This window comes from Streptopelia decaocto (genome assembly GCF_964273445.1).
Source record: "Streptopelia decaocto genome assembly, chromosome: 6".
NCBI classification, from domain to species: domain Eukaryota; kingdom Metazoa; phylum Chordata; class Aves; order Columbiformes; family Columbidae; genus Streptopelia; species Streptopelia decaocto.
Genome location: NC_138660.1, coordinates 23,939,456 through 24,144,887, shown reverse-complemented (window position 1 = coordinate 24,144,887; position 205,432 = coordinate 23,939,456). Strand labels below are relative to the sequence as shown.

General features: G+C 41.7%; 8 protein-coding genes across 22 annotated transcripts; 3 read left to right on the top strand and 5 right to left on the bottom strand.

Moving 5' to 3' along the window:
• Window positions 1-1,769: 1,769 nt before the first annotated feature.
• Window positions 1,770-18,527, bottom strand: IWS1 (interacts with SUPT6H, CTD assembly factor 1). Of its 3 annotated transcripts, XM_082056838.1 has the most exons (15): window positions 18,315-18,527; window positions 17,646-17,761; window positions 11,181-11,895; window positions 10,439-10,634; window positions 10,138-10,195; window positions 9,682-9,782; window positions 8,807-8,957; window positions 7,348-7,430; window positions 6,936-7,065; window positions 5,938-6,055; window positions 5,097-5,208; window positions 4,858-4,914; window positions 4,554-4,665; window positions 3,793-3,953; window positions 2,044-2,182 (listed from the first exon to the last, which is right to left on the bottom strand). In XM_082056838.1, exons 1-14 carry the CDS (start codon window positions 18,346-18,348, stop codon window positions 3,825-3,827), a joined length of 2,112 nt encoding a protein of 703 aa, XP_081912964.1. In that variant the 5' UTR covers window positions 18,349-18,527; the 3' UTR covers window positions 2,044-2,182; window positions 3,793-3,824. The 3 variants fall into 3 exon arrangements, with proteins under 3 accessions (XP_081912963.1, XP_081912965.1, XP_081912964.1); XM_082056837.1 differs by lacking the exon at window positions 3,793-3,953 and having other exon boundaries at window positions 1,770-2,182; window positions 18,315-18,525; XM_082056839.1 differs by lacking the exons at window positions 3,793-3,953; window positions 18,315-18,527 and adding an exon at window positions 15,501-15,555 and having other exon boundaries at window positions 1,770-2,182; window positions 17,646-17,705.
• An 8,626-nt stretch (window positions 18,528-27,153) lies between these two features.
• On the top strand, window positions 27,154-71,824 carry MYO7B (myosin VIIB; the record flags this gene model as incomplete). The annotated part of the gene is made up of 49 exons (XM_082055926.1): window positions 27,154-27,171; window positions 28,006-28,119; window positions 28,738-28,890; window positions 30,045-30,229; window positions 30,773-30,894; window positions 31,556-31,698; window positions 31,791-31,904; window positions 33,522-33,675; window positions 34,604-34,680; window positions 34,991-35,110; window positions 35,338-35,480; window positions 36,790-37,000; window positions 37,730-37,865; window positions 38,085-38,245; window positions 38,749-38,799; window positions 40,506-40,643; window positions 41,589-41,741; window positions 42,234-42,332; window positions 42,887-42,981; window positions 44,553-44,637; window positions 45,524-45,742; window positions 46,366-46,449; window positions 47,021-47,197; window positions 47,920-48,129; window positions 49,025-49,192; window positions 49,468-49,548; window positions 50,104-50,231; window positions 51,766-51,892; window positions 53,237-53,356; window positions 54,162-54,335; window positions 55,054-55,281; window positions 55,726-55,893; window positions 56,454-56,571; window positions 56,665-56,791; window positions 57,532-57,701; window positions 58,394-58,575; window positions 59,388-59,515; window positions 60,049-60,206; window positions 60,689-60,851; window positions 62,794-62,949; window positions 65,484-65,589; window positions 65,725-65,838; window positions 66,704-66,791; window positions 67,864-67,970; window positions 68,431-68,616; window positions 69,379-69,495; window positions 70,182-70,265; window positions 70,936-71,055; window positions 71,741-71,824. The coding sequence occupies 49 exons, from the start codon at window positions 27,154-27,156 to the stop codon at window positions 71,822-71,824; spliced, it is 6,564 nt and encodes a 2,187-aa protein (XP_081912052.1).
• Window positions 55,269-106,527, bottom strand: LIMS2 (LIM zinc finger domain containing 2). Of its 5 annotated transcripts, XR_014184472.1 has the most exons (13): window positions 92,390-92,549; window positions 91,504-91,570; window positions 91,079-91,199; window positions 81,606-81,755; window positions 80,629-80,779; window positions 79,543-79,635; window positions 78,617-78,665; window positions 78,355-78,430; window positions 77,385-77,536; window positions 61,027-61,198; window positions 60,656-60,795; window positions 57,460-57,649; window positions 55,269-55,303 (listed from the first exon to the last, which is right to left on the bottom strand). XR_014184472.1 is itself a non-coding variant. In XM_082056845.1 (10 exons), the coding sequence occupies exons 1-9, from the start codon at window positions 92,543-92,545 to the stop codon at window positions 77,389-77,391; spliced, it is 1,011 nt and encodes a 336-aa protein (XP_081912971.1). In that variant the 5' UTR covers window positions 92,546-92,549; the 3' UTR covers window positions 55,286-55,303; window positions 77,385-77,388. The 5 variants fall into 5 exon arrangements, 4 of the variants coding, with proteins under 4 accessions (XP_081912971.1, XP_081912973.1, XP_081912974.1 ...); XM_082056845.1 differs by lacking the exons at window positions 57,460-57,649; window positions 60,656-60,795; window positions 61,027-61,198 and having other exon boundaries at window positions 55,286-55,303; XM_082056847.1 differs by lacking the exons at window positions 55,269-55,303; window positions 57,460-57,649; window positions 60,656-60,795; window positions 61,027-61,198 and adding an exon at window positions 105,948-106,527 and having other exon boundaries at window positions 73,795-77,536.
• GPR17 (G protein-coupled receptor 17) lies at window positions 83,779-90,634 on the top strand. The gene is made up of 2 exons (XM_082055608.1): window positions 83,779-83,909; window positions 87,867-90,634. Exon 2 carries the CDS (start codon window positions 87,905-87,907, stop codon window positions 88,937-88,939), a length of 1,035 nt encoding a protein of 344 aa, XP_081911734.1. The 5' UTR covers window positions 83,779-83,909; window positions 87,867-87,904; the 3' UTR covers window positions 88,940-90,634.
• Window positions 106,528-106,795: 268 nt separating the features above from the next.
• Window positions 106,796-115,281, top strand: SFT2D3 (SFT2 domain containing 3). Of its 2 annotated transcripts, XM_082056850.1 has the most exons (3): window positions 106,796-107,972; window positions 110,701-110,932; window positions 115,123-115,281. In XM_082056850.1, the coding sequence occupies exon 1, from the start codon at window positions 106,921-106,923 to the stop codon at window positions 107,593-107,595; it is 675 nt and encodes a 224-aa protein (XP_081912976.1). In that variant the 5' UTR covers window positions 106,796-106,920; the 3' UTR covers window positions 107,596-107,972; window positions 110,701-110,932; window positions 115,123-115,281. The 2 variants fall into 2 exon arrangements, with proteins under 2 accessions (XP_081912976.1, XP_081912975.1); XM_082056849.1 differs by having other exon boundaries at window positions 106,796-110,932.
• Window positions 110,939-181,931, bottom strand: WDR33 (WD repeat domain 33). 5 transcript variants are annotated; one of them, XM_082056844.1, is made up of 22 exons: window positions 181,752-181,931; window positions 162,871-163,095; window positions 160,429-160,497; window positions 159,890-159,994; window positions 159,154-159,249; window positions 158,529-158,680; window positions 156,655-156,752; window positions 130,550-130,676; window positions 129,814-129,968; window positions 129,604-129,682; window positions 128,963-129,073; window positions 128,038-128,132; window positions 127,110-127,196; window positions 126,726-126,865; window positions 126,206-126,358; window positions 124,868-125,887; window positions 119,912-120,014; window positions 119,022-119,484; window positions 115,323-115,489; window positions 115,100-115,192; window positions 114,104-114,289; window positions 110,939-111,612 (listed from the first exon to the last, which is right to left on the bottom strand). In XM_082056844.1, the coding sequence occupies exons 2-22, from the start codon at window positions 163,072-163,074 to the stop codon at window positions 111,380-111,382; spliced, it is 3,936 nt and encodes a 1,311-aa protein (XP_081912970.1). In that variant the 5' UTR covers window positions 163,075-163,095; window positions 181,752-181,931; the 3' UTR covers window positions 110,939-111,379. The 5 variants fall into 5 exon arrangements, with proteins under 5 accessions (XP_081912970.1, XP_081912966.1, XP_081912968.1 ...); XM_082056840.1 differs by lacking the exons at window positions 110,939-111,612; window positions 114,104-114,289; window positions 115,100-115,192; ... (5 more) ...; window positions 126,726-126,865; window positions 127,110-127,196 and adding an exon at window positions 127,569-127,815 and having other exon boundaries at window positions 181,752-181,929; XM_082056842.1 differs by lacking the exons at window positions 110,939-111,612; window positions 114,104-114,289; window positions 115,100-115,192; ... (10 more) ...; window positions 129,814-129,968; window positions 130,550-130,676 and adding an exon at window positions 152,289-152,438 and having other exon boundaries at window positions 181,752-181,924.
• Window positions 181,932-182,717: 786 nt separating this feature from the next.
• POLR2D (RNA polymerase II subunit D) lies at window positions 182,718-185,825 on the bottom strand. Its single transcript, XM_082056103.1, has 4 exons — window positions 185,723-185,825; window positions 184,614-184,794; window positions 184,058-184,153; window positions 182,718-183,321 (listed from the first exon to the last, which is right to left on the bottom strand). Exons 1-4 carry the CDS (start codon window positions 185,793-185,795, stop codon window positions 183,243-183,245), a joined length of 429 nt encoding a protein of 142 aa, XP_081912229.1. The 5' UTR covers window positions 185,796-185,825; the 3' UTR covers window positions 182,718-183,242.
• A 3,180-nt stretch (window positions 185,826-189,005) lies between these two features.
• On the bottom strand, window positions 189,006-203,985 carry AMMECR1L (AMMECR1 like). Of its 4 annotated transcripts, none has more exons than XM_082055046.1 (8): window positions 203,545-203,985; window positions 202,585-202,862; window positions 200,995-201,439; window positions 196,150-196,260; window positions 195,548-195,662; window positions 194,746-194,836; window positions 193,667-193,763; window positions 189,006-192,453 (listed from the first exon to the last, which is right to left on the bottom strand). In XM_082055046.1, exons 3-8 carry the CDS (start codon window positions 201,399-201,401, stop codon window positions 192,342-192,344), a joined length of 933 nt encoding a protein of 310 aa, XP_081911172.1. In that variant the 5' UTR covers window positions 201,402-201,439; window positions 202,585-202,862; window positions 203,545-203,985; the 3' UTR covers window positions 189,006-192,341. The 4 variants fall into 4 exon arrangements, with proteins under 4 accessions (XP_081911172.1, XP_081911171.1, XP_081911170.1 ...); XM_082055045.1 differs by having other exon boundaries at window positions 202,656-202,862; XM_082055044.1 differs by lacking the exon at window positions 202,585-202,862 and having other exon boundaries at window positions 203,545-203,984.
• Window positions 203,986-205,432: the final 1,447 nt, after the last annotated feature.

The window sequence follows — 205,432 nt, the reverse complement described above, 5'->3', positions numbered from 1 at the left end:
AAGACACCCCCCACCCCCTAATGTACTCAACCTCCCTCTCCCAGTTTTTGATGAAACCTTAATTCAGACATGAAATATTTGTGAAGCCACTTGACAAGAAAGCCACACACCACCAGAGCGGGAAACAACTTCCCTATGCTGTGCACCTGGCCAGCCCTCCAACAGGCATAAAAAGCTTCACATACTCAATGCCCAAAAATGCAAGTGAAATAAAATACCCGTGGGCCAGAGTAACGGCCCCCAACTAATTTATCCCCTTTGCGTACCTACTTTGCCATCTCACTGCAATTTTTCTCTGCTGCTCCTTGTTGCTGCAATTTCTAGCTGGTCTTTGTGACTTTTGATGGCAAGATACTGTGCTAAGACTGCACAAGACCACCAGCATAAGAGCTTTAAGGAAACAGCTCTTGGGATTTTAAAGCAGCCCACAGCCCCCTATTTTAGTTCTGGAACTGCAGCTTTAAGTTGAGGGCCGGGGGGGTGGCCAGGAGAAAAAAGCCCATCCTAACCCTTGCCTTCGAGGCCAAGTACACTTGGGTACAAATAGCTCTAAACCATTCACTTTTTTTTTTTTTTTTTTCACAGAGTTGCACCAGACAATAATTAAAAATAGTAAAAGAACAAAAACACAACCAAAAAACAACCCAAACTCTTGAAACTCTCTGCCTGACATCAGTTACTGTGTCGCAAGTGTACCTGCAAGAGGTGAAGCAGCCTTACCAGCAAAACTCCTTTAGCTGGCATCCTCCTTCTGTTTCCGCTCCAAGTTCATGTCCCCGTATACAGCTTTATTTTATTGTCAGTGCCTTTCAGTCTCTTAGGAGCTTATTTAAAATGTGACCATCCATGTACTTACCTTCTCTCCATGCTCAGTGCCAGCAGTACTGAGCATCTGAGTCAGCCAGCACCAAGATCCTTATGCCTCAAAGAATTCACAGAATTACAGAACACACACTACAGCAAACAGGCTGTGCTCCTCTGCAACGAAGGCGACTTCATGCAAGAAAAGTAGGCCAGTTCAACAGACATAAACATTTTCAGAAGCAGAGGTACAAAATGTAGCTCTGCTGTCTTTCTGTAGTATCAGGGACAAAGAACTAGCAGCATTACCTCCCTATCACAGAGACAGGAACCCTCTCCTTACCACTAGTAAAATAAAACACACATTTGAGCTACACCCAAATACCAAAGCCAAAGAAAATTTCAAAATTTACAGGGCTTTCAAGTCTACAAAATGAAGTCACAGCAGTATCAAGCCCTGCAGCAAGGGCTCTACACGACCAGCCTAAATGCTGCATAAAACCCTCAAAATAGAAGTGTCCAGCAATCTGATATTTAGATTTCTTGAGCAGCCTTGCTAACCTAGATTCCATAGCTTACTTTAAAAATAATCTGTGCCATGACATGTGACAGACAAGCGCATCAGCTGTGGCGGCTGGCTCTCCAGTAGCAGTCACCGAGGAAGACTTTGCCGTTCGCAGGGAGGATCAATAGTGGGGAAATCCTGCTGTCTGTCTCACGTCGAGCATTTTAGCTGGAAGCTGCTGGAATTTTTAGTGGTCTGTCTGCTGGTCTTCTCTTGAACTGCACGATGATCAATATTTCTAATCAAAGCAAATACATGTATATCTCCAAGGACAGAACAACTGGTTAATAAAGCACTGAATAAAGAGGAAATGGACAATGGTAAAGAGAAAATCAACAATTAGCAGCTTTTCCAAATACCAGATGGTCCACACACATTCTCTTGAGCAATCACAAGACAGGCCCCCCGAAAAAAACAGATGTTTTATTGTCTAAAGTGTTGCAATACAACAAATACTTGGTCTGTACAAAGGACACATAGAGCAAGTTTAAATACAATCAGAAGAAAGAAGTCCCCATATTCACAATCCTTGGACAACATCTTATACCAGAACCTGAACCAACAGTTTTAAAGATTCACTAAAAAAAACAACCAAACAAACAAGTTGTTAAAAAAATTAAAGGTCTCCAAAGAGTCTATGGGTGTATTGTCTTACAGCAGAGATCATGGGTATTCTGTGAAGGATCACAATGGCATCTTATTGCCCTCAATGCTGATTTTCACCGCATGGGCCGATCTGCTTTTTTTCCTGATATCTGTGAATTTCCGCATCTGTTTGTCCAGTCGACTCACCCCTTTCTTAGAGGTTCCCTGGAACTTAAAAAATAAAACTAATAATTACCACTGAAAAAAAGCAGACGTCCCAGAGGTTCGAGAAAAGCGATGCATGCAAGGTGAAACCAGCACGAGGGAGCTGATGAAGCCACAGGTTCCAGCTACACGCATTCTGTCCCCAAAAAATGGTTCCCCCAATATACGCATCATCACATAGACAGAAGTAGTGGCACTCACAAACATTACAGCTTTCACATTACATGGATTAATAACCATGTTAGTTGTTCACATGCCGGCTGAATATACAGTTTGGAACAAGTGTATCTATATTGGCTGGAGTTGAGTGTCAGAAATACACTGCGCTGTGGTGTAACACATACAGGCTTCCTGTGGGGGGAAGATTTTTAAATACAAATACACAGTAACTGTGGTGGACTGAGCTGACATATCAATTCCAAACCGTAACTTATTTTAAAGGTCACTGATTAGTACTCATAAAGCAAGAGGTTGAGAAAAAGGCGGCGTGAGGGGAAGCAAAAGAAATGCCTCAGTTGCCCACATAAGTCATTAGAAGAGTTATTGCATTTCAATTCTGCATGTTCCCTCAAATGAAAAGCTGAGATGACACAGCAGTTATTCCGCACAGATTAAATACAGTGATTCTGTAACAAAATGCCACCGAAGACAAACAGCAAGGACTTTCCAATCCAAAGCCATACTGCTGAGAAAGCAATTTTCCCTAACTAGACAACACAAACAATAAATAATGGAAACTTCACACCTTTAAACTCTGGGAGAAACAGAGATTTCCACAGCATGCTACTTAATATCTGACAAAAACCATATATTAGAAACTGAACCTCTTGTTTCCATCACTGAGGAAGGCGCTCCTGACACACAGATTTTAAATAAACTATTCATAAAACTGTTCACTATTCATTGAAATAATATCTGGAAATTCACAGTGATTTTAAAAAATATATATTTTTTAAACAAATAAATATGAAGCTTAAACTCAACAGTTATCTACCATTTGTGCTAGTCTCTTCTGTCACTATTAGTTTGTGGCAGCCCTGTTCACACAACTGAAATGCAGACCAGAAACTGTCAAAACATTTCCCACACTGATGTATGTCATCAATTGATCTCCCTCCACCCACAATCACAGCAGGGGATTCCTCTCCCCCTGGTCTGCAAAGGTCTTGTTCTCTGTCTCCTGTCAACCACCCCGCAAGTCACACATCACTCAAGTTCCTTGAAACAGAAGGTGTGAAAAATACCTCACTTTGGACCAGTAAAACGTCAGCCGCAGATGCTGGTATACAGTGACATGAGGTCCTACACTAAAGGCTAAGAATTCCTGTGGAACACCTAATGATGTCAGAATAGCATTCCAAATCACAGGCAGTGCAAAGCTATTTTCATTTAACACCTTTCATTTGGGTACCCTGAAGCTGTTGAGGCAGATGTTACGTGCTACAGCCTATTTTTTCCTGTACAAGTTCCCTTTTAGGTCACAGTACAGACATGAGAGAATACAAGGAGAATTTTTCCAAGTTTAAGTTAGGGTGTACACACTCCTTTCGTGTATGTGCAAACTGCCAACAGCTGAAGCACATGCACTGTTCACACCTCCCTTGAGGGATGGATACCTCTCAACCTTGGGGAAGGCAGAGTGTCATGGCTACAGGGGCATCCTGTTGCCTTCAATGCTGAACTTGATGGCCCGATGCACTTTGCTGAGTCGTTTCTGTTCAGCAAACCGTCTCTTGTGTTTTTCCAAGCGACTAATACCTCTCTTAATAGTCCCGGGCTAGAAACAATAGCTCAATTAATGCACAGAAGGAGAGATGGAGAGATAACAGCAGAAAGCACAGTAATTATTACTTCTTCCATTCACATGTGTTCTACCATGTACTCCGCTTTTAAATTAAACTGTACAGGTAGATGGATGAACCAAACAAAGCAAGAGAAAGGCCTCTACTGAAGCTGTTACGGTTTACTGAAACCTCAAAATTGTCCCAAGCTGGAGTATTATCAGAAAAACACAATACAAAACCAGGGAGAGGTATAAAAGTATCAGAGACACACTTATTGAGTTGCAGCTTTAGTTCAAAATACTCTAAGAGGCCTATAATCACATTCTCATCCTGGAGAGAAACTCTAGAACACTTAACATGCAAATCTCTTTTTGGTTAGAGAAGCAACGATACCTGAAAGAAAGTATCTGATGAGCTTAAAACAGCCCACTTGGTAGCAGAACTTATGTCTACTCAAATAAGAGGCACTTAAAGAAACTACTGTACTGTACAGTAACCACAGCAATAAGGTGGTAGATTCCCAGCTCAATCAGAGGCAGCTTAGGGACAGAGTCCCCAGGAGAGGTGAAACCACCCCCAAGCACAGTACTTACCCTGGAGGACTCCATCTCCACGTTCCACTTTGGCCTGACCACGTAGTCTTTGTTGGAGGGCATGGGCACCCTCGCACGGGCACAGAACCCAGGGTCTCCGGGTCTGAGAGCCCTGCACAAAAAAATATGTGACTGTTAGAGACAAGTCTTACACAGACAGAAGTATAAGCAATATAAGCATGTTCTACCTCTGAAAGACACTGCATAACCATTGCCTCTAAAACCTCAAAACAAATTGCATATTGTTAGTACCATTGAAACACTTTTTTTGTGATCAAAATTTGAAAAAAGAAATGCAACCTACTTTTCCTCTCCAGTTAGCACCTTCTCCAGGTCCCTTCGAGGAGTCTGACCACCAGAACTGCAAGAAAAATAAAGTTTATAGGCATCTATACATAACAGAACAATAGTAAGTCAAGTGCGATAAAAGAAAAGAGAGAGGTTATAACTTATCCTTTTACTTCTCTTAATAATCACACACTTTGTTTTTCTTGATGGTAGTCTTAGAAGGAATGATTTTGCATTTCTGCCTACTGCTCCTACCTGCTCAATCTCCTTCTCTGAGGCATCTGTTCCAAATCTCTCTGTTCCCTTTCTTCTCTTGTCATGCCTTTGTAGTTTGAGGTAAGGCCAAAGATGGGTCGAGACCACTCATCTATTTAAAAAACAAAAAAAAAATTGCTTAACAAAAGCTAGGCCTCTGAAATTCATCTCCAAGCCACTCTGGTGACAAAATACAGCTTTCAAAGTTTATGGCAAGTATTTACACTTCCTTTCAACCAAACAAGTAATTGTGTGATTCTGTAATATTTCAGGGAAATCCAGCTTTGTGGACAGTAAGAGGGAGCTTTCATCCAGAAAGTCTCTTGCTGTTGCCTGCTCATTCAGAATCTCTCTGTGCTCTTAGAATAGTGTCAGGAACTCTTGCACGACACAGTGAATGTTAATTTAGAAATAGGCAAAATAGTCCCTAAATAACATAAAAAGTTTATAATCAGTTTGCAGTCATCCAGGATGGAGTGCACTACACATGGACAACTGTTTAAGTAGTAAACTTCGAGTCATTCAAGATCTCTCTAAAGCCCATGGAATAAAGAATCTGGCAGCACCTTCCTGCCTTTGTAGCATGCACAGTACAATCTGGCCAAAATAAATGCTTTCCTCTGGTTTAGAACATGAAGGAAGCAGGAAAAAGGTGTGTGCGATTTAGCAGTGTTAATTTAGCAGCGTTTAAGAGCTCCACAAAAAAAGCAATGAAACAGATTAGCGAGATTCCTACATTGCAGAATTAATTCTACCACAGATTATAGCAATGGAAAGACTGCTGCAGAAATTAAAGTAGCAGGGAAATCTCACTGACGCAAGGCAAAGGGAGTTTACGTACTGATGAGCTTCCCTGCCATATCCTTGTTAGGTCTCGACTCTTTGGGGTGTTTGTAGAGGTACATCACAGCTCGGCCAATGCCACTGTGCTTCAGGGTCTCTTGGCTCACACTGGGCAGCTGCAGGATAAAGCAAAAGTCAGCAAACAGCAAGAAATGGTGTCTGAACATTAATGGTGTCATTGAGCTTTGCAAAAAGACCAAAACCCACCTTCACAAAAACCTTGACAAAAAACTGTTTTTCATTGTTCCAGTAGGAATTGGTTAAAGTATCAAACACCAAAAACTATATATTTACCTTAACATTCTTATTTTTTGTACACAAAAATAAGTTTCCAGAATTATTTACTCCAAATGCTCTTTAGCTTATATTACCCAAGAACGCTAAAAGTGAGTGTGATGGGCTTTCTAGTGCACACTTTAATAGGCCAGAAAAGAGAAGGGACCACACAAGAGAAAAGCTCAGGGCTATGTGGCAAATGTCTCTTTACTAAAGTTGGCATATAAAACTGAAACACGTAGGCAGGGCCAAATCTAAATTCAGGCAGAAATCTTCCAAATTCTTACCAAAGATAAATATTTCTAGAGCTTCAGTCAAATAAAGCCAGCTAATGGTGCTGCAAGAAAAATTGCACTTCACTACCAGAACTATGCCACACTTATTTTATGAATGTGGCAAAGACAAACTAAAGTGACCAATCACAATTTATCAGCCACCAAGAACAAGGGAAGATAAGGGACTTAGCAGTTTAGATTTATCACGAATATAGCCGAATTTTGTTCAGCTAGACAGCACATCTACAAAGTAAGAAAGACTAATTAAAATGATGCAACTTTTAAATAAACACATCTGTTTTGCAGTTTACATCCTTCTGTATGTATCTGCATGGTTCACTGGTAGCAGCTACAGTACACCGATCACCATACATTTCCCTAAAGCACATGACTATAAAGCCATGGAGAAGCCATAAATCGATATGGTTAAAAGTCAGTTTCAAACCTCTTGCAGGATCTTGAGCAGCTCCTCTCGTATCTTTAGTGCTGGCAGACTTCGGTCCGGAAGCGGAGAAAGCCACTCTTTGATGGCAGACATAACACCGCTGTCGATGAAAGTTTCTTTGAGATCCTGCCTAGAAGGTTTAAAGTAAAGAGAAGCCACAAAGTCATACAATGCATCAAAATTTTAAGATGTGATCTTCCTTCACCACAATAGCGCATGTGAGTTTGTTTCATGTTAAATTAACAGGTAAAATTACATAGAATTTTAGGTTTCTGAGGCCACCTAGCTCCAGCATTTACTTGGAAAAAGTGTTTCAGGGCATAATCCAAAGAACTGTAATGTCACTCCATGAAATCCACCAAATTCCCAATATTCCCCAAGAGGGTAATTAACAGGGAGAATGACAACTCACTTTTTAAGATGCATAACTACAGTTGGCAGCAAAGTTAATTTCTTTAGTGCTGGTTTCTTTTGTGTATTCAGCTGTCGATCCTCCTGTAGGGAGTTGAAGAATCAGCACAAGTTAATCAAAAGCAGAAAACAGCAACTCTCATCCCTGACAACATTTACAGGAAAAAAATTAGTCTACTAAACAAGAAGTGCAACTTTGGCAGGGTTACACTAATTTTATACCCTGCTCTGTCTTTTTACAGCCCCAAAACACATGTGATGACTTCTCTTAAAAAGGGTCTCCAGCTTAGCCAACATCTTCCTTAACAGCATCCTTAATGGAGGTCTACTGCAATAAACTCTAAGTCTGCAGAGTTCACCATGCTAGAAATTTTGTTCATAAAAATCTCACTCGAATACCAGAAAAATAGCTAACCAAAACAATGAGAAGTGAGAATATGTATACTTATTTCACCTAAGAACCTAACTGGAGAACCTAGAGGTTTAGGATGAAGCATGGTGTAATTAAGAGCACACGAATGTGCGTTATGTGCTAATACAAATTCTAGGTTTCAAAGTTCCTCTCATCCATAGCCATAATCTCACCATCTGTTTAGTACTTGGGCTCCCGTACCAAAAAGACCCATTACAACCAACGGTTTTATGTCCTGCTGTGGCAATTCCTTTCCATTTGTCTTAATCCACCAAAGGCTCTTTCTGCACAATATTTTTTTATTGCAAGGGAGGAGATTATTCCAATGCCCTTCTTCCTCTCTTCATGCCCCAGAATGCTTTGACAGGCATGTGCTGGAGAACCAAAGACACCACCATACCAGTGCTCAGCTCTTCCTTCTCTCCAGTATTTCTAACTTTATGGCTTCATGTAAAATATTTGGCTGTCGTTTTGTCAAAAAAATACTTTCTTGTCAAGACCAAGAAAGTCTCAGATGTCTCCCAGATCACTATCTCACTCTCCCCTTTCTCCCCAAACACATTATCCTTATCTTATTCTCAGGAAGATTCTGTGTCGTTATTTTTACAACTCCTCTTTCTGAAGTTCTATATATTACCCCCAATTGGTTTTAAACAAGTTTTGCGTTGCTGTTTGTTAATTTGATTGCTACTCCACCAGAACTACAACCACAACAGAAGACACCTGACAAAAGGCAAGACCCCAATAAACCTTGCACAGTAACATATTAAACCCAACTCCTCGCAACACTTTAAAGGATAGTTGATCTCAGCTGATCAAAGTTTAGCAGGTTAACTGATTTTAAAAATTAATAAATATTTTCTCCAAATTTCAACAGAATAATTGTTTTAAATTCAGAACAGCAAAATTAACATTTAAACAATTATTTAAAAATTGAAAGCTTTCTGTGACATGCAGATTACTCCTGAGAACCAGCCAGATTTCTTTATTTTACTGATCACAAAATGGAACCGGATTTTAAGGTGTCTTTGTAGCCTAGAAAACTCACCTCAGCTGCTTCGTTCATCTTCACAATCATAGCACTGACCACATCATCTGCATCACTAATAAAAGTTCCACCATCACGGTTTCGTCGACGCTTGCCACTCATACTCTTCTTTCGTTGCAGCATCATGTCAAAATCTGACATGAAGTCCATACTGAAATGCAAGAAGAGAGTTTGCTGACGGTCACAAGAGGGTTGATCTTACTGTCTTTATAGGAAATAAATTTGTATTTCTGTAGTGTAACCTTTCAAAAATTCTCCAGTAAATCTACAAGCATTATGTCCCAATGTCCCCATAAGATAATTAGTTATCCTCAGTATACAAATGGGAACAAAGGGCTTCAATGGCACTGAGATTGCCAGACATCTGCAAGACCTTGCTGAAATGGCTAACGACATGTACATGTGTAATATCCAGAGTCCAAATGTGCTAAAGCTGTCAGTGAAGCTGACAAATATTTAGCTTTCCTGTGTCTGCAATCCACTGCTCTGGAGCAGAGAGAAAGGAATCAGGAGACATGCTGATGACAACTCTTGCCATACGTTATCCCTTACGCTAGCAGACAAACACTCCTGTGACTCCAGGGCTGACCTACTAAAAGTAGCATTCAATGCTTGTTTGATTCAATGTTAAATTCACTCAGGCTTTGATGCAAACCATGAAGCAGCAGCACAGGTAATCTGCTATGGACTGCAAAGTGACTAAACTGCACAAGCTGAGAGAGGACCTTCCATCATAGTTTATGAGAACACACTTTCTGTAGAAACATAGTCCCATGCCTTTCTAAACTAAGAAGCCCAGCCAGTCTTTGGAGGAGCCCTTTCACTGAAATGCTGCATTTGCTCTTAACAAAGGAGTATATGAAACACTGACTTACTGCTTCCCTCTTTTGATGTTATCATCAGAGTCTGATTCATCTGCTGTCTCCTTCATGTCTGCATCACCTTTCTCTTCCTCCAGATCTTCCTGGTTAAAACCCTGATGGGTAAAGACAGTGCAAATCAGTGTATGGATTAAGACTGATTGTCTACTCAGGCACCTGACACTGACACTCAAAAACCTTCTGGTAAGTCTGCAGAGGATCTAGAAGAAAGAGGAACAGAGGCTTCCTAATTCCACTTTTGACTTTTGCACCAATAACTCTCCCAACAGAGGTGCTATTAATGTTACTTAACCTAAAAACTACCTCAGTGAGTCCAGCAGATAACAGAGCTTCGCTACTGATCTAGCATATCCTCAAACATGAATTCAACCCTGAACAGTTATTCTGCAGTACCTTCCCAGGAAGACTACATCTAGCAAGTGAACAAGAAACATCCACAATAACACTTACTGTAAATTCCTCTTCTTCCTCATCACCAGATTCTCCAAATATATCTGCAATCAGGTTCCTGTGAAAGTAAGAGTAACATTTATCTGTTTAGACTGGAACAGTGAGAAGTGTGTTTTCTGCAAAATTTCTAGTGACTGTGTGGAGATCCACCTCTCATTCTGCCACCCAGCACTGACCTTCCTCTTCACACCACCCACGAAGGTGGACAATCATTCTCTGGTTGGGATTCATCCATTCTCCATTCACAATTAGTTTCACTATCTACACCCCTGAAGGAATTTATATTCCCAGAAGCACTTACTCTTGTTCATTTCCAGATTCACTGTCACTGCCAAACAGATCTTTCTCTTCTTTTTTCTTCCCAGCATTCTCTTTTCTTTCGTCTTCTTCTTCCTCACTATCCGATACAATATTTTTCTTCCTTTTGTCAGATTTCTCCGAAGCAGCATCACTATCTGATTCTTCAACATCAGAAAGGATTCGTACTTTTTTTGCAGCTGTCAACAGAAAGCAGCATTACTACAAGTCTTAGTAACACAACTCACAACTAGTGATCTAAAAAAACTGGGAGCTAACTTGCCTTCCTACACAAAATCATTGCCATTTCTTAGAAAAAACATAACCTAAAATCTGTTTTATTCAATTAGTAACTGGAGTTTCTATGCACTACATTTATCCATAAAAACTTGTAACTTCAAAACTGACTCTCACCTCTAGTATATGAAAAAACAGGAAAAAAATACTAGTGAAAAAACCAAAACAGTAATGACTAACAGGAATAATCAATACAAGAGATGACAGTATAAAGCAAGATCACTGCAGTCTTCTCTTTTACTTCTGTTTGACCTACTTATCACTCAAAAGTATTAGATATAGATTCACACAGAAATGCAGGTAGAACAAAAGCCTCCACAAATGCAGTTGTGCTCTAAAACCAAATTTGCTTTATGTTTTCATATTTCTGTTTTCGTCACATGAAAACAGTTATTTAACACTACTGCTTGCCACATCACATTTTCATTTTCACACTGATAGTTCCTTACGTGTTTTCTCAGTGTCATCCTCACTGTCAGAAAGGATAGCTGTTTTCCTCTTCATTGTCTTCTCCTCCTCTTTCTCTTCTTCATCACTGTCTGATATTTTTCGTCTCTTAGGAGCTTCCTCTTCACTATCAGAGTCCTGAAATCCTTCCCTGACACGTTTATTATCTGAATTATGAGAATCATTCTGCACCTCTTCCTTCCTGTCCTCCCCATCACTGTCTCCAGACTCTATTTCTTGTTTGTGTCTGGGAACGTCCTCACTTTCCGAGTCGCTAGCCGGCTGTTTGCGGAGCTCCTCACTCTCCGAGTCGCTGGCTGGCTGCTTGTGGAGCTCCTCGCTCTCCGAGTCACTGCCCGGCTGCTTGTGGAGCTCCTCGCTCTCTGAGTCACTGCCTGGCTGCTTGCGTGATTCCTCATTTTCGAAATCACTACTGTGCTCCCTGTGAGGTTCTCCGTTTTCAGAGTCACTCGCTCGATGATTTAAGGCATCTTCATTTTCAGAATCACTTAAATGCCGGTTTGGACGGTCCTCGGTACCAGAATCACTGTCTTTCCCTCCATGAGCTGCCTCATTGTCTGAATCACTCGCATTGTGATTTGGAGCCTCCTCATTATCCGAGTCACTGTCTTTTTGCCTTGGGATATCCTCATTTTCAGAGTCTGTCATATGAGTCTCTCCCATCTGCCCATCATCTTCTCCATCACTGTGTTCATTCTGAAAGAGAAAAATAATCTCAGGCAACTGAGCAAAAAAAACCCAAACAAAACAAAACTTAAAAAGTAAACAAAAAATGTACTGAATTTTTGCTTGTCTTTCCTCCAATGTGATTATCCAAGGTACTGCAAACTAAAATACTTTCTATACAGAAATAAGTATTAGGCAATTTGTATCAAAGGACTAGCAAATACTTCAGGTCCAAAAAACCAGTAAGAGATCAACTGAAGTCTGTCTACCCTGCAGCTCAATCATATTTTGGAAATGGTAACAGAATTTTAAAATACCCAAATAAACATGTCTAAGAAGGGTCCAGTTCCTCAAGAGTAAATGCTCAGTGCTTTTATTTTAAAAAGTCAAGCCTTCAAAGTGGTTTAGTCCAAATGTCCAGTAATAAGAAACAGTATCTCACACTTGTCATTTTCTTTTTCTTACTATCTCAAACAAATGCTTTTTATATTAAATACCTTCTTCTGAAACTGTACATGCATTACTTTCCACATGAAGCTCAAGACAGCTTGTGCCCTCTCATTCTTTGCCAAGGAAACTTATTTAAAAACACATCAAAACCAAAAGCCTACCAAAAAAAAAAACAGGAATAAAGTTTTAGAGAGACCTTTCAGAGTACTATTGTGAACAAGTTCTGTGCAATGTAAGAAGAATGTAAGAACAGATTCAATGCTTCTTTCTTAAGCTGCTGGCTTCCATGCCTGTCCAGACACCAGAGAACATCTATGGAAAAATACACCGATCTTCTTAAAACTGCAGAATTGAAACACAATATCTTTTTCTACACAACTAAAAGCATTGAGCCATATGCTCAATTTTTGGAAAAAACCTCTAACAAGTCACCCATCAATATCATTACTGACAACATCTTGGCTTATCTTTCCTACAACAAGTAATTTCTACTTGGAAAAACTCAAATGTATCTGTCTAAGAAAACAAAATTAGATTCCTGAACGCTCACTTCATTAGCTCAGTACACCTCTCACAGTCACTGTCACAACAATCCTTTTTTCAACTGAAAAGAACAACACCGCAAAAGGAACTTTTGGGCATACTCAACTCCACTGTTCAACCACGCTTCCCTCAGGGGTGATTTTGTCTCAGCTACAGACTCCTTCCACTAGCATATTTGCAAACTGAGTATCTACAGACCTGGGAGATACTTAATGTCCCGAAGCTTCCAAATCTTATTTGTCAGCAATTTAATTTCCTTGGAAAGACAGATTATCTATTTTTATTCTCTATAGTCATTCTACTCACACATCCAGAGCCGTACAAAATAATGCAGGTGTATCTATCCTAGACCTATGACAAACTACACCACTGATTTTTTAAATGTATTAGTAAGAACTACTCCCTCAAGAATTATACTAAGTGGTAAGTAACTTTGTTTATTATGACTTTAGACCATACATATTTACTCCCTTGGCTAGCACTCAATAAAACAACAACTTCTAAATTACTGCAGAACCACTAATAGAAAGTTAGTGCCCAATGGAAAAAAATCACTACTATATAATCACAAAACATGCATTTTGAATACAACTTCACTAATTCCGTGCTACTCAGTGCCAGCCACAAAACCACCGCTGGGAGAATCTGAGCAAGTAGTTTTCTCTCTACTGCTTGTCTCTGTCTCTACAGCGATGCCAGTCTTTTGAATCACAGTGGTGGTATTCAGTGTCTCATTTTTCTTTACAGAAAGAAAACATGTTTCTGTTAAAACCTGAATTTGGAATTTTGACGAATATAAAGATTAAGAAGTTACAGAATTAAGGATGCACAGCTGAGGAAGGCCATACACACACTCAACTGTTCTCAGCTTGTTATGGCATTTCATTTACTATTTTTCTTCTTTACAAAAAAAAATAATTCAATTGCTGTCTCCTGACGAGTATCCCCCATATAAACTAACAACATGTGTATGTTATATATTTTCTCTGACTGTATTATTTAAGATTAAAGAAAACTGCAGCTGCAAACAGAAGAGGCAACACAGATTTTACAGCAGTGTTACAGGAAAGGTCATTGGGAAGTACTGAAATGCAGAGGTCTACACTGAAATTGATATTTATTACAATAAAAAATATTTAATTTTTCCTACCATTTTTGGTGAGTTTGTCTGTCTTCTCTTGATTTCAGACAGCTAATGTTGAGTAGGTATTGATAATTACATCTACAGTAATAATAGATTTTGCTGAATAAACCAAGGAAAACAACACAACCCTGTTTAAACTGTTACAATTATACAGCCCTAGTACTGAAGCACTTCACAATATATTTAACCTCTAATCTGTTACTGCAAACTGACACCACCGCTTGAGAGCGAAGATGTTTGGGGAGGGGGAGTATCCTAATCAGCTCACACTGATTACACAGTGCTCTGCCCCACAGAACCCCAGTGGTTCCAGCGGCTGAACTCTCTTGTGATGTCATGACCACGAGAAGAACCACTTACATAATACAGGTGTCCCTACACAGACCAGGCAGACAGGCACCAACCACCTTGCCCTGAGCCAGGAAAGCTGCAGCAGAGCTGACCCAAAAGCACGCTTGTGCCAGCGGAGGCAGCAAGCGCAGCAGAGATCACACACGCTGCCTCAGACTCAGCACGCTAATGTAACTGGGCATCTTGTAAAGCAGACCTGACCTGCTAAGAGCCCACATGGAACAGGCCCCGTCCGCAGCCATCCGCACAAAGGTCTTCTAAATACAATCAGTGAACCTGTGAATGTTCAGCAATATACTTGATAGTATGCAACTTCACTAGTAAGATGACTAAACCCTGTAGGATACTTGCCCCTCCATGCCTTTTTTTTTTTTTTTTACTAGTTCGTCTCTAAAAAGATGTTTTCAAATAAATCAAGAATGTAATTTTGGAGTTTTCTATTTTTCCTCAGACATCCTCAAAAACAAGTAGGTCTCAGGTAACTGCTACTATATTTTTCTGTAAATCCTTTGCTTTCTTTTCTTCCTCCTCTTTATCTATAAACATTTTAATTGAGATGTCCTTAATTTTTTTAACTGAAAGAATTCTATAACATGAGGCTTTAGTACAGTATAAAAAAAAGAATACATCAAAATCAAATTTACAGTGTTATCCTTCTACCTACAAATTTCGGTTAGTAAGTCGTTTATTGGATCAACATGCAGCCACTTTTAAGAGGTACTACATTGATAATTTAGGAAGTTCGACAAAACTGACCCATCCACTACAATCTCATGAATGACAATTGTTAAACTAAGGCATACATAACCATCATAGGCAGATCGGCAAGTTTCTCTTTTTTTCAGAAATGTAAGATATTTGTATATATGTTTGTTAGCAGTCACAGTCAAACCATAAATTAATTCATGAAAACAGCAACGACTCAGTGAAAGTGCAAGAATCCAAGTAATTAAAGATTTCTGTATGAGTCTGACTCAAACACTGTAAACATGATTTCATGCTCATTACTGTACTAAAACTATGTGTTATCTAATTCTATTTTTCTAAAGGAGAATTGGTAAGGACATCAAGAAAAACATTTATAGATAAAGTGGGACTGGGGGAAGGAAAGCCAGAAAAGAATTGTGTAAAAGAAAAACCCACATACCTGAGACCTACATAAGTAATTCCTCAGGATTCCCCTTTTCTTTAAAGTTAAGAACCTGAAAAAAAAGTTTGAAAGTTTAAAACTTCAGTTCTTTATATCTGAGTTCTAAATTAGAGACGAAGTAGTAATGAAATAGACTTAACTGATTAGGCTGTCTCAAAGGTTCTATTACCTTTGAGTGTCATTCCTCCCACATACTCCTAAAGATGAAGGAAATAAGAGGATGAGAGAATATTTAGGGTAAATAATACGCTCAGTCACTGAAAGCTACTCCTTTCAGAGACAGCTGCTCCACGTTATTGCGTCTTGAGTTGCATTTTGAATTAGATGTAGAGAAAACTAAGAATGTAAGACTTCATAACAAAACAGAATACTCAAATGTTAATGATTTGAACTGAATCAAATAAAGCACTAAGGCTTGAATGCTCAGTTTTACTACTGGACCTGAAGGTGTTTTAGTTCAGTTTGGTATTCGGTTTCATTTTTTTTTAATGGATTTTCTGAAGTATTGTATCTACAGAGGAATATTCAACAGCCATCACAGAACAGAGCCCTTAAAATAATGCAGGCACACGAAGAGGATCCGGTAACAGTGCTAATAGGTCCTAGTACTTTCTAGTTATTTAAATCTGAAAAAGACATGCTGAAGACGCAAGTAATAGTCAACCATCTGTTCTTTAGGCCAGATTTCCAACCACTTTGTCACAGTAAGTAGCATTAAAATCTCAAAGGGTAATAGAAGAAGAAATGACCAAGTTTTCATATACAGCAGAAAAAGCTTAATATTATTGTAGCAGGAACATGACTCTCCGCACACTCATCACCATTTTTTCTCATTAAAACAGAAGTACTATATCGCTTTGAAAGACAGTTATTTCTCCCACGCTGAACAACGTATGTTCTCCCACATTGAAACCCTGGTTGTCACAATAAGAGATACTGCCTTGCACCAAATCAATTCCTTCTTTTGTAAATATCAACACCTTCAAAAAAAAAGAAATTCCAATATGCTTCACACTCAAATTCAAATACATGGGAAGAACTTTCATTTTATACAAATATAAAATCTTAATCTACATTCTAACTCTGAGAGAAGTACGAATTGGAGAGGAAAAAAAAAAAGATTGCAAGCTATACCACAGCAAAGTTGAGCCTTTTGACACATCAGTCTGCTACAGTATATCACATTATGCATTTTAAGCAATTTTTAAAATGTGTAACTGCTAAAAACCCAGAGTCAATCCTGATCTTCACATAAAATGCATTAAAATATGCAGAATTGAATGAAATGGCTTTGACTAAAATTTTTATGAGTTACAAAAAGTTCTCCTTAGCACAACTTTGTCGGCAGAAGACATGAATTCACAGGCAAAAATTGTTCCTTCCTAGTAAGACTTGATGTAATTCTACATCATGTCACAAAAAAAATCCTCAAAATTAACTCCAAAACTGTCCTAGAAATCTAAAGGGAACCTTCCTTTTATCAGAATCTCTTTGCAACCAAAATAGTCAATCCACAAGTGACTCTTCCCCAGATACAACCCTGGATCACAGTATTACCACCCTTTTCATGGGTAGGCTTCTCAAAACAAGAACCTCTTCAGAGGAAGAACAGATCCCATTTAGGAACCTCAACATGCTCCACATGGACACCTGCTCCTCTGTGAGAGACAAGGTGAAAAAACATAACACAAAAGAGACTTGAGAGTCAACGCTCACATCCGAGAGGAAAGATGGGAGATCATTTATTCTCTGGTAAGGAAATCTATGCCTCCATAACGTGTGATTTTACATTAATATGCAGAATTTGAGGTAAAATTCCAAATTCCTCATAATGCATTACTGAGAATTTAAAACCCCAAAACGTTTATCTTCCTGCAATTCCATATAAGAATACGTTTTTTCTAGTATAAAATAGTGAATTCTATTACAACAATTAAGAAGGAAAATCAGACCCTATCCTATGCGTTGGTCAAGAGATTACTTGACATGTTTCTTTCTGGACTAACATTTTGCCAGATGGTACTCTTAAGAACAACTGAATAAACACATAAGTCTCAGTTAAGAGAAAACGTCTCTTTAAACAACAACAATAAATCATTTTATAGAAGAGCAATCTTTATCTAGATAAGGTTCTGGTAGTACCTCTGAATGGTGCTCTACGCTTCCATTCTCAGATCCAGAATGCTGCTCATTTCCTTCATCTTCACCATCAGATCCTGAATCCCGTTCATCTTGCACTGGAGTAGCTCCACCATCATCTACCCCGAAGTTAAGAACAGAAAAGTAAAACTCGATGCCATCTAGCAGCGTTTCAGGGCGCAGTGACAGCGATGGGAACGGGGCAGCACTGCACACACAGACTCATCTACTGATGCAGAAACGGAGGGTCTGTACTGGGAAGGTCAGGAACAAACCCCCCCCCCAGATACTCCCCAAGGAGATCACGAAACTACTCAGAACATGCACGCAAGCACTGACTAGCACGTTAATTAAAACACTGAAACAACAATAAAGTGGCCGCTAGGCCAATGAGGCCAGCGGACCCGGCCCCGCCGATGCCACCGCAGGGCCCCGCGGAGCCGCTGCCCAACGCCGGGGCCGAGGGGCCCGACCCGGCCACACGCACCCCCTTGGAGCGGCCACCGAGCGGGACCCCGGCCACGGCTCCGCTGCCGCTCCGCGACACCACAGCGAGACCCAAGAGCCGCAGCAGAGGCCGAACGGACGCAGACGAGCGCTCCCCGCAGCCTCCCTCACAGGGCTCAGCGTCCCGAACGTCCCTCCCAGGAGGGGACGCTCCCGCGCCGCTACCTGACTGGTCCCCGCCGTAGTACTCGCTCTCCATGGCGGGCCGCCACTCCCGCCGAGGCACCGAGGGCTGGCAGCGGGGCCAAGCCCCCAGCGCAGCGCTCGCCGCTCGGGCCCGCCGACTCCGGCCGCCGCCAACACCGCCCGCCGCCAACACCGGCCGCCTCCCGCAGGCCCAAAATGGCGCCGGTCCGCCGAACGGCCGGCAACGGCTCCGCGCGTGCGCACACTGCGCGCGCCCCTGGAGGCGGGATGCTCTCGCGAGGCTTCAGGCGGTAAACAGCCGCCAGGGGGCGCAGCGCGGGGGGCGGAGCCGACACGCGTGGCCCCGCCCCCGAGGCCGCAGGGCTGTGTCCGGGAGCGCGGGGTTTTGGGAAACCGAAATGAGCTTAGTGACGGGAAACCGTTATAAAGGGCAGAGTTAACTGCAACAAAACACAAAACTGTTTTCTTTCCCCTCCCTGAACATTTTTTTTTGCTATAAAATAGTTTGATTTTAGCTGGGTAACTGACTCACGGGGGACACTGCAGGAGCCTGTGAGAAAAAGGGTCACTGTGAGCATCAACGTGGGACATGAACAACTGTACGGGAGTGTAAAACAGTTGTTGTTTTAATAAAGATGGTTCCTTGCATGAGCCACCTGGGAACTTTCAGAAAATGCGCGATGGTGGCTGAAACCCGCAGCGCAGCCCTGTGCGTCACCCAACACAGAATTGTGGAATCACAGAATCATTTTGGCTGGAAAAGACCCTCAGGATCATTAAGTCCAACCATTCCCCCACCCCTGGCACTGCCCCATGTCCCTGAAAACCTCATCTCCATGTCTGTCCAGCCCTCCAGGGATGGTGACTCCACCACTGCCCTGGGCAGCCTGTTCCAATGCCCCACAGCCCTTTGGGGAAGAAATTGTTCCCCACATCCAACCTCAACCTCCCCTGGCGCAACTTGAGGCCGTTTCCTCTTGTCCTGATGCTTGTTCCTGGGGAGCAGAGCCCGATCCCCCCTGGCTCCAAGCTCCTTTCAGGCAGTTCAGAGATCAAAAGGTCTCCCCTCAGCTCCTGTTCTCCAGGCTAAACCCACAGGTCCCTCAGCCACTCTCCTTATCTTCCTTTGGCCTGTCAAAGACATATCTGGTAAAAATCTTCCTGTACTGACAAAGGATGGGAGATACAGTTTCACCTCCTGCCTCAAATAGAAAGGACTTCACCATTTAAGTAACGGGTAGATTTATCTGCTCCCTACAAATGAAGCAAGAATAAATGTGAATCTCTACAAGAAGGCAGTGGAGCACAAACAGAGCTCAGATGCAGGCGCGCATGTGGGCTCTGGGTGCCACCATGGCCACAAAGCATTGTTATGATGTTGGTGGCCAAGGAGGGGACCTGCAGCCAGCCGGGGACACTGACGACTGGCTGTCTGAACCAATCCAGGTCTTAGTGTCCCAGCTGAAGCCGCAGTTCAATCCAGTTCACGTGTGGGTGGCTGCTCCAGATTTAGCCTTCAGAATCAACTGAAAGTTCGCCCTGAACTCCCCTGCAATTGCTGACTTCCACAGTAAACACAGCGGCAGAACCGTCCCTGTCTTTACTGGAAGTTGTTGGTCTCTGTTTCAGTAACCTCTATCCTCTGAGCAGCTCTCAGTTATTTGGCACGCCTCTGATAAGTCAGCAGAGGATTACTGGGGATGACGTCTGTCACTGATGCATCATTTTAAAACAGAAAGCCTAATAAATGCATAAGGTGCTGGTCTCCTGCCTCTCTTCTTGTTCTGTGGCAACAAAACATCTTCATTTTCTAAGAGGATATAGGTTAATGTGTGACGAACAGAAAACTCTTCATGGAGAATGCAGAAAAACCTTTTTTCCCCCCTGAAACAGCATACATAAAACATATAGAGCATGCCTCTTTTTTACAGCTCTATAGGTCTTTTCCAGATACTGATCCTCAGGACGATGCTCTTCATGGCATCATGTCCTTTTCCCCGGCTCCTATACAACTTTTGCTGATTTTAGTTCTTTGCACTGTGTGGTTTCACTTGGATCTTTTCTGGAAGGAGCAGGCACATGTGTCAGTATCTGATGGGAGGCTCCCGTTGTTTCTCCTATCTGACTTCCATAAAGAAATTAAACAGCTTTTTACAACTGACTAAATAGAAGGCAGTATGACAACTTCACTGTGGCTAGTTACGACACAACAAATAAAGTTATCTGCATACAAAGCACTAAGGTAGGAAATAAATTGGGAGTAATGTAACACTAAATAATGGGCATGTGGAAACATACATATAGAAACCAACAACAATAAAAAGAGACTGAATGACGTGTACCAAGGTACCTGAAAATCGTACCAAGGTACCTGAAAATCGTACCAAGGTGCCTAGAAAACACAGAAGTCTATCACATACTAAAGTTCCAAGCAGGATCAGAGCATGATGGTGGCCTTCCTTGGAAATTAGTAATTTATAAATATGTGTCATGTCCTGCAAGTCACTGCCCCAAATTTCAGCTGCATTGATGAGAGAATAGAGAATTTCTGCATTTACTGAAAGCAGAAGGAGGCGCAGAGGTTCCTTCCTAAGAGTTCTGAATTCCCATCTTTCTGAAAGGAGACCACCTAACCCTGAGACTGGGGCTGTGACATCCCATGCGCACCACACAGGAGAGCGTGCGACTCCATCTTCAGCAACCTCACCCCAGCAATGCTGAATAATTGGGCTTGTGTGCACACATCTGTGTCCCTCATGAGCCAGAATCCAGCACTTACTGGCCTGTAATGTTACTCTCATAATACCGTCTTGGCTGCATCCCAAGAGGAAGGATGGAGCCACACTCAGACCATAATGGGATTGCGCGGTGGGGGAGAGTGACCTGCCTTCCAGCCAGCCGAGCAAGCAGCGCCCGCCTGGCGTGTGTGAAGGTGTGTAATGACACGAATCCCACAGCCTCACCGGTCTGCCTCTGTGCAACACGATGAACTGGCTGGAATGAAATCAGCCTTTCCCTGAGGGACAGAATGTTGAAGACAACCAAGGGATGCACTTGGAAGTCCTTTGCCGGTATGTACTTCTTATTTAGTTTGCCTTGTTCCCTGCAGTTCACCTTTCAGAGTTAACAGACACCAGCGACTTAAAGATACAAATCTGCTTAGAGGAAGGGAAGGAGGTTAGTGTAGACAGGAAGGCTCTGAACGAACAGTTTAAATTAGAAATGGTTCTATCCAATCCACCTCCCTTCAGAAACCTCAGAAAAACTACTAGCGTAATATTAAATGATGCTTGGCATATAGGACTCGGTGAAGCAGAAATGACAAGGCCACTGTGATTTAGCTGGAGAGGAAATGGGAGAGATAGTGCTGTGTGTGAATTAAACCCTTTGATCCTGACATCAGTCTCCTAATTAGGAAGCTGTCAGGAAGAGGCAGTTTTTTTAACGCATGTCTCTCTGGACAGACCTATTGCTCTGAACAACAGCAGCATTAAATTCACCTGGGATTATCCAATTTTAAATTGTTGCATTTCTCAGTGCACTATTCATCAGCGCAAGCTGTACTACAAATCACCCCTAATTACAACTACAAACGCGTCTGTGTCCTGGAGAGTCCCTCACCAAACCCTGTCTGCAGCAGTGAACAGAGCTGCTCACTCCTGGCAAGCTCCTCTTTGAAGCTGCCTGACCGTCTCTCATTAGCTACACGTGCTTTACAAAGCTCCTGCTTGGTGTATCAAGTCTCTACTCCTTTAGTTTATGTTTTCTGGCTCTTGCGTATGTCTAGACTTCACTGTGGAAATCCATCTCCCTTCCAGTAGATATTTCAGCCGCACAATGAGCCGTGCTTTTTTTTTGAGACTGCCTTGAGTTCCCTATGTTTCCATCCTAGTACAGATCATATACTGTACCAGGACAGAAATATTGCACTTCTCTCTGAAACAGCAACCCCACTGCATCTTGGTCACAAGTGTTACCATTTTTTTTTACAATTAAATTCTCTGCCCCCAAACATGCTCCATTTGAAATTTCAGCAGGTATGTTTCATTTGCTGAATAAATATATATGGCACTTTTTTTCCTGTAGTCTAATTACACAAAAAAACGCTTTGGTTTTAGACAACTGCCTTGGTAGTATAAAGTCATGTACTTTGATTTATTTGTCAGTATTTCACCTGCATCTAATAAAACCGGGGCTACTCAAGATTTTGTTAGTCACATACAGCATATAAACCTCTTCTAAATACTGTAGTATCAGAAATAAAAGTCTGCTAAATAACTTCATTACAGCAAAATCCTTGAATAAAAACGATTTGCACAGTTAGGAACTCAAATAAGGTTCTCCTCTATGCCTTGTGTTTTCCTGCCTCTCTCTAAAAGGCTCTGAAAGGCCTATGCTCTATTTCTGCCCCTATATCTTAATTTCTGTTATAAAACTTAAACCAAACATCAGGTAAGGAATCTAATATTAAAATACAAATATATAACATGGATAAACACACATCACTCCCAAGCATTTATAGCTATCCTTGAATGCTTACCTCTGTTTTGGATGTGGAACTGCAGCAGGAGTCCCAAGAATCTGTCTTCAACACAGAGGCTTTTTGTTGTCATTCCCATCACACAGTGCAGCTCCACTGAACCTAGGAAACAAGAAAATAAGAATTAAGGTATGCAGTGTACTAGCACATGTTCACAATCGTTGCACGTTTAATAAAGGGTGTACAGAATAGTGCATAGCAAGACAAGCCACCTGCTGCATACAGTGCCCTGGAGGAAGGTTCTGCGGTTGGGGTCAGGTTGATGGGAAAACCTCATCCTCACTGTTAGGGTTGAGATGTGCCTGACTCCTGGGTCCTTGCTCTGGCTGGAGAAATCCTCTGTCTGCCTCACTACAGGTGTACTACACTTCCGTTTCTTTCCTAGACATCACGTCTAGTGCTGGAATTTAATGGGATAGGCAAGAGGGACACAGGATTACTGAGAGTACATGTCGGGCAACCAGAAAGTGGGAAGCTCTTGGTTGTCCTGTCCTAATTTGGAAAGAGAGAAGTGGGCAGATGGAAAGTTAAAATGCACATAGATGCTGGAACAAGGTGTTTCTTGGGTGATAAACTAATGATAACAAAACCAGGAAGTCTTAAACAAATGGACTGGAAATCCCATGCAAGTGTGACTATCAGTTTCAGTTGTCATGAGTTTATTTTGCCTTCTGCTCTAGCTACTGTGAAACAGTCTGAAGGATATAGCCTGATGCACATTTCCTGACCTTGCAGAAAGAGCTGTGCAAAACCAAGGGGAGAGATGAGAGCCTGATTTTCCTCTTATCTAACAGGGTGACCCCAAGAAAACCCCAGGGAAGTCAGGGGTGCTCTATCAGCATAAGACCAGATGCTAAAGACTTTTCTTCTGGGAGTGCTTTCCAGAAATCTGAGAGGATTCAGGCACAGTGGAGAGACTGAAGTTTAAGGTTCACCCAGGCAAGAATTAGCCTTCCTGCTTACTGGAACACCTGACTTGGAGATGACATATATGCTGAACTGGGAGCAAAGTCCTGTAATAAATAACTGTGTTTCAGTCATTTCCTCCTTTGTGCAGCAGAGAACTGGCAGTCGGTGTGGGATCCCTTAATGGCACCAGTGCCACTTTCACCTTTCTTTTCCTTCTTACTCCAACACTTATGAAAAAGACGGAATTAAGCTGCAAGAAGTCATACAGTGAAGATTTCTTCTGGAGAGGTAATTTCTCATCCTGTGAGTCCAATTTGGTTTACAGTGCTGCAATACTTCGAAAGAAAAGCAAGAGAGAAGTGTTGTCAGAAAGTGGCTGTTCAAGCAGGTGGGGGGTGGCTATTTTGACTTAAATGGGAATAAGCATTTTAAATGTTGAACCTGTGTATCCTGTGATTATCTGGGGTCTCCTCCCTACATGTCCGTTCTCAGCTTCAATCATAGACTGGATCCGGAGCTCGCTGTACATTTGATGTGATGCAGTATGGCTGTGCTTCGTGCTCGCATGTACCACTCCCTCTTTGTTCTGGTTTCTGCTGTGTTGTAGTATTCTGGTTTCTGGTGCAGGTGAAGAAGTCTCTGTTGGCTGTGACTGACTGTGGCCCATCTTTGGCCTCTGTTTGCTTCTGTACCACCTTGCATAGCTCAGAGTAACAGGTCGTCACACTGTTGAAGTTAGTGCGCAGATCCAGTTCTCGAGTCCTGAATAAAAACATGAGGACTTCGCCGTAAGAAGAACTGATTATAAGAACAGAAGTTCCTTCTTGAGAGGGTGTAAAAAGACAACAGAAAAAAGAAAAAGCCAGAAGGAACACATTTGTGTTGCATTGCCAAATCTGAAGAGATGTTTTGCTACAAAATTGAGAATTTTCGTAGTTACAGATGAGCTCTGGAGGTTGCCCAAGTCTCACAGGGAAAATCAATTTGTAATATAGTCAGCAGGTCTTGTGTGGGAGACCCAGCCTTTGCAGTTTCTCTGTGTGCCAGCTGTTGTTATTAAATATGACAGTCCACTTCTCTTCTTGTTACTGGGTCACCTATGCGAAAATTACATTTAAAGTTCCAGCTTTAAAATCCGTGTTAGCATTGGACTTCTACATCAGCACTCTGTCGTCTCTTGAAAGCGCTATATATTTTCCACTTCAAGATCACAGTACATTTTGCAATTTTGATAATTAGTCATTTTCAGCATGTCTTATGATGACTTCAAAGTGGTAAATCATTCTGGGCTTGCTTAGAAACCCCCTTCAATCCATGCTGCTGTACAACCCTTTACAGCCACAACCAGAGCACAAAGATCATGGAGCTTGTCCAGCATTTCTCAGTTTCTATTTGCTGCCCTAAGAGCCCTCTTTGTGTTTTGGACATTGGTGTAACTCGCAACAGCGGAAGGATCTTGCATACAGGAGTATAATTACTCATTCAGTTTATACCTTCCCAAATAACATGGATTAAAAAAAAAAAGAAAAAAAAAGTGAGCAGCTATAGGAAATCAAGTGATAAAATGATCCCTAATTCTCTCACTGCAAGGTTTTCATCTAACATAGAAGTTTATTAAAGCAAGAGGGAGAAAACAGGTGTATCCCCAAACTTCACCTTGAGGTCTTTTAATGGTAATCTTCATTTTTCAAGACCATAAATTTCCAAAGTGGTGACTTGAAACACTTTTCTGATGATTTAGTCGCAAATTTATAAACCTCAGAAACTTGCATATGGCCACCATAGAATGAAGATAAAGCATAAAATAATTTAAATGTTCGATCAGAAAAGTAATGAAATCTGGGCACTTCTCAAAAAGACATACCATCCATATGACACAGAATTGTAAATAGTTATCAGAAATTTTAAGCATAAGCTTTTAAAGGCATTACACACAATAGAAATCTTAAGGATTTCAGTGAAATTATTGATGAAGCATGTCATTAATCATTAATATTAATGGTACTGGAAACTGGGATTTTGATGGTTATCTGTATAGCACAGGTAGAAAATGGAACTCTCAACTCAGTTAATTTCTGGTTTTCTTGTTGTGCTCAAACTTTCCAGAGAATCTGTCCAAAACCTAAACAAGCATAATATGCACTGGAACTCTTCATGGGGGATGTTCCAAGAGATCATGAATTTGCCTGGAATAATTGCCAAAGATCAATTTCTGGCCCTATATCGTGTCCATTCATCTTCTTGTAAAATGGTTTACAAGTGATTTGCTGTCAAACAGGAATGCACAGAAGGGATGCAGATTATTTAAAATGTCCTCATTGAGCATGAGTTGTAAAATCTGTTTGAGATAAAATGTTAAGACGTCATCAATAATAGATCATAAAAGGGTAAAAATAGAAGTATTTTTTTGTCCAAGGTTAACATTTTATAGAGCATTTTGCTTCTTGCAGGGATTTAATACTTATTAGCAACCTTTAGATGAACCTTTTCTCTGGGTGTGCTGGAACAACGGAGAGAGGGAGAGATCCCTTAGAGAAATGGAGGGAGCGGAATGGGTCACACAGCTGTGAGACATTTGTGAATGTGGAGACCTGGGCTAATAACTGATGTCTGCTGCACACAGCAGGTACTGAATCTCAGGTTACTCAACAGCCTTAATGAGCAGGGACTACTACTAGTAGGAAGAGACAACATGGGAAAAAAGCATATGGAATTCTGGAAACATTTCAAGTGAACTTTGCAAAGAGCCTTGGCCTGTGATTTCCCCCCACAAAAACAGGCATACGGTGGCCTTCCCGCTGTAACAAGAAAGGGAACCAGCAAATCACAGTCAGCACTGGAATCACTCCCCAAATCCAGCTGCATCAGCCTATGGGACAAGAAGCAGCTCCTGAAGACTCTGGTTCCTTGGGTGTTCAAGGATTGCAGCCTAAACAGCATCACCCCTTAATCAAAGCACTGGTGTAGGTTTCTAGCCACTAATCTTTTCACTGTTATGTTGTTGACAGTGAGCTCCTAATTTTATTGTAGCCCCTTATTTTGCTGCTCATGCTTTCAGTACAACCCCTCCCATTCCAGCCAAGGAAGGTGAACTCTAAACCTCAGTTTCTGAACTGCTGGGTCAATGGACCAGCCAGAAGAAACTCTATTGTACATCGAATTACATTGCATTGTGGGGTCTTTTTATCGGTCAGCCAGGCTCGAAGTTCAGCCAATAAATTTGCCTAGCATTTGAGGGAACTATTCAGTATGAAAATATGCACAGTGACGTCTTCACTGTTACTTTTTTTACAAGGAAACATGTCAAGGAAACCCCACTATCTGTCCTGATCAAAGTCTGAGCCCTTTTCTGGCCTCATGTTATGATCTTCTTGGCCCTGCAGGTTACGTACAGTGATCTGAAACATAATGGTGGTTTTCAGAAAGGTAAGTCCTACCCTTTGCTGTGATTTACTGATTAACCTAAGGCCCAAAGGGGAGAAAATTATGTTAACATCATGGCTCATCTCAAAAAGAAAGCAGCAATAACCCAGTATCAAACAAGGTATAAAATAATATCAATCTAGACTTGAGATGTAGAGGAGCCTTGCCAAGCCTGGCTGTGCTCACGCTGAGCTGGTGACCTCTGTCACAAGGTGTGGCACCGAAACTACACGTGTTACCTCTGGTGTCTTATTCAACGCAAATGAGCGCTGGTAGTCTGTAACATTCTTCAAAACCTTGTGCAATATTTATAGACGCTTTATATTAACACTACAGTTGTTTGGTTTTAAACCTAAGTCCATAAGTATTTTGAGAAGAAAAAGAAATAGTTTTTCAGTAAAAAAACTTGAAGCTTTGGTAGTTAATGCTGCAGTATGTAACACAAGGTGTATAAAAGACAGTCCACTAGAAAGCTGGTTCCTCAGCAGGTGTAGGCCAGTTCAGACCCACGAATATCTGACCGACAGCTTTGTTCAGTTTTCATTCTGGCAATTAGGGTAAAGCTTTCTGTTTGAATCTGTAGTAGAGCCTGGAGCAAGACAAATTATTCCTGGGGGCCTGGAGCTGGGGAGGACAACCAGGATGGTAGCGCAGGTGACACCAAGATGGTGCTTATTCCTAGTGAAGCATAGCTGACACCTGGAAACATTTCATTATGGAAACCTGGAAACCATAGATGGTGCTTATTCCTAGGGAAGCATAGCTGACACCTTCCTCCAGTGGCAGCAGAGGCACTTTTGCTTGCTCTGTACTTGACAGCAGCTTTTTTCTCCCCAGGGTGATCATGTGTGGCTGGAAACTCAATCAAACAGTGAATTTAATGTCCCTATCGGGGCAGTTGTGAAGGAATCTGACTCAGGACGGATCTTGCTGGAGGATGATGAAGGCAAGGTGGGCTACTCTATAACTTTCTGTAAAAAATGAACATAACAGTACAAAAGAATGGCCGTATTAGGTCAGACCAAAGACTTTGATAACAGCTAGTTATACTGAAAGAAAGAGTATAAAAATAATGCAAGTATAGGGTGTATCCTACACCTATAGTACAGGGAACTAGTATCCCCAGGTCCCAGCTATATGAAGATTTAGAGCTTCCTGAGCTAGAGATTATATCTACATAGTTAAGAAAAAGAAACAGACAGGCTTCAATCCCTAAACTGGGTCAAGCTTTAGGTGAAATCATGATCCCATTGAAGTCATTTGAGCTGGGGTTTCCTCCCTATGTCATACATGTTGTAGCTGTGAGGACCTGACAGAACTGCACTCTGAACAATGTTAAACTTGGTGATGTCCAGAACCCACCTGAAAGGCTTCATCCAGCGTTTTAAATAATCCAGCCCTGGGGAACCAGCAAACCAGTTAATTTCTGTAGTTCAGCTAGCTGTTGGTTAGAACCTGCTGGTTTGAGTGTGGGTTATACCAAAGCTCATTCTAGTCTAACACGGCTCTCTTTTGTTTGCCTCTGAGCAACAGCATAACAGGTTAAAACTGCTGCCTTGCCTTTTTCAGGAACACTGGATCACAGCTCGGAACATGCACATGGTGCGCCTGATGCATCCCTCCTCTGCCCAGGGGGTAGAAGACATGATCCGCCTCGGGGATCTCCATGAAGCAGGCATGGTGCACAACCTCCTCATCCGCCATCAGGAGCACAAAATCTACGTGAGTGCCAAGGTCACCAGGCACAGTTACTTTCAGGAGCAACCTGTGCTGCATATTTGGCAGAGTGACCTTGAGGGTGCCAAGGGGACACATCATAGGTTTTGTCCTCTTTCATTTGAGTACTTCAGCTATGAAGAAGGGAGTTAATAGCAGTCTCTGATAACACAGTGACATGCATAGGTAGTGACCCTGCTTACTTTCTCCTAGACTCATCATTTCTACCAGTGACTTACAGCTGAATCCAGCCCGCATTACACCTTAGTCCTGCTGTTACCTGCAGCTGTGACACAGGATTTGTCTAAGTAGAACACAGTGATATGATTTAGATTGTCCTCCAGTCCAAGTCAATGGTTACTTGATTTTGAGATAATAAAAGAGATAAAGAATAAATCTGGATATTTAGGACACCTGGTTTCTCTTCTTGTCCATTACAGGTTTTATCTGTGACTTTGAGCAACTTCACATGTTTAGTTTCTTCATTCCTTAGTTCCCAGTTTGTAATATGATAATAATGTTCAGGATTTTGCATGCTTTGCTTCCCATGTTATATACACTGCTGCCTTCATAGGAGGGGAGCTGCCTCTTACAACACAGATGTGGTGATGTTCAGTGTAAACAAGGACTGAATTTATAGACGCTGCAGTTGTAACTACCAACATGTCCGTATAGACCAGTTACATTAGACTCAAGCAGTCTGCAGTTGTCTTATATACAAGTTCCTGAACAATATTATTACCTTGCATTTCCACAGCATTCAACAGCCTCCTTCATTTCAATGGTGCTGTTGTTTACAAATGCTTCCAAATGCCTGTATAAATAATGACCATAACTTTGCCCATTAGCAAAGTTCAGCCACATCTGCACTAGAACAAAAAAGCAGCTTGTTAACACTACAAAACACACAAAAATGCCAGGTCAATTTGGACGTTCCTGTACTTTAGCCTGATACAGTGAACTGAGCTGTGATTTGGCCAGGAGATTACAGCTGGCATTCTCCCTTTCACAAAAACCACCCTATCCTGGGACATTCAATGCTGCTGTGCATCTCCCAGGCTTCCCTCCTGCCTCTGTTTGTATTTATACTGCAAGTGGCTTTGGTCATATTCTTGCTTGCAGGTTTGCTGCTAGAGGTAACACTCGTAACTGTTTTCCAGACTTACACGGGATCGATCCTGGTAGCAGTGAATCCGTACCAGCTGCTGCCCCTCTACACAGTCGATCAGATCAGACTGTACTCCAACAAGAGGATCGGAGAGCTGCCACCTCACGTCTTCGCCATTGCAGACAACTGCTATTTCAATATGAAGAGGAATAAGAGAGACCAGTGCTGTGTGATCAGGTGACTGGACTCAGAGAGGATGAGTGACAGAAATCAAGTCTGGCATGTTTTTGGGGCACCTTTGTGGATGCAGGAGACCTTCCAAATGGAAAAGCAGCACAGTTAAGACCAGAGACAACAGGAAGGAATGATTGTATTTGTAGTCTCATTGCAATAATACCTGATTACAGCTGAGGCAACTCTGTTGATCACGCTAAAACTAGCACTGAAAATCTGGTAATGCTTTAAAAAAGAAAAGCAAGCAGTCATTTAATTTGCACTGGTACAGAATGCCTTCCATGGATTCGCTTGGTTTTGATCAGTGGGAGAATTTAGTCCTCAGCCTAAATTGAAGAAAATGCTTAAATTGTAGCAGATAAGATGATGAAAGACTAAAATTCTCCAGCCTTCCATGAAAGACAGTCTGATCTGCCATTCACAGGGTAAATATAGTGAAGATAGTGGGATTTCTTTTTTTTTTTTTTTTTAACTTGGTTTGCCATTTTGCCACCCTAGTCAAAAAAGAAGAAAGGAAACCTGTAATGATCTTGTTTCTTACTGCAGTGGAGAGTCTGGAGCTGGGAAGACTGAAAGCACGAAGCTAATACTACAGTTTTTGGCAGCTATCAGTGGCCAGCATTCCTGGATAGAGCAGCAAATCCTAGAGGCCAATCCCATTCTGGAAGGTGGGTTATTTAGGAAACATGCCTGATTTACCATCTTTATCTCAGGACTTTTGTATCAGGATAAAAAAATTCAGAAACAGGTCTTTGAACCATTGTATTTGTATAACTGCTAAAAACCCTAAAACACTGGTGAAGCAGGATAGAAGTTTTTTATACTTTTCTACCATGTCCCCATGAAGTCCACAGCAGCTCCTATGCTGTCGGAGGTGCCACTGTTGTGTGTAACCCGGAATTGCTCGGAGCACCAGAGTCCTTAGGAACGCAGAGCCCAAGGTACAGGCCCCTGGTTTAGCATTTGCACTTGACAGTGGCAAAGTGACTGGCCATCTTTCTGTGTAGAGAGAGAAAGAGGATTAAGTGTGTTCCCAGTAAATCCTTCTGGAGGTCTTCAGATTTGCCCAGTTCTCTTGGCTGGGCAGGCACAGACTGCATTTGGATCACTTGAATATGTCTTTTAGGACCCAGATCTCTGGATGCACAGTATGTCTGCCTTTCTCTATGGGAGCCAGCCTGAGACCAGACATTCTTCAATGCTTGGCAGCACTGTTATTTGGAACACAACACTCAAAATACCAGCAGCAAAAAAGAAGGGCATAAAAAATAGACTTGATGTTCATTAACTGCAATAATCCAGATACTATCTCTGTCCCTTGCCCATCAGCTTTTGGAAATGCCAAGACAATTCGAAATGACAATTCAAGCCGCTTTGGGAAATACATCGATATCCACTTCAACCACAATGGTGTGATAGAAGGAGCACGAATAGAACAGTTTCTCCTGGAGAAGTCCCGGGTTTGCCGGCAGGTGAGGGCACTGGCAGATGTCTGTGCTGCCTTTATCCCGTGTCACAAGCCTGTGCTGACAAGATTGTTCATCGGCCTGCTTCTTTCTTTTAGGCTCCAGAGGAGAGGAACTATCACATCTTCTACTGCATGCTGATGGGGATGAACACAGAGCAGAAAAAAATGCTGAATCTGGGTACTGCTTCGGAGTACACTTATCTCACTATGGTAACAGTCTCTGCTTTCTTCTCCCTTATTCCTCTGCCATTTGCTTCTCTCAGTGAGCAATTACAATCGACAGGAGCTGCAGATGGGTAGTTACCAAATATGAACAGTCCTCTCCTTAGAGTACCAGAAGCATTAACACCAAAGGTGCTGTGAGCCTCAGAGGCTTACTGTAATGTCCACCGGTGGGAGGCAGCTCGTGTCAGTTCAAAGCTTTCTATCAAAGTCACACTTCAGAAATATAAAGGGCACCTTAAAGCAGGTGTGAAATATTCCCCAATTTCACAGGCACTCAGATTTCAGGATCTCATGCCAAGGAGAATACTAATCAGATATATGTACCTTAGGGGAAAATGAATAAGCAGAAACAGTGCCAAGAATCCTAGTTCTTATATCTGATAAAGCTTACATACATAATACAGGAAGCTGCCAATCAATCTGACCTCCAGCAGCCGATGTTCATATCCCTGTCAGGGTTTCTGGTGCCATAGCAGCAGGAGTGCAACATTCATAAGTGAGATTTTTGTAAAGAGCTAATTGGCTGGTTTAGGGCATGAAAGCTATCATGAAAATCCTATTCTTTAGCCTGTGAGAATATCTTATATTAAATATGTCAGGTGGTTTGATTTGGGCTGTTATACAGCCATGGAAAAAAACGGGGCTAAGTCCTGTCTCTGCTGGAGGTAATGGGAGCTGGGCATCTAGTTTCACAGGAAATTAAAGCAAGCCTATAAAACTGTTTCAGGTCTCAAAAGCAAAACCATTAAAGTTGCTGGAGATTATTTCAAATGTAATGTTTTCAAAATAGCTGTGATCCTGCAGCAAGAGCTGATGAGTGCATTTCACACACTGGCCATTCCATAAAAAGGTCTGAAGTTCCCTGGGTCAGCAGAAGGGCAGTATAATACAGAGATAGGAGGATTAGATTAAAGGAGAACATATCCATGACTTTGTTCAGGTCAGTTCTTGGCACAAGCTGGCATGTTTACATGCTGTAAACTGAAATGTCTAGCAATACTTCACTTTTGTAATCATCACACTACATTCTTGCTAATAGCAGGGATGAAAAAGCCATTTTCCCGTCTCCACTGGGGCTGAAAATAGTTTCTATCAGGAGGAGCATTCCAGGACCCACTGTGCAGGCTTTGTTGAAGGTTCTTCGGATGCTGCCTTGGATCCTTTCACCTGTCTTCCACTAGATCCTAGTACTCTGACTTTGAGATCTGCCTTCCAGTACTGATCCAATCCTACTTGCTTTGGTTTGGGATTAGGACTCTTAATTGTCCATTGTCAAAGCAGAGAGAAGAAACCCAAGAAACAGGCACAGCCTTGTATGTGTAGATAGTCTTGTCAAAGTTCCTGTCCTTCTATGCTCCTGAGCAGCCTTCCCTCTCAGCCTTTTTTTTTGGCCTCTCCAGTATTCAGTCTAGCCCTGGAGAAATGCATTATTTACCCATCTGCTAATACATTCTCCTTGAGAGTAAAGATGAGGGAAGAAACAACCAGTGGAAGAGCATAGAGAATAGAATTGTGTACAAGGGTTTGACAGCCTGCAGGTCCTTTGTTCCTCATGTGGGTACCAGGAGGATTTTCCTTACCTGTAGATGTGGTGCCTTGCAGGGCAACTGCATGTCCTGTGACAGCCGGAATGACGCGAAGGATTATGCCCACATCCGCTCAGCTATGAAGATCCTCATGTTCTCAGATTCTGAGCACTGGGACATCAGCAAGATGCTGGCTGCGATCCTGCACCTGGGGAATGTAGAGTTCGAAGGTAAACTCAGCACTGTCTGTGCTTGGTCTTTCCTCAGACTCAACAGTAAAGGTGCTGCCTGCTTCCATCTGCACAGATCAGGTTGTGCTGCTCTGGGTGGACAGGGATGGAAGGGCAGGCAGATAAACACTATGGAATTCTGATTTGTGACTCCACTGCCGAGTGTTTTGAAAAACGCTTTTCTTATTATTTTGTCGTGCTGTCAGGTTCCCATGGTTATAAATAGGCCCTTATCACACAAACTGAAACAAAAGACAATATAATTCCATGTTGCATTTGCCGGTAGTTGTGCTATGCAGCCCAGAGGACACAGAAGCAGTTGGGTGTTGTTCACTGTGGAGATGACAGCAGTCATGCTCCTGGCTGGGCCCGGTGAACACTCACCTGTGTATATGCAGCTCTGGAATGGCATAGGCACAGTCAGGACACCACCAGCGGGATGCCAGAAGCTCTCACAGTTTAGAAAAGGACTCCTGGTCCCTTTGTCATACTGTGATGCCAGCTGGATTCTTTGGAGTAATGCTGGCTGCTAAAATGAGGGATTCCCCTTATTCCCTTTCCTTGTCTAGATTGCCCGCAAGCCAGATACTTGTAAATAAATGTTTTCAGAAACACATTTTCTGAAGTCAGATACCATTTCCCCAGTTCGCCAAGAGTTATTATTTAAAATAAATAAACTTGTCAGTTTTACTGCTATTTTTATACTGATGTTCTGGCATTGTGAGGTCCATGTACATCCCAGGATCCCTGGGTAAAGTCAGAACCTTCCTTAGTAAAATCACCAAACCCGGGGGCTTCGCAGGGAGCTTACAGCCTTGCCACAGTTCCAGAGCTACAGGGTTACAGAAATACAGCTGCAAGGACAGCACAGGCCCCTCCTGCTGTAGCAGGAATTATTCACCCTGAGACTGATGTTTCCTCATTGTAGCGGCTGTATATGACAACTTGGACTGCTCTGATGTGATGGACTCACCGCACTTTTCAGTCGCAACCAAATTGCTTGAGGTAATGGACTCTCGTCTTCTCCCACTAGTCCTCTCCTTCGCCCTTGCTCCCTGAGCACACTGACAAAGCACATCTCTGTAGAGTGTTCATGTATGGATACACATACAGTGGGCACGTCCCCATATTCGTGCTGACACTCAAGTGATGCTGTTGTAGATGTCTCTCTGAACTAGGAGATCTCTAACTGGGGCATCAAGCCACCAGTGAATGCTGCTGGTCAGGCAGTTTGTCTCTTCCTGAGACAGGCTTTATTTGCTGGATCTTCTTCATCTACCTGGAATTGATCAGGTTGCTGTGACTGTTTCTCTAGGTGGATTCCAGTGAGCTCCGGAACAGCCTCACAAACCTCTCCATCATTGTCCGAGGAGAAAGTGTGTCCAGGCCCCTGAACATAATTCAAGCCGCAGATGGCAGGGATGCCTTTGTGAAGGTACCACTGCTTACGTTTTCTCTGATTAAAGCCTGGGGATGCTTTCAGAGCTGACTGTCTTCCTGGTTGAGGAGCCTTTTCTGTGGCAAATGTTCACCCAGAGGGCTCCAGTTCCTCATATTTCTCAGGCATAGTTTGACAGCACTGTAGCAGCATGATAACAAGCAATAAGCTATGTCCAAAGACTGTAATGATGAGCTCTAGTTCCTCTTTAATTTTTTTCTCAGGGTATATATGGACGGATTTTCCTGTGGATAGTGAACAAGATCAACTCAGCCATTTTCAACCCCACTTCTCAGAAGCCTAGAGACAGGCGTCAGTCCATTGGACTCTTGGACATCTTCGGGTTTGAAAACTTCAGCAACAACAGGTAGGAGGTTCTAGATTAATTTCCATTGGGAAGCTGAAAAGCAGCTGATACAAAGGGAAAGAATGAAAAAAAAGACACATGCTCTTTCATTATCATCCTGAGTATCAGAGAAGCAGTGAAATTTCCATCACTGGATTTTCTCAATGATGATCATGCACAGATTTCATTTTTCTTCAGTCTTGGTCATATTTCCACCTCCTCCCCCAGCCTTCATTTTGGTGCAGCCATTGCACAAGTCTATTTCAAAACCTCAGGGATTTTCTCAGAGGAGATGGCTATGAAGCTGCGACAAGCAGGCAGCCACTGTGTGAGGCTGTAGTGTGTCCCCATGTCTCTGTATCAAACCTTCTTGTTCTGTAGCATTTTTACATTGTCTGTTGGAACACTTTTTGCATATAGTACAAAGGAGGTTGTGTTGCGTTTCCCATTTCAGCTCATACATCCATCTTGCTCAGTGTTGTCCCGTCTCTTTTTTGGGGGCTGCTTCATTTCTCTACTCTAAAGGACAGGTCAGCAAAATACTTGGTCAGTACACCATTGTCTAACTGCTGCCTCTCCTACTGGCAGGTTCAGTCCCAAAGCACCATTTCTGTTTGTCCTTCTCTGCAGGGGCAGCTACTTTCTCAGTTATATGGTACTATATCATCAATATTCCACAAACCATCAGCATGTATTCTGCAGCCTTTTCCAATCCATTTCAGCTGAGGCATCTTGCTTGCTTTCCAACAAGATAATGTTCCTCACTGACTTTTGGAACTGTTTTAGGACCTGTTCAGCCCATCTTCTCTCTTTTGTGTTCTCTCCTATTATTTTATGCTATTCCCAAAGGCTGCAATCCACATGGGGCCTCACTGTGCTGAGCTCTCCAAGGGCACACACAGCATGCCACAGCAATTACCAGGTAATGAAACTCAGATGCAGCATTAAGGACTAACAAACAAAAGAAGTGTTAGTGCCAGTGCAAATAAAAACGCCTCCCACACTCATACAGTCAAGCTATTTTCACAGTTACATGTTTCCTTTTGTCTCTAGAGTTTCTTGAAACACAAAGAAGCACTTTGCTTGCTTACTCAGCAACACTAAACCATCAGTTGGCTCATTTCTGCTTATCTTCATCTTAGCAGAAGCAGCATCCCTTATGTTGCTAAGACTGGCAACATGCAGTGGTGTTGCTCATTAACACTGTAGAATATTGCAGTAGCATACCTGGATATGTATTTAATACAGAGAATAGACAAATACCATAGAGCAGTGCAGGACTGGCCAAGGCTCAGGGCTGACCACAGGTTCCCACTTTGTCCCTCTCCAGCTTTGAGCAGCTCTGCATTAACATTGCCAACGAGCACCTTCAGCAGTTCTTCGTGCACCACGTCTTCAAGCTGGAGCAAGAAGAATACCTTGCGGAGAACATTACCTGGAGGAACATTGACTTCACTGATAATCACCAGGCACTGGAAGTCATCGCACTCAAGCCTATGAATATCATCTCCCTCATTGATGAAGAGAGCAAGTTCCCAAAGGTAAATCTTTAGTTTCACTTGTAATGCCTGGCTGTGCACACAGCTCACAAGTAATGCTTGGCTTTACACACAGAAAAGTGCAAAGATGGCTTTCAGATACATTATGAGAGGCAACATCTTCTCTCTATAGATGTTCCTTTTAAGTCAGCTCACCATACAAATGCTTCACGCCGCTGGAGTGTGCTCTTCCTGGTACCTCACTGTTGAAACTCCTACAGCTGTTCCAGACAGAGAAGGAAAGAATCCAGATCACTTTACAAGGGCTTCTTAGGAAATCTTTGCATTCACATATTGTTTGAGGATAGTTCTGCTGCTGGGCTGGGCTGCAGCCTGCTCTTTCTTCTCCTGGATGGCAGATCTAGTTGAGCAATGTCACCGGCGTGAGGAAATATTGTTCTGCAAAGGCCAGGGATCTCAAACAGGAGTGCAGAGATGAAAGTAGCATCTGATCTCAGACATCCCTGCAGAGCATTTTCATAGTCTCCAGAGCATGGTGAGGCTAAGCAGGACTGCTGGTGCACCAGTCAGATGGCAATGCGGGCATATCCAGAAAAAAAGACCCTACCTCAACTCATCTGTAGTCCTCAGGTAACAATTTGAGAGGATCATACGCATGCAGAATTTGAGCCTTCGCTATTTATGAGCATCACTTTCATTTGTTTGCTAAGCATAGGCCAGTGCTGTGGGGAATCTGCTTAACTGTCCTTTTTTGCCTGTATTTGTTTCTAGGGCACAGATGCCACCATGCTTGTCAAAATCAACTCCCTCCATGGCAAAAGTAACATCTACATCCCACCTAGGAGCGTTCATGACACCAAGTTTGGCATCAACCATTTTGCTGGGGTTGTCTTTTATGAATCAAAAGGTGAGCCTATCTCTGCTGGTTATGGAGGGTGAAGAGAAGGGCATGACCTGCCCTGGATTTGTGGCACTGCAGGGTAGTATTGATCTGCAGTCAGATCAGGAGGATTACTCTAAACTAATCTGCAAGTTACTGTAAATTAAGTGGATTTTACCTAGACAGAGTGGCACTAGAGCCAGCAGGCCACAGAGATGACAAGCTCATTCTGTTTCCATCCTATAGATTTCCTGGAAAAAAATCGGGACACACTGAGTGCTAATGTCATGCAAGTGGTTCATTCCTCCAAAAACAAATTCCTGAAAGAGATTTTCCAGGTGGAAACAACCCCACCTACTCTGGGACGTGGGACCATCCGGCATCTTGGAGCTGACCAGGCCTACAAGGTTGGCTTACTGGCACAGAGTTGCAGAAACAAGTCATTTCTCCTCCCTTCCATAAGGTTCTGGCTGTTCTTGACCTCCTCTTTCTTTTGCAAATCCCTACCCCTTTCATTCAACTAATTTCTGCAGAGTAGTCTCCAAGAAAAGCCAGGGTCTGGTGTTCATACTGTAAACAATTGCAGTGTCAGCCCTGTATCCCAGGACACCTGTGTAGTCATCTGTGCACAGGGGTGTGGGGAGCCTTGTCCTGCATGTAGTGAAAACAAAGCTGTAAAGCGCAGCAGGCTGGAAACAGCATGGGGCAGAGTTCAAGTTCTCTGCCCTGCTGCAACTTTCTGAGCATTTAACTATGCAGTGTCATCACTGTATAAAGGTATTTTTGCTTTTAATGTTTGTATCTTTGAATTTTCCTGTCAAGGTACAGAACAAACAGTCAGCTTGCTATCTTACCTGTTATCTGTCTATTCTCCTGGCATAATTTTCTGATCCTGTCTGTTCTTCCTCAGTCTTTATCCCAATGTGGCTTTCTGCTGTCCAGAACATCAGGCCATGGACAGGTAAGCATCCTGGGGGAGAAGAATGTCACAGTTGGTACAAACAGCAACAGACAACTGGCTTAGCTTCTCTTAAATGCTATGAATACCTCCAGATCAAATATCAGGTCTATCTACACTGCTCTAATGCCCTAGTGAGTTTTGTCTCTATAAATAAGGTTGTGTTACTGAGAAAAAACCTTTCCTTATATTGAGAAAGTACAGCAGCATGTCAAGAAAGGAGATCTAAATGTGAGGTACTGCCCATTTCAAAATGCACAGAAGTTAGCTGAAATACCCGTATTAATTTCAAATACATTGGGCCACTGTCAGGCAGCCTAAGAAGCAGGGTACAGAAAAATATAGTGAATGAAGTGCTAGAAAAACTTTGCTGTCCTAAGCTTTCAGAGTTGCTCTTCTGACACACTAGGGCAGAAAAGTCACCACTATCTCAATAAAAAAAAGCAACTTTAATAGTGTTATATGTGTGAGATCCTGTGGTTGTCCCATTGATTTACTGGTGTAGCAGAAAGGCCTCTAAGATCTGGGAGTGCAAATTGCTTTTAACTCTCACACACTTAGACATGCTGTTACGATCTTATTTTGAGCAGATGCTTGCTAGCCCTAAGATGCATCAGAACTGCCATGAGACATTCCCAGAACAGTTTTCCAAAGGCGTGTGTGTGTGATCGCTGGAGGGCAGCATTGCCCTGTAGCTAAAGCAGAAGGAGGCAACTTGAGTGCTAAAAAAGGCACTTTAAACTTAAGAACCAGGAGAAGGAGGTACCATAAAAACCATGAAAGTGAGGGGAACCACTGGACTTTAAAATATTTGGGAAAAACAAAACAAAACACCCAAACAAACCACAACCCACAAAAAAACCCCAAACAAACTTTATACGTAGCTGTATTGTGCTGCAATGATTAGCTCCATGCCTGTATGTCAAAGGCCAGTGGAGTCTTTTTCTACTTGGAATCTCCACTGCTGTCACTAGAATTTAATGTGCCCTTAAAACATCCCAGGAGGTAGAAGCTTAGGCCTATTGTGATGATCTGTGTGAAAAAGACATGGGTGGAACTTGCTGTCAGAAAAGCTGAGGAAGTCTGGAGCTAACTGTGGCCAAGTGCAATCCCTCTGGGGTTACACTATTGCAACTGGGAGCAAGATTCGACACAGGAGCAGTGAGACATAAAGCACTTTATATGCAGCCATAAACAGAGTAGATCTTACCTTATCCTCCAATAAAAGTTTGCCTTTTCACGGTAAGGTGATCAGTCATCCTGATCACTAAGGAACAAGCTGTTTGGGATCTGTGGCATTCCAGGTTAGCTGTGCGATAACAGCAGAACCTCTGGCCTTATTGCTTTGGGGGCTGCTGTTCTCACCAAGCTCTCAGGCACACACCCATGAATAATCTCTTGGCACTAGGTCTTACGCTAAACACAGCCTCGGTTGGCAGAGACAGGCTTGTGTGGGCTCCTGTGGGTGGAATTTCTTCTCCCACAGCCACTCCCACTGCTAGAACTTAGTGACCAAGTAGGCGAAAGAGCTCAGTGTCGTTTCTTCGCAAGAATAACCCCAAATTAATAAGATGCAGTTGGCCAGTTTAGCTTCCATGTAATTTTTTTTTCCTGGCAGTTGTGTTATGTTGTACAAAAATACAAAGGTTAATCAGTTGGCCCTCTGACAGTGAATGATGCAGCAGTCAGCATGTGCTTACTCTTCCCAGGGCTTGGATACCACCAAACGGCTCTCTACTCTGGGAGGGCAGTTCAAGCAATCCCTGGAAAAACTGATGAAAATCCTTGAGCAGTGCCAGCCATACTTCATCCGCTGCATCAAGCCAAATGACTACAAGAAACCACTGGTAATGTTTCAACAATATGAGGTCTTGTCTTCAGTAAACTTTTTAATGAGAAAAAGCTGTCAGTTGCTGTGTAGTGTTTTATATCTGTACTTCAGCCCGGGAGAGCTAGAGCACAGTCTATTGCTGAAAATAAAAGGGATGTAGTATATAGCATTGTTCATTTACAAAAACATCTCTAAAAGCATCATAGACTAATAGATGGCATAAAAGTATGTAGGTGTATTACCAAAAATCATTGGAAAAGCCTTTCCTGTAAAGACAAAATTGGTGAGTTTCTAGCCCCTCAACAGGGGGACAAACGAAAAACATTAAGATCAGACAATGATCATACACTATGAAATAACCTGAGAGAGAACAGGGGAACTGTTGGTGTATGAGAGGGGTGATGTGGCTTAATTTGATACTACAGGAGAAGAGGAGCGAGTTTGTCATTAAGAGGCTTGGCTGAAATTCAGGAGATCATGACCCAGTTCTAAATTAAAACCTTGTATAGTGTTGATCAAGTGACTTAATAATTTTAAAGTACTGTATGTGGCTTAGTCAGCTTACTTTTAATGTGCATTACAAGAAATTAGCATCACTCATGCTATGCTTTGCACAGCCATGCCCAAAGGGCCTAAGTTGCTACTGTAGTTTCGCACCTGCAAAATGATAAGAACAATTTATTGTTCATCTGAAATTGCAGTTCTGGAATTGAAAACAGTTGCTAAAACCAGACTGCAGTTAATGGACTGTTTCCACTGCTGATAAACACAAATTTGAAAACCCTTTGGGGTGACTTGTTTATGCCTGTAACAAATTAATTTAGGGCACTAAGGAAATAAGTGCAATTAAAACAAGCATAATGGGCCATTTTGCAGGCACTCTGAGGCTGGAGGTTAATAGGTATATTTTAAGGAATGCTGCGTGTGTATCTTCCTTCAGTGCTAAGTCTCCTCCTTTCAGTTGTTCGATCGGGAACTGTGTATCAAACAGCTGCGATATTCAGGGATGATGGAGACCATTCAGATCAGGAAATCTGGCTACCCAATTCGCTACACCTTTGAGGAGTTCTTTGAGAGATACAGAGTCCTCCTGCCGTGGTCTCTTCGAGAACAGGTGTGTTAGCACAAACTTGTATTTAAGACTAATCCAGCTTTTCCTTATGAGGCTTTAGTCTTTCCCACAGTAGAGAGTTCTTGGATTATTGCTGGCACAGCTGAGAGAGCTGTCATCACAGTAACTGTCACCACAGTAACTGCAGCTAAATACTTAAGTACTTACTTGGAGTCCAGCTATCCTTGATCTGCCCCACAAAGACATCACAGGCAGGGTGGCATCCCCATTGCCCTCGGGTGTTTCATTTCTGTAATCACACACTTGTGAGGTCTCTAACATCCTTCTTGCACTTGAACTCTACACACCTATTCCTCCTTTTCTTGACCATTTGAGCCAAACCGCTTTCATTCATTATACCATCAGCCTAGAGGTCTGTAAGACCTCATCTGTTTCTGTTCTTTGCCCTTTGAAATGCAGGGCAATAGATCCTTACATAGTACAGCTGCTGTGTTTCCAATCAAGTCCTAACATGATGATGCTTTTGCACATCAGCTGAAGAATGACGCTCGACAGAGCTGTATCAGCATCTCTGAAGCAGTGCTGGGCAAGAATGAAAGCTGGCAAGCTGGAAAGACCAAGATTTTCCTTAAAGTAAGTAAAAAGAACAGTCTATTGTGTCTTCTCCTAAAAAAATGGGTTCTTCAGAGTATAGCTTGACCTGCTTGTGCAAGAGTGGCCAGACAGACAGACTGGGTTCTTGTATAAACTTTCTCTTGAATCTGAGGCTGGATCTTTGTTCCTGAAGGCCAAGTAATTCAGTGGACTCGGGTTGGTGCAGGAGAGGCTGATGCCATTTCTGTGCTCCAGTATTGCAGCTGGAGCAGCACCGTGCAATACATTGGTCTCAGCTCAAGCATAAAAAAGAACTGGATCCCAGCACACTGTTGCAGGGGTCTTCCTTGCCCACACCATTCCCACAGGTACAGTCTTACTGCAGGCAGGTTCTCTGCTTGTTTATGGCCACAGCCAGATGTGGTGTGGCCAGGTGGTGTGCACTCTTACCACTACAGTTCCTTAAATGCATTTTAATCACAGCTTGCACTCCATCATGCTGATTTTGGGCCTCTTTCAGACTGCGCATCCAGTTTTCAGAAGTTGTGGGGGGGTGTCTGCTCAGCTGCCATATCCACCCTTTCTTTTAACAGGATCATCACGATACAGTATTGGAGCTGCAACGCCAAAATATACTCACAGATAAGGTTCTTCTTATCCAGAAGGTGATGAGAGGATTGAAGGACAGGTCAGTGATCATCCAGAGGGCAATTTGCTTTGGTTTAAAGCAGTAATCTTTGTGGTGCCATATAACACACTCAATGAGGCATTTTTGAGTATGAAATGTGTTAATCCATACATTCCACTAGGCCTAAATTCAGCACTCATCATGTAACAGTGCATCTATGCAGATTTTGCACAAAGATTTGTTCTGGCTCAGTTTCTTTATCTTTATGATGCTTTTCAAAATGCATGGCTGTGGCACAGGCAGTTTGTATGAAGAGGAAGGGCTGAAAGGAGGATTTGCACTTAATATTTCTAGTAAACAGTAGGTATTTGGAAAGCAGGAAATCCCCATGGAATCTGTGTCCTCCTCAGAGCTACAAGGAGTCTCTTCTTTAGGATATATCTTTGATATAATACAGATAAAAAATAATCAGACATAAACTAACTATAGTCCTTTTTGCCAAAGATGCACAATTCTTGCATTGGGTCTGGTTGAGTTTGAAATATCTTCAGAAGTGAAATTTAGGCACTGTCAAGTAAATGTTTGTCCTCATTAAATGTTTTACATCATGATTTGTGGTCTTCTATCCACCAACCAGAACCATAATACAGGACTGAATCCCGGTTTGGTTTACAAATTTTCCTGACAGTAGAGACGCAAGAACGATAGACCATGACACAAATACCCCAAACTTCCCTCTTTTTTTCAAACTCTGCCTGCTATCTAACAGAGTATCACCTCTCTCTAAAAGCCTGATCTTGCTTCTATTTTTAAACCATCAGAGCTACGTGCCACTTCTGGCAGCCATGATGTGACAGCTTTTACCATCATCTTTTCTCATCTTGCTCAGATGGGCTCCAGTTAGGACATGGGAGCAAGTGGTCATCAGATGGGGGAGGCAACTTACCCAGGCTTGATGCAAGAGCCTTTTCAGTTCTTACAGAGCTCTCCTACCATAGCAGTTAATTTGTTTTGCTGTTGCCATAACTATTTCTGCAGCATTAAGGGGAAAGTCAGCTTGGATGTATAAAGGTGGATTAGTAATACTTCTGTCCCATCCTTTCTACTGGCAAATGGATAGCAAAGCAAATAGGAAAACACTTTGTGAGCTCAACTGATTCATGGTGCTGCTTCACTTGCAGAATGAGCTGAGCCTAGAGGAAATCTGAGGCCTTTATTTACCGAAAAGGTCAGGCAAAACAATCTATTCTGGCCTTTCCATCAGCATGGAGAATATGTAAGCAGACAAAATGCTTTGAGTGAGGATAATTTTGAAGCATGGGGTACAGAAGTGTCTGACCAGAGTGATCTTTCTGCTACAAACTAATACTTTTCTTGGGCTACACAGAAGCAGTAAAAACAGCCCTTGCTGTGCTTCAAACTTGCCCTGGATAGATATTTACTAATAACTGAGCTAGTTAGTTTAATAACAGCTTTTCTGGCTGTAGTGTTCCTAGACAGCGGACAAAGCTGAGATCAGAGTGCAAGCACCCCATAACAGGAAAAAAACCCACCACATTAATCTTTACTGTTATTGTAAGAAGAAGCAGAAATAACTTATTGCTTGTCACCTTACCTGTCTGTTTGCTTAGGAAGCAGTTTCTGAAACAGAGGAGGTCTGCCATAGCCATTCAGTCAGCCTGGCGAGGCTACTGCTGCCGGAAGGATTTCAGAATGGTAAGAGGCAGGTGTATATAGAAATATATCTATTTATATATGTGTGTGTGTCTCTATTCATATACTATGCCCTGCCAGACTGGTTGGAGTGTTAGGAATGAAGATACTCACAACTGAAGGAAGGAGAAGCAAGATGGCAGGGTGTAAAGAAGGGTTGCAAAGGTGACCTGACATATGAGTGCTCCCATACTTCTTCTAGTCAGCAGTCCACCATGCTGCCAGCAAAGTGTCCTCCAAAACTGTTACAGGAAAACTGGGAATCTGTAAAAAATTACCAGAAAAATCATTATATCAATCTCACATTATTAAAAATATTGTCTACTCTTCTATAGATGGTGGGTTTTCTCAGTGAGGAAAGCTGCGCCACATTGAGGGTGCTCACATATTGTATATCTGTGTGGCAGGGATTATTATTAGTATATCCCATGCATCCTGTTCACAAGGGGCAGAAGAAAAAACTACCAGTCAGAAACATTTTCTGTTCTGCATCAGTGACGCAATTTCTATCTGAAGAGCCAGGCTGTTGTCCTGCACTCCGCCCCATCCTCCTCTGCTGCTTCTCTTGGGATTGGCACACTCATCTCTCCAATGACGCACCTTTTCTTTTTTTTTCCATTCACTTGGCTTCTTTTCTGCTCTCTTCCTTCCCTTGTCATAATCCCAGGCTACCATTGCCACTTCCTGGAGCCACTCCCTAGAACAACTCCCCAAAAGATCTCTATACAATCTAGTTTAAAAAGCTTATTACTGGCAGAATACAAAGCATAAAGGGCAGTGTCCCACTATCCCCTTCCATTGACTTTATCCAGTTACCTGATTTTATCTTCTACTCATCCCAACTTACTACCAGTAACCATAATAATACTTTTTTCTCCACCTCCCCCAGGTTATGCTGGGTTTCAGGCGCCTGCAGGCCATGTACCGCAGCCGGCAGCTTGCTAAACAATATGAAACAACCCGTGTTCGTATCATCAGGCTTCAAGCCATGTGCCGTGGTTACCTAATGCGACAAAAGATAGCAGAGCAGAAGAAAGCTGTATGTGTTATACAGGCATATGCAAGGGGCATGTTTGCTCGCCAAACCTACCAAAGGATGAAAAGGGAGGTATGTTCACAGATACCATGTGAAGATGATGTTTCTATGAGGTTCTGATAGAGATTTAATGACCAGCAAGTGTTACCATAGCATAGCACTGGATATGGATATTTATTTTGGGATATTTTATTTTGAGCTCATGTCAAGTATGAAAGCAGAGTTTTAAGCAGACTGATCTTGTTTATGTTTGTTTTCTGTGTTCATTATCATGGATCAGAACTGTTTTTGACAGAAGGGAGGAAAAGAGATAAGATGTGCATCAGTCACTCCTGCACAGAAAGGTCAATTTCTACAGCAAGGCCTGATGCTTTCACTTAGGGATCCATTCAAGAGTGAATCCTAATGCAGTGTATCTTGTGTATCTGGCACTGCTAGAGAAAATCCTGTCCTTACTATCTTGGCTGCCCACAGCACACGGGAGGCCTTTCTGTGATTTCCTTCCTGTATTAATGCTGTACAAACAGGACAAAGCCAGTTTGTAGATCCCTGCCTGTGGCCTGTTCCCTAAAATGCCAAATCTAGAACTGAGTTCCTGTTAGGATCCAGTCCTGGTGTGGATAGCTTGTTAATGGCAGATGGGAGCCAGCTCAGCAGTGCTGGAAACACTCACAGAACAGTCCTGTTGTCCACAGAATATCCGCTTGGAAGAAGAGAAACGTCTCATCCAAGTCCTTGGACCAGTGAAAGCAAGGGAAGAAGCTATGAGGTTAGAAAAGGTAGGTATGTTGGCAGAGGAACACTGAATGCTCTGTTCCTTGGCCGACAAGATAGCTTACCCAGCTCGCACTTGTGGGTTTGCTCAAAGATTTGGGCTCTGCTATATTTTAATAAAAAGCAGACATAGTTGTAAACCTATTTGTAAGGATGATTTGGAAATGGGACAAGGCACATTTCTGCTTGCAGTATGAGCTGGGACTTTAGCCAAACAAGCAAAATGCTATTACAGCCCCCTGACACTAAACATTTTTAAATTTTACATAATGTGAGTTTTTCTGCTGTTAGGAATTCTGTGGTTTTCCTGTATTACTTCTTGTCAATGAAGCTCTTGAAAAATTGCACATCATTATTAATAGGCCAACAGGACATCTGTAAGAGCAAGGCCCTGCTGCTGATATGCCAGGTCTTTGTGACTGCTTAGCACAAGCAAAATTTTACTTCACATTCCAACACTGTGTTAGCAGAACTGGACCTCACTGTCATAACATCTTTGCAATAGTGTTTAGTCCTTAAAGTCAATGCCAGTAGAATCAGGTTCTAGTCATGCCTAACCAGTGTCTCTGTTTAAAGGAACACCTGGCTGCTCTGGAGAGAGAGGAGACAGAAGCAAGACAAAAGAGGAATGCTCTTGCCAATAAACCAACAAATAATGATGTTATCAGCGACCAGGAAATGGTGGACAAAATTTTTGGTTTCTTACCTTCTATGATCGGAGGCCAGGAAGGACAGGCTCCTCTGGGTTTTGAGGTACAGAGATGTAGACTGGTAGTGGGTCATGTTCATCCCTCGTGTACGTCCGTTGACTTTGTTGTAATCCCATCAGTGGTCAATTCTGTTCAATGACCTTCTGTACAGTGAAAGAATCACCAAAATTACTAATCCAGACAGTTTCTTTGGGATCTGCTTTCAGAGATCAGCTCCCAAAAGTTTTTGGTCACATGCAGTTTGGGGACTACGTGTCTTCAAAAGCAATTGCACATTTGTTTCTTTGGCCCAGCAGGCCCTCAACAAATAGTGCCATTCTTTGCATTTTGGCATCCACCACATGTTCTGCTGATAGTGCTCTCAGTAATTTTCCATCTGACACAAGCTGGAAGTTCAGGACCCAAGTTATCCCATGTTCTTAAAAGCAAAATTTGAGCTATACTGGTCCTGACAGCTGTGCAGGATGGGATGGGGTAGGGAGAGGCAAGCAGAGTGGAATGATCTGGGTTAGTGCAGGATGTGACCAATAAGACAGCACCTGGATTTTTTACCAGAATGTTCTTGCTGAAGACCAATCCAGGATGAATCTCAGAAGAACAATGTCTGTGTCCCAGTGATCTGTTGGTAGCAGTTGAAAATGGCTTTGGAGTTAGCTGGAAAACCAAATTCTGGAGGACCTATGGCCTAGAAAAACAAACAAACATAAAATAAGAATATCAGAGTACAGACGAAGAAAATATGCTTCTTCCTCATGTTCTGCACAGGACTTGGAAACAAAGCCTAACAAGCTGGAGGAGGTGGACCTGGATATGATTCCTATGAGTGTGGAGCTAGAAGAGGAAGCAGATGACTTGGAAGAGTACACCTTCCCAAAGTTTGCAGCCACTTATTTCCAGGGGTCATCTACACATACACATATCCGGAGACAGCTGCGGCACCCACTGCTCTACCACGATGACAAGGACAACGTCCTGGTATCTTGTCCCTTGTTGTTGTTGAGCCTGCTCCCTCCACAGCCCTGGCTTCTTCAGCTCCCCCATCCTTGGTTCCCCCAGCCTCTGGCACAGCCCTGGGAACCCTAGAGCCAAGCAGATAGTCCTCAGCACTTGCATGGGAGTAGTAGTTCCCATCAGCATTTTTTGGCACCTTGCAGGCAGGCATTTCACACAGATACCTGCCCAAAACAAGATCTCTGGTCACCTAAAGATCTCTGGCCTGCCTAAAGAGGGAAATCTGAGGCTTGTTTTGACCCTTTGGGGGCAAAAACAGACTGGAGAGAAACAGCAGAGCTCACCCATCTCTCTGCTCTTGTTAGGGTTGCTGGTCTGAGAGTTAGGACACAAAGGGGAGGTTCGGGCATCCAATTTTCCTGTTGAACCACAGGGAGATTTAGAAGGGGAGTTTTTCTTGGTGCTAAGCAGCCTTGCAGAATGGAAGATCCTGTGCTGCAAAAGCTTTCCTATTACTTGGCTTTCTAGTTCTGGGCATGAGGGCTCCTGGAAGAGCTCACTGCACTGCTTGTCTGTCCAGGTGGGTAAAAAGTTCAGCCAGGATTTCTCCACGTCCCTCCAGCTGCAGCACACCTGCAAGGTACCAGTAAAGGGAATGGTGAGGGCTCAGCAACCACAGAACAAAGCTGATGTTCCCACTAGAGCTGCACCGTCTTGCTTTAGCATGAGAGTGTTGTGAATGTTGCTCTCACGTTGTTTGACATGAAAATAAACTCCTGGTGTAAGCAGTGGGAGGAGATGGGAATTTTAACAGCTTGAACCACGTAAAAGAAGCAAGTGCTCTCGTCTAAACAGAACGAAATGGCATGAGGCCATTGGTTCTCTTGGCAGTTTCTGACTGTGCTTTCTGCCACTACAGGCTTCTCTTGTCGTGTGGGTTGTCATCCTGAGGTTCATGGGCGACCTGCCAGAGCCAGCAATGTTTGCCAAGAATGCCACCACCAAGAGCAGCTCCATGATGACACAAATATATGACACACTTGGCAGGAAAAACCAGGTCCAGTTCACAAACAACAGCCCAAATATGGTGAGAGGAGCAGGATATGTTTGTATTTTCATTTTCTTTCCTTGTTTTCTGTGCTGTTCTACCAAGAATAAGAAAAGCAAAGGAACCTTTCATGCTACTGTACTTGAAACGCTAGAAGTGCAAAAGGGCCCTGTCCATCCTGGAAGGACACTGCAGCTCCTTCTGGCAGAAGGGGACAAAGCAAAAACATCTCAATTTGAGCATCTTTCCTTCCTTAATGAATCGCTCTTGCTGTGCATTAAACTAATTTCCTATAATGGTAATGTGTGTTGTAGAGAGAAAACAGAAAGGATAACAAGATTTCCAAGGGAATCTCTTCCCTGAAGCTGAAACGGTCATCCAAGTTGACAGGGAAGGTAAGAGGTGGAAATAAATTGCTTCCCCTAAGACTTTTTGCCTGGAACCCTGTCTTCACCTTCTGACAGACTTTATGTGACAGTGACCTCCCAGCTGGGAACTTGCTCCCCCACCAAGCCAGTGCGGCCCTGTGTACGGGACACCTGGTGCACTGTTGTTCTTTTGAACTGCTGTCATGCATTCTCTGGCAGATTCACTTCATCCCTTCCTGCTGAAGAATGAGTCCTGAACTTAAGGAACAAGTTATTATTGAGAATTGTCGGTATTACAGAACAGTTTGGCCAAGGGCCTGCACAGACTGAGAACCACCCCATGCTTACGGCTGTAGAGGACAGTACAAGAAAGTTCTCATAGCCAGTAAAAATAGTGCTGTAACACCACAGTTTAGGAGTGAGATTGTGGGGCAGGGCGAGGTATGGCCTGTTCTAACTGCTCCTGCACTGAACAGAAAGTTTTAGCCAGAAAGACAAGGAATGTCTGTCATTGCTGGGAATGCTGCCTGGTAAGAGGGAAGGTTTCTAGAACACTCTGGTGTTCTGCTTGGTTTCTTTCAGGTGACAGACCAGCTGAGGAGTGGAGAAGAAGCCTTCCAGGAGGACAGCTCCATCTCTGAGAGACCTATGTCCAACCTAGAAAAAGTGCACTTTATTATTGGCAATGCAATTCTGCGCCCTGCCATCAGGTAGGAAATTGGTACCTCCTTCCTAGGACCAGGCACCCATTACATACAGGAAATCCAGCATCCCTCCCATCCAAACACTGGAAATGTCCCACGTTTATCTTTGGGGGATTCCTGACTGAAATCCTAAGCTATCACATAGAGCTAAGACTGCAGGTCACACGCCTTTCAGGAGGATGGTTCACCTTTATGATAGTGGATAGAGAACGACTCCCTTACTGCCTTTTCTGGTGTCTTCATCTTGATGTTTAGGTCAGCAGCCTCCATGTGTCCCTTTCTGAATACCCCACCAGCACACAAGGAGGCAGAGCTCAGGGCTGGAGCCCAGTAACACCTGAAGGTGGAATGCAGCCCTAGTATGAGGAAGAAGGAACACTCAGAAGAGTAAGAAACATGGAGTTAATGTACACTAGGTGTACGAGAGGTGTTCCTAACCTCAGTTTTCCAATAGCCTGTTGTTGAGCCCTCAAACAATGTCCCCAAATGAAGGACAATTGAAGGTCTGGCTTTCTGAGTGTATCAGCCACTAGAAGAAGAAATCCTGCTCACAAGTGAGGTGAGGCTGGACCTTAGGCCAAGCATGGTGTGGAGACACATGATAGTTGGCTCTGACCTGACCTCATTAATTCTCTCCTCCATTTTAACCCATTTTAGCTCATGCAACACTTTTCTGTGTTGATTCCAGCTGTGGGCCACATTCCTCTCTACAAAGCTGCTTTGTTTCATCAAGATGCTCACAGCAGCAAATCCTCAGCTGGCAAAAATTACCTTCAATCAATGTACCATACCAGTCACAAGCTAAGCCTCTGCTCCCTCAGTCTGTGTTTCATCATATGCACTATCTGGGAGCAAAAACCTCATCCATGTTGTGTCCTCCAACATCAGACTTGCCAAACGTGTGTTCCAAGAGCTCAGAAAACTTAAGAGGATTTTTAAATAGCAGTTTTCTTTGTATGTAGCTTTCTGTATCTGTTTCCATATGTCCTTGCCACAGGCAACTTGCATTTTCAGAAGAACACTCTGAAGCAGGCTTTCCTCCATTCCTGTTGGAGGACTCACTTCAGATTTCCTAAAAACATATAATTAAGCAGGGTGTCCCCCTGTCCTTATCCCAAAATCCACATGTGAGCAGATAGACAAGAGCCATGAGGCACAAGCTATATACTGTAGGGAGCTCAGAGCAAGTTTCACAGGTGTGGGGGCAGCGATGCCATTTCACAGCTAGATGATCCAGCAATTGTTATCACTGCACAGCCCCCCTGCTTGTCACAGGAGTTATTCCAGCATGGCAATTGCACTTGAACTGCTCGAGGAACAAGGGGTGGCAAAGGGTACGAAGTGTAATTGAGCCTTTTCCTACCAAAGCCAATGACACGTTATTTCCTCTGGTGCATTACAGCTGGTATCCTAGCTAACGTGGTTAATTCTAGCCCAGATCTACTTCATCATGCTGCAATCATGCCCAGCTTGCAGTGGAAACATAGCCAAAGCTCAGACAGTGAATCATTATCTGTTGCTTTCACATGTTTTGTTACAGAGATGAGATTTATTGCCAGATTTGCAAACAACTCACTGAAAACAGCAACAGGAGCAGCTACGCTCGAGGCTGGATCCTGCTGTCACTTTGCCTTGGTTGCTTTCCTCCTTCAGACACATTTGTGAAGGTACGCTACTGACTTTTCCTACAGTAGCTTAAATGCCTCAGCTGATCTGGTTGCTTGTGTATTTTGACGTTTTGCTACAAATAGCCAGATGAACTGTTTGGCTGACATAGCAGCTGGTGCTGTGATTTTAGCAGAAACTGTCTCATCTCATATGCTTATCTGGGAATTTAGATAAACGATTGCTGTACTCACATTTATTTCTTTCGCATTAAATTCCACACAAGTTGTGTTCTCTTCTTGATCACAGCCCCCGTTTAGATCTGTAATCTGCAAAAATCTGGAAAATTTTATCCTTTCCAGTTCTGCCTTTCCAATATTTCAAAACTGTCTCCAATCAGAATCCTAGTGATTAAATATATTCAGGAGTCCAGTATAAAAATCACTCCCTATGTTTTACCAGTTCTTACCCTACGTCTCCAAGGCCTACAAAATCCAATAGAGATATGAGCTATTTCATCATATTCTTAAATACATTAATTTCCAAATTTAAATGGATGATAAATCCACTTCATCACAGAAAACAAAACACCAGAAAACCAAACCACCAGCGACAAAAACCCCACAACCTATGGCTCCAACTTGCCATCAGCATTCCTTCTAGGTCTTAGAGGCAAAACTTGGAACAATCCAGACACAAGCCATAGATGCATTTTGACACCAGCCTTAAACCAAATTCTCTGTACCATACAGAATTCCCAAAAGACCTGACTTCCTTTATTTCTTTTCCTAAACCATCCCCCATCTCTAGGAATATTCTTGATTGTTAAAATAACCAGGTGACTGACCCATGCTTGCACTAAATACACATATGTAAATACAATCTCATGCTTGTACCTCATCATCCAAGATAACAGTCAAACTCCAAAAGTTCAGTTTATCCAATCCTTGTTTTCCAACATCCAATCTTAACCATGGACATCAACTACTGATATTGCCAGAGAACTTAGTAAAAATTAAAGTAACTATAATCAGCAGCCCTAAACTGCAATTAGCCCTTTTCCTAGCACTTCTATTCATACAGAACATCACAAGACTTCAGGCTCTTCAACTGGATACACTAATCCTTGCTCTAACCTAATCATAAGAATAAAGTTTCCACTGCCTAATGTTCATGATATAGTAAACATAGCACACAAACCTTCCTCTTTAGTCTAAAACCTCTGCAGAATGAGGGAAAACTTGGTGTCTCAAACCTTTTCCAAAACACAAATCCCAACCCAAACCTTTAAAATTTTCTGGTGACCTGTAAGCTAACTGATCACTCTAGTCTATCAGCTACAGAAGGTTTCCGTATTTTATGAGGATTAGTGTTTTGTAACTCTCCCTTGTGCTCTGTGTATATAGTACCTGTTGAATTTCATCCACCATGGGCCCACAGGCTATGCACCATATTGTGCCGAACGTCTGAGACGTACCTACGTCAACGGAGCACGGACTGAACCTCCGAGCTGGCTGGAACTTCAGGTAGCAACTCCCTTTTTGCTTAATTATATTGATCTGTGACATTTTATGCTGGATTGCATTTACTAACCTGTGCTAACAGATCTTCCTAAATCAAATAATGGCAATCAGCTGCACAAGACCAGCTGCCTTGGTCTGCACCTCTTTTAGCTATTCAAATTAACCTAAATCCAGTGGAGGATACACGTTAAGAGCTGCAACATGTGATTTGCAGGGAGACACTTGTATCTGCTCAGAAGCTACAGGTCAGAACCACCTTCTAAGGGAAGCTCTTACCATCATTTTTGGAAAGAACTAAGCAAGGCTTTTAAAGTGGAGATGGAAGTGTGTATGATTGGGCTACACCACTCTCCTCCTTCCCTTAAATGTCAGCCTTCTAGTTAGAAGTCACACACATGTACACACACACCCACCTCAGTACAATTCCTTCCTAAATCTGAGTAACCCTATTGACAGGCACCTCCCTGCGCAAAATCCTTGCTGCAAGCCATCTCTCCACTGATGCACATAAGGCTGTACCCAAAAGTCATCAGGCTCATGAAAAGTCTATCAGTTCACACTGTTATGTGATAATTACCTCCCCTGTGGAGGGGAGAAAACTTGATTCCAGTGCTGCTCCAGGGATATAATTTATATTTAAGGCTCACCATGAGTTGAAGAAGCTGTGTGGGAGTTGGAGTTTTACTTAAATATTGTTGACTAGGGTGTACAGTGTGCGAAGCACTTAAATCTAAATGCCTTCTTCATTCTTCACAGAAAAGTAAAGTTTGCCCATAATTTGTTTCTCCCGTTTAACTCTGACTTACAGGCAACAAAGCAGAAGAAACCCATTATGTTTAATGTCACCCTGATGAATGGCGAAAGCATCACTGTCCCTGCAGACTCTGCTTCCATTGCCAAAGAGATCTGTCAGTTCATAGCAGATAAAACCAAACTGAAGGATGTGTTTGGTTTTTCACTCTACGTTGCTGTGTTTGATAAGGTAAAGCGTAAAAAAAAAATAGAACAAAAGCTCCCTTTTCTTTCTGAGGAGTTGCTGCTGTTTACTGCTGTCCACCCAGCCCCACTGAGGCCTCCCTCTGACTTCTGGAAGCGCCCCCGTCCCAGTCCTACGCTCAAACCAAATCTGTTCTGAACCACAGCTGAATCTCAGGACCTGATAATCCTGTTCTGCCTTTCTGCTGCCTAGCCACACAGTAATTCCTGCTGCAGGCCTGTGAGGTTTCCTTTACCAGGTCACAGAAAAAGCCAAGGGCCTTGCCATGGCTGCAGCTGGTAGCTCATGTGCTGGCATTTTAGCCTCTCCTTCCCTTTGCCATATTTTTTTTATAGTAATGCTGTAAATCAGACATCCACAGCAGGATGACATCTTAGTGCTCAGAGTCAGGCACCAATTTCATTTCTGTTTAGATGACAGGCACACTTGCATGTGCACGTAAGGGGATATACAGGAGATAAGCAAAGTACAAAGAGACAACTAGAAGATCACAAACCAGAGCTGCTTTGTCTTACCTTCCAACTTATTTTTCCCAATACCATCCTAGCGCATAAACACATTTACCAAAGTACAACTTGCACACACATCTGCTTACCTTTTCAGAGTTCTTCTTGCTGTCAGAAGATGAGGAGCTTTGGGTTTATAATCCTTCACTCAGCTCCAAAGCAGGCATGACAGTAAACGCAATGTCCCTTTGTGCCAGGTCTGGTCACTGGGTGGGGGACGAGATCATGTCCTGGATGCCATCTCTCAGTGTGAACAGCTGGCGAAGGAACGCGGCACACACGAACGCAATACGCCCTGGCGGCTCTACTTTCGTAAGGAAATCTTCACCCCCTGGCACAACTCCCAGGAGGATCCTGTCAGCACTGATCTCATTTACCACCAAGTCATTCGCGGCATTCGGTTTGGAGAGTACCGTTGTGAGAAGGTGAGTCTCCTTGTTCATCCTTCTAAAGAGACAAAACTATATTAACATTTCCCACATTAAAAAACAGGATGATGGATGAAGTTTCTAGTGGCTGTGAACCACCTTTCCCTTCTTAATGGACTGTTCCTGCCCAGGTGACTGTGCCAGCTGCCACACTGGCAGCTGTAAATTAATACTTTTCTTTTTCTCCCACCTTTCAGTTTATGTAGCAGCTGGTGGCATATACAAAGGGGCAATTTGTGCTTTTCTAGAATATCTTTGCTAATAATCTGTTTGATGCTATGACTGTGTGAAGTTTATATCTCCTTATGCTTGATGACTGTCAAGAGTTATCCAGACAAAAACGCAGAAAACCCCATTTCTAAAGTGGCTTTAAGGGTGAATGAGACTAGCTGGACGTTGTGACATCTTTCTAGGCCCCTTTTAATGGGTTAATTTTTTCAGGAGGAGGATTTGGTGGAGATAGGTGCAAAATATTGTTACATCCAGTTTGGAGATTCCATCCACAATGAACCTGTGCAGAAGGCGCTCCATGACTGTATCCCAGTGAAACAGCTCAAGTCCAAGCCCCTGGAGAAGTGGGTGAGCCTTATAACCTACGCACACGCAAAGGTAAGAGGTTTGTCTGGCACTGCTGGCACTCTCAAGCACCAGCTTCTGCTTCTTTCACCATTTCCATTTATAAATAGGCTGTTGAGGAAAGAAGGAAAAACTTCTCAGTTTGTATCTCCAAAATTCTTAATTAAGACTGGGAGAACAAAGAACCTTTACACTCTTCCGTATGAAAAAACTATATTTAAATCTCTGAATACAGTATCTTTTACGACTCTCTACCTTCCGTTTGATAATTAAGTCAGGACTGGAATGGGCATGGACTGGAATGATCTGGAAATGGGTTACCTGAATTATTTCCATGGCACCCCAAGTGTGTTAGACTCTGAACAGATCAGTCAGTGGGGATTTGAGGGAAATTTGGCATCCACATGCCCGTGAGCATCCTCAGCTCATGTGCCTTGGGCCCCTGGAGCCTGTTTTGGATTTGACTTTCTTCACGTACCCCTGACACCAGTGGGCTGTTGGGGACACCTGGGATCAGGCCTGCTCTCTATTGTTTGTAGATCATACAAACCAGAATTTACTGAGAAAACCTTGGCTGTCTTTTTATATTGCAGGCCCCATACACACAAGATCGTCTCTCCCGTCAGACTGTGAAGGCACAACTTGTAGATTTTGCACGCTTTCAGTGGCCTTTGCTTTTCTCCCGATTCTTTGAAGTCACTAAGTTTTCGGGTAATGCCTTGAGCCTGGAAGTAGGGGACAGATATAATATCAATAAAGGAGGACTTGTATAACATTGCTAAAGAGTTTTTTCTGCATTTTCAGGTCCCAGCTTGCCCAAGAACCACTTCATCGTTGCCGTAAATTGGAAAGGTATCTGCTTCTTGGATGAGTCAGAAAAACGGCTCCTTGAGCTTACCTTCCCAGAGATAACTGGCATCCACACCAACAGGTGAGTGCCACAGAGAGACAAGATCTGAAGAAGGCATCTCTGTCCATATTCAGAAAGGGTCTTCCTTGTAGGAGGGAGGTGGACTTTCTCCCTATGTGTTTTGATCTAAGCCTGGAAAGGTGGTCAGGGATACAGAACAGGACAAGTTCTGAGCAGCCTGTGAAGGAAATACTGAAGTGGCTGAACCTTCCCAACTGGTGGAAGGAAAGATCATCCTGTTCAATCAGAGTGGTGTACGGAAGCAAAGACATGCATCAAGACAAGAACGGCCCCAGTGACTAACCTAGTTAAGCCATTGTCTGTTATGCATGCTGGGAACTCGTAAACCAGGTGTGATGGACCAGAACAGGATAACTGAGGGAAAGAGGGTAACCACTGGCTTGCTCAGGGCACACATCCTTGCATCAGATCACTCAGAGAATAGGGTCTTACAGACATAAAAAAAAAATACCTCTAGGAGGACTGTCACAGGTTTAAATTAGTTGCCCAGTTACTCCAAAAGAAGGGTACTCTTTTGTCTATAATGAAGCAATTTTGTGCAAAACATGGTAGAGTCTAGAGTGAACCTGAACCACTTCAGTCCTTCACACCTACCAACTCATGAGAAGGCAAATGGAGAACTACCAATACTCACTGTACGGGAGTTACGTGCAAGGAGGTGTAGGTACCTTGGCTGGGATTGCAGATGGGTCTGTAAGTTTTTCAGATGTTCTGATAACAAACCAGTCAATAATACATAGGGCAGTGAAGTCATTTGGACAGAGCTGCACCCTCATCACACTTCGTGCCGAGGAGTTTGTCCTGACATCTGTGAACAGTGTTGTCATTGCTGAACTGGTGGTCATGTTCCTGGAAGGGCTGAAGAAGAGATCACGATTCGCTGTGGCAATGCATGAGAAAAAATCCCAAGGTAAGTCTTACAACTTTACTACAGGGTAGGGAAGGAATCTTGAGAGAACCCACAGCACTTGTTAGAAAGAGCTCAAAGAGAAGAGGGAGAACTTCAGGAAGAGCTCCTTTGCTCCAGGAGGAATGCATAGTGATCAGCACGGCAGTAGAGAGCATAAGGGAACGTGATTTGATACCTTTGCATACAAATTACCCTTCGTTTTCCCTTCTACTTCTTTGCATTATTTTATTTAGATATTACAGTGTCCAAAAACTCAGCCTGCTTATAGTAGAAAGTTGGAACTGGGATCTCTGGAAATGCTTTCAGAAGAGTTTCACAGAGGTGGTAAACTGGAAGTTTCTGTAGCATATAGTTGTCTGGAACAGACCAGAGGGGATTAGAATGTAAACATTAACTTCACCTACTTAGAGCTCGTGAGTTTCTTTCCATGATTTGCTGACACTTGTAGACACAAATTCAGCCTCCATTTGAATCAGAGTTCTGCCATTGCTCTCAGTGGATCAAAATCAGGCTGTCAGAGGAAATTCAAGTGATTTCTCTGAAGAGTTACTGGATAATTAGCTGTATTTACACAAATCACTTTCTGCTGCTAATTGAATTCAAGCCTTCAAAACATATTTCTCGTCTTGCAATCTGTTTGCGTTTTCTTGGACTGTCAAGTCTGAACAGTACTCTCGTATTCTGCTTTCCAGAAGACCCTGACATCCTGTCCTTCAAGAAGGGAGATTTGCTAATCTTCACTGAAGACAAAAGGCTGGATGCAAACTCTGGCTGGATCTGTGCCCAGAATGAAAGGACAGGCAAAACAGGGAATGTATTTTTGGAAGAGATCTACATAATTCCTTCTCTCACAAAACCCTCTAGTCAAGTGCTGGTAAGAAAAGCTGAGCACTCTCTTTGAAGAGACTGGAAGATAAATGATAATAACAGTGTTAAATATGATTAAATTTATAACTGGAAGTTAATTGTTCCTCCAGAGTCAGACAAGTTCTATACCTCTCCTTAAAGCAAAGCATTTCATTCTGCCCTGTCTGAAAACAAAACTAAACCTAGGCCAAACTTTAAAGAGAAGACTGCAGTTGCACAAAAACGACGACTTTCAAAATAATGGTTTGTTATCATTAGAGATTTCAGCGCCTGGAATTGGTAGCAATTAATGGAAATGGTTGTGCAGTTGAATTTGCTGGCATTCACATTTGGCTTAACTGGTAATTGCACATCTGGTTTCAAGAAAAGTTCTAATTGCAGCAGGTTGCTTTAAAAGAATATGGTATTTGAGGGAGTCAACACCAGGTTTCCCATTTATAACTCTGCTAACAATTTTATCTTTAGCTTTGGAGACTCAGTATATTAGATGCTGTGCCAACAAGAAAAGACCTGAAAATGTTGTGGAAAAACACATGAGTGGTTAGCAAGTCCACTTTTAACAAGTGTTGTGCTTTGGATAATCACACACATTTTGATGGCCACTACTGCTGCGTCTGTGGAAATCACTTCCTTGCATCTCCTACTCTCAAGTCTTTCTTGAGTCTCTGAAAGATGCTGCTTAGGGGACAGAAGGTCTCCTGCACCACAGAGCACTCAGGCTTAGTATACACCATCTGCATGTAAATGTCAAGTAACATTTGGCAATATATGCAGAGATCTGTGTCCATGTGACATCCCTACGTGGCTGTGTTGTTCCAGAGTTTGCTGATGATGTCTCCAGACCAGAGGAGGACAGCTTCACAGAACTCCTCCATGGATGAACCTGATGAAGAGGATCTCAAAGTGAAGCCTTACACCCTGGAGGAGTTCTCCTATGAACACTTCAGGTGAAGCTCTCTGTGTAGTGCATGCCCTAGGAAAGTTCTTGTTGATCTTCAGTGATCCTTAAAGCCTAGGATGTAATGGCATCTCCTGTTTCTGACTGGGTTTATTCTCTTTGTTCCCTGTAACCGTGATTTTGGACATGCAGAGATGCTGGCACACAGCCTACTTGCATCTTTTGTCTGCAGAAATGCAAAGGGAAGGGTAGACGCTAGACTTATTTATTTTCAGCATGCCTTATTTTTACTTCTCACCCCTTCAGCACTTGCCAGCTAGTGAGGATATACAACATTGCAGGCCTCAGTAAAGGAGAAATTAGCCTTCTAAAACCTCTCTTCGTTTTGCAAGCCTTCTCCCTTCTGGATGTACAAGAAACTACATTTTCCTGTTCTTGTTGACCTGCATAATCAAAGGAGATACACAATCACTGTCTTGGGAGAGAACATGCCTAGGGATAAGTCTTTGTGGTAATGACCTCCTACGTTCATAGCAATACCGATCCAGTAATTTTGTATTGCTTGCACTTGTCTTCATTCAGGACTCCTGAGAAGGAATCCATCAGCAAAGCTGTTCTCCAGAAATCCCGTGGGCGCAGCCAGCTGTGGGCACACTCTAAGGAGCCCTTGAAACAGCCCTTGCTAAAGAAAGCATGCACAGACCCTGATCTTCGGGACTTGGCTTGTCAGGCCTTCATTGATATCCTTTTATTCTTCTCTTTGGGATCCAAGAACACTGAGGGGAAGAAAGTCCTAGCTCCCTCTGCTGAACTCACCTCCATTCAGATAATACCGCATCCATATTACAGGGGATACATTGATATCAAGGTGGGAAGTACCAGCGCTGCATGACTTAGCAGTGTTTCCCTTGTCTACAGAGAAAAGGTTCCTATTGCCCCCCAATGCTCCACGGCTCCTGATGGCTCACTTAACTGAGAACACAGCTTTAGGAGTGAGTGAGATTTACTGCATATTCCCTGAGCAAACAACTAATACAGCACAAATCACAGCCAAGCAGTGACTGCTGCATAGGGAAAGGGGCCAGGGGACAGGCAGGGCATGTGTTCCAGAGCCTCCTCCCAGTATTTGTCACTTAGGCATCAACAGAGTCACTAACATGTTAGGATCCAGGTGAGACTTCCCATTTACCTTTCCAAATTGCCCTCCTTTCATCCTTAACAGCGCATTCACCCATCATGAAATTTATGGGGGACTATCCCTCAAAACAGGCACACTCCTCTGTGGAAGTCACCGACCAGATATTTGTAGCAGCCATCCAGGAGGAGGTCCTGCGGGATGAAATCTACTGTCAGATTATGAAGCAACTGACTGAGAACAGAAACAGGTACTCACCTGGGTGCAAACACCTGGCTTGTGCAGAGCCTGGGGACTCAAGTACAGGTGGTGAGCAGGGACCCCTGCTACACCTGTGTTGGGGTGGGAGTGGAGGGGAAAGATGGCCCTGTGTTGGAGTGACCCCTTTCTTTCTGCCTTGTTCTAGGCAGGGCTGTGGGGCTCACCTTAGCAGAGCACTGAGGAGCAGTGACTGGCAGGGACAGGTCACAGAGCAGAACTGTTACTTGTCTCCCTTGAGCTGCTCCTTTGCTCCCATGAGCAGTCAGTGCTCGTCTCTGTGCAGGACCATATGAGGCAGGCAGGGGGTTTCTGAAGCTTTCTTACTCCCAAGGTAGCCTGTGGAGAAAATACAGCACTGCATGGAGTTCTTGAATGCTTTCAGCAACTGCACTGCCAGCCCTCCATTTATTTTGTGTTTCCCAATGACCATAATTCCCTCTTATAAGCACATAGTTCACACTAGATCTTTTACCAGCAGTGAATACTTTGGAGTAGTTCTATTAATTAGGTTACACAGCTGGCTTGCAGAAAAGATTGGTTACGCAAGCCCCAGCCCATATGTAAGTTGCTGAAACAGGCTGGTGTTTTGCTTCCCCACCCACAAAATGATAACCTACTTTGAAGGGAACTGAATTGCAAAAAGCAGCTTAAAATCAGACTAATTATTAACAAAATGGTTTGTCTGTTTCTAGCTGCAGTGTGTCACTGCATAAGTTAGAGAAGGAGCTGCTTTTTGTCTATTTTCTTTCTTACTGTTCCACAGATACTAAACTTAGTGGAACTTCTACCATGTGTGTTACTATTAAATGGTAAATTTCCTTGTGTGCAGTAAATCTTACAGGCTATTTAATGCCTACTCTGTAACCATGGTGCCAGTGCCCTGCCTGATGTACTCTTACCAATTTAGTCCAGTGGATTATTCACTGTTTTGAGAGGGATCACTGATGTGGAAAAAACAATGCTCGAAAGGTAGCTATTTCCATATATTTTCATTAGAACAGCCAGAGCAACAAATCTTTCATCCTTCCCAGGCTGCTGCCCTGTGGACCATGTCATGCTCCCACACAGACACAAACACCACTGATCTATAGTGTATAAATGGGATTAAAATAGGGTATCTTCATCTGCAAAATTACAAAAGTAAATGTGAATAAAGAAGCCAGGACCTCTTTATTCAGCAGAGTCTGGTGCCTATTCAGAAGCAGACTTGGGGGCTTTCCCAACCAGAACCACTTCACAACATTTAGTGTCTCAGAGCAATCCCTGGGACACAGCTGAAATGCGTTCTGCTCCTGGCTTTGAAAGTAGAAAGACTGACCAAGACTGATGACCTGGCTGTAGAAGAGCTTCGACTGGCAGATTTCACAGGTCTAGAGGCTGGAGGAGCTGGCTTTCTGTCTGAAAAATGTGCAAACTTGATCTGGAGTTTTTAAGAACTGTAACTACCTAATTACATGATGTCATCTTCTTGCTTATTTTTCAGAGCAGGAGCACATGCAAGGAAAGTCAGTTACAAGCAAAGTGCCAGCAAAGCTGGCGAGCAGAGGGCAGGTGAATACAAGCAGCTGATAAAGCACAATCCAAATAAATGTGAGCTTAAAGAGCAAATTGACAGTGGCTTCCCAAGAAGATGGCACCAGGGTCACTGCTGCCAAAATGACTGTTAAATGGGTGCTTATATTTATTCATGAGATTTGCAACTGTCATGAATATTTATCAGCCAGGATTTAGCATTGTCCTCACATATGGGTTGTGGACTTCGCACAGAAAACGCTGCCAAATCCTGTGTGAAGGCTTTGTTGGTTTGCAGCTCTCTGCTGAATGGCACAACATACCACGATGGGAGTGTACTTCTCTTCCCTGTAGCTGCTGTGTGGTCAAGCCAAGAATTATATGTGGCTGTAGCAGAACCGTTTGCTTTGTGCTCGCAGGTACAGTGTGACCAAGGGCTGGCAGCTCCTTTGGCTCTGCACTGGCCTGTTCCCACCCAGCAAGTCACTGCTGAAACATGCCCAGAAGTTCATGGAGACTCGTCAGAAAGAGACACTGGCCCTGGAGTGCAGTCGGAGGATTCAGACAGTGATGAGGTAAATGATCCAGCATATAGCCAGCCCAAAGTATTCAAAAATCATGAATCAGGTGTCAAAAAATCACATGGACTAAAATATTGAGACTCTTACTTTCCTTCCTCTCTCTACATCCTTTTCTTTTAAATGATCATTATTTTAAATTCTCTCATGGACTTTCAGCCACTAGGTTGTTTGTCACAGTTTCACTTTTTCCTTTCCCAGAGTAAGCAACATTTTTAAAAGTTCAGCATCACACATAATCACTTGACTCCCAGAACTGAGTATCTCAAACATGCTTAAGGGCATGCGGCTTGAAATGAAATGCTGAGTTGTCACTGATGAGGTCCTGACCTTGCTTTCCTTTGCTGAGGCAGCATCTGCCTACCCACCTTACATGTGCCTGATGATTAGTCTTGAGTTTACTGAATCTCAGTAGCACAGAGCTGCACATGTGCAGCTAAAACCACCAGGTTTTCCTCCTAGTGAGGTGGCACCACTGAAGTCACTGGCACTTGCAGAGTGCTTATGGGGCTCTGTTGGTTTTCTGATGGTGAAGCAAAGCAGATCCATGCTGGGAAGAGATGATCACCACAATCAATTCGCAAATGAGCAGAGCCCTGAGACTTACATGGCTACTCACACCAGGGCACTTCTCAGACCTCCAGGCATTCCCCATCCTGGTGAGGCTGAAGCAATAGGGCCTGCAACCTGCAGTGCTTCCCAAGTTCCTGAGTGACTTGTTGGTGTAATGAACCTGGCATGATCAGAGATAGTGGAAGGCCTACCTGGTTTTCAGGAAGGCTCGATTAAACTGTAGGGGGAAGGTTTCCCTACATGTCTCCAGGCACTGGAATTACTCTGAGAACACAGTGTTTTGGCATCAAGGTTAACCCCAACCCTTTTGATGCTGCTGTGAGTTACCACCTGTCTGCCACTGAGCTCTTCAGTAAAGAAGCTGCTCAATGATTTCTCCTTCCAGCTCCTCCGTTCTTCCCCTTCTCTTCAGCTGGGCCCTGCGTTTGGTGTGTGAGCACCGAGGGCCAGGCTGGATGGGAATGCTAACGCCGCGGCTCTCCCCTTTGCCGTGGATGTTTTGGCACTGCTGAGGAAATGTCACTGCACACTGAACTCTCCTTTGAAGTGCCTGAAACATGCATGGCGAGGAATGCTATTCATTTTTATTTTTTCCTATGGAGAAGACTAAAAATCTCCTGCCTCCCTTATATCATGTGCTATTCATGCTCTAAACCTATTGAGCTATAGAGCTGCTTTAGAGCGGGGGGGACAGAGAGGGGAAAGCAGCAGGGGCTGTTTGGAAGGAAAATTCTGTCTGCTAAAGTGCCCCAGATCTGGAGCCTGGGGGATGGGAAGAAGAGGAACAAAGACAAATGTTGTTTTCTAAGAACATTTCTTTTCCTAAGATTAAACCTGCACTTGCTTAGAATAGAACAGAATAGAATATTATATTTCAGTTGAAAGAGACCTACAAAGATCATCTAGTCCAACTTCTTGCTGTAAGTAACCTGCTCTCTTTGGAAAGGGGGAGCAGGCAGCTCAAAGGACTGACCTGCAACACGTGGAGCAGAAGACAGCTGAGCCCTTGGGTGCACCTTCTCCTCCATAAACAGCTTTACAGCTTCATCCCAACTCCTGGCCAGGAAACCAGTGAGCACCCTGATGGGTGTTAAGCAGATCTTGCACAGTACCAAAGCACATGCTGTTCAACTTCGTTCCAGTCAGGTTTTCCTTCTCCAAACAGAACAGCCACTTTATTTAAGATAAAAAAATAGTTTTCAAATCCACACAACTAAAGCTGGATGCCAGACTCAGCCGTTTTCCTCAGAGACTGGCCCAGCGTGAGAGGGGAGTTTGGCCCATAAGCTATGATGTACAAAATCCGATGTACAGCCTGCTCCGTGCCACTGGGTGCAGGAAAATACCAGCCCCAGAAGGAAATGTGCTAGATTTGTCCTCACTTGTATCAAGGTTTCTGCATGACTCAGACTTCAGGGCCAGTTCCTTTGCTTTAAAAGGCAGCTCTGCTCTGAGCTACAATTTCAAGAACATCTTTTCAAGCGCCTCTTGAGTCAGTGATTACATGCCAGCTCTTATATAAAATGTAATGCTTCTAGTGGCCCTCCAAGCTTTCCTGGTACTTGCCTTCTGAGCTGTAATTAATTTTGTATCTGAATGCATTTCTTTTTGCTGATGCAAGAATTAAATAAAATGTGGCCACTATCTCCACATTTCAATAAGGAAAAATGTTGCTGAATACACAGACAAGCTGATTGTACTGGCTAGGAAGGTGCCTTAATCACACAACCTCCTGCAGAGTAGAACAGACTTTGAATATACCTGCTAATAAGACCCTCAGTTTCTTACTGTTAATACACTGAATTTGCATTGGGGTGAAGGTCCATTGGAGCCTGCCCCATTGCCCAGTACTAGCATTTGGATGGAGGCTGTTGTTTGGACAGAATACTGTTGTTCAGCTCCTCAAAGATTAAGCATCCAGCACTGATCTCTCTTATGATGGTGATGGCATTTTCCAGGAGTGGCTCCAGGAAGTGGGCACCTCATCCTGTGGAGGTTGAGGCCATCTTACAGAACAACACTAAGATCTCACACAAGATTTGCTTCCCCAATGAAACAGAACAGGTGAGAACTTACTTGTTTTCCCAGCCTTGACCACTTTCCCAGCCATGATGTGTTCACACAGGAGCACGTTTCAAGACATCAAGTGTTCTCATTTCTTCCTTTCCTCTGTGTAACAAGAGTCTCATTATTTCATAGACATTTGATGTGGGAACAAACACAAAAATCCGGACTCTGTGTCAGAACATCGCTTCCAAATTGCAGCTGAGCTCCTGGGAAGGTTTCAGCCTCTTTGTGAAGATTGCAGACAAGGTAACTCTTCTCAACTATGGCAGGGTAGCCAGATTCCTCCTCTTATTTACCAGACCACATAAACAGCCATATATGAAGCTAAGCAACAGAGCAGGTCATTACTGCTTCTGTTTTACTAAAGGGATACAACCTAGACTCAAACTTTTAGCACCTGATAATTATTTTGAATCTCCTGAAGGGGCTGGATGGAGACACAGAGTTTCTATCAGTCTACCGGTACACAAGTGGTACTAAAAGCAGAGAAGACATGGGCTTTCTTGCAGCTGTTGCGAATTGCATGTTGCGTACTGCTGGACTCAGTACTTTTCCGTTCAGGCTTTGCCCAGGATGGGGCTGCACGTGTACAGCACCCACTAGCATCAGGGAGAACCGTGGGGGACCAGCACCAGTTCCTCTGAAGCTTGTCTTGCCTGAGCTGAAGCGTGGGCTGGCTGCCCTGCTGAGGTCCCTTCTCTCTGGATCTCTGATCAAGGCAAAAGCAGCACTGAGTCCAAGCAACAGGGAATTTCTGATGTGCTGTGTTCCTGAAAAGAGGAACCCGGTATGTGCCAACATTTTACAAAGAGGAGATGGCTAAGAAAAAGGTAGGTATCGTCAGCTTGAGTTCAATAAGCAGGCTGGAAAGAAAAAAGCAACAGAAGATGCAATAGAAATTCCCATATGAAATGTAAATCATTCGAGCCTTCCTCCTCCTATTTCTCTGCTTCCTTCCCCTTGCCTCTGTCTTTCCTGCCATAATTTTGCTCTCTCACTGTAGACAGGGAAAGAAAATTCACGCTGCTACTTGGGTATGTTGGTCCAGGCAGTAATTTATATGATCTGCTAATTCTTCCTTTTCCCCCCTTCATTGCTTGCCCTCTTCCAGGTGATCAGTCAGAACGAAGCAGACTACTTCTTCGACTCACTAAGACAGGTGACAGAGTGGACCAGGAGGAACAAACCAGGGAAAGACGGTAAGGAGAATGCCAGCATGACAAGAAGCTACATGAGATGCTGTGTTGAACTGGAGAAGCAGCAAATTTATCCAGTAGGCTTTCCTCCATCTTGGGAAGTACATGGCAGAGCCTTATATAATAATTTTTGCTTCTACATACATGGTTACAGCCTGTACCAGTAGTAAGATCCAGTGACCTGATGCAGCCAAACACTGGCTATAAGAAACACCAGAACATCTTTGTGGGAGTATCTCTCCAGAAATTTTAAATTGGTACCAGAGATTTTTTGACCTGTTGCATCTAAAACACACAGCTGGGTGCACACAAGTTAGGGGTTGATCCTCTTTAGTTTAAGGCTCATAAATTGCCAGATCAGGTATCAGCCAACACACGTAAATGGGTTCTTTACACAGTGTCACTCCCATTCCTTGGGCTGTTAGAAAATCGTTGCCTAGACTATTACCTGGTGATACCACATCACAATTTGTATTGCCAGGGGCACACTTGTTAGAATAAAACACTATAACATTAATGACAGCAATTCTTCGCACTTCACCTCCATGTATAATTTAAAAAGCTACATAAAACTCAAATTTCAAGTTAATTTGTCCTGACATTTGCTTATGTCAGGACAGCTGAGGTTCAGTTTCCTGAAGCCCTATCTACACATCTAAGACTTTCTAACTTCCCTCTTCTCCCCACAGCTGATACGGGATGCACTAAATCACAATTCATTTCTGTAAATGCAGCCATCAGGGAATGTACCTGGGTAACAGAATCCAGGTGTGCTGCATATCGACAGACAGCTGTCATGAGCACCAAGAAATAACCAAACATATTGCTGACACCCTCAACTTCTTCCTCAATTTCTGAAGAGCCTGCATCTTAGATCACTGAATGATCAGTGTCCAGGAACTGACCATAACCACTTTCTTGGTCATCAAAAATGGCCTTTTGTACTTTTTTGTTAGTAATTTTATTGGTTACTATTAAAACCAGAATTACATTTCTGAAGAAACTCACAAGCCATTTAAAAACTGCAGAACCCCACAGTGATGCAAAGAATACAAACAAGATGTTGTTTCCTTAGGGAGTGCTATGTCTGTGGCTTACGAGGTGTACTTCATGAGAAAGCTGTGGCTGAATGTCACTCCTGGGAAGGACCTGAAAGCTGATTCCATTTTTCATTACCACCAGGTAAACAGCTCCCTAAAGCATAAATATAACAGCAGGCAATGTGATCAAAGAAATACGCCTGAGGAAGTAAGCTGCTGGGTATTACCACCTCCCTCACCAAGGCCTGCGCTAGAGAGCCTCCAGAGAAATGCCTCTGGAGGGCACAGCTCAGCTTCAGGAGCAGATTTATTTCTCAGAGTGCTCACACTTTAGCTATACTGCTTATGTTAGGAGTGCAGCTCCCTTATATAATTGTTACCTGGAGGTGCTCATCTTGCTCTGTAGTTGTATGGAGAATCATAAAATGGTTTGGGTTGGAAAGGACCTTTAAAGATCATCCAGAGAACCTCCAGGAGTTGAAAGTTCTTGGGATGTCCTCAGACTGTGGCAAGACTCACATCCTGACCTCACAGATTTAGAATGTGTAAGTCAGTGTTTGCTTCAGCCCATTCTGTCCAGACTCATAGCTGCTCTTTGCCAGGAATTGCCAAAGTACCTCCGAGGCTACCACAAGTGTTCCAAGGATGAAGCTGTCCAGCTGGCAGGGCTGATTTACAAAGTGCGCTTCAACAGTGACCGCACACAGCTGGCAACCATCCCCAAAATCCTCAAGGAGCTGGTGCCAGACAACCTGCTCCGAGCAATGTCACCAGATGAGTGGAGGAAGGTAAGAACATCAGCTTTCATTAATCGTGCTGTTCCACAGAGCTTTCTGAAAGAAGAAAGACATCAAGCCACGCTACTTTTTTGATCTGACAGTCTTTGAAAGTGCTATGGAAGGATGCTATTGGATGTTGCTAATTTGCCTCTTACAATCCAGATTTTGCATCCACTCTACCAAATCTCTGAAAGATACTCACAGGTCTACATGACTGATTTGAGATATGCATCTTTCTTGGAGATACTAATCCTTTTTCAGAAGAGTTAGAGATAGGAAAATCAGCAATGGGACTCAGGATTTGAAGATCTCATAGAGAAAAACAAAATTAAGAGGTATTCTAAATTTTTCACAGTTTGGCCAGCAAATCAGTCACCTTGCAGCATGTACATGCTGCTCATAGCAAAGGCCCTTTTCTCCACCAAAAGGCGAGAAAGTTTCAGCAAGTACTTATCACTCAGGAAGACTAAGGACACTATTTCAAATACAGAGCTAAAATTCACCATACATTTCAGTAGAAAAGGTGGCACTTCTGTGGGGTTTGAGCACTGTCTTTCTGAATTTTGTTTCATTCCATATTGCCCCTCTGCCATGAAATCCATTTCCTTGGACTCCTGGACTTCCCTCACTCAACTCAGGTTCTGGCTCCACTTTGCCCCATGGCATCATAGGCTGTTTTCCTTTTCACAAGCCTGATCTTGGTGATGGTCTGGACACAGAAAACCTGCCTGTCCCCAACTGAACAGGCTTTGTGTCCTATTTTCTAAACAGAGCATTACTGCAGCATATAGCAAACATGAAGGAAAAACTGTGGATGAGGCCAAGATTGCCTTCTTGAAAATGATACACCGGTGGCCAACATTTGGATCAGCCTTCTTTGAGGTGAAGGTAGGTTGAGAGGTCTGTATGAATGGCTTTGGTAGTAGCTGAGCACTGGGGGATACAGACTGACTATAATTCCATATCTGTGTGAGAATGTATTATAAATCTGACTTCCCATCATCTACTGAGGAAAACTCAGTTCCTTGAAAGTGGGGAGATGAAGGTTTTTTATCCCTTATGCCTGTAATTTACAGGCAATGTTGTTGTTCCAGTTGTAATACTTAATAGCTCAGCTATGTAGTAGATGGGGTCCTTTAGTTATATATAGATACTTCACTGTCCTGTCATCATTCTCCACTACAAAACGCTGCCAAATCTTGTAACTCTGGGGCCTCTTGCCTCAGAACAGAACTGTACTAATCCTCTCATTCTGCAGCAGATACCTCCAGGAATCATTTCCTACTTGCTACCTTCAATTTCTCCTCGCCAAGCTCTTAACTGGTTGGCAACCAACCAACCATATTAGGAAATAATGGACCTAATTCTGCATTTACGTAGCAGCTGCTCAAGTCATCAATACATTGCCAAGAAAGCCATCCTTAGCAACAGTTACAAAATACTGAAGAGCTTTATGTTTCAGTGTTTATTTGGTAAAGAGAACAAGAAGCACTGGACACTGTTAACAGTCACTATGCACCCAATATGAATAATCTTTTCATTTCCTGTTTATTTTGTGCTGCCTTTGTTTATAGCAAACTTCGGAGCCAAATTTCCCAGAGATTGTGTTGATTGCAATCAACAAGCAAGGAGTCTCACTGATACATCAGAAGACAAAGGTAACGGTTGCTTCTCAAGACTCTGTCTAAGGAAGGATTTAATTGACTGTGTTAATTTAGGGACAGCAGCAGGACCTTCTCCCTGAACAGTAGGAGAGGGTAGAGTCCTTCTGTGTGAAACTGAAGAAATGTTATTACCTCAAATCACTTCTTTGCAGTTTCTACACTGGAGAAGAAACAGTGTAGAGCATCTCTGAAAAATAAGTGGTAATCATGATGGACCTCAGTAAAATGATAAGATCGGGCAGATGGACGGACCCGAAGGAACCTGCTTCAGAAAAATGCTGTGAGGGAAACCCAAGCTGTCAAAAAGACCAGGTTGAATGACAGTGTTTGCCAGCTCTATAACCCAAACAGTCTGGTCTTACCAAGTGTCCAGGCAAAAGTGTTTATGAATATCCAGTGAGTTTTAGATTATTGTAAATATAACAGCCGTGTGCTAAGGCAAAGATCAAGATATAATCAAAGGAAATCTCATTAGAGTGATTAAAACTCACCTGCTTGGTGAAAATACAATATACCATTAGTATGGCTGCAAGACCTACCTTGATCCACTGTGTTTGTAAATGAAGTGAGAAAGAATAAGAATGTTCTGGCTCTACAGGCTCTTACATAACAGCCTATTTTCATTTGAGGATTTGTCTATAGTTCGGTTTGTTTCCCTTTACAGGATATTTTAGCAGTCTACCCCTTCAATAAGATCTCCAATTGGAGCAGTGGGAGCACATACTTTCACATGACGATAGGGAACTTGGTACGAGGAAGCCGCATCCTGTGTGAGACATCTCTGGTAAGAAGAGTTTTGTCAACGTACACACTAGAAACTCCTAATTTTTCCTTTACATCCAGAATTGCTACAAAACAATGGTGCCAAAACAGATGTAAGCCAGAGAGATAAGGAAAAATAGTAATTTCCCAAATTCTTCCCATACATCACAATTCCATCTGAGACATTAAGACAAGGCTGCACTTACCCACAACACTAAGGAAGAGGCTTTTTGTCTTGTGTGGTTTGATCCATCTACATAATAACACCATCCTTGTAAGATTTTACACATTTCAATGAGTGGTACTACCTTTTGAGAACTGGATTCAGATTGTCCACAGACCCAGACAAACATCATTGTATTGATATTTAAAGGTAAATTTGTAAAGACAACAGAAAAACAGTAAAGGGTTAACTTCTGTCACAGAAAAGCATGAATTCCTGAGTACAAGATGTCTCTCTATAGAATAAAATTTTAATTTGAATGACAGAGACAGTGTAGCTATGCTCTTTAAAGTCTTGTACATCTGTTAAGGGAAGAGCAGAGGGAGGAATAAATAAATAAATATCAAAAGAGCAATAGCTGTTGGAAGAGGAGATGTCTGTGCAGGGAAGAACCTAAAAAGATGATACCTCAGGGAATAAATTATAGTTATTTTTGTTTGTGGAGCTATTGGAGAGATTTAAAGACTTTTCTCTTTTCTGGCAGGGTTACAAAATGGATGACCTGTTAACATCCTATGTACGCCTGCTAATGAATGCTGTAAACAAGCAAAAGAACCTCCCAGCCTGAGAGTGGAAACAGAGCCCATGACCTGTATTTGTGCCAAATTACCTGTAATTTCATTTCCCAGAATAAATGCCATTTAAAAAGTATTAATCTTGATGATGAGTCTTCTGATCACACACCAAATGAACTGTGTTGCTGAAGTATTACCACAAGAGAAGCTCAAGTGAGCATGGGCTTTCAAATATTTCTAACACTTGTCTGTCTTAGATGTAGTATAAGAATTCCATTCAGACTTTGGATTTAGAAAAAGTTTATCTGGATTTTAACATCATATGAGGGTGGGGGGCAGAGGAAGCCTAATATGAGAGCCTCTTCTGACACTTTAAGTCTCCTCCATTCTTCAGGAAAGACATACATTCACAGTTGTCTTTGTTTTGGAAAGAAAATGTCCCTTTGTTGTATATGTTCTTACCAAATGCATAAACTCCCTGAGGCTTTGCAAACAAAGCTAATGAGGTAATGTTATCTTCTTCCTCCTGTTGGAAATTCTAAGAGTTGAGAAACCTTTAGTTGTAGGATAACTGGACATCTTGAAAGGTAAGATGCTGGTTTTCATCCTTTTATCACTAGGTTACGAGCAGCAAGTTACAACAGACTACGACTATCAGAATGTAATTGTCATTCCAGTGTCAGGCTGTCCACTGGTTTGCCATTGCCCTGGTTAAATTAAAGTCACTTTGAAACTAAAAACTGCTTTCTACTATGCACTCTGAAATGGGTCTGGATTTGGGTCCAGTACTTTTACTCAGTTCTTCCTGTTTCAAGTGATAGATGTGCTATTCAGTGCAAATCAGAATGGAAGAACTCAGTCTAACAGACATCTGTTGAAAAGAGACTTTTCTGCTCTATAAAAATGTTCTCAGCTTGAAGTTATGCAGACATTCGTTCATGAGACAATAATAATAGCTTTTATTTCTCCTGATCTTTTTCTATTTCCTGTTTAGCAGGCACTTTGAGTGGTAAAATTTGATTGAGCACTTATTCATCTCTAAGGCCATTGTAAACACACAATTTTGGTCCTACATGACCCAGACTGTGTTCAGAGCTTGTAAAGTACATATTTAGTGTGGTGGCAGTAAGCAGAGATGCTTACCCCATCAGAGAACAAGCACTCCGTCCTCAGTGACGAGCCCTCCCTTGCTCACAGTAAAACGTGGACATGTCTTAAAGCATTTACACCAAGTTCCTTGGGACACGACCTGGCAGTGCTGGAAAAGCAGCTCTGATAGATCTCTCTCATTTGCCAATGTATGCACAATGGTTCTCTTGTTCCCTCAGATATGTGTGTGTGAAATTCAAATCCTAATGGGAGTTTTGTACATGGGTGGCAGGGAAGAGCCCCACTCTCTTTGTGCATCTAAATGAGCGCCACACTTGTCAGAACAGTCGATCCTTTGCAAGCAATTAGATATTCCCGCTGTGATGTCCATTGCTGGCAATGGAAACTTTTGAGACGAATGACTTTTAGTTGTTTTGTCATCCTATATCTGATCTAACTGGCTATAAGTGAGAAGCATTCCATACTTCACCTGTACAAGAAGAAATTTTGCAGCCAAATTAATTGGTTTCTCGTTTTTAAATAAACACCGCAGAAAATCAACAACCACAATGTTTTTGGTAACAAGAAAACTGAATATGTGCTCTAGATGCATGTAACCTAAAAACCTACCAAACATCTACTTCAGCCTGTAAATGAGCACAGCATCCCATCTACTTGTCATATTCACAACGCAGCCCAGCCTCTAAGGGTATGATATCCCTTTTCTGCACAGCCTCATCAACCAACGCATCACCACAGAAGCAGCACAATTCCAAAACATGAATTCACCATGACAACGAAGCAGATCTGGGCAATCCTCAGAGTTCCTCAGAGTGCGCAATGCTCTCTGGCTCAGCACCGCAAACGTTATTTCTTTTTACTGTATAATATACAACTTTGTCACATTTGTTTTTTTGTGTGTGAAGATTTAAAATGTATTATAGTTAACTTTATTAAAGGAACATAAAAAGGCACAGTATTACAACATTTCAATCCACAATCACATCTTGCTTAGACAGCACAAGCAATGTGTGATGAGAGCTCCACACCGTGCAGAATCCACACTGCTCATCAAGGCATGAACCAAGGCAAGTAGCTGCTAATTCTTCTACTCAGTCCAGACCATCCTCAGCACTTAAAGTGCTTTACAGACTAGTACAACCACGTTTATTACGCCTGCCTCCAATCTATCCCTTCACCATCCAACCACTTTTCAGAAAAGTGTCAAGTCACTTCATCTAATACAAAACATGCAACATCTAGAAACTCTCTGGACAGAAGGTTGAACAATATTTGCCGCTATCGCACAGACTGCTGCAAAAATAAAGACCAGGATGCAAACCTTAGACAGCAGATTAGGTTGCCATAAAGAAAGATTGTAAGTGATTAACATACTCTTTGAATACAAACAAGCTTCACAAACTGTGGTTTCTAAAAGCAAAACCATTTTCAAGTGTACTCAGTGAATATTAGTGATTTTAATTTGGTATGTATAAATATGAATGTAAACTATAAATGTATATAAAGAGACAACAGCTTTTAGTAAGTGTAGACTTCTGAGCCAAGTTCAACCTTGATATAAATCTATACTCTCCAGTGGTGTGATACCTAGGATGAATTTGGCCAACAAGTCTGTTTACAGCAATGGAAAAAAGCATGCAGCTTATTTCTGACTGAGACCTTGACTTTCTTTATAAAGAAACAACAACCAACCAACCAGTCAGCCTATCACCACACTAAGGAGAATCCATAATTCCGCATTATATTCTACTTAGTTTTTAAAAAGTGGACACAAAGAAGTAGAGGAAGATGCATTTATTTAAACTATTTATAGTTATATCTCCTACTCCTTCAGTTCGGCTGTCCCATCAACAGTATGTCAGTAATATTCACTACTGTAACTCTGCACATTGCAGGCTATGGGCAGCAGGAGCATAAGAAAAATAATTGTAAAAAATTAACAATTTAAGAGATAAGGACAGAATTCAAATCCTACAGAACTTACCAAAGAGAATGGTATCAACTGTCCTTTGAACACTGAAGCTTACTAGGTCTGCTGAATTTCTAGCATGAGACAAAGTGAGAGCACAACACACTAAATCTCTGCTTGCAGTACAAAAGTAATTCTATTCACCTCTCCATACATGCATTTTCCATTGCTGAACCTGAAAGTGGCCACTGAAAGAATATCACCCATTGCCCGCTAGTCACACAGGCTTCCCATATTACCAGGAGCAATGTGGCTGTGTGTTCCTCCAGCGTCTTCCCAGGAGGCTGAAGAAACACAGCTGCTCAGATTTAGCATTAGATGTGGCCTGTGCCTGAGATTATAGGAACAGACCTGAATGCTTTATGCTGAGAAGAATTTGCATAACATACTGAACTGCACCTAGATCAGTAGTTCTTGTGTTTTATGCTATGAAAAAAATGCCAAAGAATAGGTTTATAGGACCAGTCTTTGCAGTGGCCACATAATACTGCACGAAAAGTCATACTGCTCTTTGTGCCCTTAACTAAAAGGCCATTTGAAGGCTGGTGAGAGGACAGTGACTAGCCACACGTTGTCCTAAAGCAGTGACAAAAGCAGCCACTGTTACTGTAATTTACAGTGCATATTGGTCAGAAGAGGATGGAAGAGTTCTACTGTTAAAATTAAGGCTGGTCTCCTCATCAGCGTTAAAGTGGATGCAGAATAGCCCAGTTAAAAGTCTACGGTAACGTACAGCAACAAAAAGCAAAGCAGCTGAAGGAAATTGAATTAGTAAAGCCAGTATCTAAGAGATGGTCTTGCATACAAGATTCTTCTCTGCACACAGTTAAGCAGGACATTTCCCAGCACTGCTGTGCTCTCAGTGGTGGGGTCTCATGGGCAGTAGCTAGAGCAGGTATGCTAACAGCCATCAATGCTTTAGCTACTATCGTGTTTAGATCTGCTCTGAGCAGAGGGCAATGGCAGTGAAGACAATTGTAAGGTAGATTATTGTTCCAATCCAGCCACTGCTCACACACACAAAAAGTGAGGAGGCTTTAGCTTCTTGCTAACTAGCTTACCTGGGGCTGCAGGAAGGAGTGTGGGCCCAGCTGCTGTGTTCATTTGACCTACTAAATTAGCCACTTCTTAGAAGATTTAAATGATGTAAGGGACAGCAGTCTTCCAGTGCCTTTTGTCCTGTCTGCCTTGCATAAGGGCAGGTACACTTTCCAACTATGTTGCCCTTAAAAAAAATAGAGAATGTTCAAACCCAGTAAATTTCTCAGCACCTTGGGTTGTGATGGCAAAGGCAATTGGACCAGTGAAACTGCATCAGTGACAGGCAAAACTACAGAGCAGAACTATATGCTTAAGCTATATAGATTCATCTCTGAGGTTCTCTCTTTAAGCACACTCAGGTCTTAAGAAGAAAGGTCATGGGAAACTCTTATTTAGGCGAAAATATTAAGAAAAATACTTCCTGTTTTTTTTTCTGCATAAGTTTACATTTGCTACAAACCGTAAATATGAGAAACACCCTCATGTAATTGGGTTTTCTGGCGCATGACCAACAAGCATATACCCTTCTTTCAAATAAAGCGAGAAGGATGGGGAAACTGAAATGCTTAAATTGGTGCCATATTATCAATTTGATTTCATAATGCAAAAGAATAACCAAGGCTCCAGCCACATTTCCTAAAGGAATGTCAGTTATGGCACTGGACAGGACGTGCTTTGTGCTGACCTCTAGATGATTTAGTACCCATGTAGTAGCAGAGAACAAACTGGAGAAAATTATAGAGTCGGTTTCTACCAAAATCTTTCATTTCCCATAGCCACCTCCTCCTTAAGGAGAGCCCAATTATTCTGAAGAGGCTGACATGGCCTTGCCAATTGAAATCTCCTTAGCACTGAACGGAGAACAGCAAAGCAAACCTCTTCAGCTGTCTTAACATTGGACATAAGGCAGAGAAGGGGGCAGTGCAGATGCTGTAACTATTGGTTCCTGGGTTCACCCAATAAACCTACAAACCAGGACTGTGTATATGCTCAGTAGGAATGTGGAGAAAGACCATAACATTTTGAATGTAGCACAGTGACAGCTTTCAGAATATTAGAAAAATTAAAAATGTCTTCACCCAGGGTACAAAGAGAAATTTTTATACTTTAACTGAAAAAGAGCATTTTTCCACCCCTACACTCAACCACTGTTTTCAGATTCCTTAGATTACAGAGGAATGGAGAGAGAACCAGAGTTCAACTGAGGAAGGAAAGACTGTGTACAACTGCACAGAGGCAGAATTAGTTGTTATTAGTACACTAATAAGCAGCCTGTAAACTGCTCAAGCAGAAATCATATTCCTCTTTCTGCCAGCGTTAATAGACAATTGCTTAAGAAAAGGGATAGTCAAGATGCAAGCTGCATTAGCAGAAGCAGGGGAAGGTACTACTTAGCTTTGGTTTCACCTGTTCTTAGTAATTGCCTCTGTAATCAACAGCTGCTGTGAGAAGCAGCTTATGCCTGTACGAGTGCAGTCACTAGACTGACAGACCTGTTCAAGCAGAGTTTAAATCCAGAGCTTTGGGATGTGCCTTCTTGGATGCCAGCTCTGACAACTTCTTCAGGCGTTTCTTCAGCTCCAGGGGGAATTTCTCATAGCACTTCTTGCATACAGGCTTCATGTCAAACTCCACAAACTTATTCCTTTAACACAAAGAACAATGAGCTATTAAAATGGTATTTGCAAACTATATGCTTCACTAAATCAAGTCCGTGCATCTATGTAAATGCTGTTGTTTGTGTTCTACTGCATGTATAAAAAAATTCACTTCCTCGTCTGGTTGTGTAAGTGCAGAGACTGGGTTCTTCTTAGGGAACTAGGGTCTTTAGTATTGTTAGTTAAATAAGGAGCAAGACTTTGCTATATATTTGTATGTATCAGTGTAGAATAATAATAATGTTGTTATCATACAATGGAAGAGTCACTTCAAAGGTCCTCTTTGTGACAAATTAGAGCCCCTTCATATACAAGGCCAGTGGGGCCAACCCAGCATAGTAGGATAAGGGTTTGAAGCTGAGAAAGGAAAAATATAAGATTGTTTTGCTTTCTGTCCCTCTTCTACATATTTGAGGTAGCTAGCATAATATTTTCTTTCAAAATAATCTATGTAATTGCAAATACTGTCATTGAGGGGAGCATCCAGACTAAGGAGACATGGAAGCTGCAGGTGTTTCAGGACAGGCAGTTACTGGAAGTTTAGAGCCTTTCATCCACACTGCTGAATGAGTCCTCCTCTTACCCAACCTTCTTACAGAACAGATTAATGAAAGGAAATAAATTAGAGAGGATGATGAGTCCCAGCTCCCTTTCAGTTCTGAAATCAGTGCAATTACAAGCACCTGCTCCCACAGCAAAAAGGTGTATCACCCCTCAGAGGGGCCTTGGCTCACAGCTCCCCCAGCTGACACCCTGCCTTAGGGACAAATTTCTCATATACTCCAAAATATAAACACTGACTTACTTCAGTGTAAGCTTGATGTTGCAGGTGGAGCACGAGAAGCAATTCACACACCAGGCTTTGTTAAGAGCTGATACCACTGCAAAAGCAAAAGCACAAAATAAGAGGAAACTGCTGAATTATTTGAATTCAGATTTGTATCCAAATTCAAATGAGGCCAGATGTGAAAAGAAACACTGGTGCCTTGCAACTGTGGGACTGCAACAGCTGCACTAACAAATGGAACAAGGACAGCAACCCAAACCAAGGAGAGAACAAATCTTACCATCTCCCTCTATCACGTGGCTGCAGTTGTAGCAGACATCTCCAAAGAGCTGCGCAGCGAAAGAAATGAGAACAGGAACTCATGTTACTGACTACTCATGCTCCTCGAATTACACAGCTGGTGTGAACATTAAATCCTAACAATCAAAGAATTCCCAGACACTGCAGTGGCCCCCAAATATACCAATTTAAGTCTTATGAATAAATTCTCATACACTTGCCAAATAGTCTATGTTCCTTTGGATCTCATACCACTAATACTACAAAACCTTTTTTGTTGATGCCTCACACTCTACCACTGTTATGTGATCTTAAAGTCCTGTACACATGACAATTTGGAGAAAAGAGAACTGGTAGAGTAGGATGCTTACTGTGGACAAACATCTCCTGATGCTTAACTATAAACATCAAAAGAAAACTTTGAGCTACTTTCAAAACAGTAACGCTTATCTCTTACAAAAGCAACTAATTTATCTGACAGAAGACAACACCAAACTCATAACTGTTAAGTAGTCATACAGCAAAAAAATGGTTTTGATTGGCTTTTGAAATACACTTTTCTACTGCCTTATACAGCACAACATTTATCTCGGGCCCATAGAAGCAAGTAATTATCAAAGAACTCCACACAAATAGTTTTTTAGTAGAAGTACAGGGATTTTAATGACAACCCATGGTCAGTGTTTTTTCTGTCAATGGCACAAAGAAATATCAATATCCCCAAGACATTTCCATTCTGCTCTCAGCATCACTTTTCACATCTACCATAAAAAACTACTCTCTCTGTTAAATCTCACTAATTTCTATGTACTGCATTGCCTCTACAAATTCACATCACGCAAAATCTGCATAGCTTTGCACATGTAAAATGCAAAAAAGCATTTGCCAGTCAGAGCAAGTACCTATAGTACAGATGGCAGAATTTACCTGGTTATAGTGAGTTTCACAATAAGCCAGTCCTTTTTTCTCATAGTGTCGGTGCCCCAAGAAAGGCTTCTCGCATTTGGCACAAACAAAATGCTGTAAAAGAAGAAAAAACTTGCATGGCTACAAATCATGGCTAAATATGAGACACTTAATCACAGAGTGGTTTGGGTTAGAAGGGACCTTGAAGCTCATCTAGTTCCACCTCCTGCCATGGACAGGGACATCTTCCACCAGACCAGGTTGCTCAGAGCCCTGTCCAGCCTGGCCCTGAACACAGCCAGGGATGGGGCAGCCACAGCTTCTCTCAGCCTGTGCCAGGGCCTCACCACCCACATGGGGAAGAATTTCTTCCTAATATCTCACCTAAATCTGCCCTCTTTCAGTTTAAAACTGTCACCCCTTAATGCTTTAATGAAACCCAGACAGGAAAATCTTTATGGAGGTAAAGGAGGAAATATCTGGTCTACTATGGTAATTAAGTATTGTATTAAAGAGAGGTAAAAGACCTGCTGAAAGTGCAATCATCTTGTGTCTATATTGACAGACTTGCAGACTATTATCTTGCTTGATGCAGAGAAGAGGAACAGGAACATAAAACATGGTTGGTATGAACGCACTTCAAATGAGCAGCACCATCTCTCTCAGTTCAAACCCTTACATTACTAAAAATATAAATCACTAAAAAACTTCAGAGCAAGCTGTGATGACCCAGCTGAAAGTTATAGAAACAATGAGATGAAAAGGCTTAAAAAGCAAGAATTGCACTAGCTCTACCTACATTACGAATTCTCACACTGTTATTAACCTGTTAACTGGGGTCGGAGAGGATATATCTAAGTACATCAATGTAAATATGTACATTTATTAGTAAGTAAACACTGTTCAGTAAACCACGTTCTGCAAGAATCTTTACCATAAAACTCAGGCATTTTAAAATTAAAGTTATTACTGTTGTGAAAGCACAGATTTCTCAGGCAACCCTGGTGACAACCTGATATATAAGCAACTGGTCTACAGCTTCCAACTAGCACAAGTCCTCTTCCAAAATGGCTCCTGAAGGAAGTTTCAGGTTCAGAGCGGCCTTACCTCAACATGCCATTGCTTTCCCAGAGCGTTGACGACTCGTCCCTCAATGGGCCTGCGACAAGCTCCACAGATGGGGATTCCCATCTTGTCGTGGCAGGGCAGGCAGTACAGCTCTCCCTTCAGCTCCCGGGCCTCAGCAGTCAGCTCCTTCCTGAAAACACAAACACAACCCTGGACTAAGAACACCACAGGAAGCTCTTTAATGCTCGAGATGAAGTTTTGGATGACTAAACTTGAAAGTTAACATACTTCAGCAACATTCTTCCTACAAATAGAGAGTCATTCAATTAAGCTGGTGAAATACAGTTGTTGTCAACTCATCTTTCTCAAATCGCCTTCTCAGTTTGCCAGACAAGAGAACATACATGGAACATTATGTCCTCAGCTAGATACTCTGGCAGAAATATGAGGTGCGCTTACATGGAACAATGTACCATCATGCAAAGACTCCTGCTATCTTTGAAAGGGATCGCTCAGGTACAAGGACCATCCTAGTAGTGCTCAGCATGGAGCCATTTACTTTATTCTTCAGCACTGTTATGCATTCTAGGGCAGTACTGTGCTCCAAATATGCTGCCTTCATGGTAACTAAGGTCAGAGAGGTATCAGCATGGGAATGGGCTGTGCCAGAAGACTGACACAGCTCACCAAGTCACCTTTTTTTCTACCCAGGAACACAAAATGAAACTATTCTGGATAGCCTGGCAAGAGCTATCTTTGGACAACGCTATTGTAATCTGCACGCAGCCTTTGAGCTATGTTCACACCAAGGAACTGTTTTCATTTTCTGTATAAAATAGTGTCATTCAAGTTTAGGATGAAAGAACACTGAATGGCAAAATAAAACTAAAGTTCCTATAGGCTTTCCAAATTGATTTCAATGCCTCCTCATACAATTTGTGTTTGTTCAACAAGGTGAAGGCAGCAAAGTTTAGGCCTTGGAAAGAGCTGTCTCAGTTTAGAACACGAGAACATACCCACAGTGGGTGCAGTTGAAGTGATCGGGATGGTAGGAATCATTCCTAAACATCAGAGGCTGCTCATCAATTATCAGGTGGCACTTCTGACAGATGTACTTGCCCAGTCCCTTAGCTTTTTCACGGTTATGGCATGGCCTGCACAGATGCCTAGTTGAACAAAGGGAAGAAAGGAAAACATTAAGAAATTTTTTCTCCTAAAACAATGTATATTGCATCCTGTAAGATGCACTTCACGTAGCAGAAGTGTCTTCTGAGCTCAGGCTAACTATCATTTAGTTCAGTATCCTGTCTTTCACCAGTTGCACAGAAAAGAATATGCGGATAGAGCAGTCACAGAGTATTTCGTACTCCAACATTCACTGATTTATAACTCATCAAGAATATCACCCCGTCATTCTTCTAGGTATCCTTTCCAGTTCTTCTAGATCCTTTTTGAGAGGTGAGCAAGGGAAAGTGGCAACACCCTCTCTCTGTTAAAACTATGGGATCCAGACATAACAGAGGCATTACAGTACCAGGGGCAGGGGTCAAGAAGAGAGAATAAAAACTATTAAACCAAAGCACATTGCTCAAATGCCTTTACCATGTCTGGATTCCTTAGTCTTCAATAGCTAGGACAACAAGAGACCATTGAATCCTAGCTCTTCTGCTTGCAAATTCCTTTTAGTCCTAAGTTAAAGAAAATACAGAATTATGTGATTTTGCAGTTTTATGTGGTGAAAGTAACTGTGTTCCTATCACACAGAATCTTGAGTTGGAAAGGACCCAGAAGGATCACAGAGTCCAACTCCCCGATCCTCACAGCACGACCTGAAACTAAACCATATGACTTGTTCTAGAACATATTACAAGTACAGTCCTAAACAGGCAGGTAAGTCAGATTTCTGGTAGAAAAACTTGGGCAATGGCATAAAAAACTTTTGTGAAGGGTGATGGAATCCACCATTTTTATCCCAATATTTAGGAGCTCTGAGGCAAAGCTGTTCAGTTACTTGCCTATTACCTGCCCCTCTAGCTGCAACACTGCAGGCTGAGAAGAATTTATGATAAACCAAAAATGACAGAGGAATTACTTCTGTGGCTTTCTTTGTGACAAAACAGCCTGCTTAATTCCTTTCATTATATCACTATGTGAAACACTCGCTGAGATTTACAGGTCATTCTCAAAAGACACCAGACAAAAGGGAAAGTTCCAATGGAAAGGGTAGATTCACGGCTGAAGTCGGGGTCTCTTTGCAAGGCCCCTTCCAAAATTCTGGTGAAATGAATCACTTATCCACGTTTTACAGATCTAAGGGTAAGAATACAACACAGATGTTGTTGTGAGACCTCAAACATTTATGACCTTCAGTTGGCAGGCGCCTGTCTAAGTGCTAAGTATCATTATTATTCTCTCCAAATCTGAGTCCTCCTGTCAGCAACTGTCTCTCTCCAGTGCTGGAACTACCGTCTGCCCAGACGGAGTCCAGAAAAAGCAGACAGCACCCCATTATAAGGAAACATGCAGCTGTGCTCATCTCAGCATAAAGGCATCAATTTTATTCGGCACTGTCAAATGCAGAGTAATTATACGGGGCAGGACATAGGGACCCTGAAGCAAGTGTCCTGAAAGAGACCCCTCTCATTCAGCTGAATAAGAAGCCTTGAGCCATTTGCACTGATAAACCATTATCAATCCCTTCCCGCTCACAAACCCTCTGCCGACCCATAGACCCTCCTCTATTGCAGGCAAAGGGAAGTGTTGGACAGGCTAAGCTGTTACCATAGCAGCCGCCCCTCTCCCTCTCCCCACTCCCACCATTATGGAATTATCCTATTCTGAAATGTCCTGTTGTGTCTATTAATACCAGAGTTCCTCCAAACAATGCTTCTCTCCACCCTCCTAAAATAATCAGGGGACTCCAAGAAGTCTGTGTTCACGGCTGGGAGTTCAGTAGCAGCCTTTAGTAAGCACCATGAACACTGGAATATTCATACAGTATATTCATATCTGTAACAGCAGCAGCAGCCCCTGTGCCAAGGGCTCAGCTGGGATGAAGACAGCTCTTCAGCGCTGGGGTGTCCTCTCCCCTGCGCTGCTGTGTGACTGAGCTGATAATGCGCTATCAGAGCTGGAAGGACACTATATAGAGGGGCTCCCCTCTCCGTGCTCAGCAACTCTGCAACTGTGTGCTCTTTTGGGATCATCTCGCTGTTTTCACCATTGCTGCTTCTATTTGGTTTGCTGTCATCAGAGGGAGTTCCTTGAGATCTTCCCCAAAAGGACCCTACACTCCACCCATAGGACTTCACTGTAAAGAGGTAAGAGACAAACTTCTGTTAGCAGAATAAGGAAAGATCTTTCCTAGTGGCATTACTTCTAGTTGGTGTCAGTGAGGTAGAAAAACACACACAGAGGTGGATGAATATAATGGAAATGCTAGAAGCTAAGAACTGGCAGCATTTTTTGATCTTCAAAAAATAATTTCCCCACTCTTCTTTACATCACTCCTCATAAACATTAAAGTTTTCAAACTTAATTGTACCTAATGTACAACTGACAGCATGTCCAGTGCTCTCTGACGCTGCTTCGAGGCTCACAAGAAACAAGTATTTCAGCTGAAGGGTGGGAGGCTCAGCAGGGAGTGATTTTCAGGAGAATAATTTCAGTCAGAAGTGGACTGTTTCTAATGAAGAGTCCTTTCAGTGAAAGATAGGAAACACTCCCATTTGATGAGACACTCACATTTGACAGGACACTATAACCATAACAAAACACCCCACAAACTAGCATATTCCCAAAGCAGACACTGCTCTAGCTGAGAGCAAGAATAAGAACATCCAAAATCCACCAGAAACCCTAACATACGCTTCAGTTTACCTGCATTATAACAAAACCTTGAAATCAACTAGGTAACTAACTTACGATGAGCTAAATATTTCTTCTGCTTATTAATCTTTTCAATCTTTCAATCTACTTATTAATCTTTTCATTAGTGGTAGGTAGAGCATCTGCTGAAAGGGTAATCAGGTTGTTTCTATCCTGACAGCCTTGTTGATTGTTATCTTGCTTGTTTCTGAGCAGAAAAGAAACAGGGCATGAAATACGGCCAGTGTGCAGGCATTTCAAATGAGAGGTGACAGCCCCATTCCAGCGCGGCACTGAGAGGCCCGGGATAACGGCTCATTGCAGAATAGTGCTCTGTTTAGCAATACATAAATCACTAAATATTCGCACAACACCAAGAGTGCAATCCAAGCGGAAATTATTGCACAATGAGCCAGACTCCTAAAGGAGTTTTCTGTCTGGAATCAAAGCCTCTTGCACCATATAGCTTAGCACAAATACACATTCCAGGTCATTTGGGAAGGTTTCTAGTTTACTCCCAGCATTCATACAGACTAGTACAAGCAAATTCCTAGGACTTTGAGTGCTTTTTGCTAAGCATAACAAACCCAAAAGAAAGAAAAAACTAAAAATGAAACATATTTATTTTAAATTGATATGATAAAACCTCGCAAAACAGACACAGAGCTGTAAACAGCAAAAGGCTTTCCACACTGCCTATAATTACAAATATACCAAGAACTATTACTTTTGAAAAGCTGTAGCATTTTGTTGAAAACACTCCAATTCTAAAAATAAGCTCAACAATTAACTCTAGTGACACATCAGATATTTTCCTAACCCACTATAGCACAAATTTCACGTCAACAAACAAATTGAAAAGAAAATAAAAAACTTGATTTAAATTCCCTTCTAATTTAAAACCTAAGCAAAATTATAAAGAGGCTCACTTCTCTTTTCTACCATTTCTGACCAGGCATCGAAAAATACTTCCCTCCACCTTCCTCTAAGAAGTAAATTAGGTAACAGCAGCTCTCCTATGAAGGCACTCATGTGAAAAGACTGAAATTATTTCCATTTTATCACTAGCTCTAGGCCTCCTCCTTCCTGACACTGACATATGGGCTTCTAGGTAGGTCTGGCATTCTCCTTTCTACTCCATCCCATTGTATTTTGCAGTGAAAGCGTGTCTAGAGAGAAACCAATGGCAGACTCAGTTCTGCCATCAGTGAGGACAAAATTCTCGACTTTCAAGTCCTGACTGTTCCAGATCTGGCACTAACACTCAGCTGAACCTGAATCCCAAAGATCCTCCTTAGGAAATCAGCTCAAATAGAATGCGTTCACTGCATCATGCTGCTACATCCCCAGTAGTTAGCTTGTAAACAGGGAAAAAGTGCTTTCTGCTTCACTTCCTGAACTGATTTAAATCATTATCAATAAGACAAGAGACATCCCTCGCTGTTTCATTAGACAGTCCTTGCTGCTTCTTTTTCAGCTGGTCCAGCTTTCTCGGTGGTGTCGCAACCATGTATATAGTAATGCTTTAGCCATCAGAGCACCCGATCACTGGCAGGTGTGTATATAAAGATCACCCAATTTCATTTTTTGCAGATGAAAAGCATATTTAAACAAAATGCCTGGCACAAAAACACGCTACCTAGCCTTCAGATGACATGTCCCATTGTAAATTAACAGCCAGCAAAAAGGCATAGTCTCATCACATATCTCCTTTGGTAGCCGATAGAAGAATACATACTTAAACTAATTCCATCCAGGGAGGACAAGTATTTGAGCACTCAACATTACTGTCACATACGAACTTCAAAATCTTGTGTTCAAAAATGCTTGCAGGTTTTACTCTGTAAGGGACAAATAAACACTGGGAACAAAAACTGAAGGGTCCTCTGCAAACCCTGAAAATTCACACAAAACTGCAACAGGGAATTTTCCTTTTATACATGAAAGCAAGATTTTACATGTATTTTTATAGCTAAAATGTCCCTTGGGAAAAAAGGCCTGTACAATCTTCCTTGTACATGCACTTCTAGTAATAACAAGATAATAATTTGTTGCCATTCATAGGACTATAGAGAAGCACACAGCTCAGACCTGGAGTGGTTTTTGTGCCACAAACATGTGGGGTATTTAGGCAACCCATGGAGGAAGAAGGCCCCTCTGTGGCCATATGAAGAAATTTCAGTTTCTGAATTCCATTCAGTCTCCCTGTTGACTTTTGTCTCTTCAACTGTGAACTAAAAAGAAGTGGTCCAGTATATTCATCTCTAGCTATTGTAGCCTTCTCTCCACCGGAAAGTGATGGCAGCCAAACAAAAGTTGGCAATTACCTTGGAATTTTATTTACATTTTCCAATGTATTGGTCTGTGTTTAATCCCATTTCAGTTTCCCTAATAACCACTAATATTTTCAGACATCTGAATAACCAGTTCTGTTGGGAAGGTGGATGCATTGAGTGATGCCTTGGATCAACTGTCTAATGATCTAAGATTTCAACATACAGCAGAGCTTCTGCCTGAGACTAATATTTTTGTCTAACAACGTCAGCAACCATCTTAAAATTTTAATCTTGATAGTGGAAAATTGATGTATTTACAGATGTATAGAATTTTAAGGAGAAATGGTCAAGCAGTACAAAATGCAGCGGTGAGCGCAATGAAGGGATTGCTGCACATAGCACAACACCTCTGAGGAATCCAAGAAACAGAGATAGTGCTGGAAACTCAGGCTGCGCGCATTTCCCTACCACCCATAACCACAGAGGAGAAATGTATAAAAAGCCACATTTTTTTTTTATCCTATTCAGGACGCTGCAGATAACAGAGAAGCAAAGCTAAGCTCAGTTTTACTAAGCTGCTATTTGGAAAAGGGCCTGGATAGGCTACAGGGGAGTTCAGGCTTTTGAGGGAGGAAGAGAGTTATGCCAGGAGAAGATGAAAGATGCAGGGAAGGATGACACTGTGACAAATGACCTACAGTGTGGGCATTACTAATAATCTATTCTGAGTCAATTCAGTGCTTTTTGCTGTTCAAATGAGATGCCGCTACCCATCTGAAAAATTTCTTCCTATATTGGAACTAGATGCACTTGCCTTAAACACAGGACTTCAGGCTGGAGACAAGCTCATCATCAGCTAGCTTGCTCTTTATGGTGGTTCTTTCAACAGGAATTAATGCTCTGGAAAATCCAGCTGAGCAGGACATTCAGAATTTTAATGTGTTTAAACTCAGACTGACTTTTCATATGAAATACTAATACTAGCAAACAGGAGACATCACTGATTTCCATGTGTGTTTTCTGGGTGGGTGTTTATTTTTGTTTCTTTGGTGTTGGTTTTGTTTGGTTGGTTGTTTTTTTCCCCCTTAAAAAAAAACCAGGATCTTTTGTAACATACTGTCTCAATTCTTTCAGCTTCTTGGGGTTTTATTTCTTCAAAACTGTGGTGAAAAATGAATGGCCCAGCAGACCCCTCAAGTCTATTCTTCAATTGCTCAAATCAATCAACTTTCTCTTTGGAAACATCAGAGCAATGTGGCAAAGAGACACACCTGGAGAACATCCTTTTTGCCACTTTCTACTTCCTGGACTTCATCCTGGCTTTTGTTGGCAATGCCCTGGCTCTTTGGCTCTTCATCCGAGACCAGAAGTCAGGCACACCTGCCAACATTTTCCTGATGCATCTCGCTGTGGCTGACCTGTCCTTCGTGCTGGTACTCCCCACCCGGCTAGTGTACCACTTTTCTGGCAATCACTGGCCATTTGGTGAGATCCCGTGCAGACTCACTGGCTTCCTTTTTTACCTCAACATGTACGCCAGTATCTACTTCCTCATGTGTATCAGTGTCGACCGTTTCCTGGCCATTGTGCACCCTGTGAAGTCCATCAAGCTCCGCAGGTCCCTTTACGCCCATTTGGCGTGTGCCTTTCTGTGGGTTATAGTCGGGGTTGCAATGGCACCGCTGCTGCTCAGTGTGCAGACAGTGGAGATGAACAACACGACCATCTGCCTGCAGCTCTACAGAGAAAAGGCATCACGTCATGCTCTCGTGTCCTTAGCAGTGGCATTCACCTTCCCATTTGTTACTACGGTGACCTGCTACTTATTGATCATCAGAAGCCTGAAGAGTGGGAACAGAGTTGAGAAACACTTGAAGGAAAAAGCTATCAAAATGATCATCATGGTCTTGATGATCTTTCTGATTTGCTTTGTACCTTACCATGTCAATCGCTACATTTACATTCTCCACTACAACGGGACCAAAACCTCCTGTGAAACACAGCGTATTCTCGCCCTCAGCAACCGCATCACTTCCTGCCTCACGAGTCTAAATGGTGCCTTTGACCCAGTCATGTATTTTTTTGTGGCTGAGAAATTTCGTGAGGCTTTGTGCAATCTGTTTTGTGTTAAAAAGACCGTAATGTTGCCTCAAACTTATGAGGGTAAAACAAATGAAAGCTCACTAAGTGCTAAATCTGAACTGTGAACATGGCTCTTGTCACTGTTTCAATTTAAGAAGGATCTATTCCACCAAAATCAGCTGAGAGCACAAATATGCAGTGAGATAGTCTACCCAGAGTCACACTCATCCTGAGGAGGGAAGTTCTGTTATTTTTATGGGACTGCAATTAGCAAGAACCCCTCTGACAACCAAGATCACATGTTCTTGTCTTAATGAAACTGCAAAGGACAGTTCTGCTGACTTCCAAGACATGAAACTGAGGGCTGAACAGTTAGGAATAGGGAAGGGAGCAAAGAGGATTTCTTTTCCTTATAAAAAAGAACTTAATTTCCAAAGCATTCAGTAACGACTCTTCCTCTGCACAATGCATGCAGCCTACTTTATTTTTTTATATTGTGCCAGCAGTAGAGATCCACTCTTGAGATAGACCTGCCTGATGAAAAGACAGCATACTTGCACATCTTGTTCAAGTCTCCAAATTCAATGCGTTTACACACAATAGACAGAAACTTGGGACTAAATCGTAGCAAGAAAAAAAAGACCAAAATGCTGCACTGCACCCAACCTGGACTGGAATTAAGATGGGATTTATATTTTCTTCTTCCCAGCATTCAGAGCTGCAGATGAGCACTAAACTTCACACTATCTTTTCCATCTGCCCTGTGCTATTATCTTAAGGCTGCAGAGGTTGGACAATATTTACAATAATGCCTCTTTCACATAGTTACCTGCAAAACATCAGGTACCCTGGTAACCCTCAAACTAAAGAACAGAAAGGGCTGTTTAAGAATACTGCTTTTATTTTTACTAAATACTGAATCATAAGAATATGAGGCCAAACAGCAGAAGTGAAGAAATGTAAGCATATGAAGAAGTGAAGTATATTTCATCCAGAAGAGATTCCTATCTTTGAGGTGGTTTACAGTTATTTTTTGTGACTTATCTAGCAAGGTTATTAATTCACTACAGATAAAGTAGGGATTATCTTACCTAGCCTCACTGACAGAAACTGCATCCAGTGGAATACATCTGGAAGTGACAGGCAGACCAGGGAAAACCAGGTACAATGAGAAGCAGCAAAAAGAACCCAAGAGTTCCCAATAGTATTTATTAGAATACTGCTTCTATGCTATGGAGATAAATATTACAGGAAATCACATGACAGATCAACTATATTTTTTACATACAGATACATATATACACATCTCTCTCTTCTATTCTTTTGGGAATGAGTTCCTTACCATTTTAGATTTGGTCCGCAAACTATAAAATCAAACATACTTTTATCTTGCTTGAACTGCTTCAATCCTGGCTGATTTCCCAAAACACCCAGGGACACCCCTAGGTGCTATCACAACAGCCCTAAAAGTTAAAATACAAGCTTAGGTGTCAAAAGAAAATCATTTATGCCCAACTTCAGAAACAAAGGCACAGAAGTTGCACGCAGGACTGAAGAGAAAAAGGAGTTGAGAGGGCTCCCTGCTGGACAGGGAACTAGTGTATAACCTTCCCTTCTTCACCATTTAGTAGCAAGAACATAAACTCTAGGATACTACTAGGCTTTGCTCAAGACTTATGAAAGCCTGAAATTAACTATGGATTGTGCAACACTGTCTGCTAACTGCTGGATTGTTTTATTTTCTTATCATGGTATACTTTTGTACAAGTTCCCTTTTATGTTTTTATCCCTTATTTCTTAATTAAAAGTATTAATCAACCTTTAGGTCTCATTTTTATATTTCTGTATATAAAATGAATGATTTCTGAAGACCAAGGGAATCACATGCTGAACAGGCTTTGCTGTAATCCTCAAGATATAGCAAAAATAACAGGAGAATAACATGATTTCCTGCCCAGCAGCTTACTTGATAAATAGCCTGCCCAGAATTACATAATCCCTTTTTCTCACTTGCTATTCAGCTTTTGTCTGAAATCCCTTTGTTTCCCAGAAACCACACACTAGCTACTAAACTGAGTTTCTGCTCTCTATGTGTTTCATTGGATGAAGAACACAGTCTATTCCTTAAAGCTATTCCTTAAAGGTACCCTCTGTACCTTTTCAAGCTTTACCTCTCAGTATACAACCAACCGACCACTCTCAACATCTCACTACTGTACAAATAACACACTGATACAACTTCAAGAGCTCCTGCTCTGTCTTACCTGCCCGCGTTCTTCACAAATCCCAGGTCAGCAAGTACTACATCACAGAGCTCACAGCGGAAACATTCTGGGTGCCAGTTATTGTTCATTGCCTTGATAACACGCCCAATGATGAACTCACCTGCAAGAGGAAAGTAACACCTTGAGACGCATGAAGAAAACAGTTATGAAAAGTTTACTGCCCTTCATAACCCTTCCACTTTAATTCCACAAGAACTATTATAGTCTAACTTTGAAAAAAAAAAACCCTAACACTTATTCTCTAAACAGGACATCCCAAATCACTGCTGGTATCATGCTTTGTTTCCCTCTAGAGCTCCTTAAAATAACCTCGACAGTCCCAGCCCAGGGCTGGAAGTCACTGCAGTGGTGGGAGGCTTGCACAGACCTGTTAACCCACGGTGTTGACATGCACCACATCTTACCACATTCCCCGCAGCAAGGAGCAAAGAGCATCTGAAAGTCATGCTCACAGTACTTCCGACCTTCAAACTGTGAACAAAACAAGAGAGAAGGAGCCCTCATGAATAAACGAATTACATTCTGATAGTTCAGCATGATTTTCCATTGAAATGAAGAATTAGTCAGGGTCATCGAAGTTTTCCAGTTCTAGCTGCCTCCACCTGATTTTAAACTCCTAAGGATTTTTCTTAAAGAAATATCCAGATATGGCTTCAGCCTTACCGTCAATTTGTGTAACAAACAGTTAAATCAATAGCAATGCTGCTACAAGACAGTAAAAATCTTGAAGTGTCCAAAGTCCTTTTCCTCTATTTGGCTTTAACTTCATTTTTGTTTTAGTTTTTTTAATAATGTAATTCAGAACTACTCCTCCTACACAAGAGTAGAACTCTAGGCAAATAAGGAACACAGCATGTTTAAAATAATGTGTTATTCAAAATATGTACTCAGATATACTCTGTAAAAATATTTCATCCTGAATATTTCAACTGAGTTCACCAGTTTCAGTTGCCCAACTGGAAATGTTTGGTACAAAATATCTAAAAGTAAAGACGTGTCCAAGGAAATATTAAGAAACATCTTCTGTATTCTTTTTGAAATGCCTTTCACTCTAAGAGCAAGCACACAGGTTGTTATTGTTACTGATGTATATGAAGGAGTATGTAAGAGAAAAAAAAAAAAAGGAAATTAAGTGGGAAGCCGCTCAAAAAGACAGCATCAAAAGTTTAAGGCTAAGAAATTAAACATGCAAGAAAGATGGAAATTCACCTTTCTGCCAGAATTGTCACTTAATTGCCTGCCTTTTAATGGAGATATTTCTGTTCTCTTACATACAGTATGAGATCTCACCTCATAAAAAAGTCCATCTGGGAACTGGCGAAAACACTGAGCACAGACAAAGCAATTTTCATGATAGAGCTCCCCATTGCTGTTCACAATCCTCTCTGCAGGATCAAATCGAGTCTGGCAGCGTTCACATACTGCATTTGCGAGAGCATCAGACATATTACTGGAATAAAGACAAGAGTAAGAACATGAGTGATGTCACAGTCAACCATGGGTATACTCATATCATCCAAGTTTTCCCCAACATCTATGAACACAACATTTCCATTGCTTTAAACTCCCTTTTACATGAAAAAAAAAAAAAGGACCAATAAGTCCATTCAGCATTGACATCAGTTAGAAATAATGTTCTTGCAGCTCCCACGTGGCAGAATGAGCTCATGTAGCAGATATATCTATTGCGCACTTTTGGCTGCTTCACCAGTTTTTTACCTCATTATGTCATCCTGCTAATAGCTCATACCAAATAGCCACAATTTTAAATAAACCAGTAGTTCGTAGAGCAGCAAACACAACGATTCTGACTTCTTGGGATTTCTGGTCTCAGGACATGCACTTCTGAGGATTTTCTGATGTGCAATAAGCACTGATATCCCACTGCAGTCTCTCCTTTACTGTAGGAATTAAGAGGGCATTTCCCTCTCTATCCAGCAGCTTATATACTCAAGGTTCATTGGAAAATAATTATATACAACACCTCTGTCTTCCTGACATATTAGCTGAAACTGTCAAAGGATTAAAAAGGTATGGGAAGAGGTAAGTCTCTCTGGTTGGCTTGGCAAATACATCAGCTTCATTTCCTCAGAAAGTGAGGCTAAAAAACCCAAACCCACATTTGGAAATCATGCAAAGGACATTTCCTCTGTCTGCCCTAAAATGTGGAACAACTCTAACCTCTTCCACAAAATGTTCACACTTACCATCATGCTAATGTAAATTATTTATATACTAACATAATGTAGTTTTCAAATCATATACCACATGCCCAAAAAAGGACGAAAAAAACATGAAGAGTCTCAGTTTTTTTGTTGCAATGCAATCTTTCTTTTAACCACTAGACTATCCAATAATATACAAATTCAATGTTGTTACACTTTTAGATATAGAAAAACAATTCTGTGCCTTCTGGGCACCTTCTAAATTCTGTGATTGGAAAGAGCAGTTTTATAGGTGGGAGATTAAAACATTTCTATGGCTTGGTAAAAATAGACTTCCTTTTTCCACTGCAATTCCAAGGGTGGCAAAGACCAAGGGAGCTGGTAATAATTTCAAGAACGGAGTACTGATTTAGCAGAAATTTATTACAACTTGTTTCCCTATTGCAATATGAAGGAGCTTTAAGAAAACAGACACGGACCAGAATTATGGACAAGCAGGAAATCCTGTAATTTCATAAACTAGAGATCACAGGTTAAAGAAACTATTTTATCCTGACAGAGCAGCAAGGGAATATGTCAACACAAAACCATCAGTGTTTGCAGCAAAGCCAAGAGACTTAATTGCCTTAGTTTTCAATCACCACTCTTTCAGTTAAATCATGAAAATGTGTACAAGGACTTGAAAATATAATGTCTCCATCAAGTACTTTTCACTCCTGAAGAATGTGATGCCTGAATTCCAAAAACTTGAGCTAGCCACCAGCCATGGTTAGGAAAGCCTCTTGTCAACATCAGTGAAAAAGCTCCTCTGGGTTACGGGAGAAAACGAAGCAAAACTGCGTTTCGGCGAGTCTCATCGTTTCCCACACCACAGCAAGTGTGGCACTCTACACATTAACAACAAAGCACGATCTAAGGTTGTGTTTGGTTTTTTTGCTTTATAAACAAAATTCTGATTTTCCTCTTCTTTCTCCAAATGCACTTTAACAGTACTCCAGGGAAGGAACAGAAGCCATCACCACCATCCATTACCTTAGTTGTTTGCAAAAGCAAGAGAATATCAAGAGTCTATTTACCATGATGTTCATGTGTGATAATGCCAAAGGTCCATCTCCTAGCTATGGAATATTGCTCAAGGTATTTCAATACCATTTTAACAGCAGAATATGATACACAGCAAAAAAATAATGAATGATTTTGCAAAACAGCACAGAACAAGCCCTTCAAAGACTGGGAAATTGAAAACATTAAAAAAAATTCAAAATGTTTGAGCTAGAAGGACTTGGTTGACACCGACAAGATATAAGAAGTATACAAGTATAAGAAGTATACAAGATACAAGTATAAGAAGGATGACTGTGATACAGCCACAGTTGTCCAAGAAATGACACAACACAAATGAGCTAATGAGTGTCACTTGTTACTCATACATGAGAGAAACTATTAGTCCGGGGAAAAATAAAATAAAGTAATAAAAGGAAGAACCTGTACACAAAACAACATTTCTCTGCATCCACTATTAATATAAGTCATCTGAACTTTGTTGGAAGCACCATACAGGAGACAACTAAATCCCACAACAGCTGCTGACCAATGCGTCTCCTGTAATACCAACCAGTAGCTGTGGCTCTTTGACGATCATTGCACAAGTTTTACCTCTCTGCTCTTCTCATGAATGACTTTGTTTCCATTTTTACTTAATACATTTTATCCTTCTACATTCAAGCTAGAATTTGCTACTTCGGCATTGCCCTTTTAAAGGTATGACCTTTGCATTTATTCAGAAGTTTTACTTTCACGTATACCATAGTTTCATAACTTCTCTCAACTACACAACCGTATGTGCCCTCTTCCTTGTGCAAAACCAAGGTTAAAATTAACCAAGGCTGGAAGGGGGAGGGGGAACAGTTCTAATTCAGAGCAATTTTATGATTCAGTTTACCACACTGCTGCAAAAATGCTTCTGCCAGCAGCATCGGGAGTGGAAAAGCAACACCAAAATCATATTTCTGATGGTGCTGCCAAGAGTTACCATGGAAGTCTGACTTACTGTGTCAATCATAAGATATTTAGATCTGAGCCTTCTCCACAAAGGACAGTGCCCAATATGGAGTGCTTCTTGCATTGCTTGCTCACTTGTTTTTTGCAACTCAGTAACAATACAGAATCTTCCTCTGTTTCAACAATAAGCGGTGACACAAAGACAGGAAAGGCTGTTAAAACATGACGAGCTCAACATCCTGAAGCTATCCTGTCCGGCACAAACCCCAAAAACACCAGCACTCAAACAATGCTTTTTCCCATCTCTCACCATATGTGCTCTATCTTAAACAAATTATTTTTGTCAAAGTATCTAATTTACAGAAACGAGTTACTTACCATTATAATTAGGTGTGAGTTTCTCATGCTTTGACTTTTCAGAATTATTTACTACAAAGTATCAGCACTGCTCTCAAATAAAATTAAATTTTAAAATTTCCTTCTTTATAAGAAGTGGAAGTTAATTGGGAGACCCACTGTGTGCCACTGGTACCTGTGCTACAGAAAGATTTAAAAGCATTTTACCTTCTTATATCACTAAAGTCAATATGGATCTATCTTCCAAAACCAGTGGTTTCGTATACATTTGGGCTAACAAATGTCAGATCATATTCTCATACGGATTCAGGAAAATTGGTCTGTATTACCACAGGAAAAAAAAAAAAAAAAAGGGGGGTCTACCAGTAGAAGCCAGTGTATGCTGAAGATATCACAACACGATAACATTCACATAGTCATTTCTAGTATGTATACACACAGATGCCTAGAACAGAGAAAAGTCAAAAATCTAGAAAGCTATCCCCTCTTGTGTAGTTCATAGATGCCAGCAGCTAGAATAAAAATCAGAAAACTCCAGGAGAGTCCCCATATCATAGCTGATGATTCATTTCACAGACAATGACTTATATAAAGAAAAAAGAAAGAGGAAGCATATCAGTTCATGAACTTCTGCTGAAAGAACAGCCCTCAACTACCCTTATCATTCATCCAAAATCTCTTCACTGCAATTGACTTTTATCGGGACAACTTTCCCAAACTGATATAACTTGTTTAAGGTTATTATTAAACTTGTCACAGAATGTTGGAGAAAAAAAAGCCCCATTTGTTCAACGTATTATTTGTTGTATATTTGATAAAACTATGTGCACAGTTTCACATTCTCAGCATTTCTCCTTCTACTTGCATTGAGTTTTCTGTTCATTCCCTATTTAAGTATTTTTTTCAGCCAGCTAAATAAGAAATGAATACTGTTTCTCTCCACATATCTTCCTCAACCACACAGCCTGCAAACTCTCAATGCAAGAAATACTTTTTATTCTTATTTACTACACAGGGACAACAAAAATTAAGAAAAACATGGCTCCCCATCACTCCCTGGCCTACCAGCAACAGCAATTTCCTATTAGTAGAAGCCAAGGGTTTAAAAAAAAGAAATTCCACTCCTTCACACATTAAGCTGAGAATAGAATGCAGCATCTGTATGGCTGGTCTGCCATATGGCTGGTCTGGTATTCACACAGAAAAAAGTCCTACAACATCTCCACACAATTCAATCCTTGTTTCCAGTAAACCATGACTGATTACTTAAAAAGACACATACTTATCATTGTTCACTCAGCCTGGGGAAACATCAACAACATAATGAAATGTAGAGGTTTTAAACAGATTATACTTCTTACACAGGAAAAACACCCTTTTATTATCAAGCATGTACCAGTTCACCCACAATGTCTATTGATAAATAACTTCTTATACTTAATCTTTCTCTTCTTCACTTCTATTATCTCAAAGAAGCTAAAATGGGATGTTTCTTTACCAGCACTGATAAGATAGATCATTCCCAAATGTATTCATCAATTTATTATCATAAACTAAAAGCAACACTACTTTTGGATTACTCTCGTTTGCCTAAAGAAAGGAGATAAACTATCGGGACCAATCAGGAGGGAGAAGCAAAAATTATCAGTAGCTCAGAAACTGTGGATAAAATACAAATAATTCAGGAGATAAAATTCCCCAACAGATTATAATTTTCAGCACTGTCATCTGCTGAGTAAAAGCAGGATAGGTAGCTTTATGCTTTCTTCGCTTCAGGAACTCTGTTGTGAAAAATGTATTAACTTTATGTGACATTTCCCCCCTAAATCACTCTGATAGCTGCAAAAATTATTTCTTTTGAATCTGCTTGGCCTTACTAAAAATGCTGCCAGCATATAGTTTCCATACAAGCATGGTCTGCCTTGTTGTGCACACGTGTCACCCCAGCAGTACACACACAGCCTGTCCCCTTCAGCACATCACAGTGCCAGCCCCTGGGCGTTCTCATTCCCAGCATCACGTCCCTGTGGTCCCAGTTGTGCCCAGTTCCAGAGCAAGCTCCTTGCCCTGCTCCGCTCTGCCTGGACTTACGGATGGGCCTAAGCCCAATGCAGGACATTTGGAGAACTGCCACTGTCAGCACTGCCCAGATCACCTCTGCTAGCAGCCTCACACAGAACACCTAACAGCACAGGTTTAACAAGAGACATCTCAGACAAATAAGCATGTTCCAAACACCAAGCTCCTGAGATCTAGCTGACATAGAAGGCAGATGAGAACTAACCTTGCTCTCCTACAAAACTGTATTACAGTAGTACTGACTACTACAAACACAATGTCGAGAAAAGGGCATTCTTTCTGCATAGTGGACTAAGTACATAAGAAAGAGTTCTAAACTCTTGTTTTTATTTTTAAATCGAGGCTTAAAAAAAAAAATCCCGGTTGTGTTACAAACTCAAAAAAAAATTTTTAGACATAATAATTGGAAATCATGGGAAAAAAAATACGGTGCCTTCACCTTCTTCCTGGAAGGCTCTTAGAGCTTACAATAAAACACAGGTAGCTGAAAGCAAACTACATTTTGACAATGCGAGGTGACTGTGTCTGTGCATTTATCTGTTCATCCTTCCTATCTTCAGTTCACACTCTGCTGTTCGTTTTACATTGCTGCTTTTTCAAAGCCGATTTTCTCTCCCCAGTCCCTTCTGTGCTTTTCAGTCTTCCTGGACAGCATCCTCTCCACTCAATGGCATCAACATTTTTTCTCTACCTTCTTACTGACCTCGTCACTCAATTGTCATACATTCACACTCACAACTTTGTGTAAGAAAAACTGAAAATTTACCAGCTAACAGCTGTAGGCTAAAGAGAAAACAGTGGGAAAAATAGGGTTCTAGTGAGAGAACCACAGCTCAAAACAACTGCTCGATTACACGTAAGCATCAGATCTGTCTCCTGCTAAGAAAAGACTGAAACTCAAAACTTCTGACTGCTAGAAAAAGAGTCTCCTCTCCTGCACGTTCACTGATCTCCCCAGTGACACAGACCTCAGGAAAAGGATAGTTTAATCAACATTTTGAAAAATCACTGCATGTCACCATTTCTTTATTCCCATAGTGGCTAAATACTTCACCATTAACACCACTAACACTGATGCTGGTTCTGAACAGTCCAGTCCAGTGCTTCCAAACGGGAAGGTCCTCCATTGTCGCTTTCCTGTTATTGTTAAAAACTGAAAGCTTCCTTATCAGGAAAGTCCTTTCCTTTGTAATCTACTTGGAAACGAAAATAAACAGACTTCATCCCCTCTGGCTGTGTGCAGACAATTCCCGCTTTAAGTTAAAAAGCCCCCCCACCAAAACCAAACATCTATCAAATCTTGGAAAATGCTCCAACAATCCCGTTCCCTTCATCTCAGAGACATACCCACGTATCCCAGCTGCTGTGTCTGTCCTGCTGCTCAGGAGTGACCCTGTGCCACTGAGCCGATCCTGCCGGCGTTGATAAAGTTTGGAGGATGCCAGCCCCCGAAGTCGCAGGCCAGCCATGGCACCCAATGCCACTGTGAAGGGGAACGCAGAGAGACAACTGGAGCGAACTCTCACAACACCGATATTCAGTGAGTCACCTTCCTTTTGGGAGTTGCCTTTACATTTTGGAAGAGCTAAAGCAGGATGCATAGACTCCTGCTCGAGCATTGTTTCTTACAATTCATCTGCCATTCTACTACAGTCTTAAAGATCAGACAACCTCTTTCCTGTATTCCACTAGCAATTACCTGTTTAAGCCAGCACACTATGAGTCCACATCAGCAACTCTTTCTGTTAGACTTGCATAATGTGGCTGTATAAATTTCATTAGTGAGTTCAAAAAAAAAAAAAAAAAAAAAAGCCTGAGTCTTCACCTAATAAAGCCGCTTAATTCAAAAAGACTCTCTGATCAAAGCAACAAAGAAATACAGAAAAGCAAAACAGATTACTAGATCTCTTGACAACAAACACTTCCGTTTACTGCAGATCAGTGTCTGACCCTGGCATCTCTGAGGTGGTTCCCTGCAGATGGCTGCATCACGCCATGTCTTAGGGATACTGCGAACAACAGAGCTCGTCCTTCCACGTGGGTAAAGCATATTCCAAGAAACAAAACCACAAAGACTTTCACTCTCCAGACACACTCCAGCCTGCAGCAGCGGCATGCAGAGGAGGGTCAGGAAGCAGGGAGAAGGAACATACTTGTCATTCCAGCCTCCAGAGCTCTCTGCTGGGAACTGAACAGGGCCTTGAGAGAGGAGTTTCCCCTTCCTACCATTGGCCCTCTCCACCCACCCCTGCAAGAAAGAGGATCACACATCACAAATGGCTTGGGACACAGGGTGGGGGGGTAGGAAGAATAAAGATTTGAGAATACAGAAGTCAGTTTTTAAGAGAACAAAGAGAAAGGAGTGGAAGGTGGGAGCATCTGAGTCAGTGTCATTTGATCAGCATCACCACAAAAAACATCTCAAGAGTCATTACCAGCAAATTATTTTTTAGAAAATTATAGAAAAGGAGGATTTTTGTAGCATGAGAGTGAAATATATTCCATGACTACAGCTTGGCAAGCTATAGAGGGAAAAAGAAAAAAAAAACAAAACCCACAAAAAACCCCAAGCAGTACAAATGATGACATTATAAGTAATAGATGAGTATTAACCAAAAGCAAAATCCCTTCTGTCCTTTAAAGAAAAACAAAAGTGTTTACTGGGACCCAGCAGAACAGGCACAAATAAAGAACATAAGTTCAAAACCACAAATTAGTAACCTACAAATCTAAAATTCACCCCACAATCTGCCACTATCATTTCTTTCAGATTGCATGTGTGCTTTATCCGTTTCTACTTTACGACACAAATGGAACAGAAGAAGAAAAGTGTCCTCCATACTGGATGTTTTCACTGACCTTTTAAATTTTAGAGCAATAAAACACTTTAAAACTGTAGTATTAAATCACCTTTTTGCTTTTAGCACAAAGCAAACTATTACATCACCACATCATCTCCCTTAGCCTTAAGCAATGTGGCTAAAAATCTCCTCCTCTCTCAAACACCTAAGCTTTTATCCTCCTGACTCATACGACATTTGACTGGTTTTCAAATCACCACTATTCCACAGAAAAGTACAGATCTCTTCTTCGAAAGGGAAGAAGAGGTGATGGAAGGAAAAAAAACCATCAAAACAATAACATCGTGTCTTCCCATCACTCAAATACAACTTGCTCACTCACTCATCTCTCGTTGCCTCGCACATAAAGAGTGAAAATGTTACGGGTTTGGTCTTCTTTCCCTCTTGACAGATCGTTTTTAAGAGACAGAATCAATGCCATAATCTTACAGCTGGTTACTTTCTGGGCCAAACTAGAGAAGAAATAAGCTAGACTTCTTCTAGGCATTCACAAATAGCTCTCCTCAGAGAAGCACATCTGTGTCCCCAGAACAGACTACTAAGGACCTTCCAACAAGTTAAAATTTGTCTAGAGAGCCTCCAAGAGCAGATTTAGATGGAAAGATAATAAGGTTAAAACATATTTTTCAGCCCAGAAGAGTAGAAATGGCTGCTCATAGCTCAAAGAGATGAGGCATCTCTTAGTTTGATGCATGCACCTTCTCATCAGCACCAAGAACCTCTCTTAATACTATCGACCTTTATACTCCTTCCTCCTTTTTCAAACCATTTTACTTGCAGTTGCTTCATAAAACAGAACACACGCACAGCAGCAGCTCTCTACTGAATTAAAAAGCATCTACTCAAATGTTAGCCTAATTGAAAATAATATACTCTTATTTCTTACCTCAGCTGGATTAGGAACAATCAATAAGCGTATCTGCAAATGCAGCTGTTCTTCTTTTGTTGACTGCAGGAAGTACATAGGCGTATCCAGATCCCAAATAGACCAAGTATAGTGACAACAAAATTTTCTTACAAAAGTAATTCTGCCGTGAAACATGCATTTAAGGAACATTTTTCTTTGGGCTTTGTATTACATAGATTTCCAAAGGCAATATAAATCAGCACAAGCATTTTTTACCTTGATATTTTCTAATCAACAGCCCAGCAGTAAAGTCTTAAAATAAATGATCTTCAATTATGGATTATTTTCTACTTTGGGCATTTAACAATGTTTTGTTCACTGGTCATTCACTGATTTGCATTCTCAGGGTTAAGTCCATCACAAACAACGAAGAAAATAGGGCAAAACACAGTAACACCCACCACCCCCCAACAGTCCTCAAAAAGGCAAAAATCGAAACAGAGAGATGGAACAAATATATCAAACACAAATTATAGAAGCAGTCTTCACTTACTGGTACTATACTATGTTTCTAAAGGCACCAAAAATCACATAAATTGTATTTCTCAGCATTGCAAAAAATAGGCTGCTAAGAAACATACTATTTTATATGTAATACATTATCTCTTATACAGACTTTGTTTCCAAATGTAGTTAAACAACATGTAATCTAATAAAACTGAAATACATATATCATTCTTATTTCTTTCTGTCCTATTATCTTTGGATCTTAGTTGGTAGAGATATGTTCAAATAAAGAGTGACTTTTTAAAGTGAACAGCATCCCTTTAAACCACAGGCTACTCTTGACACTGGGGACTATTAACAGCCACCTTCTTCCAGTCAAGACACAGATATAAGACTCAGCCAAGACATGGCAGTCAGAATTGTTATTTGCAAATTCCAATGATTTACTTATGAGTTTTCTCTAACAAAACACAATACTCACACTGTAACAATGTAACCTGTGATACATGTCCTATTTGAATGTCATTTCTAAATATTGATAAATTTTTAGTAATTTTCTACTTTGAATAAATGGAAGTGTGCATCTAGCTTTGCATTTTCAGGAATTATATTTTTCCCTAATGTTAAAAATCAGTCAAATAAATCATGCAACTACTTAAATTCACAAGACACCCACTGCAGCTAAATGGGACAGAACACTTAAAAGGAAAATTGAGTTATTTTTTGCCTCTCTTAATTACTAATAAGGCATCAGTAATCACAGTACCTAAAAGTGAGCCCTTTTCTATTTGACAAGAAAGGTGAAGTGACAAACAGCAATGTACCAGCATGGCATGTTCTCCAGTATTCCTTACTTTTAACACACCGTAACAAAGCAAAATCACTCCCTTCCCGGTGTCAACAGTTTCAAGACCAGAGGTACATTTATGTCGTGCTCCTGGCTCTGGAAGCTTCTAAGGGTTCATTATTGTGGGGATGCTCCAGCTGTGAAACAGTTCATCTCCTTCTGGAACCCAAAACCCCTGAATCTCAAAACTGAAGAACATTTGATTACATAATGTCTAAAGATTTTAAGAATGACCATGTAACAAACATTGAACATCTGGCCACAGTTCAGCAGAGGGACCTGTAAGTGGATCTAAGGAAGTTCGTTCTTGATGCTGAATTCTTTTTAATGACTTAAGAGTCTGTCCCAGCCTGAAAACACCACTAAACATGGTGCTGTCAAATAGCCTCAGTCATACAGGGTGATGAGCAGGACAATGTTTCACAGATGCTGAACTGTATGGGTTTTGTTTTCCTGGGAAACTGCTACCCAAAATGGATTATAATATTACTAAGGAAAAAGTCAGCTGAATTACAGCTATGAGAAACATATCTAGTAGAACAGATAACCACTCCTAGGAAGGACAGCAGACAGAAATTTACAAATTTTCATAGCTGACAAACTTTCCAGGACAAACATTTCTGAAAACATTAAATAACGCTTGCATTCACTTATCAAAAGCTAAAGCCAAGGCCTGATCATTTAATAACAACCCTTTGAAATACATCTGAAGACAAAGAGACAGAAATCCTGCATTACTTCAAAGAACTGCACATGCTGCAGTGTCTCATTTACCTCAGAACTCTCTACAAAACCTCATGCTTCATGTCAGAGCTTCTCAGTCAATATAGTGCTGTACCTTACCAGGCAGCTTTCTGAGGAAGCATGGGAAAGAAGACAACAAGGATCATTGTCCACAGTTATTTCCCACTGTCCTCTGCAGCTGAGTGATTTCACCTGAGGTCAACATGTGATTCTAAACAACAGTATACCACAATCCACTAAAATGAAATCAGCTGTGTTCTTACAGCTGCAGCTCTTCCCAGGTCCTCCCCATCTTGTCCCCATTTAGGAGCTGTACGGTACCCACGACCTGTGAACATTTAAGGCTCTTGAGTCTTCCTCTAGTTGTAAGGAAATGAATGTAATCTTGTAAATATGCACCTACTTCACATATCACAAGAACAAAAAAGGGACGATTAAGACAGAAAAGACAACGTAATCAAAAGACAGGAGGCAAAACCCAGAAGTGTTTGAGCATGTACAACTACCCATCAACATCAATTTGTCATCACAGAGGGAAAAATAACTGTCACCCAAATCACAGATAAGAATATAACTATTATTCAGCACATTTTCATACCTAACAACCCATCAAATGTGATCTCCACCGAATAACCATAAGATGCATAATTCAAACATCAAGGCCTTACATTAAAGAAAAATTAATACTTATACACAAACTACTGCTGATCTATGCAGAGCAATGTTTCAGGATTACAGTAATGATAGCAAGATTCAGGATGACTATCCCAAAAAAGGCACTCTACTAATTTTAATATTATTTCTTCACGCTTTTCATCTTTGAGACATTTTACAAAAACAAGCTTATTTTCACCAATTCCTTTATAAGGTCTAGGTTTTATTTTACAGCTGGGCAAACAAAGTGATTGGAGACACTAACACATTTGTGCAAACCCTCGGAAGATGCCAATAAATGCTCTCCCGACTGCTTTTCTCGTTTACATCTGTCAATTAGCTGGCTTCACAGAGTTTTCCTGTGTCAGACAGCGTAGGAGGAGAATCAAGACCCACATTTAAACAACTCTTGGAACGTGTAACTCCAAGAGCAGCCCGAAGAAGAGGAGAGTGAATGCGTGGACAGAGGGGCAATGTTTAGCTCAGCCAGCAGGGCCCGAAGCACAGGGCGGTGTGGGACACAGCGGAAACGGGTTGTCAGCGCCTGAGCTGCAGCACCCGGCTGCACGGAGCTCGGCTGCGGGGCAGACACTGCTCACACCCACCGCTGCTCCTTCCCAACCCTGTTCCTGCTCTCCGCACCGCCCTTCGCTGTGTAAGGCACAGCGGAGCACCCTTTGCTCTTCCAAGAGGTCAAGTTTCGGGCTCCACCAGGGCACAGCGGCAGCTGTTCTCCCCCAGCCCGAATGCGCCCCGCTCCCCAACCTCACCGGGGAAACGTCCTCTCCCCCGACCGCCTCCCATCGGGCGCACCCCGGGCAAACAGGAGCTGTTCCCAACCCTTCCCCGCAAGGCCGGTGAGGGCAGGGACAGCCCACCGGGGCCAGGCGGCGGGACCGACCTTCGCCCGCCGGCCGGGCTCCCCGGGCCTCGCTCCCCGCTCTTACCTGCCCGTCATGGCGGCGCCGTGCCGGGCCGTGCCGGGGGGGCCGTGGCGGAGGGACACGCGGCTCGGCACAGCGGCTGCGGGCCCGCCGGGCAGCGCAAACTCCGCCCCGGCCCGCCGGCCCGGGCCCCCTAGGCGTGGGCGGGAGCCGCGGCCCCCGGTGACTCAGGGCAGCCCCCCCCAGCCCCGCGCATACTTTTCCTATAAAGGGAAAGAAATACGGAGTAACGAAGCGGCGGAGCCTCCTGCCGGCCCCCGAGCACGGCTCCTGCCTCTGTCCCGCTGCCGGGAGCTGCTTTGCCCCACCTGGTAGTAAACACTTCGGTTGCTACTACGAGCCTTGGAGGGAAAAGGGAAATGCTGAGGGTGCAGTTCTATTACGAAGCTGGTACCTGGTGTACAGTTCTATTTGACATAAACCTCATTGACGTAATATCTTCCAGCAAACGAGGAAGCCACACCAGGCTGGAGCAGCCGCTGCTCATCCCCAGGGTGAGGGGAACACACCTTCCCAGCGTGTTTTACCCTCAGGGCAGCAGAAGACACATCTGGAATGCTATCTTCTAGAAAGCAGTTGGATGGCATCCTTTGCTGCCAAAAGGAAGAGGGATTGCGCTCCCTAACAAGGACCCCTCCAAGCATGACATTTTTAATAACATCTAATCCCTTCCTGCCTATCATCCAACTTTGTGCTGAGCACTAAGAGTTTTATGTTCTCTGACATGTACCATAATGTATCAATGCTAAAACGAGGCACCAAATGGAACAGGGAGCTTCTGCCCAAAAGCCATTTCAAACTTTCTTTATATCCCGTAACGTAGCAAGCATGATGTGACTCACCATTGCTACGGACACTGCGGCAAGCTTTGGGACTGATGATGGAAACTCTGTGCTCTCTGTGTTTCATGTTGTCCAAACATCTTGTTTTCAGTCCTGCAGTAAACATTTAGAATCATCCAGGTCAAATAAGCATTCACTGGTTTTAGTTAGTTATTTAAACTAGGGCGAAGAACTCAGATGATCTTATTTTGGTTTAATGGTTGGTTGGGAACGAGCAATGGGTCATCTTATTAACACAGTGAACGATTTAGCAGATTTGACTGAGTACACAGTAATAAACAGACAAGCTCCCAGTCATTCTCTAGATCTCTGGTCTCCCCTGTTGTAATGGTTTCTGGGTGCCGACACGTAATGTCTCTTCTCTTGCAGCTCTCCTTTAGAGAAGCAGAGATCCCTTGGATCGTGTGAGGAGGAGACTCCAGGCTCTGCCTGGGGCCCAGGGCAGCACTCGGCTGCTCCGGCCGGTGGGCCGTCACCCGGCAGGGTCCCGTGGGGCCACCTGGCAGCTGTATCGATCTCAAACACCATCTTTCTCTCACCAATCTACGTTTTGACTATGACACCATCCTCCTTCCAGCTGCTGAAGCCGCAAACCATCACCGCCCGCAGCCGCCGAGCGCTCCGTCACCTCACAAGGCACAGCTGGCGCGGGCTCGCCCCCAGCGCCGACACAGCCCCCACAGGCGCCACTCGCCTGACGGGCTTCCCCGGTCCTTTTGTCGGGCAAATCTGCCTTTTCTTTAAAACTGCGAGCAGGCGACAAGAAGCGGTCACAGACCCCCAATGTGCGGGGAACCGAGCGAAGCGGAGCGGCCCGACCCGCCCCGCCTCAGCGCCGGGCGCACGCGCACCGCCGCCGCGAGGGCGGGCCCGCCGGAGATGGCCGGTAACCCGGATGTAGCTACTCCGCAAGATGGCGGCGGCGAGAGCGGGTGGCGCGTTGTAGCCCCTGCCAGCGGCCCCCGGCCCAGCCATGGCGGACCTGGGCCGGCAGATGCAGGAGTACCTGGCGCAGTCCAAGGCCGCTGCCGCCGCCGGCTCCAGCGCCACCCCCGCGCCGCCACCCGCCGGCTGCTCGCAGGAGGAAGCGGCGAACGGCGGCGGCCTGGGGGCCTGGCTGGGCCCGCTGAACCCCTTCCCGCCGGGCCGCGGCTCCTCCCAGGCGGCGGCGGCCGCTCCCGGGTCGGGCTGGCCGTGGGCGGCCGAGCCGGACCCCTGCCTGCCGGGTCTGTCGCGCTGGCAGCGGCTGGTGGGGAGCGGGCTGTGCCTGCTGCTGGCCGCGCTCTGCTTCGGGCTGGCCGCGCTGTACGCGCCGCTGCTGCTGCTCCGCGCCCGCAAGTTCGCGCTGCTCTGGTCCCTGGGCTCGCTGTGCGCCCTGGGCGCCGCGGCGCTGCTGCGGGGACCCGCCCGCCTGCTGCGGGAGCCCAGCCGCGGCAGCCTGGTGTACCTGGGCGCGCTGGGCGGCACGCTGTACGCGGCGCTGGGGCTGCGCAGCGGCGTCCTGACAGCGCTGGGCGCCGCCGTGCAGCTGGGCGCCGCCGCCGCCGCGCTGCTGGCCGCGCTGCCCGGGGGCGCCGCCGGCCTGCGCCGCCTGGGCGGGCTCCTGAGCGCCGCGCTGCGCCGCCGCGGCAAAGCGCTGCCGGTGTGACGGGAGAACCGCCCGCAGCCCGGCGGGACTCGGACAAAGGGACTGACACGTTCGGGCTGGCGCGGGGCGCGAAGACGCTTCTCCGAGACGGGGATGGGGACGGCGCCGTCTGACGCCGCTTCGCCTCGTTCCTGCTTGAGCAAGAGGAGCAGCGGCCGCGGCAGCAGGACTGACCGGGCTGTGCGGTGCTCGGTGCCCGCCCCAGCGCGGGGTTTTGCCTCACTGCACAGTCAGTGTGTGTCCCTGGTGCCGCAGCCTGACTCAAACCGAGCTTCAAACCAGCTGTCTGCTTCAAACCGTGAGTGAGACGACGGAGCCGATGGAACGTTCATTATTGACTTGCCCGGGACGTGAGAAGCAAGTGCCTAACAGCTGAGGTGCGTAGAGCTGACTGGTTTTCAAGCACGGAGACAATTCAGCGAAATCTGATCAAGTGTCGGGGTGAACGTTCAAAATAGTTAATTGCTATTAACTCATTCCTGTGCCAGCCCCTACACTGAACATGTACTGTGCAGTGCAGTCATCAGCCGTCCCAGACCGGTGGTGAAAATGAATACTATGTCCACTGAACTGTATTTCTCTCTAAAAAGAAAAAATCTTTAAAATACCATCTAGTAAGTGAAACAAACTTTCCTGGGGCTGTGGGTCACGAAGACTACCCCTAACTTAAGGGATGCCCTTGTGCATGACAATGATAGGGTGAAAGGTACTTATCTTAGTGAAAAGCCTTGGCCTTTGCAGGTATTGCTGCCTTACAGCTGCTGTAAGGTGGCAAATACTTGGGCTCTATAATGGTAGCTTCAGCTACTTTATATATGTAGATACATATTTTTTTTACTCTGTCAGCTTGGGCAGGACTTGCTTCCTTGTCACAGTATGACCTTCAAAATGGATTTTTCTGGAGCCTGTTTCAGTTAGCACAGCCCTGTTTCAATGCAGAACCTCAGGAGCCTTAGGAAGGTGCTGAATTCAGTCCCTGCTGAGAGGCTGGTGCTTCCATTTGGGCTGTGCAGAGGAACGGGGCTCAGGCCCAGGCTGCTCAGAGCCTGTGGGCATCTCACCGAGCATACATGCCTCATACACAACATAAAGCCGAACACTGCACTATGTACCTGCTGTCACTACTTTGGGTTTAGCGTATTCACCTAATACTTGCTCCAAATTAAACTGAAATTCTTCAGTGGGGGTACTCAGATATACATAGATTGCTTTAATAAAACCATTTATGTACCAAATGTCAGTAGAGACATTCCACTAATGGTCACCTTTTTTTCCTTAAAAAAGTGGATCAGGGCTATCTGAATAGCATTAAATTAGTTCTCTCATTTTTACAGCTTCTAAGGTGTAGTATATAAAATTAATTTTATTCCTAACAGCAGTATCAAATTAAATCTTAGACAGGTAGCGCTTTAAACCAGCAGGCGGAGCACAAGGATTCTTCATGCAGCACTGGTAAAAGAACTTGACCTGAAGAGTACATATATATATATATTTCCATTAAGAAATTTAATCAATTTTCCAGTAATAGTGGGTCATGGGATCACAGACTAGGAAGCTGCTTCTGTCTCTCCTGCTGTGCTGTCACTTACTAGGATTTTATACAAAAGCGAGCTAATTACCTGATGTTCTTATGACTTTCTGTGCATATTCCATGATTGTGGAATATTTCAAAACTTAATTTAAAAAAAGCCGCCATCCCTTAATGAAGAACATTGCTTACCAGCAAGTTTAAGGAGTTAACCAACCATCAGAGGAGAAAGAAGCAAATTCCCTTTTTGTCTAGATACAGAAAGCTGGGTTTCCCATTAGGTGCATTCTAACTTGTTTTGGTAGAGGACTAAAGCTCATCACATATTCTAACTACTAGTCAAAAGTCACTTTCAGCCCCTTAAAATATAGAGGACTTGCTTTTTGTTTTTTAAAATAGGCACGCTTTCCCTTTTGCTGATGATTAAACCATTGCTTTTATCATTAAAACTTCAGGATAGATGGTAACTCCCAGGCGTATACCAAAAGTGATCAAAGCCCTTCTTCAGATAGAGGTGAACAGCAATTTTTTTTTCCCCTCAAAGGAGAAACTGTGTCATATCAGGTGTATCTCGGCTATTTCCCAGTTAATTCCTTTAAGACCATTCCATCTCTCTAGAGCCCCATGACAAGGACTTTATAGGCTAAATGATCAGAGTTAATTACTATAATTTTCAAATGCCATTTTATACACTACAAATTAAAAACTAAGGAAAAAAAAACCCTTCTACTTGTGACTGACTGAACCAAGAGACCAGCAGTTACGCATCGATGCTTTCTCTCTTTAAAGAAGTCATCAGGACTTAAGCCAGAATTTACTGAGTCTGAGAAGTCAGATAAAACAGCTGCTGTGTGTTGCTCTGTTCTTGCAGTAGCCTTGTCAGCTACAGAACTACGCTGCCATATTATCCTGAACATTATAACATGAAATTCAAGGTGGGTGGGAGGGAAGGCTGGTAGTGATATTTTTGATTATACAGTCTATTCTATTCTTCTAATGTAGGACCTTCCTTAGAGCCGGCTTTAGAATATGTACTTACATGATAAAATTTTCATGGAGGCTTTAGGTATTAAAAGAGCCTTTTGATAACCTGGTGCCTGGAGATAATTAATATGAATGATTTATGGGGAAAACAGAAACTCACGCTTGGTAAGCAGCTTTATTATGAACCATGGGAAATGGGAATAACCCCTCCCCTCCTCATTTCCCTCCCCTAGTAAAACTAGGAAGCAATATCCTAAAGGAAAAGATACTTAAAAAAAATGTTAAGATGAAAGTGATCAACTATCAAGGTTTGAACTTAAGCATTTGAACACGGCAGACTGTCCTGAACACCCGTATCTTTAAGCAATGCCATTGTAAAACATACGCATCTGTATTAATCAAGCTGCTAAACTTCTTTCTTCCTCAATTTCTATAGAGAGATGCTGTTCTGAACAAAAATATTTGACTCACCCAGGTGAAGCGTAGAATGACACTAATTGTCATGATGTGTGTTTTGCCAGTGGTCCCGATTATACTCGCATTATGTCTATGACAACTTTTTCTAAACGATGTTCCACGCTTTTCTCTTTCAGGATGGTAGACTAGCAAGCAGCGGGGATTTCCTGTGTTTTGGAATTTTAACAGCACCACTTGTAATCTCTAGACAGCTGTGGCTAAAGGCGAAAATGAAAGTTCTCTACATGATAAACCAAAACACTAGGAGTCAGCTATGAGTATTTTAAACGGCTGAGATTTCAGGAGGTAGTTCTGTTGCTTCATCTGATACACAAGTTTGCCTAAAGACACCCTTCTTTGTAGTAATAGGTGAGTAAAGAATCACACACCGTGTTGATTTTTTGTTAATTTTTGCGCAAATTACATTCTGTATTCATACAAAAACAACGTAACTTCTGACAAACTGTACATATAGAAACAAGTTTCTGTCTGGAGGTGAACTGAAATGTGTGGAGGTGTTCCATGTCTCACAACACTTAAAAAAATTCCAGCTCTTCACAAAACAAAGTAGGTAGAAGGTGGTGAAGGAAAACGGGAGCGGAGAGCACAAAACAGAAAGCTAGCTACAATACTGCAGCTAGGACCAGTTGATAGATCTAGGAAAAGACCCTCATTAGGAAATAATGCACATTCAGTTATCCCAGTTAAGAATCCAGGTTTGCGGTGTTGCAGGGTTACTTTATGAGTCCAGGGTAGCAGTCTATTTATTTAAATATTGTCCAGCAAGGACTGGGTGTGACCCAGTCAAAGCCTCTTCTATCGGCCTCTTCCGCTGCCCCTGGATGCTCCTCTTCTTGACTGACCAGAGTTCATGTTATTTCCTCTTCCCCAGTTGCTTCCACTCCTTCCTCCTCGAGAAGGGTTATTGCCTCCTGCAGGGCCTCCGCCAAAACCTTCATCCCTGTGGAATCCATCGTGATGGTCTCCATCTAAAGAACTTGACCTCCCGGACTTTGGTGCTCTCTGTGAGGGTCCTGAATTTCCTCGCCCTAAAAATGAAGCACAGTCAGTTACTGACATTGAAATCTAAGCTGTGCCTCTTCTTAGACATCCCATATATTTAGCTAGTTCTTCTGCGGCACAATCATTCACAGAACAAATATAGCTGAGACCTGTGATGTTATGCCTCCTCCCTTTATAGGATTTTTCTTACATAGTGTCTCCATTACAGTCCAGAAGATGGACAGCAATCCAGCAGTTCCTTGGGAATTAAAGGAGATTATATCTGGTGCAGTCACCAGTCACTTAAATGAAGTAAATTAGAACAGTGACAGTCACAGTGTCCTCAAAACTACCAGGCAGTTTCGTATGCCGTAACACCATCTGTGGTTCTCGGATATTGCAAAATACTTTTTTTCCCAAACAAAGACATTGCACTGATGGATCAGTTGAGGTCGGTGCCGAAGACAATGAGTAACATTACTGTTTTCTTCCATTTTTGGCTAGAAATAATGGAAAAACACTCCATTTTACTACTAACCAGGAACATAAACTACATGAGCTCATACTGCCAGGAACAGGATTTTCTGCTTCTCACAGATCTTTTTAGTAGTGATATGTGAATTAACCTAAATAAACGTGAAGTCATTAGCTCAAAATAACAAGCAGTATTTTGAAAACAATTCATGGTCAGAGTGCTTTGTGGACACGTGTTACAGCTACATCAGGATACTTTTGCTCCACTTCAGAAAGAGTGATTTTTTTGTTGACTCTGCTTGGTTCTGTGTAAAATAGAAGCCAAATTCTTCCACGGAGTTTATAATTAATGAAGTTTTAATCTTCAAATGACTTTGCCAATACAACTGAAGGTGGCAGAGCCCATATATGAAAAAAGTATTGTTTTGTTTATCAGGCTTTCTGCCATGGTTCTGAATTTTCTTTGGTACTTCAAGGAGTTGTTGAGGTACAAGAGGTATGGTAGTTAACAATTGTTTTGAATTCATTAAAGAAACTGATAAAAGTTATCACAAATTATTATTGAAGCTGCAGAAGAAATCCTTGCAGATTTGATAAGGTGCTGGCTAAATGAGAAACAGTACATTTTTTCAAAAGGAAAAATATTGATAGAGGGAGTTTACCAGCAGACTTAATGAAATCATCTGTGAACAAATGATAAAACCCGCTGTTAACACAGCACTGGAAATACAGTCCACAAAGAGAAGGACTGACATACAGTTAAAACTAAATGAGCTTCAGAACAACAATAAGAGAAGTGGAATTAAATTCGGTGGCATCAAGGACAAAGCTGTGCAGTAGAGGTCTAACAACTAAAAATTCCATCGTACGGTGGCAGCTCAGCATTTGGAAGCAGCTAAGAAGGATCTCTCTTGCTGGTCACTACCTAGCAGTGGGTGACCAATATGAGGACAATAAAATAAAGAACATTTGAAAAAAAGACAATGGTAATCCTGAGATTTACAAGAAGAGAAAGGATGAAGAACTGGCGCAGGGCTGGTGGGATGATTGTGGACATTGCGTACACAGTAACAGGCTCTGAAACAGCTACTAGGACAAGAAGAATGTATTTTGTGGGTTACAGCAGCACTGACAGGGCCATGCAGCTGTTTGGTACTTAGCTGAAGAGGAGCTATTAGGAAAGAATGGAGAAAACAGAACAAAACCCAAGTGAACTGTGTTAGACCACATCTTAAGGAGTGTGTGCAATTCCTAGTTACCCCATTTAATTCATAAAAGGATAAATGAAAACTGAAAATAGTATATACAGAGTAATAAAGATAGTAAAAGATACAGAATAATTTCCCAGAGAGATCAAATGAACAGATCAGAGCTGACTTGGAGAAGAGCTGGTTGAGGTCGCAAATGGTACGTGTTTGATGCAGTCAGAGGTGGCATTCAGCAATAATACGCATCAACGTTCAACTGTTGCTATTAAAACACAAGACATTTTCGAATGAAATTAGTGAATGACAGGCTTAAAGCAAGAGAAAATCGTTTTCCTTTTTTTCAAAGCATAGTCTACTGCAATTAAGTTTTAGAGCTCTGTCCACAGATGTTGTCTATGTCAAAGTTATAATGATTCTTAAAGCAATTAGAGAAGCACAAAAAGGTAATGGTCAAAAGCCATTAAATACAAAAGTAATATTTCAGTAAGTCACTGAACTACTTTGAGTTGAAGGGTGCTAGCACAAGTATGAATATTAACAAACAACTATTCTGAAAAAAAAAGGCACTCTTAAGAGTTTTGCAACTGGAATAGCAGGGAGGCAAAAACTAACTGCTTTTGAGGAGGGCATTAAAGAAGAGGAATATATGATGCTGGAGAGAAGATTTGGATTTGATATCCCAGAAGGTCCCTCTGTTCGATGTTCCTGTAAGACTGGTCTTCAGCTTCACAGGTGATAAGATCAAATATTTACCTGTTCAGCTGTATCCCCTCTGAATAGATAAGGAATTCTGGATAAGCCTACTGCTGAAAAACATGCTGGTGTCACAAAGTTTTTGATACAAGGGGTTTTTTACCTTTGCTCCTCTCCTCTGGAGGTCCACCTGGAGCATCCATTTCTCTGTGGTCAGAGGTCCCTGGTCCGTCATGCCAGGGCCGTTTACGTGGTGGCAGCGAGGCCATGTCCATGCCCTGGAGCGAAGAAGAACGTTCTCTGTTAGCTGGAGAATGCCTGTCATGAGGAGGGTGATCTGGACGAGGACCTGAGCGTGAAGAGAAAATAAACAGCATAATAAGTAATGTTCATCTGATGTTTATTCCTCCTTTTTGGAGGCAGTCACTTAAATCTACATTCTTTCCACACTGTTTGGCACACAATTTCAAGTTAAAAGTGCGTAAAGCTTCCTCCCCATCCCAACAGGCAAACAAACAAACATGAGGTGAGTAAGTTGTAAGAAACCTAAAGGTAAAACAGGTTTAAAAGATGATTGAAAAGAAGTGCCAGATCTAAAGTGTTCTTTTCAGTATAAAACATTTTCATATATTTTAGAGACAATCACATGTTCATTTATTCATGTCATTTTTGCTCATTTTTTCCATGACACTCAAAACCTCAATTTTGCTGTTAGTAACACAAATGCAAATACCAATAAGCTGTCAGATACTGTAGCTGAAAATGTTGGTTTTGCAAGCAATACGGACTACTATTGGCATTAGCATATCTCGCAAAAAAACCTCCACAAGGTAGCTTCAGCCATCCACAGGTGACAACAACAGGCAGTTCTGGACTATCCAAGAATTCAGCTTAGAAGTCAAGACTTAGTGGCCACAATCATTTTTTGTTGAGTGAGACAGCCGTATTTAGAGCCAATTCAATTCTGCATAGTTAATTTTTTCCTAAATTTAGAAGTCCAAAGAACCACGTTTTGCTTTTCTTGTGGTAAAAGACTAGTAATGAGCATATGAGGTACAGGAAAAAGAGGTGATTTAAAAAAAAAAAAAAAAAAAAAGGTAAGTGGTTATATTGTAGAAATCTAGTTATTGTTTAAAACAAGCTTCACCAAATTCTTTACCTGGTTCTCTGTTTCCATCCCAGGATTCTGGCTTCCGCCCACCTTCAAAGCATGGAAATTCATCTGGAGTAGGAAGCAAACCCTTCCGGCCTCCTGAGCAGTAAGAGATGCAGGGGACAGGAGTGAGAAGAGACATTGTCTTCATCAAAATACCCTAATTTGCCCAAGAATTGTCTTTGCTTGCTTATTCTTGCATTTCAGCGTGGCAGAACGTTCCCCTCACCTCTAGAAGCACCACGACCTCGGCCCCGAACACCGTGGTCCCTTCCTCTTGAGTTTTCATCTGGAGAGTCAAAAGTGTCGTCTGGCCCAAAATCTTCTGGGCCAGGAAAGCCGTCTCTGCCCCTGGGCCCCCGGCCCTCGTGTCTCGAGGGGCCTCCTCTTCTGAAGCTACAAGAAAGAACACGGTACAAATACGGTTTTTAGGCAGCATTTAGATTGATAAACTCATCAACTTCACTTAATCGACTCATTTCTGAACTGTTTTACTTAAAGCTACAGCATATACAGTTACTAGAATAGGATTTGTAGGTGGAAAAGTGCTCATTTTCTGCCTTTGAGCACTTTGTTTATTCATTTTTATAGTTTTCCTTCTGTTGATTGTGTTGTTTTTTCGTACAAGAAAAATATTGTCAAATATCCTGCGTTCACTTAATGAAAAGCGGAAAAAAACCCAATCAGTGAGCAATGATAGATACAGGGTAAGGTGAGGAAAAGCATAAGTGAATTTTCTTTAACTGTGGTGGTCTTACTTTCCCCTTCACTTTTTCCCTTCCATTTTAGTGATAAAAACAAACTGAAAAAATACAAGCAATGAGACTCATGGCTGTATCAAAACATTCCTGCATCTCATTCCTATTGATTTGGAATTCTTTTGCTAGAACATTCTCTTTTTCATTCCGTTCTTCTAAGTTTACAATTTTAGCAAATGAATCTAGACTCCACGTGGCTCTGGTTACTGAACAGCATGCACAGTGGCATCTTACAACCTGAAGAGCAGCTTATCCAGCTGCAATAATGAATAATTTTGTTCTGCAAAATGTAGTTATGACACTGAAGTTGATAATTTTGTTCTAGTAAGTACCATGGCATCTTCGGTAATTTGGTATGGTTGGGTTCTGCACCTCATCTCAAATGAGTTTATCTCCTCCAGTATCTCACTGGGGCTTTAACAGAGATCTTCAGAGAGAAGAATGGTTCTTAAAGAACTGGTGGTGCCATTTCAGGTAAACTTACGGGTGGCTGCATGAAAACGAGTAGTTTTGGTTTTTACACGACCAGTTTAGACACTTGGAGTGCTCGTAAAAGCACATATGTCCTCTTGGTGTTACTGCAACCCCAAAAGTGCGCGCCAGCACCGGTTGTTGGGATTATCCCAGGTTACAGCCCAGTTTCTGCGCACACACAGGTGAGATGTTAAGGTGTAGCGGGCACACGGGCTCAGGAGCCCTCGGTGGCACGCATGCTGTCCTGCCCGCCCTCACTGGCAGCGCAGATACCTCTGAGCCCCCCACCGCCCCTCTCTTCCCACTTCCACACTGGCCAAACCAGAACCACCATCGTATTCAGGTGGCGGTGGCTTTGTGCAACATCCCCTTCCCCAGCTCATTAACGACACAGTGCATCCTATTACAAGCAAAACTTTAGATACTTTTATTTAGAATTTTAACAACATTAACCTTTTAATTACAAATTTAAATATTTTAACAGTAGTCATAACACAATACAATTTTTTTTAAACTTTTACATTTTTTTTTTTTTAATTAAAAACAATAGGTCTATCTCCACCTCCCAGCAAACAAACACGATACAGAGAGGAGGCTGCTGTGCCTGTACAGGTACAACAGCAGCTGGAGGGAGTGCTGTGCATGGACAGTGAACCGTTTTACATTAACCTGGATGATCTGGGAAAACAAACTGAACAGTTTCAGGTACAAATGGTTCAGATAACCACATAGCAATATTGGTTAGCCTTGAAACAGCACAGTCCTCTGCATGTTTATTTTAGAGGGCCTCCTGGTTTAATACTGACATGGTGCGACTCTGCTTAGCTCGTGAATGACCAGGGTTTGCAACACAAGGTCCTACGGCTAGCAGGGACAGGGCCTTGCCTTTTGCTTCCAGGCAACCACATGCACACAGTTTAGCTTTGAAATCTATCATACTTATGCCTGACACGGCCACAGCTCCTAATACTGTGTTCTGCGTATCCTTTTTCACTATTCCATATCAGTCAGATGTAAAACCCTGCCTCGCACGGGGCTCAGGTCCTGTTCTGTCTGCTCTCACATCACCCTTCTGGCGGCCTAGGGCCTTAACGTACAGAACTGGGCTCTGCGGGTTAGCGGGCAGGGACAGGCAGGTCTGCAGCAGAAGCATCGTGTTGATACGCACAGGTAAAGTAAGAACAGGATGGGGATGAGAAGGACGTAGAGAGAAACACATGTGCACACACTTCCCTCTCGTGCTTGATCAGTTACAATCTAAATTCCAAGTCAGCTCAGCAAGTGGTTGGGATTAAGTTCACCTCAGCATCTGCAGTAAACGGCACCTAATTCACCTTCATTCAAAGAAATTCATTAAGTTTGCAAGCACAAAAAGCCCGTTACAGCCCTGTGCCGATTCCTTTTAAACCAAACTCTGTACAAACACTCGTACCCTGACAAGTAAACTCTTAGTAGTTCAGAAGTCAGGTTTACAGGTCACAAGATTCTTGGACTCTTCCTGAAACCTTTTTAAAAATCAGGATAATCATTAAATATTTTCCAGTCTCTAAGCATTTCCAAGATTTGATTTGAAAATCTCTGCTGAGCTTCTGAAAGTGTTGTCTGCTTTGTCTTTGAGAATTCTATAATGCAGACCATTCAGCTTGGATTCTCTGGATTTTTACTCTTTTAAAATGGCCTTGTTACCTTCTTTTAGTTACTGTTCATATCTTTTCATACTCTTCACACAAAAGGAAGGTACATCTTTACAGAGCTAGGTAGAAAATAGCTAAAAGAAGAGCTGTATAGATGCAAAGTAAAAGGAATGTAAGAAAATCATTAAAAAGGCAACTAAAACACACAAAATTCACATTATGTGGAGACCACAATATATTTGTACAAGTACATGTTCTTAAACATACAGAGTTGGTGGTCAGTGAGAGGCTTAGACCTTGGAGGCCAAATTTAAATCGGTTAAACTAGCATAGATCTGGAGCAATTTTGATGACAATCTCGCTGCCCTAGCGAAATTTCTCCATAATTACATTGGTAACTAGAAGCAAATTCATCCCTTTGTGATTTACTTGGAAATCGTAAGCAATGACGTGGACATTGCTGTAAATTAGATTGGTTTTGAGTTCTTTGCTTGGCATTAAGAAACCAGTCAGAAAGAGAAATAAAACTTCTACAAGCAAAACCATGAGAAAATAGTCTCACCAGTCCAAGAGATGCTGTAGCTCTGCCCCTTACATTTGACAGCAGGATGAGTGTTCCTGCTCCTTACAAGTGAATTACATCTCATTCTACAGCCCCTACAGTCACGCTGCAGTTTGTGACTGGAGACAAGGTCTCAAAATCCGATTCTAGTGTTCAAAAGTGTCACTTTAACCTCCAAGTTTCCTCTCAATTTTCATCAAAACGGTCTCAAATCTTCATCCTGTGTTACTGGATCTTCTCTACAATTTCCTCCCTTCTCTTTACTTACTGTTTAAAGACACGGAAGCTGCTGTGTACAATGACCATTTTTCAAGTTTTCTTCTATTACTGAATGATTTTTATGGACTCTACACTCAGGTATATTAGAGTTTTCATTTCCTTATTGGTTTCCAGTTTATAAATCTGAAACAGATAGACTCCTTAATGAAAAGGAAACCAGGAAGAAAGAATTCCCTCCATTCACCCTTGAACCCCCAAAAGATGAGTAGATTTATTCTTACCTCTCATCTCGTCTCCCTCGGAATCGTGCATCCTCAGGATCCCGTGGATATCTATCATCCGAAGGTCTCCGTCCTTCCCAAGCACCAGGAGGCCCACGGTTTGAACCCCCTCCTTCAAATTCCCTGTGATCGGGAGGAAAGGGAGGCCCAGGTCCACCTCGTCTCCATTTTTCGTCTTGCAACGGTGGGCCTCCTCTCCCCTCAAATTCCCGCAATCGATGGCCAAATCTCTTATCTGGATGGAAGTCGTCACGGAAGTCATCTGGTCGATCAAAGTCATCATGGAAATCTGGGTGAGGTCCTCGTCTATCTGGCATGCCCCTGCTGTCTCTACCATCACCCCACTCCTGGCCACCTCGAAACAACCCTCTCTCGGGCCCATGATCGGGACCACCACTGTTCTGGTCGTGCCTTCTATCTGAGAGAGGGCCCATGTGATGGTTTGGTGGACCACGGGAGTCACCTTGAGGGGAAAAAATCATAGCAGGTTTCTGTAACGTGGTCTAAAAACGCTCTAGGATGCTCTAGTTCGTACAGTTCTACAAAGCATACACCATACAGTTCACATCAAATACTTCTTTGGGGAAAACTTTTCCTCTATATTCCAGCGCAAGTCTACAGAAGCTTTCCTCTCAGCCAATGCCCTGTGCTCTGCTGTAGCCTTTTCTGTCTAGATCAGAGGTGTCAAACTCATTTTAATTTAAACTAATTTAAACATTGGAGTAGTTAGATTTATACAGTCCTAAAATAACATTCGGCCCTTTGAAGGCAACCATAAGGCTGATGTGGCCCCCACTCAAAATGAATTTGACACCCCTGGTCTAGAGGCACTGCACTGGAACAGCCTCTTTCAGCAGAATTACAGAGGAAAAAACAACGTATTTAGTTACCTTTATTAAGGCCAGGTCCTTGGTTGTGAGGGCCAAGACGACCTTGTCCTCCCTGCTGCCCCAGGCCTGGGATCAGTGGTGGAGGACCTGGGTTCTGTCCATCCTACGAGCACATAAGAAGAAAAGCCATGTGAATTGCCATGCGGGCGTTTTTTGCTTTTAAGCATTTTGAAAGGGGGAAAACCAGTTTTCTTGACATAAAGGCTGTGGCTTCAGAGGTCTTACAACAGAAACTTCTGATTTTCCAGTGGTTTCAGCCTAATTTTTTAGACATTCCCATCAGAGATGCTTTTCGGTCACTGTGAGAAACACCTGATTTTATAGGAAATGTAGCATTTTGAGGACTAACGTTTTACCTGTAACAACCAAAGATGAAAAAGCTCACATTGTAGCTCCTTGGCAGAGAAGATGAAGAAATCTTGTATAGTTGTTTGAAAAATGCCAGGTACTGATTTACATGCAGTTAAAATACTACATAGACCAAAGGACTGCCTTTGGAAATGCACAAAAAAATGAAATGATGGAAAAGTAAAAATATCAAGAATGTTGGGATGGGGGGGACAAGAACAGGGCCATGAGAGAACCTCTCCTATAAACCTTTGTGAACTGTTAACATGGAAATACATGAGTTTCATTTTTAACATGCTGGCAAAGTTTGCTTTTCTTAATTCTAATTCTAGGATCAAAAGAAAGTACTAACACATTAAGCAATGCCAGGGCTAAAGGCAGAAGCTGCGGTCACCTGCTCTTCTCAAGCAGAAACTGCATGAGTGGAGATTTGTGTAAGTTCTATGATCCAAAAGAAAAATACATACGAGTCTTTTGTTATTTTCCATATTTTTGGGAGTGATTTCTAAAGGATAAAATAATGTTATTCAAATTCAGCTGCTGTCACAGACCCATGAAAGATTTCTACAGGTATCAAGTTTATGCTGGAGCCACTATGGTGACACTGGTTGGGAAACAAATCGGTTGAACTGTCCAATTCTGCTTTTAAATGGCAAAGGCCAGACAAAAAGTCATCATTTGGGGTTTGTACTTGGCTGGAACTACAGAGAGTCACATACATCCTATACACTGCAGCGATGAGATCCAACAATAAAAATGTGTCACTGTGAACAGAGTTGGAACTTGCAAGATTGCCAGACAAAACTCATGTTGAAATCATCAAAACAAAAAAGCCCCCAAAAAGCCACACCAGAAACCCCTAAACACATAATAACTCTTTTCCTAGACATGTCCAAAAATGTAATATTTAGACTTAACTTTCATATTGTCTTGCACAAAAACCCCTCCAGGCTGCAGGTAGCTTGTAAAAACTTACACTTTGCTGTCATTGTACTCATAGTAACACTGTTTAATCTCTCCGTGAATTAGCATTAAATAATTTTCAAACTTTACATTTATTTTTGAGAAAATGCTACCTTTTTTTTTTTTCTGTTTGCAGAGAAGCGTTAAGTTCCTTTGTGTATTTCTCCTACCATATCTTGAAATACTGGTTTTAAATTAAACACTTCTATTAAACTGCAATACAGATGATAAAACCACAAAAGAACACACAAATACATACTAGAAACAGAATCACAGAATCAACTGGGTTGGAAAAGACCTCAGAGATCATCAAGTCCAACCCTTAGTGCCATGATCTAGTCAATGGACTGGAGTTGCACCAAGTGCCATGTCCAATCTCAGTTTAAAAACCTTCAGGGACGGTGAGGCTACCACCTCCCTGGGCAGCCATTTCAATGCCTGACCACTCTCTCTGCAAAGAATTTCTTTCTAATATCCAGCCTAAATTTCCCCTGGCAGAGTTGAAGCCCATGCCCCCTTGTCCTATTGCTGACTGCCTGGGAGAAGAGACCAATCCCCACCTGGCTAGAACTGCCCTTCAGGTAGTTCTACAGAGTGCTGAGCTCACCTCTGAGCCTCCACTTCTCCAGACTAAACAAGCCCAGCTCCCTCAGCCTCTCCCCATAGGGCTTGTGTTCAAGTCCCTTCACCAGTCTTGTTGCTCTTCTCTGGACCCGCTCCAGCACTTCAATCTCTTTCCTGACCTGAGGGGCCCAGAACTGAACACAATACTCCAGGTGTGGCCTCCCAAATGCAGAGTACAGGGGAAGGATCACTGCCCTTGTCCTGCTGACCACGCTGTTTTTGATACAGGACAGGATACCATTGACCTTCTTGGCCACCTGGGCACACGGCTCATGTTGAGCTTTCTGTCAATTAGTCCCCCCAGGTCCCTTTCTGCCATCGCATTTTCATTGAGTAATTTTGATAAGGACTTTGGGGAAAAAAAAAAAAAGCAAAATAAAAGGCCTGGTCCAATGCCTATTAAAAAAACAAAAAATACTTTCCTAGTGACTGAATGTTGACTTGAGTCCAGAACAAAGCGATTCCCCGACTAGGTGAGATCCAGCTGCAGCAGCGCTTCTGCTGCTCTCCAACCAAACCTTGCTGCAGTTCCACCAGTTCTCATAAGTTCAGTATCTGCTTGTTCACAATAAACTTCATTGAACTTCTTAAACTTATGCCACTACTGTTTAACCAAAGCAGCGGTATTTAGCACTCACTGAATAACCTTCCTCGGCGTTCAGCAAAAACCTCCATTCCAAACAAACCGTGCTCTGACAGACAGAAGACAGGGCTGCAAAAATGCATTTGCACACGCCTTTCACTTCAAAATTCATTCTGGACCCCAAACTGGGCTCAAAACTGAACAGCAACATACAAGTATGTGCATTTTGCAATAGCAAAATAGCTCCAAAATACTACTTCTAATTTGGGAATATTCTGTTTATCCATCTGCATTTTAATAACAACATGTCTATCTCCAGAATAAGATTTTGACAATCGTATCTCAGGCAATTTCCTTCTCATAAATATTCTCTGTTCTGTTTCATGTTTGCAGAAGGCAGCAGAGCTCACGTGCATCTCACCCACGCTCTGCAGAAAACCTCTGCAGGTAACTGTGGTATCTTCTATGGAGATTAACCTCCACAAATACGTATAAATGTTCAGTATTAGTGTGACAAGCCCTTGATAAAGCAGATACCTATTCACACGCTCCTGCTACTGAAGAGGAAGGCACTTGATTTGTGCAAGTTTACAGAAGATGAATGTCAAATTCACAATAAAAAAAAACAAGCTAAAGCCTACTGTTTAAGAAAAATAGCAGATGGGGCATTTTTAAATAGGAACTACTATTGTATTCATATTGCAAAGAAGCAAAATGGAGCAAAACCTGACATGCATTTAAAAATCTGTTCATTTTTAAAAGACATTACCATACTAAAGCTGCAGAAGGAAGGAAAAATGGTCAAAAATACCTTGCTTTGTCTTTTTTTAATATCTGTAAAAGACTTCAAGATAGCAGAATTCACTGAAAATAACCAGGCACCTGTGAAAAGCAGCTTACTCAATTCTGAGCAGAGTGCCAACAGCAGGGTCAGACGAGGACAGCCCTACACGGATATGGAACCGTGCACAGACCTTCATACACACATCTTGGTAATTAGTCTCAAAGCAGAATAGTACATCTCCCTGGGACAGCAATGAAAACCGCGATGCTGGTTTCAGTTAGATAGTTGTGGAACCAACTCTTTTTCGCCTAACTTTGATACTTTTGAAATCTCAGCAATAGTGTCGCATTAACAGACTTCTGAAGGGAATTATTGCTGATTTGTAAGGAAATAAAATATTAATATAAAACACACAATTTGTAGGCTACTCTGCCTCAAACTGAAATGAAATTACTGAGCGAAAGCTCATTTCAACATGTCATCCCTCACTGTGACTGGTACTGGACTATGCATCAAGGACTATACGCATACCTGTCTAGAGCTTTAACTAGAAACTGTGGATTGCAAGTCTAAGAGATAATTCTGTCCAAAAAAACCTCCCACAGTTTTTAAAATTAAGTTGATTTTTTTCCAAACATTCACTTCAAAATTTACCTTAAAGCTGAAGACAATCAAGAGAAATTTTAAATACAGATCAGTGCCATACAAATAGGAACTTGTAAGAGCTAATAAACACAGGAGTCTCTGCGCTATCTGTGGTAGAGCAGAAAACGGAACAATCCCACTGCGAATGATGCTGAAGAAGGCAGAGCAGGTTGTGCCTCATACTGAACCAGACCTAATCAAAGCCTGACTTGATCCCTGCAGAGTTAATCGGTGGGTCTATAAGCGACACTCTGCAGTATTCCAGCTCAGCTGGTGAACCCCCCAGGAGTCCAGTGCCACAGGGACATCAAACCAACTGCACATCCAGGTCACGTTCAGCAGCTCCAGCTCAGTCCTCAGCCTACCAGACCTAGGATAGTCCTAGACAAACCTGCTCAATAGCTGGGCTCGCTCTGTGCTTCTTGGCAAATGGTGCAGTAACAAGTTAAGGGTGGGCAACGCCAATCTCTGAGCCTGTGCTCCACGCAGTACAAAGGTGGCTAAATGAAGCAGGATGGCTGTGTTTCGGTGCGCTTAGTCTGAACCGGTAAGTTCAGCCAGAGCTAAGCTGAGTCCAGGTGTGTCAGCATCTGTGGTAAATTCATCACAGTTTGGATAAACTACTCTGGGACAACTGAGAGTTGGCAGTAACTTGCTTTAATAAACACATGTAAGTTTTCTTATGTTCAGTTTGCTTAAATGCAACTTTTCTCAGTGCTTACCTACTTCCCCCTTTAAGACAGTTCAGTGTCTTTCAATTAAAAATCTGGAGTTTCTCTTGGGGTTACATATTTTCTGCACCAGTATTTCCAGTAACTCCTTTCTGCACTTACCTATACTGTTCCCAAACTATATAACTCCGTTCATTCCCACTGAGGTTTCCCCGAGGCCCCAGTCTCGCAGCTGTGCCGAACCTCCAACCCCTCAGCTCTTCCTGTGCCTTTCTACGGTGTGACATTATCATTTTCACATTCTTAACACTCCTCCTGTTACACAGACCAACACGTACCTGATTAAACGGGGGACGAGGCCCATCGCCCAACAGAGGCGTTTTCTGCTGCTGGAAAGGCAGAGGGCCCTGGGAAGGATGCGGCCCCCTCGAAGGGTTCGGTTGTCCCTGAGGTCCTTGCATGTTTCCTTGTGGCCCTACCAAGGAGCCTTGTGGAGGTCCCTGCTGGCCTTGTGGCCCACGTAATTCTTGTGGCGGTCCTAACATTGTACCTTGAGGCGGGGGTCCCTGGAGGCCCCTCATCTCCTGGGGACCATGTCCTAGTAAACCACTTTGCATATGAGGACCTCTCATTTCTTGCGGATGACCCATCATCATCCCTTGTGGAGTAGGTCCCTGGTTATCTCTGGGTCCTGGTGGACCCTGCATCCCTCTTGGATTAAGTCCCATCAAAGGCCCTTGAGATATAGGGCCCTGCATCCCTTGAGATCCTGGAGCTCCTTGCATGCCATGAGGAAGAGGTCCTTGTATTCCTCGGGGACCAGGTGGCCCTTGCATTCCTTGGCCCCCAGGGGGGCCTTGAGGACCCAGGTGACCTTGTGGGCCAGGTGGACCCTGTGGTCCTAAATGAGTCTGAGACCCAGGTAGACCCTGTGGTCCTAAGTGGCCTTGGGGGCCAGCGTTACCCTGTGGACCTGGTGGCCCCATTGGCCCATGAGGGCCAGGATGTCTCTGCATTCCTTGATGTCCATGTAAATCCTGAGGCCGTGGCATTCCTTGGGGAGGTCCTTGGGGGCCTGGAGGTCCTTGTGGTCCCATGAATCCTTGTGGACCTCCACCTCCTTGGTGTAATGGAGGTCCTTGGGGTCCCGGAGGTCTGAATTGTCCTTGTGGACCAGGAGGTCCCATCTGAGGCATATTCATTGGCATTTGCTGAGGAAGGGGCTGCTGAAATCCTTGAGGCATCTGTGACATTGGGCCTTGCCCTGGAAAAGGTTGAGGTCCATGGAGAGAACCTCCTGGAGGTGGTGGCTGCACTTGCTCAGCTTGCTTTTGTGCAAGTCTCTCAATCTTCAGTTGCTGTCCAGAAAAAAAAAAAGAGACCCAGAAAAATCAACTAAGCATGAAAGTATATGTAACAACTGAAAATCAGAAACAACTATCTAATATCTCAGGAGTTTAAAAAGATTTAGTACTTTTCTCTTAATTAACAAAAATACATCTAAAGAGATGCACAGATTGGTATTAGTTAACTGAAACATTGGGACCTCACTGAAGGTATCATACTTTCATGCACTAAGTCCAAGGTCCTGTTAAATCAGATTTTTTTGAAAAAAGGTGAAAAAATTACTGCAAAACAAGTTACATATTTTAGTGTTGAGGTCCTGACACACGTACCTCCAGGAGCTGTGGGTTTGTGTACTGAAGTGCTGCCATTTCCTGCTCAATCTCTGCCTGTGTCTTCTTCTTCTCCTCCAACTTAATATCTTCCTTTCTATCATTCAATGGCTCAGGTGGGGGAGGCAAAGGAACTTTATTCTGCATCCAGGCCTAAAAAGAACAGTAAACACAAGATGAATTCTGAGCAACAACATGCATACAATATATTGCTGCACTGGGAAAAGATACACTGGAATGCCGTGTGTTACGGATATTCAGAAGCTAAAACCAATGTTGAATAAAACTTCAATATCTTGTAACATCTTATCTTCCAGGTACAGATACAAGATACAAGGGATTTAACCAAATATTTCATGCTTAAATAGTAATTAAACTACCAACTGTGGTGAATGATGTTGCACTGAGTGTTGATATGAAAGAGCTGATACTGGAAATTCAAAGTGTTTCAACAGCCTCATATGTTTTGGAAGTTGGGAAAATAACGAATTGTTCTGTTCACTGTGTATCAAGTACTTACCTGCTGAAACTGTGCTGGTATTGGTTTTGCATAGGGCACTTTTTTCTGTGGCACCTTCTTTTGGTCCTTTTGCATTACCTCCTCCATTCCCCAGTCCAGTCCTGGGATTGTCATTTCAATATCATTGGACTCGTCTTTCCCTTTAGCACCAGAGAGACAAACAGTCAGAGCAACGCAGGTTCACAGAGAAATCCTCTTATTCTCCTTACAGATTATTTAGCAAAAGAGACAAAGAGGTTTTCAACTCTTCCTTCTTTACACAGGAAATATGCACATACAGAACTTTAGAAAATAGTGTCTGTGCTGCCAAAATATAGGAAAGGAAGAGAAGTCACACAGTATCTGTATGGCTCAGGAAAATGCTTTTCCACAGCTCCTACTTACCCATCTGCTCTTGCTCCATGGCTATTTTCAATTGTTCAGGTATTCCCATCCCAGGAATAACTGCCAGGCTGTTGGGTTCCAGATCGTCTAGAGAAACACAAATATTTATACTTCAAACATTTTTCTTTATGTTATCATTTTATCTCTCTGGAATCTCACATGCTTTTACCATTGCTATCATTACATATTTCACAATTAGTGGGTCACTTTTTAATCCTATACAGAAATTAGAGGATATTAAAAGAACTTCAGATTAATAAATACACCCCAAAAGGTCAGAGACCATGGCCTTTAGGGGAAGTCACATTTCTGATAGAATAATCCATACCCATTCCCATTTTTGTCATTATGAATCTATACACTTTAAAACTTAACTTGGATTAAAGCGCTGCACAAAAGAGCAAATAAATAAAAATCTGAAGAAACAGACAACAACCCCAGAGATGAGAAAGTTGCTGAGGCATGCCATAGAGCTGGGCAACTCTGAGCAGCCTAAAACTACCAAAATAACTCCTTAAGAGGGGGGTAAAATTTTCAGATTTTAGTCAAATTCAATAATTTGAAAGATTTTTCCTGCTGTTGTTCAGGACTGTGGGAAGTTCTGAAGTCACATGAAGTTTTCAGGAAGAAAAGTAAACTGGACTTAGCCAGAGAGAGAGCCAAACCTCCTTCCTGCGATTGACAGAGCAGGTCTTACCTCCCGGTGCTGCGGAAACAAAAGAAAACTCATTGTTGGAATAGTAATCACTGATAACACTGAAAGTAAGATTATTCTTATTAAAAAAGTTTATCTAGGTAGTCAGTACCGCTATAATACTGTTCCATCGTCTTATCCAGAAGCTGCATTCTAGTGTAAGCTACAAGCTCCAGGCTTGTTCCTATTCCCGACCCCAACCCTCTTCCTTCCATCTCGGGGAAGTTGCCTTACCGTATTCCACACCGTCCTCTGACATCCCAGGCAGCAGATTCAAGTTGTAACGATCTCGCATTTTATCTCCAGGCCGATTTCGAGTCCAAAATTTGCTGTCAAAAGGAAGTTATATGATCTCAATTAAGGATCAAAAGTATCTAAAAGTAATCTAATTAGTTTCTGCTTCTCTCAATTTTAGCATGCTAGCTTGAGTGTGCAAGGGTTCAACTCTTATTAATCAAGTTCAGCGCTGGATCTGACTTTAGGTGTTAAGTTCAAACAAAAAATAACAGCCCAACAACTATCATATTGAATTGTATAGTTACAATTCAGAAGATGCTTTGAAGTGTAAGGGGTATAACGCACCGATATCGGATCCTGAACAAACAGATATATTTACAGTCCATTCCAATAACTCCTCAATCAATCCAAATATGTTCTTCACATACAACTAACACTATTGATACACATCTCTACACACAAAACTTACTCCACATATAAAACGCTCCGTGTTTAAAGCTTGTTCTACCAAAAATATTAAAAGCACAAACTATATGCCTCCAAATGTGTTTGCAATGTGAAAAGACACACATGACCTGCAGACCATCTGTGGGAATAAAACACTGGCTACAGGAATATTTCTTCAGCAGAAAGCTACAACAATTATTTAAAAAAAAATTCTTCATGAGATTTCAAAGCTTACACACATCCAAAACCTTAGTGTTTTTTAAAGCTTCTTTAGATAAAGGACAAGAGGATGGACATCATTCAATCTTCTAATGTAAAATGCAAGTGCCTTCCCATAAGTTTTTCTCTCTGCTTTGCCATAGGTTGTGTATCAGCATCATCCCAATCTATCTTTGTTCACTGACGCTGTGTACCCTTTTAGTTTCTAAATGTAAATAAATTTCCTTAGATCTTTTCTTTAAATACTTGAAAATACCTGGTGTGGTCATTTGAGCCTGAACAGAGAATGTGTCCAAGGGGATGCCATGCCAGACTCCAGATCATTCCTTCATGGGCCATTTCCATTCCACCAACCTCCTTCTCAACCCTGATGCATAAAACAAAAAAACCCAAACACAAAACATTTAATCATGACACAAGTGTGTATCTGCTACAGATACAATATAAAAATTTTGTTATTCAGTTGTTCCTGTTCCTCTATCCCATAATTTGCTAAATTCAAGCCTCTGATATTTTTCCATTGGGTGAACTGATTGTTCCCCATTGTACTTAATAGGGAATTTAGTAGTGTAGGATTTTTAACTGTACATTTAGAAGGAAAATAATTGTAACATCACGTGAGAAGCCCTAAAACGAGGAGCTTCAACCATTCATCACCCTCTCAACAAAAGACTTGTTTTCTGTACAAGCAATTGTATCCTTTAAAATACACCTGCACAGGAAACAACTTCATCAAGAAATCACATTCACAAACATCCTCAGGTATAGAGCAAAACTACACCATAAACATGCATGTTAAATAGGGATTCAAAGGTGAAAAGTCTATTTTATGTTTAGTGTAATAACTTGCAGGTCTGATTATCATCTTTCCAACGTTCTGATGAAAATGCCACTTACCCAACATGCCAGAACAACAAAGAGCCATCGGATCCTCCACTGGCAAAGAGCCCCTCATGAACAGGATGCCAGGCCACAGCTGAAATTGAGTAAAGACACAATCAGAAAACACAACGCTGAGATTTCAAATGAATGAATGAAAGAAAATCAGGGTCCCAAACACTTTCATTTTAATCCAAACATTAATAAAAATATACAACAAATTCTGACCTGTGGCCTCCTTCTTATGACCCCTGAAGACCTGAAGTTCTTCTTTCAGATTACGAATGTCGAAGAGCTTACAGAGATGGTCACGAGAAGCTGTCAGCAGCCAGTTGCCATTCAGATTCAGTTTCACCTCCATGACTGTGTTTTTATGAGCATGTCTGCAAGCAGAGAACAAAAAAAGACTGTTTGTCCACATACTGACTTCCCAGACACAAATAAAATACGATTATTTACCCGTCCCAAATATTCAGGTCAACGTCAGTAATTCAGGCTACTAAACCAGAACAGCGCAGCTTTCTGTGCAAAGGCCCTATTCCTTAATACTGTTCTTTTGTGCTGCAGTGTGATGGGCAGCACTCACTGAGCAGGATTCAGTTACTGTGCATGGCCCTACTGCAGTGTAAGAAATATTCCACCGGTCACATGAAATGTCTCATTTGTGTTTCAACATCCCAATCCCATTCTCCAAATGAGAACTGTGCGACCAGGAAGGCTATGAACAAGGACGAAGTGAATTCAAATTAGGAATATTGAAGTCAAAGTTTTCCAAGCATATACATGACTTCATCTAACCTCTACATTTTCTGGCACAGCTAACACACTAGCTTTCTATTTGAAGCCATTGTGTGTGGCTAAAATGATGTGAGGCAAAAAGCTAAGAATATACTTTAAAAATATATATTTTTATGAAGTTAGCTCATATTTGAGCAAAGCACAATCTCTGTGGGCAAGAACTTACAGTGTGGCAAGACTCTGGCCAGTCTTTGGATCCCAGAACTTGATGGGCTGTTGGCTGTCTTTGCTTCCCGACACAACTAATCCCTTCGTTGGATGCCAGTCAACACATTTCACGTCTGCTCCATGTCCTGTTAAGAAGGTAAAAATTGTCCATTTTGAGATTTCACAAACACACTGAGAAATTAAAGGGTGTACACCTTATAACTGTCATGTAAAACTGAATGAAAAGCATCACAGAACACAGGTCACAAAACAAAATCAAGCTAAATAAAAACTCCTCAGTTATTTAGGGTGCATTTCTTGACACTAATCACTGGGAACATCTTGTTGGATTACACCCTCAAACCAAGCTCATTCCCACAAAAAAATTCTCTAAGAAGTTTCTCCTCAAACTGGTACTTCTCTTTAGGCTTTGGTCCTGTAACAGCGATGAAGCATTTGTATGGAGGTGGTAAGGGAAAATAATACTGCAACACTTCACCTTCCATGAAATATTGTAGAAATGAAACGCAAATACATATTTGTTCCTGTCCTATCAGCACTACACTTTTGCTGTCCTGTCAGAAAATAAGCAAGAAATTAAATTATGGATCTGAACATTAGCATATAATGAAATATATTATATTATAAAAAATTAGCATGTAACGAAAGAAATCTTATGAGATGTAACCTCTTATCGGGTCAGAGTCAGAGGGATTCAGGTTCTCCTAATGCTCAAGAGTTAAGAAAGAAAAACCCTTGTGATATCATTTCATTTTCAATAGACTAACTGACCCTGACAGACTATCAGTGCTGCTCAGATGACCTAAAATCCATCAAGAAGAAATGGCTGTTCCTACTACACAACAAAATGAGGTTTCTGAGCTGAACTATAGGGATTTAGAGAAGAAATAATGAATGATAATTTCCCCCTCCAAGGGAAAGCCAACAGTAATAGTGAATGCCAGAAAATGAAGCAGCATGCAGTAATTAAAGAAAAAAGCAAGATGAGAAAGGAAGGGCTGTCTGCAACATAAAGGCACTGAAGTTATAAAATGCTATGGAAAAACAGTAGCATGTTCCATCAAAGACAACACGTTCCCACCGCAGCTCCCACAACTACTGCTTTGCTACACGGTGGAACACGTCGCTTCAAGCAGCACAAGCTGTCCCAATATAGGCCTCAATTCGACAAGGCATTAAAAATTAATACCCCTCAAAATTTTCCCCGGGCTACAGAAAAAACAAATTAGAATAAGCAATATACTTCTATCTTTAAATAAAAGCAAAATGTTAATGCATAGAGCACTCTCTCCATCAGATGAGTGCAACTTTCCTCCTCTGTAGAGGAAAGGACAGATATGGAAGAGATTCTTAACCCCAGAAGAAATGAATACAGCTTAGGTAAGTACATGGGGAACAACTTGAAGGACTGGTTGACTGTATGGATGAAGGAATCCAACCCTCCTCCCCCAGCCATAGTGGGCAGAACTGCCCACGGAATACGCAGGATCTCAGGGAGGAGCAGGATCCTCCAGCTGCAAAGACATAGCTGTGCTCTGGCCATCCGTCTGTCCTGCCAACACTTGGAGATGTGTCCTTCCCCTTCTCTCTGGCTCTTCCGACACAGAAAGAAATGAAAAGCACCGTCTGTCTGGATTTGCTCTGACTAAATCAATCTCTCACCTAAAACATGAAGCCGGATACTGAGCAAACCTTGCTTCCCAGTGTTTATTTAGGAGGAACAATTCAGCCAGCAGTAGGACAGAAAGTGCTCTTCCCCCACAGTGGAAGGCGCTTCACGCTTGCAGACCTGCAGTTGATGATATTCTGTAGCTACTCACTATCCTGCAGCCCCCAGGGAAAGATGGGGGGGTTTAATTGAAGCACAACAATAGGCTCTTAAAGAGAAATGTTCCATTACAGGTAATAACTGGTTGAACCGTATGAAAATGCGTTCAGACTTGAATACTTGAGTAAATACGAAAAACAAGACAAAACAACAAAGCTCAGCAGAACCATTAAAAACAACTACCCACATGGACTGGAATTACATTTGCCTTGCTGCTCCTGAAATAAAGACAATTAGCAATAGAAGAGCGCTGAGAGACAAAGGGCTCCTCTGGCCAGTAAGATCACAACCGGGAAACGGGTTATGCCAGTGAAAAGCCATCTCTGGGTGACAGCCCATTCTGTGCCAGGCCTGGTTTAGGCTTTGCTTTCGAGACCAACCAGCCCAAATATGCACCCTGAGGGTAAAAAGGCTCAGAGTGGGCAATCCAGCTCAAGTTCAGAGCCATGCTCTTCAACAGAGCAACCAAAGTCCTCTCAAAGTCTGCAAAAGGGACTGACACCGGGCTGACGGGCTTCTTAGCAGCCACATTTGGTAGTCACGACTCACTAGCCCTGGATCACAAAGCTGAAAGTTAGTAAAAGATGCCAGGATGCTCAGAACTTGCTACCAGAGCAGATGAACCATCAGGTACTTTTCAGCAGGCTTTTGACCATCATCAGCACATTAAAATTGAGCACAGGGATCAGAAGAAACTCATCACATTTAGAAACATAAGCATTATAAAGATAGATAATTGGCATTTGCTGCAGAGAGCAACCTTTCAATAGTGGGGAAAACCAGGACCCTCCTGTGTAATCTAATAAAAATAATCCATCCTGCCCCCCCCCCCCCCCCCGAGAAATTCTGCACTAAATGGAATCATCATATACACGTAGCTGTAGGTTCCTAATGCAATAAGGCTTTCTTGAGAGAAAATAAATTATTTCCTACAATAATCCCAAGGGATGAACTAACTCAGAAGAATTACACAGGATAACCAAGGTAACTGAACAGCACCATCTAATCAGACCTTTTAAAACTTCTTCTTTTCTCTCTTTAACTTGATGTTGCTTTTCCTTTATGCTGATAGATGTACCAACTACTATCTGTAATGAGGCAGATGATACAGAAAATATATGTAAAATAAAACTCACAGAGAAAAAGAAACGTGGCAGATTTTCCTTTGTAGTTGCTTTCAGTTCTTAGTTCCAGGCTGAGACCTGGGAACTGGACTTTCTCCTAGTCCCTAGTCTCAGAAAACCTTAATTCATGCAAAGCTCTGCAGTTTATGTTCCTGATTTGCTGACTCTACACAGCTTTTGCTCAGTAACTTCAGGAGCCACACGCATGTCCCGGTGACCCAGGAGGGCCGGGGTGGGAATTCCTCCCTGAGCAACTCGCACCCTTACAGAGCCCCTGTCATCTCCCTGTCTTGTAGGGATGCTTCATGGATCAATGAAGTGAAACGTGTAAATTCTTTAGAAATCACAGCAATGGAAAGCCTATAAACAAACAAAGACTGAAGGTAAAGATTTTTGATGAACTGAGCTCATTTAAAACCATGAGTTAATCTCTGAGCATAAAACCATACTAATGCTTGTGAGGTTTACTTACTACAACTTTTTCTAACTTTTTATAACAATCTGCAGAAAAAAATAAAACCATGTGTAATCTTTAGAAAGTTCAGTTACAGAAGTACCTAATAATACTTTTCATAAGCATAATAAATTCTTGAACTGAGTAACTGTAGTCACAACCCTGTTAATTAAAATACTGATGGTTAATACTTCTGGTCAACTGATTTGAAGGGTTGGTTCTTTAAGACACTGAACAGAAACACTGGCTGGTAAAAGGCATAACAAGCTATAATAGGATTATATGTAATAGCGTTTAATCAAATCCAGCACAAGTCTGGAAAAGTACACCGAAATTAAGGACTTTCTCCCTCTCTTTAATTTCTGCATATATGACTTGTGAATGGAATATATGGTGTAAAAAAGTTGGTTTGGATCATTGTCTTTTTATCGCAGTCTATAACATACCTACATATTTTACAATGCAACTGTACAGAAACTATTAATTATAGGTGTATCAGGTTTATTGCTGTGCCTAGGTTTTCTATTATGTCCCTTCCTCTAGGAATGAGCCCAATTCTGAAGGCACATAAATTGTAAAGAGGATTTTATAGGCGATATTGTAGGATTTCTAGATCCCTCTCAGTAATTATTTGGATGTATATACACATACTAAAATGACACTCTCAAGGCATTTTCTTGTACTTTAACATCCGTGTTCCAAAGAAAATAGATATTTGTAACTTTATGTATTTTAAAGAATGAATATAATAACTGAGCTGCAACAGTACTGGTTTTCATCTAGAAAGAATTCTATTTGCTTGTATTTAAGACACAAGGTTCTCTTACGCTGTTTTAAATGGGGAGTAAACAGAGCTGTGTGTTCTCCACTTGAATTGATCAGACTTGAAGCCTTTTCATCACCATTTAGTAACATTCATGTTTCTGTAACCTGTATCCCCCCAAGAACAGAACAGCTCTCAGAAGAGCAGGCCCTTTGTACAGGACTGTTTCCAAGGGATCTGCAAAGAGACAGCAGGTCTTGCTTCCGCTCAAGCTAAGGTTCTCTACCCTCAAAAATAATCATTTAACAACAATTAAAAATTTAAAAGGACCTGCAAGACAAAGATAATGGAAAACAGTCATCTTAGCTGAAAGATATTGTAAGTTTTCTACATAATTCCCTTAGACTTTGTTAGTTGCTTCCAGCCTACTAGGCAAATTGGATTATTCTGCCCATTCCATTTTTATAGAAGGCTTTTAAAATGACATCTGACAGTTACCCATTTTCCTAGCAATTCCTTGCTTCTATGTAAAGCTCACATCAGAACTGAAGACCTCATATCTACAAGAACCTGGGTACTGTTTTGATAACACCGACCAGGTTAGCAATGCAGGTACAAATGTATTTTAATTCCAGTCATTTAGTGTTCTTGGCCCTATCACATTATGTGAACTATACTCCCCTTGAAAGCTGTCAGCTAGTTTATTAAACATGGTATCTAGAGGGACTGCTGGAGTTTTCATCTACCTACAGAGAATGTTTCCTAGATCATCAGTATTCCTCTGAATCAGCAGCAGAATGGGACATAATTAAGCCTTGTTTACAGTATTTTTTTTGAACAGTTCTATGATCATACTAAGTATGATTAGCTTCTGTAAGGGCTTATAGCAAGGGGAAGAAACCCAGCTGGGTCCCAGTGTCTGTGGGAACTGGGTCATGCAGGTTCAGTCCTTAACTAACAGGACTGCTCACATGGTAAAGTGAACATTTAAATTCTTCAGTGAATTGAAGGTAGGATGCTGAGCAACTTCCACAGCTGAAATGCATTGCTTTGAACAGAAATAAAAACTACACAACTGAAAATGCCTACTGGTTTAGATTTGTGGTGTCAGGTCTTTTTTAAATCATCACGTTCATGCTAAAGTCCACTAGTACTGTAGAGATATCTTTCCTTTTAGACGTATTTGTTTTTTCCTATCTCCTGAATTTACTTTGGAGCATCAGCACTGTCTACACCCAACCAGGTTATTTCCTGTATATGTTGTAAAACAAATAGAGAGAAAACAAGTTTGACAACAAGTTGTGCAAGAGCACAGTAATGAAAACAGCATCTGTAACATGCAAAGAGCTGTTTAACACTCCCTTAGAAGAACTAAGTATGGATGTTTCACATAATTAAGTCATATCTAGATTGATCACAGGTATTATCAACAGAAAGTTATTTTAGTAAGTAAAAATTTTGTAATATTTTCACTAATTTTGCTTAATCGGTGTCCAGATTTTCTAACTTACCACCACTTTTATGCGCTTAATCAAAAAAACCTACGTATAACATCAGGTGCACCTCTGCCACAGACAGTTCACCTACGGGATGATGTTTTTAAACGCAGCATAATGCTGAGTGCAATACAGTAGTCATTATTTTAATTAATTAATTAATTAATAAACAGAAAGCCATCAGGAAGCTCAGAGTTAGCTCAAGAGAAATGATAGCAAACGAGGCAGAAAGAAAGACGATACACCACATTAAAATTGTATAATACCTTTGTTTATATATATATATATATATAATATATGCTAGTAATTAGCAGTAATGACAGCCGAATTCAAGGATAAAGGCAGGTTCTCATCACAGAGTTAAATTATTTATGAAAAGCAGACTGGATTCTACTTTGCACAGAGTTATCTATTAAAATTCTCACGGCACTTCATTTCTAATTCCTGTGCAGGTATTCATCAGAGAATTAGGAGGGCTTTTTTAAATTGCAAAAGGTAGAACAACATCCTTTTTTTTTTGGCTGGTTATATTATCTGTAAAGTAGCTGGGACTGGATGTTAGCCAGCCTACCTTTCAAAGCAGCAACACGCTTTTCATTGGCAGAAAATATTTATTTACAATGGTATTTACATTTAACGATATTAGAAATAAGTGTGGTACAAGAAGCATTAAAAATGAACAGCAATTGTAAGAAAAATTCTCATGCGTCTTAACATTAACAGCTAAAAGGAGCCAAACCCCCCACTCCCTCAAAGAGAAACGGCACCACAGTTTTCTATTGCTTGTTGTCTGGCACCTTCAAGCATCTGGTACTAGTCCCTGGGTCTGGAAGGGTTTGTGCTGCCTCCAGTCAGTGTTTGGCGGTTTAAGCCATGAGACAAGACTAATCTCTAACCTAATGCAGCTCGGCAATTACATCGTGTTGTATAGAAAAGGGGAGAATGCGGCCGTGTCCAGGAATAGAACAACTGGTGGTCCCTCAAGGGAAGAAAAAGTGTGAAACTGAAAGAAAGGAAACTCGGTTTTGTCAATCATTAATCTGAAGTTCCCACAGATTTGTGGCTTTATATATGGGTGCAGAATTGGCTTACTGGGCAGCATGTTTCTTTTGTAACAACAAACAAAAAAAATCCCTGAAAAGTGTAAGCTATTAGATGAAAATGTTCTCAGTCAAGTCCTACAAACATGAACCAAACAAGTGTTTTGGAGTCTGCTCACAGCCTGTACCACCAACTTGTTTTAAAAATATAAGTCTGATTAGAATGTCAAACAATTTGAAGCCTCCCAATGACAGTTTATCTCAAGTAACTATTTAACTACTGCTCAGAACATAAAGGTATATTTTATGAACGCAGAACAAAGCGGGGCTTGTGTAAAAACCAATGCCTGAAGCTAAGCTTCCAGTAAGCGACGTAATTTCAAAATGCACTGATCGTAGTGTCCGTGAGGTTTTCTAAGCACATACTTAAGAAACTAGTTTTATTGACTAACTATTGAAAATGTTGACCGGCGTGTTCACTTGTTGCCACCAAGGCACCAAAACCGCTGGCCTTTCCACCTGCAGGTGTTTGCCTGTTACGCCTCTGTGAACCACCACAAAGCAAAGCCAACGTTTGCTGGTTTTACTGGATACTACAAGTAGTAATGGAAAGAAGGAATGTCAGAACCACAGTATTTATTTAGACATGTTTTTAAAATAACCTAAAGCTAATAAAGAAACTTTGGTGCATCCTAAAATTCAATTTTGTGAGAGAATGGAAAAGGATGAAATTCAGGGGACACATGGCAGGACTTAGCACCAGCTTTGCCTCAAGCTCTGCGCTCTGATCTTAACTTGGGGCAAGGCTGTAAGCAGGAGAGTTGGGACTCTGAGTTCCCAAAACAGGGAAGAGAACAAATACTCCCAGAAAAGCTAAGAGTAACCATCCTCAATAATTTCCAGCAGTTATTTCCATTAACGTCCTGCTGGATGGTCACTAAAGCTCTGCTGGCGATTGTGGCTGTCGCAAGAGAAAAGTGTAGTCCAAATATCAAGATGTTAATCCAAGTTTAGACACCACTCTCAGCAAGCTGCTAAAACCTACGAAAAAAAAAATCGTGGATCCCAGCAAAAGAAGTTACAAGAAGTCTTTTATGTAACTGGATATACCCTTACTCCCAAGTGAACCCAGAGTTATTTTAATTAAAAAGCCCCTAACACTGAAGGACCACCAGTCAACTTGATCTTCTTGACTTTCAGTCAACTTGATCTTCCTCCATTGGAAGAGTTTCAATGTATTTTTGTAGTTATGGCTACACAGAGCAAGATCCTACTATTTTTACATCCCATTGAGAGGGGAGGTACTATCAGCTCTCTACCAGACAAGTAAGTGACTTTTCAAGACAGCCGTGTTCATCTGGCCTGCTATAGGAGGACACTTGTCCCACCAGCTTCTCACTTTAAGCAACAGCAAGTTTGCAGGAAAACATTTTCCTTCCTGCCAACCAAAAAAGCCAGGTAAGCTACTTTTGACAGCCAGTTTACCAACACAGAATAAAAGCCTATTGTCATTTTAAGCAAAGAAATAATGAGTTTAGGTATAAAGAAGTTAGAAAAACTATTTTCTTTGGTTCTAGGGCAAACACTGCATGAGCACCAGCTCTCAGGAATAAGCAAACAGCAGTTGGCCCAGGCATGGTGACTACAGAGATTATCAAACTTTGTATAGACTCTAGGAGAAGATGTATTTGTGTCCATCAATAATCCAGACAACTGGCAAGTATGAGCGATCTAAGAAGGGATATGCAGATAGAGGCTGTTTAACTTGCTCCGAGCACACAGGACTAGCCTAAGCTACAAAGCATGACTCTTTCCATACAGCTGACGCTGAACGGACAGGAGACTTTTCATCTCGAGCACAAAGGACCAATTTTCAAGCAACTGACATATGAAAGGGCTGTAAATTATGAGAACAAAAACACGCACGATGAGCAGAATACCATGAACTAAACCAGAAAAACACCCCGGCATGTAATATCATACAGTGACTTACGAATATGTCTAATCTAGCGGTGATCTCGGGACTAATGAGAACAAACACAGCAAAATTAAACAAACAAAAGCAAAAAAGAACAGTGCAAAAATGTATTTAAAAGGCAGGAACAAAGCAATTATTTGAATAGTGTAACAGAAACATACCAGAGATAATACCTTCCACTGAAATTTCTATCAAGCAGCAAAGAAAAGATGAGCTCAGCTGAGAGACAGAAACAAGGAATTTTTTATCATAATCTTACTTCAAATTTCTGCACCAATGCTCTTATTTACTCTTACTTTCCTGTATCTTCCTGTATCACCACCACATTTGTGGATTCAGTCCTCTTTCCTGCCACCTATTAATTCTGAAAATTAAGAAAATATTTTCATCTTTCACATTTAAAGATAATACTGAAGTCCATATTTAAATAGAGGAACCCAAATACTTTTTGTTTCTGCTTCTATTTTTAAAATAGGTCCCCTCATAAGCAACTGTTCTGTAGAGTGTGGCTGTAGAAATATCTATGAAGCTCTCTAAAATACCGCACATCCCTAGGTATAATCTTAAATTCCACAAGCACATGAATGGATCAAACAGTAAAGCTCTTCACATGTGATTGAACAGAGACGGAACAAGATGGTGTTGAAAACTTACCAGGGGTTTTGTGCAATAAAACCTAACAAAGAAAGGGAAAGATGTCAACAAGAAGAAAGGGGGTAAAAGAATCCAAAGACTATTTAAATAACATAAATATATCAGAACCAGGAGAAAAAAAAATACGGAGAACACATAAAAGACGACATACATGGTTATGAGAAGAAAGGCAAAGAGGCTCATCACCAGGTTGAGTGGGGTTCCAGATAAAAAGTACATGGAGCAAATAGTGAAAAGTGCTGTTCTCAGATTCATTTACTAACATCATGAGTAGATGTGAACAAAGCAAGTGGTATTTGATTTAAAGCGCAGGGAAAATAATACTATTTCTTCTTGACACGAAAAAAAAAAAAAAAAATCGGTGTGAAACAGGTTTCCTATGACAGCATATCAAGGGACTGTTCTTTCACCATCAGAATAGTGGATACAAGAATTAAACAGACCCCACCACACCATATTACAGGTAGACTGAACACTTCTTTGAACACTGTGCTTCTACCAGGTAGATTTTTTCACTGCTCACTTCAAAGGAATGAAAACATTAGACAAGATACGAATATTGTGCTGGCATTTCAATGTGGTGTTTCTCTTTGTGATGCAATCTATGACTGAATTTGTATTTTGATCTATAAGTACGTGCACTCAGTAGCATGTTACAAATTGCCAAAATAAGCATAAAGGAATGATGCATAGTGTTGGGGAAGCCCTAAACACGGAGGATTGCAGAAACGTATCCTAAGAGCACACTTCAATGATAACTGCAGTGTATATTCTCATGAATTAAGTGGAACTTTCATGGAAAAAAATGTTCATTAGAACAGGAGAATTTTCTCCCTAGAAGGAAAAAAATCTTCAAGTCAAATGCCACATGTACGGCTGGAGCAAACAACTCCTGGGTGTTATTCCATACCCCTCCCTGTTAGTACCAGAAACATTGTCTAAGATTCCAAAATGAAAATTTTCCAACTAAAAGATAGACAGAAACTTCATTAGTCAAAAACCTTACACTTCCAGGGAAAAAAGTTATTCTGAAATACTTTTGGAACTCTAAAGTTTCACAAAAAGCTTGTAACAAGTTTATACAAAATTCTAGAAAATACATTAAAAATCAAATGAGACGGACAAAAGAATCCAAAACACAATGTCCATCTATTCCTAAGTGTAGCCATAGCAGAAAAAGAACAATTCAGACCATCTCCGCAGCAATGCTGAGAAAAAGCTTTTCCATTTTTCTGAAACAATGATGTTGACTGCAGTATTTCAGGTGTCTTTGTTACAAGATTAGCACAGATGCAGTAATACTAATACTAGAGATTGTAACTATTACTGTTCTGGAAAGAAAAAATTGCAATAATAAACAGGTTATCTATGGGACTTTTTCCCTTGAGTTCTATAGTGTTTGTTATATAAGAACACCACCACAAAAGATACCTGCTCAACTTCACTGCAAATCATCTGCAGCTGTGTAAAAAATGCAGACTCAAAGCACCAAAAGAAAATGCCAACTAGAGAATAAATTTAAAAGAAAAGGCAAAAGAGAACAAGTGTTTACTGGGCAGATGTCCTCCAGAAAGCAGCTCCTCCCTAAGGAATCTTCAGATTTCACTCAATGCTTTCTGTGGCAGTTTTTAATCTTAAACACACAGAAAGGAAATGGAAAAATCTTTCCAGACTCAGAAATGTATAAACCAGTCCACGTGATAAACAATGAACTTGGTCCATATTTGAAACTCCAGAGATAGGAGACTGAAGCTAAAAAGCAGCGCTTCTGGGAAAACAGCGTTTGTTTGCAAAATAGCAGGAAGCACCAAGTAAGTAGGTTAGGCACGTAAATAGCGAGGGAAAAGTCATCACCAGTTAATAGGTTGCTCTCCTGACCCTTGAGTGGAACTGCTGTGCTGTGTAGAAATAGCTACGCTGAGGAATGGAAAACCACAGCATTGCTCTTCTAGGAAGCTGGACTTCAGAAATCTGGAAAATAAAATTACTGATAAATTGAGTCAGTGACTGTGGGAGAGGTGGTACAGTCTCCACTCGCACAGATAAATCCCCATACGTAGGTTTATTTAAATAGTCATGGAAGCACAGAATCACAGAATGTTAGGGATTGGAAAAGATGGCTTTCACAAAAGACAATGGCAGTATTTCTGTTTCAGAAAAGACTATGTAAGTACATGCCATTGCTACTGAAATAACCACTGAGGAAACAAAAAACAAACCCCCAAACAACCAAAAATATATTTTTTGGCAAAATGATGCAAGATAACAGTTCTGCCCAATTTACATTTTGATTTTTAATATTTGTTGTTAATACAGTAGCCCTATATTTAGGGGCAAAGTGCATTTTAACCTTCAAAAGTTCACAAAAAAAAGGAAGCTTTAACAGGTATAATCCCATGTCAACAGTTTATTTTCAGTGCAAGGTAAAATACAGTTAATGCTTTAGTACACAGCATACACCTTCATTAGACTAGTCTCTATTTTTGGAATACATATTCCCTTATGAACGATCTGCTGCTAGAAGATGCAGTTTTACAAGCGCCAACGTGTCATGAACGCGATCAACTGCGACACGAGCACTACGCTGGAGAAAAAGGTACAGCAGGCTGAGAACCATCTGGCTTTAGGAATAACAGATTCTTCACTTACTGGAACCTGGGAATTAATCCTTTGTACTCCGCCAGCAGTGTCCTAACCTCGAGACAGCACATCAACAGCGCTGGCTGCGCCTTTGTACCAAGGCATCTGTCACCAAAAAGAAAACACTAGGGGTGTGCAGTTCTTTTACATGATGTCTGCAGTGAGATGCTCTATGCACAATGGATACATTCTATGGCAAAATAAGCAGCAAAATTCCTGCTATCAATACAAACAAGTTATAGTAGTTTTAAAATAAAAGCCTAATTTATCTATCATACAGTTTTACCAATAGTCCTTTATGCTACTGAGTGAACGAAGAGAAACTTTTCTGAGGGACAGATTTTCTAGAACTTTAGTGCAATTTACCACCTTTCACTGCCAGATTATTTATTCAAACTGACTGGAAATAGAATTATCACACAACATCTGGTCACTAGAACTTGTTACTTAAACCAGCAGTGTTACCAGTCACTACCATGCAGAGGCCAATTCACGGTAAATGGCATCAAAAATAGCCACAGACTGTAATAATCTGAAAAATTAACTCCCTTTTCACTCCTAAGCTCAAGTCCTCAAGGATGGCAGAGTAAACACATCAGGAAAAAATATTTTGATACTCTTCATGTCTAATAAATGCACCATTAATTTCTAAGATTTTTAATATGGCACGTCAAATTAAAAGTCACATTAAATCCCAATTAAAATTCCCCAAATTGTTAACTTTCAAATATCACTACTAAACTATGTTTGTTAGATACTTGTGATAACTGCTGCTCTAACAAATCCTTCTCAGTATTTTTCAGGAAAACCTGAGTCATGCCTATTCCTTACTTGCATTTTGACATCATGCCAAAAGTTAAACTTATTCAAATACTGACATCCTGTTGGAACAAAAGTGATTACTTTGGTCAATAAAGTATTTTGTAATGGGTTAAAAAGAATTTCTGGTATTTCTAGTAAATAATTTCTGTGTAATAAACCACCATTATTGAGAACTTTCTTTGAATTTCAGTGAAGTGCTATGGCTCGCTCCACGCTGCGGTGACAATACCTGGTATGACAGAGCTCCACAGAAACTAATGCAACTTCAACCACTGTGTAAAACAGACTTAATTGCCAGTATTTCCACATCCAAACTTACTAGGAATAGACATCCTCATGGTGAAACTGTCAACTGAAACACACACCGTAAGTGCTCCTGAGGAGAAACACTGTGCACTCCTTGAAGAACTCCGTGAGGCAGGGAAAAGAGAACGGCAGAGTGGGAGAGCAGAGGCAGCAGGTGAAGCCTTTGAGCAAGCAGGATGGGTTTTTCCAGGCAGGAAGCAGCAGTTACATCTCTAGAAATATGTCTGGCAGGATTGCACCTGCTAATTAAAGCTTCCACCATTCCAGTTTTATAACGTGAATGCAGAAATTCTAAAGTTAAACACTAGCATTAAAATTTCCGATTGCATTTTTACAAAAGCTCTGTTTGAAATTCTCAGCAAAAGCAATACGTACTACAGAAATGACACATCTAAAATGCTTATGTAGGTGATTAGAATGATCATTTTTTTCTCCATTCCTTTGGAAGCAAAGGATATTCCTGATAAGCTGGGAATGGTGTGAGAGAACCTACCTTTGCCCAAAGATCTCCAGAATACAACTGCAGAGTACAAATCAATTTGATGTAATAAAAGAATTGTCTGATTGAATTTAGCTTTTTACATTCCTAGTCTTAATACCATATGCTTACTTGTCTCTGCAGAAAGGCCTTCCAAAAGGAGAACAGTGATCCACAGAAATCCGTATTTGTCAACATTATCGATATTCCCAATCACTAGATTTAGCAAACTAGCTAAGAGAATAACGATTTTGAGAATATATGTATTGCCAAAGAGAGAAGACCTTATACATTCATTTTAAGTAGGCAGAGTTCCTGCTAAGGAAGCAATGAAGGCTCATTGCTCTTTGAGGATTTAAGAGCATAAAGCAAGATCTGTAGGGAGAAGACATCTTATTACCCAACTATATCAGCTAGGCTAAAATAAGCAAGTTTCTCTGTCCTTAAGACAAGTTGGTGTGGCTTCATACATAAATAAACCATTGTTTCTAACTATATTGGCTGGTCTAATGAAAAACATTGTGCCTAAGAGCTATGCATGGCTAAGAGCGAGCAGCAGGCAGATGTGAGGAAAAGGCACAACAAGCAAGCAGCAACACTGCACCGTCCCAAGCTGCAGACATAGGAAACCTTCAGGAAATAGAGACATCTTGCTAACAATATTTACACCTTGTAACTACCCTACATACAGGAACACTTGATAGCTGTCCAGGTAGCACTGTGTGCAGCTGTTCCTTGCTACTGACTAATTACAGTTCAGAAGGGGGAATTATGTCTACAGATTTTGAAATGTGGTGTTATTCCTTTCTAAACTCATCTGTAGTAGAAACACCAGAACAAATCTGGCTTGGACTTTTCAAGTGCTTGAAAAGTAGCATGTTTCAAGACAAAGAAACTTTTTTTTTTTTTTTTTTACAATATAAGTTAATTGCAGTCTCAAAATCAGATTCAATATTGTGCGGACTTCTGCTAATACACTTAAACTTGAAAATTAATGAAATACACTTAGACGTGAAGACCTGGGAGAGGTGTGGGCATGAACAATGAAATAGGATATGTAGCCCAGCTTTTGCTTGAAAGAAAAATATTCTCTAACACCCATTTAATCTAGAGATAAAGGCTGATACGTCTGCAAACACACCAGGTCTACTTATGCTTCGGAGAGCTCAAAAACATGATCTAAAGAAATGCACCTTCAAAAACAGCGATGACAAAGCAGATGGACAAACTCAGGCTGCTTCAGTTTAGAGAGTAAAGCCTTGACATAAATTACTTTTTTCTTTTAAAGCAAACATTTTCAATCTGTTCTAATTGTGCATGTGCTTTAAAGCTTTACAACATCGCCTGCACAATTTAGTTCAGGACCGCGTAATATTGAAAAAAAGCAGCAAACTAATATTAGAGACCATAAAATGTGCTACTGGGTACCATTATAAAGGCTCTATACTTACAGAGACTGACTGAAAATACATATGCATATACAACTGCATTTATATATATATAGATATATCTTTTTATTTCGCTGTTACTACATAATCTAAAGGAGCTTTGAAGATGCTGCCAGCATGCTATCACATCTTCCATCTTATTTACAAAAAATTTTCATTGACTGCAGGAGAAAGTCTAAGCAATACTTAAACTACAGTAACGATTAAGTTGAACAAACTGTTAACCATTGTGGAATGACCAAACGTCTATCAGCTCTGGAAAAAGTGCCGCTGAACATTAAGAAATCTTTCCAATCTAAATCGATTGTGCACATTTCCTCAGGCATGTTAAAAGCTGGAAGAAAAAGCAAACTAAAAAAATAACGAGTTTAAGAAGGTCAGTTCCTTATGTCGTATATGCTGGTGTACAGCTGAAGGTAGCTACAAAGTAAATCACTAGGATTTTCTGTTCCTTTGTTTCCCCTTTGGCAAAACAGGGGAATGGGTTTATACAGTTGGATGCTGAAAACCTCCAAGGACAGAGACTGCACAAAACCTACATTAAGCAGAACTCACACTGTTCTACCACACTAGTAAGGAAACAGCTAAAAAAACCCAAGCCCTGCCCCCCAAAAAAAACTGAGAGAGACCCTCCATCTCCCCCGTAAAAATGGGATTTTAGATGTGTTTTCCATTGGACTAGAGGAGATAAACGAAAATATTTTCTTTTTCAGTACTTTTAACTTTTCCATAATACTTTTCTAATGGCAACATACCTGGAACATCAAGTGAGTTTGAACTCAAACTTCTGAGGACTCCTATCAGAGTTGTAATGAAGTGGGAAATTACTTACCTGTTAATACCGTTTATACATCAATTTGTGCTATATATCTCCACATATTAAAAAAAAAAAAAAAAATCATCAAAATTCTCTTTTTGAAGTAAAATCTTTTACTTTCACCTGAAACTTTATGAACCCATCTCAGGACAACTCTCTCCCATGGAAACTTGGGGAAGGAAACCAAGCTCAGCTCTCCGTTCATTTGAAAGAGGATACTCAGATTTTTTTTTTCCACCTTTAAGAGTACTGATCAGCTACAAGCCCAGCAAGAACGTCAACTTTTGATGAAAAGTAGTTCTCAATGAACATTAGGCCTTGTGTTACGCAAGGAAGAACACTGAGGTCTTGCTACACAAATTCTGCATCTGACGACAGTAAATACTTATCAGAACCATTCCTTACATCTTAACACACACACACACACACACACACACACACACACACACACACAAAAATGAAGCAGAATAGGATCATTTTGGAGAAGAAAGAAGTCAGCTATAAAGAGAAGTTCAAATGTAGAAGTATTGTATAAATATTTAGACTTGATTTTCCCTAATATATAATAATAGTAATAAGACTGGATCCTGAGCTATGCTTTTTCACCGATTCTTCCTACTCTTTGTTTGAAGTCTACGATAGCTACAGCAAAGCTCCTAATTTATCAGATGTTAGGACTCTTTTTAGAGGTAGCTTTTTTAAGTGATGGAAATTTAAGAAGTAATATTTTAATGTAATATTTAAAATATTTTCATGCGCCATCATTCTAAATAGAGAGGCAGATAAAAAAGCTGTTGTACATATGGTAGAAAATATGCATCTGTCAGCACACACTAATTAGCCGGGTTTGCTTTTTACTAAAATGTATTATTTTTTCCCAATTTTAAGCAGCCAAAGGAAGACATGCCTCAGCTTTTTTGAACGGAATTCTTAATTTTCCACTCTGAGATCTTGGGGAGTTGGCAGAAGCGCCTATTCCAGTCCTGCTAATAGTTACATTTCAGTTTCTCAGGTCAGGCTCATATTTAAATAGCCATGATAAGTTCCCTTTGAAAGCTTAATTCTGTCTTCAAAGACAACATATGCAAGATACCTGAAGTCCTTGCCTTGTCGACAGCAGAAAATTAAACTGAAGAGATACAACCACTTCTTTATGCGGCTGTAGTTGTATCTGGAATAGCTCTACCTATCTTTACTGGAGCAAAATGAATTTATACACAATATGACAAATATTAACAAAATATGACATTAAAAAAAAGATACATAACCAACCTGTGCTTTGAATTGTTGAACACAAGCCAGAACTTGACAGATTGTGTAATGTATCAAAATACTGTCTTGCAGCACTAGAAATATGAGATGCTTCCACTGAGATAATAATCACACATAGTATTCCAAACTGTTTGTGATGGAAGAAATGTTAAATCTAGTCTGTAAAACTTCTTATAAGATATAAATATTGTGGAAAGTTGTAGTGTTCTCCTATACGGCTGTAATTCTGATGCTTACAGCTGTGCTGCTTTGAAGCTAAGATACTCAATAACTTTATTTTTAAAATAAACTGTAAAAACCCTTTCCACGATAAAATATTAACTCAGAAATCTTCCAAGACAGTTACTGTATCTGCAATACACACATGATACTTTCAACAGTAAAAATCAAAATGTCTTTCCTTGAAAAGTGTTTTGTTTGCAATATAAAGTCTTTTATCTGTAAATAGCAAAATTAAATGACAGCTTCTATTTTCACTGTGAAATCTATCTTGGTCACTTGGAAAGTTCTGGCACTGTACTTTGAAAACTAATATTACATATTTGCATGCTTAATCTAATCAAACACTTTTTGCAGAAGCATGCAGCATGGATGTGCCTCAATTATATTCCTAACTGAAACAATCCAAAGCTAGCAACTATTAGATATTTCAGTTTTAGAGCTGTTAAATCAACAAAAGTCGGGGGGGGGGGGGGGGAATGCAGGGAGAGGATCCACATTACTTCTTAGGGCCTAATAAAAACCATAAGGAGTTTTAGCCAAGCGGTAGAGACAGCTTTCTCCTCGTTCCAGTAGGAACAGTGGTACCATTTGCTCACTAAACCAGCACTCGGTACTTATCTTCCCAATGAATAAGGAATGTGTTCCTAATGCTACTCAAACGCATCAACTTGAGTCTTTAAGAGTCATGACACAGAACATAAAATTTAAAAGAGATTAGGGAAAAATATGTGTGTATGTATATGGGTAGCATTATTACACGTTTCCACACGCATTACAGTACATACACAGACTGTTGGTATGTTATATACTGTCCGCTTGTGTCCGAGTGTGTCATTCAGCTGTTGCTCTGGCAGCTCCAGCAGCTGCGTTTGCCCTGGTTTATCGCCACAACGCCAGGAGTGGAACTTCCGTGAGGTCCCAGCATGACTCTCACCTCCTTGCTCACACTGTCACTGTCTTTTCTCAATAGTTACACCAGCTGTTGTTATTAAGTTTTTTCATACTGGCATGGCTCTGCCCTTTCCTTCCATTTGCTTTCCTCCTCATTTCCACCCACCTTTCACCCACTTTTTTTCAGGATTCTTATGTACCCCTTTTTCCTGGTCTGTTATTCAATCCCATTTCAGCACATTCCCCAGTTCCTCTTTTGATCCTCAGTCTTCCTATAAATGCAATGCATGATGAGCAGGACTACCTTTCTCATGAGAATATAAGGCCAGGCAGGTAAAGAAGAGAGAAAAAAACCACCGTGTTTTCAAGAAAACATTTGTGAGCTCTCACCCCATCTCCCAGTGCCAGGCTGTCCACATGAATGTGTAAACCTTAGTATGAGAACTGCAACGTTATTCACACGATTAAACTTGATGCAAAGTGTCTCACTACTAAAGCCAGAGCATAACTCAAGAGCTAAACATACTAAAATACGAAATAATTTGAGTTTGCACGATTGAAATGATGCAAAAGATAATATAAAATTATTTGAAAAGTCAGTGCTTACCTAGATGCAAAAAAGCTTCTAGTGAAGTAAATACAGGATAGGAAAAAAGGAAAAAAAACACACATAAGTGGAATGAAGAAGCCAGCAAGGTAAGATTCTAAGGACTGACATGAATTATTTTCACCAGGGAATTGTGGTCTTTGTTTTTTTGAAGACTTCTACCATTTATTCTGAGACAGCATATTTCTGTAGTCAACTCTATTAGGAAACGGTATGTCAGACAAAAGATTCCATTCAAAAAAATAACAAATGAAGTGCTCAATCCTGAGTATTGATCCACATAGGATTTTATCAGAGAAAATGAGTTACTAACATAACTTGCGTAAGACTAACTCTGGATGATTATCTTTCTGTTGAGAACCTGTGATATGACAAATACCGGTGAGCAGATCCCAGGAAGCCGCCACTCCCAGTGCAAACCACCTGCATCCTTTTCAACAATTACACTTGTGCCAAGAAAGGAAGACTGGTGTCATCTGAGCATCAGTATTTAAATCTATAGTTTGGGTTTTTTTCATCCCTATCAACATAGTCCACTTAAAACAGTGTTTTTCTTTCTCAACAATGATGAGTGGGGTTTGAGGACAAAGCTGCACCAATGGTCTCACTGTAGGTGAAATCCTGACCACTACGCAGAGGATTGTGCCATATTATGTTTACTTCCATATGTAGTCACAACAGGTGACAGTGAAGTTCTCAGCACTGAAGTATTTACACTAACAAACCATAAAAAAAGGTTTTACCTAGTTTGGTAATTTGCAATTATCAAACACACAAAAGGAAGCAGATGCAAGAAATCTTAATGACGCAATCATACAGCATCTTCAGGGAGTACTGTGTATTGCAGCAGCACTAAGAGTTGGCTGTCCCAGGAAACACTGTAGTTTCTCAATATTCCTCCAAGCTTAACAAAATATATTTATTAAAAGTATTTGCCTTTTTAGTGCAATTTTTGCCATTGGACTCAATGGGAGAGTGTAACTTTCAGCTTCAGGATAATTCTCAGGGAGGAAAAGAGATTTCAAAATTGAATCTGAAACAAACTCATTCTCGTATAGAGCCCCTTCATTCTTGTCTCATGAAAAGCATTAACACAAAGAAAAAAAGGTGTCATGGTCCTGTGGCTCATTTCTCATGATCTCTGTCATGCATTCTTTGAGAATTCTATATATTTTAAGTTATTAATTTGCCAGGATTTTAAAAACACTAGATTCTAGATGAGAATCAGAACTGTAAGACTTGGTATGTTGCACACCAGCGTTACTCAGAACTGAACTGCAATGTAAACCAAATTCTCAGCTCCAAGAGCAGTCTTCAATACCCTTGAATTCTCCTGGCATTGCTTTAGGGAGCAGAGCAAAGGCATCATGGAGCTACCTCCTACTCACCACAGAAATCAAGGACCTCAAGTAGAGTTGACTGAAACAAACTTCTTGTCCAAATCAGAACACTCCACAAATAGAAACCTGGTGTAAGTCAACATAGTGGGAAGTTTCTTTTTCGATTCTCAGATGGACGTTTTCATTTAACACAAATAGAAGTTGAGATTTTAACAAGTCTACCTCTAGTAAATTTTCCTATAAAGAGAAAACCAAGATGCTGTAGCCTTCAAAGTCATATTCAGGAATAAAACTGAGTTGCTAGATGACACCTGAACATGAGTAGCCTCAAGCAAGAAAAGACTGAATTCTTCCCATCTAGCACAGGTTATACCCACCTTCTTAGCAAGCAGCAGTGACTGAGCTATCTATGAACTCAGGGAGGTTTATACTCACACTCCAAGTCCTTGGTGTTACTTAACTCCGGAAAAAGAGCAGAGAAAGATACGAGGAAAAAATATTTTGCATGGTAACTTCAATTTCTGAAGCTGGAAATCATATACAATATTTCTAACTCTTAATCTCACAAAGGCAACAGAGAGGTCTCCTAATGAGATGAAAAAGTGGGGGTCCTCTATGCACACAACCCCAAGGCGGCAGCATCAGGGCTGGCACTGCACACAGCAGAACAAAAGGGCTCCTGCACCATCGAGTGTGCAAGTGATCTGAACTATTCGTGAAGAAGAAAACCCCTCACAGATTCACTATCACCATCCCAGTGAGCGAGTTCCCTAACACTGCCTGTGTCTAAAACACAAGAGATGGATGCACAGCCATCCAGAGCACAATTGGAGCTCAAAAGGCTCAGCTGCAACTTACCCCTCTTTCTCATCCCAAACTTCACTTTGGTAATGAAGTTTCATGAAAATCAGAGACCTGCCACATAAGCTGCCATGCTAGACTCTACCAACAAAGATATTTAAGTAATTTAACACTAGAATTTCAAAATAGCTCATGTTTTTTAAATTAAAAAATTTGAGGACTTGCCTTCTCTAGATACATACAGTTGGAAATGGGTCTCATCTCAGGCTTTTGTTCTGCAGAAAAATCGTTCTAATATTCATTCATGGAGGGATGCATCAGCAGACTAAGAGACCTATGAGGTCTATCTGAAATCCTAACAGCGCAAAGAAGCAAGTCCCCACAAGAAACTGAAGGTTTAAACACTATGTCTCCTTACAAGAAGCACAGTATCAACATATGTGCATTTCTTGAATTTGGTGGCTTTTCTCTCTGTACTGAGACAAACAACACAAAAACTTCAGATAAAGGGAAAAGAAATGTAAACAGCAACATGAGGATTGTCCTTTTTTCTTTTAAATTACCCAGAGTAGAGTTCAATTACATTCCAGGAAAAGGTATCAGTTTTAGAAGCTACCTGCTCCAAAGCCCAAGACCTAGCTAGTAGTCTATGCTTAAAATCAAAGGCCCAAAATGAAGATTAGTTCTTCTCAGTTCTGGTTCTCAGGTTCCATTTAATTACTGAACACATGGCCTCTGAACTGACATACAGGATTTGCTATTTGACTGAGGAAGCAGATGTCAAACACTCTGCAGAGATCCTTCACTTCCAGGCAGAAAGTGCACAGTACACAAACCATGCAATTGATTTAAACAACTAAAGACGCTTCATGATATTTTATTTGCTACTGAAGATCCGGAAACAGACTAAAAGGAAGGAATAAAAAATTCTCCAGTTATTTCAGCATGACAAGCTGTGGAGACACTTTTTCAGAACTTAGGAACAGATGGCTGAAGTAATCATAATTGCTTTTAATTGTTCAAGTTAGGATAAGAAATATCTTTTGCTCAAATCTACCATGTTGGCAGGAAGATAATTTAGTGTATTACTCTATTTTACAGCCAGAAAACAGAAACACTTATATAGAAAATATCTTATCAAATGCTGGATTATCATCCTTCAGAGAGCTGGGTAGTCACCCTCCCCAAAACACCTATTTATGCCAGGCAAGCTTTGAAATCCTGGCACCATCCAGCTCAGACTTCCAGATGAAAATCGTACAGTCCTCCCAAGCACACGTTTCTAGTGGATTTTGTGTGTGTGACTGTGAAAGAAGGAGGGACAGTGGAACTGACAACATTGAAATGTGTGTGTAGCCCCCTAACCCGTGACTTCACACTGGGAATAATGAAGGAATCATGTATTTACTAATGATCTACCTGCAGTGTTCTCAAGGATACAGCAGCACACACCCAATACCCAAAGATTCACAGTCGCCAGTCAAATCACAGATAACGTTAATTTCTCAGTAGAAATAGAGGGCTATCAAGCTTTTACTGTATATATATATTTTTTTTACCAGATGTAATTAGCATTAATAAAAGCCTTCAGTGTGTATGTTCTTACACAAGTGGGGGCAATTTACATGAGTCCTGGCATTAATTTCACTGCAACTGTTTAGACTAAAGACCTGATAGTGTTTTGTTATCAATGCCACTACTGGAAATGCCTTTCAGACTAACAGATTACTGACATGAAAACAGCATATTACTACACTATAGACTGTTTTCCTTCTCTTGTTATTTTAAGAACAACATTATTTTAACATCAGTTGAATTTCTACCAGTGTATTTTAGCAAGTGCACCAAACTGTACTTATTATCATCATTAAGATGGTAACATTACAGAAATGAATAATGGGAAAAAAACTACCAGCACAGAATTCGGGGTACAGCACCTTCAGTTCAAGAGAAGAGACAGTAACTGGGCTGAGGGGAAGCCAGCAGATCAGTGACTGTGACAATGCCATTTCCCCCACCTTAGAGTCCTTCCAAGATAATTCACTTGAAGATGAATTACTTAAAAGATGGTTTTGCAAGAAATGGAGGATTTTAATCCTATTTATTTCTTCACAGTATTAGAAAAGAGCCCAATAAATTTGCACATACTTTAACAAAATGCCCAAACTCCATCTACTATGCCCTGGCACAAAAGCAGCAAAGTAACATTAATTAGTGAAAAGCTGGGCAATGGGACTCTGAGCCAGATTAAGGACAAAAGATCAAGAATGTCTGGCATTATGTATGAAGAACAAAACAGGGTGTCCTGCTTATTTTCATTTTGACAAATTAAAAGGAAGCTGGACACAGTTAATTAGTGTTTCTCATGTAACCCGTGTATTCATGGCTTGAACTGCTGAGAAAAAGCATAGCCCTCTGCAGACAGCTGAAAGAACTCCAGCAAAACCTTAAGAAGTAGCCCTGTGTAATTCAACACTTCAAATTTGTTTTTCCTGTCCTCTTTGGAAGGTAAGACTAGAATTGTTCCTTTAGACCAGTATCAAGTAAAGGGAGCCATCCAAATAATACAAATAAATAGTATTAGTTCATTCCAATGCAAACAAAAGCACCTGTAACAAATGTACAGAATTTTGTCCTTTCTATATTAGCAAAGCTTATCCCTTATGCTCTTTATCGAATTCCTTTAAAAGTGTTCCTTAGCATTGTAGTCCTAAAGTCTGCTTTTTAAAATGTTCCTTAATCTGTTGCTGAAAAATCAGTAGGAATAACAATATATTGACATCATATCCCTGTGAGTGATAATCTTCTTTATGAACACATCTGGTTACAAACGGATACCATAATTTGATTTTTATAATTCAGTGTGATAACCTAACAATACCATAACACATTAAGTGAAGCTTTGGATCTAAACTACACTGTAGAATCTTTCAACTTCACAGCACCAATATTAACCAGAATAGCTAAAGCACAGTTTGTGAAAGTAGGAAATAAAAAGAACATTCCTGACCATGGTATTAAATCTAAGCACTTTTTGTAGGTAATGAAATATAGTTTTAATAAAGTGCCATTAAGATTTTAATTTACAAGTCACTAACTTTGGAATAGCAATAACATGAGTATTTACATATTTTGAAAGCTGTAGTAAGCAAAGTTCTACAGGTCATGCTCATAAGCACAAAGCAGAACGCATGTGGAGAAGCGAAAAGCTGAAGTTCAGTTTCCTAAAGCCAGAAGCTCTGAACTTCAAATAACAAAATGGAAGTTTGCATTTTCCACCAAGAAAGCTACTTAAGTGTTACCCATATAGCTCTTTCAAATACATCTTCTGATTATACTTAACAATAGTGCTAGGGCCCAAAACCAAATCAAACTTGTATGTTTTGCAGAAGCGTCCTCCCACTCCCAGCACTCAGGGTTTAGAGTATTGGTTTTGTTTTGTTGTGGGGGATTTTTAGGTGGTATTGTGGTTTTTCTCTGTTTTGTTTGGTTTGTTTTTATCTGTTGCAGAAACAAGGAATAATCTGCCCTGTCCAATTTTTATCCAGAGATGTAAAGTTCTCAAAATATTTCCAGCTTATAAAAGATGAAACATATTGTGGGTACACTATGTAAGCAGAAACAAAGATATTCTTTATAGAGCTATTTTGCAAACTAAGAAGTGTATATTGAGATGTCTAAACTATATGAAATTAAAGCATCATTCTATTTGAGTTATAGCCACAATCACAATGTTCAAGTATGCAAGACAACAGAAGGAAATGTAATGCAAGTTCTGTTCTTTATGGCCTAAATTAAATGCTTTACTTCCACTTTATGCAGAATATTAAAAGAATGTAGAAGAACTGGAAGGATTTTTACAATCTTCACAACTCTGCACAGCAGTTATCCCCCTTTCCTCCACATAGTTTCAATGAGTAGTCAGTACAAACCTGGAGGAGGATACAGAACGAGCCTGGTGCAGAATGATCTCTTTAGTAAAGCATCAGGCAAAATAGTCCTGAATCTGTTTGGGTCCTTCCAGAATAAAAGGTGTAAATGAGACAGCCTAGAAATTCACTTGCCAGCTTCTGCAAAGAACACATCTACCATAATGTCCATGCACAGATTCTGTTAGAATATCATCACTGCAAGATCGCTGGAGGCCAATGTGTTTTCAAAGTAGTGGTGCTTGAAAGTAATGTATTAGTGAAACGAGAGAGCTTAAGAGTCAAGAGAAACAGGGAGAGCTCTACTTTATAAAATACATAAAGCAGGTCCAAGTTGGAAGCATGATTTTAAAAAAGAAAAATCCTTACTTTAGGAAAGCACTGAACAAGCTCACACACCTAAAACTGAAATTCCATGTTTTTATTGCATGCCATCTTTGCAGTTTATCTGCATGCCTACAACCCCCAATTTAATGGCAGCCTTTAATATGTTCTCCTATTAAATTATGTACCTTTGACATTTTCTGCAAGAAAGGAGTTGTCAGAAGTTACTGTTATTGCTCAGTAAGACTGCAACAAGAGAAGGAGAAAGCTTGACAAGGCCAGCAGAAAGGCACCAAAGTTAGTGTACACAGATGGTGGACAGAAAACTATTGACCCAAAGCTAGGATTATTTGTGTGCTATGCATGATGTGATCAAAATTTCCTTATTTTCTCTACCTAAATGCTCTCATCCTCTTAAGGACTGTGAAAAAGTAACCACCTTGCCTTTGAAGAAATCAGAATGGAAGGCATGCCCACTAAAAAGAATGGAATCCTCTTCATGAAGATGTGTGCTCGGAAGTAAAAGTGGTCACAAAGATTAAGCTTTGGAGAAAGATAAATGTATTCCTGATCCCAAAACAGCTGTTTCTGCCAATGTTAGCAGTAGAAAAAAATGTCCTTATATCCACCTCCCTTGTTTAGAGCTTAAGTGGACAGTAAACAGAGTAACGCCACTGTGACCTGCAGCCTCTCTGAATATTATAAGACACCTACAGCAGCAGCCAAACAAAAACTTGTTTGGAAGGTTTAGGACAGGGAGGTAATACAAAAATGTAGACAAGCTGATACTTCTGTATTGTGAACACCTAGTCAAAAAAAGGTTTTTCCCCCTCCTGAAATACCCCAATCAGTACTTTTGGTACACATACCTCGAAGAATTCTCTCCTCATGGCAACGTAGAAAGTCCCAGATTCTAACAGTGCCGTCGTCAGAGCATGTAGCAAATTTATTATCCGTGGGTGAGAAACTGTTACATGAAGACACACAGCAGGGGAAAGAAGTCAGCATTTAACAGATTATCTATGCTTCTCAGACAGGGCAAAATTATACTGTAATGTGTTATACACTGAAGGGTGCATTTGAACATAGGGACTTTTTAAGTGAGTAGAGTGCCTGCCAAATGACACTTCATCACCAGACATGAATTTAGCACAGAATTACTATTGCATTGCAGTCCCCTGTCAATTGAGGAAAAAACCCAGAATTTATTCTTAGCGCCTTCCTACCCATGCCTGCACACGGTAGCGCCTTCTCTGCAGGATGAGAAGTAACATCAATACGATTTGATAACTGTCACCCTAGATTTTCATGTTTGGTTGTACCATAAGAAAGTAACACTGTGTAGAAGCACAGGAGAACAGTTCTTAGGAAAAAAACTCCTCTTCAGCCACAGGTGCTTTGCAGCAGAGAAGCAAAAATAAGGGAAAGCTGGTTACAGGAAGATGCTAGTTGGATTAGCTGCTGAAAAAAATTGTACATAAAATGAGTATACCACTTATTGTAAAACTAATTTGGAAAAACCTCCTCTTATTATATACAACCCATCAACACCATAAAAAGAATCCTACAGACACAGAAGCAGCTTCCAGATTGAGCAGACAATGTCGCTTGACGGAAGTCACTGGAAAAGCAAGGAGCCATTTAGCCATGGGATTGGGGCCAGAACATCTCCAGCAACTGACAGGCACTCACTTCCTCTCTGGTGCAGAGAAAGACCACGAGGGAGCCCTCGGGAAATCCTGGATCTTTATGATCAGGAAAGGGCTTAAAATAGCAGAGAAATACAGTGTATGGCCACGATAATCAGACAGTAACTGAATCCAATGTAAGCACTTCTCATAACCAAACTCTGGCAGAAAATGCTGCACCCTATCAGAGAAAAATGGTGACTTTAGTGGAAAGTGGTTTTGCAGCAGTGAACCTTTAGCACCAAGGGCCAGCACCTGAACCCGAAGAAACACTGCTTTGGCTTCATTTTGGTTCTTCATTTGGTTCATTCAGGCTTACTTTAAAAACATTTCCGTATCTTACTAAAGATTATGTGCAGGTTTTCTTTAGAAACATCCTTCATTTACACCTTACTGATAGTATCACTTTAGATTCCATTCTTTATATAGACATTTGCACAACTGAGGCATCAACACTGAACCAAGAGAATATCCTACAGTCTTCTTTTCAATGGCTTGCTTACAGTTTCAAGCTTGAAGAACCCATTCAGGATTAACATTAGACTTCTGTATGTGGCAGTCTGCGTGGGTATTTAGTTTTACTGGAAGTCTTGGCTTCACCGAGCCAAGCAGTTCTTCACTTTATTTAGCGTTTTATTATTTTGTGAGAACTATGCAGGTGTTTTATTTCTGAAGGCTTTATATTTTATTCAGTTAGATTATTAAAGACTGAATTCTTTATTTGGAATGAAATTGTTGTCTTACACAGTGCGTATAAAAAGGAATAACTGATACACATCGTCACCATATAAAAATGAAAAGAATACCAGTGCAAAATGCGGCAGACAAATACATCTCTAACATATTGCAGAGGCGGATACTGGGACAATACTAATTCAGAAAGGTGCCAGCAAAACGGTGAGAATGTGGAAACAAAAGAAAGGATTGTGTTTATGTGGTGCAGGAAGTTTCCCAGAATCTGACAGAACCCATGCATTTCTGCACCCAGAATACACTTAGAGAACAGTCTAATCATGGCAATAGGTACTACAGAAAATGGTATATTGTGTATAAACCTGGCCTCTCTAATCGCCTCCTTATGTGCCTGGAACATCTTGACGTTGTTCATGTTGGACTGCCAGTATTTCACATATCCCCCGTGGTCTGCTGTCAGCATCCACATATCATTGTGTGACCAAGTCATAGCCCTTACAGGGCTGTCGTGAGCCTGTAAATTCAGAAACAAAACTTCTAGCAAACATGTTCAAACACTATCCGACCCACACAAACAAAAGTTAGTTCCTACTTAACAGCTGCAACAAAGAAATTAAAACAACGATCTATTACACTCAAGATGTTACTGTGGGGAAAAAAAAAATCCCTTGCTCTGTACACCAAGGTCTTCTAAATAACAAATGAAGAGTATTTTGCATTTTAGTTCCAGAGCGTTTATTACTACAAATACTAACAGTGTGTTCTTCAGAACAGCATAGCATATGGAAATGAAATGAGAAGCATTAAATGAATTGCTTACAGCCATAGTCTGACATGGGGTCCAAGCAGCGTAACAAAAAAAGACCCCTAAGGCTCCCATTACTGCACTTAGACTACAGATCCATGATGAGCAGGGTGAAGATGTGTTCCTAAAACATGCTCCAATACCTCAAAGAAATACACAGAAATCTTGACACATTAATTTACCTGCAATATCGTTTCGAAATTGAAAGTCAGTCCATTCCATAAAGTGAACTCTCCACTAGATGCACCAGTGACCAAGCGTCTCCCCTCAGGAGTCCACTGCAAAAGAGAAATTCAACTAAACTGTGCAAATATAACGTTCAAATATACCTTCACAATCCTCCAAATAGATCATAAGCTTCTTCCAGGGAATCTGCAAAATTGGAATTTACCAAATGACCTTCTAGAGGATATAAGATAGCACAAAAACGCAGACTTGTGCCAGAGGGCTTTTGACTTTTGTAAGACCAGGACAAAGCCCACTATAAAAGCAATGAAAAAAGTCTAGTCGTTAGAGAAGCAGCAGCTTATTGGCACCGAAACATTTCTAGCACACAACATGCATACTATAACTATACTGCTAACAAAATGGAAAAAATGATGCTACAAGAGTCAAATGGCAGAGACTAACTTGCCTTTTTTCTGTGACTCAAGATGTATTAGCCTCCACAAATTAAAAAGAATTAAAATGTAGGAAGCACACCTGAACTCAGAGAGTAATAATTACTTTGTACTCAGACCTTACCCTTTAAATTCCTAAATCCCACCACAGAAAGACCAGGCACAGCAGTAGTGCATACATTCCAGACTAGTTTTAGTTGGAAATGCTTTAACTTTTCTTGTTTCTTTCTTCAGTTAAGAGTATCACTCTAATTTAAACTAAGACAATACAACTTAGTAAATCAAACACTATACTCACCCTGACAACAAACACTGGGCATTTTACTTTATTAGTAGATGTCCGAACAAATTTTGTTGTTACAGCATTCATAGGGTTGTTCAGCATTCCTATAGGAGGGACCAACTACGAGAGAAGAAACAAAAGATTTACTAACGACATTCCTAACCAGAAACTGCAAGAAAAGCATACATTCTGAACACACATTTCTGTAATAGCAGGTTTTTCATTTGCAGGGATATTATCAGAAGTCAGTAGAAGTGTTCAAAAGTCTGCCTGATTTACCATCACAAGCATCCAGAACCAGGACATTCAAGAGCAGCTTTGGACTTCCAGGGCATTAAAAAAAAAACCACAAAACCAAAAGTATATCCAATTTCAGCTTCTCTTTGTGGACATGAATTCCAACAGAACAAGATAATATAGAGTGAAGATACCCCTCCTATGTTTAAGCCTCTTGTAGACAGAAAGATAACCTCAGCTGACAGGCAGAATCTAACGGATTTTGTGGACAAATTTTATCCACAGAACTCATCAGGCAATAGGAAGAATTTACTTACGTCATTATAATATCCTGCATCAGGCTGGATGGCTCGCATATCTCGCTGGTCTCTCTGCCATACTCTATTCTGGAAAGAAGAAAACAACTCCTAGTTCATACCAGCACTATACTTCATTGTTAAACAACAGAAATGAGGAACTCATTGACAGCCCATTTGGGAAATTCCAAAGCACTCCAAGGATTTTAGAATAAACTCAGTTGAAAGGCTTTGTCTCAGGAAATCTGTAGAATTTGTACAGCATAAGCGAAAGATTCAAGAATGTTTAAAGTCTTAATTTCATCAAACTAAAGCATTTATAATTGCAGCTTAACAATATGAAAGGAGCAGACCTATGTAATAAGCCACATTATTGTAACAGTTAGATTTTGTGAGCTGTCAAACACAACCTTTTCAAAAACACTTCACATGAATTAAGAATTATTTCAGCTTTGTGCTGTAGACTTTAGCAATTTGTAGCTGTGTACATATCAGAACCACAAGCTAAGATTCTGGGCAAAACTTTTCCAGCATACACTACTACAGTTTGCTAGAATTAAGACATGAGCAAATTACACATAATTTTTTTTTTTTTTTTTTTAATAGAACCACATCAAATTAACCCACTAGTACTGACGCTGGGACTGAAAAGGAATTCCAGTATATCCCAATCTTGTGGAAGTGTCCCAAACATACAGTACTGATTTTTTTGTTATAATAAACCCAATTTGGAGGGTGGTTATTTCTGCCACGGGAGAAAGGGTCCAGAACTACTAAAATTATAGTTTTAGAATAAGTTCACTTCTAATAGAAACTTTTTGGGGGCATTCCTAAAATATAGGAATATGTTTTAGATGTTTGGTGTTTTAACATATCTTAGAAGATAGCTTAATCTATTAAGAAAACCTTCCAATTGTTAACACCTATGGGCTAAAATCATGCACTGGCCACAACAGATTGAATTAACTTCATCATGTATCTGCAACGCTGCTGTTGAGATTCCAAAAATTCCTTTATTTACAGATTTAATTCTGTTGCTTCTGAGCTAATATCCAGTACTTGCACAGTACATCCGCATCATCAAATTGTATTTCTTAAGAAATTAATAGGACCCCATCAGGAAAGCTAAACAAGCATTTTTACAGAAACAGAACAACTTTCGTGAAGTTTTATATATCTATTAACTGTACAGAAAGGAATTTTTCCAGAGACTACAGTGTAAGTTGCAGTTCTATTTAGTAAAATGATGAGAAAATGTGTTGTGTTTTGTTTTTTTATGCTGCCCTGGTTTTGGAGAAGAAGGAATAATAGTTTCTTTCCCACTTCAAGAAATTTCTATTTGTCCTGGTTTTGTTAAAAACAAGACCAGTTCTCTTTTAGTGATTTTTCTTTCAGCCAAGTTCTTCTAGGTGCCTGTACTTTTCTGAGTTTTAGCCTGCATATTTTTCCTAGGATGCTGTACTCGGTGCTGATAAGTGACCAACAGAATGCTGAAGCAGCTCATGTTTAGATTTATTACTAGGGTAGCCAAGAAAGACTGATAAGTTTTCCCACGTTCCGTTGAGAGAGGGGTGTGTTTGAGCAGGGGTGGATGGAACAGGTGACTAGAACTGACCAACTGAAGTATTCCATCCCATAATCGTCATACTCCCTATATAAGAGGGTGATCACGAGGGTCACACTCTCTCTGACCATGGCCAGCATCCAGAGAGGACCCTGTCTGTCTGCCTGTGATCTACAGGCCTCAGGCCCTGCATCCTGCAACCAGGTTCCAATTTGCTGTGCAGTCCCACCCATGACTTCCGGGGGCCTGAGCTGCACCTGCTGGAGCCGCCAGCTCCGCACACCCAGCTCTGCTGCTGAGTGACGCCAACTCCACATCGAGCATCCGAGATTGGTTTTGCATATTTTGTATATATTCTCTATTTATTAGTAGCATTAGTAAAACCGCTTTAAAACTCTCCAACTTGAAGTCTAAGTCTCTCTTCCTTTCCCCTTATCTTTCTTATCATCTTTCCAATCTAAAGGAAGGGGGTGGTGGGAATTGAGGGGATAACAGGGAGCGTCTGCCACAGTTTATTGCTGCCTTGCCTTAAACCGTAATACTATTTCAAACCAAAAATAACAACAATTACATTATTCATAATAAGTTTTTATGTTTACTGAAAAGTCTGAACATCACGCAAGACACTCAGTTGCACTCCAAGTTGGAATTCCAAGGAGGACGTAAAAATTAGTGCTTACATAAACTACAAAATCAGCTGTGTATACCTGCAAATTTATCACCAAGGACCAAACCCCCTTGCATTCATACTACACCAAGTTTACAGATATTTATCACTTAGTTTGAAAATACAGCAGATGTCAAGAGTATTCCAGAATGCTCTATAGACGCTGAAAAGCACAATCCCAAGTTTCAGCAAGGAAAAAAGTTTTTCATACTAAATCAGAAAATTAACTAACCTCTAAATATTTAATTACAGAGGGATTGTAGTCGATGGTCTTTCGGTTCACAGCTTTTCTCATCCGCTTGCCATCAAACGTAAGCTGTTGCATTGCTTGCTGCTGGGCAAAATCGGGTCTTTTGTAGAACAATTGCCGAGGCGCCTGGTGCTGGAACCTCGGCATGTGGAAAAATCGGGGCGGGGAGCCAATTTCTGTGGCCATGGCGATCTTGTTTCTGAAAGACTGCAAGAAGTGAAACACTAGGTTAGTACACAATAATGACAAAAATCTCATATTACTATCTGCACTAACTTAGGTTTCCAAGGATGAATAACAACCTCATAAAGCACTGGCCCTTGGGAAGAAATATTTGCAGGTTCCTCTGAACAATTATTATTTTTCCCCTGTGCTACATAACACTGACATTAAAATGGTCAATTACTTTGTTCTTTGTACTGAAACAGATCACTATAAAATTTGCATTACCATCCCTAAACTGGAACTGGGTGGGAAGAGAGTTCTCAACAAACACAGTATAAGTAAATTAAAGAAACTGTGAGACTCGTCAACAGAAGATGATATTTCAGATTCAATATACACAGGCAACACCATATTAGTTACAAATTAAACTATTAACAAGAAAAAAGTTTAAAAGCGCTGCCTCAAAACCTTATTATAGGACCTGAAAATAAAATTGCATTCCCTTTACATAACTTATGGTAAATACACCGCAGACCACATTCTACCTGTAGGTATACTTTTGATTCCATTGGCACAACATAAATAATGACATATTTATCAAGGTTTGATAAACATAACCAAACATAACTTTCCCCCCAACAAGACTCACTGGAAACGTTAAGAAAATGTGAGGGGCACTGAAAAAATGTCCATATTTAGATTTTTTTTTTTATGGCAGAGGGAAATGAGACTAAAACATAACTTTTCAGTCTGCAAAATTCCTGAAATGATCAGATCAATCACAGCAACCTCTTCACAGCTGAAAACTGCATTATACACTGTCTGTAAAGTATACACTAACTTCAGACTAAGCAGTGACACTGAACCACTGAGAGCTCACTACATTTTTCAACTTGCACTCCTCCACTAACCTGAACTTGTAGCTTGCGAAAACTTTTAAACCAAAATAAACTAGCACAGTCATCAAGGGGCTGCAAAAAGGCTGAGAAGCCCTCCTTTGCATGAAGGCTGAAGTGGTTACACAAAGTGCATTTAATGAAAACAATTGAAATAAAACTTTTGTTGTTGTTGTTGAAATAATGTGTTTGTAAATTCATGAATGTACTTTCCTATTTAGTTACAGCTCTTGTATCCCCCATTTGAAAGAGCTGGAAAGTTATTTCAACTGCCAGTCTTAACATTTTCTCTCACTTTTTTGTTTCAATTTTTAAAACGGCAAAATAAAGCTACAACAGAAATGCCAGATGTAAAAGGGGGTTTTGATTCTTCTTAAGATGCTCTTTATGACTACAAGGAGCAGATTACCCATTAAAAAATCAGCCAGTCTGTTGGCACAGGGAGGGATTAACCTTCATGGGCTTTACAAAACTGCAAGTCGCACACTTGTTTCCTCTCAACCTGTGTGTCAGGCCAGCTATAAAAGAAGCTGTCTATGAGACCTGCCCATCAGCTACACAAACTACTAATGTACAGGGGAAAAAACAAACTAGAGCCACTATGACCACTCTCCATTAAAGACAAACAAGTCCAAACTCCAATAGCATGTTTCCTTAAATGAGGTAAGACATTTAAGGCCTTTGGCAGAAGTAGCATCTTTTATTAGACCAACTTGTGTAACTGGAAAAAGAGACCAGCTTTCAAACCATCAAACCATCTTGTGGCTGAAAGTTGCCCCAAACCAGGCAGTATAATAGGACACCATGTCTACCTCCAAATAACACAATGATAACACCACTAACACAACAGCTACAACATTCATCTCATCTGAAGCAAGGAAAAGGTATCAAAACTGTCTCAAAACTGTCTCTTGCAGGAAGTTTCTCAGGTACCCCTAACACTACCACACAAAACCAGAAAAAAATTCCAGTACTAATCTGTCACAAGTCTATATCAACCAGTAACTTAAAGCAGAGGGAAAAAGACATTTTTTCAAACCTGCTCAACTGTACTCTCTTATAGATCATGGAAAAATAAATTTCAAGATCAAGACCAAGAATACAAAGATATATGCTGGGGCTTCCAAAGTCACTTTGATCAGATATATTTGCAAGAAGACAGTACTTTAAAATGTCTTTTTAGAGAAATATTCCAAAGCACGTCAAGTCATCATTTATTCTCATCTTTCAAAAAATGCAATCTCTCAAGGAAAATTTTTCAATTACAGAGGCAAATAAATAGCTACGATATGGATCAATTTAGATTGGACATACCCAATACTACAGCAACATGTGTCTATCTTAGATTAATATAAACAACATTCACTTAACAAGCAATCAACATCAGCAAAAAATACTGTTTAAAAGGTGACCAAAGGCATAAACATGTTAATTACACCTCTTCACGCCTACAGACCCTTCCAAGTTCATGGTTACGACAACAAGTGACATCACAACTACAACATGACAAGAGAAATGACAGGGCTTTAGGAAAATGATGGGTTTATGTTCTGTTCATGTTCCCAGCTGCTTCTCCAACTTCTGAAGTCACTGCCTTTAACACAAAAAGCCATCTACTTGCAGTTACAAACTGTGGAAAATGATTTTTGCTTACCAGCTACTCATGATCATTTTCTTTTAATAATGCCCCAAATATTGTGATTTTATCCACATCATATATTTATGCCCAAGTCATGCTTGCATTCATCATATATATATATGGATCTATAAAACCAGTGTGTGCACATGCATATAGACACGTGCATATACACACAGAGTGAAGTTTCCAAACAAAGAAGCTTTAGAAATGAAGGAGGCTTTTTGTAGACATTCTGTTATCAGATGAATCACAGAATCACAGAATGTCAGGGATTGGAAGAGACCTGGAAAACTCATCCAGTCCAATCCCCCAGCTGGAGCAGGAACACCCAGATGAGGTTACACAGGAACCAGAGTAATTATTTCCAAAAACCTCTACTCCAGTCAGACATATATACACATTTAACATTTAAGTTACCAGTATTCTACTTTGTCTTTTGTTGGGACAAACCAACACCTCAACAGGTTCTCCTTTAGTTTTTTTGTATGAGCTAAAAAAAAAAGTATCTGAAGTCAGCGCCTCTATATAACTAAAGCTCCTGCTGTATTTGGGAGACTGAGTAGAAACATGCAAACAAATATTAGAGGATAATGTGTAATCCAAAGTAGTAGCATCCAATTTCCTATTTTAAGCAAAGTACTAAACTTCGGGATTTTTTTTGTTTGAGCTTCTTTATTTAGACTTCACCAAGAAGTGTTTAAATGAAAGCCTCAATTTTTTCCTTAATGCACAGAATTAGAAGCATCAGTGGGATTTTCTCCAACATCAAGCATACGTCACCTCTTATTGTTTCTGGATAGTAATGCTGCCAATTAATTGCTATTTTCTTCTAGTTCATTATACTTTTATCACAACTGGAACTGTGAATTTAATTTTTACATGCCATTTTTTTGTGCATCCTCATAGTTTGCAACAGAAACATGACTTTTCAAAGAACTGTCAGTTTCCCTCTTTCTGTCCCCACAAATACCCCTTCACAGCTGACTAGCTTTTACACATATGGGGCTTAAATGTATTTGGGTATATACAGAGAATATATAATGAAGTCAACTGAGCAAAGCTAAGGCCATTCAGAAACACTGGAAGTAACTCGGCTTACTCTCCAGTTGATGACAAAAGAAAGCCTGGAAAATGCAATCAAATTGAGGAATAAATGGAGGCACATCTGACATGAAACCGAAGGCAGGAATAAGATCAGATGGACAAAACAGCCCAAAGACAAGTTAGAAGAAATACAGAAAGAGTAACTATAGAAACAAAAACACCAACTGAGGAGCAGTGTCAGTCAAGAAAGAGAGTGAACACGAGAATGACAAGTAGACACAGGTTAAAAAAGGATAAATTAAAGATAATTTAGTTGAGAGAAACCTGGGCAGAAGAAACTGCACAAGAGAACTGAAGGAGCTTGTGAAAGGACCCAAGATGTCCATTGCTGTTTCTTAACCAACAATACTAACAGCAATAACCTAATGAAATGTAACAAGGGCAAGTGTAGAGTCCTGCATCTGGGCAGGAACAACCCCAGGTTCCAGTATAGGTTGGGAGATTACATATTAGAGAGCAGTGTAGGGGAAAGGGACCTGGGGGTCCTGGTGGACAACAGGATGACCATGAGCCAGCACTGTGCCCTTGTGGCCAGGAAGGCCAATGGCATCCTGGGGTGTATTAGAAGGGGGGTGGTTAGTAGGTCGAGAGAGGTCCTCCTTCCCCTCTACTCCGCCCTGGTGAGACCACACCTGGAATATTGTGTCCAGTTCTGGGCCCCTCAGTTCAAGAAGGACAGGGAACTGCTGGAGAGGGTCCAGCGTAGGGCAACAAAGATGATTAAGGGAATGGAGCACCTCCCTTATGAAGAAAGGCTGAGGGAGCTGGGTCTCTTTAGTTTGGAGAAGAGGAGACTAAGGGGGGACCTTATTAATGTTTATAAATATATAAAGGGTGAGTGCCACAAGGATGGAGCCAGGCTCTTCTCGGTGGCAAACAATGATAGGACAAGGGGTAATGGGATCAAGCTGGAACACAAGAGGTTCCACTTAAATTTGAGAAGAAACTTCTTCTCAGTAAGGGTGACAGAGCACTGGAACAGGCTGCCCAGGGAAGTTGTGGAGTCTCCTTCTCTGGAGACATTCAAAGCCACCTGGACATGTTCCTGTGCGACCTCACCTAGGTGTTCCTGCTCCAGCAGGGGGATTGGACTAGATGATCTTTTGAGGTCCCTTCCAATCCCAAACATACTGTGATACTGTGATACAACAAATACATGTGCCACATAGCAAGCGTTCATTCACTCGAACAGTGCCATAAGGATGGCAGCTTTACTAGAGCTATCAAGTGAGCAGAGTGATGTGGCTGTAGAACAGAGTCAGAAATGAAAAACAAAGCTGAGGATGACCCAGGGCAGCATGGTGCCATAAAATAGATGGATTTGTGGAGTTTGTTGGCTTTTTAAAACAAGGCAAGTCACATACAGTATTAGCCCATTATAGAAAATAGTTACCGCTTAGTTCATGCACTCAAATAAGGCTATACAGGTAACAGCAGCATTTCACTTATTAACATTGTTACTGTATCATCTTATTTGAGTATGGCTGTTTCTTTAATATAAAAATAAATCTCACAATAAGTTTTGAAATTTGACAGATTTGGACTTGCCTGCCTGAAATCATGCAATAAAAGCAATTCACACACAACTTCATTACATCAAAATAAAACAAATTAGGCTAGTGAAAGCAAAATAAAAAACACCAAAGCATCCTCCTACACTGGTTTAATCAGGTGAACTCTGGAGAAAAAGAGTCATCACTTAAATGCATCACTTATTGTGGATAGTTTAACACTAAGAGGGGGAAAAAAAAAATCTGATTTATATATTATCTTCACAGATTTTATATGGTTTACCCCAAAAGTAATAATAAAATAATGAAGTGCAATAACTGGTAACTAAAACATGCTTTCATATTCATTTTTCACCGAAGCGCAAGCAACTTGGGTGCAGAACAGTATGTAACAACCTGAGCACGTCAGAAGGAAAGTCTGTTTCCAAGTGGGAGCACAGGTGGTTGTTCTGGGCAGCACCACCAGCTGGTTCCTTTGCAAACCCTCAGCTGCCCAGTACAACACAACATGCTGCAGCTTCAAAGATATTCCCCTGAAATAGCCAAACCAGCCAAGGAAAACACGTGCTGAAGATTCCCTGAGTGTATCTGGAAACTACTTCTTTAAATGTGTATTAGAGAGTTAAATTACTTGTAGGTTTTAAAGCAAGGACTTTTCTAGTATAACAGAAACAGCAAAAATTAATAGTAATTATTTGCACTGCAGTAGGATACTGGAGTTCAACAAATTGTTCAGGATATTCAGTGAAAAAACACACTAATAAAGAAGAACCACCCCAGCTTTCTGAGGCAAAAGTATAAAATAGGAACATTACAATGCAAAATTAGTGTAACAAGTCTATTGTTCAATACATCAGTAGCAAATGCCATCTTGGACTGGACAAGCACATTTACCTCTACAAGGCAACAAGTAACATTTCTGTAAATTCGAAAGTCCTATTGTAAATGGTCCTCTCTGAAAAAATGCACCCCTACATTTTTTAAATCTGTAAGCACATCTGAATAAACACACCTGTTCTGAAAAAATAAATCCGATCAAATACAATTTCATTTTATTCCCTTCCCACTTTTACACAGTATCAACACTGAGTTTAAAAAAACCTTCTCCCTCCTTTCCTGGTTTGGAAGAATGTGCATCTCTGCTCTGGAGAGCAGCAGTGGATGCGCCCAGCGCTTCCCCTGCAACATTCACAATACTTGCAGGAAAGCTCTTTCTTGGTCTCATCATCCAATCTTCTTCCTGACCTGGGAACTGTACCTCTGCCCAGTGCAGAAGAATTATGCAGAAGGACATATTCCAGACAGAAAATGTTCTGGTTTTGCCATCTTCAGCTTTTGTTTTTCACGTTTTAGAAAATAAAAGGAATAAACAAGCATGTACACACATCATTTTTTTACTACAAAGGAAGAGAGCCAGCCACGCTGTTTTAAGGGATGAAAAGAGTGAGAGACTGTTAGACTGCCTGGCATTTCTTGAAACTATAAAATCACCAGGTAGGGAGTTACATAGAAAAAAACCCATTCTTCACTTTTGCAAACCATGCAATCTCAAGTAAATGGTATTCCTAACGTGTTAAACTGCCTAATTAGGTATTTAAAAATAATTCTGCTTTCAAACAGGAAATGAACCTGAACAAAAGATTAGTTTTGAATCTGTGTTAATGTATCTCCCTTGCTTCATTCACTGAAGCGAATATGCTTATAATCTACAAATATTAGAAACTCACTTTACTAAAACCACTGTAAAACAGCACTAGCAGCAGCAAGGTTCCATCGCATTTTTCTGAAAATACATTTGAAATCTACTGAAACTAATTCACATGTCTGCCAATGAATTAAACTCTCACAGCAGAGGTGACTTTGCTGCTGCTCTATGCAGTTGTCATAATTTTTCTGAAGACTGATCATAAGCTTACTTCACAGTACACTAGATAATTTTTCGGTGTTTTCAGAATGGAATTAAGAAAAAAAAAATCATGCCAATTTGCCTATGTAGTGAAGAATATCTTAATTTGACTGATTCCTGGAATTGCTTTGTATATCAATTTCCCACTGTATTGGGAAAAACAACAACAACCACCATTTAATCAGATTGACAAAACAAGATCACCTGAAGGCTGAAAATTGTACACCTGTATGAGGCACTCAATCTCAATTTTACAAGTACTTTTTTTTTTAACTATCCATTTTTAGATCATAGATTTTGGATAGAGCTGCTTCATCAGAAGTGCTACATCTAAACAATTTTAGTCAAGAAAGAATGCTATGGATCTTTATTGATTTACAGTTCTATAACTAGATGATAATTTTTCTCACTATTCATGAAGGATAGTGGTCATCCTAAGCAGGAATATAAAATGAGTTGAAAAATATGTTCTCATGTTCGAAGCCACTCTGTGGCCTGTCTTGATTTTGAACCAAGTTAATAGATCATCACTTTTTGTAAAAACATCATACACCCCAATGGTAAAGAAAGTCTGCATCAGTCAACGAGATGCAACAACAAAGTGCAAAGTTGCCCAACTTAACCCCGTGGTCATGAAATAATATACTTTTGTCAAAAGTAGATTTAAAAAGCTTTTTAACAGGAGAGAAGAAGGAAAAAAAAAAAGCGCATAAGATTCTTGTCCTGAAGAGTATTTAAAAAAAATCTTATTTCCACCTTTGAATTACATAAGACACAATAAGAGCAAGTAGCATGTAGTTTGCTGCATTTTTAGATGCAGATTAAAAAAAAAATGCTAAGGACATACAGGCATGAGTATAGCAAGTCTAAACCTAAGAAAAATAAGACCATTCTTGCAATCTGAGAATAGACTCTCTAATTAACCACAGGTGCCGGAGGCCCAGAACACACCAAATCACAAAAGTCAAGACACAAATACTGACCTATATATTTACAAGTCTGCTAGCAAGCAACATTACTGCTCTCTGCAGCAAGCACATTTCCCTAGGGCTCTCCTGCAGTACTGCCAACATACATTAGCATCCGCTCTCCGTCGTACTCTATTTGTGATAAAAACTTTCCTAGAAATAGGGTTTTAAATTCTGACCATGCAAAGTGGGGGAAAGAGGATTCGGCAGCTTTCCTCATTTCAGTCATTGTATTCCAACAGCAAATGAAAATAAATATCCTACGTCTTCATCAAAAACACAGAAACAGATCCTCAAATTAACCATTAGTTAAGTAAAATAAACTACTCTGCCCAAAACCACAATATTTGGAGATATTTCAATGATTTCTGTTTCATACCCAGCCATCAATCTACTACACTGGCATGATCAAGGACCTAAAAAACACAGAAGTACTTTTTTTCCCCTTTAACTTCAGTTGTGTACTTTCATTATGCGCAGTTTCCCCATTAAGCTTAAACCTTCATATTTTTAACACAACCGTAACACACACACACACATGATATGGAGTCTGAAATGATAAAACATGTAACATTTCTAACATACCTATATAAAAAACAACTATCTTTCACTGTACAGCGAACAAGGCCTGGCAAAATGGGATTACTTTGACACAGTTTTTGGTTCAAAGGGTTCATTCTCTGCAGGAAGAGAAGCAGTGCTGATATTTAATTGACATTAGCCCTACACCTCTGAAGTTCCCCATACAAACACACTACGCCCAAGAACCTCAGAAGCAGCAGAGAAAGCACCCAGACAAATGAAGACACCTAAAAGCCCAAGGGAGAATGGGCTGTCAGGGAATAAACTTCAGTCAGTCTGAAAGTCTCCGGTTACAGAGCCTGAGGGACTGTCCTCAACAGTCGACTCTGCTCAACAGCACAGCAGTCATATGTACATTTAACACTTTCTTCAAATTTTGGATTTCAGGTGCTAAATAAATACCTAATAACCAAATAATTCTCAAACATTCCTCATTTATGTCCAAACTAAACAACTGACTCATTCCAAAGCAGACAGATTTACAGAAGACAGGAGCTTACATATGTCATAAAAAAGTCAAAATACTTTAGTTCACAGGACTGAAGAGACAAGTCCTGCTTTACCACTTTGGCCAGAGCAAACTGCTTTCACAAGTAAAACAGCCTAGAACGATTCCCTTTCTGCACCTCACAAAAGCAACTTGCACAGCACATTTCTGGAAGTTTACTTCAAAACGAACACAGAAACAACCAACGGCACTAAGAGGATGTTTGGCAGACTGCAACCAAACCTCAGTTATTATAGAAGATACCCAGGATTTGGTCTGCTGCCATGATTTCCATAGTTTTGCTTTAAGTTAAAATTTACTTGCAATATTTTAATAATAAAGCAATATTCTTCCTCCCTCTGAATTACCAGTATATTCATCTTGACTCTTGCTTAGCATTTGGCAAGACCTGCATTTAGTTTATAACTAACCCAGACTGTTTTTGCTACTGTGAGTCACTATGATAACAACAATTCATCTTAACTGACCAAAATACATCCAGCTTGGTTTTCATGCAGAAGTGATGAATGATGATGCTTTACTTTGGAGCTACCATTTTGTCAGGAAACAAAAGATATAACATAGGATGACAAATACTAAAATACAACAAAGGAAAAGCAGTTTAAAAGCAAAAAAGGCCTCTCATGCTTGTCAATCCTAAATATCAAGATATTCTACAGCTGGCTATTATATCAGGACCTGCTGAACTAACACTAATCTTAGTGGGGAAAAAAAAATTAACTCACAGCTGAATCTGCTGGGGATACTCCTAGTTTCACCCAATATGCAGTTCATCTTATTTATAAGGAGAATATATTGCTTGTTCGCATTCAATTTGGTCCTCTTCAGTGAGACTGCTATTCAGTCACTCACTTTGCAGCTTGTCCAAATCCATGAGGCTACGGCCACACATGGAGAAATCTGCACGTCTCCTTGCCAGTCTTCAGAAAGGTTCTGCTGACCCATTTCTCAAGTGCATCTACATCCCTCTCAACTCAAGTGCTACTCTTTAGGTACATAAATCCCAAACCATCTTTCCTTCTCAGCTCACTCATGATTGAACTGGAACTTGACTGTACTCTAGAGACAAATTATTATTTAGGTACCATATGGAAGAAATGTGTCCATTTTGCTTTCATTTGTCTATACATGGCTTGAGACAACTTCTTAGAAGACTCAAAGCCTCATTTGTATAAAACACACAAACACCAGTGAAAGGGTGATTAAAAAAAAAAAACTGGCAAGAAATCCTACAAAAATGTCTTCAGAGAACACTATGAATCAGTGGAATGGAAAAGGACTAGAAGGACTACTGCAGTTTGCAGAATGAAATGTAAGTAGGGAAACACAGCAACCAGTAGCTTCATTTCAGAAACAATCTACTGAGATTCTGATGATAAAGACAAAGTCCACACAATTGAACAGTTTGATTTGCTTCACACTATCAAGGAGAAACATACATTTTAATATATTAAACAAAGCTGAGTACCCAAGTCCCTAAGAGTTTCAAATTCAATACTGACAAGAAGATATTCAAGTCTTTTTAGTAAGACTTGGGAATTACTAAGAGTTCTAACTTGTTCTCAAGATCACCTTTCATAACCTTTATCTATTGAATGCTTAACAAGCATACCCAGAACTCTTGCAACTTGTATATGAAGTAAACATTCAAAGCATCAAAAGAGAAGAATTAAGCAAATCTCTACTTTGTGACCCAAAGAATGCTCTTTTTTTTTTTTTTTTCCCCGTAAACTTTACTTGGGCCGGTCTTCCAACAAAGCAATGCTGTTTGCCATACCAGTTTCTGGGCCAAATAAAGATAGAATAGTTTCTAAAACTAAGAAGCTGAAGTCCAGACAGAGGAGCAGAAAGAAGGGAAATACTGCTGTCAAGTGCGATCATGTGAAAACGTGCCTTTATATGGTAAGAGTAAGAAGGTAAAAAGCCCCCACAAATAAAACCAACTTTTTTCAGTATTTATTAACTGCATTTCAAAGATTCTTTTTCTATTTTCTCTCTCCAAAAAGAGATGTAACACTTCAGTAGAATACTTCAAGACAAAATAATTTCTATTTAATTGCATATTTTAATGGTAAAAGCCATTCACCACCCATGTCTACACCCTGGCTAACTCACATCTAGAAGCAGAGGCTTTGTGTGACACAGCCTCTGTCTTCCAGACACATTGAGGTTATTTACATACTTCATGTATTCAATACAAGGAAAGCAGATACTAAACATTTCTACAGCCACACCACAGAATAAATGCCCTACAACATACTACCCCACAGTATTTTCCTAATACTATCCAAGGAGATTTTTTTTTTCCTCAAGGATTTTTGATTCTCTTTTGATAAAAAGATGTAGTAGATGAACAGAGATTTATCCAAGACAGATTTGTTTGTTATCCCCCCAGACCAAAACTCAAATTTTTGAGCAGTTAAATTAGCAGCTATGTTTATAGCAAAAGATGTAAATTAACAGCTACAGTTGCTACACCCAGAATTAACTATTATAATAGAGACACCCTTAAGCAAGAGTAGTGGAATTGAAGAGAACAATTGAAACTTTATCAAATCACAGAATGCTGCTAAACAAGCCTCATGGACACTGCTAGAGAAATTCAAACTATGCTTCTACATTAATAATGCTTCCCATTTTTGACTTAATGGTGAACCAGAGAAGTTTAAAAAACAAAACCACAAACTCCATCAACCAAACACCCCCGAAATTATGGAAAAGAGCACTTTTAAATTACTTCGATCAAGTACAGTTCTGACTGTAGATTACGGATGTGGATAAAGACAGAATTCGAAAGTGTAGCTTAACATCTGCTCCAGTTAAGATCTAAAGGTCTAGTGCATATGTAAACTACCCTTTTGCCACGGCTTGGTGTGGAAGATCACTGCATTACCCTTGTTTGCTACTGAGGCAGCTAGAAACTCTTGAATCCAACAGGGAACAAATTTAAAATAGGAAAAAATAAACTGTGGTAACTACTGTAATTTTGAACTCTCAAGTGTTTGAAAGTCTACGTAATATCACTCAAGTGGTTCTAAAAGTTTTGTCAGAAACATGCCTATTTTAAAAGAGTCAACATAGAGATTATTCTATACAGAAACACTTTCAGTACTAGGACAATTCCTAAATCGATGGCTGATACAAACAGAACTTGCTGAAAATAAATTAGAAGTACACTTGCTTTTAACTGGAATCACAGAAACAGCTCTTCCAGGAAGATAAGTTTTCTGGTATTTCCTCATGAATTATGAGCCATGCAAACACCTGTATATGGTTATGAAGAGATATATATACACTGCTCAATGATCACACTTAAGCTTCTTTACTAAATAGCCTTCACATTTACTACTTAGTGCTGTTCAATAAAAGCATGTGTCCATCTGCTCTATCAATACATTTTTCAGTAAAGGAAATTCAAGTTCACATACTTCAACCCCACGTGGAGCCTTCCAAAGAGCAACAGTCCAATATAAGATTTTCCCCAATTACAGAAGAGTGAGCTCCACATGGGAATGACAATTCATTAGAAGCACATGTCACCAGAGAGCTTCAGTTTTGAAAACTAAGTTCTCCAAAGGTCTAAAATCCCTTGGTATTTCTTTTTCCTACTTCATATCATCTGTCTTGAGAATATCGGCAAGCTCTCCCGGTAAAAGCAGCACTTCAGTCAACAGTTCTAGGTCTGTATCTTACTGTACAAGAAAGCTTGGCAGCTGGGGTTTATTATATTAGTCAGGAGTATACAAAATATGTTATTAGAAATAGAGTTTATTTCTTAGGCTTAAATTTGCTGAGGAGACAAAAGTATTTGCATCCTCCAGAGATTGCAAAATGTGGTTTGATGACTGACTCAGTTATGGATTTAACTCCAAACTGCATAATTTAGGAACAGCATAATATTGTATGTTCATTCTACTATGTTTAACACTTAATCTGCAGTCTTCCTGCTTGCAAATTTGGGCAACCTATAATTTTTTTTTGTGATATAATAATGAAATTTCACTCATGTCTGCAAAGTATAATGCTTTGCTTATAAACATGCCGCAATAGGATGAAAGGCATTTTCAAAGTTAACTGGTGATTTTTACTGGGCTTGGGGGCAGAGAACAGTGGTGGGAAGCATGACTGCACATCATGATCACACAGTTTAACTGCAGCAATAGCTACTGAGGGCAATTCAGCATTGTAGGCAGCATCTAGAGGCCTGCTGAGAGCAAGTTCCAGCATGTCCCAAACACAACCTAGAACTGCTGGCATGAAAAAAGCAGCCCTGCCTTGACCCCAGTGGCATGTTCCTTGTCCTACCTAATGTCTCCTTTAAGCTAACATGAACATGTGGTGACCACCCTGGCCACCCACCTAAGAACCTGCTCTCTGTTAAGGTACCCTTTTTGCTAACATTGGTCCAAACCCCGAGCAGCCGCTCAACCAACTTACTACAGAGTTCCAGGAATGCCTCTATGGACAGAGGAGAAAACCCAAATGATCAGAAGAACGGGAAGTTACCACTTTGGGCTGCAATGCCAGTTTAGGTGACTAAATGTACACTGGCCAGGGCAGGGCCGCACCACTGCTCAGCCCTCAGGCTGCAAGTCCAGCACTCGCAGCAGCTGGAGCTGTGGCACCATTTATCCAACGCAAAGTGCAGCTCCTCCAGACTCACACTTGCAGATGAATACTCATACAGCCATGGCAAAATACAAATCACCGAGTTGCCAAAACTTCATAATCAACACAAAAACTACACTAAACTCATAAAACAGTGCAGACTCCTTGTTATCCTGCCGGCCTCCCTTTAAAAAAAGGACAAATGAATGTACTCTTTTGTATCATGTTTCTTTTGGATTTGGGTAAATTATTTAAAAGAACACTCAAATGTTTAAACTGAAGAAACAAGGATTATTTCAAGTATCTGTGTGCACATCTAGTAGGGTTTCAAATACTAATACACAGAATTAATCAGAGTTATCTATATTTTTAGTTCCAAAACTGCTTTTGGCCTGTCCTGCCACACTCAGGGGTACTCACTTCTGGGTAGAGTTACAGGTGAGTGACTAAGAGCAATCTAAATTCCAGGCTTCATGACCAACTGTCTTAAAACTTGGTCCTAAACAGACACGATCTTAAACATTCAGGGATGTATTTTACAAAAAGTTGATATACCTGCCATATAAACTAAGAACGGAGCATAGCGCCTCTCGACACGTGGTTACAGCCACTCAGCAGAGCATGAGTCAATGCTATGGCGGAGACGGATGTTCCCATCAGCTCCTCTTCCCTACCTCACCAGTTCCAGAACCAGCGTTTCTATGACACAGGCCAAAACAGAAAACTGAGACAGACTGAAAACAAACATCGCACTTCTGCTCAGAGAAGGGGGCCCCCTGTACAGCTCTCTGCACCACTGCATGAACTCTGGTACTAAGAGAAGACAGCAGAATATTCTGATTCCAATTATTTAAAAGAACTAAAAATTCGGGTGACATCAAATCTACAACTCCACTCATTACATTTTCAAAAGTTCGAAAGTCAATAGGATTTCTTTTTTTTAACCAGCACATTTCATTGTGGTGAAGGCTAATTAAATAACAGCAATGACCTCATGACAAGTCTGTTGTTGTTCTTCGTATCAAAATTCACTCGCTAATTAAAAGTACACATATAATGTGTTCAGATTTAACAGTGTATGGGGAAAAAAATACTATTTAAAAGAAAAATGAAATTAAAAGTAAACTTCTCACTCATTTTTGATAGAAAAAAATAATATACCAGGTTACTTGTTGCAGTATATAAGAGGCCAGAGGGGAAAAGATGGTTTCATTTGTGTCTGAAGAATTTAAGAAGTTGCTTATACTTCTGATATTCTATATATGTGTAAGAACACTTCCATGTAGTTGTTTGAAATAACACTTGTGTACAACACAGAAGTTTTATCACGGTTAGTCAGCAGTTAAGTTTAATAGTGTAGAGCAAGTCTATCGTTCTACACCTGAGAGAAATTACAAGAAAAAACAATGGCTCATGAAACTGCTTAGAACCCCCAACTCCTGATAAGACTACATTACAACTTACTCAGTACAATTCACTATTATTACACTTAGCACATTTTTCAGTCCTTAAAGTATATTTACATGGATTTGCAGCATAAAAGATTATCCCATATTACGGAAGTTGGCACTTACTCTTCCTGTTCAACAAGGTACCTCTAAGGAACAGGGCTTGGGTTTTTCTTTTTAACATCAAGTGAAAAACAGGTATGTATCTTCCTAGATAAACTGGGATCTCCTTATTGTGGCCATTCTTGCTACACAGAATCATACTTCTTCCATTTTATAACTTGGAGCAGAGATAAAACAGGAACCCCACCAGTTAGCTTAGCTTCAAAGTGTAAAATAATTTGGTCTCTAGCATCCCCCCACATTCAGAGAACATGGCTTAAGGAAAAGTATCAAGTCAGTAATAGATTTAAACTCGAAGTTCTGACTTGCGCTTAAGCTATTCAAAAAGTACTACAGTTTTCATGTTTCTGAGTTAGTTTTTTTGTTTGCTTTTGGTTTTTATTCTTCTTTATATCAAGTCCTCTTCAGACAAAGGAAAGAAGCTTGAAATAAAACCTTGTAAAATAAGGAAAAAATGAAGGGCTGGACTACTCAGCCACTTTGCTAATTACAACCTCCACAAAAAACACAGGCTTCTACTATGCTGCCACACAGTCAGGCCTCACCTTTTCCTACCATAGACTTCAATCTACACTACCACAAACTGAAGAGCGGTTTTAACCAGTACTTCGCATCACCATGCAGGCACTGTCTTTATACTAAACATATTATCAAAAGTAATACTGCACAACATAAATGAACATTCTTTCCTGGAAAATAGATACTTGCTATCATATTTCAAGTTCCAGGATGGAATGATTGGTACAGCCAGCCTGGATGTGGAGAGCCGGTTGAACCAGAAATTACATTCTATTAAATGCTGACTAGTTTTTTTCAAATACGAGTGAGCAAGAACAGATTGCTGGTAAATTTAGCACCACTTTAAAGCTATGGGATCATGGATGATCTACATTGAACTAAAATGAATAACAACAAAAAACAAACAACAAAGAACTACTTAGCTATCAAAAAAATCAACTTCTCTGCTCTTACTTACAGAGATGCTCTATGTTAAGAGAAGAAAACTAAGGGTATTTTAACTTTTACTGTTTTGAAAGATCTCTAACATATACCCTCCCCACCATTAAGCTCTAACAACATTGTTTCACTAAGGTTTATTTATTAATGAAATTTATTAATTAACTATACCAACCTAACCTGCATATCTGTAGTTTTACTTTGTATAAAACTTTCAATAACAAAATGATACAATATCAGGAATGAAAATACTGCAAACAAATAACAAGTTTTGTAAAAATTCAAACACACTATAGATAAAGTTCTCAATTCGCTTTTACAACTTTCTTGCACAAAGATACGCACAATTTTCTCAACTATGACCCAGAGTAACATCTGGGCAAGGTTAAAATTATTTTAATTTCCAGCCTTAGTGAAGCAACTATAGAAATTCCCTAGATATCAGCCCTGTGCCTACCAGATGCAAAAAGTTAAATACTTTGCATGGAACCATCTCTGTAAAAAGTTAAACTGTATTCTTTACCTACTCTTACTCAACCAAAAGTCTTTTCCATGGTATTTTTTTTCAGGTGAGTCAGAAGACTAAGACATCTGCTAAGGATGGGAACAAAACAGCAGTTTTCTCATCTGCTCCTCAGATCGAGGCCTCTCTTTGCTGCAGCAAAAGGCATGTCTAGTACCTTTACCTCAAGCACACTTCAGGATCGTTACATTACTACTTCCTGCGCTAACCTCTGCTGCAAACAGGAACACAAAACCAACAGTAAATGTTCAGTTCCAACGGTCCAAACAGTCTGGTGTTTACTGCTGCACAGGTTCAAAGGAGGGTAATGGGGAAAGACTTTAACTGTTTCTGGTAACTGACATTAAAAGGTTAACTTAAACTGACATTTAAGTTAAAAGGTTTTAGCAGTTCTAGGTGTAGGGTATTAAATTAAACATACACTGTGAGCTGCAGAGAATGTTAGGTCCTAGTTAAAAGAGATTTGTTTTTTCCCCCCCTCTTTCACTATTTATTTCTCAAAGTTGATGCTCTTAGTATTATCTGGTAGTTCCATCCACTTCTGGAACAGTCAAATGCAGGGAGGTCATGTAAAGCTTACCTTCTAAACTGCAGAGCAGGTGGGCAAAGAATTTCAAAAAAGCTAACAGCAAAGCAATTAAAGACAAGCCAGATGCTTCTTATTATGCTGAGAGCCTTTTACCTACATTTTCAGATCTTTCCATTCGAAATACTACAGCACATTTGAACAAGATGTCAAGAAGCAGAATTTGAAATATGTTTTATGATTATATATTCTTATATTAAAGGTGATGGTGGAATACCGCTGCAAATGGTTGAGAAGTGAAAACCAATTTAACTGATAAAAAATTCAGGAGGAGGGAACTCCGAAGTATTTTGACACTATATTGTTTGCATACTATAAATTCTGACAAATATGCACACAGTATGGCCTTTCTTAAAGGAAGAATAGTTTGAGTTAGGAAAAGTATAAACAGATGAACATCTGTTGCAGAGGATGAGGGACTAATGTAAACATAGTGAAACAGATTCCCATATACTACTCACAAGTTACAATTAAGGATATGAGATCCAAAACTAGTAGAGTACAGAACTACTTACCAATAACAACTTTTATAAAACAAACAGATGTGCTTGAATGAGTACCAGTACTTCAAAATACTGTATTTGAAACCATGCAGCTATCTACTCACAACAAAGAAACTAACAGTTATCAAGAAAGGAATAACACTCTTCTTTTCTTCAAGTAAACACAAAGTTTAATGAATTCTCTCCGACGGAAAAATGCTGAAGTATATTTTTCGAATGTAGCAGATAATCTAGGTTTGCTACCTGTATCATGATTGTAGACTGGCAAGTCTCAATCAGTGGAATGTGCCACCATATCCTCATTAAATCCACCCACCCTTCCAGAATAAGCAAGTGCCTGCTCCCACATGGCTGTATCTACCCGTAATAGCCAGGGCTTCCCAAGCTGTATTTTCAAGCAGTCACAACCCAAACCCCACTCGAATTCAAGGCAGAGTAAAGAACATTTTTAGAAACAATAATAATGTAGGAAAACTAAAAGCAGAATTGAGAGACTCAGGCGAGGCCACACGCTCCGCGGCCGGCAGCGAGAGGCCCGGCCCGTCCGCTCGCAGCCCCAGCCCCGGCCGCCACCTCAGCCCTCAGCGCTCCCCGCTCCGCGGGCCCTGCGCCCGGCTCACCCCGCGGGCCAGACCGGGCCCCGTGCTCCCGAGCCGCCCCGCTGGCCCTCACTGCCGCACCCGTCTCACTGGGCTGCCGGGCCGAGCCGGGCTCCGTCTCTCCCCGGCCCCACCGCTTGTGGGCCGCGGCCTAAAAATGGCGGAGACGGCCGCACTTCCCAGGCTTCTCACCCCCGCGCCCGCCCCGCCAGCGGCCGCGAACCCGGCCACGCTCACCGCCCGGCCGGTCCCTCGCAGCCCGACTCCGCGCCCGGTCTCCTCGCCGCTCGCCTCGTCCCGCCGGCCCCGGCAGCCGCCGCCGCCTCACGAGCCCCCGCCGCGGCCGCCCGCCATCTTCCTGCCCCGCCAGCGACCGGGCGGCGCACGCGCCCTACGTCACCGCGCTCGGCGGCGCGAGGGGGGCGGAGCCAAGCGCCCGCGGGGAGCGGCGCGGGGAGCGGCTGCGGCCAGTGCGCAGGCGCCGCCGGAAGCTTCGCGCGCTCCTGACCCTTCCCCTCGCGCTGGAGGCGCGAAGCGGCGCGCGCGTGCGCGCTGAGGGGCCGCGAGCAGCGGCCGAAAAGCTCGGAACGGGCGCTGAGCTTCATGAAACACAGATTAGACACGCACCTTTCGGCTTTGTGCTCCAGGCATAACTCTTACGATTCAGTTACAGCTACTGTGGTTAATGAGAAAAGCACGTCTGTTTTATTGTCTCGCAGATGTAACGCCGCTAGAGCACGGAAATAAATGTTATCGGGGTAACGCGCCCAACCCGCTGCCAAAAACCAGCTCAGCCTTCTGGCACAGCAGCAGCTTTCAGTTTCCAGTAAGCGGTGAAATAATATTGTGTTTCTCTCCCTTTTGCAACATCAGTGAAATCCCTTGCTGATCATCACAAGCAGCGCCTTGATGTAACACCCCCCGCCCTGTGTCCCAGCTGCTCCTGCCTGCAACATTTTCCTCCTTCTAGGTGGGCTGGTAAATTTATTAGAGAACTGGGGAGCAGAGAGAGACGCTGCCCAAATGTTCTCTGGCTGTGGGCACAGTTAATAACACCTGTCTGACCTGCGCTGAATGGTGTTATCTACCCACTCAAGAGTCCCCAGATCTCCAACACAGGGTAATAATCACACGTTCTGTTTATCCAAAAGGTCCTCATTAATAAAACCATGATAGGCACCCAATGTTTTTAAAACACACAGCCTTAATTAGAAATATATTTTAATTTATACTAAACAACAATAGAAAATTATTGAAGCTGTAAAAATCCACTGTCCCAATCAAACAAAAACAAACAAAAAAACACCACAGAAATTGATGCCGCCCATCACTAAACCTTCCAAGAGTCAAGAATGAGTTTCTCCATCTCTTTTAGAAGTTTGCAAAAAAAAAAAATCACATATACATTTCCCCCCAAAACCAGAAACATGTTGAAAATTCCCACATGGGGGCGAGGGATTTGGAAGAAACAAATGCTTGAGCCACTGGGAAAAGGCTTTTTGGGTTCTTTGTCTCTCACAAAGGAGGTGGCCTTGCCAACACAGACGTGGAACAAACTGAAAGGGCTGCGCTGAGCCCCAGTGTGGACGCACTGGGGGTGACAGCGCACTGGGGAGCCCTCTGTCGCAACTGCCCCCGCTCAGCCGGGAGCTGGGTTGGTCCACAGGGCTGAGACACAGCCAGAGTTCCCCGGTTTTGCTGCTCACGTGAAGGGATGGAGGGTGAACCTTAGTACTGGAAGCTGCGTTTGGTCTGAATGTCGTCGAGGATCTGCTGTAACTCCTCGTCTTCAAACCGGCCCTCCAGGCTGCAACATAAGAACAATGGGGGTCCATTAAAGATTTTAGAAGTAATCTCCCCCCTGGCTTCATTTCAAACAGCCAGAAATTGTCACCCGCCTGTACAGAACCACCAGGAACTGTCTGCAGCGTCACTGCACAAACACCGCTCCAACCCCTGTGCAGGGCCTTCTCCTTCAATGACAGAACTCCATCCTTCCCACAGCATTCTGCTCAACAATCTCAAAATGTTTTATCAAAAAGGCAAGACAGGTGCAGCCCAGGTAGCCTCATGCTCATAAGCCAGTCCAGTTTTGCTACGAAATCTCAGCATACAAAGAAGAAACTGAAATTCAGATGAGTATTTTGCTCTCTCCTCTACCTAAAGCCATGAGGCAACAAATACAGATGTGAAGAAGTTACTGCTCCCCTGTACATTAGCCATAAAACTATTTGTAGGAGCAATGTCATCTGCTCCAACAGAAAAAAAAAACCACAAAACACAAACCCCAAAACCCAAACAAACACAGCTGGGTGGGCTAAGAACCTAAATTTAAGCTGTTTATACTTAGTCCAGTAAATGTTGTTGACGTGTGCAAAAATCACCTTGTTGTCAGATCCATGGGTATGTGAAGGAAGACAGAGACCAAAAGTTCTTCCATCGACAGAGCTGGGCTGAAGAGCCCACAGCCCACATCTGCCCACAGCTGGCTTTACATCATCGGAAAGTATACAGCAATCTTTCTACAACATATAAACGCTCACCTCGGAACTAAAGCCTTAGCTTCTTCAGCTGTCTCGGGACATAAGTTGGCCAAACACGCCAGTTCAAATTTATGGAGCTTTTTCTGGAGCAGCAAACTGTGAGGAAAAACAACTTGGTGAAATTACAAAGCAAGCTAGAAATATAAAAGGGCATAAACCAAACCGAATAGGTGTCTCTTTTTCACTCTGCTTTTGGCACTGAAATCAATGTTTTTTCAGGAGGAGAGACTCATAAAACTGCGTTGAGGAGAAAAAGTTTATTCTGTTAAGTCATCTTCCCCAGCACTACTCTACAAAGCCTAGAAAATCCTCCCATTTACTGCCATCAACTGTCATTTAAGTACTGAAAACAAAGCAGTTCAGAAGGCTTGACTTGGACAAAGTACAAGCCTCCCTCCACAAACAATTATGATCAAATTTCTTGCCTCTTCAGAAAGACAAGACCCAGAACTATAGCCCAAGCAGGAAACTCCACTAAACGGCGCTTCTGTAAAGCCACATCAATTTACACACCGAACTCTCCAGTGAAGTCTCATACCCCGACGTTCCCGCTCACCTACGGACGCTGGCGATGGTTTCGCGGTTTTTGAAGCGGCTGAAGCGCGCCGTGTAGTTCAAGGTTTTCATGAAGACTTCTGAGAGCTCCTGCTCATCCTCTGCACTCTCGTTCTGCTGCTTACGGTGCTCCAGAAGCATGTGTACTTCTGAGTTCAGAAGAGTTTCCGCAGTTTCAAATTCTACATTTGAATGAAAGAATATCAGCGTAAAAAAATGTAAAGCACAGATGAAAAAGTCGACGTACAGAAGTTCACTATGTAAATTTAGCTTTGGACAATAAGGAAATGAAAAACACGTTTCACTGTAACTGTACAGACCCTTTCACCAATGATTGGGCAGCATTTCATACTGAAAATGCAGATAAAAATTACACAATTTTGAGTGACAATCCAATGTGTTTGTCTTTTTGACCACACATTTTACTTATGCAGACCTAGCCTTCTGGTTTGTCACATTTTTGTAATGTGCTTTCTTCACCCATTTTTGCCAGAACTTATGTAATGTATGACTTGTTTCAGAAAGAAAATATATAGAACTGTAATATTCGAAAAAATTCAAAAGTGATGTCTACACTCTTTGGAAGCTTCTGAGGAGTTCTTAAAGTACATACTTCTGAATATTTTAAAGAAGGCTTCATTAGCTCGAAAGATTAATTGACCCACTTTATTATTATTAGCACAAAAAAAGTTTTAACCACTCTTAACAGATCTTCCCCCCTTTTTAGCCAGCTCTCCCTGTTTGTGTTTGTATATGAGCAGTCAGCTACAGGGCCGTGCTCAGAAGGGACCTTTATTTGCATGGAAACACGCATCAATGAAAAAATAATTATTATATTAAATAACAAGAATCTTTTTGCCATAACCCGAGAGGAAAAACATTAATTTTTACTCCTATACGCGTAGATCTCCACATAAGAACAGCCATATTTTAGCCATCGTGGGTTGTTCAAACACATATACGATTTGTTATCCCTGACGTTTAACCCCTGGGCTCTGTGTACCGGTGACTGGCGGGGCGGCTCCGCTCCCACAGGCCGCCGCCAGCCTCCACCCGGCGCCCACGGACCCCTCGCCGGCCCGGCTCGGTTCGGTTCGGTTCGGTTCGCACCTTTGGGGAAGACGAGCTGCGACGCGTCCTCCTCCACGTCCGCCGCCCGCGGGTCGCTGCCACCCGCCGCCATCGCCGCCGGAAGCGCCGCCGGCCGGAAGCACCGCCCTCCGCTCCCCCGGCCCCCGCCGCCCGCCAGGGGGCGCCGCCGCCGGCAGGAGGTGTGTGGGGAGGGCGGGACGGAGCGCGGTTGGTGTGGCAGGCGGTGCGAAGAGGTGCTGGAGCTTAACTTGTGTGCTGATAGGCCGGCGAAGTGCGAAGGTCCGAGATGTTGTGGGCACAAAGTGTTACAGAGTCACAGAGAGCAAGGTGTGGAGGCACCGCTGAGGGAAACCAGCGTGTCCTCTCCTCGAGCAAACCCAGGGGAGGCTCCTGGTCAGTCACTGAGGGAGTGAGGGCTCAGAATTGCACGGGTTCCCCTCATCAGAGCCCAGCAGCAGCACCTGGGGGGCACCCAGGCCACGGATGCAGCTTCACGGCTCTGGTTTCACAGCAGAGGTGGAGCGAGGAGCTCCAGCCTGTTCATTTTACCAGAACGTCCTTCAGCCAGAGAGGACTGTAACTGCACCAGAACCACCATTAATGCAGCTCGGGTCGTGAGGAGGGAGCGTTGCTGTCACCAATAACACACTTTGAAAGGGGGGATAGTTCTTCAGACTACTCAGAAGTAATCAACAGAATCACAGGATGTCAGGGGTTGGAAGGGCCCTGGAAAGCTCATCCAGTGCAATCCCCCCATGGAGCAGGAACACCCAGGTGAGGTTACACAGGAAGGTGTCCAGGCGGGTTGGAATGTCTGCAGAGAAGGAGACTCCACAACCCCCCTGGGCAGCCTGGGCCAGGCTCTGCCACCCTCACCGGGAAGAAGTTTCTTCTCAAATTTAAGTGGAACCTCTTGTGTTCCAGTTTGAACCCATTACCCCTTGTCCTACTATTGGTTGTCACTAAGAAGAGCCTGGCTCCATCCTCATGACACTTATCCTTTATATATTGATAAACATTAATGTGGTCACCCCTCAGTCTCCTCCAAGCTCAAGAGCCCCAGCTCCCTCAGCCTTTCAACAGACCCCTGGAAGGCACAGGCAGGCTGAAAATGATGATAGCTCTCCTGACACTATGTCATGGGAACACCACCAGGAAAATAACTTCTGGAGTAGTGTTTTCCCTGGAGAGCTCACATGTGAGTGCCCAACCGGCCTAAGACTCTTAAAGTAATCATCTTATCAGACCTTACTGTGTCATCCTGCGCCCTTAAGGAAAGGCAAAAATAGACTGTTGGAGGATTTGTGATGGAACCACCCCTGTTCTCATGAACTTGCATCTGTGCCGAGGTGAATTGTTCCCTGCATGCTGGAAAAAGGAACAAATTAAGAATAAACTATGAGAATATGAGGGGGGTGAAATCATAGATCCAGGCTACATTTAACAGATAACATTTGTTATCTAACAAATGTTATATACCACATAATTTATTAAATATTTTAAAATGTTATATAACATTTAGCAGATAACATTTGTTATCCAGATAAATGAGCACAGCAGAGAAGCTGGAAACTAATTTGCTAAGTGATACATGCGGAAAGATATTCACGAAGACGGAATGAAAATATCTTGGGGAACATCTGGCAAATTAAACAATTTCAATTAGGTTTACAAGAAAACAAGGAAATCCATGCCAGATTGGTGAGAGAAGCATTTAAAATCACTAGGAATCCTGATGGCTTCTCAAATAGCCCACCTACCCCAAACACTGTGATTCTCAGAGCAGTAGGTCACTTGCAGAGGTTTAAGTTATTAATTTCACTGTTTTTCCTCAAGGATCTGTTCTACTAAAGTATACAAAGACTAAAACAATTAAGAGAAAGCTCGGAACTTGCAAGAGTTTATAGATACAGCTAAAGAGGCTCTCATGAAAGATAAATGTTCATTATCACTGATGTGTTTGGTTAAGGCCTTAGGAATCAGAGACAAATAAGAACATTCCTGAACGGAACCTGCTTCCCCACTGCACCCTCCCCTTTTATTTTTTCTTAAGAATTTTTAAAATACACTTAATAAAACACAGTAAATATTGTTCAGCCATTGCAACAAAACAAACATTAGCAGAGTACCTGGCTTTTTCTTTAATTTTAAACTGCACTGGCTTCTTCCTCACTAGTAATGACCGTTTCAGCATTTATCAGTTTAAGTGGGAGATGTGCTTGAAAAAAGAAGATGAGCTAGATTAAAATAAAGTAAATGACTATAGGAAGTTTTAGGCATAGTTACTGATCATATTTTAAAATCAAGTGATTAAAAAAAAAAAAGACTTGGCCAAGTATAATTTATTGTGTGACATTCTGGGGCAAAAAGTATTGACCCTTGTTGGAGACTCGTGATTAGGTTGTTAGACAGACCTACTATGGTAATTTCTATGTTGTCACAATTGAAAAGCAGACCCAGGAACAACTAATGCACCAACACAGATCTTTTAAAAAGGCTTAGCTAAATACCTCGGTGTAATAGAATGTAAGAAGAACTAATAACAAGGATGTTCTATTATTAGTATAACTGTACCTTGTAATATGCTTTCCTTCTAATCTGCCAGCAGAAGAAATTTCTCTTCTGAGCAGTTTTAAGCTTTCTAGAAGTCTTTCTGTATTAAAAAAAATCACCTAAATTTTTGGTGGATTAAAACTGATACAATTAAGATATGGAAACCTTAATCTCTTTTAGTTGTCATCAGCATTTCTAGCACGTGTACATCAGAACTATTGTACAAATCAACTGACCCTGTCCCAAAGCAAACATTAAAAGATTTAGTAAAAATCGTGAAAGATGGGTGTTTTTTATGTTCATTAGTTAATTTTAAAAGAAAAAAAAAAATCATAGTTTAAACCAGATTGACGAACTCGGGATTTTTCAGTATGACACAGAATTCTGCATGCATGTGCTTTATATATTTCACCATCACGATGACTAATAGCGAGTTACTGTCAAACAAACATTATTTCAGGATAGAAAGATACTTTGCCATAGCATTACCAATGAAACATATTTCATCTTTGTTTTTAATTTTCCTACCATTTTTCCTCTCCTTCTTCTAGCAAGCCTGTCTTAACTACTTCTATGCTTCCAGATAGCTAGCATCTCATTCTGGCACCTTCCTTTTGCTCTGGATGTTTCATATAATTTAGAGGTTTGCTATCCATACATGTAGTATATTATTCATGTTTCTAGATGAGAAAGATTTCATTCCCCGTGAAGGCTGTGAGAAGCCACATAAAGAGGACAGTACAAATAATCTTTATCCATTATGATTTATTCTCTACAATACTTCATTAGAGGATAGAGTTCAATTATTTACACTCAGAAGTTATTATATAGGTAGGAGGCAACCAAGTGTAATACAAAGAATTGGTCTGACATCTCTGCACTGAAGGTCAGAAGAGGTCTCCTGCTTTAAGGAAATAAATTAACCAAAAAAACCCAACAAAACAACATGTAGTTTCCAGAATACAAACAGAAAACAGCACTAATAGTCAGTGAAGATTGCAAATGTTTGTTAATGTACTATAAAATGAACTCTTATAATTTCTTACAGATTTTTTTTGTTGTTCTGATAAGTTGTAGATATGTGATCTTTTGACCATAAAACCTTCCCAAACTGAAATGGCCTCAGTTGAGATTGACTGTTGAATGTTATGAAAAGAAAAAATAAAATTAAGAACCTCACAGTGGAAACATTCCAACACTGATAGACTCCAGTGATCAAAGACATTCTCCTGCACTTACTGCAAAACAAAGACAATTCATAATTGCAGTGAGATTATTCCTCAGTTGTGGTTGTCACGAGAATAAGCCCTTCTAGACCAAAAGGCACTTGCTTCCAAGGATGAGTTAAACCCAGCTCAAACCAGGGAACAGTTGCTTGAGGAGCAGTTCCGACCTGCTGTCCCAGCCACGGAGAAATCTTGTATCAACTGGCCATGGATTTTATTTGCCTCTGTCTGGAGGCAACTCCAAGCATGTTTTGTTCCTAGTTCACCTCTTTCATCCTTACACATAGCTGCCATGTAATGATCTAGAAATGGGATTATTGCCTGAGACCACCTGTCCTTGTCACACATTTTTCTGAACTAACTGAACTATTGACACACTTTTCAACTGATTTTATAGCTGGACCCTTTTGGGACTAAAGCTGCGAGGGCCTGTTCTTAGGCAGCAGACCAGTGTTTCTGATCTGCTAGCTTCGCTTCTCACTGCAACAAGACAAGAACACAGTACATATTTAGAGGCATTTTTGTTTTTTTAAACAGACCAAGTGGGGAAATGGAAGTGGGAGAGGATAAGGCTTCCCCAGTCCCAAACCATCGGGCCCACGTCAGGCTTCAACCAACCAAGTCACTCAATCCTAAAATTCTGTTCTTTAAAAATGACAGCTACCCCTCCCCACCCCACCCCTTAGTCATCCCCTATTCAAATAAAACAAAATCAGGAAAACACTATACACTGTTGAAGACACAGAACAGGGCAAACATTTGAAAAAGAAACAGTATTGTTGGAAAGCCTGGCACTATACGCCTGCATGACCAGTCTCACTGAGCGTGCTCAGGGATGAAGTTTTAGCACCATTTTTTTGCCTTTTTTTTAAACCTTTTAGAAACTAAATTCTAACGTAGAACACTTGACCAGTAATGAGTGTAGCCCTATGTATCGTACTGTTGGACAGCGGAGAGGTGAATGGTACGTCCAGAGCTGACCCCACCCTCCCCCATCACTACACGGCACCTGGGAGTAATTACAAACCAGTCAAGTTTGTAACAAGACCCATTTATTCTCAGCAGCAGGAAATCATGAAACAATCCCTTAATCTTCAATTGCTTTTCAACAACATCAGAAGGGAAAAGTGGCAATTTGTAAGAGTGACCCAGCACAGGAGGAAAGCTGGGTCAATATTGCACCGTTACCCAGAACGGGATGCCCCCTCCTCACCCTCGCATCTCTCTCCTCCAGCAGCAGAACGCAACGCCAACACGAAGCAAAACTGTGCAATTCCGATTGCTTCTCCAGGACCAGGAACAGCGTTGCAGTTCTGAGCTTTCTACCAGCCCTAGTCCCGGCCACACCGGGAGAGAATTTCAGGCTTGAAACCTCAGCCAGTTTTAAAAGCCATCATCACCACACACAAACAAGCTTTAAAGATACGTGCAACCCAACAGCCATACCCTGCTATGCACTTGTATTTTCTTTCCTGATCATTGCTGACCTTCCAGAAACTTGGAAAAAATGAAAAAAAAACCAAAATTATATTTTTAAGTCCAGTGACCTCATTGAGACGGTGTCATAATTCCGAGTTTATGACATCCCTCAATGATGCTGCAGAGTAACAACTCAATAACTTATCCTGCTTTTTGAGCATTTCTTGTAATCATCAATGATGGGAGAAGAAATACAGAATGCACAGGAGTTCCCCGCAGTTTGGGTAACACAGGTTTCCCCACTCATTGCCTTGATGTGGTAATAACTCAACTGTATGAGATAACTTACCAGTGAAAACCCACAGCTCTGTTCCACAGGCCTGTATCAACTGCAATAGCCCAGTTCTCAGATCAATAGTCACACCAGCAGAAGCAGCTGCCCTATCAAAAGGAACATCCCCGAGACTGTTAGCTCAAGTTAAACCAATGTCACTCACTAGTCTCACTTGGATGACTACAGTCAATGCCCTGCAAGTCCCTCCCCATCCCAATTCCAATCCGGCTCTGTTACGTGTGTCTGGACACCAAACTTGGTTGTAACAGAGAAGACTGTCCAGGGACACTCAGGTCCGTTGTCCTTCACGTACACAGCATATGCCATGTTGCTCTCTTACAGGCAAAACAGCTTCCTACGTCACAGCAGACTACACAACAAAACACTGCCTAAAGCCCCAGAAAACAGTAAACCAAGAGGATTTCTAGAGAATCCAACCTGCAGTGGGATCTGATCATTAAAGCCTCCTAGGGTATATTGAAATAATGAAGTCATGTGCAATACTATCCAAAGGTTTCTCATGTCTTTAAGTGGTTTCTCTCCATGAGGATGGGGTGCTATCCAGATGTTCAACCCTCCCCAATATCATAACGTCCGCCTGTGATGTGTGGGGACTGCAATCAGCTCTTGGTACAAAACAGATACCAGAGGTTAAAAAAAATTAAAAAGAACCTAAATAATGTTTTGTTGGACTCCGTTGCCCAGGCTGCCAGGGGAATGCTCCTACTTGATCTGGGGGGGCTTCCGTAACAAACAACTCGAGTTCCCAGAGCGTCGGTAATGCACGAGAACGGGTCGGTCCAAAGTGGCACTTTCACTCCTGGAGGTCTTCTGCACCTCACAACAGTCTGTAGGCGTGGAGCCCCAATCCAACTGAACCCCCACATGGAGGGAAGGCTGAGATAAGGCTTGGGGGCCCCTGAAGTTCTGTCACGCTCTCATCTTCCCCCCAGGTCAGCTGGAAGGCAGGCTTGGCAACGGAAGCTAGCATCATAAAATGGTGCAGTAATAGAAGTAACTGGACCAGGAAGAGGAGGCGTCTGCCCCGATGATGTCGTAGCCGTTGGCAGCAACTGGGGAGTGGGACTGGTCATGCAGCCGTGTGTCAGGAGTAATGATTGTAGAGGGGGGGGGCATGAAGAGTGCCGTTCTGGAAACAATGCTGACGGGAAGCCACGTACTCCGCATAACTGATTGTCACCTTCTCACTGCGGTACCTGTGGGAATGGCATAAGGGCAAAAATAACGTCAACAGACCACGCGGTATGAAGGGACTAGACATAAAGACATGCGTCCTGGATCACCTTTTAGCTAACAGCCAATGACAACCAAGAGGAACCCACTGACTTCAAAATATACTTTGTCTGGGATTGACTCAGGCAGTGGTCTGAATAACCCATCTAAGCTTGAATTGGCTGTAGTGTCCCAAAAGCTGAGCCCCACTCAAGGCGAGCATAATTAAGGGGACTCCTGAAGTAGCGCACAGGAAACAAACCATCAATTCATACTCTTTTTATCTACTTGCTGTGGAAGAAAAGTGGCATGAAAAGTTTGCTGGAAGAAGACCAGTTTCGGAGATTAAATAATCAGTATTTCACTATCATTTCCTTTGTGGTTTTGGTTACATTTGAAAGGTTAGTGAAAGAAAATGATGGAGAGTTGGGTAAAGGGAGGTTTATTGTAGCACATATGTGACTTAGCCCACGTTGTACAATCAAAATTCACAAAACGTGAAGTCCCTTCTGAGATATCAGAGATTTCCAGGTAACTTCAAAGTGGTTGTGAATTGCACTTAATCAATGTAACACCAGGTTTTAATGAAAACCTTCATTCTGTCCTGTTAAAAAAACACCCTACATACCCACCTCATTTCTCCAGAGGTAAGGAACGACCTGATAAATTAGTGTTTCTATACAAAACCAGAATGTCCCACTTTTTACTAACATAAAGGGAATTGAAACACCAGTAGGACAGCTGGGGGTATAGAAAAGGAAGCAAATTCTGAAAAGCAGCCAAATTTGAGTCTGGTCTGATTTTAAGACAGCTGTCACCTCCAAATAGCTACACCAGCCACAGGTGAGCGTGCTGAGAAAAAAGTCCATTGTAAAGAAAAGGAAAAAGCTTTTTTTTAAAAAAATCAACCTTTTTAACTTGCAGAGGTTCTGCTACTTTTGATTGTTCATGTGGATGATAATATTAAAACCAGTGACACTTCTTTTAGAAAATACTAACTCGGTTCCTGCAGGACCAAACACATTGCACTTCATTCCATGTACGTTACCTGCCTAACACGTGGCGTTATTATTTTGTCCTTCAAACTACATCTCTCATCTGAAAGAGGCATAAAGACTTACATCGAATACGAATACTTTAAATTACCCACAAAACAGTATAAAGTAAAAATAAAAGACGACAAATATATTGCCTTACCTGGTGAGTTTAATCGTTTTCCTAAAATCATTGGTAATGGGTGCCTTGAAGCCACCTTTCCTGAGTAAGGAGTCTATGGTCTGGATCTGATCCCAGTCTATTGAAAAATAAAAGTATGGGAAAATTTTTAATATAAAAAAATAATGTTTCAAAAAGAAGAGATGCATTAAGAGGCCACTAGAAAAGCGAACAACTAAACAGGAAACTTGGAGCTTTAGAAATACCAGTGCTGAACTGGCCATTCCTGGTCTTACGCATGCACACTATACGCACATGCCAACCCCTCTTAACACGTATCGGAACCGCAGTGGTCTGTACAACAGTAATTCTGTTTTCCATATGAGCTCTCTCCTTATGAAGGTCTGCGCCTTGCTTCTGTTGCAGGGACCCCAAACTGTTTTATCATGTGCCACTCCAGTTTGGCTCTCTCAGCCTTAAAATAAGACAATACTCAGCTCTTTACACAGACAAATGGGGATCAACCTGATGCTCTAGCGATAGCACAGTGCACTGCTATGTGAGAGATCAGAGTTAAAATTCCTACCTTAGTCTTTTGCCCCAGGGCCAGGAGGATGCGACCACTCCACTCAGCTAGGTGGAGGAAAGGAGGCAATATTTTGAGCAGTTACCATGGTGACCGCTACTAGATTTGAATGGGAAGTGTGCTCCAGAGGGGCCCTGTTTCCTGCCCTCCTCTGGAGGATGCTACTTTAGCAAGAGTGAGGAGGAAAGGGACTCTCCTGTTGGTGCTGTGCAGCCTGCAGTTACCCTAGTTGGTGGGAGAAACATAGAAGAGGAAAGATGCAACGCTGAATGAAGCTGGAAGATCCATACTTTGAGATCCACTATTTCTTAAGCCCTAAAACATTTTTTACACTAAGATACAGCTGTGCACAGATGTGCGACGAGAGAAAGGCCAGATGAAAACCCAGCAGCAGCTGTATCCGGTGGCAGTTATCCAGATCAAGCCTGGTGGCACTACTATGAGGACAGCAATCCAAACCCAAAATCCATGGCTTTACATTAGCCAGTTCTGTGACACAAAGCATTGACACATGTGGCTGCCATCTCAGACCCACCTTGTTCCTTAGCAACCTCAGGTAAATACGTGGCTGTGCGTTTGACACCTTTCTCATTGATGAACTCTATTCTGATCCCATGGATCCCAACCTATAGATGGAAATGAACAGCAAGATAAGAGGTGTTTGCTGGCCCTGAACCCCTCAGCGAGTTCTCATCCCCATAACACTGTTCTCTGTCTCTCTGGTCAGTTTGGCTGTTGCCTGGATGAGAACGTTCTCCTCCCTGCGCTCTGTCCCTGCCAGGCAGGTCTCACAGCAGCTCTCTCGGCAGCACACAGGACCTCTGCCTCCTTTCCCGGTCTCCCTGCCACTTCTCCCCAAGTCTTGCCAGAAGTCTGACAGTTTCCCATCTCTTATGTTGGGCAAGAAAGACAAGATCTCTACACAAGAATCATGCCTAAAACAGCCCAAGTCTATTTAATCCTCCTTGAACTAAATGCACTTACAAGGTCCTGAAAATCACAAATACCTTCAGTCTCAACTACTTTTTATTCCCAGTTTCTATTCACAATATCAAAATACTTGCCAGGTTTTTATATATATTTACACCCATCTCGTATTGGGCCAAATCCACAAAACACTTCCATGTCTCTCTTATTCCCATTCAGATCCCCTCCCAACCAAAAGCACACTGCTAGCCCACCCTCTTCCTCTCTCCCACATTTCCAGCCCCATTCCCTCTGCTCCCAGTTTCAATATCTGTACACCCCTGTAATGAAGGAGACACATCACCATGTACTAACCCGAACCCGAACGGAACGAGAGAGGGATGCAGAGTTCCAAATGCACCTGTTCTCACCTCCCAGTCCAGGTAGTCACTGGCATCCTCAAAGTTAGTGAGGAGGGAGACAGAGCAGAAGAGTTTGGGCAGCTCCTCGCGTGTCAGGGGGGGAAATCGGCTGTCCTTAAGTGCACTAAAGAAAACAGAAGATATATTGCCCAATACAAGCACCTAAGTAAAGAGTCAGAGGCTTCATTTTTCCCATTTTAATTATGCCTTCATGAAACATGTTTCTCTCTGCTACTGCAGAGAAAACTATTTGCATCTCTTCCTAATTGAATGAACTGTAAGATGCAAACACTAGTGCAGCTTCCTGACACTGCCCTCCACTTACTGCAGCTGGAGAGAAATTCTGTGCTACGTAAGATGTCAAAACTGTTAGTATGCAAGGAAGATTTTACATAAGCCTTAAAACGTCAACCAAAATTCACCTGGTGCAAAGATGTTCCAGTAAATACTTATACATTAACTCACCCTAACTACCATACATTTCTCAGGTTTATTTTATTGTGAATCACATTACATTGAACTATTTCGATCCAACATCTTAACCTCGAATCCTTATAGATCTCCAGAAAATTAAACTGATTTCATATTTATTTCCTTTTCAACAAAATTACCTGGTTAATGTGTATTCCCTGAGTCCTGAGTGAAGATTCATGGCTGAAAAGGTCCCGATGCAGCCACGAAGCCGCTTGTCTCGCCCCGTCTTCCACGTCACAAAGAGTGGACTGAAAAGGCAAAAGAGATAAATACTCCAGCCTCTGGAGATACTGGGTTGCTAAGGGGAGATGAACGAGGTATAAAAGAGCACATACACACCCACTTGCTTTCTCTCCCTCTAATAAACCCCAACAGACATGTTTTCTCACCTGCTATCGAGCAATAATAAAAACCAACACACCCCTGAATGCAAAAACCAATATCTTCCCCGCTTTTTGGTATATTCCCTTCTCCCCAGCAGTATGCTGTCCGCTCCCACCCACACCTTCCTGGCCGGGCTCTGTGCCACCTTCTCATGAGTGACAAGGTTATTCGACCCCACTGATCATCTCTGTGAGCAATGGCCCCACTTAGTAGCACTAGTTCACATGACAACCCATATAAAAATTAATATAGGTGAAGCAAATAAGATTACCACTGAACCTGAAAGATCCCCAAGCATTCTGCGAATCATTTATAATTCAGGTTTGCAATAAAAGCTTTTTAAAATGTATTTATTAAGGGATAAAAAGCAAGCCTACATGTTCTTTTTTCCTGTTATTTCCATGGGGATCTGACTTCTGGATCCATCCCTAGTTCTCAAACAGTTTATGTTCACATCTTTTGCTTACCTTACATCTGATTTGTATTTACACAGATTCTCTCCAGTTGAACACATACCTAAATCACTATATAGTTTCTCCTCAAACATCATCCAAATTTCTATTTTCCTGTCTACTATCATGAATTTACAGGCAGAGCCATAGATTCTCAAATTCTGCAGGCTCATTTCAATCTGTTAAACTAGAAACCATGATTAAGCCTCAAAGAATTTCAGAATAACAGTATTCAGAAGAGCTTTGTGAAGAGGTAAACAGATAAAGATGACTGTGAATATTAAATGCAAAGCGTTCACTTCTATACAAGTGAGTGAAATTGCAAACAGCTCTAGAGAGAAACTGTGGAGAAAGGACAGTGGTGGCTGCAGCTCTACAAGAACATTCAAACATCTGGAAAATTCTGCGAGGCAACTGATGATGCTGATCTAATTATAAAACCAGGATGAATAATCTTATTTTTTTTAGATTACAGAGTACTGAATACAAGATGTGGTCACTTTGAACCCCAGCATAAATGAGAAAGTTAGTCCATAGTGATTCCAAACATCAGTCTGTGGATTTTGATTGAACTTTACAAGATAAGTAATATGATAGAAAACATGGAGTGTTAAGAAAACAGTTTTCTGGGATTAAACAAACAATAACAAGAATTCTAAAACATGAAGACAGAATAACTGATTCTACAGCAGAGCTCAGACACTTTCCTCAAACTCTTGAAGTTCTTGTAAGCAACACGCTACAAAAATGCTAAGAGATTCTGTCCGGACAACAAAAGCAGCACAGAGTGTGGAGGGTTTCTCAAACACAGGCAACAGAGCTTCTCATGTCTAAGTAATTAGAACATAATTTAAAATGTAGCGATAAGGCAATGCCCAGCCATATTCCTCAGAGCAACAATGGAATGAAAAAACTCAATCGCAGCAAAAATCCATCACTCAGGATCGAGTTACCAGCTGTGACCAAGCGCACAAGTACTGCCCAAAATAGCAAATAGCCTTTCGGCGATAATTGTGAAGGACTTTGCCCACCGAGGAAGTGGAAACTTTCTTCCACAACCATCAGCCACCTTACGGTTCCCTGCCCAAGACACAGGCTTTACTGTTCTACTTTTCCAACAGAGAAGATACTGAACTTACAAAGGAGATTTCTGAGAAACGTTACTGTCAAAAGCTCAGTGGAAATTTAGCTTAATCTAATTAAAGTTTTGAAACCATTGCTTGGCCCATGTGACACCCCAAACAGAAAAGGGGGAGGGAGAAAACTGAAAGCATCACTGACAGGATACAAATCTAAGTTAGTTCCTTCTCTTCTTCCATTCAAATTAAAGGTTCACGGTTCCAATTCACCCCTTTCCTCTTCCAAAAAAAAAGATGTTTCCACTGAGCTGTGACACAGCTTTCTGCATCTATAATAGAAGAGATATTACCAGAAAGGACAGGATAATTACATTCAGAAGGCTGTCATATTTTAAAATATCTTAAAGCACATTTTAGACAATTTTTCACTGTGGTCATAACAACTGAGGCATTAAAAAAAAAAAAAAAAAAAGTATGATTTTGTACAAGTATATAAAATTTCGCCACTATCAAGTTTTTCCCTGTAGAAAAGTCACCATTTTCTGTATCTGAGGAATAAATTCGCTCAGCAAATCACAGGTGCGGCCGACAGTCAATTGTTCCATAGCACCTCCCTGAAAAATGTACTTCCAGATGTGTTGAGGAAAGTCAGAACAATCTTTTGCCCGTGTTGACCCAGAAGCACTGACTGGTACTTTCCAGCCATATCCTGAGCAGATTATGGCAACCACAACATCCTGCCGAGTGTGTTTGGTGAGAGGTGGCTGGGGAAAGGGGAATTTCAGCCACTACAAACTATCTTCTCCAGTTGCAACTACAAAGGGAATTTTAAAGCACCAAAATGTCATTTGTTCCAATCAGAATTTAGCTTGTATGAGGAAAAAACCTGTTACCGTACAGATTTTATGAAAGTATCTTATTTGTTTTGCGTGGCAACTAGAAACTTGCATGGTATAGTTTTAGTGCTGGTTTGTAATACCTACTATTAAAAAAAAAATCAAAGACTGAAGTACAAAATTTGAAGACGTAACGAATTAACGACTTACACGCCACAGAGGTTCAAAATTGTAATGTACTCAGTAATCTGAATGGCAAAGGGGATATTTTTTTCATTTATCAAACTAATTCAGACAAAGCTGCGAGTTTTGCAATGCCGCCTTCTCTGCGGTGGTTTGTGAACGTCTTTGCTGACACGTAGGCTGGTTCCCATGCTCCACAGGTATCTACCACGATTTGTGTCCATGTGCACATCCTCTCAAGCTGGTGACTGGAATTCATGGTTGGTTTTAAGGCGTAAACGTGTGACTTTTACTTTTATTACGCTGTTTGAGCAGAATGCTGACCTTCATGACTACTTCTACCTTCACTTGAGGGTCCAGCACCAATTTAAAAGAAAAACAGGTCGGGAGAAACCTGCACATCCTTCTGTTCCTTCATCAACAGTCTCCTTTCTGTCTGTCCAGAGAGACTTCTAGCATATATCTTTGTTTTGTTCAAATATCTCTGACATGAATTACATAACAAAGGAGAACAATGCAAATTTTTTATGTATTTTTGCTTTGCTTACTCTTGTATTTAATAACTGTTGGCTTGAGGTTGATTACATTACTGTCTCAAGCGTGACGGATCATCCCTGTGTGCTGCTCTGCAAGAGAGCAAACCCCACACTTTTCCCTGGAGTACGGATGACTATTCACTGGAAGCAACAGCACAAGTGCTGAAACACAAGAAAGCTCAGGTAGGCATTTGCCCAGAGGGGAAGAAAAGAGAAGAGCTGGTTTTGCTTTGGAGTGCTGATCTAAAAGAACCATCTAGCAGCACAGAAATGCCCAGTGAATGATTTATAACTTTTCAAATTTGAGCATAAAATTCAAACAGCTGAGACTCCTGAAAGAACACCCTTCGTGAAAGCAGTCAACACAAACAAAATCCAGCCGGAAATCTCCTTTAATGCCAAAATAATCAATCTGTATAAAATATTCTCTCTTACTGACTAAAGAGCAAAACAACAACAACAACAAAAAAGCCCTTTGCATTTCAAGCGACAAAATAATGAGACTAATGTGTCATTTTCTAAAAGGAGCCTACTTAGCTCAGGTATGAAAAACAACAACAGAAATATTCCAGCCTGGGGAGTCCCTGGAACTATTCTGTATCCTAGACCGAAGTATTTCTCCATTCACTTGTATTTACAACATTAAACAGCTTAGTCTGCAGTCGCGTTTGTAACACGTATCCATAATCCTGGCAGGATAACAACCGCACGGACGCACAACCTACATCTACACCAACAGCCGGCAAGGTGGGCAGACACTCAACACACGGAACAAGTCCTTGACCTGTTTAAGCCGGTGTTCCTTTACATCAATTTAAAATTCATTAACTTAAATTAAGGATGTCAACAACTTTTTATTTTATCTATTGTTCTGGAGGTGGCCCCTGGAGGAGTGTCAGAAGGTGCATCTGTCACTGATCTCTCCCATATAATTCTTCCACCAAACATTATAACAACATTAACATTTCCACACCTACGCATTCAACCTTCAGATCAGCGTTAGCTAAGTCTCACCAAAGTGAAATACCTTCATAAATCCTTCTCCTCACGCTTCTCTTAATCACCTCCTCTCCTCTTACCCTTGGTACTGTCCTTGGCAGTTCACTCTCCGCTTCTCCCCATATGGCGCAACTGGCACTATCTCCAGAACTCACTTTTTCAGTTCCACAACTGGCAAATTTCTGGCTCTCCTCCCTGCTAAACTCATTCACTTGGACAACTTTCAATGTCCTTGTCCAACTCTCACCAGCTCAGCACCTGTTTCAGGATAAGCCAGGAACTTGTTTCAATGTCCTTCTTTATTCCCTTCCCCCTTTTTCACAGAACCAAGTCTCTCCCCTTGTCCCTTCACCAAGTTAGTGCCTGATATTAGGAGCAGGATCCTCTTCAAATTAATGGCATTATTTTACCGTTTTCTGAAAACTCTAATTTCATCCCCTCGTCCCTCCCCGACCAAACCACAGCTCCGAATGCCGGTTTCTCGGCTTTCCTCCCGCACGTGGATTTACTCACTAGGGGTCATTGGTAAATCGAGGAAGTCGTGGCTGCGGGAAACCATAGAGATGACAGTAGAGAACATCAAAGCAGTAGCAGCACATCTCCGCTGTCACCACCAGGTTCTTGGTGCTGTTGGCAGTTCCATTGGGCCGAGTCAGTGGGCTCAGAGCTCCTGAAGTGGGATTCATTCGAGTAATTGGGGAACTCCCCGGGCCCAAAGTCAAGTCAGATATGTTCTCCCTTCCATTATTCCCGTCTGTGTGCTGGTGGTTCTGGAGAGGCCCCGAACTGGAGCCCGGTACGGTCGTGGCCTGATTCCCATGACTGTGCGTTCCGCTCCCAGACAATTTGGGCTTCTTCACCCCACAACAGCCGGCTGCCAGCTTGGGCTCAAGTGGAGGAACACAGCGTCTCTTTCCCATCCTGCTTCACAACCCGCTGCCCAGAGCACTGCAGAACCCTGGCGAGGAGAGGGCGGGGGAGAAAACACAAAAGCAACACACATACAGTTACAGGTAGAAAACCAACAGCGGCTTCCTCGCTTCTGCTCAGGGGTCAGAGAGGCTGCATTTTGCAGCAAAAGAGGAAGAAAACCCTCGCGATGTGCAACTAAGTACGGAACTAAAACCAGTTCAGTGAGTAGAATGGGTGTTTTTGCACATGAATGGAGAGTGTGTACACCACATGCACAAAATCACACTTTTAAAGTTATTGGTGAGGTGTACTGAACACTGTAATAGGCAGCTCGTAAAGCAAAAAAGAAACTACAAAGAAACAAAAAAACCCAACCAACCAACAAAACATAACCAGCCTTCCCATAAAGAGAATGAAACTTCTGGAGTGCAGAAGAAAAAAGACAAAAAAGACTCTGGACTACAGATATACCCCATTCACTACTTTTCTGATCCCCATTCCCCCTCGGTCAACATCTGCTCCAACGGCAAACGAACCGCTGAAAAACCACAAGCACACTTTCCTTCCCCATTCTCAAGAGAAGAGCGACACCAACGCCAAATGACACCCTCGGGGTTGGACTCCCCGGGGCGCTGCCCTCGATTCAGCGCTCGCCTCAGCAAGACACAGGGAGAAGCAACAAGCATCAAACCACCATTTTCTAAACCAGAGACTCTTTTCCAGACCCCATGAACTGGAATCTGCATTTACTTTCTAGGATTAAGTAAATTGATAGCGCTCTTAAGCAATCGTGTGGGGTGCACAGTCAGGAGATGAAGAGTACAGCCCGAATGGAGGGAACAGTAATGGCAGGAAGCAGATATGGTGTAAAAAACAAAACAAAACAACAAAACCAAACCCAGAACAGTGTTTTGCTTGCAAAGAACAGAATGCTGGCTCTTGCATCACAAGAAGGGGTGGAACAAATACAGGGAGGAAAGCCTGTGCAGACAAAAATGAACAAAGGCGACAGGCAAGTACCACACGTCATGGTAGGAACTTAAATAAGTGTGACACCGTCATCACTGTAAGATCTAAACACACAGGAGGGAAAAGCTGTCAAGAGAGGCTAAAAGCACAGACACGTAAGGCACAGACACAGTGGAGAACTGCAAGTCACACTCAGCTCTTGTGAGCTCCTGCTTCACCCACCCGAGCAGTCCCCAGCTCTGCCTGGGGCTTCAGTGACTCTGTGTACGTGGAGCGGGGGGACGAACACGCACCGAAATCCGCGCTGTGATGGCTCCCACCCTCCTCTGCACGTGCCAACGGTATAAACTTTATCCCCGAAGTTCCATCAGCCGTGGGAAGAGTGACACGGCCCCGAACTCAACCAGAACCGGTGTGAGAGGCGTTGGGAACGTGCCTTTCCACACCAAACACGCTCGCTCTGCTCAGGAACCCTCACCTCGAGGTTCTAGAACCATAATCTGCAGAAGGAGCAATGTACAAGGCTTAAATAAAATTATCCTTTTACCTGCGATCCTTCAGCTTTGCAGCAAAAACAACAAAAACAGGAAAAAGTCTAACTTTGACAAAGTAAGCGTGATTTTTTTCAGTGCCTGTTAAAAGTTGCACTCAGTGAAGCCTCTGGGACAGATGAGGGTTTTGGAGCCATCACTGAAGGTCGCCCATGCTTAGGGCGAAAAATAATTAATTATTAGAAACCACAACTCTTCATTTCCAGCCGGGGAGCGGCGGGACCCGAAGGGGTTTCTCCCGAGCCGCCCTGCGCACCGGGGGCCACACAGCCCGGCTGCCCCGGGCCCGACCCCCCGCGGCCCCGGGAGCGGCTCCTGCCCGAGGGGGCGGCTCGGCCGAGGAGCCGCCGCCTCCGCGAAGGGCCTGGGGCCGGTGCTGCGGGACGGGACTCGGCACGACGCCCCGGGACTCCCGCCCCGACCCCCCGCCCGCGCTCCCACACGAACTTCGGGGCGGCGGCCCCGGGGCTTCGGCCGGTCCCGCCCGGGGACGCGGCCCGGGAGCCCCCGCGGGGCAGAACCGGCGCCGCCAGGGGGCGCCAGGGAGCGGGGCCCCCCCCATCTCCGTTAACCCGCTCGCCGCCGGCGGGCGGGAACCGGCGCCTCCTCCCCCCTTCCCGGCCTCGCCCACCTCCTGCACCCGTCCCGGGCCGGACGCGGCTTCTCCTCCACCTCAGCCCCGCCGCCGCCGCTGCTGCCCCGCCGCCGCCGCCTCCTTCTCCCGCCTCATGGAGCCATGGGCCTGGGCTTGGCTCCGCGGAGAAGCGGGCCCGGCGGCGGGGGGACGAGGGCCGGGCCGGGCTTCCCGGGGCCGCCGGGCAGCGCGGGGAGCTGGAGGACCGGAGCGAGGCTGAGGGCAGGTCCTCCGATATCCCGGCAGCCTCCTCCCCGCGCGTGAGGTAATGAGGGAAAAATGCACATAGTCCGCCAGCCTCCCGTCGGCCCCGCGCCGCCAGCGCCGACCATAGAGAGGGGAGGACACTCCTTCCCCCTCGGAACCATAGATATCGAGGACTTCCGCTCCCAGCCGGAGGGCGCGCGGGGCCGGGTTCCCTCCCCGTCACGTGACGGGCCGCACGTGCGAGGACAAACAGTGTCGGGGGCGGGCGGGGCCAGTGGCGCGCGGGGCTCCCCCGGCTGCGCGCGGACCCGAGGGGGCGGGGGAGACACCCTCACGTGGCGGGGATGCCGCTCTCCCATTGGCCAGCGGGCGCTGTGACGACACTCCTGCGGGGGGCGCGGCGTGCGCGGTCGGAAACATCCACTGCGGGGCTCGGGGGGGAGACGTTCTCCGCTGGTCACCCCCCTGTCAGTGGCCCTGGTGCGGCCCGCCGTGCCCATTGATTCCATGGGCAGCACCCAGATCCTTCCCCCCACTCTATGAAAAATACAGATATTGCACCAATGGCTTCGGGCCACCGTGTAAAATTAGAGGCTCCAGAGAAATACACTGCTGTAACATTTCAGGAGTGAACCAGTCCCAGTCTAAGCATAACAAATAACAGGCAAGAAAAGCTCCGGTGGAAGGCCAGTGGATCTTAATGTATCTCACTGAATCTATACGGTTATTACCACCCAAAGGTTGTGTCCCAGCATCATCCTGTTAGTCCAGACAGCAGCCTTAAATACCAGGAAAACAAAGGTTACAACGGGAGCCTTTCAAATGAGTCAGATGAGAATATCCTAGAAATTAAAACCGTGCTCGTAAACCTTCCAAGGATTCTAGTGCAGGTGCAGCACTCAGTCCTCCTCTCCCTGACCCCCAAAAACACCATTTGCTGGTAATACCTTGGATTCCATCAAAAGGCCCTTCGACAAGTAGTGAAACAGTTCTCAGCCCTACAAAAGGCTGAGATAGAATTTGTTATTGTGTTTGAGCTTCTTGCAGAGTTTTTACAAACCTGGAAAGTGTTTTATCACCACAATGTCAAACCAACCCTCGACAGCTGTGCACGCTGAACCCAAAGCGCCAGCAGGACGAGGGGAGAAGCGGCACTTTGTTCAGTTCCCACCTTTCCAGGTCTTACCTCTCGCATTTTACTTTGTGCTGTGCCACAGTCTTCTGCATTTCATCACTCGTGTACAGACACGCTCCTTGTGGGCTCGTGGAACTGCAGGAACGCTGATGTCTCTGTTCTTCTAGCCAAAGAAACAATCAAACAATTAGAAGAACTGCCCTGCTACACAAGATACAATATTGTTATACCAGAATTGTATTTTACAATGAAAAGGTGTTTTTATTAAAAAAAAAAAAAAAAAAAATCAATGAAAATAAGACTGCCACTCAGAAAAATATGAAATAAGTTGGGTTTTTGGTACATGTTAAACACAGGAACAGTGTTAATACTGACATTATACTTTCTTCTCCAGCTAAAAAATTAGAAATAAGGAATTAAATATGTTTTTTTCCTAACTTCTGAAAGAACAGTTCTGAATGAAGGCAAGATAACAGCCCTGTAACTGGATGAAAGAAAAAAAGCATTCTTAAAACATAATTAGTTCATTAAACTGGAAGTGTT

What these genes read in the sequence shown, in the direction of transcription:
- IWS1 (XM_082056837.1), bottom strand. Translation starts at nt 18,348, where the DNA reads ATGGAGAGCGAGTACTACGGCGGGGACCAGTCAG. An exon ending in AGGAAGAAGAGGAATTTACA is followed by an intron (nt 9,783 to 10,137) that starts GTAAGTGTTATT and finishes TTTACCCATCAG; the next exon opens with GGTTTTAACCAGGAAGATCT. An exon ending in TGCTCAAGATCCTGCAAGAG is followed by an intron (nt 6,056 to 6,935) that starts GTTTGAAACTGA and finishes TTTATCCTGCAG; the next exon opens with CTGCCCAGTGTGAGCCAAGA.
- GPR17 (XM_082055608.1), top strand. Translation starts at nt 87,905, where the DNA reads ATGAATGGCCCAGCAGACCCCTCAAGTCTATTCTTCAATTGCTCAAAT.
- LIMS2 (XM_082056846.1), bottom strand. An exon ending in TTTGTGAAGAACGCGGGCAG is followed by an intron (nt 81,756 to 91,078) that starts GTAAGACAGAGC and finishes TTGTTCAACTAG; the next exon opens with GCATCTGTGCAGGCCATGCC. An exon ending in CCACGTGATAGAGGGAGATG is followed by an intron (nt 78,431 to 78,616) that starts GTAAGATTTGTT and finishes TTGCTTTTGCAG; the next exon opens with TGGTATCAGCTCTTAACAAA.
- SFT2D3 (XM_082056850.1), top strand. Translation starts at nt 106,921, where the DNA reads ATGGCGGACCTGGGCCGGCAGATGCAGGAGTACCTGGCGCAGTCCAAG.
- WDR33 (XM_082056844.1), bottom strand. Translation starts at nt 163,074, where the DNA reads ATGGCCACAGAAATTGGCTCCCCGCCCCGATTTTTCCACATGCCGAGG. An exon ending in ATTTCGAAACGATATTGCAG is followed by an intron (nt 158,681 to 159,153) that starts GTAAATTAATGT and finishes CTGAATTTACAG; the next exon opens with GCTCACGACAGCCCTGTAAG. An exon ending in AGGTCGTGGTGCTTCTAGAG is followed by an intron (nt 115,193 to 115,322) that starts GTGAGGGGAACG and finishes CTTACTGCTCAG; the next exon opens with GAGGCCGGAAGGGTTTGCTT.
- POLR2D (XM_082056103.1), bottom strand. Translation starts at nt 185,795, where the DNA reads ATGGCGGCGGGTGGCAGCGACCCGCGGGCGGCGGACGTGGAGGAGGAC. An exon ending in GCAGCTCGTCTTCCCCAAAG is followed by an intron (nt 184,795 to 185,722) that starts GTGCGAACCGAA and finishes ATTCAAATGTAG; the next exon opens with AATTTGAAACTGCGGAAACT. An exon ending in ACCATCGCCAGCGTCCGTAG is followed by an intron (nt 184,154 to 184,613) that starts GTGAGCGGGAAC and finishes TTTTCCTCACAG; the next exon opens with TTTGCTGCTCCAGAAAAAGC.
- AMMECR1L (XM_082055046.1), bottom strand. Translation starts at nt 201,401, where the DNA reads ATGGGAAAGAGACGCTGTGTTCCTCCACTTGAGCCCAAGCTGGCAGCC. An exon ending in TGAGGTTGCTAAGGAACAAG is followed by an intron (nt 193,764 to 194,745) that starts GTGGGTCTGAGA and finishes ATTTTTCAATAG; the next exon opens with ACTGGGATCAGATCCAGACC. An exon ending in AAAACGATTAAACTCACCAG is followed by an intron (nt 192,454 to 193,666) that starts GTAAGGCAATAT and finishes CCATTCCCACAG; the next exon opens with GTACCGCAGTGAGAAGGTGA.